This window comes from Amblyraja radiata, chromosome 37 (assembly GCF_010909765.2).
Source record: "Amblyraja radiata isolate CabotCenter1 chromosome 37, sAmbRad1.1.pri, whole genome shotgun sequence".
Taxonomy (NCBI): Eukaryota; Metazoa; Chordata; class Chondrichthyes; order Rajiformes; family Rajidae; genus Amblyraja; species Amblyraja radiata.
This window is the reverse complement of record NC_045992.1, coordinates 5,200,401-5,488,758: the sequence shown is the minus strand read 5'-3', so window position 1 is coordinate 5,488,758 and position 288,358 is coordinate 5,200,401. Positions and strand designations below refer to the sequence as shown.

Genomic DNA, 288,358 nt, shown 5'->3' with positions numbered 1-288,358 from the left:
AAAGGAACGAATGTTCCAGTTTTCCAAGGTTTGTTGTAAATAAACACACTGCCTTTCTGTGCAAGTGTTCTGGCCAGGATCAGGGTGGTGAATCATCACTTCTATTTGGGTTCACTTGCTGAGCAAAATATTATTTGTCTTCTCAGTGTGCCTGGGTGTGCGTCACCAGCAGGCAGCTGTTTTACTTGTTGATGGAGGCAGTTGAAGTGTTTTTTATCCCTTCGTTCCTGTGAAAGCTCTGATGCTCCATTCTTTTTCCTTGATCAGCCTTGGTAGACACAATAGTGATTAGAAGCTTCTGCATTACGATATAGTGGCTTAGTCTTAACTAGACACAGCGTCAACGAAATGCCCGCTGAATGCAGCAGAACCAGAGCTAAAACAAGAAGGCTGGTATTTACAAGACGCCTTATTCCAATTCTCAGCAATGTCTTAAGAGTCTTGATTAGTGGGGGTGTCAGGGATTATGGGGAGAAGGCAGGAGAATGGGGTTGAGAGAGAAAGATAGATCAGCCATGATTGAATGGCAGAGTAGACTTGATGGGCTGAATGGCCTGAAGAATCCTTAACAGCCTTCCTTTTAAGCATAGTAATGATTGTTGTAGACAAAGGTGGAAGTAAAAATGTTGCATTGCAAGATCCCACAGCGGGAGATGTGAAAATGCAAACTGTTTTGGATTATAATTGTTGGTAATAATTACCAGGGTGAGCTACCAACTGTGGCAGCCTTCAGTATTTTTTAAAAGCACTTTTCTTTTCCACATCCCTTTGTGGTTATTAGTCATAATAGAGATGCAATACTCTCTACATCACTGGATGAATGTGGCTCCAACACTCATGAAGCTTAACGCCATCCAGCACAAAGCAGTGCCACCTATCACCAGATCAAAATTTAATTCTTCCTACTACTGCCACACAATTCTAGATTATGCACTATCAACAAAAGGTACTGCAGTTACTGGCCTGGGTTACTCCAACAGAACTAATCCATGACCTCTATCATCACGAAGGACAGGAAAACACAGAGATATCGCCTGTGGATTCCCTTCCGTTTGTTGGAAATATCTTGTCGCCCCTTCACCATTGTCTGGTCCAAAGCCCAGAACCCTCTCCGCAATACTTTCACCAGAGACGCTCAAATAGTTGGCTCACCGTCACTTTAAAGGCATTTAAGGATGGGCAATAAATGTTGGCCAATGACGCTCAAATTCAACAAAACTAATTTTATAAAATTACATGTTTACAGCTAACAGATTATTTTGGAAGACATCAAAGTGCTTGCCTGGCTCAGCTCAGAGTATTTGGTTGCCTTACAGAATAACCTCAAGCTCTGTGCATGAGGATTATATAAACAGGGATGGATTCAGCCCTTGGGCTCTTTACATGTGCAACACCTTCAATCTCTTTCCCAGGGACTTAATGCAAAAGGCAAGTGAGCTCCAGACTCTAAGCACAACCTGCAGTACGAGCTGCAAATTTGTAGACGCCCAGCTTAGATCAAAGAGCTTTCTCTCTCTGCATTTCCCACTGGATTCATCAAGAGCTATGAAGAGCTGGTCATAGACTGCCGTAAGCAGGGCTGGAAGGCAAGGTGTATACCCATCGAGGTTGGCTGCAGAGGTTCTACAAAGCCTTGAGTCCACGAGGTTGGCTGCAGAGGTTCTACAAAGCCTTGAGTGAACTGGGCATCAACGGAGTGGAGAGGAGGAGAGCCATCAAGAACACCACAGAGGCAGCGGAGAAGGCCTCGAGATGGCTCTGGATCAGGAGAGGAGGTCCATGGGGGAGGAGCGAATGCCACCTAAACACAAGTCGTGGTCTGATCAACTACGGCTGGGTCGCCTGGGTGAAGGGTGTCTGATGTTGAAAGACCCGAAACACCCAATGACCGCAGGTTACATCATTGATGATATGTTCAGATCTTCACTAAGGTCAGCAAAATCACAGAGGGGAGAGGAGGGGAGCTGTGCGTGGCAGAGGAAGTGAAGAAGAGAGATGAAAATGCAGGAGGGAAGTGGAGACGAGGTTGAAGAGGAGGGGATGGGAGGTGGGCTAAGAGGAAGAATCCAGAACTGCACATGGAGGTGGCATGAAAAAACAAATGCTGGAAGAACTCAGAGGTTCAAGCAACATCCCTTGAATCAATTAACCTGCAATACATCTTCAGAATGTAGGAAGGAAACCGGAGCACCCAGAAAAAACCCACAACAGTCGCAGAGAGAACATACAAACACCATGCAGACAGCACCCGAGGTCAGGATCAAACATGGGTCCCTGGCGTTGTAAGGCAGCAACTCTACACTGTGTCACCCTGAGCCAAATTGGCACTCGTCATGAGCAAAAATCCTCCTCCTGATTATTATTAATTCCTGCCTCTTTCATCTGATGAACCAGTGCTCATCTGAGTTCACTAACTCCTGCAAGGGCACAACATGCTGGATCAACCCAATGTCTCTGGAAAACATAGATAGCCAACATTTTGAGTCAAGATCCTTCATCAGACTCAACATGGACAAGCAACATTATGGGTTGGGACCCTTCTTCAGAGTGGCGTTTTGGGCTGGGACCCTTCTTTAGGTCACAGAAGATGTTCTGGATGGAGGATGTTAAAGGTAGAGAAGATAGACGCAAAAAGGTGGAGTAACTCAGCGGGACAGGCAGTATCTCTGGAGAGAAGGAATGGGTGATATTTCGGGTCGAGGCCCTTGTTCAGATTGTAGAGAAGGAACGGTCGGAGGTAAAATGATGAAACTCGCTGAAAATTGGAGTCGGCAAGATTGGATATTTTTCTTCTAAATATACCACTTGATGTGTTCCCATTCACATTCTTCTTTCAAGCTAATCTCCACTGCAGGGCCAGGCAGATAATTGGTTTCTCATGCCTCTTGTTTATGTGCACTTCTCCCCAAATAGAATTCAAATCATTATCTCGACTTCAGTCCCATCAGAGAATTTGGTTTTGTGTGTTTGCTCTCGATGCATCTCCAACATCTTGGAAATGTTTAAAATGTAGTGATATATAATCCCTGCTGCTCGAAATGGGTTGTCATAACAACAAAATAATAACAGCATCAGTGGAATCTCAGCTTCTTTACACTGATGAAGGAGAAAATTAAACATCACAATAACGTGATGATCACGAAAGGAACCAAGGCTAGGGTGGTGTTTTGGTCTATTCAAAGCCCCGACAGACATAGGAAATTATGTCCCACATCACAAGCCACTTAATTAACCCTGTACTGCTTCTCATTTCTGATTGCTTCACACAAACAAAACACTGTAGAATTAGAGGTAGAATTATCCTATGTTGATAAGTGTGGGGGTCAGGGTAATGGGCAGAAGGCAGGAGAATGGGGTTGAGAGGGAAAGATAGATTCGCCATGATTGAATGGCAGAGTCAACAATGGGCCGAATGGCCTAATTCTCCTCTCATAACTTATGAACATATTTTTGATATTTCTTTATGACATAGAAGGGATGCATCAAGTTCACACAGACTCACTGACCAACCCCATCCTGCCAATAATTTTCACTCTAACCACTCTCTCATCAATTCCAGCATTTACCCACCCAATATGTGCAGTTTACAATGGACTATTAACCCACCAACCTACGTTCAAGTTCATAAGAGATAGGAGCAGAATTGGACCATTCGGCCCATCAAGTCTACTCCGCCATTCAATCATGGCTGATTTATCTTTCCCTCTCAACCCCATTATCCTGCCTTCTCCCCATAACTCTCGACACCCTTAAGGGGCTGTCCCATGCGGGAGACCTAATCCACGAGTTCTGGCGAGTTTGCTCTCGACTCATACACGCATGGTCGACACGAGGTCGTAGGAGGCCTTTGTAACTCTCCTTCATGCTCGAGAGTAGTCCCCGTGTACTGAAGGCCTCAGCTAGGTCTTGGCGTATTTTTCAACATGTTGAAAAATGCCCACGAGTAAAAAATGGTCGGCATGGAAAAAACCGATAATATTTTACTCGTAGGTTTAGTCGTAGTAGGTCGTAGTATGTCGGCATGTTAGTCGTAGATAATCGAGGGTAGTCGAAGGTAGTGGTAGATAGTCTTCATCATAGTTGAAGGGAGGTAGAAGGAGGTCGTCTTCACTCTCCACTATTCGGTGTCCAATTTTCCCAAAGTTAGTTGTAGCTAGTCGTAGCTAGTTGAAGCTAGTCTTCAACATAGTCAAAGGAGGTCTACATAGTCGAAGGAAGTCTTTAACATTACATTTTTTCAAACTCTCCTAAACTCTTCTAAACTCTCCAATTAGATCACCCAAGTGAGACAGCCCCTTTACTAATCAAGAATCTCTGCCTTAAAAATATCCATTGACTTGGCCTCAAACCTGCAAGGTTTTACGATGTGAGGGGAAACCCGAGCACCAGGAGGAAACCCACGTGGTCACAGGGAGAATGTGTACACTCCACAGGGTACAGCACTTGAGGTCAGGATTGAGCCCAGGTAGCAGGAATTGTGAGACAGAGGCCCCATCAGCTGTGCCACTCTCCTGACCATAGAAGGAGGCCATTCAGCCCTTCCTGTACAAACCAACTGAGAAAGAATTGTTTGGACTAATCCCATTTTTATCTATCACCATTCCCTTGATATGGTCCTCGTTCAAATACACTGACCGTTTCTGTCTCCATAACCCTTTCAGGCCATGAGTTCCCAGGCCCTCGCTACCAGTCTTTGGGTGAAACTGTCGTAACTGTCCTAACTGTCACTGTATGCCATGTTGTTACTTGTGGGCGGAGCACCAAGGCAAATTCCTTGTATGTGAATACTTGGCCAATAAACTTACTTACTTTGTCCAAACTTACTTACATTGTATATTTGGGACAAGACTTTGATTATGTTTAGGAAGGAACTGAAGATGCCAATTTAAACTGAAGACAGACACAAAATGCTGGAGTAACTCAGTGGGACAGGCAGCATCTCTGGACTGAAAGAATGGGTGACGTTTCGGGATGAGACCCTTCTTCAGTCTACTTTGATTATGTTGCTGTTTATTCCGAGGTCTAGATGGTGATGATATATAATGGTGGGGAGTCTGGTCTGTGGAACTGAGTGTTGTTTTACTAAACCCATGCATATATTTAATAGTGTTGTTGCCATAACAACCCTCCCGATGCACTTGTTTGTTCAAGTGTACATCACCCACTTCCTTCACCCACCACTGCAGGCTGTGCCTTCAGCTGAGTCGGCTGTAGGCAATGGAATTTCCTCTCTAAACCTCTCTGTCTCTGTTCCTTTAAGACCAGTTAAAACCCTTATTCCAGCTACCTATGATATCTCATGACTGTCTCAGCCAACATTTCTATCTGATTATGCTGCAGTGAAGTGCCTGGGGAAGTGCTAAAGGTGGTGTGGGTTGGTATTAATGCCTAGCTGAGGTTAGCTCATAAGAAGTGTTGCCAGCCCTTTTAATATGGAACAGAGTCGTTTCACATCTACTACTCCCAAGGCAACAGTTTTAGTGAGTGGCCCCACCTCATCACAGCGACAACAGCCTGGTCCTTTACATTGCAGCACACAGAATGACACTCAAAGTTCTTCACTTGCAGAGATCTCACTTAATAACATGAGAGTTGTGGGGAATGTTTAAACAGCACAATAAAATCCAGACAAACGGTTTTAATAAACATGAGCTCCCACCAGTGAGGCGCCTTGCAATAATAATCATTTTTAAAAAATGAACTTGGAGTTTTAGAAAGTAAATATCCCCAGATTTACTTCAGCTTGTGAAGCACTTGCCAATTCAGGGAAAGGGTTTAAATCATACTGTCTCTTTCTGTATATTATACAGTCGCTGCCAAACAGCACAGTGGTGCAGCAGGTGGAACTGCTGCCTCACAACGCCAGAGACCCGGGTCTCATCCTGACCTCGGGTGCTGTCTGTGTGGAGTTTGCACATTCTTCCTGTGACTGTATGGGTTTAGTCCCACATCCCATAGACGCACACGGTTCTGTAGGTTAACCTTCGTCACTTCCCCTGTGTTCGGAAGAATGAACATGGAAGCTTTTTGCGGGTTTAACAAGATAGATGCACGGATGGTAACTCTCCGGAACCCAGTCTACCATCTTAAAATAATGGGTTAACTGGTCAGAATGAATGAGACAAGAAGAAATGTTGTCACCAGGAGTTTGGGGAATTCGTTGCCCAGGAGGGATGTCAATACTCTTTTAGATTACTTTACTTTCTCAGTTTATTACCACGTGTACTGAGGTACAGTGAAAAGCTTTTTGTTGCATGAGAAAAGACTCAACATGGTTTCTATGAATTGGGCAGTGGTGGTAGGGACAGATACAATGGTTGCATTGAAGAGACTTTAGAAAGGCAAGTCAAGTCAAGTCAAGTCAAGTTTATTTGTCACATACACATACGAGATGTGCAGTGAAATGAGCCACCGGACGGTAGTCATTCAGACAGGCTGGGGAGGCATTTTTTGGTACCGGTACAATGATGGCACATGGATATGCAGGGAATGGAGGGTCACAAATCACATATTGGCAGATGGAATTAGTTCAAATTGGTATCTAATTCGGCATGGGCATTGTGGGCCGAAGGGTCTGTTTCTGCAATGTACTGTTCCATCTTCTATGCTTTAAGGGAAATGGAATTAATGTACCATTCAAAATTGTACTCACAACTTTCTGGAGGTGGTGCATCATCCCTTCCAACTCAAGGAAACCTTGGGTCCATAACCACTCAAGATGGAGAAGGAGCATTCAGGATGGTGTTGAGAAGTTCGGCATGTCCCCAATGACTCTAACCAACTCCAACAGATGCCACGCGGAAAGCATTTTATCGGGATGCATCACAGCTTGGTTTGGGAACAGCTCCATCCGAGACCGCAAGAAATTGTATCGAATTGTGGACGCAGCCCAGACCGTCACACAAACCAACCTCCCTTCCATTGACTCCATCTACACCTCACGCTGCCTCAGCAAGGCCAGCAGCATAATCAAGGATGAGTCGCACCCTGGCCACTCCCTCTTCTCCCCTCTCCCATCGGGCAAAAGGTATAGAAGTGTGAAAATGCACACCTCCAGATTCAGATTAAATGACTTGATTGTAATATATTTATATGCAGTCTTTCCACTGACTGGTTCGCACAACACAAAGGCTTTTCACTGTACCTCGGTACATGTGACAATAAACTAAACTGAACTGAGAACCTCATGAATCAGGAACACAAAAAGGCCATGTAATAGCAGCAGAAGGAGTGGCCACTTCACAAACTACCCACTCACCTGCCCCATCAGCACCTTCCTGCCTCATTAGGACAAGAGTCTGCAGGCCCCAAGTTGGCCTCATCAGCAACTCAATAATAACAGAAATGGAGTGGGAACTAGTCTTGCTCAATCCCCTTGGACTGCCCGAGATGAAGAAGCACATTTCCTGTTGCTATAAACGGCAAGGTAAAATCCAGCAAGTCAGAGCACGGAGCAAACTGAATACATTTTGTAAAGGGGACCAAATTGCAAAGCTGCCATGGTCATTGACAGTGGCTAATTTGTAAAACCACCCTGACATAAGAGATCAGCAGATATTGCAAGGAATGAAAACTCATCATTAGACACACTCCTCGGCAATGATAAAAGTTGTGTGTACGGTGTTAGGAATGTCATATAGGATTGGATTCAATGCAGCAGGCGACTAATCACAGATGGTATCACACGAAGTCTCCTGGAGCAGCTCGGCTGGCAGAGAGAGAATGTTTACCAAACACTCCACCTTATCTCATCTCCAGCAGCCTCGCAATCTACCCACTCCAATCCCAGGGTGGGAGGGTGGGAGAGCTCCTGCAGCAATGGTGTCGACAATCCCAGGGTGGGAGGGTGGGAGAACTCCTGCAGCAATGGTGTCGACTGCGATGGTAATCTAATCTGGTTGCACCGTTGCAATCAGAATTTACAGATTCAATGCCGTTGAACGTGTTCAGAGCAATGGGGGGATTTTGGGTTGAGTTTGACTGAGGTCCTGATTGTGTACGTTCACTGTGGCAATGGACAGACGCAGTGCAGGTTAGTTGTGGATGTGATGGGGAGGAGCAGTGTGAACACTCTGTGGCTGGGAGAGTACATCGTTTACTGAGTTGCTAGGGCAGAACTAAGGCGTATTTAGCACGCATTGTGTTTCCTATTCAGCCCATGTTTGATAAGAGCTCAGTCTCACTCTGACAGGAGGACAATGGCCCCCCTGCCTGACCTCAGAGTGAACCTCTTCACTAATTCATGGCTTTGTTGCTTTGATGTTGATCCTGGGCGATCTAATCCCCCCTCCCCCCCATCCTTCCCCTGCCCACCCACCCTTCTCGATTCATTCCATCACTTGAATGTCAAGCTGGACATGCATGGGGGGTGATTGGATGGAATGTGGCAGGGTCGGGAATGGGAGTTGATGGGGTGAACCACAGACAAAGCCAGAGCACCAGACCCAAAGGGGAGGGAAACGAGTCGAAGAATCAGGTCAGAAATCCCTCCTGACATGTAGCACAATTTATTCTAGCCGAAAAGCTTGCTTCAGTCCATCTTCAAGGATCCAAAGACAGACACAAAAAAGCTGGAGTAACTCAGAGGGACAGGCAGCATGTCTGGAGAGAGGGAATGGGTGACGTTTCGGGTCGAGACCCTTCTTAAGACTGGTTCGGGACCAGGTCCAAGTTCCCTTCCTGTGGGTGACTTGGGGGACGGGTGGGGGCATCTCCCTCAACAATTAAAACCTTGGGAAGAACCCAATCTCACCTTTGGTCAAAACCCCGCACACAGCAACCAAATCAATCACATCCCCGGTCCGGCAAAGAGGCCACTGACCAACTAGGTAGAGATGGCCATTGCTGGTTTGACCCAAGTTGGCAGAGGCCATTGGCCAAAGGGCCTGTTTCCACACTATGTGCCTCTATGACTCCATTAACCCTGGTGTTGCCCACATTTCATGACTAGGTTTAACTGAAGATCTCGGAGAAACCCCACGCAGTCACGCAGAGAACGTGCAAACACCATACAGACAGCACCCGTAGTTGGGATCGAACCCGGGTCTCTGGCGCTGCAACTTTACTGCTGCACCACCATGCCGTTGTAAAGGGAGCGGGGGTGGAGGGGGAGATGGAGGAGGGTTGGAGGGTTATGTTGTCGGGGTTTGAGTTGAGGATAGGGTTGAAGGGGAGAGTAGTGTTGGAATCGGGGGGTGAGGAGGGGAAGGAGACTCAGGAGGGAAAAGAGGTTGAGGGGGAAGTGAAAGGAGCTGGGATTGGGTTGAGGGGAGAGGTATGGGTGGGTTGTAGAGAGTGGGTTTGAGTAGAGAGGAGGGATTGGGGAAGGGCAGGAGAGTTATGTCAAGTGCCCCGAAGCTAATATTTACCCTTTAGTCAATAACACTGAAACAGATCATCTTGTTATTATCACAGCCGTCCAAATCAAGTCAAGTTGTGTTCATTGTCATATGCACATGAGCAGTAAGGACAAGTTCAATGAAAATCTTGCTGGCAGCAGCTTTACAGGAACATAGACTCAGATAACCCACAAAAACATACTTAACTTGTACGATAAATTCTACGTAACAGTAAAATTTAAATACTGTTGTTTGGGAGCTAGCATTAACTATATGCACTCCAAAAATACCGCATTGAAAAGAATAGATAAAGTTCTATAAAAATGTAAATCATTTATTGAAGTGTATGTAAAACCTATCCTGGTAGACAACCACTAGGAGGAAGGCTGTACAGCACATTGCAAATCAGTAACTGTTCAATCGGAATGCTTATCATGAGCTGTAGTCTTGTTTTTTTTTAGTTTAGTTTAGAGATAAGTGTGGAAACGGGCCCTTCGGCCCTCCAAGTCTGCGCTGACCAGCGATCCTGCACAATAACACTATCCTACGGACACTAAGGGCAACTTGCATTTATACCAAGCCAATTAACCGACAAACCTGTTTAAGAAGGAACTGCAGATGCTGGAAAATCGAAGGTAGACAAAAATGCTGGAGAAACTCAGCGGGTGCAGCAGCATCTATGGAGCGAAGGAAATAGGCAACGTTTTGGGCCGAAACCTTTCTTCAGACAAACCTGTACGTCTTTGGAGTGCGGGAGGAAATCGAAGATCTCGGAGAAAACCCACGCGGTCACAGGGAGAACGCGCGAACTCCGTACAGACAGCACCCGCAGTCGGGATCGAACAAGGGTCTCCGGTTCTGTAAGCGCTGTGAGGCAACAACTCTACCTCTGTGCCACAGTGGAGCTGCAAGAACTTGCACAGGAACACAAGTTCAAACAAGAGGACATGACTTCAGAATTAAGGGACAGAAGTTTAGGGGTAACATGAGGGGGAACTTCTTTACTCAGAGAGTGGTAGCGGTGTGGAATGAGCTTCCAGTGGAAGTGGTGGCGGCAGGTTCGTTGGTATCATTTAAAAATAAATTGGATAGGCATATGGATGAGAAGGGAATGGAGGGTTATGGTATGAGTGCAGGCAGGTGGGACTAAGGGAAAAAAGTTGTTCGGCACGGACTTGTAGGGCCGAGATGGCCTGTTTCCGTGCTGTAATTGTTATATGGTTATATGGTTATATGGTTAACACTCTTCCTGTTGGGTTTGCAACGAAGGTGTCAAGACTAAATTCGCAATTAATCTATCAACATGAATAAAACAGAATTGTCCCGATCTGCAGAGAGGGAAAAACATCAGGAGATGTTTCGCTTATCAAACTGCAAATTGTTCCCATGAACAGGAAAGGGTTAAAGAGCAGACAAAGGGTTAAAGAGCAAGTGTGTGCTTTTGCAAAGTTGTTTTGCGTTTGTGTCCTGCCTGCCCTCGGCAGCTCACTGTGCTGGGTCTAGGTGTGCCCCTGACTGTGGAACAGGACACTCTCCCTGTACCACCCAGGACAATTAACGGCTGAGAACCAGGCTAATGACTCTCTTCCCACACACAGACCCAGGCTGGGCTGCACTGATACTTCACTTATTGGCTACTCGTCCTCCCCTGGGCTTTTTCCATCGAGGAAGTGTCTCGGAAACCCTGGCCTTCCTGTTCACACTGTACCACACCACAAGTTCCCAGTTGGGTGTGTTTCTGTGCAGAATGCTGGCAAGGTCCAACGGCAACACTGATTATTAACCCTTTGCACCCCTTCATTATTGCTTTCTTCTGCACTGGTTCATTTCATTCCCGCTCACTTTAGTGCCAGAGACTTGAAGAAATGCCCTGACCTGAAACGTCATCTCTCCATGTCCCTCCATAAATACTGGCTGACCCGCTGACCCCCTTCAGTAGTTTGCCTTTAACTCACTTTAGTGCTAAACCACTTCTTCTCCCAATTCGTCAATTCGTCAAGGAAGAGCAAGGAACTGCAGATTAAGAATCTCGAGCAAAACACAAAGTGCTGGAGGAACTCAGCGGGTAGGGCAGCATTTGTGGAGCGAATGGGCGGGGGACATTTCTAGTCATGACCTTTCTTCAGGTGGTGCCTGACCTGTTGAGTTCCACCTGGCACTCTGCTCAAGAACTTTGGAGAGATAGAAACATAGAAACATAGAAAATAGGTGCAGGAGTAGGCCATTCGGTAAACAGGCAAACAGATACAGGCAAACAGGCCTTAACAGATACAGGCCTTAAAGAACGGAAACAGGCCCTTCAGCCCATCCAAGCCCTTACTACCCATCTTGTACCCGACAACAATGTGTCCTGCAAAAGCAAAGAATACAGGTTTCCTCAGTCTTAAGTACTGCTCTATGCAATGCCCTGCAATTGATCACATCTATTCATTTACCTTATTGCTAAAGGTGGGATGATGCTGTACAACAATTGTCTGCTACACTGGGCTGCTTAGAATTCAAGGTGAATCACTTTGGGCACTCTGCGGTCACAAAAGACTTGGAGTCATAGAGTGATACAGTGTGGAAACAGGCCCTTCAGCCCAACTTACCCACACCGGCCAACATGTCCCAGCTATGAATGAATGAATGAATAAGTTTATTGGCCAAGTATGTATACATACAAGGAATATGCCTTGGTGCTCCACTCACAAGTAACAAGACGACATACAGTACAATTAAGAATAAAACGTCAAACATTAAAACATTAAGAATAAAACATTATAGTTTAAACATGTGAATGAAATAAAATACCAGAGCAAAAGGAGGCTACAGACTTTTGGTTATTGAGTAGAGCTACTACTCGTGGGAAACAGCTGCTTTATGTCTGGCTGTGGCGGCTTTGACAGTCGGGAGTCGCCTTACAAATGTAACTCTTCTTTTAAGTGTGCTAGCTGGTTCTGCATTTTATAAAACCCCCCCTGGGTATTTCCGTGCTTTCCTCAAGACGTGTAATCCATGGGGGCAACAAAATCCCCCACAGCCGTCCTGGACAAGTTTCCCAGCCTCACCACAAATCTTGAAAGCGGAAGACAATGAGATACGGAGAATCAGACAGGAGCAGGAAGAAATAGGAAGTTCTTCAGCCCAACAATGGGCTGCACAGAGCGACACAGTTCTAGTTCTGCCTTCATAAGTTGTGTGGGTTTTGCACATTCTCCCCGTGACTACGTGGGTTCCCTATTTGTGCTCTGATTTCCTTGCACATTGCAAAGATATGCTTTGTGGTAGCTAATAGCTCATTGTTAACAGTCCATAACGTGTAGGTCAGTGTTAGAACATGGGGAAAGTTGATGGGAATGTGTGGAGAATAAAGTGTCCCGACCCAAAACGTCACCCATTCCTTCACTCCATAGATGCTGCCTCACCCGCTGAGTTTCTCCAGCATTTTCGTCAACCTTGAATTAATGCAGGATTAGTGTGAAAGGCATAAAAGGTTAGTGGACACTTAATGAAGACTCTTTGTGCTGAAGAATCTGTTAAGGGCCTGTCCCACTTACGTGACATTTTCGGCGACTGCATCTGTCATAGATCGTTACAGGTCGCCGAAAATGTTCAACATGTTGAAAATCCAGCGGCGACCAGAACAAGGTACGACTCTTTAGGCGACGACTCACGACCATACAGGCTTCACCCCGCGACATGTCGCCAGGGTGTCACCTGTGTGGTCGTGAGTAGTCTCCTCAGTCGCCCAAAGAGTCGTAGCGCCTTTCTGGTCCCCACTGAATTTTCAACATGTTGAAAAATTTTGGTGACCTATGACAGGTGCCGGCAGTCGCCAAAAAAGTTGCTTAAGTGGGACAGGCCCTTTACTGTACTGTATTCTTCACTGCCACTACAACATAATACTTGATTCTTGACTTCAACTCCATGAAATGATCTTCATATCCTTACACCTGTTAACACTTTGTTAGATTTGTCACCTTACCCATGAATATATTCCATGCCGAACATCCATAGTTCTCTGGGGAAGAGGATTCCAATTTTTCACATGAGATAATTTGTGTCCATTTGAGAGGGGCTTAGTTTACCATCTGATTCACAATGTGGCATCTACAACAGCTCGACACTCCATCACTGCAACTAAAATGGAACACCATAAATATATGTCTCATTTTACTCCTAAATGGGTGACCTCCCCTTTATCCCAAGACAATACCCCAGCTCTGAAATCTTCAGCCTAATGAAACAGCCTGTCACCAACAGCAATCGTTCTTTATCTGTTTCAAAAAGATCATTCTTCGCTTTATTTACACGAAGAGTCTGGATCAATAAGGGAGAAGCAACTAGAAAGAAAGTTGTAAAAGCAGGTTACTAATCGCCAATTTGAGCTCTCCTCAACCAAGTTAATTAAAACAGAAAGATATTCATTCTCTTGGACTCTGCCTCTCAGCTCATCTGCAGTAGAAAACCTTGTCTGTGCCTTTGTTACTCCATATATTACTCTTCCAGCCATATATTACTCTCATAAATTACTATATACTCTCATGTATTTCTCTCCCAGCCAACCTCCCTTAAAGCCAAGACTATCCTGTTATCAATGTGTCCTAACCCATTACCCCTGTGCTCTCTGAACGGCACAAAGTCCAGGTTAAACAACTCAGTTTTTATATTATTGATTTCAAATCCACTATGATCTTGCCTTTCCTATGCTTTTGACCTCCTTTAACTCTGTAACCAAGAAAGTTCAACTGTAGCCTTTCACTCTTCATTAAATGGAACTAATCCCTCATTAGTGACCTGGTTTCCAGCTTCTGAAAATCCTTCCTTAATCCCATGCTTCTTTAAATCCCAGTTTCTCTTTGTCCTGCCTAACACCTGGCTCGGTGACAATTTTTGTTTGCTAATGCTGCTTGTGACGCCTGAAGAAGGGTTTCGGCCCGAAACGTCGCCTATTTCCTTCGCTCCATAGATGCTGCTGCACCCGCTGAGTTCCCCCAGCAATTTTGTGTACCTGTGACATTTTATTGGTGTGTTAAAGATGTTGAATGTGGAAGACAATGTGTATTGGCACTCGTTGCAATGCCATGCCTCCCTGAGAAGACAGGGAGGCGTCAGCCTTCATGTACTGATTTGGTAAATCACTTTGGTATCAACCAGGGTACACACAATTGCTGGGGAAACTCAGCGGGTGCAGCAGCATCTATGGAGCGAAGGAAATAGGCGACGTTTCGGGCCGAAACCCTTCTTCAGGTATCAACCATGTTGGCATGTTAGGAAAATGTTAGGTGGCCGATTAGGAAAAGGGGAGATGCAGTGAGACCTGGGTGTCATGGTACACCAGTCATTGAAAGTAGGCATGCAGGTGCAGCAGGCAGTGAAGAAAGCAAATGGTATGTTAGCTTTCATAGCAAAAGGATTTGAGTATAGGAGCAGGGAGGTTCTACTGCAGTTGTACAGGGTCTTGGTGAGACCACACCTGGAGTATTGTGTTGTAGCGTGTGTCTTGGAATAAAGCACGGAGTCGTGTTTAGAGAGAGACACCTTTTATTCTGATCCTCCCGGTTGTAGGGAAGACCAAACGAGAGGAAGATGGCACCCAAAACCCCACCCTTTAAAGCCTCCGGCTAAGGGCCGCCTCCGGACTGAACCACTCCTGTGCCGAGGGGTTCGACACTAAGGTGGCACGACCCTTGGGAGCCGCCACAGGACCCCCCCCCAGAACCAGAGGCACGAAACGCACCGGCGGGCGAACGACCCGGCCGGCCCGTGTGCGGAAGTTAGCCGCTCGTGGGGCTTGCGGAGGCATAGGTGGAGGGACAGGACGAGGGACCGGCGGGAGGACAGGTGGAGTGACAGGCGGAGGGAGCCGTGAAGGGGGGCGCCCTCGGGGCCGAGGTTGGGCAACCAGCACCGGCTGGTCAATGTCCAGGTGTGCCGGCTTCAACCGGTCGATCGACACTGCCTCCGGCCGGCCCCCCATGTCCAGGACAAAAGTCGACTGCCCGTGTTCCAGCACTCGGAACGGACCCTCGTACGGCCTCTGGAGTGGAGTCCGGTGGGCATCACGGCGCAGGAAGACGTACGGGCAGTCCCTGAGGGCTGATGGCACGTGTGGGCGAAATGTCCCATGGCGGGACGTCGGGACGGGTGCGAGCCTGCCAACTTGCTCGCGAAGGCGCTGTAGGGTGGATGAGGGCGTTCCCTGCTGCCCCGGCGCCGACGGCACGAACTCCCCGGGCACCGTGAGTGGCGACCCGTAAACGAGCTCCGCCGATGATGAGCCCAAGTCCTCTTTGGGAGCAGTCCGGATGCCCAGCATGACCCACGGCAACTCGTCCATCCAGTCCGGGCCGGAGAGTCGTGCCTTCAGTGCTGCCTTCAGCTGCCGGTGGAATCTCTCCACCAGACCGTTAGCTTGCGGGTGGTAAGCCGTGGTGTGGTGTAGCCGCACCCCCAGCAAGTGAGCCATGGCTGACCACAGCTCGGAGGTGAACTGTGGCCCCCGGTCTGAGGAGATGTGCGCCGGCACCCCGAAGCGAGCAATCCAGTGCGCGGACAACGCACGAGCACACGTAGCCGTTGAGGTATCGGTCAACGGAATGGCCTCCGGCCACCGCGTGAAGCGGTCCACCATTGTAAGCAGGTGGGTGATGCCCCGGGACGGCGGGAGAGGCCCTACAATGTCTATGTGGATATGGTCGAACCGCCGGTGAGGTAGACCAAACTCCTGGAGTGGCGCACGGACATGGCGCTGGATTTTTGCCGTCTGGCACGGAATGCAGGTGCGAGCCCAATGGCCAACCTGCTTGCGCAGACCGTGCCACATGAAACGAGCAGCCACTAGTGCCGTTGTCGCCCGGATTGATGGGTGAGCCAGTCCGTGGATCACCTCGAACACCCTCCGGCGCCAGGTGGCAGGGACGATGGGGCGCGGCTGACCGGACGACACATCGCACAGGATTGTTTCTCCCCCAGGACCGAGAGGGACATCCTCAAGGCGGAGGCCGGAGATGGTAGTCCGGTAGGCGGGCACCTCATCGTCCGCGAGCTGTGCCGCCGCCAGAGCAGAATAGTCCATTCCGGGCGCCACCTCGAACACGGCGTTGATAGCGGGCCGGGACAATGCGTCGGCCACCCGGTTGTCTTTCCCCTGGATGTAGCAGATAGATGTAGTGTACTCCGATATATAGGCCAATTGCCGCTGCTGACGTGCGGACCAGGGATCGGAAACTTTCTGCAGGGCGAAAGTGAGCGGCTTATGGTCGGTGTAGGCGGTGAACGGGCGGCCCTCCAGGAAGTAACGAAAATGGCGCACAGCCAGGTACAGAGCCAGGAGCTCACGATCGAACGCGCTGTACTTGGTCTGCGCACGGTTGAGGTGCCGACTGAAGAAGGCCAGGGGCCGCCAACCTCCGCCCGTCAGCTGCTCCAGCACAGCACCAACCGCCGACTCCGAGGCGTCCACCGTGAGAGCAGTCTGGGCATCTCCCCGCGGGTGTACCAGCAGTACGGCCCGAGCAAGGGCCTCCTTCGCGCCGTCGAAAGCTGCCTCCGCCTCGTGGGTCCACTCAACGCTTTTGTGCTGCCCACCCGCCAGAAGTTGATACAGGGGCCGCATGATGTGGGCCGCGGATGGCACGAACCGATGATAAAACGCCACCATGCCGACAAATTCCTGCAGGCCACGCACCGTGCGTGGGCGGGGAAACCGGCGGATGGCGTCGACCCTGTCAGGCAGGGGAACCGCGCCTTGCGCAGTCACGCGGTGGCCGAGGAAGTCAATTTCATTCACCCCAAAACGGCACTTGTCCAGGTTGATGGCCAAACCATGCTCGCTGAGCCGCTGACAGAGCTGTCGAAGGTGAGCACAGTGTTCCTGTTGCGAGCGGCTGGCCACCAGGATGTCGTCCAGGTACACGAACACGAAATCGAGGCCGCGACAAACCCCGTCCATGAGGCGCTGAAAGGCCTGTGCTGCGTTTTTGAGGCCGAACGGCATCCGAGTAAACTCGAAAAGCCCGAATGGCGTGATGATCGCCGTCTTCGGCACGTCATCCGGGTGAACTGGGATCTGATTGTAACCCCGTACCAAATCCACTTTGGAAAAAATCGTGGCCCCAGCCAAATGGGCCGTGAAGTCCTGGATGTGGGGTACGGGGTATCGATCCGCTGTTGTTGTCGCGTTCAACCGTCGGTAATCCCCACATGGCCGCCAGCCCCCGCTTGACTTGGGGACCATGTGGAGTGGGGACGCCCAAGGGCTGCTTGAAGGGCGGACGATCCCCAAGGCCTCCATCGTGCGGAATTCCCGCCGTGCCAGACGCAGTTTATCTGGTGGCAGTCGCCGTGCTCGTGCATGGAGTGGTGGGCCGGTAGTCGGGATATAATGCAACACTCCGTGGCTGGGGGTTGCTGATTGAAACTGCGGAGTGAGAATGTCCGGGAACGCAGCCAAGATACGTGCAAATCGGGAGTCCACGGACGCCAGTGGCCGTCCCACCGGTTGATCCACACGCAACGTGATCGGCTCCATCGTGGTGGCGTTGATCAAACGCTGACGTCCGACGTCCACCATGAGGGAATGCGCCCGGAGGAAATCGGCCCCGAGCAATGGTTGGGAGACGTCGGCAATGGTGAAGCTCCATGAAAAATGGCAGGAGCCGAGCACGATGGGAACCATCCGCAGTCCATATGTGCGGATGGGGCTGCCGTTTGCCGCGGTGAGGACGGGCCCCCGCTTACCGGAACGAATGTCGGCCAGCGAAGGGGGCAGGACGCTGAGCTCCGCTCCTGTATCCACGAGGAAGCGGGTCCCGGAGCGCCGATCCCAGGCAAAAAGGCGATGAATTTGGCCGGCCGCCGCGGGGACTATTGGCAGCCGGCCCAGGCGTTTCCCGGGAATGTGCATGGCTGGCGGCATTGTTGTGCTGCAGCACCCCAGCGTTGATGGTAGTAGCACCAACATCTCCTGTTGGAGTCACTTGGAGCTTGCCTGCTCCTGCTGGTGGTGCCTGCAGCTTGCTGGCGCTGGGCTGCAGGTGCAGTACCCCTCACTGCCGCTGGGGGCGATCGTACGGGCCGTCGGGCTGGAGCTGTCACTCCTTCCACATCTCCCCCGCCCCACCGAGGGAATTCAGGAGCTGCTGGGGTGACATCATCGGCGTACCTGCTGACGGCGAGCGCGTTGACGTCATCAGGGCGCGTCGACCTCAGCGCGACCCCGTCTCTGCTGACGCCCAGCGCGCTGACGTCATCAGGGCGCGCCATCCACAGGGCGTCGGCGCGCCTTCCGAGGGCCCGAAGGTCGGCAAACGAGGCGTCGGTGAGCTGCAGACGAATGTAGGCCGGCAGCAGATGCAGGTAGGTGTACTCGAACATCAGGCACGGCGTGTGCCCGTCTAGTAGAGCCACCATCTCCTTCAGGAGGCTAGATGGCCGTCTGTCGCCTAGGCACTGCATATGCACGAGTCTTCCTGCCCGCTCCATCCTACTCAGTCCGTAAATCTGGAGCAGGAGCTCCTTAAGGCCGAGGTATTTATCATTGTCCGGGGGGTCTGCAAGGAAGTCCGTGACCTCTTCAGCCGCATCCTGGTCGAGGGCCCCCACCAGGTAGTAGAAACGGGTGGCATCGACCGTGATGCCCCGCAGGTTGAACTGGGCCTCCGCCTGCTGGAACCAGATGAGCGGCCGGGTGGTCCAGAACTTGGGCAGTTTAACGGAGACCGCGTCCAGAGACAGGGCCAGGCCGGCCTGTGAGGAGGTAGGGCTTTCTCTTCTCTCCATCATGACGCCAATGGAGCGTCGGGGTCACCAATGTAGCGTGTGTCTTGGAATAAAGCACGGAGTCGTGTTTAGAGAGAGACACCTTTTATTCTGATCCTCCCGGTTGTAGGGAAGACCAAACGAGAGGAAGATGGCACCCAAAACCCCACCCTTTAAAGCCTCCGGCTAAGGGCCGCCTCCGGACTGAACCACTCCTGTGCCGAGGGGTTCGACACTAAGGTGGCACGACCCTTGGGAGCCGCCACAGTGTACAGTTTTGGTCTCCAAATCTGAGGAAGGACATTATTCCCATAGAGGGAGTGCAGAGAAGGTTCACCAGACTGATTCCTGGGATGTCAGGACTGTCTTATGAAGAAAGACTGGATAGACTTTCCGGTAGGCGGCGCGGCTCTTGCCAGCAGCGGCCTCTGCAGTCCGTCTGCGTTTTTATTATTTTATGTCTATGTTTTAATGTAGTTTTTGTTATTTTTGTTGGGGTATGTGTGTGGGGGGGTGGGGGTGGTGTGGGGGGGAGGGGGAAACTTTTAAATCTCTCCCTGCACGGGAGACCCGACCTTTTCTTTGTCGGGTCTCCGTTGTCGTTGGGGCTGCAACGAGGAGCGGCCTCCAACAGGAAGACCGGGGGCTGTGGTGCCGACTACTCACCTCACTGTCGCGGAGCTGGCCGAGTCCAGAGCGGGTGGAGCTGTGGTGGACGCTGCTGCGGCCCGACCCCCGGAGATTCGGTGGCTGCAGCTGCGGGTTTGGCGGACGGCACCGGGAGCCCGCGGGTCCCTGGAGGGAGACCGCTTTTCGGGGCTTCCGCAACGGCGACTTCTCCCGCCCGAGTTGCGGGGTTGAAGAGCACCTGGAGCGGGGCCTACATCACCGCCCCGCGCGGCTTGGAATGGCGGCGGGACTGCGAGCGCGCACCGGGGGCTCTAACACCAAGACCCGGTGCGCGAATTTGCATCACCCGGCGTGGTTTAATGGCCATGGGACAATTCGCCATCGCCCGCCGGGGGCTTTGACTTTGACTCTGACATGGGGGGGGAGAGTGCAGTGGAGAGAGAAGTTTTTTTGGCCTTCCATCACAGCAATGTGATGGATGTTTATGTAAAATATGTTGTGTCTTGGGTCTATTTGTTGTAATGTATGGCTGCAGAAACGGCATTTCGTTTGGACCTCACGGGGTCCAAATGACAATAAATTGAATTGTATTGTATTGTATTGTATTGTATTATACTCTCTAGAATTTAGGAGATTGAGAGGGGATCTTATAGAAACTTACAAAATTCTTAAGGGGTTGGACAGGCTAGATGCAGGAAGATTGTTCCCGATGTTGGGGAAGTCCAGGACAAGGGGTCACAGCTTAAGGATAAGCGGGAAATCCTTTAAAACAGAGATGAGAAAAGCTTTTTTCACACAGAGAGTGGTGAATCTCTGGAACTCTCTGCCACAGAGGGTAGTTGAGGCCAGTTCATTGGCTATATTTAAGAGGGAGTTAGATGTGGCCCTTGTGGCTAAGGGGATCAGAGGGTATAGAGAGAAGGCAGGTACAGGATACTGAGTTGGATGATCAGCCATGATCATATTGAATGGCGGTGCAGGCTCGAAGGGCCGAATGGCCTACTCCTGCACCTAATTTCTATGTTTCTATGTTTCTATGTTTGCCACATGTGGGCCAGATGACAGATGTCCTTCCCTGGGGAAGCTTTGTGAACCCAATGGATCTTTGTGAGGACCTGGTCACTGCAATGTCAATTTAACTGATTTATTTTCAGATGTTTTATAGAATTTCCAAGATGTGATTTGAACTTAAGTTCCCCTTGGTTAAACCTCCAGCCTCTAGGTTTATGAGCCAAGTAACAAACCCACCTGTATCCATCGATCCTGGCACAATCTGCAGAATCCAGGTATCATGAAGACAGTAGCTTGGAAGTATTGGAGCAGTGGGAGCTCTTCCAATGAATGAAGTTCTCAGAATCCCTGTGCATTACAGTGCTTGTGATAACATCCATTCCACAACTTAAACTTGCCCCTTGCCCCTCTGCAAACCTTCCAACAATTCCTGGCACTGTAATGTTTTAATTCTTCCCCAACGACCAACTATGATCAACTGTGATCTTCTTGGAGGTTTCTTCACATGACCTCTTTCCTTTCACTCACAACTGGCCAACTGTGAACAGTTGTAACCTTGGAGGATTCATCAAGTGAGTTATTTGCTTTAACAGCCCATTGGCCAACTATGATCACTTGTATCCTAGTTGGAGTTTTTATTGTATAACCTCCTTTCTTTAACTGCCCTACCTGGTCAAATGGACTCCTTCTTAGTTCAAATATTTTTGTTATACCTGATGCCAGACTATTCAAGAAAATTCAAGATAATTAAAAGACATACAATTTCTTTTTTGCTATTTGCTCCCAGAAGGGATATTGAACCTCTAATTTCATGAGTCCTAGCAACCTCAGTTTTTATTAACAGTGACTGTGTTTGTTTTAATGCACTGTTCTGACCCCACAAAGGGGTATTCCAAAAAAAAAAAACTTGGGAATAATTTAAAAAATAGGAAATAAGAACATAAAATGTTAAACTCTTACAGTGGGTCTGGAAGCATCTATGGGAAGAACTTGAGTTTGGCCAGAAATCTATTCCATAAATTATAAACAATGAATAATAGTGTATTGTTGCCAGTTCCCAACTGGCCCACTCAAGCAGCTCACAGCCATCTTCTCAAGGGCAATTAAGGATGAGCAATAAATGTTGGCTGGCCTCCAGTCTTGTAGTTTCTGAGGTGGAGAATGAGTTTAGTGAGGGAACATCACAGTCTTCCACAGATGGGACATGTGGTAGGTGACGGGATGTGAGGTGTTGTGTCGCTTCCACTGCTAATGCAATGTGTATGCTCCTCATGCATGGACTCAAGGTTCTCACCACTAGTCTGAATATGCCTCTATTTTGAGCGATCATGGGCCAGAGATGTCCTGGGATTCAGTGGGAATATTGCATTTCTTTAATTCATTTATTGTCACATACACAGTTTTTTTATAGACATAAAAGTGCCGGGACGTATAGAACTGTTCACAGAAAGCTCTAGTCTGCTTTACATCAATGGCGTTTTTGACTTTTTAGAGGTACTAGAACTCTCACCAAAAAATCCCACTGACTTATGCACAACTGTGATGTGAAAGAAGTACAATGAAAATCATGTTTGTAACAACATCACATGCCCTAGATTCAGACAACACATAAAAACATGAATAATCAGAAGATCATAAGTGATCGGAGTACAATTAGGCAATCCGGGCCATCAAGTCTACTCCACCATTCAATCAGGGTTGATCTATCTCTCCCTCTTAGCCCCATTCTCCTGCCTTCACCCCATAACCTCTAATCCTGTACTTAATTATAATTATACATACATTCTTCAAGACAGTAAAGAGAAAAAGACTGTACAGAAAAAAAACTAGACTACACAATTAGAAAACTAGTCTTTGATGGAGCAAGATTTTAAATTGCTTTCACAAAGTAAGCCTGGGCTTCAGCAGAAACTCTGACCGTCATCATAAGAGAAACAATGTTTTTGGTGGATTCAACAGCAAAAACTCTTTTTATGTACATGCTATGTTAGTCCATGTTTCTGTGACTTTAAATCTAATTTAATCTACTGTTGATATCGCAGTGAAACAGCTGCAGTGATGTATGGGTAGTCACCAGATGGCTAATTAGTGCTATTATTATCCAGAAATAATCACAGGATTAGGTGAGTGTCACATCCCTTCACCAACTAGACTTTATATAGCACCTTTAAAGTTGAATAAAGCATGCTAAAGCATGTTTCACATCTTGAGGAGAGGGGGAGAGGGGGAGAGGGGGGGAGAGGAGAGGAGAGGAGAGGGGGGGGAGAGGAGAGGGGGAGGAGGGGGGAGAAGGGGGGAGAAGGGGGGAGAAGGGGGGAGAAGGGGGGAGAAGGGGGGAGAAGGGGGGAGAGGGGGAGAAAGCTGATTGGGAGAGAATACTACAATTGAATGTGATGATTTCAGAATGAGGGAGAGAGACTAAGTGAGAGAATAAAAATAACTGCAGAAAGTAAAAGGAATGTGGGCGAATATTTGCTTGCTTCTGGAGAGGTTTAAAACAACTCTTGTTTACTGCTGACCTAGATCAGTCACTGAATTCACCAACCAGATAAAATATCCCGATGATCCCTTGGGCAAGATGTTTAAAGTCTGTGGAGTGCTGCTTCAGGTGAGATGATAACACACTAAATGTAGGTTGGTTAACACCTGAGCCAAATAATTGACAGGCGTAGGGCTTTCTGGTGCATTAGGTAAACATATCATGATATGTCAAGCACAACATGTTGCAACACAGCTTTGGGCTATTCAGCCCATCATGCCTGTGTCGTTTTTAATAGAACTATCTAAAGAAGTCCCCCACCTCTGCTTATGCTCCACAATCCTGCAATACCGTTCTATTTTCAGGAGATGCTTAATTGCCTTTTAGTGAGTTTCAGTGGAATCTGCTCCAACCTATTTTTCTGGCAGCAGGTACCAGATGTAACAACTCTCTGAGTAAGAACCTTTTTGCTTGTTTCCTCTTTGGTTCCTTACACAATTATTTTAAGTCTGCGACATCTGGCGATCCACCCACTTTGAAACGCTGAACAGTTCCATCCAAGATCTTTGTAATGTTGAACAGTTCCATCCAAGATCTTTGTAATGTTGAACACCTTAAATGAGTCTCTCCCGACTTCCTCTGCTCAAAGGAGAGCGATCTTAGCATGTCTACTGTTCCGCACTTGCAATGTGTTTCTGCATCTTTGACAAATAGTGCTGCTCTCTAGGCCCAGATCCGTTCTAAAGTATACTGCTCACATTCAGTCACAGTTCTCCAGAGCAGAGATTAGTATGGCATGATGCTTGCTTATGCATTCCATGCTTCTTTTTAAAATAAATTTAAATATCCCACACTCTTTCCTCTTTGTCTTCTCAGGTTGCTTTGCTACCAAAGATTTGCAACAATCAACCTTGGTGGATAATCAGCATTGTGTACACGAGGAGGATCTGAGGGGATATGGATGGGTAAGGGGAGTGGGCAAAAATCCAGCATCAGGGAGGATACAAGGAGATAGGGAGAGGTAAAGAGCATGGGCAAAAATGAACCAACATTAAAATGTGGAAAAATATGATACCATCCATTTTGACAGGGAAAATGAAAGAAAGAAGCATTTTGCCTAAATGGTGAAAGATCACAAAAAAAACTTGGTGTCATAGAGAAATATAGCATAGGGAAAGGTCAACAACTCTACACCACCCATGGTGACACTAATCCTTTACTTTTTTTCTTCCCATATTTCCATTAACTGTCCCCTTTCCCACCCCCCCAATTCTATCACTTGGCATGTTGGTACGTAATCGATGGGCTGAAGGGCCTACTTTCACCCTGTATCTCTAAACTCAATTTTTTCTCTCAGGGCTGTGAATCTTTTGAACTCTTGTCCTCAAAAGGGGAGGTACAGTGGATGCAGAATCTTTGAATCGTTTTAAGACAGAGGGAGATAGATTCCTGCTCAGCAAATGGCTGAAATGTTACTGGGGTAGACAAGCTTGTGGAGTTGAGGTTTCACACAATTTGGCCATGACGTAGGTTTGCTTACTGATGCAGAAGACTTGAAGGGTCGAGGGTTTATTCCGCCTTTCCTCATTCTCGTTGGTATGTTCGTACCTTTGTAAATATCTCATTTCAGAAATATTTCACGTTCTGCCAGATTGTACCCATGAGAGGCATTATCCTAGAGGCAAGAGATGCTCGCTCATAAGCATTAGACACTATTCATCATCAATGGTTAATTCTGGGCTGAATACTCAAGATTATATAACTCTCAGTAAATCCAATGTGTAGATTTGTGCTGCCAATCAACACAAAGTCATGGTTGTAAGAGGTGATCTACAGCTTTTTTTCCCCCTCTATAAATGCTCCCATCTGTGTTTAACATCCTGTACAGTATGTACACAGTTTGCGATTGCATTAACCGCTATTTAGTGCTTTATAAATAAACCCTTTGAAGAAATCTGTCCAAACACAGTGATATTTTCTGAAAAAACTTGATCATCACTTATTGTACAAGACAAAAATAATATTTTATTTTGCTAACTAATAGTAGTACACATATTTAGCGCCTTCATTCCAAATGAATGATTAATGGCTCTGGAAGATGGCCAATTGAAATGTAAATGTTGGTGAATATGGTCCAGACTGATAGAGTGGCAGTGTTTACATTGCAGTAACGCCTGTGTGTGTGAAATGAGGAGATCCACAAGAAGATTGATGCTTTGTGCTGGTACCGTCAAGACCTCTGCTCACCTGCGAAAACGACTAATTTCTCTGCAGCAGGGGAACATCCATTGGGAGAGGACATTTGGCCACAATTGTATAAAGGGCCTGTCCCACTGTACGAGGTAATTCAAGAGTTCTCCCGAGTTTTCCCCTTGATTCGAACTCGGAGAAGGTCCGTAGCGGGTCCGTAGGAGTTCGTGGATGTCTCGAAGCGGCTCGTACGAGTAAAAAGTAAAACATTTTTTCATCATGAGTATTTTTTTACTCGTGGACATTTTTCACAGTTTTGAAAAAACGTCACGAGTTTACCGGATTTCCCGAGTACCTACCGTTACTCGTACGAGCCGCTACGAGACACCCACGAACTCCTACGGACCCGCTACGGACATTCTCTGAGTTCGAATCAGGGGAAAACTCGTGAGAACTCTTGAATTACCTCGTACAGTGGGAGAGGCCCTTTAGGAGTTGGATCTGCTGACAGTCTTGGAAAGTACTGATCGGCTCCCAGGATGCTGAGAGCAATCGCAGAGAACAGTGATGAAGAGTGATCATTACGGACATGTGCTTAAATTGTGACTGATGATTCTGTCACTCGTTCAAATGCTGTTAAGCTCACTAGGGAGTTCAATACATCTCACAAAATAAGTTGCTTGTGACTGGATTACCCCGAAAACTCCTCTCAAACAAGCCACGAGCAAAGGACACAGTCTTGTCAAAAACTAAAATGGATTCACCAATACGAGGCACAATTGTTGGGAAGTGGACTTTGTACGTTCTCTCTGTGACCGTGTGGGTTTTCACCGAGATCTTCGGTTTCCTCCCACACTCCAAAGACGTACATGTTTGCAGGTTAATTGGCTTGGTGTACATGTAAAATTGTCCCTAGTGTGTGTTAGTGTGCGGGGATCGCTGGTCGGTGCGGACTCGGAGGGACGAAGGACCAGTTTCCACGCTGTAATTCTAAATTAAACTGAACTCAACGAATGGTGGCATTATTCACTCTGAATAAAATCAACGCTAGAACACACTGCAGTGTAAAAACGAAGGCTGCGGTCTAATTACGCACTGTTGAGCCACCTCCCTGTGTAACGGCACAGCACCTTCGATGGGTTGCTTCATTACCTGGGTGAACCTGTGGTGAAGAGACAGTGAAGTAAGAATGCTTTAATCAGGTGAGTGTGTCTCTGCCATACAAAGTTTTCAGTGGGGTGGTTATCAATCAGTACTTCAATGTTCTTGATGCATTATTCCTGGGGAGTTGGAATATCAAACCAAATTACTCCAACAATTATGCAACTGAGTGGTGGTGATGGATGATATGATGGGTCCACCACGGATATCTGTTTTACCGGACCAATAGTGGTCACATAATATTAATAATGATAATAAAAATATTATTATTAATAATAATAATAATAATGAATAATTATTAATATATAATAGTAATAGTAATAGTAATAGTAATAATAATAGTAATAGTAATAATAATAGTAATGGTAATAGTAATAGTAATAGTAATAGTAATAATAATAATAGTATTAATAGTATTAATAATGCTGATTGTTGTGTCTGATCGATATGTTGATTTATCCAGAGAACAAGGGAGATGATGGGAGATGCAAGAGCAAATCACAATCAGAGTTAGATAGGGCTCTTAAAGATAGCAGAGTCAGGGGATATGGGGAGAAGGCAGGAACGGGGTACTGATTGTGGATAATCAGTCATGATCACAATGAATGGCGGTGATGTCTACGAAGGGCCGAATGGCCTACTCCTGCTAGTGTCACTGGCACATAATTTAAAGTCAAAGGGCACAACACACCGAGCTCAGCTGCTGTTCGGTGACTGTGTTGCTGCACTCCCCATCTGTACCTGAGCCAGGCCTACTCATCTGATCTCGAATCAGGTAACTCACAACCCTGAGCCTCATACACGCTCCCAATCTGATTTTTTTTAAAACATGAAAGACAAGGATTCCACAGATATTCCAAAGACATGTGGAGGACGAGGAGGGAGGGGGGGGCACACTCACATGTACTGCATCCGTGACGAATCATTTTCCTATCGGTAATTTCTCCGGATTAAAGGAGGTGCCGGGCCATCAGTTGCCGGAAGATCGGTGGTGTACCAGTACTTAGTAATTTGTAAGATTCAGCTTTCATTGATGGTCAGAAATTAAAGGCAAGGATTTTTCCTTCATTGAGGATTCAAGTCCACTTCCAGCAATTCAACTCCAACACAGGCTGGTATTCTGGCCACAGCACCAAGTGTCCACTGTATTGTCAGAAGTGCCATTATTTGGATTGAGATACTACATTGAAGTTGAATCTCTCAAAACGGCAATAGGAATAGGTCATCTAAACTAACACATCACCCCTTCTTTGTGGGATTCAGAGGGTTAGCAAAAGATGGTTTCAAGGCTGATACAGGACAAGATGGTCAATGATAATCAACACAAAGGGGATGTGGAAAAATACCTGTGCGATACACTGGTGGCAATAGACACAGTGCTCACCATCATCTGCAAGTCTCCACACATGCTCCAGCAGTTCCTGAGGCTCCTTATTATTTGTAGATAGCTTTAGGAGACCCCAGAAGGATCTTGGTATCTTTGAGATCCTGGTCAGGTTATTTAGGATTCCAAAGAGTTTGTTGGGATTTACAGGGAGTTCCAGAGGAGTCAGCTAGTGATTACAAATGTTTCCTGTGGGTGTGCCAGCATGTCCATAGGTGCGAGTCGGTGTTCAAAGCTTGTCCTTGGAGTGCGTCCATATTGGCAGAGGACCTCTGGTATGGTGGCAGTATTGATAGGTGGTCCAGAGGAGTATGTCAGGTTTTTAGCCGGTCCTACAGTGTATAGCAACGTTTAGGATGTATCCACTATGATGTCAGTATTAACCGTGATCTGTCCAGTTTATTGGTGGTTTCCAGGAGTATGGCAGCATCAGGAAAGGTCCCTCAAGGGCAAGTCAAGTTTTATAAGAGTGCCCCAGGATTTTACTTCGGAGTCACGTGAGTGACTACGTGAAGAACCCGCTCAGTGCGCAGGCGCGGCATTACGCCAGCAGTGCAACAGCGGCTTGCAACGGGAGCTAGGCACTCTCGTTACAGGATGAACCGGACCGTCAGGTGAGTATCCTGAGGTCGGGTTTTCTTTTACAGATGAGCCTTTTTCTGCTTGTGTTTTTACAGGCAGAGAAAAAGGCTCTGGAACAAAACTGTCCCCCGTTTTCCCGTTGGGGAGGGGGGCAGCAACGGGCGGTAGGAGCGACCCGGTGTTCCGTAATTCCCCGACACCGTGCCGAGGCCAGCCCGCTAGTACCTGAAGCAGCGGGCTGGACGCATAGCCACTCGAGAGGCATCCGGCAGGTGTTCCCGATGTCGGACGGGACGTCTCTCCACCCGCACGGGGGGAGAGAGAGCCGCCTGAGCCGCTGGAGCGGCTCACGGAGCAAGTGCCTGCGAGACGCGCTGCTTGAGGGGCGCTCTCGCTACTACAAGGCAAAAGCTCCAGAAGAACCTGTCCCCCGCTCGACTCCAGCGGAGGAGCGTTCCATTGCAGGGGGGGCAGCAACAGGCGGTAGGAACAATAACCGGGCGCCCCGCTATCCCCATCACCGCGCCGAGCCCAGTCCCGCTAGTGCCTGAACTGCGGGCTGGATGTCTAGCCATCCGAACAGGCATCCGGCCGGTGGCGTCCGATTCGTCGGACGGGGACATGTCTCCACCTAAATGGAGGAGAGACAGCCGCCTGAGCTGCATCCAACAGCAATTGGAGCAGCTCCAGCGAGATGCGCAGAAAGAGCGCTCTCGCGGAGGGAGGTCAGGCACCACCTCCACAGTGCCTCATGCACTGCCCTTTGCTCCCTCATTACTGGAGGCTAGCATTGGTGACCAGGGCTGGGCTGGTCTGGAACAGGGGCAGGCGGACAAATTCGGGAACATAAGACCTGCCCTCAATCCCAAATTTGGAACAGCTGCGGAGACGGACGCGCTGCCATTTGGGAAAGATTTCAATAACAACTGAAGGAGATGCAGGAAGCATCAAAAACCTTCGGCCTAATGAGGGCAGGCCCCGGGACGAGCAAACCAAGACCTCCGATACCCAAGTGGCAGCACCCCACGGCATCCACCAGTCGACGTCCGCAATATGGGATTGGTGAACGCTTGGGGTCCGCACATTATCCCCAAAGATCTTTCAGATCAGGGCCCGCAGCGGACCCTCTGGAAAATGCGCCTCCCCCCAACATCGCCAGCACGTCAGAACAAAATCTTCAGGAAAATGAAGAAACAGAATCGCCAATAACCATGGAGGTAGGTGGGTCTGGTCCCTACCAGCATATAGAGAATAAGGGTGCTTTATTAACAGGGGGGAGATTACACTTGTTTAAAGAAGCATGGGGTATGGTCACGAGTGACAAGTATATACTCAACAACATTACAGGATATAAAATACAATTCATGTCAGAAAAAACGCCGCCAGTTCAACAATGGCCCCAAAGGGTATTTCTCCCTCCGTCAAAGAGAAACGTGAGGGACTAGCTGAACTGGTGAGACTTATCACAAAGGGGGTCATCAAAAAGACCAAACATGAACCTTTGGAAATTGTATCAAATATATTCACTAAAACCAAAAAAGATGGTGTCTGTCGCATCATCATTGACTTAACATCACTAAACAAATTTGTTAAGTATATACATTTCAAAATGGAGACATATGTTACTGCCAAACAACTGAATTCCAAAGGACACTTCATGGCAAGCATTTATCTTAAAGATGCTTACTATCTAGTACCCATATACAAGGATCATCGCAGATACCTAAAATTTATCTGGATGGTACAAAGCATTGCTCTATGGGCGAACTTCAGCCCAAGATTATTCACCAAAATATTGAACCCAGCCATGGCAATACTAAGAAAACAAAAACATATTGTCATGGCATATCTGGAGGATATTCTCATAGTAGGGAAAACGATGGAACTGGCTGTGGCAGCATTTCCGGCTACACAATTCGGACCTTTGCACTATCAAAAATTTTACAGAGAGCAAAGGTACGGGCAATAAAACGACATACAGGTCACTATGATCGTGTCATGAACTTACCCACTGAAGCAATATCAGAGCTACAGTGGTGGGCAGAAAACGTTTGGCATAGTTTCAGCCCTATCTTTATCACTAACCCTACTTTAGTTATTCAAACAGATGCCAGTGCTCAAGGCTGGGGAGCGATTAACTCCATATCCAGCACAAATGGTAGATGGACTAAACTAGAGTCATCATTACTACTTACACTGGGCATTAACTATCTAGAGATGTTGGGCACCTTTTATGGTTTAAAAGCATATGTATCTAATATGCAACACTTGCATGTTCGGTTACAAATTGATAAATACTACGGTGATGGCTTATATTAACCATATGGGTGGCATAAAATCATTATCTTGCGACAAATTGGTCAACATGATTTGGCAATGGTATGTCGAAAGACATATTTGGCTATCAGCTACTTACCTACCAGGTAAGCTAAACACCCATGCCATGAGAAAATTAAACGTCAGGGTTGCAAGTTTGAACAGACCTTACCTGGAACTGGGATTGTCCAAACAAACCATCACCACCATGTCGGCATCCCTTCGAACATCCACCAAGAGGCAGTACTTAAGCAGCATCAAAAAAGGGAGAAGTACTGCCAGGAAACATGGACAACATACGCAACAGCTACAGCCACCAACATACTGGAGTTCCTGGCCATCTACACCACGATGTAGGGATCAGCTACAGTGCCATCAACACAGCGCAGAGTGCTCTTTCTGCTTATCTCAAACCAGCGGCAGGACAACAGGCGATGGGATCCCATCCTCTGGTGGTAAAACTGATGAAGGGCATTTACAATATCAAGCCCTAAGCCCAGGTATACCCATATTTGGGATATCAGTGTGGTCCTGACATATCTCAGGGAATGGCCACCAGCCAGATCCCCCGGCCTCGAGCAAGCTACACTAAAGACGCTTAGGTTGATGGCACTTGTATCCGCTCAGAGGGTCCAGTCACTACACCTATTGCGACTGGACAACATGATCACAGCTCCAGACCAGATCTGTCGTTATCCAGCGACTGGTCAAACAGAGCAGACCAGGAACACCTAATCCAGTCGTGGCTTACCCACCAGAACCACGGTTATGTGCCATGACCTACCTACTATCCTACATAGACACAACCAGAATATTCGAGGGGGATGAAAAGCCTTGTGGGTCAGTCACAAAAACCTTATGGTGGGGTACGAGCCAAACCATTGCGAGATGGCTCAAGCAGGTGCTAGAAACTGCTGGGATAAACACTAACATGTACAAATTTTATTCCACCAGGGCAGCATCCATGTCGACGGCTAAAGAATGGACATGCCTATAGACCACATCCTGGCTACAGCAGGATGGTGGGAAGGGAAAAGACCGTTCAGAAATTTTATAATAAGCCGTTGGCAAAACCTGGTTTATTTGCAGTAAAGATTTACGAACTGCAAATATTTAATTTAAGCCCAGGGGAGCAACTTAATTCTTTGTTGTTATTGTTTAAAAAATACCATTGTGTTTTTCTACTACGATAACACTTCCTCCCTCAAGAACTTCGGCAGTGAGTGAAATGAAACTGTTACACTGTTTGAAATCACAGAGCTTTGAAATCTTCACGTAGTCACTCACGTGACTCCGAAGTAAAATAGTAAGATTAAACGAGAACTTACCAGTTTGAAGTTTGATCTGTATTTTATGAGGAGTTACGATGAGGGATTACGTGCCCTCCGCTCCCACCCTCATTATATGGATCAAACTAATAAATTGATGTCTCCTTGTCTTTACTATGTTTACTTCAAAATAACTGTGTCTATCTGTGATTCCACACCGCTGCTTGGAAGTATGCCGCGCCTGCGCACTGAGCGGGTTCTTCACGTAATCCCTCATCGTAACTCCTCATAAAATACAGATCAAACTTCAAACTGGTAAGTTCTCGTTTAATCTTACTATTATAGCTTACATGGGTTCTCCTGGAGCATGTCACTATTTGCTTGAGTCCCCAAAGTATGTTAGCTTTGCAGGAGCCTCTCAGGACTGTAGGCTATTTATAGGGCTCCTGGTAAATGTGTTGATATATATAGGAACAGAAAAAAATGCCAGCTCTGGTTGGTAAAGTCAAATAATTTACAAAACTCCCAATGATTCATCCTCTGACAGGATCTTTTAATGTTGCATACTTCCTGTGGAAAATTTATCTGCAAAACAATCATTGCTGGGCTTAATTTAGTCAATTCTACTCCTTAATCATTTGTTTAATTGCGGATATTCTGCATGAGCTATAATGCTTAATGTTTTGTGATAATACTCTGCACTAAAAACTATTGCCAAATGATAATTCAATTCAGGGACAATGTTCATTGAACCTACCATCGTGTATCTGTTGCATGTGGCTGCCAATGGGACTGTTTCACCACTTCATCCAATATCTCCCATCTTTGAAAACGAATGAAGCTGCAGACATCGTAAATCTGAAATAAAAAATGGAAAGTGTCAAAAACAATCAGCAGGTGAGAGAAACAATTAACCTGTCAAATCAGAGGCCCTATGTTGGAACTCATCAATCTTTCACCTTCAGTGTCAGCTCTGGTCCTTTCTCCACAGATGCTGACTGACCCGCTGGGCAACTTCAGCATTTTCTGTTTACCTTTCAATCATTTTTTTAGTGGGGTTTAATCGTGACTCAATGCACCTTTACGATGCCACTCAGTGCATTTCAGTACAGGTTTCTTTACATGTTTCAACAGTTGCCCTTCCTTAAGGTACAGCAACACCACCTGCATATTGTAAGGTGACAACTTGACTCGTATTGCTGCCTTTCCACCAGCCCTCTCCTCTTCAGCAACCTGGATAACTCAAATACACTGAACCAAGCTACTGGTTGGCATCATATCTTCCTCAGGACATCCCATACTGATTTGTAGGCAACCAATTGCTCTATATTCCTGGGCGTGCATATTTCTGAAGATCTCTCCTGGTCCGAGAACACTGATGCGATTATTAAGAAAGCACATCAGCGACTCTACTTCCTGAGAGGATTACGGAGAGTCAGTTTGTCAAGGAGGACTCTCTCTAACTTCTACAGGTGCACAGTAGAGAGCATGCTGATCGGTTGCATCGTGGCTTGGTTCGGCAACTTGAGAGCCCAAGCGGAAAAGACTACAAAAAGTAGTAAACACTGCCCAGTCCATCATCGGCTCTGACCTCCCTTCCATCGAGGGGATCTATCGCAGTCACTGCCTCAAAAAGGCTGGCAGCATCATCAAGGACCCACACCATCCTGGCCACACACTCATCTCCCCACTACCTTCAGGTGGAAGGTACAGGAGCCTGAAGACTGCAACGTCCAGGTTCAGAAATACCTACTTCCCCACAGCCATCATGCTATTAAACTCAACTGAAACAAATCTCTGAACATTAATAAACCATTATCTGTTTATTTGCACTTTATCTGCTTATTTATTGATGTGTGTATATATTTATATAATTATATATATATATTTTTTTTTTATTTAACCTTTATTTAACCAGTCTCATTGAGATTAAAAATCTATTTTACAAGAGAGGCCTGGCCAAGACAGGCAGCAGCACAGTTCCACAGTTACAGACAATAATTCAAAAACAACAGAGAACATATAAATAGAGTCACAGTCAGAACATCATCAAACAAAGCATGTTCAGACAGAAGAGCCTGCTTCAACATCATTAAGAAGGGATTTAAATCTGTTTATAGAAACCAGCTCCTTAAGTTTCAGTTCATTCTGCAGCTGGTTCCATGCGAAGGGAGCAGCTTAACTAAATGCCCTTTTCCCCAATTCAGTACAGACTTTAGGTGCAGTTAGTAAGAACAAGTCCTCAGAGCGGAGCTGATAAGTTCCTGTGCTTTTTCGAATTATATACTTCTGCAGGTATGAAGGAAGAACACCGAGGATAGTCTTATAAATAAGGATATGCCAATGATGGAGTCTGCGGGTGGACAGGGCAAACCATCCAACTTGAGCATACAAAGAGCAGTGGTGCGTGAGGGTTTTAAAATTAGTAACAAATCTCAGTGCTCCGTGGTAGACCGTGTCCAAAGACTGTAGGCATTTTGAAGATGCATTCATATATAAAACATCACCATAGTCCAACACAGACATAAACGTTGCAGCAACAAGTCTTTTTTTGGCTTCAAAAGAAAAACCAGATTTGTTTCTAAAGTAAAAACCTAATTTTATCTTTAGTTTTTTCACAAGTTGCTGGATATGAGGTTTAAAAGAGAGAGAATCGTCAATTATAATTCCCAGATATTTATATTGAGACACAGATTCAATCACAGAGCCCTGCAAAGTGGTGATAGGAGGGAGGTCCGAGGGCTTTGATTTAGCTTTAGTGAACAGCATGAGCTTTGTCTTGTCAGCATTTAAAACAAGTTTTAAATCACACAGGTTACACATATGGACTCACTGATATGTTATGTTCTGTACACAGAGAGTGGTGAATTCACACAGAGAGTGGTGAATCTCTGGAATTCTCTGCCACAGAAGGTAGTTGAGGCCAGTTCATTGACTATATTTAAGAGGGAGTTAGATGTGGCTCTTGTGGCTAAAGGGATCAGGGGGTATGGAGAGAAGGCAGGTACAGGATACTGAGTTGGATGATCAGCCCTGATCATATTGAATGGCGGTGCAGGCTCGAAGGGCCGAATGGCCTACTCCTGCACCTATTTTCTATGTTTCTATGTTTCTATGTAATCGTGCCTACTATATTCCGCTTGTGCTGATGCAAAGCAAGAATTTCATTGTCCTATCTGGGACACATGACAATAAACTATCTTGACTTGACTATATTCAGGTATTGAAGAGATAGAGAAATCTAACAATGGAACAAAACTAGGCTACTTGCCTAGTAATTCATAATAATATTAATTTTTTTCACAGACACCATTAAAAAATTGGCATGACCTATCTATTAGTTTAGTTTAGGGGTAGAAAATAGAAACAGGCCCTTTGGCCCATCGAGTCCACCCCCACAATGAACCACCCATTCACACTAGTTCTACTACACCATTTTCTCATCCGCTACTTACACACTAGAGTCAATTTTATAGAATCCAATTAATCTACAAACCCGCACACATTTGGGATGTTGGAGGAAACTGAAGCTCCTGCAGGAAACACACATAGTCACCGGAAGAAAGTGCAAACTCCACTCACAGATAGCACCTGAGGTCAGGATTGAACCCGGGTCCCTGGTGCAATGAAGCAGCAACTCTACTGGTTGTGCCACGGTGCTGCCCACACTAGAGGAAAGCTTTAGGATAGTTAACTCCAAGAACAGATAAAATAATACAGCTGCATATGACGCAGCCTCTCTTGGATTCTCCATCAATCAGTAAGATCCTGGCTGAACATCTTCCTTTCTTTTCCAAACCAATCTCCATATCTCTTGGCATGGAAAAATCAGCTGATTGCTACCATCTGGGTATATTCAATGACTGAGCATCTACAGCCCTCCGAGATAGAGGATTCCAAAATACTACTCCTTTTAAGAATGAAAGATTCTCCTCAATGCTAAATTGAAGACAATTACTTTGAGATCATGACTATCTTTTGACAATTACTTTGAGGTCATAGGGCATACTATCGTATGGCATTTCTGTGTGGTATCTCAGCTGTACGGAGGCGGAGAGGAGAGCTCTTCAGCACGTCGTCCACAGAGCGCAGAGGATCAATGGGACACCGCTACCAGCCTTGGAGGGCATCTACCGCACACTGTGCCTCAGGAAGGCCGTCAACATTCACAAAGACTCCTCACACCCGTGTAATGGACTGTTCGAACTACTTCCTTCCGGCAGACGTTACAAGGCCTTCTACGCCCGCACCTCCAGACTCAGGAACAGCTTCTTTCCCAGAGCTGTAGCGGCTCTGAACCGGCCCTGCTGAGTGCCCCCCCCCCCCCCACCCCCCCCCCCCCCCCCCCCCCCCCCCCCACGGACTGTCTCCCTCGGATGGTCACGTCGCGCAGACACATCTGCACTTTAGTCTGTTTTGACTATTTTACTGTTGTTATGTTCTTTGTACAAACCATGTTCTCGGGGTATCTAAACATAAATTTTAGTAGTTACTTAAGTTATGATGTCGGATGGAAGCTGCATACCCAAATCTCGTTGCACTTGTGCAATGACAATAAAATATATTATTATAATTATTATTATGAATTGCTCTAGACTGGCCAAGGTTGTGGAAATGTTCTTCCAGCAACCTCCCGATCAGCCCCTTAAGAATTTTCTATGGTTCAATATGATCTTATCTAACTCGACTACATTCCAGAAAAGAAGTGTCTTATATATTTGTATTCAATAAATAGAACTTATCATTGGTAATCTTATGCAGAAAATGACTGCTGACTCTGCTTGTCACTACACCAGAAAGGTATTAAATGTGTGAGAAGCTCTCCATGATGCTACTGATAAGGCAGTGTCTGAATGCATTTAAGCAGTCTTATCAACAATTTTCTCAGCTTAAACAGTTTTGACAATTTTGTGCCTTATTCCCATCTTTAACACCTTTCTGAAGTTGGATGGTTTCACTGCTGTAACAGGTTTAAAGACACAGTTTGAGGAAACATTTTGAGGATTTGTTTCATGGGTACAATCTGGATAGAATATGGACATCTCCTCATCACGCCTACAATGAATGCCTAAGATTGTGGGCGAGCAAATATGAGTTATGCATCCCATTACAGGAAGAATGTGAAGCCTTTGGAGAATGCAGAAGTGGTTTATCAGGATGCCACCTGGATTAGAAGGTATTAGCCACAAGGAATGTGTAGGAAGGAACTGCAGATGCTGATTTAACCGGTAGACACAAAAAGCTGGAGTAACTCAGCGGGACAGGTAGCATCTCTGGAGAGAAGGAATGGGTGACTTTTCGGGTCGAGACCCTTCTTTAGACTCCAGTCAGAATGGTCAAGATTCTTCTTCAGGTCTGAAGAATGGTCTCGACCCAAAACATCACCCATTCCTTCTCTCCAGAGATGCTGCCTGTGTGTTATGTACTTCAGCCTTTTGTGTCTATCTTCATTAGCTGCAAGGAAATGGTGGACAAACTTGAATTGTTTCCTCAGGAATGCCGGAGGTTGAGAGAAGGTCCAATAGACGTATATACAATTATGAGAAACATAGATAGGCTAGACAGTCAGAAGCTTTTTCCCAGGCCCATGTCAAAGACTAGAGGGCATACTTTAATGGAACAAACTTTAGAGGGCAAGCTTTAAACGAGATGTGCAGGGCGTTATCTTTATTCACACACGCACACACACTACACACACACACTACACACACACTACACACACACTATACACACACTACACACACACTACACACACACTACACACACACTACACACACACTACACACACACTATACACACACTACACACACACTACACACACACTACACACACACTATACACACACTACACACACACTACACACACACTATACACACACTACACACACACTACACACACACTACACACACACACTACACACACACTACACACACACTACACACACACTACACACACACTACACACACACTACACACACACTACACACACACTACACACACACTATACACACACTACACACACACTATACACACACTACACACACTACACACACACTATACACACACTACACACACACTACACACACACTACACACACACTATACACACACTACACACACACTACACACACACTACACACACACTATACACACACTATACACACACTACACACACACTACACACACACTACACACACACCACACACACCTACACACAACACTACACACACCCTACACACACTACACACACACTACACACACACTACACACACACCACACACACTACACACACACACCACACACACTACACACACACTATACACACACTATACACACACACTACACACACACTACACACACACTACACACACACTACACACACACTACACACACTATACACACACTACACACACACTATACACACACTATACACACACTACACACACACTATACACACACTACACACACACACTATACACACACTACACACACACTACACACACACTACACACACACTACACACACACTATACGCACACACTATACACACACTACACACAGAGTTAGTGATGGAGGCAGATATGGATAGTGGCATTTAAGATGCTTTTAAAAACGCCCAAGGTTATGCAAAAATGGAGGGAAATGGATCATGAGCAGGCTGTGGAGATTAGGTTTTCCTGGCATCATGTTCAGCATGAACATTGTGGGATGATGTGCCTTTTCCTGCGTTGTACTTTTCTATTTTCTACATTCTATGTTCAATGCATCGTGTGGATGAAGGAACATATCCAAATAATAATTAAAACATAATAACAAAGGAGAAAGCACTATGCTGTGAGTGGTGAAAATCTGGTGCTGAAGCAAAAACTGAAACTGTTGCCATAGTCACATTTCATCTCCATTTGGTTATGCAAGGGAGGTTGGCTGCTATGGTAACTGGAACACTTTGGGCAGGATGAAGCGACACGCGCTCAATAAAGGACTTGGAACAAAGTGAAGTCCTTGCTGTTGTTACCAACTCAGATCATTCTACACTCTACTCAAGCCACTGGTGTTGTTCACCTTTCAGAAATCAGTTTTGTTTATTTTTTGCTTAAGAAATTGCAAAATAGAAGCGGTCTGCTGGAGATTGTTATGCTATCCAATACGGTCATGGCTGATTCTGTACTTCAACCAATCCCATTTCCCTTGATTTATTTTGTTTCCAATTATGTCTTTCAATGACTGAGCATCTTCAATGGTGAACAGATTAAAGAGCTTCATATCCTCTGCTGCCTCACAGCACCAGAGATCCAGGTTCCATCTTGACCTCGGGCGCCGTCTGTGTGGAGTTTGCATGTTCGGCCTGTGACCACATGGGTTTCGTCCAGAAGCGCTAGCTTCCTCCCTCCCACATCCAAAAGAAGTGCAAGTTTGTAAGTGAATTGGCCTCTGTATATTGCCTCTAGTATGTAGGGAGTGGATGTGAAAGTGGGATAGATTAGATTAGATTAGATTAGATTAGATCCTTTAATAATCCTTTACAGGGAATTACAGTGCCACAACAGCTTCAAGACAGACATAACACCACACATTTCCTCAGATAGCTTCCATACTTAATAAGTTAAAATACAATGAATGAATACTAAAAAAGTGCAAAGTTATTTTTGTGCAGTGTAAAACCTTATAGCAGCTGGTATACAAGACTTCCTATATCTCTCAGTTTTGCACATTGGTGCAATCAGTCTCTGACTGAAGATGCTGCTCTTGATCACCTTCAGGGCGTGGAGTGGGTGAGTGGGGTTGGTCATTATTGAACCCAGTTTGTTCAGAGTTCTGGCCTCTGCCACCTGCTGGACCGTTAGTTGCTCAGCCCCGACCACTGAGCCGGCCTTCCTGATCAGCTTGTCCAGTCTGTTTTTGTCCGCTATGCGAGCGCCATCTCCCCAACAGGCCACAGCAAAAAACAGAGCACTGGCCACCACTGAATGGTAGACACTGCACAGCAGGGGTTGGCAGATGTTGAATGACCTTAGCCTCCTTAAGAAATACAGTCGACTTTGTCCCTTCCTGTACACCGCCTCCATATGACTCTTCCAGTCCAGCTCACTGTCAAGCTGCACACCAAGGTACCTGTGGTTAGCGACCACCTCCACCTCAGTGCCCCTAATGGTGATTGGTGTTGGTTGAGTCCTCCTCCTCCCCCTCCTGAAATCCACAACTATCTCCTTCGTTTTTGTGGTGTTAAGATGGAGGTTATTGTGGGCACTCCACTCCACAAAGTTGTTTATTGTATCTCTATACTCCTCCTCATTGCCCCCTTTGATGAGGCTGACAACAGCTGTGTCATCTGAAAATTTCTGCAAAAAGCAGCTGTTGGTGTTGTATTGGAAATCCGCTGTGTAGATGGTAAACAGGAATGGAGCCAGCACAGTTCCTTGTGGAGCCCCTGTGCTGCTCAGGATGGTGCTTGAGACATTGTTCTGTAGGCGCACGTACTGTGGTCTGAGGAAAAGGTAATCCAAACACCACAGTACCAGTGATGGATCCACTTTCATCTTCTCCGTCTTCTCCCCTAGCAGTCGGGGCTGAATTGTGTTAAAGGCGCTTGAGAAGTCAAAGAATGTAATCCTTACAGATGCATCAGGGATGTCCAGATGTGTGTACGCCCTCTGCAGCATGTAAATGAGGGCATCATCGACACTGATGTTGGGCTGATATGCAAACTGTAAAGGATCCATTTGAGTTGACACACTAGTCCTGATGTAGGAGAGGACAAGTCTCTCAAATGTCTTCATAATATGTGAGGTGAGCGCTACTGGTCTGTAGTCATTGTGGTGAGTGGGATGGGTCTTCTTTGGGACAGGTACCAGGCAAGATGTTTTCCACAGCCTTGGGACCTTCTGTAGACGCAAGCTCAGGTTGAACAGGTGTGTTAGGATACCACACAGCTCTGAAGAGCAAGTCTTCAGTAGCCTTGGGCTGGTGTCATCAGGCCCCACTGCTTTCCCTGGCTTCAGTCTGTCCAGCATCATCTTGACCTGAGCAGTATGAAGAGTCATAGGTGGGGCTGCTGGTGGAGTAGGAGGTGGGAAGAGGGGACTCCGTGCAGGTGACATCTCAGGAGTGTTGGAGAGAGGGAGGGGAGGTGGAGGGGAAGCAGCAATGGTCAGCAGACCAGGTGGGGGAGGCTGGGGTGGTGTGGGGCAGTCAAATCTGTTGAAAAATCTGTTCAGATCATCAGCCAGACTCTGTTCACCATCAGGCAGTGTACCGCCCTTCTGCTTCATGCCCGTGATCTTTCGCATTCCAGCCCATGCCTGCTTCACTCCATCTTGCTGCAGCTGGCATTCTAGTTTGAGCCTATATGCTTCTTTCCCCTCCTTAATCCTCACCTTCAGTTCCTTTTGAAGTTCTTTGATTTTATTCCTGTCGCCCTCCCTGAAAGCCTTTTTCTTCTCATTTAGTAAGGCCTTCAGACTGCTGGTAATCCAAGGTTTGTTATTAGGGTAGCAACGAATTACCCTGGATGGCATGATGTCATCATAACAGAACTTGATGTAATGGGTAATGCATTCTGTTAGGCCGTCAATGTCTTCCCCATACTCCTCACAGAACACATCCCAATCTGTTGTCTCAACACAGCACCTCAGGGCTTCATCAGCCTCAGGATACCAGCCTCTTGATGTTCTGGTGGTGACAGGCAGCCTCTTGGCAGCTGGGGTGTAGGAGGGAGAGAGATATAGCATGTCGTGGTCTGATCGACCAAGAGGGGGCAGTGCAGTACATTTGTACGCATTTTTCACATTTGCATACAAGAGACCCAGCGTTTTATCACCTCTAGTTGTACAGTCAATAAACTGTTTAAAAGTGGGCAAAGTCTTAGAGAGACAGACATGGTTGTAATCTCCAGACACAACAATGAACGCCTCTGGGTACTTGGACTGAAGTCTCGCGATAGTGGTGTGCAGCACGTCACACGCGACTTCCGCCTTGGCAGATGGAGGAATGTAAACAACAATGGCTACCACCACAGTGAACTCCCTGGGTAGGTAATATGGTCTTAAACTAACCGCTAAAAGTTCAATGTCCTTGTTGCATATCTGTTCTTTGATAGTAGCGTGATTAGGGTTACACCACTGTATTGACGAGCAAAGCCCCCACCTTTCTGCTCACCGCTCGCCCCGGTGTCCCTGTCCGCTCGTATCGTCCTGAAGCCGGTGAAACTGATCAGAGAATCGGACGTGTTTTCCGTCAACCACGTCTCTGTCAGGCTAACGATGCTGCTCTCCCGGTACAATTTCTGGTACCTGACCAGGGTTTCTAATTCGTCTAATTTGTTCGTTAGGCAGCGAACATTTCCCATGGTGATAGATGGTAGGGCTGGTTTAAAAGTCTCTCTCCATGTTCTCGCCAACCTCCTCTTGTTTCTCTTCACCCCTGCACGCGTTCCCCGATGTCTCCTCTGTAAGAGTTCCTTCGGTATGTCTTGTCAAATCCCGAATATTGAGCCATGTACCAGGCTTAGCAGTTCCTGACGGGTGTATACCACAGCAGTTTGCTCCGTCCGTCATCAGGCACATATTTCCACTCCCGTACCCCAGATAGTATGGTTAAGTCTTGGTTAAGAACTCAACAACACGCAATAGTTATAACATAGAACTGGTGTGAGTGGGTGATTGGAGGCCAGCATGGATTCGATAGGCTTCCAAGCTGCATCTTTCAAATGCCATTCAAATATCCAAAGACCCTTTAATGATAAGTTTCTCCTCACAGTAACACGAGATACAGGAGGAAAAACTAATCTAATTGAGCCCTCAATAAGATCACAACCAATCTAATTTCAACAATGCCACTTTCCCACTCTCTCCATAAATCTTGACTCCTTGTAAGTCAAATGCTTGACAATACACCCTGAACACCATCAATGACTATGTCTTCACTGCTCTCTGGGGTCGAGAGATCCAAAGATTCATGACCATCACAGAAAATAAATACTTCCTCATCTTCATCTGAAATAAGAAATGTCTTATTTTGGCCATATGCCCACCAGTCCTGGATATCCCAACTAGGGGGAAAAAATCCTCTCAAAAAATGTTATCAACCATTATCTGAACCTTATATTTTCAGTAAGATCGCCTCTCATTCTTCTAAACTCAGATACCGTGAAAAGCTTTGTGTGTATGCCAGCCAATAAAATAATACTATACTTGGCTACAATCAAGTCATATATGAATAGGGCACAGAAAAATACCCACATGCAGAAAAAAGTGTTACAGACTAATTGAATTGAATTGAATTGAATACCTTTATTGTCATTCAGACCTTACGGTCTGAACGAAATTTCGTGCCTGCAGTCATACATACAATCATACAATAATAAACAACACTAAACACAAATTAACTCCACCACAGTGTATCCTCCAAGCACCTCCTCACTGTGGTGGAGGCAAAAATCTTAGGGCTGCAGTCTCTTCCCTCCTCTTCTCCCTCTGCGCTGAGGCAATTCCCCACCAGGCGATGGCACAACTGTCCCGCGGCTCACCGAACCCCGCAAACGGGCCGGCTCAAACACCGCGGCCCGGGGTGGTCGAAGCTGCCGCCCTCCAGTCCAGCAGACGCAGCCGCTGGCCCGCGGCTGAACCCAGGACTCAGGTCATAGCCGCCAGAACGCCGTCCCAGCCACCGGAGCACAGTTCCAGCCCCGAGCCGGATCGACCTCACGTTACAGGTATAGAGAAAGCGCAGTTTAAAAAAATGGCTGTTCTGCAATGAGGTAGGTTGGAAGATCAGGACTATATCCAGGTTATAGGAGGATCTTTAAGTATTCTGATAACAGCTGTTTCAGAATCTGCGGTGTATGTTTTCACGCTTTTGTATCTTCTGCTTGCGGGAGAGGGGAGAAGAGATAAAGACAGGGGTGAAAATGATCCTCAATTGTGCTGGCTGCTTTCATCCTGCTCCTTGAGATGCAAGGAAGGAGCAGAGAGAAAGGAATTGATTGCAGGGCTTTATCAAGCACTGGGTCAAATAGCCTCCGTATCTGTTGTAATGTTTGTTTCTGGACTGCCAGATATTACATTGCTCAATTTTACTATACATCAAAGGCAGAGATTGAAAGAACCTGGAAGGGAGTTGTGACAGTCCCTCATTTATGTAGTTTGTCACAATCCATTTGAATTTCATAGAATGCAAAGACTACCAATTTTCTTTAGATTGCCTTGGTTTCTCTGGTGTTACAGAGCAATTTCACATCACATCTGTGACATTATATGGCTTCATTTTAGCTTAATTGCCTGCCAGTTACAAATAGCACTGAATTATTTTTGACAAACTGGGGCACTGTGTTACTGAATCGATCGAAAGTTGCCCTTTAGCGAATATATAAATCTCACATCTGTAGAACAGATATCAAAAATACTCATAAGGTTCCATTTATGCATAGATGTAAAAGTTCCAAAGAATTTGTTACTGCAGATCTGGCACTGAAAGAGCTAGCTGTGGGAAACCTAGATCAAATGGTTTATTCTTGGTTCCAGAGATGTTAAATCACAAAGCAAGACAGATACCTGCACGTTGAAAAAAGCAAGAATACTTTGCATTGCTTCAACATTTTTAACATCACATAAGGTACTCCACAGACATACTCCCAGACAACGACTAACTATAAGATGTGACTACACTAGTTCAGGAGAACCAACGGATGTAGAGTATTTAGATTTTCAGAAGGCTTTTGATAAGGTCCATGCGAGAGTTTGGACAAAGGTAGATGGGTGGAAATGGGTGAAATTAACAATCATAGATGTAGAACTGATCAACACCTGGAAAGCAAGATAGTGAATAATTAAAAAAATGTCATGTTGGTAGGCTAGTTCACTAATCACAAATAGGGCATCATACTGAAGGCAGACTAAATGCTGGAGAAACTCAGCGGGACAGGCAGCATCTCTGGATAGAAGGAATGGGTGACACTTCAGCCCAAAACGTCACCCATTCCTCTCCAGAGATGCTGCCGGTCCTGCTGAGTTACTCCAGCATTTTGTGTCTATCTTCAGTGTAAACCAGCATCTGCAGTTCCTTCCTACACATAGGGTATCATACTGTTTGGTACTTGGGGCCCCAATATTTATAATTTACATCAGTGATTTGACTGGAAGAACCAAATGTCAGATATTCATAATTTGGAGATGATCCAATAGGGTTTCCTCCAGGTGTTCTGGCTTCCTGTCATATCCCAGAGATGATAGACAAAAGTGCTGGAGAAACTCAGCGGGTGCAGCAGCATCTATGGAGCAAAGGAAATAGGCAACGTTTCGGGCTGAAACCCTTCACTTCAGTCTGAAGATGGGTTTCGGCCCAAAACGTTGCCTATTTCCTTCGCTCCATAGATGCTGCTGCACCCACTGAGTTTCTCCAGCACTTTTGTTTACCTTCGATATTCCAGCATTTGTCATATCCCAGAGATTATTAGGTTGGTGAGTTAGGACTAATTGCTCTTTGTGTGTAGGTGAGTGCAATAATCTGCAGGTGGTTGATGGAAACGTGGTGAGAATAAAATGGTATTCGGATAAGATTAGTGTCAATTGGTGCTTGGTGCCAGCATGTACTTGGGCCCAAAGGGCCCGTTTTCATGCTGTATCACTCCCTTAACTCTTTGGTTGATATAATGTGAATGAAAGGGCCATTGAAGAATCTGCACAAAGATCATTAGTATTCTGGCTGAACCAGGTCTCAACCCAAAACGTCACCCTTTCCTTCTCTCCAGAGATGCTGCCTGTCCCGCTGAGTTACTCCAGCATTTTGTGTCTACCATAAGTATTTCATCTATTGGGATGCAAGTTATTAGTGTTATTGGAAATGACATTCAAAGTATTTAATCCACAGCAATTCAATATAATAGAAATAATTGTTAAGATTTTGATTGAGAGTACAGACAATGGCAACATTTGGCAACAGTTTTGATTCACTTAAGATTATTGCTTAAGTTAGACACTGGCATGCAATAAATACCGTAATTAATGTTGCTGTATCATAATTGAAGCTACCTGGTGGAGATGTATTATTTGACAATCAAAAAGAATACAAAAGAAGATTTATAAATCAGAGATGTTTCAGCCGATTGCTCAGAGAATTAGAGACTTGTGATAAAAAAAAAACCCAGAGAAAATCTAACTGCCATCCTACTTGGGGAAAAAACCTTGGCTGAGGATCTGGATTTATTACTGATGATCTGTTGGGTGAGAACATCAGATAGATTTATTGACTTAACTTTGATAGATGTGGAAAGCAAGGACCCTGAATGGCAATATAATCTGATACAACATCCTCTCATATGATTAACAGGAGGTAATTGAAGCAACTGACTAAACATAAGATTCCTCTGGGTCCCACAGCTAGAAGGCTTTTGCACTGAAGTTATTATCTACTTGAAATGGAATTCTTAACTTTATTATGCTAATGGCTGCTATCATGACAGATCCCCATTAAAATCATATTTCAAAGCATTGCTATTATAGTTAATATAATTGTAATGCGGTGCTGATTGGCCATGTACACCCTATGCTGAAACAGTTTGGATAATGACTATCTTAACTCAACTCTTTTCATAACTCTAACAGTGCCCCAATTAGTGGAATTGCCACAAATGTTTAAAGAAGGAATCAGAGGATATCACAACACAGACATTGTGATTATTCATGTAGGAAGTAACTGCAGGTGCTGGTTTAAATAGGCAGAAAATGCTGGAGTAACTCAGCGGGACAGGCAGCATCTCTGGATAGAAGGAATGGCTGATGTTTCGGGACAAATGTCTCCCATTCAGGCTGAAGAAGGGTCTCGACCCGAAACGTTACCCATTCCTTCAATCCAGAAATGCTGCCTGTCCCGCTGAGTTACTCCAGCGTTTTCTATCTATCATTGTGATTATTCCATCCATTTGGAATTACCTTCCTACCTCCCAAATACTTCCCTGTTACCCTGCAGGGAAGGATTGTGCCTGTGATGTGCCAGAATTAACAGTTTTTTCATTTAGCTATCAAAAGTTGTTAAAATTTTGAATCTTTCAACCAAATCTTCACTCTAGTTTATCTCAAACCAGCTTCTTTATTCTCTCAACATAGATTAAAAATACAGCAATATATTTATTAAGTTACTGGGCAACAGCCAAAGGTCTGGACCATTCATCCATAGACATGAGTTTGAATCCCATCATGGCACCTAGGAACTTTACAATGAAGTAATGTATAAAGTCAGGAATGGTATCCATGCAAATACTGGATTGCCATAAAATCTATCTGTTACATCAAGATACAAGGAAGGAAAATGTAGACACAAGGAACTGCAGATACTGATTAACAAAAAAAAAGATATAAAGTGCTAGAGTAACTCTGCTGGTCGGACAACATCTCTGGAAAACATGGATAAATGATGTTTTGGGTTGGTGCCTATCTGTCAGTCAGCATCTCTGGAGAACATGGATAGGTGACATTTCAGTTCAGGACCCTTCAAGGTCCTGACTCAATACATTATCTAATCATGTTCTCCATAGATGCTGCCTGACCAGCTGAGTTACTCCAACACTTTGTGTCTTGTTTTGCTGCGAGGAAGGAAATATAGTTCCCCCGTCTGATAATAAAGGAAAAAAATGTCGAGAATACAGAACAGGTCGGCCAGCATCTGTGGGAAGAGGAACGTAGTTAATGTTTCAGATCCATGAGCTGTTATCTCCATGGATGCTGTCTGACCTGCTGAGTGTATCCAACATTTTATTTTAGAATTCCAGCATCCTATGGTTTCCTTACCAGGTTTGGCATTTGGTTCTGACTCTGGACCCACCAACATAATTAACTCTTAATTGCCTCCAGTTTAGGGATAAATAGTTTAGTTTAGTTTATTAACGTCATGTGTGCAGAGGATGATTTGTCACCTATCCTCACCGATTGTGGTCTGCTGGTCAGGAAGTTGAGGATCCATTTGCAGAGTCCTGACTCAAGGTTTCATGAGCTTGGAGATGAGCTTAGTTGGGATAATGGTATCGAAAGCAGAGGCAGCATCTATGTATGGTCTGACGCGGATGTCCTTCCTATCCAGGTGTTCCAGGGATGAGTGAAGAGCCAGGGTGATGGCATCAGCCATGCACCTGTTGTGCTGGAAGGCGAACTGCAGTGGATCAAGGCTATCTAGGTAGGCAGCATGATCTGAAGATGTTCAAATCCCACCCTGGGATGGACAATGGATGCTGGCATTGGAATTGATAATAAGGTCATCCCCATGACGAACAAGTCCCTTATTCCAATGACCTATCTTCATAACTAGGCCACTGCAAAGTTTTTGATGCCCATTCCAATAGTGTAACATCCCATATTATGGGCTAAGCTCTAACTGGTTTCTAATCAGTGGTTTATAAAGGTTTTATGCAACATTGTCGTTTTATTGCTCAATGTTAACAGCTCTGCTAGGATCATCATAGGGACTAATACTTAGATGTCCTCCATCTGAGTTACCACCGGATATTGCAGCAGGTTTAATGCCATTGAAAAAATGCTTTTGCATTCAAAGTGTTCACCTTCTCCTTGGAAGATTTGCCTGCAGCAACATTTTAAAAATAGAAGTGGCACAAATGAGATTCGACAAGTCCCCATTCAACAGAATGATTGTAAGTTTGTGCAAGGCAATTACTGTCCTGTGTATTACATGGATCAGAATTGTGCATGTAGTGTGAATCAATACTGTGCAATGTTCTCCTCACCCAACTATGAAAGTAATGCCGGAAAAAAAACCCAATCTATTAGATGCTGGAATGTGAAATAAAAAGAGAAATTTAACCGTTGGTGTATCAAAAATAGATCATGATATGGCTGCAACATTCAACAAAAAAAATTACAGATAATGCAAACCAAGAATATGTGGTGGTGGCATATCAAGTTCATGAGTGATAGAAGTAGATTTAGGCCATTCGGCCCATCAAGTCTATTCAATCATGGCTGATCTATCTCTCCCTCGTAACCCCAGTAGGGAAATATGTAAATTCAATGAATAAATTCACTATTTAGTAACCCTGAACCCTGACATCATGATCTGACGATGTTCAAATCCCACCCTGGATTAAATTTAGTGGGCAGACTATTCTGAAATAAAGACTGCAATCAGGAGAGGTGAATTTAAAACTACTTAAAAATAAATTTAGTTCCATAAATGCCCTCAAGGGAAGGACTTCTGTTGTCCTCTGTATGATGCCAACCACAACAATAACGCTGAAATGGCTGTCATCTCATTCAGTTGCACCCAAACATGATGCAAACATACTGGAAGAATACAACTAGCTGGACCCGACGTTGATTCAGACATGATAAAGTATTGTCCAGCCTCGTTCACTCTGCTAACTGATGTCAATCAGTCTGAAAAAGAGTCCCAACCCGAAACGTCACCTATTCCTTGTCTACAGAGATGCTGCCTCTCCCGCTGAGTTACTCCAGAATTTTGTGTCTACCGCCAAGTTAGGAGAGCTGACTCAGCCAGTGATCATACTGAACTGCCTGATATCAAATCATAGCTTTTGGGCAATGTACCATTCCATTCTTCCATCTAGATCTCTAATCAGAGGTGATGAAATAGTGGCCCCAGAGACATGGTTCCTCAATATTGAATCTGGACCCTATGAGGTCTGATGGCAAAGATAGACACAAAAAGCTGGAGTAACTCAGTGGGACAGGCAGCATCTCTGGAGAAGGAAAGGGTGACGTTTTGGGTCGAGACCCTTCTTCAGACTGGTTAGGGATAAGAGAAATGAGAGATATAGACATTGGTGTGGAGAGATAAAGAACAATGAATGAAAGATATGCAAAAAAGTAACAATGATAAAGTTGTTTGTAGGGTGAAAATGAGAAACTGGTGCGACTTGGGTGGGCGAGGGATAGAGAGAGAGGGAGGGAATGCCGGGGCTACCTGAAGTGAGAGAAATCAATATTCATACCCAGTGGCGGACTGGCCAGGGTGTCAGCTTGCCAGAAGGCAAGCGGGCCCCTGATGAAGTGATAGCAAGTGATGACAAATGGGCCCCTGTTAAATGATAGCATTGTAGTTGTGGGTGGGCCCCCTTTGTCTCCTGGCAACCAATATTTTTAGACCCAGTCCGCCACTGTTCATACCACTGGGTTGTAAGCTGCACAAATATGAGATGCTATTCCTCTAATTTGCATTTAGCCTCACTCTGACAACGGAGGAGAACTAGGACAGAAAGGTCTGTGTAGGAATGGGAAGGAGAATTAGTGTCCAGCAACCGGGAGATCAGGTAGGTTCAGGTGGGCTGAGCTAAGGTGTTCCGCGAAGGGTCAAACATGATTAAATCTCCTTCTCCAGGGTTTCGGCCCGAAACGTCGCCTATTTCCTTCGCTCCATAAATGCTGCTGCACCCGCTGAGTTTCCCCAGCAATTTTGTGTACCTATGATTAAATCTCCTGCTGATTGCCATCTACTCGATGAACCATCTTCGTCTCTCCAATTATTTTGATAAACATTAAAAAATACTGAGGCAATTCACCGGGTGAGGCAGCATCTTTGGGGAACATAAGTGATGTTTCTCCCCGGGACTCTTCTTCAGATCCACTAAAATACTAACCTGGAATGTCACTTATCCATGTTCTCGAGACATGCTGACTGACCCGCTGAGTTACTCCAGAGGGTCAGGTAGACATCTGATCCAAAGGGTCGGGTAGACATCTCATCCAAACACTAATGGATGAGAGTATCCAAAAGAAATCAAAGCAAATTTTAATTCAACATCTTTTTCCCTTTGGATTAATCCTGAGGTATCAATCTTCAAATCCTGGAAGAGCCAAGAAATTCTCACAGGATGGTACCAAGGCTGGAGAGAGGAAGTGCCAGCAACATCCCAATATAGCAACACAGCCATCGCTTTAGGTTAGACATCGCCACCTGCAGGCACACAGAAGTGCTGCAGGATATTTGGAAATACTGTGAAAATAAATGTCAAATGCATCATCAGAAGCAGGTCCTGTGAGTGTCTTTTTTACACAGTTAAAAAAAAAAGAAAACCACTCTGTTTATTTCAGAGGTGAAGCTACGATTTACTGAACTGAATCACTTTGAGAGTATTTTAAAGACAGAGGATGTCTGGGTTGGGATTGCAGCCGACAATATATTGGTCCTCTGGAGAAAGAGGTTACCTTTAAGGTGCAGCCTTTATTTCATGGCTGGAAGGTTCTTTACTTTCTCCAACACAGGGCAAAAATCCAGATGAGCATCACATTAGCAACAGAGTGATAATTCGCCCTCCTTCCGCGTTTCGACCCTTCAAGTGAATTGTTTGTGAAGTTGCAGCTGGAGGTGGAATCCTGGTGGATAATGAGGAGTGACACACTTGCACAAATCAAAGCCCATCTGTATCTGGGCCACGGCAATTAGTCACAGTCACCTGAACTGGCTGATTGACAGGTACAAAGATGCATTCCCTATTAGATGTGAGGCTGAGGTTTGTTTTGTTTAGTTTATTGTCACGTGTACCGAGGTACAGTGAAAAGCTTTTGTTGCGTGCTTTCCAGTCAGCAGAAAGACAATACGTGATTACAATCGAGCCATTTACAGTGTGTGGATACATGATAAGCGAATTACGTTTAGCGCAAGGCAAAGCCAGTAAAGTCCGATCAAGGATAGTCCGAGGGTCACCAATGAGGTAGATAGTAGTTCAGGACTGCTATCTGGTTGTGGTAGGATGGTTCAGTTGCCTGATTCCAACTGGGTAAATGTATAATTGTGTACATCTCTGAGCGTCTGTGTATTGGTATCTGAGATATTATGTTTGTGTCTGAGTTTGGTCGTGTCTACAACTGTTTGTGTGTTTGTGTCAAGGAGTGTGTCTGACCGAGACTGTGTGGAAGAATGTGTGTCTGTGTCTGAGAGAATATATGTCTGAGATTTTGTGTGTGTGCTTGTGTGCGTGTGCACGTGCCTCAAAGAAGGCAGAGATGAATCAATGTTCTCACCCCCATCATCCAGCAACGATATTGTTCACGAGATCTTGATATGCACAGATTTGTTGCAACACTTCCTGCACCATGACAATAGGTATTGCAGACCCTGAACTTATGAAAGGTGTGATCGAAACAAAAACATTATTTTTCTTCTAGTTGACATTCCCAGGCCAAAGATTCATCCCTGAGAGACTGGAGGCTGCAACCATTTGGGAAAGTCTGTGTTGTCGAGGAAGCTGGGTGGGGTGCGAGATTGCAACCTTCACGTGGTCCGCCCTGTTTCGACAAATGCAATCAATGAAATAAGATCAAATAGAACAAGTTGCCTGACAACTTTAGGCTGTGCACGCCATACGCAGGAAGAAGAAGGATGCTGGGTGTAGGAAGTGATGAGACTCATCGCCAGACCCCACTAAATGGAATTGTAACCTGTGGATCTCAATATGGCAAGCAGTCTTCAGTTCACCTTTAAACCACTAGCACCATCTGGTGGCCAAAGATTTTGACTGGGGACATGAAGTGCTGAAGAAACTCAAAGGGCTAGGCAGCATCTCTAGAGAACATGGATAGGTGATGTTTCAGGTCAGGACATGAAACGTGTCCTATCCATGTTCTCTAGAGATGCTGCCTGACCCTTTGAGTTACTCCAGCATTTTGTGTCCTATTGTGTAAACCAGCATCTGTTTGTATATTCAAACAAAATTGTTCACTGTTTCTACCTTTGAAAGGCAGGGGAGTGGCAGAAAGAGCAGAGTTTGCTCTTTGTCCTTTACTCTCTGTAAGTGTCTCTCAGTCTTTGTATCTTTGAGTGCAGGGCTTACAGTACAGTTGCATTATGCCCCTGTCCCACTTAGGAAACCTGAACGGAAACCTCTGGAGACTTTGCGCCCCACTCAAGGTTTCCGTGCAGTTCCCGGAGGTTTTTGTCAGTCTCCCTACCCGCTTCCACTACCTGCAACCTCCGGCAACCACCTGCAACCTCCGGGAACCACACGGAAACCTTGGGTGGGGCGCAAAGTCTCCAGAGGTTTCCGTTCAGGTTTCCTAAGTGGGACATAGGCATTAAGTCGATTACGTGAGGGGCCAACCTTTTCACTCAGTGGGTGGTGGGTATATGGTATACGAGCTGCCAGAGGAGGTAGTTAAGGCAAGTATTATAACAGCATGTGAAAGACTCTAGGACAGGTGTATGGGCAGGAAAAGGTTAGCCTAAAGCAGGCAAAGAGGACTAGCTTAGATTGATATTTCAGTCGGCATGTACAGATTGGGCTCTATGAAGTGACATGGTGCTTATTTTTTCTTAATACTGATTGAGGGAGGTGGGAGTGGCGTGCACGCCCAGTAGCATGCCACTCCCTTTGCCCACACACCTAGCCACATCCTCATTTAGAAAATTCAGAAAATAACTAAAGCAGACATGGGCTGAGCAAATCTGATTGCAACCACTTTCTTGTTTGGGCTGGTAGAGATTGAATGGCCTATCCCTGTTATTGTTGTACCGAGGACATGCTGTACACGAAACCTCACTGCATTATTTCACACAGGCTGAAACATACTCCGTTTATGAAATACACTGTAGACCCATGGTGCCTGCTGTATAATTAACAGCCCGAGATTGTGCCACCTCAGTGCTGAAAATCAACACGGGAAGTAAATGGGAAAAAATTCACTCAGAGATCCAATTATCTAATGCAAATTGAACACGTCATCTAACCAGCAGAATACATTTCCTCACAATGATTTAACTGAGCGTAATTTAAGTAACCAAACACTTGTGGCAGCCCTCAAATAATATTTCATTAGCCACTACCCCAAACACCTTCCTGTAGTTCTGTACTCCCCCTGCCTCGATCTTTTCCTAACCTCTGCAAGGAGATAGGAGAGTGGTTGAATTAGCAATTCGATTTTCTTTAAAAGGCAAATTTATTTTCAGAACATCTCACAGGAACTAAACATACCATGAAGTACATTTGGTGTATTCTACAGAGCATGGTAGCCAGGTTGATCACTGAAAGTTCCAAACATCTTTTGATGTGTTGTGTAGAGGATAAATATTGTCCAGGACCAGGCCTTTTTTTGTTACAGTATGCACCAACAGCGCTAGTTGGTCAGCAGCGTGGACTCAATGGCCACTACATGTGTGCATGTGTTTGTTCCAAAGACGGTACCTGCTGTTCTCTCTGTGTGCAGATGTTGAGCTTGTGCTGTTTATTTCAGAGATACAGTGTGGAACTAGGTCCATGCCGACCATCGATCACCCCTGCACTACTTATCACATTTTTGCATCCCACACGAGTGACAATTTCACAGATGCCAATGAACCTACAAACCTGCACGTCTTTGGAATGTGGGAGGAAACCAGAGCACCTGGAGAAAGCCCACACGGTCACTGGGGTGAACGTACAAACTCTGTACAGTAGTCAGGATCGAACCCGGGTCTCTGGCGCTGTGAGGCACCGGCTGTACCTTAGTTCTACGTTGCATGTGAGTCCCAACATGAACAGATGTTGACGATATTGGACACAAGTCTTGACCCCAATCTCCACAGGTGAAGGTCTCCAAGTGTGCAGTTTATAGGACTCTCCTCCAATTTCTACTACCCTGTGCATACAGCATGCAAGTTGGACATCTGGAATTTACATTCTGCATGGTGAATGCTTGAGCATGGAAGATAGACACAAAATGCTGGAGCAACTCAGCGGGTCAGGGAGCATCTCTGGAGAAAAGGAATAGGTGGCTTTTTGGGTCGAGACCCATCTTCGGGTGCCTGAAGTTGAGCATGTAAGCTCAAATTGACCTTTCCTCTCAATTGAGCAAGGCTTTTTTTGCAAAGGTTTCTCGCCCACAATTGGAATTGCTTTTTGACTCTGGTTTGCAGATTATGGGATTGTGTAATCTCAGACTGAATGCACTCTTCTGGCAAAGTGCCCAATATCTGTATCTAGGAATTCAAAAGGAGAAGTGGGAATTGCCAAGACTCTCAACTGAAACAATTCAATTTTCTCGGTACTAGTAACGTTGTGGCTGCTAAATTGATCTCAAATTATGTGAGCACATGCACAATTTGCCAAGGGGACAGGTTTCCCAGTCTTTGGTGTGAAGGAGAAAAAATGGAGACCGTTTGACCTTCACTCAATCATGTGGCCTCTTGTGCTTCGGGGAGGTGTAGCTGTCAGACAGATGAAACCCATGTTGCAACAGATTGTTCACTCTTCCAGAGTTATGATTTGCATTCACAAAGCAGTACCTCAAGTTCAAGTGAGTTTATTGTCATGTGTCCCTGTATAGGACAATGAAATTCTTGCTTTGCTTAAGCACACAGAAAATAGTAGGCATTGACTACAAAACAGATAAATGTGTCCAGCAGAGGCAGACAAAAGGAAGTGATGATACAGAAATCTTATCCAAACACAAAGGCAGCATCAGAGGAAGGAATGGACAATCGACATTTTGGATTGAAATACTTCTTCATACTAAGACCTTTACTGACAGAGGGATTTGTAAGTGGAGATAGAGTAACAGAATCATATAGCATGGAAACAGGCCCTTCTGCCCAACTCATCCATGCTAACCATATTGCTGAACGGAGCTAGTCCCATTTACCCATATCCCTCCAATCCTTCCTAACCAAATTATATTTTAGATTCAGTCTGAAGAAGGGTTTCGGCCCGAAACGTTGCCTATTTCCTTCGCTCCATAGATGCTGCTGCACCCGCTGAGTTTCTCGAGCTTTTTTTGTGCACCTTATATTTTAGATTATACCTGCCATGACCTCCTCCTCTGGTAGCTCATTCTGTATATGCACCACCCTCTGAGATAAAAGGTTGCTCATCATGTCCCTTGTAAATCTTTCCCCTCTCACCTTAACTCTTTAAATTCTCCCACCCTAGGGAAAAGACTATGGCCATTCATCTTACCTACATCACTCATAAGTCCGAAGGAAAAAAGCCAGTCCATCCAACCTCTCCTGATAACCCAAATTCTCCAATCCCAGTATCATCCTCGTTAATCTTCTTCATACCCTTTCCTTCCTGTAGCAGGCGACCGGAACTGTACACAGTAATTCAAATGTGGTCTTACCAAGATGTCTCAACTCATGTACTCACTGCTCTGGCTGATATAGGGCAAGCGTGCCAAATGCCTTCTTCACCACCCCGTCTACCTGCATCTTCACTTTCATGGAACTACGTACCTGCAACACGAGGGCTGTTGTTCTTCTGAAAAGAGAAACATCTCTGCTTTTCTTTCAGCCCAAAAACAAAAGGAATAATTTTATAAGCAATGGCTCTTTGATGTCATCATTAACCATTTGACAAGAAAACTTTCCATGTTTGTGAATGTGAATAAAATCTCAGGCAAACCTTTCAGATAGATAAAACCTTCAGGCATAACCTTCCACTAATGTCTTGTTCCTGTCGCTCAATAGTTGCTTTGGTTGGTAACTCCTCGACTAGAAATGTACAAGTGGGTTGAGTAGAAACTATGACCATGTCCACCATTGGGGATGGAATCCAATTTTAGGAGGCTTCTACTTTTACCACTGGTTGGATGCACGTCATGCTGGGAAACTGTGGAACACAATTGAAATTACAAACCCTATTGGAATAGAGCCCTGTACCTGTCATAAGGGCAGCACGATGGCACAGCTGTTATGTTGCTGCCTTACAGCACCACAGATCTGGGTTCAAACCTGACTACAGGTGCTTGTCTGCCTGACGTTTGTCCCCCATGATGTTGTAAGTGGAGATAGAGTCACAGAATCATACGCGATACTCCAAAGATGTACAAGTTTGTAGTTTAAGTGGTTTGTAAGTTGTCCCTAGCATATGTAGGATGTTCATGTGCGGGGATCGCTGGTCTGCGGGGACCCAGTGGGCCAAAGGGCCTGTTTCCGTGCCGTATCTCTAAACTAGACTGTTGCATTACCAAACCAGCCCAAGTTATCACACTCAAATATAGACAGGAATAATTACAAAATGATTATTTATGTTCAATTATGCTAATCAATGTATCAGTTGTGATTGTTCAACCCTGCATCCTTATGCCCCTGTCCCACTTAGGAAACCTGAACGGAAACCTCTGGAGACTCTGCACCCCACCCAAGGTTTCCGTGCAGTTCCCGGAGGTTTTTGTCAGTCTCCTTACCTGCTTCCACTACCTGCAACCTCCGGCAACCACCTGCAACCTTCGGCAACCACCTGCAACCTCCGGCAACCGCATTACGATCATAGAATCAGCACACTGGCTAACATCTCCCCAACCGGCCACATTAAACGCTGCCCCACTTTAGAGGATCACTCACAAAGAATGAAGCAGGATCTTTATTTTAAATGTAGCATTTGTTTATTGAACAGTATTCCTTTAGTTTTACATTGGTTGTCATCATTAAATAGCTATCAACATTTACAAAGAGGTTCCTTGCTTCGTCGGAGACGTGAAACGGTGACAGCTCCTCTTGCGGCAAAACATGTCGCCAGGTTCACTGACATTTTTATGAATCAGTCTTTTCGTTACTTCAATTGATTTTTGAGGATCTGGGTCACTTTTTTCTTCTTCATAATAAAAGGGGGTTTTGGTGCTCCAAGATGCAACAGATTTCAATCCCCAAAGCTCAAGTCTCATTCCTATCTTACACTAAGTCCTCCCTCCTTCTCCCGTTTGATCTCCTCAACAAGCTACTTGCTCTCACCCCTCCACCCATCTCTTCACCACATACACATGCTCTGTCCCTGCTGCAACCTCACTGCATCCCTCTCATTAAGGCCACCAGTTTACTCTCAAATGGAGATGACTGAAGATAATGAAACTGGGATGAGAATATCTCCGAATCACTTCACTGAAGTCAGCATCAGCAATGACGCAGGACTGATTGAACTCTTAAGAATCTTTGTGTAGGAAAGAACTGCTGGTTTAAACTGAAGATAGACACAAAAAGCTGGAGTAACTCAGCGGGACTGGCAGCATCTCTGGAGAGTCACGGTGGCACAGCGCCTGACACCTGGGTTTGATCCCAACTACGGGTGCTGTCAGTACAGAGTTTGTACGTTCTCCCCGTGACCTGCGTGGGCTTTCTCCGAGATTTTCGGTTTCCTCCAAAGACGTGCAGGTTTGTAGGTTAATTGGCTTGGTAGATGTAAAAATTGTCCCTAGTGGGTGTAGGATAGTGTTAATGTGCGGTGATCGCTGGTCGGCGCGGACCCGGTGGGCCGAAGGGTCTGTTTCCGTGCTCTATCTCTAAACTAAACTAAAGAAGGAATGGGTGACATTTCGGGTCCAGGCGCTTCTTCAGAGTATTGACCCGAAACGTCACCCATTCCTTCTCTCCAGAGATGCTGCCTGTCCCGCTGAGTTACTCCAGCATTTTGTGTCTATCTTACGACTCTTCCCTGGGGCAGGCCAGGAGAATGGTCAGTGACCAGAAATGTTATGCATTTTCAACCCTGCAATAGAAAATTAAAAAAAAACTGAAGATGCTGAAAGACTGACATAAAAAACGCATAATGCTAGAATCATCCAGCAGGTCAGGCAGCATCTGTGGGGAAATAATTGTTAATGCTCAGACGAAACATTAACTGTTTCTCTTTCCACCCGCCCAGCATTTTTTATTGTTATTAAAGATTCCTCTGGAATAGATTCATGGTCGGGTCCTGGAGATGAAACAACATCGGAACATTGGTGGAAACTCAGCAGGTCAAGCAGCATCTGTGGAGGCAAACAGCCGAGAGCCAACATTTCAGGTCAAGACCTGCATCAGGACTGAGAGATTGCCAGCATTTAACAGTATCTGAGGGTGGGATAAGTGGAACTACCCAGCGAGGGGGCGATGAAAATATTAAATCAATGATGGGATGGATCAGCAGAGAGAGAGAAGAAATCCAGATGGACAGATGAGTGGGGTGTGGATGAGGTGGAGAGCAAAGGAGAAGTGCTGACTGCAGCAAATGTGGATCAGCAGCGAGCAAGGCTATGAGGGAGAGAGAAGGGAAGCAACAGCACCGACATACGATGGGTGTTAAGGGTGGACCTTAACCTTTAGGAAGGAGAACCTTTGGGCCACTTGATGATTGAATTGAGATAGCGGCTGGGACAAATATGGGAGACATGGAACCCGTGCTGGAAACAACGTGGGGAGACACGGCGACAGGCACATTGAACACAAACGCCCGACTATAATGTTAACTCACTTATCTTTTGTTAGCCTTGAGCTTAATGGACAAGCTGCTACCATCAGCACTCACCATTTCCCTCTGCTCTTAGTCTTCCCAGTGGCTGAAGTACACCCTCTCTCCTCCAAACAGAAAGCTGTGACTGATGAGTAAATATAGACTCTGCTTTTAGGAATAGGTCGGCAGACATGAACTAGACTTTGGTTTCAAGGCTGCAGAGACCCACATTGGGTATTTTTAAAGTGGAGATTGATAAGTCCTTGATTATTAGGGGCAACAAAAGTTACGGGGAGAAGGCTGGAGAATTGGGTTGAGAGGGAAAAATAGATCAGCCATGATTGATTGGTGGAGAAGACTTGACTGGTCACATCCTGCTCCTATGTCTTAAGGTCTTATCATCTTCCTATCCCATGTCTCCAGCTCAGCTGACCCAGAGTGAGATCTTGGTGCTCACTCACACCATTTCTTGGCCTCTATACTTAGCTGTGGGATGTTGAGCAGGTCAAACACCAAAACCCTTCAAATTCCACAGTGGGTGACAGATCCTCTTTGCTTTGAAGGATTTACCAACCCATTTTTCACATTTTATGTGGGTTACCTTCAATCAAAATAGAAAATTTAAAACATGCACATTAGGCATTTGAAGACAGGGGTGTCTTGCTGTATGGGGGCCAAACATTGCCCAAATGCTGGAGAAAAAATATTAAAATTCAACATGCTTCATTGAGCGCCCTGCACCCGGCTATAGACACTGAGGTTCAGTCCTTATCCCTCTGTATTTTTGCGTGCGTAAGACATGCACCAAATCACTTGCTCCTCACTGATGCAGGGTCCAAGTGTCTGTCATGGTGTGAGTGACGTGACCAGCAGGTCTGTGGTCATCTTGCACCAATCCAATGAGGAAGGCTTAGCACCAAGCCAGTCTACTGGTCCCTGAGGATCAGCAAGGGAAACCATTCCACCACACTTCACAGAGCACTGCTGATGGGCAAGTATGAAGAACCCACACCTGCCCAACACAAGGTCACAGTGCCCACATCTACTCTGTCGCAGAGCGCACATCTGCTGACAGTTACACAGAGCACACATCTGGAGACACTGTCGCACAGAGCACACATCTGCACATCATCCAATCTCAACACAGATTGTCATACAGACCACACATCTGCCCGTGCTGAGAGTGCACATCTGCCCACATTGTTGCACAGCACACATCTGCCCTTACTGCTGCTTTGTTACAGTGTACCACTGCCTCACAGAGTGCACATCTGCCCGTCGTCACACTGTCACAATGACTGCACATCTGTCACCACTGTTGTGGTGTGACACAGAGCACACATCTGTGCCGCTGCCACACAGGGCGCGCACCTGCCCCCACTCACTCTCTTACACCATTTGAAACTTTTGGATAGTTTTTGAGTTTCTGCCTTTAGAATTAACCAGCACCGACAAGGTCTGGGAACATCTACAAAGTATATCTGAGAAGAGCAGGATTGAATGGCTTGGACAGACGGGAGTCTGGTGCAAGCAGTGTGACGTGATCATGTGCACTAACAGAGTTGATAAATCCAGTCCCCGATTCATACTGAGGTCCTGTTTTATGAAACACACATTCAACTGACATAAACTGTGGAAATAATTTAACATTCACAAGGGGGGGGGGGGGGGGGGGGGGGAGCAGGTACAAACAGCTGAGACGTGAGGAGTGGAGAAGAGAAACACAGCATAAATAAAAGTTTTGAAGACAGCTGTGTTGACAAGACTATCGGCTGATCGTCAGGTCAGGAGAACATGTCCATTAGTTCACATTGGGGGAAGCCTTCTCCAGTTGGTCCCGCCAAATATGGGAAGCACAACCCAAAGTGTGCCACCCCTCACCTCTGCCCCTCCCGGCTTCCATGCCGCCCTATCCAACTCAAACGTGTTTGTTCAGCCACACCATTGGGGACACAATGACACCAGAACTTCAGACGCTGCAAAGGGCGGTCCTTCCTTCCCCATCGCTCAAGGGGGAAGTACGGAGGCCTTTGCAGGAAGAAGTGGCTCCTAGTTCAGATTCAGAGTACAAGTTGGGCTTGGACTCGCTGTTTGGCAGATGGTGCGAGGCCTGGCCTGCTGGCTACTGCCCTTCCCAATGGTGTTGCTCTGAGGCACAGTCCTTACCATCCTCAGTCACAGTGTCTGCACTTGGCAAAGGGAATCGTATCTACATCATTCTGTGCTTGAGCCAGACATTCACCAACCAGCACGAGGAGCTACCAATGGCTCTACACTACTGTCCTTAAGCTGCCGCCGAACGTACAACGCACGCGGCAGTCTCAGCGCAAGGTTGGGCCAACCGTGCGTTACAGTTTGTGCTTGGCGCTCGCAGGGTGCCGATTATTCCTGCGCTCCGAAGTATTGCGTTTGATCCTGATGGCCACCACCGGCGGCTCCAGGTTGAGGGAGGGGCTGGAGTGTGACTTCTTCAGGCCGTTCCCTTCGTTCTCGGCAGTGTCGAACAAGGCGGCGTCAAATTTGTCCAGGTCATCGGTGCCGGCCTTCAGCTTGGCCCGAAGCAGGGAGACGTAGGTACAGAACCGCATCTCCTGTGGAGAAAAAGAGCAAGCACAAGAGGCTTGTTTCATCAGAGCTGGACACAACCGCAGGGGCATGGGAGGAGGATGAAGGAGCAGGGCAAGAGGAACCGACTGGGGGTTGGTGGTACCACAAGAGGGTGACATCTACACTCCCTACATTTGGGGAATGCAGATGTAAGATGGTCAATAACAAAACCAAGGAATTTGTGTGAGACTTTTCCTGTAAAGATAGACACAAAATGCTGGAGTAATTCCACGGGTCAGGCAGCATCTCTGGAGAAAAGGAATAAGTGATGTCTGGGCCTGTGTTTAGTTTAGTTTAGAGATACAACTTGGAAACAGGCCCTTCAGCCCACTGAGACCATGTTGACTAGAGATCACACAGATAGGGACAATTTTATAGAAGTCAATTAACCCACAAATCTGCACGTCTGCGGAGATGTGGAAGTCCACGTGGAATGATTGACATGAAGTTTAAAGATTCAATTAAGGGGTGAAGCTGAGTGAGTACGTGGCAAACATCACTCCATACTTAAAGGATTGGACAGACTTGCAGACGCAGGAAAAATGTTGGGATAGTCCAGAACCAGGGGTCACAGTTTAAGAATTAGGGCTAGGTCATTTAGGACTGAGATGAGGAAAAACGTTTTCACCCAGAGAGTTGTGAATCTGTGGAATTCTCTGCCACAGAAGGCAGTGGAGGCCAATTCACTGGATGTTTTCAAGAGAGAGTTAGATTTAGCTTTCAGGGCTAAAGGAATCAAGGGATATGGGGAAAAAGCAGGAATAGGATACTGATTTTAGATGATCATATTGAATGGCGGTGCTGAATGGCCTACTCCTGCATCTATGCCCACCTCGAACTCCAAGTATTCCTCCTTCTGCTTGTACTCCTCCAGCTCTTTCCCCTTCGCCTTCTTGTCCAGAGGGAATGAGTGATGCTCGGCTAGGTCGGTGGTCATTGCCTTCAGCCGGGCATCGTGAGCCTTTATCTGCTCCTCCTGCCAGACAGTGAACAAAGAACAAGCTCTCAATCCAGTCTCCCCCCCCCGCCCCCACATGTATATGATGCACTCAAAGCTGACCTGTAGCTCACTGAGAACAGGAGCTGGTAAATCCTTGCCATTCCCTGCATCGGCCAGCAGAGGCTGCCACTGCCCACCACAGTGCCACAACATGACGGGCACCCCTATGGGTTCACGTGGTTTGGGCATCTGATCTCTTTGCTGAGGCTCGGTGTGGGACATTGTCCAATTGTGCCCTGAGGCCATGTTTGACACGTGCTAATGGGGAAACAAGGAACTGCAGACGCTGGAATCTTGAACAAAACACAAAGTGCTGGAGTTAAGCCTCTGTCTTAACTGGGGGGGGGGGGGGGGGTGGTGGGTGCGTGTGTGTGCGTGTGCGTGTGTGCGCGCGCGTGGTCGGTCAATCCAGCTTGCGGTTTCAACACGGACTGTCGATCCAGCTTGAGGCTTTTCAGGCGAGTGCCCTCGAGTTTGAAGGTCGAAGGCACTCTTCTTAACGTGTGGATTAGGTCGCCGCTGTGGGACACAGCCCCTTTGGCTCCACTGGCTCCCTGTGCGCTTCCGAATAAATTTCAAGATCCTCCTTCATGTCTACAAAGCCCTCAATGGGCTTGCCCCCACCAACATTATAAGGTCTGCTCACCCACCACACCACCTCCAGGTCCCTCAGTTCGGCCGACTTGGGGTTGCCGAATATCCCGCGGTCTAGGCATAAGCTCAGGGGCGACCGTGCCTTTGCGGTTGCAGCTCCTAGACTGTGGAACAGCATCCCCCTTCCCATCAGAACTGCCCCCTCCATCGACTCCTTTAAGTCGAGACTAAAAACCCATCTGTACTCCCAAGCCTTTCTTGACATCCTCTGAGCGAGGGTTTGTTGTACTATTCTTATACAAATGTAAAGCACTTTGGCCAACGAGAGTTGTTTTTTAAATGTGCTGTATAAATAAAAGTGACTTGACTTTATACCAGGTACCAGACCATAATAGTGCGTCAAAGTTGTAGTGCAACCTTATGCAAAGTCCATAGTATGTTGGTACTGAGGTTGTGCTGTAGTTAAGGTTGAAGCTATAACAATGAAAGCGGTGGTTGTTGGAGTTCTGCCTGGGGGTTTTCTCTGGTTACACGAGTCACTCACCAGAGACAGCCTGGTCACCGCGGTGGGCAGCAGGGGCCGGCTAAACTTCTTCTGGGACCCGATGGCCGCGGGAAACGGCGGAGCGGAAAACATGGCCGACACCAGGTTGATGCGGGTGATCCAGGACTGCATCAGGTCCGCGCTCCTGGAAGCAAAAGACAATCGTGTCTACAAGAGGCGCTCAGATCCAAGCTCAAAATCTAAGCTTTGGGGTGGACAAGGACCTCTTGTGGTGAGTACGGACACAGCAGGCTGAAGGGCCTGTTTCTGAGTGTATGATTCTAGAACTCTGACAACTAGATCATCAACTGAAGGAGAAATAACATTAGTCTAAGGAGGATTTCTGTGTGTCCCAGAGTGTAGTGATAATGTGAATCCTTTCTCCACTGACTCTGTCTGAAGAAGGGTTTCGACCCAAAACGTTATCTATTCCTTTTCTCCAGAGATGCTGTCTGACCCACTGAGTTACTCCAGCATTTTGTATCTATCTTCTATTGTGAAGGATTTCCCTGCAGCTGAGTCAGCCACAGTTAATAAAGGCTCCTTCGTTGGAAGCAGCTACACTGAACTTACTGATGAATTTTTCTCGTATCTCCTTAGCAGATAAAACCAATTCAGGGTCCTTCGAACAAAAAAACGACATCCCTAGATCTTGGGGCACAAGAGCAACTTACCGATTCCACAACAGTTTACCCCACACCAGCTCCTGGTGTGACTCCACACTCCCTCCCTCTCCCCAATCCATTTAATCCTGCTTCTTAAGGGATTGGACAGGCTAGATGCAGGAAGATTGTTCCCGATGTTGGGGAAGTCCAGAACAAGGGGTCACAGCTTAAGGATAAGGGGGAAATCTTTTAGGACCGAGATGAGAAAAACATTTTTCACACAGAGAGTGGTGAATCTCTGGAATTCTCTGCCACAGAAAGTAGTTGAGGCCAGTTCATTGGCTATATTTAAGAGGGAGTTAGATGTGGCCCTTGTGGCTAAAGGGATCAGGGGGTATGGAGAGAAGGCAGGTACAGGATACTGAGTTGGATGATCAGCCATGATCATATTGAATGGCGGTGCAGGCTCGAAGGGCCGAATGGCCTACTCCTGCACCTATTTTCTATGTTTCTTTGCTCCCTCCTCATCAGCTCCTACTCTCTCAAACCGCCTACATTACAATAAGCACGCACCAAAATTATTTAATTGGCGGTGAATTGCTTTGGGATGTTTCCAATGATAAATGGAAAGCTTTCTGTCTCTATATGAATTGGCCCCATTCCTTTCCATCTCTCACTTTACAGATGCCTCACCCTTCTCTCACAGCACAGTTTAATTTAGAACATTGGTTTACTTGTTATTTTTCATGACCTAGTTTGGAAATAGTCAATTGTTTGCTCAAGTTCGGAGAGAGAGGGAGAGAGTGAAAGCAGGGAGCAAGGTTACATTTTGCCCAGATAAGGAGCTACTTGTGTGTTCCCCGCCTGTGTCAGCGTTGCCAGTGTTATCAGCACCAGCCATCTCCATAACGCTGCCAGTTTGGTCACTCACGGGGCTTGGAGAAGGAACACTCTCCAGTCCGCTGTCTTTAAGTAGAAGACATTGGGCTTCTTGCCGTAGTCCGACGCTCGCACTGCCAGCGAGTGGTGAATGCTGATGGCGTTCTTTAAATCCTCTTCCGATAACTGCTTATCCGACTTGTATGCATCCTGTCAAAAAAAAAAGACCGTCTTCCTATTTTGTGAAGGAGGGAGCATTGATGTTGCTTTTGTTTTTCATTGTTCCTGTACCTCACCCTAATCATGCATTTAATAACAAACATGTGTTCAAGAAGGAACTGCAGATGCTGGAAAATCGAAGGTGCACAAAAATGCTGGAGAAACTCAGCGGGTGCAGCAGCATCTATGGAGCGAAGGAAATAGGCAACGTTTCGGGCCGAAACCCTTCATTTCCTTCGCTCCATAGATGCTGCTACACCCGCTGAGTTTCTCCAGCATTTCGGGCCGAAACCCTTCTTCAGTCTGAAGAAGGGTTTCGGCCCGAAATGTTGCCTATTTCCTTCGCTCCATAGATGCTGCTGCACCCGCTGAGGTTCTCCAGCATTTTTGTGTACCTGAAAATAAACATGACCTTGTTTAGCTTTCTCCCCATACATCATTGACTGATCACCCATTTGATTGTTGCTGGCGGCTAGTTCTTGAATCCCTGTAAATTTTAGGTTAATAATGAAAAAAAATTCTAATTCAACATTATTTATGCCATGATAATGTATCATTATGTTTTACAATTGTATTGTATTACATTTAGTGAAATAAAGGTAAGTATGAAAATATTTATTTCAGCAATAAATATTTTAAAACATCACATTTTTAATTCCACTTAGCCAAATTTCATTAGACAAACATACTACTTCATAAGTGATACGTGTATCAGTTTCCCCTCCTTTTTGTTCCTTTTCTTAGATACAAAGGAAGTCTGAAGAATGGTCTCAACCCGAAACATCGCCAATTCCTTCTCTCCATTGATGCTCCCTCGCCCGTTGAGTTTCTCCGGCATTTTTCGATTTTTCCAGTATCTGCAGTTCTTTCTTAAACAGTGTAGCTGCGGGTCAGTTATTAAAACTGCCTCTTATGTTAAAATATTAGCAAGCAAACCAACCTTCTGCAGGTAGAGAATCATCCCCTTCAGCACTCCATAGAATGTCTTCCAGCCTCGTCTGCCCCGGGGAGCTGTGGAAAATAGTTATACCGATGATTTGCATCCTGCACTAATCAGCCCAATATCCTCAGTGTCAGCTCCTACCATTGTCCAAGAATTGGACCAAGTTCAGCCCACAACCGAGGAACGCTTGAATTGAATTGAATTTAATATATTGTATTAGCCAATAGGTGCAGGAGTAGGCCATTTGGCCCTTCAAGCCAGCACCGCCATTCAATGTGATCATGGCTGATCATCCCCAATCAGTACCCTGTTCCTGCCTTTTCCCCATATCCCCTGAATCCGCTATTTTTAAGAGCCCTATCTAGTTCTCTCTTGAAATATGTATACATACAAGGAATTTGCTCGCAAGTAGCAACACGATATACAGTAGAAAATTAAAAATAAAACATTATAATTTAAACATGTGAAGAATGAAATGCCTTATAAAACTCAACTAAATACCTCATGAGAGGCATCATCTACATTCTGAACAACCATGGTGGATGGAGCAAATACATTGTTGTGAGATAATGATTGGCCAAGTCTGTGTCTTTCATCACAGTGCGAGCTCATTGTTGCGTTGATCAAGACTAAACCCCTAAACTAACACACTTTCCGTGCGAAGGGCCTTATTCGGGTATGATTTTGCTATGGGAGGCCCACATTACTTAAGAACGAAGCCTAATGTGTAGGAAAATCTTTCATAGTCCATTCACATTCTCCTTCGTCAGAACATCGGTAACAACCTGCATGTAACACAAATAAATGGACTCGGTGGTTGTGGGGGGAAAGGTAAACATCGATTCACGGAAGATATCAGGATACCCAAATACCTGGCCCAGAAGATTATTTTTAGGATGAAGATGATTATATTTGGGGTCAGGACCTGAAACGTCACCTATCCACGTTGACCAGAGATGCAGCCTGACCCACTGAGTTACTCCAGCACTCTGTGCCCTTTTTGCTTTAAACTTGATTCTTAGCTGCCTTCTCAGTTCAGGGGGAATCAGGGATGGTCAGTAAACACTGGTGTTACCAACAACATTCACATCTCATAAAAGGATGAAGAAAGACTCAACGGTGGGTCATCAGCTGGCTGGGTGACAGATTCTTGGACTGAAACACGGCACTTTTGTTAAATGCCTGTCCTACCCTCACTGAGTTTAGGAAAGTGGCTACTAGTCCCTGGAGCTTATGGCAAGGCTGCACAGCATGTTAACCTCTCCGCCCCCTTGCCCAGGTTCAAACAATGTACGTTCTGTGATTTTTTTTTGAGTAGGTGACACTCACTTTTCTTCCCGTCAGAGTCAGCATGTACTTTGCGTACCAGGAAGCCATGCTTGTAGGTGGCCGCTGTGGGGTCCTGCATGATATCGAGGAAGGGGTTACTGCCACGGCTGATGCGTTTCATGGTCTTCAAGCTCGGATTCGTCCTTTCATCAGCCAGCTCTGACAAGGACTTGCGGAGTTCCTCTTCATTACTGTCAGGAGAAGAAGCACACATTGTCAAAGCCCTTTCCCAATCAGACTAAGAGCCAATTTGGCACAGTAGCTCTCCCACACATTATCTGATTACTGCGGTGCTCGCCAAGTCGTCAGCATCTTCACATGTCTTTGCACAAACTGCTGCAGTAGACGGACAGCAGAAATAAGACCCAGATTACACCGAGGAGAGTTAACGAATAGAAGGATCTTCGAGTGTGTGGGTCCACACATTCCTAATGATTACAGGGCTGGGCAGCATATCGGCAGTCTCTCAGCGCCAGAGACCTGTATTTAATCCTGACCTCGGGTGCTGCCTGTGTGGAGTTTGCACTTTCTCCCTGTGACCATGTAGGTTTCCTCCAGGTGCCAAAGGCGTGGCTTTCCTCCCACATCCCAAAGACATGCGGGATTGAAGGTTAATCGGCCAGTGTAACTTGCCCCTTGTGTGTAGGGAATGGATGCAAATGTGGGATAACAAAGAACTAATGAGTTATCAATGGTTGCCGTGGACACGGAGGGCCAAAGATCTAGTTTCCATGAACGTAAAAAGTTGGTAAAAAGAAGTCATATAAAACACTTGCCCTCGCAGTCATAAACATGGATTACAAGATCAGGAAATGTGCACACAACAGTCCAGCTAGTGGAAGGAACGGCACAAGAGGATGCAAAGGAGCTTTATATAGTTGTGCCCAGGATTGATAAATCTTAGAGGAGGAGGAATCCAGCTGATACTGCTTCCTTTGGAACATGGAGATGATACCTGGATAGAGTGAATCAAAAGAACCTATGTTCTCCAACAGAGAAGTCAATAACTAGATAACAGAGACTGGAGTTAATTGATAGGAATAGAAGAGAATTCAGGACAATTAAAATCATGCAGGTAATGACGGGGTCTGAAACTCACTGGCAAAAAGGGTTTTGGAAGCAGAAATTCTCCCCATCTTCATAAACTATTAAAGGGTTAAAATGTACAGGACAGTACATTGAGAACTCGTGTTAACTTAAAGGGCTTTTGTTAATAAGGACATGGTGTTGATCAGCACCATGTTTTGGATGGGATGTCTGGAAGCAGCGTCTCAAAATAAGGAGTTAGCCGTTGTGGAAGAAATGTCTTCACTCAAAAGGGTGTGAATCTTTGGATTTCTCTTCCCGAGAGTTTTGTGTTGAGTCTGTTGCCGAGTATAGTTGAGACGTACGTCAATGTAATTTAACATATTAAAGTAAATGGGGGCCAGGAGGTTAATGCAGGGGCTTGTGAGGTATTAAGTGGCAGAGCAAATATGTGGGTGTGAGTGGCCCTTAATTCTAATTTCATTATTGGTTGAATTGAATTGAATTGGAAGATACAGGATGGAATCAGGCCCTTCAAGTACACGCCAGGTTTATGCTAACCATTGATCACTTGTTCACGCTAGTTCGATGTTATCCCACTTTCTCATCAACTCACTACAAATATACAGAGGCCAATTAACCTACAAACTTGCACGTCTTTGAGACGGGGGAGGAAACCAGAGCACCCGAAGGAAACCCACCTGGCCATGGGGAGAAAGTGCAAACTTCACACAGACAGCACCCGAGGTCGGGATCGAATCTGGGTCACGGGCACTGAGAGGCAGCAATTCCGCCAGTTGTACCACTGTGGTGCCCAATGGGAGAGATTTGTCCATATTAATAGAAGCAAGGAATATGTAACTTAAGCAAGAAGGTGGTGCTGGGGTAAAAGATTGGCCATGATCCTGTTGAATGATGGTGCAGGCACAAGAAACCAGGTGGGCTTTTTTTTTTTGTAAGTGTTACTCTAACATCTGGGTGTATGGATGAAAAAGGGAATGAGACATCCTGCAAGCAGCAGAATCATCGTTACCCTCGACCACATCACTTCCAATGCTCACGTTCACAAGATTGGCAGCAGACACACCACTACAAGTTACCTACACGCATTGCAATTTGGCCACAAAATGTCGTGTCCTCTATCATTTTGCCCATTTGCCAATATCTCAGCCTTTTCTCACCTTGCTTAGCATCGGACAAACAATGGCCTTGAATGCAGATGGCCGTATGAGTTTTGAAACCAAGAACGGAGGTCTAGTTTGGCTTTCCTGGACAAACCATGTGTACCCACCACAGTGTGCAGTCCCACTGGTCCACACAAGAATTTGTTCTTCCTTACTTCTGGCTGAGCACCTTTGCAGAGAGCTCACAGCTGCAATGAGCCTTGCAGTAGTTAATGAGGGATGTGGAAAGAACAGGTACTGACAAAAACATCAATGCAATTAACCGTAAGCAGCTAAAATATGAAAATATAATTGAAAAGATTAGCTTTCTGAACATTTGCAATGCATGCATTTGTCCCTCGATTTCCAACAAAAGCTTTCATCAATCTAGCCCATGGTTGATTCACTTCCTAATTAACTTGTATATAAATGGGGACATGGCCTGATATTTTGATTTCAATAATTGTATTGCCTCTCCTTCTGTAATTAAAAACTTAACGGTAGGATGGAAAAGAGTTGCCACCTTGATCATCTTCTTCTCCGGCTGCCCCTTGGCCAAGGATGACGTGCTCTCATTCAGGGTCTGTGGGTTATGGCGTGGCTGATGGGGACCAAGTGGGACTGGCAGACTCTTCTCCAGGTGAGGCAGGTCATGCTTGATGGTGTGGATTTGGTTCAGGAGCTGGCCCATCTCACCATTATCAACAACGGACTTCTGCTTGCTCCTGTCAAAGACTCCAGGTTCTTAGTGTCACCCTGAGCACCAATTTGAGAATGGCAGAGATTCACATAAATCTCTGGGGATGTTATACTTTCTCACGGAGGCTTTGGGGAATGTCCTTTGATCCATTTTCGGTGTCCTCCAGATTGTATCCCCCATGAGAGAATAATGTTTTGAGAGGCTGGTTGGGGGAAGGAGTGAATGATGTGACTACTCCATCAGAGGTGGCTGAGATCTATACTGGCACGCTGGCCGAGCAGAGGACACTGATTTGGTACCTGTCCTACCAGTAGATTTGGAGGAGCATATGGGGACTGGATTGCTGTTAAGTCTCCAGTGGTTTGAGATACCTATATGTTACCAAACCCTAGAAGGCGCGCAAACTCCACACAGACAGCACCGGAGGATATATATTCATCCGGATCGAACCAGGATATCTAGCACTGTGATATCTAGCAACAGCACTAACAGCTGCCCCACGATGCCAAAAACAACATTTTGTCTGTAGGGGAACTCTGTAGGGGAATGTCTACCTATGTTATTTGTGCAAGTCTTGGAGGTGAGTTTGAACCCTCAGCGTTTTAATGCGGAGGTGGAAGTGTTAGCATTGAGCCAAGACTGGTAACCAACAATCAGTCACTTAAACCAATCTGTAAACATTTGCCAATGTGGTTTACAAAACCCAACCAAGTCCATCTCCAGGGTGTTAGCTAGGTCTCTATGAAACGTCATACACCTGTGTTCATTTTCAGTACGGGACAGCATAAATAACAACAACTCCCATCAAGGGCCATGATAGTTCCCAAGACATAAGGATAGGAATCAGGGGAAAATCTGATACAATTCCAAAACAACCCAAGCAAAAACCATGGAACAAATAAGTTCCATCCAGTACATAGACAGGCACCCACACCACTATGTCACCCATCAACACAAGACTCCAGGGTATTCCTCATTAGATGAACTACTAATTATAACCTCAATTTCAACCACACCAAGTGTGTCCCTTGGCTCTGCTAGAGGTTATCAGGTTACCTAATACTGAATACAGTCATTAGAGCCCGTCGCTTGGGATCTGCAATCTATAAACAGTAGCGCAGAGTACAAAAGCAAAGTGGTTACATCGAGCACTGGAACATCACAAGCTGCAACTAAGGTATAGCATCTGGTTCCGTCACTGCTCTTTAGGGAGGATGTGAAGGCCCAAAAAATGGTTGTGTAAATAACAGAAGGGTCCCAGGATGAAGGAGTTAAAGTGACCCATATGACATGGCAAAAGTGCAATCGTTCTCCTTACAAAGAGGTTAAGAATAATTCCATAGAGTGGTCAGACATGACAAAGTAGATAAACTATTTTCACTATCTGAGATGAGCTATGAACCAAGGGCACAAAATCACAGATAAAGGCCAACGCAGTAGGATTATACCAAAATGCTGGTGTCTCAGCGGGATTGGCAGCATCTCTGGAGAGAAGGAATGAGTGACGTTTCGGGTCGAGACCTTTCTCAACCCGAAACGTCACCCATTCCTTCTCTCCAGAGATGCTGCCTGTCCCGCTGAGTTACTCCAGCGTTTTGGGAGAAGGGTTGGAGCAGTGACAACAATTAATAAAAGCGCACGAGGAGTTTAATATCATCAATGAGAAAACTATTTCCATCAGCACATTGGGGATGAATGAGAGGGGAGGGGTGATAACTAGCAAACGACCCAGAGGAATGATGAGGAATGATCATTTCACCAAGTACATTGCCGTGGCCCCTCAGTGCTGGAGACCCAGGTTTCATCCTGACTTTCAATGCTGTCTGTGTAGAGTTTGCAACTTCTCCCTGTGACCACATGAGTTTCTTCTGGGGGCTCCGTTTTCTTCCAATACCCCCAAGGCTACTGTAAATGTTCCCTAATGCAGGCGAATGTTCGAATCTGGGGGTGAGTTCTGTTGTTATTTCATTCATTGCCGTCCAAATGTAAATACCTGAAGGGTGCAAAGCTTAAATGGAAATATAGAGAGGGGGGGGCGTACGATTTTCTATACAGAAGGCGGTGAGTGCATGGAGCACCCTGCCGTCTGTGGTGGGGAGGTAGATACAATAGTGACATTTAAAGGGCCTGTCCCATTTGGCCGTCATTTGCGAGTCACACAGATGGCGCGCGAAGATTTTGTACGTCACAAAATTCTGCGACGCCGCACGTCACTGCCTATTTCTTTGCGCACCAAGCGCACGTAATGACGTGCAACTGATGTCGCGTAAATTACGCGCAAATGACGGCCAAGTGGGATGGGCCGTTAAGAGTCATTTGGATAGGAACATAGATATGCAGGGGATGGAGGGATATGAATTACTGGCAGGCAGATAGAGTTGGTCTTGGCATTATGTTGGGCACAGACAATGTGGGCTGAAGTGCCTGTTCCTGCGCTGCGCTGTTCAATGCTCTATGAAGGTAATGCAGCGTGAAGGTCAATGGAGAGAGCAAATTGCTGGCAGGGGAACCAGGGTCCAGGTGGCACCTCACAGCATTGGAGTAATTTCTGTCTTATTCTTATGTAAATGAAGAGCACCGATGGAAATGATATCAATTCTTTATCCATAATTCAAGGACAACAGAATTTGGTTGAGTAACTTATTGATGAATAAACAGACAGACTGATGGCTGGTGCTCCAGCGGCATTTGTTGTTCAGTAAAAAATTATTTGTCGGCATTAGTATTCACCCCTCAACACCCATCACAGCTTGCAGGTCCCGGTAACCTTGACAACATGGGCTCCAGAATATCCTGGCAGGCCACGTTCCTGATAACTGGAGGTTTATTAAAATTTCAGAGGTTAAAACTGAAGTGCAGAGGTGTGAAAGTGAATTGGATAATTACACTTGGGATTGTCGCATTGATGTTGATTGAGTGAAGTGGGAAGGTTTGATTATGCAGAGAACATTAAGGTGACTGAAGGGCCGGTCCCACTTGGGCGTCATTTACGTGTCGCGCAGGTGGCGCGCAAAGATTTTGTGAGTCCCAAAGTCCTGGGGCGTCTTGTACTTGGAGCCAACATAATATTTGCCTTCTTAATTACCAGTGTACCTGCACATTAACATTTAGCAATTCATGTACAAGGACACACTGGTCTATTTAGCTGCTAAAGGAAAGTCTCTATACCTTGCAAGATGGATGTAAAACCTGTAGATACAATGGTGTCCTCAGTCGCTCATTCCGAATACGTGCTGGAACAGACATCTCCATTTTGGTGTTAAGAAGGAACTGCAGATGCTGGAAAATCGAAGGTACACAAAAATGTTGGAGAAACTCAGCGGGTGCAGCAGCATCTATGGAGTGAAGGAAATAGGCAACGTTTCGGGACGAAATCCTTCTTCAGTCTGGATGGAGTTCCTTCACTCCATAGATGCTGCTGCACCCACTGAGTTTCTCCAGCATTTTTGTGTATCTCCATTTTGGTCACCATTCTTTTACAATTTGATCTATTATTATGGAACTAATTGTGTCTGAGGTTCAGTATAAGTACCTTGGTCCAATACCTTCTTGTGTTTTAGCCATGGTTTCCTGACTTTGGGGATAATCATCCAGAGAAAACAAAAACTAGCAAATGTGGACTTTAAAAAAAAATGTGTCCTTTCAATCTTTAGTACTGTGATATCTGATTTGCATTAGACACAAGAGAGATTTGCTCTTATTTGGTCTAGAGATAAACCGAGTAATGTAACAATTGTCCCGAGTGTGCAGGGTAGTTCGGGGATCGCTGGTCGGTATAGACCCAGTGGGCCGAAGGGCCTGTTTCCATGCTATATCTCTAAACTAAACTAAAAACCCTGTGATTCTTGCACCCCTTACCCCAAAGCCCAGCACCACTCCACTCTCCTTGCCCGACTCCCAGATTTTTGAGCAAGAGAAGAAGAATAGAGCTTGTGTTTAACTGTTGCAAATTTGCATCTCCACACAGCAGCTCATAGACCCTGCAGTGATTGATATAGCTCTCATTGAACCTGTAACTGGAGCAGGGATCCGAGCTGAACTGCCCACCTCGCTGGGAACAGAATGAGCCTTAATTGTTCACATTGAAGTCATTGCCTTCAATCAATAGCCACACCTGACCTCAGCAGCAGCTGAAGCCAACAACAATATTTATGTTAGTGTCGAGGAAATGCCAGGTTCTTCTGCAGCACATTGGCTTTTTAAAAGACTTGATTGTCCTCTGAGGGCACAGTGGCTGATTCCCAGCAGTCTGAAGCATCGAATATTATGTGACACCTTCAGATGCTTGTGTGGAAACAGCTAGCCAACCACCAAACTTACACTAATGAGCTGCGACAAGTCTGTTGAATAACAAAAAGTGTTCACATTTTGTATTTATACAATTTGATTGTTTTATTTTTGGCTTCGCCAGCAGTCCTGCGGTGGTTCTAATAAGACAGCTCACCTCCTTATTCAAGGGTGCTCTAGGATGGGCAATAACTAGGGCATCATAGCTGGTAAACCTGCTATCTCATAGTGCCACAGACACAGGTCAGATCTTGACCTCGGCTGCTGTATGTGTGGAGTTTACACACTTTTCCTGTGGATTTCTTTGCCAGTGGGCTTCCTCTAGTTGCTCCGGTTTCTTCCGACATGGGTTTGTAGGTTAATTGGCCTATGTAAAATAAAATGTCCCCATTGGATGAGAAAATGGGATAACAGATCGACAGTGAATGGGTGTCCCATGGAATGGAAGTCCAACGTCGGGACTGGAGGATATCCTCAGCGGCTTGGACATCCGAGTTGGGCACCTCCTACTGGAGTCCACGGCTCCCGAAGTCCGCAGGCCGTGCTGGGCGGAGATGCAACGCCGGCGGCCCTCGGCAAAGGGCCCCAGGACTCCACGATGTTGTTCAGTGCCGGCCGCGCTGGAAGTTCTCCAAACCACAGCTCCGCGATGTTGGAGCAGCGGCCCAACGCTCCGGAGCTACAAACGGCAATCCAGGTAAGGCATCGATCGCCCGCTCCACGGTGAATCCAGCGCTGCGCCGCCGCTGAAGCTCTGGTACGGTCCCCGGAAGGAAAGGCCGCTCCAATCTAGGTGGTAGGCCGTGAGGAGGGGGGCGAGGACGCGACTCGGAAAATAGTCGCATCCTCGCCAGGAAGCGACTGGGAAACAGTTTCCCCCTTAAAGCCCTGTCCCACCGTACGAGTTCATCCAAGAGTTTTCCCCGAGTTTGCCCCGATTCGAACTTGGAGATTAACGGTAAAGGCAACTCGTTGGTACGCGGGGCTCTCGTGGACATTTTTCAACATGTTGAAAATTCTTCACGAGTCTTCCCGAGCTTACCTGCCGTTAGCGAGTCTTCCCGAGTATGGAATTACGCACTACGCACCGCTAAGAGGCGTCCCCGGGCTCCGACGTACCCACTACGTTCATTCTACGTGCTTACCACAAGTTTGATTTTTTTTAACTCGGGAGAGCTCTTGAATGAACTCATACAGTGGGACAGGGCCATTACCCCACCCCCCCCTCTCCCACATAAAAAAGCTAAAGAATCCCCAAAGACAAACTTTAAAACTGACTAAAAATTTTAAAAAAGATTGAAAAACAAACAGACTGTAGGCAGAGGCTGCCTTCAATGCAGTGTCCAGATCCCAATAAAAGAAAAAAGAAAACATAACAAGATGTTTCACTGGAATCTTTACTCAGAAAATGCTTCATTCCAAGGATTTCTTAACCATGAGCGAGTCAGCTCAAATTCTATCCTCCAGCACAATGTCTCTCCATGCTTCATAGCTAAAGGTTCAACATCACTTTCCACCAACTATCCCGTGAGAGATGCTCTGGTGAATACATACCTTTCCACACACATCTAGATGTTCAGGGCAAGTAACATTATGTACGACATGGTTTGACTGCCTGAATCAATTTGCAAAGGCAGTAATGCATCTAATTAGTGTGGAAATGCTAATTCAAAACTGTGATTTGAAACCAATAGCAAGAGTATAAGGGAGAGATACAATGCAATTAACAAGAACTATTTTCTCCAGAAAGCAAGCAGTGCATATCACAAATTGACTGAGTCTTTCTGACAAACTCCAGCAAATAGCAATGAAGAGTGGACGAAACGAATGCAACTGTTAGGAATATCAGGATGTAATTCAACTTGTATTGAATTTTTTTAAAGTTACAAAGTGCTGGCGTAACTCAGCAGGTTAGGCAGTATCCCTGGAGAACATGGAAAGGTGAAGTTCCCTTCTTTTGACTGATTTTTGTTATGGATAAAACTGGCTTGTGTTAAATAATTCATTTTAATGTTATTTCAGCAGTTGGGAGATTATCTCTTCGGTAGATTTACACAGGGGACCCAGACAGGCAGGGCACACAGTGGGTGAATAAGAAGTCCCGTAGAGAATGGGAGTATTAGCTGAGGATGTGTCAGTGTTATCGGAGGTCCCTAGGACTTTGCAGGTATCTGAGGAAGTCCCAGGGTATGTGTCAGTATTTGCCGGAAGTCATAGTAATGTGCCAATATTTACAAAATATCCATGCATTGTACATGTTGATAGGGATGTGTGGAGATGTGTAAAAATCACAGGGTGTGTGATTTTACAGTGGATCCTTGAGATTGTGACGGGGTTTACAGGGGGACCTGGAGTAGTGTCTATATCCACACGTGCTCTCTGGCAATGGATTATTCACTGCAGTTCTACAAGGAACTTGTCAGCGTTCACAATGTATACAGACTGCATCGGATGCAACTTCACTGCACCAAAACAGACAATACATGCCAAATACACCAGAACAAGCTGCAGTTATATCTACAAATCACTTAATTGCTCGTAACAGTGAATTACTGACTTTAAAGGAAAATCTTACATGTGGATGATGTTGGAAAGCCCAGAATTAATTGCCTATTGTTAAATGTTCCCAAGAAAGTGGTGGCGAGTTACCTTCCTGAATCACTGCCATCCACATGGTGTAGCTCCCAGTGACACTGTATGGATACCTCCAGTACATTGGCCCAATGTCAATGAATTGCTCATGTATCCCCTGCTCAGGAACGATATGGTATGTGTAGGATGTGGTTCTTTTAGGTGTCTCCAATGCTTGTCTTCCAGTTGGTGAAAGTCACTGGTTATCGAGATGGAGCTCTAGCTTAACGAATCAATTTGCATAACATCAAGCAAGCAAGACAAATGTTTTATACTTACATTGTCCACTGTAATTTCTCATTTTTTATAGAACTGTACAAGACCTGCAGAGACACAAAGATGGATAAAGATCAGAATAAGAGTCATAATCAGCAACGAGGTTCTTACAAGAATAAAATTGTGCAATTTTTTTATCTGTTTGGCTAATTGTTCTTGCAGTGGCTTCAGAGGTGTGAGTTCACTGCAAGAGATGCAAGCACAATGCCGAGGAGGATCATGCCTTTGGACACATTGCCTTCTAAGTAAGGTGTTAAACTAGAGATATATCTAATGAACCAGTGTATACTGGGGAGCTGGCGTGCTGATTACTCCAATAAAATAAAGTTAAAAAACCTATTGGACATTTATCATCCTATTTATCTTACAAACGGTAGAGTTACAGTGTGAAAACATGCCCTTCAGCCCAACCAGTCCATGCCCAACATTGATCATCCATCTACACGAGTTCCATGTTGGCCCACTTTCCCCATCCACTCCCAGCACACTTCACAGGCAATATACAAAGTCCAATCCACCTACAAATCTGCACGTCTTTGGGATGTGGGCGGAAATAGGATTGGCCACAGGAAATCAATGTGGAATTTGCGGGAGAACGTGCAAATTCCACACAGACAGTGCCCGAGGTCAGGATCGAACCTGGGACTCTGGTGCTGTGAGGCAGCAGCACTACCAACCAAATGTACCATTGGCCACCCAAGTTGGTGTTTATTTTGATTATCTATCTTTCATTGGTATATTTTGAAAAAGGAATATAATACCCAACATTCTTTCTGAAGGCATGTTGCCATGAAGAAGATCATTGCAGAGTTTGTATCATTTTATTCAATGGTTCAATGGTACTTTATTGTCTCATGTAACGAGGTTCCATGAAATTCATTTCTGCATACAGTTCAGTACAAGTATCACTGTACATAAACACATCTTAGATAAGCATCTCAGATACAGTACAAGAGTATAGTAATAGTATACTGAGACAGTATACGGAGTTGCCAGATTTGGCTCCATTCTCAAGTCCTAATTGTTGTAAGTGCAGGGTTCTTGACCTGACCATGAAGACCTGTTGTCCTGTCGGCATTACAGGGTCGGCCTGGCTAAGCATAGCCGTGGTGTCTTCCGCCATTTATTTTATTTGTTCATACCTTGTGGACCTTCTGCCAATGCCAGTGACATTTATTGAGCAAAACACAAAGTGTTGGAGGTACTTAGTGGGTCTGGCAGTACTGGGAAGCAAATAGACAGGCGATGCTTCGGGTTTAGACCCTTCTTCAGACTGATTCTGTGGGGTCGCTTCCCAACATGTCACCCATCCATTCCCACTGCCTGATCCGCTGAGTTATTCCCGCACTTTGTGTTTTTGCTCAAGATTCCATCATCTCAGGCTCCAAGTGTCTCCAGTGACATTTATTGCTGATTCAGAATTGACATTGTGGGCCGAAGGGCCTGTTCTTGTGCTGTACTGCGTTGTGTTTTATGAACAACAAAGGTGAAATACAGTGCCCTCTATAATGTTTGGGACAAAGATCCATCATTTATTTATTTGCCTCTGTACTCCACAATTTGAGATTTGTAATAGAAAAAAAAAATCACGTGCATATTGTCAGATTTTAATAAAGGCCATTTTTATACATTTGGGTTTCACCATGTAGAAATTACAGCAGTGTTTATACATAGTCCCCCCCCCCCCCCCCCCCATCCCCCCCATTTCAGGGCACCATAATGTTTGGGACACAGCAATGTCATGTAAACGAAAGTAGTCATGTTTAGTATTTTGTTGCATATCCTTTGCAGGCAATGACTGCTTGAAGTCTGCGATTCATGGACATCGCCAGTTGCTGGGTGTCTTCTCTGGTGATGCTCTGCCAGGTCTGTATTGCAGCCATCTTTAGCTTATGCTTGTTTTGGGGGCTAGTCCCCGTCAGTTTTCTTCAGCATATATAAGGCATGCTCAGTTGGGTTCAGATTGGGTGATTGACTTGGACACTCAAGAATTGACCATTTTTTTAGCTTTGAAAAACTCCTTTGTTTGGGGTCACTGTCTTGCTGTAGAATGAACCACCGGCCAATGAGTTTTGAGGCATTTGTTTAAACGAGAAGATAGGATGTGTCCATACACTTCAGAATTCATTACGCTACTACCATCAGCAGTTGTATCATCAATGAAGATAAGTGAGCTAGTACCTTCAGCAGCCATACATGCCCAGGCCATAACACCCTCACCACCATGTTTCACAGATGAGGTGGTATACTTTGGATCTTGGGCAGTTCCTTCTCTCCTCCATACTTTGATCTTCACTCTGATATAAGTTAATCTTTGTCTCATCTGTCCACGAGACCTTTTTCTAGAACTGTGGTTGCTCTTTTAAGTAATTCTTGGCAAACTGTAACCTGGTCATCCTATTTTTTCGGCTAACCAGTGGTTTGCATCTTGCAGTGTAGCCTCTGTATTTCTGTTCATGAAGTCTTCTGCAGATAGTGGTCATTGACAAATCCACACCTGACTCCAGAAGAGTGTTTCTGATCTGTCGGACAGGTGTGTGGGGATATTTCTTTATTATAGAGAGAATTCTTCTGTCATCAGCTGTGGAGGTCTTCCTTGGCCTGCCAGTCCCTTTGCGATTAGTAAGCTCACCAGTGCTTTCTTTCTTGTTAATGATGTTCCAAACAGTTGATTTTGGTACGCCTAAGGTTTGGCTGATGTCTCTAACAGTTTTATTCGTGTTTCTCAGTCTCATAATGGCTTCTTTGACTTTCATTGGCACAACTGTGGTCTCACGTTGATAAACAGCAATAAATGTTTCCAAATGTGATGGAAAGACTGGAGGAAAGACTAGGTGACGAGAGCTCTCTTATACCTGCATTAAGGAGGCAATTAAACACATCTGAGCAATTACAAATGCCTGTGAAGCCATGTGTCCCAAACATTATGATGCCCTGAAATGGGGGGACAATGTATAAACACAGCTGTAATTTCTACATGGTGAAACCAAAATGTATAAAAATGGCCTTTAATAAAATCTGACAATGTGCACTTTAACCACATGTGATTTTTTTTCTATTTCAAATCTCAAATTGTGGAGTACGGAGGCAAATAAATAAATGATGGGTCTTTGTCCCAAACATTATGGAGGGCACTGTAGCTCTGGGTCTGTGATCGCACTGGCCATGTTGGGTTAGGAGAGCAGATTTTCTTTAGTAATTCATCATTATTACAGATAGAAATTCTTGAATATGGATTTACAAACTTAAATCCAAATATGCTGGGATCCACACTTAAAGTCTCAGATTCAATGGTCTATCCCTTTGAAAACACATGCTATCATATGAGATAGACACAAAATGCTGGAGTAACTCAGCGGGACAGGCAGCATCTCTGGAGAGAAGGAATGGGTGACATTTCGGGTCGAGACCCTTCTTCAGACCCGAAACGTCACCCATTCCTTCTCTCCAGGGATGCTGCCTGTACCGTTGAGTTACTCCAGTATTTTGTGCCTATCTTCGGTTTATACCAGCATCTGCAGTTCCTTCCTACACATGCTATCATATTAGTTTTGACAAAAGATTTGCTGACCTGAAACATTAACTCACTTTCACTTTCCATGTACACTGCCTGACCTGCAGAGCATTTCCAGATTTTATTCCATGCATCACACCCCATCTGCACGGCTTTATGAAATCAATAGACAATGCTTCATTCAATGAGCATGCTAAATAACAGGCACGTACTAACTAATGAGCGCAGAATGTTACCGCGGATATTGTCAATGGGATGAGGCTACATTTCATTGTCAAGTCTGCATTGACAACACTGCAGGAGTCATTCCATGATAGTCATGAGTTTGAACGGTCTCAACCATCTAACAGAGGCATCGATCACAGCACCTCAAGTATTTTTAGCATCAAAGAGCTGCAAACAACACTATGCTGATACATGAAAGTGGAATGAACTTCTAGGTGATGGAACGCACCAAACACAAGAATATGCTGTGCACAAATAATTCGTGGCAAATCTCCATATCACCATGACTTAACCAACACTGGACCCCAGCGCCCAATAACCTGCCACTCCTGGACCTGAGTAGCGCCCAAATGTCACCATGTTATTCATCTAGATGCTGCCTGAGCCGCTGCGTTACTCAAGCAATTTGTGTTGTGCGATGAACAAGCGCTGCTTGGAGATTAGATAAAGGCAACGCGTGGACTGGGGTTTCGTAACATGAATAGCAGAATGACACAACCCAGCAGTGTCCGCGCCTCCATCGCCATATGTGCCACACACGTCGCCATCGTTCCCTTGTGTTGGGCGAGAGAAGGACATTAGTTCTCGCACGCCACAACATGAACCGAGTCCATTCACCACTGCCACGACCACCAATATGTTTAATAGCTGCTGTGTGTAAGACGGGTGCAGTGAGTTAGAAGCCTGGAGTTCACAGTCACCAAGATGCCAGTGCTGTGGTTCCTTGAGACTACACTACCTTATCAACCCCAGGATTGGCAATGGCACTGTTATCTATCAATCGCTGGATCTCGCACTGCTGTTGCTGTTGCTGTTGCATGCACTGGTGCTCACGGGGACTCAGAGGGGCAAATGAAATAAAATATTCAGTTGCAGCTTTGGGGGGAGGTTGCAACGGGGAGGAGGGGGTGGGGGGGTGCTGTATCCCAACTAGTGTCTGCTCCCGGCTCCTGACTCTAGCCCCTGCCCTTCCCAATAAATGCTGCATTGCAGCAAAGCAAAGTGATTCACCTTCTCCCCCACATCAACACCCCCAGCCCACGCTGCCCCCCTCCCCTCCTCCCCTCCCTCCAGGGGCGAGAGCCTGGGGAATGTTATCTCTGGCGCAAGGAAGCAGGCGCAAAAATGCGTCGGTCGGTTGACAACTGAAATCTGATTTTGTTTTATATTTGCAGCCGAGAGACTTACAATTATTTACGCGGGGCAGCAATAAACGGCTGGTACGTTTGCCCCCAATCCCATCCCCTCAAATCTCCGTCAATACCAGACTTTGCAATCCACCAGGAGAAAGCAAATACACACACACACACACAGAGAACGGATTTGTCTTAAGCCTCCAGCGCTCCCTGCTTTAAGGCAGCATCTGCAGACACTGTTTACCTTCTGCTTGCCATGAATCTTGGCCATTCCCTGTGGTCCCAGCGACTTGGAGCGTTGCGGAGGTCGGTAGCGAAAGGTGTCAGCCCCATAGTAGTCGCGGTTGTAGCGAGCTCCTCCCGAGCGGAGCTGCAGACTGCCGCTTGTGTGTACACTGTTGAGCCCGATCATCTCTGCCCGTCTCTGCACCGAGCCGAGGTCTCTCTCTCTGTGTCTCTCTCTGGATATGCCTTCTAATCGCAGGCGGTGCGGTGTGATTCACACCCCTTTATCTCCCGTGGCAGTTGCCTCTGTGTGGGATTTGCATGTAGTGGCGGCGTTGGCCCCTTGCCCAACAACTGACTCCCTACCTCTGCAGAGAGAGGCAAGGGGAGTCAGTCACATCCCAAGGGAGGATGCTAACTCCCACACGGCAGGGATTGTTTAGTCGGCACAGGGTGTTTGCATTGCCACAGGCAAGAAGTGTCAGCACTTAATTAGCACCCTGCCCAATGCTGTGAGCTTAATACAGAAACATCTGCCTTCGTACGTAGGTTGGACATTTTAAGGGGGAAAAAAACCCATTTACAGGCAGATTTACAAGTGATGTGTTTTCTTTGGAACGAACACCCACACTAAGTGCCGAGTGTTCTACATTTAAAAGCCACCTCCAGCAACCTGTGCTCCTCCCCCCCTCCCTCTCACAAACCCACCTCCAGAGTTACAACATCAAAAGGCATTTTTATTTAAACCCTATTAAGTAAATCCATATAATGCTCGAAACTCATCAGGCCGGCCAGCATCTATGGGAGGAGAAACAATTAGGGTTCATGGTGTGGGTCCCTTCGGCAGAACAGTTCATCTTTCCACAGACGCTGCCTGACCTGCAGAGTAGTTCCAGCAATTTCAGTTTTATTTTAGATTTCTGGCATCCGCAATTAAATATATATATTTCCAGCTATTTCCAGCTATTTCTGCTTTTATCACAGTTTATTGTATCCATTCCTTCTCTCCCGAGATGCTGCCTGTCCCACTGAGTTACTCCAGCTTTTTGTACCTATCTTTTTTTAAAATCTTTTATTTAAAACCATTTTTAAGGTTTTTAGAAATGTCTCAAGGAGGGTTATCAAGTAAAGGTTTACCCAGCCAAAAGGCTTTGTTGCAAAGACCGATGTTTGCAGGAGCATATTAAAGGGACAGAGTCTGATGAAGGGTTTCGGCCCGAAACGTTGCCTATTTCCTTCACTCCATAGATGCTGCTGCACCCGCTGAGTTTCTCCAGCACCTTTGTCTACCTTCGATTTTCCAGCATCTGCAGTTCCTTCTTAAACAGAGGGAATGAATTCTGCAGGTGGCTGAAGGCAGGACGTTTACTTGGGATTATTATATTCCTGGATGAGCAAGAGACTGGGGTCGGAGACGTGGAATCATACAGTCATTGAGGATAAGAAGAGAAGCATGACCTCCAACCCACCTAATCCAAGCAAATACTAAGCACCCATATACTTGAATCATTCACCATCTTGGACGTTATTGAGGTGGAAAAGAATAAGGCACCAAGGATCGATGCAAGTGCGAAGTGTATTGAAAAACAAGGATGAGAATGTTGTATCAAGCCTGATTTAATGTGAAACAGTGTGGGTCAGAAACACAGCTGAGATACAAGTAACACTGGCTAATGCTTGCAATTAATTCTCTATTTTCTTCATGGTCCATAACACGATCTTTCGGTAAGCTATGATCAAAGTATCCTTGAGAGAATACACTGTATACTGGACCAAGCCACTTCATGCTTTACCATTTGCAGTACGTATATTAAACCAGCTGAACCATGCACAATGCATATTAAACAAAGCGCCAAATACCAGACTATGCACAGTGCATATCAATCGGCCTCCTGTACACTGCACCATACGATGCATTTCAAACCCACATGCTCTATACTGGACTAAACATAATGCACCTTAATCCAAACTCACTGTGCACTAAACTCTGCACAATATATATTAACCAGCCCCATTGTATACAGGATTATGCACAAGATAGACACAAAATTCTGAAGAAGGGTCACAGCCCGAAAGGTCACCCATGCTGCCTGTCCTGCTGAGTTACTCCAGCATTTTGCGTCTAACTTCGGATTAAACGAGCATCTGCAGTTTCTTACGATACAGGAATACGTACAATGTGTATTGAACCGGCAAATTGCGTACAGAGTATACAGTAATCCTAGTACACACTATGCTGGGCTATGCAAATAGATTTTAACAAGTACTCTGCACATTGAACTGAGCAACTCCATATGCTGGTTCATATAGCACATTTTAATCCAGCCCACTGTACATATTAATCCAAGAACACTAGACCATTCAATGAAATTTTTTTTATGTGTGGGGGAGGGGGGGGGGGGGGGGGGGGGGGGGGGCACGGGGAAACTAATTTTCAGGGTCCCTACCTGGTCGGAGATGCAGCTTTTCTCCGGGCTGCAGCTTCGACCCGTCCCCGCCGCCTACCAGCGGGCCTGGAGCGGCGTCTCCTGAGGGGACCGCCTGGAGCTTCGGCATCGGCGGCGGCACCGGCTCAGCAGCGGCGGCGGCACCGACTCAGAGGCGGCACCGGCTCGGAGGCGGCACCGGCTCGGAGGCGGCACCGGCTCGGTGGCGGTACCGGCTCAGCGGCAGCGGCGTCGGTGGAGCTGCGGGTCGGAGGATGGTGGTGCAGCGCTGGAGCGCCATTGCGGGGCTGGCGGTGACTTCGCTGAAACTCCGGTAACTGGAGCTGGGTCCGTTGCGGAGCTGCGGGTCTGTGGAGCGGCTGCGGGTGGCGGCGCTGAACTTTCCATCGGGAACCTGGGATCTCCTGATGAGATCGCCAGTTGAGCTCCATTCGGCGCGGCCCTGTCGGCTCCGGAAGCCACGGTCTCGAGTAAGGAGGCCCGACTATGGGTGGACATGGGGATGGGACTGGACTTTGTGCCTTTCCCCACAATGGGAACCATTGTGGGGGGATGTTTTGATGTTGAAACTATTTATTACTGTCATGTTGTATTCTTTTTTTTATGCGCTGCTTGGCAAAAAGAATTTCACTACACCTAAAGGTGTATGTGACCAAATAAATTTGAATTTGAATTTGAATTTGAATTTGAATATTAATCCAGTATCATTCGATTCTGGGCCATATCGTACCTTCACAAAGTATATACAAGACAATGCAGTACATTTGAACCAATACTTTATATACTGGTCTTTACAGTTCATATTAAACTAAGCACACACTTTACATGATTATGCAGTGCAAAATAATAGTATGTTGCACATTGGTCCACACAGTGCCTTCTGTATATCTAACTCCAAAGTGCATATTAAAACAAGTACTTGTCCCTGCATAGGGACTTATTCAACCAGAACATTGTATTCTGCACTATACAGTAAGTACTGAACCATGTACACTGTACATTGCACAATGCAGTGGATACACAGTATACAGTATACAGTATAACAAACAATGCAGGATATACTGTAGTAAACCAGGACAATATATAATAGATCACACAGTGCATATTAAACAAAGCACATTGTATAGTAGTCTATGCTATACATATTAAACATGTTGGACCATTAACAGCATTAAATTCCATACTGTACACTGCATCTTACAGTGGATTTTAGACTAAGGGTGTAAACTGAACTACCTACACATTAAATTAGACCATGTTGTACATATTAAACCAACCTCAATGTAGCTTGTACCATTTGCTATCTGGTAAATGAAGGGCACAATACACTAGACAATGCACAGTGTCCATTGCCCCCAACACAATGCATACCAGACTATGTATGCACAATGCATTTGGAAATAGCATATAATAGATCGGAACATACAGCAAGCACAATCTAGCACCATGTATATTGCACATAAACCAACACAGTATATGCTGGATCATAAACAGTGCAAAGCTGGTGTACAAAACTAGACAAGGTACAGGCATAGGCTGATAAACAACAGAAATGATTTGTACCACAAAATGACCACAATGATCACTTGAACAAGGGATAATCTAATCACCTATCCTTGATATTCAACGCTGTTACCATTGTCGAATCATCATCAACAACATCCTGGGAGTCACCCCATCCACAAAACTGATCTGAATGAGCCAAATAAATACTGTGGCATCCAGATCAAGTCATTAGCTGGGTATCCTGTAGCAAATGACTCCACACCCTCTTGACTTGTTGCCTACTCACCATGCCCAACACATGTTAATAACAGATAAAATATTCTCCTCTTGTCTATTTGGGTGCAACATTTATGAAGAGTATCAACATCCATAACTGATTGATTGCCACCCCATCCAGCACCCTGAACAGTCATTCCCTCCAACACTGGCACACTGTGGCTGCTCTGTGTATTACATGCAACATGTTAAAACCGATACTTTTCCAGATGACTCCAACAGCACTTTCCTCAACCACTACCGACAAAAACAGATCAAGGGGAGTTGGGCCATGGCAGCACCACCCCTTACAGGTTCCCCTCAGAATTGCATAATATCTTCACTCGGAAATATAGTTTCATTCCTTCATCACTGATAAAGACAAGCACTGGAACTCACTGCCCAAAAGCACAGTGGGAGGATCTGTATGCAAAGGTTCCAGGTGGATCATCACTGCCTTCTCAAAGTAATCAAGATGGCCAATAAATGCTAACCTTATCAATAATGCCTGAAAACAAATTCAAGAAAAACACGTGCCGTGCATTGATAATACAACTAACCACTTGGTGTAAAGTGAATCAAGTACAGTCTGCAATAAAAATGAACTGCAGATGCTGGTCTATACCAAAGATAGATGCAAAATGCTGGAGTAATTCGAGAATTTTTGGGCTATCTCAAGTGTAGTCTATATTGCTCTGCATTAGCACATTTTAAATCATATTTTCTGTACTTAGCCAGATTGTGTATGAAACCATGAACACTATAACAACATTTTTGTCTAGCATAAAATGGAAACCATCCCTTAAAATACTCTCACCATGGTCAACCATGCACTGTAGATTCCATTACATAATATAGCGAACAATGAATACTGTACACCCACCGGAGCAAGAACACCTTGTTCCAGTGCGGACACCATGTATTTTAGATCTTTCCCCTGCACACAATATTCAGCACTTTGCAAATCTCTACAGTACATTGGTATTCACACATTACAACCTCTAGTACAGCTCTAAGAATGTAATAAAATATCTTAGGATACAAAAGTCTTGAATATGCCGCTGAAGTAATGCATGGACCCAGCTGATGTTTCTGGGAAACACCATTATCTGTAAAATAATGAATTTAGCCACTTGTCCGATCTTCATACAATTCCTTGGCATTATTGACATTTTCAGGATCACGAGCAAAATACAAAGAGCTGAAGGAACGCAGCAGGTTAGGCAGCATCTGTGGATGGACCCTTCTCCCAATCTGAAACATTCACTCCACAGATGTTGCCTGACCTACTGAGTTTATCCAGCACTTTGTGTTTTGCTCAGGATTCCAGCATCTGCAGTTTCTTGTGTCTCCATTTGGGAGATTGTGGTTGATTGGCTCCATCAAAGGACAGTATCTCTGACAATGCAGAACGTTTTTACAGATATGTCAACTTGAGCCCACAACCTATTCTCAAAGTAAGTAATGTAACTGTTGGAACAGGGAGCAGAAACAACAAGCCACTCTAGTTCTCTCCTTGAGGCTCCCAACTGGATAATATAATTGACTATTTAGTAAGGAAGAGCCAGAAGCCAGAATCATAGAGTCGTACAGCACGGAAACAGGCCCTTTGGCCCATCGCCAACCAAGATGCCCCATCCCCTCTGGTTCCACTTGCCCATATTTACCCCATATCCTCTTAATCTTTTCCTATCCAATTTTCTCTTCTCCAAAGTTTAATCAAGTGCAATTTGGGCAGCCCGTGATCAAGGATCCATGTTTGGCATTGAAGAGAGTGGGTTTGTTGGAATAATTGACCTTGTATCTTTTTAATGCCAGGGTCAAGCCCTACGTTTTATCTGACCTACAGTCGGTCAAAATGCTCATCTACCTGACACCTCTTGGCCACCCAGCTCTCTAAGCTTGCAAAGAAATCTTAACCAGCCCAATGGTGCCAGCCCACTTCAGGACCATTGGAAGTGCAGTCATGGAAACACCATTTCACCATGATGAACTGGGACAGCGAACCATCGCAGGATATTGGAAAGAAAGGCTGAATTATAAATTTAATTCCTGCTGTTGTCCCAAGCGTGCACTTTGCTAGGATTCTGAGAATAAGCGACAGAGCAACAAATTAAAAGTAAGGGCTTTAAAATGTAAGCTTAATTATTTTGGTGATTTAAAATCTCCTGTTCATTGGCATCTGGGGAAATATTTGCTCCATTTTTTTTGTGCAGAATTGGATTTTCTTAAAGGAATGTACCTGTTGGAGGATGAGCAGGCTATTTTGTTTTGTTGAGATACGGATAGAGGCTTATCCTCAAACCTCAAGAATGCATTGTTATAAGCCGTGCATAATAGCATGCGCCACAGATGCGCAGCTCCACTGGCTAGCCGAGTTGAATCAGGGTTTAGTGTATCAGAAAGTAATCAAGTATCCTGTTGCCATCTGCTGAGCACTGCATCGGAACTGGCTCCGTGAATTCAGGTGTGAAATGCAAGCTCATTACATCCGACGAAAGCTGCCAGATGGCTATCACGGTATATAATCTGCAAGTTTCCTGAGAGGCCTTGGTAAATTCAGGAGTCTGAGCTGCAGCATGGAATTATGCTAAGGTACAGCCAGCTGTCTAGAGAACACCATTCTGCATCTATGTTTTATTCTGGGTCCTCCTCTAACAATTTTGTCCAGCTGTTTCACTTGCTGTAGATTACCGAAGAAGCATATTTGCAATGAGGAGAACACAAAATGCTGGATTTACTCAATGGGTCAGGCAGCATCTGTGGAGGAAATGGATAGGCGACATTTCATGTCAAAACCTTTTGTCTGACTGAATCTGGATATTGGTCCTCTATACTCTTGTCACCCATCAGGTCGATGTAATTACTGAAATTAACTTTAATTCCCCACTCATTCAATTATTGAATTTAAATTCTACAGTCTCCACTGTGTAATTTGAATGCATCTTTTCATCAAATGTTCAGAATTCTGACTCCTGATCTATAAAACACACAACAGCCACATTACATCATCTGCAAGTTGAACAGCAGCTAAGCAAAAACGACAGCTTTTCTTTGAGCTCAGTTAAACGACCTCTAGAGGCATGAATACAAGTTGGAGAAACTATTTAAATGCTAATTAGATGGTAGCCTTTATCTCAAACAACAGAGTTCGATATAAACACGGAAAACACGAGCAATGCTCAGCGGAACAGGCAGCTTCTGTGAAGTGCATTTACTGTTTTGTTAGAGACAAAATGCTGGAGTAACTCAGCGGGACAGGCAGCATCTCTGGAGAGAAGAAATGAGTGATGTTTCGGGTCGAGACCCTTCTACAGACTTCAGGATCTCGACCCATTCCCTCTCTCCAGAGATGCTGCCTGTCCCGTTGAGTTACTCCAGCACTTTATGTCTATCTTCAATTTAAACCAGCATCTGCTTTTATATCCTACACATTTATTGTTATGGTTTTGAGTTTGAAGACTCTTTGACAGAGACTTAGAAAGGGGACAGAGTCTGACAAATGGACTTCAACATGAAATGTTAATTCGGATTTGCCTTTCATAGGGTCTTCAACACCTGCTAAGAATTTTCTGCTTTCACTTCAGACTTCCAGTATCTGCCAGTTTTATTTTAAAAATTTCAAAGGGAATAAAAGGTACTTTATGGTCATGTAAAACTCTGCTTCAACATCAGTCTGAAGAAGGGTCCTGACCCAAAACATTGGGTCCCAACCTATTTTGTTGCTCAGCACTGCGTTTTGCTCAAGATTCCAGCATCCACAATTCCTTGTACCTCTGTTTCAACTCAATCCGTTTTAGAAACATAGAAAATAGGTGCAGGAGGAGGCCATTCGTCCCTTCGAGCCAGCACCGCCATTCATTGTGATCACGGCTGATCGTCCCCAATCAATAACCCGTGCCTGCCTTCTCCCCATATACCTTGATTCCACAAGCCCCTACAGCTCTATCTAACTCTCTCTTAAATCCATCCAGTAACTTGGCCTCCACTGACCTCTGTGGCAGAGAATTCCACAAATTCACAACTTTCTGGGTGAAATTTTTTTTTCTCACCTCAGTCTTAAATGGCTTCCCATTTATTCTAAGTGTGGCCCCTGGTTCTAAGACTGCGGCACCTGGTTAAGATTTCTGTATTTAGGCACCACAACTCATGGACGTAACATCTTCCTTGGAGGAGCTCCAGCATAAATCCACAGGGAGGAAGGATAAAATTACTGAGGACAGGTGGCAAGTGGTGTCAGCCAGGCTCAGTGGGTGATGAGCAAGCCAGAGCTGGAAGATTGGGGAGAATCAGTCCTTCTCCAAAGACTTGAGCATCAGAGCTCTGATGCTGCTGCTCCGTTGAGCTGGTGAGCCTACATTGCCAGAGATCTGTCTGGAGCGAGAGCAAAGCTCCATCTATTGGTATTGGTGCTGTTTTACTATGGTCATGTGTACCAAAGATAGCTAAAAGCTTTGATTTAATGTGATATCCAGACACAATGATACCAGACACAAGTACGACAACTACAGCAAAAGAGAAAATAAGCAGAGAGCTGAATGTAGTGTACACCAAAGGAACTGCTGATACTGGTTTACAAAACAAAACACACAAAGTGTGGCAGTAACTCAGTGGGTCAGGAAGAATCTCTGGAGCAAATGGACAGGTGGCATTTCAGATCGGGACCCTTCTTCACAATATAATGTAATAATGCAGAAAAAAATGATCATTTTTCAAAGACATGGACACCATTCATTGATTTATTACAAGGATAGTATGGTACAACACAATTTTGGAGTTAAGTCTAATTACGGGTTGGGTGATGGGTGGGGAGGGAAGCGAGGCAGGTATATCACCATCTTTTTTCTTTCTTTCTCTTTTTGTCTTTTTATTTTTCGATTCCTTACTTCTTTCTTTTATTTACTCACTCTCTGGCGACACTAGTCTATGGGTTCTATCTTTGCACATTTCACTTTTTCTCTCTCTTGCTTTTTCGCCTTTCTTTTCCTCTAACTATAGCTAAAAGTCAAAATTGAAGCTGTACAAGGGTTTCGGCCCGAAACGTTGCCTATTTCCTTCGCTCCATAGATGCTGCTGCACCCGCTGAGTTTCTCCAGCTTTTTTGTGTACCTTCGATTTTCCAGCATCTGCAGTTCCTTCTTAAAAACATTATGTCATATGCCGTTGGTTATATTTTTGTACACTTGCTTCTAATAAATAAAAATATTTTTTATAAAATGTAATAATGTGTTAAAGTGCAAATAATTTATCCAGAATCCTTCAAAGCTTATTTCATAGGCTTTAGAACACTTTGGGAGAATGAGAATATGGAACCCTCCACAACTCTCAGCCACCGAATCAGATCCTGCCACCCACGTGAGCGAGGATGATTTAAAACTCATCAAAAGTTGTAAATCTCTGAGACGTGTGAGAATCCCGAGCACACACAGTAAATCCACAAATTAAATCCATGGAGTCACAGGGAGAACCTGAAAATTCCACACAGACAGCAACCAAGGTCAGGATCAGACCCTAGTCCCTGGAGCTGGGAAGCAGCAGCTCTACCTGCTACACCACTGCGCTGTCTTTATCAGTCTATGGATCTAGACAGGAGGCAAGGAAATCTTACCTACAGTCACATGCTCATCTCTCTCCTCTGTATATTTTATGTCTTACAGTTTGAACATATTCTGACCTCCAAGAGCAATTATTCATTTATTGCTAGTTTATTTTAGGAAATGTGATTAAATAGACTGTAAAGCCAATTTGTGTTCGCCTGACATAATTCCAACTGTCCACAGTGCATGTTATGTTGCAAGACAGTTGTCTTTGTTTCTCCTGTTCCTCCACATGCATCGATTAGTTCCACTCCTTTAACTAATTCTCTCTTTCATTCCTTGCTGGAATTAGTAGTGGCTTTCATATTTAAGGATAATAATCTTGCCTGAAGAGAACTTTGCTACATCAGCATCTCGTAAGCCCTTCATTTAATATATTCTCTGTGGGAGAACAATATAAAAGGTGTTTCACTTATTTGAGAAAAGCACGTTCTTGACAACCAGAAGCTTCACAATAACGTGTATAGTTGAGTTGCTGCCTCACGATTTGACAGACCCAGGTTCAATCCTGACCTATGTTGCTGTAAGTGGTGTTTGCACAATTTTCTTTAGACCATAAACATCTCCTCCTGGTGCTTTGGTTTCCTCCTACATGCTAAAAAAAATGTGCAGCTTTTGTGGTTCAATTAGTCATTGTAAATCAGTAGGCAGATTAGACGGGGTGCCAGGGGTTATGGAGAGAAGGCAAGAGAATGGGGTTAGGAGGGAGAGATAGCTCACCCATGATTGAATGGCGTTGTAGACTTGATGGGCCGAATGGCCTATCACTTATGAAATTGTCCCAAGTTTATGAATGTAGTTGGCAGTTGATGGGAATGTGGGGAAAATAAAACAGGTTGAGGATAGGACTTGTGTGATAAATGAGTGCAGACTCAGTGGGTCTTAGGAACTGTTTATGTGTTGTATCTCCATGATTCTATGACGTTATTTGGACCCAAATTCAGATATGCAATGGATTCACAAATAGGCCAGGATGTCGAGGAGCAGGAAGCTTATTAACGTATCAGAAGCCCATCTTTAGAACGTGGGTGGAAACTAGACCACCCAATGCCGCAGCAACGTTGAAGCAACAGGCAGCATCTAGTGCCAGTGATGCAATCATAGTTGGTCCGTTTGAGCATGAAGTTAATGTGTGTCCATGCTTGGTTCATTAATGAAATACCAGTCATCTCAGTTATCACACAAGAACTATCCAACAGCATGTTCAGAAGGAAAAAAACATGACCACAGCTGCAGCAAATCTGCTCAATAAACTCGAGTTACTTCACTGTCCTGATCTTTGTTACTGTTGACAACTAATCAGAATTGTTATATTTAGAAGCAAACACGATATGATTAAAATAAAACCTGCTGCACTCAATCCACACAGAAGTCACAATAAAAATCGGAGACTAGCAAAACACATGTCTATTTGCCACTAATACAAAGAAAAGTGGCATTGTAAACAATGTGGATGACAGCATAAAATTACAAAGAGATAGTGAATATAATGAACCAGACAAAGCTCCGGCAATTGGATTTCAATGAAGGAAAAATGTGATCGTCTATCTTGGCAAAGGCAGTAGAACTCTCTTTCACAAACACCAGGCTAAGCCAGGTCATTTATTCATTTAAAATCTAAGATTGATAGATTTTTGTTGAAAGGTATGGTGTCAAGATTAATATAAAATTATAATTAGCCAACAGTGTTAAGGGCATGTCCCACTTAGGCGACTCTTTTTATGCCCCTGTCCCACAGGAAACCTGAATGGAAAACTCTGGAGACTTTGCGCCCCACCCAAGGTTTCCGTGCGGTTCCCGGAGGTTTTTGTCAGTCTCCCTACCTGCTTCCACTACCTGCAACCTCCGGCAACCACCTGCAACCTCCGGGAACCGCACGGAAACCTTGGGTGGGGCGCAAAGCCTCCAGAGGTTTCCGTTCAGGTTTCCTAAGTGTGACAGGGGCATTATTTAGGCGACTGACAGGGACTAGATTTAATGGAATTCACCTACGACACCTGGCGACAACCTACGACAGCACCGACGTACAACCTACGACAGCAAAAATTGTCGCCACTGTTGGTGAAAAATGGTTAACATGTTGAAAATTTTGTGGCATTCGCCTGTAGTTGCCCAAAAAATCTTCTAAGTGGGACAGGCCCATTAATGGCTTTACATAGTTGCAAAAATACAAACTGCTGAAGGAACTCAGCAAGTCAGGCAGCATCTGGGGTAGTTGGTGGTTTCTGGACTGACCTGATGCAGTATCCAAGATATTGACCATCCCTTTGCCTCCACAGATACTGCCTGACCTGATGATTTCCTGCAGCAGCTTGCTTTTTGTTCCAGATCTTAACATCAACAGACTCTTGTGTATCCACGCTGCATAGTTGCTTCATTTTCTTGTACTCTGTCTCTGAAATTCATTCCACCGATCAAGCATAAATGAAGTAGGACAGGTCGGCCCCACTCTGACTGAATGGGAGAAGAGACCTCAGGAGGAGGTAAATGGTCTCCTCCTGATGCTGTGATCATTTCAATGAATCATTTTACCTTGAGCAAATCTTTAGGGAAGTCTTTACCATCATTCAGTCCTTCTAGGTTTGTAATGAAGTCGGAGCAAGACATCCTTTTGCCAATATTCTGCAATCAGTAAAGAAAAAAAGGTTCATTTACAAGGCACCACACCATATCTACTGAGCTTTGTAGAAGACTATCTTCTTTTGAAAATGGTGCCAAATGGAGATTTTGAAAATGGTACCAAAACCTGGCGACTCTTGTGTAGGGTCTCAGTGGGCTATTTCTATACATGTTGTACTTAATTTGGCTTTGTGCTGATATACAGTAATAATTTGAACTGTAGGGAAAACAAAGAATTTCATTGTACATTGATCCATGTGATAATAAAGAATGATTGAACCATCTAGTGTGGGGAGACGATGCACAGATGGGGTAGAAACATAAAAACATAGAAAATAGGTGCAGGAGTAGGCTTATGGAGTGGTGAAAAAGGAATTAGGCAGTCTGTCAGGATGGAGAATGACTTACTTCCCCTTTGCTTTAATAGAGTCTGAGGTGAGAGATGAGGGCACCTCAGACCATTTCCATCAATGGGGCAGATGCCTGATGGAGTAGGTGGGCAGGGTGTGATCTGGCGTGTTCTTTCTGCTATTTACGCTGGATTGTGTCCAGTCTCAATTTATCAACTAGAAGTTCCCAATACTGTCTCCATTGCTGCTTTTCCATTTTGAATGATCAGGAGCCCGGGATTCCCCAAATCAATTGTGTTCAAGGATGCTTGTAAACAACCTCAAATCGTTTCCTCTGTCCTATTGGCAATTCCTTCCTATAACATATCTCGGCAAAGTTGGCATTTGTCACTGGGAGCATGTAAATAATGTCAATGTTGCCAATCATGTTTAATTGTTGCTTCAATAGCTTGGGACTTTGGAATGGGTAAGGACATTAGATAAGGTATCTTGGATGGCCTGGGTTAGTTGAAACAGGAGGCTTTTTCCATGGTGAATTGCTCTATGACTCCAGTATGCTCTCCAACGCATTGGGAGAATTTTGTGGAGTATGGATGTATCTTTCCAGTTTCATGAGGTTCATGCTGTCTGGAGTCCATGGCTCTGAATAATGCAAGGAGGCAGTGGTCACTGCTGAGTCTTGGTCTAGAGTGAAGATCCTTGAGCATCATTTTCCATGATCACTTAAAAGCTTTGCAGGATAATTGAAGTCGGTGGCAAATTTCATCCTCAACACATGATTTAAGCAAAAGGTAACTTTCAAAACATGAGCATTAGTTTCGTTGAGAGACACAGCATGGAAACAGGCCTTTCATCAGTCCATAAGAATTAGGCCATTCGGCCAATCAAGTCACATACACATACAAGATGTGCAGTGAAATGAAAGTGGCAATGCCTGTGGATTGTGCAAAAAAAAAAACAGAACAGAATAGAACAGAATCAGTATTTACATGTTAGGAAAAAAAATGTAAAAAAAGACACAACACAACAGTAAATGAGTACAGTAGATTCCTGCCTTCTCCCCATAACCTCTGACACATGTACTAATGAAGAATCGATCTATCTCTGCCTTAAAAATATCCACTGACGGCCTCCGCAGCCTTCTATGGCAAATAATTCTAGATTCATCAGCCTCTGACTAAATTGTAGTTGGAGAGAAAGAATGTGCTTTAACGACATCAGAAGAACAAATCTCGCTCTGATACCCACTCAGAAATCTGACAGCAAAAACAACCCTTCAAAAACCCACTAAAAACCCTGCGACCATCTCCCTTTCCTCGGAATAATCACCCTTTCATTTTATGTAGATTAAAATATTTGCTCTATCGGCTTGGAGCAGTTCCCTCACTTCCGAATCGGGACCTTCAGCTATGTCGCTCTTCCAGGGAGATGCTAAATGCATTTCGTTGTCTCTGTACTGTACACTGACAATGACAATTAAAATTGAATCTGAATCTGAATCTGAATGAACATGCAGCCTGATACCACCTGCTGCATTGCAGGAGAATTGCACCAACAGGAGTGTTTATTGTCATGCGTCCCAGATAGGACAATGAAATTCTTACTTGCAATAATACCAATAATAGTCGGCGCAGTGTCACCATTGGGAAGAGAGGTTACTCTGTGATACCTTTGCTAGGTCAACAGTTTGCTCCCTGTTTTGCTCCATATCTATCCTTCAATGATTTTAAAACTAGCAGCGTTCTGTCACAATTGCATTTCTGTGGAAGCTTGTTGTGCATAAATTGCCAGCCACATTACGATGATGATGAGAGTTCATTGTCTCCAAAGCTCTTCCAGACATGTTGGCAGGAGATGTATAATTACCAGGCTTGCTTCGGTACTTACATGCCCGTGAAGGTCGGTGTTTAGCAGCATTATTGCACAAGTAAGTGTGTGTATCCCATCTGCAAAACAAAAAAGAGTCGATAATGCAGGAACAAGGAACTGCAGGTGCTGGTTTACAAAAATAGACAAAGCGCTGGAGCAACTCAGCAGGTCAGGCAGCATGCCTGGAGAAAATGGATAGGTGACGTTTCAGGGCAGGACTCTTCTTCAGACTCAACTCTGAAACAGAAACATAGAAAATAGGTGCAGGAATAGGCCATTCGGCCCTTCGAGCCTGCACCGCCATTCAATATGATCATGGCTGATCATTCGATTCAGTATCCTGTACCTGCCTTCTCTCCATACCCCCTGATCCCTTTCGCCACAAGGGCCACATCTAACTTCCTCTTAAATATAGCCAATGAACTGGCCTCAACTACCTTCTGTGGCAGACAATCTCTGTGTGAAAAATGTTTTCCTCATCTCGGTCCTAAAGGAATTCCCCCTTATCCTTAAACTGTGACCCCTTGTTCTGGACTTCCCCAACATCGGGAACAATCTTCCTGCATCTAGCCTGTCCAACCCCTTAAGAATTTTGTAAGTTTCTATAAGATCCCCCCTCAATCCTCCAAATTCTAGCGAGTACAAGCCGAGTCTATCCAGTCTTTCTTCATATGAAGAAGGGCCCCACCTATCACCGCCAGAGTTCATAAGAGATAGGAGTAGAATTCGGCCATTCGGCCCATCAAGTCTACTCCACCATTCAATCATGGCTGATCTATCTCTCCCTGCTAACCCCATTCTCCTGTCTTCTCCCCATAACATCTGACACCCGTACTAATCAAGAATCTATCTATCTCTGCCTTAAATATATCCACTGACTTTGCGGGTAGTCCACTTGCCACCTGGCCAAGGAACATAGAAAATAGGTGCAGGAATAGATCGAGGCCTCCCAACCCTAGCGCATTGACCATGTATTCTTCACCTTGGGTCAAGGCGTGCCAACCAGCTCGGTACCAGTGCAGGGCAAGCAGCTCAACATCACCCCTTGCTTTAAACAGGGCACGGGAAAGAATTCTAGAGTACACAGGGTTGGGTTGAATTTGAGTCCAATTTTCACTTATATCCAAGCAGACCTCCTATTGTAAGTGTAGGAAGGAGCTGCAGATGTTGGTTTAAACCAAAGATAGACACAAAAAACTGGAGTAACTCAGCGCATCAAGCAGCATCTCTGGAGAAAAGAAGTATGTGACGTTTCAGGAAGGGTCTCAACCCGAAACGTCACTTATTCCTTTTCTCCAGAGATGCTGCCTGACCCGCTGAGTTACTCCAAATTCCTATGGCAAGCCTTTGTTTACAAAATAAATAAATAAAACAAGCACCTATATCAAGATTTCAAATGTTCAAATTCAGTTTTTACAATGAAGAGGTAAATCTGGTAGCCTCTATAATAAGGACCCGACCTTTAAAAGGTCTCAGGTCTAGCAAGTAGATCAATTCTTCCTCATATATGAAAGCTCGGTCAGCATTCAATTCGCCCATGACAGATTGTATATTAACACCACATGTACCTAGTTTATTCTGAAATTGAAATACTTCTGCATAAAACAAAATGACCTAAACTCACATGGCAATATTTAATAAGTTTGATGAAGAAAATGTGTCGGGGCACAGGGGTGGGGGTGGGTTAGGTTTAGGTCAATTATTGTCAAGTTGATTGTGGTAGAATGCAAAGCTTTGTTTAGCAGGCTATTCAATCAGATCAGATAATACTATACATAAATCCAGTGAGGTCAAACTCAAGTAAAATAGACAGAATAAAGGAGAAGATAGCGTGTAGAATATAGTTCTCTACATTGTAGCGCATCAGTTTCATAGGCAATGTCCAATATCCGCAGAGGCGAATCAGACAACTTATGGAAGGATCGTTCAGAAGCCCGATAACAGAGGGGAAGATGCTGTTCCTGAGTTTAGTGGAGGGGTGGGGAGAATAAGATCTATTGAGGACAGAGAAAAGTCACAGAATTAGGAGCACTGTTTCACTATGGCGTAATCACAGGATATGCTGAACAGAAGGATGTGTTTCTGTAATTCACAGCTCGACGTGTGAAGTTACTAAACCTCGTGAGTTTTGGTACGAGCCTATTTTGTTATAGAGTTGAAATTCTGTTAAACAATCTGCAGGGCAAGGGCATGGGAGGGCAACATTTAGCCGTGTAACTGGAGGGCATATAGCCTCAAGCAGAATGGGAAAAGATTTAACGGGGATCTAAGGTGCAAGTTTTTCCATTCAGGGTGGTGGATACTTAGGATGAGCTGCCAGGGGAAGGAGTAGAGGTAGGTGCAATTACAACGTTTAAAATATATTTGCTTGAATAAGCACACATAAACTCGAGTCTGAATAGATACCCTGAAATAAACAGAACCTGACACAATATGTTGTGTTAGAGTTGGGATTTCTGATGAAACATTTGGGCTTGCTTAAGACATTGAAGAGTGTTGTTATACGTACAGTGCACTGTCTGGTAACCTAGTACATTATTATTCCAGGTGCGACAAAGGTTCACCTGTATCTCCTCCAACCTCATCTACTGCATCCGCTGCTCTAGATGTCAGCTGATTTACATCGGGGAGACTAAGCGGAGGTTGGGCGATCGTTTCGCCGAACACCTCCGCTCAGTCCGCAATAACCTACCTGAACTCCCGGTGGCTCAGCACTTCAACTCCCCCTCCCATTCCCAATCCGACCTCTCTGTCCTGGGTCTCCTCCATTGCAAGAGTGAGCAACAGCGGAAATTGGAGGAACAGCACCTCATATTCCGTCTGGGGACCTTGCGTCCGGATGGAATTAACATTGAATTCTCCCAATTTTGCTAGCCCTTGCTGTCTCCTCCCCTTCCTTAACCCTCTAGCTGTCTCCTCCCACCCTCCATCCCCGCCCTCGGGCTCCTCCCTCCTCCTCCCCTTTTCCTTCTTCTCCCCCCCCCCCCCCACCCCCCATCAGTCTGAAGAAGGGTTTCGGCCCGAAACGTCGCCTATTTCCTTCGCTCCATAGATGCTGCTGCACCCGCTGAGTTTCTCCAGCAATTTTGTGTACCTAGTACATTATTATTGTCTGGTTACCCAGTATTACTGAGAATTTGTTGTATTATTAACTATTTTCTGTTTATTTATTGTGTTAATACGCCTGTAAACCAGCTGCAAGTGAGAATTTCATTGTTCCGTTCCCAATAGATAAGACAATTAAACACTCTTGAGTGTTGTGTTCAGTAAATTGTGCTGCTCACCGCAGCCCAAGGGCAAATAAATCAGCCTCAAAGCCAGAGTCGATGTTAAGTAAAATCTTTCTGATCAACTCTGCTTCAAATGTTACTGCTGCTTTGGAGAAAGCTTTCATCTATTGGGAAGGCACTGTGCCTTTGAGCTTTTCCACAGGGCTTTGAAGAGGGGTCGGAATGCAGGCCCTCACTGCTATCTCAGCCGGCTCCACCTACCCTCTGCGGTGATGGTGTCCGGATTGCACTGGTGGTATCTGTGCGAAAAGTGGATCAGCACGCGCTCCCTCTCCTGAGTCTCTCCCATGAGTGCAAACTCCTTCAGGAATGCCCTGTAACCACAGTCAAAACCATTGCTCAATCAATTACACGTCAAGATCCCTTCATCCAAGCACCAGGGCCCAGTATAACTCATTGCGAGGGGTTTGTGTGTGTACCATTCACTGCAGCATCTGAGTTTGTGGGGTGGACATTGTGTTTGATATGTGTTCTGCCCCACCTTCCCGAGTAGTATCTAAGCATGGAATTGTGCCGATATCCTTAAACCTCACCTTAATTCTGGCCCCATAGCAGAAGCGTCCACGTCGCGGGGCTGGAAACTGGAAGTATCCTGAGCTAATTCTGCTACCAACATCATCTATTGCGACAAGTGATGGCTTCCACTGATTGTCGCCGGGAGCTTGCGTCCTTTTCAGGACCGACGATTTCAGCGAGGCCAACATTTGTAACAAGATGGACACGAAAAGAAGACCTTAATTCTGTCTTAATTGAACAGCTTGTTAGTGCTGAATGACAATTGGTATTTTTGGCCAGAGTCTGAATGAGCATCTTGGCTGGTGAATAAATGGGCATCTTGGTTGGAGTGCCAATGGGCGTCTTGGCTGGCTTGCCAATCATGGCCCAGAGGGTTGCATTCTCACCTTGCAACAAGGCGGCTGTGGGTTCAAGACCCACTCTAGAGGCTCGGTGGTACAATCCTCAGCTGCTGCTTCATGGACAGAGAGTGCCTTATGGATGAGACATTAAGCCAGAGTCCCGGGTGACTAAAAGAGACACTGGAATCTCAAACAAAACACAGAACTTTGGAGGAACTCAGCAGGACAAGCAGCATCTGTGGAGGCAGAAGTGGCTGTTGACATTTTATGTCAAGTCCCTGCATCGGGACTGAGAGGGGAGAGAAAGGAGTGCCAGGGTGTAACAGCATGTAGGGGCTGGGATAGAGGCTGGGAGTGGATATATGGAACCGGTAGAAAGAAGGTACTGCAGATGCTGGTTTAAAAAAAGGGACACAAAGTGGTGGGTCAGACAGAGCGCAGCAGGTCAGACAGCATTCCTGGGGACCGTGGATAGGTGATGTTTCGGGTCAGGATCCTTCTGCAGATTGATTATGGGAGGGGGGGAGGAGGCTTAAAACGGTCAGCATGGGAATGGGAAAGGGGTTAAAGTGGTTAGAAACCAAGAGATCCCTGGCGGACCTCGCGAAGGCCAGCGAGTCTACGCTTGGTCTTGCTGATGTAGAGGAGGCCACATTGGGAACAGTAGATGAGGCTAGAGTAGGTGCATGTGAACCTGTGTCTGTCTCACCTGGAAGGACTGCTGGGGTCCCTGGATGGAGGCGAGGGTGGAACTGTGACATGTCCTGCAGTTGCAGGGGAAAGACCCTGGGAACATGCTTTGGGTGGTGGAACCATGTTGGAGGTGAGGGAAATGTCAGAGAATTATCTGCTGGATGTGGAAGCTGATGGTGAAGACCAGGGGAACTCTGTCCTTGTTCCGACAGGGGGGAGGGGGAGCGAGAGAAGATGCGGGTGAGGGATCCATCTATGACAGCAGAAGGGACTCCACGTTGACTAAAGAAAGAGGTCCTCGAATGTCCTAGAATGGAAAACCTCATCTTGGGAGCAGATGTGGCAGAGATGGAGAAATTGAGATTAGGGGGTAGCGTGCTTGCAAGAGGCAGGGTGGGAGTAAGTGTAGTCCTGATATCTGTGAGAGTGGCTTGGTTTGTAGTAGACATCAGTCAATAGTCTGTCCCTTGTGATGGAGACAGAGATGTGTCAGATAGTCCAGTAAAAGCATTTAAAATGCCACGGCAGAGAAATGAATTCTGACAGATCCTGGGCTCAATGTTTTTCTCTCCATACCTTAGTGCATGGTCCAAGCTCAGTCCCGTGAAATCGAAAAATCTCAGGTATTCCTCAGCAACCATCTTACTGAAGTCATTACTGAAATAAAGAGGAGAGAATAAAGAATGTCAAAGTGAACACGAGGAGATAAAATAATCTCAAGAGATGGGCAGAACAATTTAGAGAGATGGACAGAGAGAGAGAGAGAGAGAGAGAAAGAGAGAGAAAGAGAGAGAGAGAGAAAGAGAGAGAGAGAGAGAGAGAGAGAGAGAGAGAGAGAGAGAAAGAGAAAGAGAGAAAGAGAGAGAAAGAGAGAGAGAGGACAGAGAGAGGCCAGCGAGAGAAAGAGAAAGAGAGAGAAGAGAGATCGAGCGAGAGAGGAGAGGAGAGAGAGAGCGAGACAGAGCGAGGACATAGAGCGACAGAGAGAGGAAGAGGAGCACAGGGGAGAGAGACAGAGAGAGAGAGAGGAGAGGAGACAGAGAGAGACAGAGAGAGACAGAGAGAGACAGAGAGAGACAGAGAGAGACAGAGAGAGAGAGAGACAGAGAGAGACAGAGAGAGACAGAGAGAGACAGAGAGAGACAGAGAGAGAGACAGAGAGAGACAGAGAGAGACAGAGAGAGACAGAGAGAGATATGCAGTAAACGGAGAGGCAGAAGAGTGAGTGAAATTGAAAATGATAAAAAGAGAGAAGAGTCAGAAATTTGGATCACAAATTTGGTTTGATGGGTTTGGCTGGCCCTATCAACTATAAAACCCCTCCCCTTTCTGCTATTTCCAACCACACACCCTCTATCTTTGGGTTTCCAGCGCTACTCACTTTTTCCCCATGTGCCGAGCCACGTCCGATCTCTTGAACCCGTCCAGGTAATACAGGCGCTTGGCCAGCCGTTTGGCCGCCTCTTGGTCAGTCTTGTTGCCGTTGGCCAAAGTGTCCGTGCTTCCCAACGCCAGCTGTTCAGTGCTGTCCATCTCGGACTCGGAGTCCATCACCAAGTGGTTCAAGTTGCTGTCTCTGGGAAGGAAACACATCAGGGAAGTGAATGAAAGCAGCTTTGTGCTTGGTGGCTGCCTCTCCTCAGGTGGAGCCAGTCATCGTTCAGTCACACAAGCTGCAGTTGCTGGAAATCTGATGGAAAAACAGAACAACGCTTAAATGCTTGACCGGTCGGGCAGCATCTGCGGAGAAAAACAGTCAACGTTTCGGGTCAATGGGCTAGAAAAAGTTAGATAACATTTTAAGATGCAGAGTAAAGGGGGGAAAGGAAGGAGACACCATGTTCCACTCTAATAATGTTCTAAATGTTCAGCAGATGGTCTGAAAAATGCAGAAGGTGGTAGGCATGGAATAGCTGATGGTGCAAAGCAAAAGAGGGATAAATCAAGAAACACAAAAAACTATTTATGAGGAAGTTCACGTGGGACCCTAATCCTGCCACTATGTAACCATCCTATTCTGATCTCTCCCTTTCCTTGGTCACTTCCATCATTCTGACAAAACTTAATATAAGAATAAAGAACAGCAGCAAATCTATTGACCAAGTAGGTTATGAGCAACTACAATACAAATGATGGCCCCCAGCACCGAGAGCCTCTTGACAACCTTTACTACAAAGACAATGCAAGGGGCACATGGAAAGACCACCAATTTCAAGTGGTTCAAATATCACCCTTACGGCATCTGGGTCGAGTTCCTGTAACTCCCTCCCCTCGGGCTGGAGGAGTTACCAGAGGGATGGCAGCTGTTCGAGGAGGTAGATCACCACCTGGTTCTTGAAGGCAATTAAAGATGTGTATTAAAACGCCAGTAAAACCCACTTTCTGGAAATAAATGCAAAATGGATTCAACCCACAAGCTTTGGCATAACCTTCTGAAGAATGTCTGAGAGAAAAAGATATTATTGAGCACATTTTGCACAGCATATGTTCAAGTCGACCAAGTAGCCTTTTGTTTTAATATCAACCTATTTGATTGGTTAGTATGAGAATGTTGGCAAGGATACCACAAACACTCCTGCTGTTCCTCAAATATTAAACCAAGAGGATTTTAGCGCAAGTTACTCTGTGGGGTTAAAATGATCTCCAATGACAGAACACAGTCTTCGTTAACTCTTTGAAGCAAATGACAGCATACCATTATCTTCTCTTGTACATGAATATGCTTTCTCCAGAAACGTTTAGCAAGTTAGTCAACATCTGGAGAAGGAGAAACAGAATTCACATTGCAGGCTGAAGACTCTTCAACAAAACTACAGACTCACCAAACGAGTGTTTCCAGCATTTTCTGCCTTTTTTTTCCATGTTATTCCTGATTAATCAAATCTTCAAAACAAGTTGGAAAGGTAAAATGGACTTGAGCAAAACACAAAATGCCAGAGAAACTCAGCAGTCAGGCAGTACCTGTGGAGGAGATGGTCAGAAGACTTTTCAGGTTGGGACCTTTCTTCAGCCAGATCAGTCTGAAGAAGGGTCATTGTTCAACTTCTGTCAAGGAGAAGCTATACTTCACCCTCGTTAGACGGCATTTGGACTACGCAGTTGCAGCATGGAACCCATACACAAAAAAAAAACATTATTCCATAGAACGTGTCCAAAGACAGGCAGCTCGATTTGTTACAAACACCAATGAGAGAGAAGCGAGTGTCACCAAACTTCTGAATTCACTGGTCGGGGTGGAACCCTCTCCAAGACAGACGTGAAGCTCACCGTTTGACCTGTTTTTACAAAATGTTAAATGGTCAGCTCGACATAGATTACAAAACCTACACCAAACCCAAACCAATTAGGAGCAGACGAGAGCGTTCTATCCAATTTGAGATACTAGCTACCAAGACAGATGTGTACAGCAATTCGTTCTTCCCCTGCACAATTAAAGCATGGAATAGTCTTCACCCTACTATAGTTACACAACCAGATGCAACTAAATTTAAGGTAGCTCTTTCTTCCCAAAAACACTTTCTGGCTTAAGTCCTCCCTCCACCACCTCCAGTTTAAATTCCATTTGGAATATTTTGGAGGACCAAGGAACCACGAATCTGAAACATCGTCTCTCCTCCACAGGTGTTGCCTGACTCAGAGTTCCTCCAGTACTTTGTGTTTTGCTTAAGATTCCAGCATCTGCAGTTCCTGTGTCTCCAGAAAAATGGACTTTATTTGCCAAAGTAGGCCCAGATGGATGTGCAGCCTGAGCAACTTGGTACTGAAGAATATTATAAAGCAAGTAAATAAAGTACAAAACACAACTTTGATTCATCTCTCAGAAAGACTACAAAGCACTCCCCACACAAAGCATTTCTCTGATTAGATATGTGGCAAGCAGTTTCACACAAAGCTTCCTCTAACAGATGCATTGAGAGGGGATCTTATAGAAAACTATAATATTCTTAAATGATTGGATAGGCTAGATGCAGGAAAATGTTCCCCATGTTGGGGGAGTCCAGAACCAGGGGTCACAGTTTAAGAATAAGGGGTAGGCCATTTAGGACTGAGATGAGGAAAAACTTTATCACCCAGAGAGTTGTGAATCTGTGGAATTCTCTGCCACAGAAGGGAGTGGAGGCCAATTCACTGGATGATTTCAAGAGAGAGTTAGATTTAGCTCTTAGGGCTAAAGGAATCAAGGGATATGAGGAAAAAGCAGGAATGGGACACTGATTTTAGATGATCAGTCATGATCATATTGAATGGTGATGCTAGCTCGAAGGGCTGAATGGCCTATTCCTGAACCTCTTTCCTGTTTCTATGTTTCTATATGTTTCTATATCCCCCCAAAACAACTGACACCTCTCCCCCATCTTCTATCTTTAAATAAGACATCTGATTATACATGCTGTCCTTCAGCACTGTTGATCGAGACCAAATAAAGCATTTATTCCTGTAGAACCTCTCATGTGCACAAGAAAGTGATCTGAAACACAAAGCAGTATATCCAATGATTCTCATAGCACAACATAAAAATAGACCATTCGGCCCATTGAATCTGTAGCGGGTCTCAAACCAATCCCATTTCCCTACATACTTCCCTGCAACCTATTCTCACGCATATGCTCATCAATTCTTCCCCTGATCATCTTACCACTTGCTTTCACAAAAGGTAATTTACTGCAGCCAACGCCTCCGCATTTAGAAGCATAGAAAATAGGTGCAGGAGTAGGCCATTCGGCCCTTCGAGCCTGCACCGCCATTCAATATGAACATGGCTGATCATCCAACTCAGTATCCCATACCTGCCTTCTCTCCATACCCCCTGATCCCTTTAGCCACAAGGGCCACATCTAACTCCCTCTTAAATATAGCCAATGAACTGACCTCAACTACCTTCTGTGGCAGAGAGTTCCACAGATTCACCACTCTCTGTGTAAAAAAAAATGAGGGATTTGGGAGGAAACTGAAGCCCTCAAAGGCAACTCAATCTTCTTCTTCTTGCGTATGGCGTGCACAGCCTAAAGTTGTAGGACAACTTGTTCTATTTGATCTTATTTGATTGTGCACGCCGGGTTGATTGCATTCGTCGAAACAGGGCGGACTCAGTCAAACTCCACACAGACAGCACTGGAGGTCGGGATTGAGCAGAGAGCACTGGATCTGCAAGACAGCCGCTCTCCTCGATGTGCCTCTGTGATCACAATGCTCTTATAACTTGCCTTGGTAACGTTAGAAAATGAGCCAGCCCAAAAACATTTTATAGCCAATAAAACAGCTTTGCAGTGAAGCCACTGTTGTAATGCAGCAAACAATAAGCTGCAGCAAACACCAAAGACCAGGTAACTAATTGTCTCTGCAATGCAAGACGGAGCCTGGTGAGCATACAGGAGACCACCTCTGCTCTCGATCAAACTAGTGTGTAGGATCTTTACATTTATGAGAGAGCGCATTTGGCCCTAGTTTAACATCTTATCCCACACCAGCAGAGCACTCCCTTAGTAATTAGCTTTCATAGCAAAAGGATTTGAGTATAGGAGCAGGGAGGTTCTACTGCAGTTGTACAGGGTCTTGGTGAGACCACACCTGGAGTATTGCGTACAGTTTTGGTCTCCAAATCTGAGGAAGGACATTATTGCCATAGAGGGAGTGCAGAGAAGGTTCACCAGACTGATTCCTGGGATGTCAGGACTGTCTTATGAAGAAAGACTGGATAGACTTGGTTTATACTCTCTAGAATTTAGGAGATTGAGAGGGGATCTTATAGAAACTTACAAAATTCTTAAGGGGTTGGACAGGCTAGATGCAGGAAGATTGCTCCCGATGTTGGGGAAGTCCAGGACAAGGGGTCACAGCTTAAGGATAAGGGGGAAATCCTTTAAAACCGAGATGAGAAGAACTTTTTTCACACAGAGAGTGGTGAATCTCTGGAACTCCCTGCCACAGAGGGTAGTCGAGGCCAGTTCATTGGCTATATTTAAGAGGGAGTTAGATGTGGCCCTTGTGGCTAAGGGGATCAGAGGGTATGGAGAGAAGGCAGGTACGGGATACTGAGTTGGATGATCAGCCATGATCATATTGAATGGCGGTGCAGGCTCGAAGGGCCGAATGGCCTACTCCTGCACCTAATTTCTATGTTTCTATGTTTAATGTGTTGTACAGTCTAGTCTTGTACTAGTGACACTCGCATCACTAGTGTGTGACTTCACTATCAATTTTACAGAAGGAAGTCACATCTTGACACTGTAGCTCAGTTACACCAACAACACGTTCACAGTATATTCAAAATGCCCTCAGCCCAGGAGTTCCCTTATTCATATTATACTGTATATGGATTCCCAAATGAGATAATGAAAGTCAGTCAGGTCCCATTCACTTACAGTAGGCCACACCTTATTCCCATTCTCATGTCCTCCTGCTCTGCAAATCATTCCCATCTGCTTGACCACCCATCTGCCCTGGGGTCAAGGAGAGAGCGTTCACGTCGCGGCCCTGTTTCCACCACCACGCACAAGAAACACAAGAAGCACAAGACAGACACCATTGTATGCAGATGTCGGGAGGTGTGTTCAGCTCTGGCTGAACAACTTCTAATCTTGCGTGTGAACTCGATGAGAAGAAGACCCATCTCCCCACACACTATCAGCAGCAACCCAATCTCACTTCAGTTCCCTTCTCTTCCTTGCGGTGATCTTGTTCATCGCTTTCGCACGCACTAGTTGCCTCTCCCTCAGAGTCAGCGACTCTGTCTTTGTCACTATCTCTGCATCACTCCTTCTGTTTCCCTCTCTCTCCCTCCCCTGCATCCCCCACTCTCCTCTGCATCTCTCCCCCACTCCCCACTCCCTTTGTCTCCCACTGCATATGTCTCCCACTGAAAACCTCCCCCTCACTCTCCCTTTGCCCCCTTCTGCCTCCCCAGGCTGTTTCCTTCCATCCTCCGCCCTCTCCCTCTGCCTCCCTCCCCATCTCCCGGTCTCCCTCCATTTCTCTCTGGCCCTTTAACTCCATATCTCTCTGATTCACTCTCCATTTTTCTCTCTCTCCCCTCTCCATCTCTGTTTCCCTCTCCCTTTTACCTCCCACCCTTCCCTCTCTATCTGCTCCCCCCACTGCCTCTCTGTTTCTTCTCTCTTCCATGTTCTACTGCCTCCAGTTCCCCTTTCCAGAACCCCATTTGCTATACAAGCCGCATGTAACACTTACTCCGAAGTCCGATCTCCGAGATGTTGCCCACTTTGTCACAACGAATGCCATAATCAACCAGAGAATCACAGAGGCCGGTCAAAGAAGCATCCACACATTTGCTCACTTCACTGATAAGGCCGGAGATACACGAGCCAGCTCCACAAATACATTCGGCTCCAGTGACAAACATCCATGCCCCATACATAACACAGTCATGAATGCGTTCACCAAGCTGACTTTCTCCATTAAATATTAACAGAGTTACTCCCAAGAATAAAAGGCTTCACACGGTCCAATCATGGAAATAGCCGTGTTGCAGAGAGCATCTATTGCCAATATTTGCATGCATTGAATTCCTGCCCCTCCCACCCCAAGCAACAGCTTGTTCCATTCAGACTGCTAACAATCTGTACAACCATATCCATGGAGGCAATTAATGATTAAACAGTTCGAGGAAACTTTGTCTTTGTCAAGAATCAAGAGTGTTTAATCCTCAATGCAGCATAACGGGTCTGTAACACGATATACACAGATAATATAAAATGAACAACAAATAAAAAAATCAATAATCCCAATACTAAGTCAGAATATGCAGTAGATACAGATATTATTTAACTCAATAAAGAATTTGTTCTAGGGTTCCACTCATTAGTGCAATGCCTGATAGGACAATGTGAGATGATTCAATAGCAATTTTCAAATCAAATTGTGTAACAACTTAGAGAAAATATTGCAAGGCATTGGGAGTGGAAATTAAATGGACAACTCTTTCAAATGCACTATTATCTCTTGTGTTTTTACATCATATCAACGATTATATGGAAATAGCAAAATATTATCATTTCAATGTAAAATACTTTGCAATCTCCCAATACTGAGTAATTAAGTCATAATGGCAGAGCAAGTCTTTGTAGAATTTCTAGTCCATCCCTGGAGCCCAGTAAGATTATTTCCCTCAGTGCTGATCTGGTTTCGCTTCGAAATCCCCAATCCCACCACCACCACCAATCAGTGTTTCAGCTCATCACCAATCGCTCCAGAAAAAAGGTTCTTCCTCATATTCCCTTCCTGAAACTTTTTTCAGAAGGTTAACCATGTGTTTCCTTAGTCCTACACCATCAGTTAAAGAGAACAGCTTATTTTTTATCTACGTCATATTATAGCAAATCTCATATCAATTTTCGTGGCTTCAGGGAGAACAACTCCAACTTATCCAAACTTAAAATAGCTAAAATCTCTCATCCAGAACCATGCTGGTAAATCTCCTCTGTACTCACTTGAACATCTTTACATCCTTCCTGGTGCATTGTGACCAGCACTGGATACTTTACAGCGATGCCACATTGTTGGTGATTGAGGGAGAAACAGCAGCCAACGCACCAGAGTAACAGAATAACAGACAAGTTACAGAACATAGAAAATAGGTGCAGGAGTAGGCCATTCGGCCCTTCGAGCCTGCACCGCCATTCAATATGATCATGGCTGATCATCCAACACAGTATCCTGTACCTGCCTTCTCTCCATACCCCCTGATCCCTTTAGCCACAAGGGCCACATCTAACTCCCTCTTAAATATAGCCAATGACCTGGCCTCAACTACCTTCTGTGGCAGAGAATTCCACAGGTTCACCACTCTCTGTGTGAAAAATAACCAGAAAGAGGCCATTCACGAAAATAATAGAAAATAGAACCGGATTGTGTCATTGGTTAAAACATCTCAATATTTACTATGTCATGCTCCCCCTAAAATTTACATGTTTCAATAGGTTCACCTCTCATTCTTCCAAACACAGACGTGTACAGAGCCAAATGTCATCCAAAGTTGTTTTATATCTGCAGCAGCTCTGAAGCAAAAACATTCCAGCAGGTTGCAATCCCCCATCATATCCTACAAGTACTTTTCTTTCAAGTACTATCCCACTCCATTATGACGTTATAATTGAATCTAAATTCACGCACCCCCCTGACAGGCCAAACTCATGCCATGTAATCAAGTTACAGCATATAGATGCAATCACATAGACAGCTCACCAACGCCTCTACTCCTTCAGAGGTTTTAGGAGATCGGGCAAGTTGCTGAATATTTCAACAAACATGTACACATGTACAGTAGGGAATCTGCTGAATATTTCATCAAACATGTACACATGTACAGTAGGGAATCACAGCCTGGTTTGGAAATTCAAATGCTCAAGAATGAAGGCTGTAGAAAGTGGTGGACATTGCCCGTTCCATCACAGGTACTGACCTCTTCCTCATCATGGAAGGAGCCACTGAGAGCACTGCCTCAAGAAGGCAGCTAATATCATCAAAAACCCCACACCGTGCTCTCTGGCCATTCTCTCGTCTCGCTGACTCAACCGGGTGGAAGTTATCAGAGCCTGTGAAAAGCATCGCCTGCAATTTCCAGACCAGCTTCTTCCTCTAAACCTTCAACTCTAACTACAACCCTAACTCAGCTCCGAACCGCTGCAGACGTTGCATTCATATGATTGCTCTATATACCTTGCTGTTTGCGCTACTGTGCTGGTTTATTTAGAATAACTGTGAGTTGTTAAATGAGCCTGAAAAACTGCAGCAAGTAACATTTTCATTGTTCCATCTCATATCTGGCTCATTGGCAAATAAACACTTCCTTGAATACATTTTAATTTAGGGTCTTTTGCCAATCATCTTCATCTTGATCTCCTTCTAGACCCAGCTCCTCATCATTTCGTATCCGTCTATCAGATCCTCTCTCAACTCCTTCTATTCCAAGGAGAACAACCCAGCTTCTCCAGTCTATCCACAAGACTACAGCTCTCATTGATTCATCACTCCAGTGAATCTATACTGCAACCTGTTAGAGCCCTTCACGTTGTGGACCCCAGGATAGGCCATCTTCTCCTTGTGGCCAAACCAGTGGCTTCTTACTTGCCTGCTCTTCTTTGAAGTCTTGCCTCGGGGTCATTTATGTCCACAGAGAAGGCCACAGTTCAATGTCTCTTCTGACAAAAGGTACCTTCATTGGTGCGGCACTCCCTCCATCAGCAGGGAGCTGGCCTAGACTTTGCGCTCTGGAGTGGGGTTTGAATCCACAACCTTATGGCTCAGAGATAGTACTGAGTCAAGGTTGAGTGGCCTTGGTTTTGGTGGAGTGAAGGAAAGGAGGTGGGGCGAGGTTGGAGAAAGCCTCAGCAGGTTAACTGGAGGGTAAACATGCTGGGTCATTTGTGACCTGGTTTCCTCGGGCAATGGACTCCATTTCTGTCCATCATCCTCAGAACAAGGTCAAAGCCAGCAGCTCCAGCCGCCCCATCCACATTGTAGGCCATTACCCCACTCCCTTCAACCAGCTGGGTAGCAAGCAGCATGATGTTGGGTCTCTCTCGCCTTCAGGTCTGATGCATCACCCTACGTCCCTGCGTCAGTCAGCAGCCTATGCATTTCTCACCTGGGATGATGCCCGTTTCCTCCTCTTCCCTCTCTCCCAATGGACCAGCAGCATCTAGAAAGAAGAAATAAGGCTGTGGGTGAATATAATCACGGACTGCACTGGGCTGATCCCCCAGCAGAAAGTGTCAGCTGTAAAACTAGGTCACTTCAGCCTAAGGCTGTCAATGCATCAATAATGATGTGCTATTTACAATGGAATAATTTCACTGGAAAATATTGCATGCAATGGTGTTTACAAACAATGAAGCATGCATTGGTCAGATGACCAAATAACTCAGTCCCTTACCAAACCCTCGCTCCTCCTCCTCCTGATTGGCAGCGGATTGTCATTGTTGGTTCCACCTCAGCTCTATCTTCTACTCCCTCCGAGCTGACCAATGCCAAGGTCTTCTCCTTCTCTCGGCTGTTTGACCACTTCTCTTGTGTGTCCTTCCTTGTCCCCTAGTATCTGCCAGGTTTGGCCTTCCACAGCCACTGGACATAGTACTGCTGAACTGGTGGAAACATTCCTTGCTCCTGTTATGGGGTGAAGGAGACGGGAGTCTTGGGAGCGAATGATGCCGTCTGGACTCATGGAGGCTTCAGCGTTCACTTCACGCAGCCCCCACCAACGGCTCAGACAGAGTAAACCCGCCAAACTTCTGAGAAATCGCCTGCAAATACTGATGCACACTAATGATCCACTGCAAATGCAACAGTACCTACACTTCAAAAGTACTTAATCGGCAGAAGACTAAATTAGGACATCTTAAAGTCAGAAGAAATGGTGCGTACATGCAAGTCCTAATTATTATTAGAACAGCCTATGAATGTCCCCATTTATTGACTTTCTCCCACAATCCTCCATAAATAGACATATTTGTAAATAAATATTGACATTATCCTATGATCCTCTGCAAATATTCACATGCTCCCTTGACCCTCACCAAATATTCTCTTGCTCTCATGATCGTCCAGTTATTGACATGCTCCTAACAAACACCTATCCAAATACAGAATGCTCTCAGGGATTAAGAGTCAATATCGGCACATTCTAGATTCTCCTCCTCCTACCTTCTGGTGGCAAATATCAAGCACATGAATCAAACCATCCATCATTGTAAACCAGTAGCAAAAATAATTGTTAAATACACAAATAAATAACAGAACCACTGACCGTGGACATTGCACTCGCAGCGTATGAGTGGTCCGATCCAAAGAAATGAGGAGAAAAGAATGAAGAGGGACAATGCACCAGTCGTGGTGAATAAGGATTTCCAACAGACGTTTGACAATGTGCCACATCATTGTTATTGGAATTGGGGTGGGAGATTGCAACCTTCACGTGGTCCGCCCTGTTTCGACTAATGCAATCAACCCGGCGTGCACAATCAAATAAGAGCAAATAGAACAAGTTGTCCTACAACTTTAGGCTGTGCACGCCATACGCAAGAAGAAGAAGAAGAAGTGGAAGAAGTCATTGGAATTGACGACCATGGATTTAAAAGGATGGTAGATGGCAGCGTGGATAGAGAATTGACAGAATGGCAGGGAGCAAAGCATAACAGTGGAAGAGGCAAGTGTTAGAAATGATCAGCAGATCAGACAGCATCCGTGAGTTAATGTATCAGGTCATTAACCCTTCAGCAGAACTGGAGCTGTGAGAGTGGAAGTGGGTTTCAGGTTGGGGGTAGGGTGATGGATAGAGAGAGAACGAGAAGTATCGGTGATAGAATGAAGACCAGGGCTGAGCAGATGACCCAGTGCATTTGGTGCTACCTGGACAATAGACGGACAGCAAGTTAGACAAACAGAACATGATGAAACTGTAATTGCCGAGTACAGCAGATGCTGGAAATCTGAAACAAGAGGTAATGCTAGAAATTCCCCACCGATGAGGCAGCATCTGAATTCAGGACAACTGAAGCATTGTTACAAGTAGATGATCCTATATCACCAGTGGCCAATTGTAACACAAACAGGAAAGGCTGGTTATCTGAATTTGTGTCCAATATTGATTTCAAAGGGCTGCCGAGAGAAGATGAAGTACTGGTCCACCAGCTTATTTTGAACATTATTGGAATACCATAGGAGAGTGGGAAAGGGATGAAGAATTAATGTGAAAAGTAACCAGGAGATAAGAGTCACCCGAGTGGATTGAATGGAGGTGTTCTGCAAAGTGGTGACACAATCTGCATTTGGTTTCTCCAACATCTGGGAGACCACATCCTGAGCACCAGCTGTTTGATTGGAAGACGTGCAAGTGAATTACTGTTAGTGGCAATAGAAGGGAAGGGTCTCTTTGGAAAGCTGAAAGTGACAAAACTCCACGTAAATAAAAGGCTTTAATCTGACAGACATGTCTAAGACACCATCACTGATATTGTTACTGTTCCACAAACTACTGTGGCACTACCCCAATGAAGTCACCTCTTCAGCCTCCTATCCCAACACATCAAAGATAGATCCCAAAACTTCAATAGATAGAAAACAGAGGCAGGAATAGACATTTCCATATTCTGCAAGGTCAACATCACCTTCCTACTCCAATGCAAATCTTTTGAGTTCTTAAATATTATTTTATGTTAAATGGCTGTTAATATAGAATTCGATAGCAAAGTCCATTTAGCCCACTGGGTCCATGCTTGCTAGTTCTTTGAATGAGGAGCTCTCCAATTAGTCTCATGCCCCAACTTATTTCGATAAACACTCCATTAGTAACACAGAACCTGGGGTGGGACTTGCATCCATTACCCACTGAGTCACAGCTGACAGTTCATTATAGACTAATGGTCTTTAAGTCTGTCGGTGGTAATGCAAATGACGCCCAAGTGAGACAGGCCCTTAAGGTTCAATGTTACCACCGACAGACTTAAAGACCATTAGTCTACATTGAACTGTCAGCTGTGACTCAGTGGGTAATGGATGCAAGTCCCACCCCAGGCACTTGAGCCCAAGATTCGTACTGACACACCAATGCAACACTGAGAGATGATGTATACTGCTGGAGTACTTCAGATGAATGTAAAACTAGGAACAACTGCTCTCTCTAAAATGATCAGAAATTTCTCTCTCATGTCCCAGTTAATTTTTACTGCCCAAACAGTGTCACACAAAATAGTCATCACCTGCTATTTCTGGGAGCTTGCTAAGATAACCAGTTGTCACGTTCTTACATTGCAACGGTGACTACGCCTCAAAAGTATTCAGCAGCTCTATTGCTGGTTGGAAAGTCTTAAGTTCACAGAAGGGCCTGTAAAATATGAGCCTTTTTCTGCTCTTTTTGAAAGCACTGCAGATGCTGGAAATCTGAAAGAAAATCAGAAGCACTCAGCTAGTCAGGCAGTATCTGTAGAAAGAGAAACGTAATTAATGTTTCAGGCCAGAGACCTTTCAGGTCACCATTGGAAATGTTCTTAATCTATTTAAAGCTGGTTTATTCCAGCCTGTGTCTGTGCTGTGTAGTTTTCTGATGGTTTCCATCAGTCTGAATAAAGGGACCAGGTCTGAAGCTTTGTCTGCCCATTCTCCCCATAGATGCTGTCACGACAAAATCCGGAGAATTATTTGCCGAAAACTTGAAAGCTGATAAGGTGCAAATGTGAAGTAAGGGCATGGATTTATGAAAGTGTTATGCTGATGATCATTCAGCATTGAATGCATAATGGGCCCACCCACTTAGGCGATTTTTGGGGCGACCACAGGTGACTGCCACAAATTTTCCAACATGTTGAAAAATTTTCGGCGACAGTGGCGACAATTTTTGCTGTCGTAGGTTGTTGTAGGTTGTCGTAGGTTGTCGCCAGGTGTCGTAGGTGAATTTCATTAAAACTAGTCCCTGCCAGTCGCCTAAAGAGTCGCCTAAGTGGGAGAGGCCCTTTTGGAATTTTTGTGAATAAAGTACATTCTGAAATAATCAAAGCCATTTTATGATGGAATTTCATTGATTGTCTGGCAGAGCCGTCACCAAAACTCCAGTTGCAAATGGACGCTAATCATGGAAATGAGATAAGTATGGACTATAGCTCCAAACCTGTGGTCGTAGATGGAGAACATGACAGAGACACAAAAACTACAAAATCCGGAATCTCGAGCAACATACAAGGTGTTAGAGACACTTGGCAGGTCAGGCAGCATCTGTGAAGTTATTTATTTTATGAAATTATTTATTTTATACAACAGCCCCATACCTTTGTGACCAACATAGCCACCAGGCAAGTTTTGCTTTGAGTTCTGAGTTATTAGCTACAAGTAAGTTTCCTGTCCGTCACGGTGGGTCTTGAACTCGTGTCAGGTCACAGTTCTGACGAAGGGCCATTGACAAAAATTAAGAGTTGAAAATTAAGACCTGCTGAGTGTTCCTGCTTTTAACCTCTGAACGGCTAGTGTGAAACTGCACTGTGGCACCACTATGCCCCCAGAGGAAGCACTGGGTTCATTCCCCTCTGGCCAACAGCAAACAAGAATTAGGTTGCAAAAGGACACAAATAGCAGGATTAACTCAGCAGGTCAGGCAGCATCTCTGGAGGACACGGATAGGTGATGTTTCAGGTCAATACCCTTCTTCATTCAGAATTATGCGGCATCTACACATTGCCTGCATCTTCTCAGAACCATCTCAAGCCAATTGTTTAGTTTAGATAAAGGTTGAACACAGGCCCTTCAGCCCATCAGGTCCAGGTCAACCATCGGTCATCAGTTCACACTAGTTCTATGTTATCCCACTTTCCCATCCACTCGCTACACACCAGAGTCCATTTACAGAGGTCAATTAACTTATAAACCCGCACGTCCTTGGGATTTGGTAGAAAATCAGAGCACCTGGAGGAAACCCATGCAAACTCCACACGGACAGCACCCGAGATCGGATTTGAACCCAGGTTTCTGGCGCTGTGAGGCAGCTGCTCCCCCTGCTGCGCCACCCAGTGTTGGCAATGAATTTCTCTGAGAAATACAACTGGGTTCACAGGCCAGTGGTGCTGAAACATGTATGCACAGCAGGACCCTACAAAAAAGGCTGAATGGCATGTTGATCCTAGTACTGAGTGAGACAGGAGTCCTGGGATACTCTCCACCCACCTTGCAGGGGGGGGTGGGGGGGGGACTCAGGATTGAATCCCCACACTCCTACCCTCTCACCTACAGGACCACCAGCCATGGCTGGGAGGCCCAAAGAGAGTCAGAGAGTGATACAGCGTGGAAACAGCCCCTTTGGCCCAACTTGCCCACGCCTGCCAACATGTACCAGCTACACAAGTCCCACTTGCGTGGGCCCATTTCCCTCTAAACCTATCCTATCCATGTACCTGTCTAAATGTTTCTAAAACATTGCAATAGTTCCTGCCTCAACTACCTTCCCTGGCAGCTCTTTGCATACACCTACCAACCTTTGTGTGGAAAAAGTTACCCCTCAGATTCCTTTGAAATCTTTACCCCCCCTCACCTTAAACCCATGCCCTCTAGTTCTCAATTCCCTCACTCTGGGCAAGAGACTCGATGCGTTTAAACAATCTATTTCTCTCATGCTTTTATACACCATGTATATTTTTACATTAAAAAGGGCTTCTAAAGATGCCGTTATACAAAGTTTACTATTGCGAGTAGCTCAATTTGGCCCCATTATATCGCGCAGTATTTTTCTCGGCATTTGAGGCACAAATCTACCGCAATGTGAACGTTCTAAACCAGCGCGTTCCACAGGGACCCACTGGAAAGCTGATTTAAATGGGCATTTATTTACAGCAATTAAACACTAAATTCCTTCCATTTGGCCTATAAATTAATGTAAATGAGATTTAAAAATCATGTTTTATTGTGAATTATTTGTGAATATTATTTGGACATTTAGGCTATTTAAAAATGTTAATCATTTATTAAGAAATGGATAGATGTTTAGATCTAGTAATTGAAGTCTGAAATTAGCTACAATTAGGTAACTAACTAATTATATGCTTTAATTTCAGGTCATCCAAGTAAGATTATTTTATATTTGTTTCAGAATGCTTCAATCTATGATAACTGAAAATTTCATTCAGTTCATAGATCACCCCTCATCCTCCTGCGCTCCAAGGAATAGAGTCTTAGCCTATTCGGCCTCTCCCTGTAGCTCAGGCCCTCGAGTCCTGGCAACATCCTCGAAAATCTTCTCTGTGTCTCGACCCCAAACGTCACTCATTCCTTCTCTCCGGAGATGCTGCCTGTCCCGCTGAATTACTCCAGTTTTTTTGTGTCTATTCTCTGTACCCTTCCCAGCTTGCGAGGCCTTCAGGAGAACGTTCCCCGTTAGGTGTTTAAGTTCATAAGCGATAGGAGCAGAATTAGGCCATTCGGCCCATCAAGTCTACTCCACCATTCAATCATGGCCGATCTATCTAACCTCATTCTCCTGCCTTCTCCCCATAACCCCTGACACCCCGTACTAATCAAGAATAAGGACATAAGTAAGTACGTTTATTGGCCAAGTATTCACATACAAGGAATTTGCCTTGGTGCTCCGCCCACAAGTAACAACATGACATGACGACAGATGGCATAATGGGCTAAGTGTTCGGCTGGCAACCGGAAGGTAGCCGGTTCGAATCCCGCTTGGAGTGCATACTGTCGTTGTGTCCTTGGGCAAGACACTTCACCCACCTTTGCCTGTGTGTGAATGTGTGTGAGTGATTGGTGGTGGTCGGAGGGGCCGTAGGCGCAGATTGGCAGCCACGCTTCCGTCAGTCTGCCCCAGGGCAGCTGTGGCTACAGAAGTAGCTTACCACCACCAAGTGTGACTGAGGAGTGAATGAATAATGCGATGTAAAGCGCCTTGAGTATTAGAAAGGCGCTATATAAATCCCATCCATTATTACTCCACCATTCAATCATGGCCGATCTATCTAACCCCATTCACCTGCCTTCTCCCCATAACCCCTGACACCCCGTACTAATCAAGAATAAGGACATAAGTACGTTTATTGGCCAAGTATTCACATACAAGGAATTTGCCTTGGTGCTCCGCGCACAAGTAACAACATGACATACAGTGACAGTTACGAATGACTCAGAAAACACTAAACATTAATAAAAATAAAACATTAATTATATGAGCGTGTGAACCAACAAAATACCAGATCAGATAGAATCTATCTATCTCTGCTTTAATAATATCCTTCATAAAAGAAACACAGTTAAGTGGCAGTTGTGCAAGGGTGGGAGATGGAAGGGGTTAACAGGGTGAGGAGGGGAAATAGAAGTCTGATACTCACAGCTCGCCAGTGGCAAGGACGGGCCCGGAATGTCCGGACCGCTGCCAACAGCACAGGGACCCCACGGCGGCATCACCCATTGCAGCAGCCGCTCAGTCAGCGCTTATGCCTGGAGAAGGGGTGGGGTGGGATGTTCTCTGAGGTGACCCCCACTCGGACCCAAGTCCCTCCGGCAGCCATGGGCAGGTGGGCTGCTGGACTGTAGCCTGGCTCAGCGTCTCCCGCAGTCGGTCTCTCTCTGTCTCTGTCTCTCTGTGTGTGTGTCTCAGCTGCGACTGGATCGCAGCCACAGCAGCCCAGCTGTGCGGAGCGCTAGAGGCATTCTCCGCACACACACTCTCTGTGTCTCATGCCTGCTCAGCACCCTGACCTTGACATCCCCGGCCGGGACCGACACTGCAAACCAGCTCCTCGCTCACACCGTCCCTCGGAGTTTGCAGAGAGGACAGACGCACCGAGACCCCTTCAGCCCCATTCCTCCCTGCACTCGTCTTTGGTCTGGTCTGGTCTCTCTCTCTCTCTCTTCCACTCTCCCTCCTTCCCCCTCTCTCTCACGCCAGCCTCTCTTTCACGCTGTTCCCGTCTCAGCTGCCTCACCCAATCTCTCGTCAGGTTTACTTGCAAACCGTGCAAATCTCTGCACTCGCCCCCACCCACCCACCAACCACCAACCACACCCCCCCTTCACCAGGCCTTCATTCTTCTATTGTCCACCTCACACAACTGTGTGTGTGTGTGTCAGGTCAGGTCAACCCCTCCCTCCAAACTTTCCTCGGAGGTGGAGTTAGGAAAGGAGGTGGGTGCAAGTGAGAGACTGGTCTCCATATCTGTCCACTTGTAAACTGATCACCACAAGCCTCATTCCTGTCAATGATTTCGTTTTAGTTGCTGGTTCTCTGTCCTGTGACTCTCACATGCAGATCCTCTCTCTCCATTTCCATCTCCATTTCTCTCTCCCCTTTCCGCACACTCTTTCTACCTCTCTCTTCACACTCACTTCCTCTCAGGGGCCACAGTTTAAGAATAAGGGGCAAGCCATTTAGAACGGAGACGAGGAAACATTTTTTCTCACAGAGAGTTGTGAGTCTGTGGAATTCTCTCAGGGAGCGGTGGAGGCCGGTTCTCTGGATACTTTCAAGAGAGAGCTAGATAGGGCTCTTAAAGATAGTGGAGTCAGGGGATATGGGGAGAAGGCAAGAACGGGGTACTGATTGGGGATGATCAGCTATGATCACATTGAATGGCTCAAAGGGCCGAATGTCCTACTCCTGCACCTATTGTCTATTCTTCCTCCCTCCATCTTCCATTCCCTCCCTCTGACTCACTTTCCTCTCTTTTTTCTCTTCAATTCTCTCTTCCTCTCATAGAAACATAGAAAATAGGTTCAGGAGTAGGTCATTCTGCCTTTCAAGTCCTTCAATGTGATCATGGCTGATCATCCAAAATCTGTACCCCGTTTCTGCTTTTTCCCCATATCCCTTGATCCCTTTAGCTCAAAGAGCTAAATCTAACTATTGAAGACATCCAGTGAATTGGCCTCCACTGCCTCCTGTGGCAGAGAATTCCACAGATTCACAACTCACTGGGTGAAAAAGTTTTTCCTCATCTCAATCCTAAATGGCCTACCCCTTATTCTTAAACAGTGAGCCCTGGTTCTGGACTACCCCCCCCCCCCCCCCCCAATATCGGGAATCTTTTTCCTGCATCTAGCTTGTCCAATCCCTTAAGATTTTAATCTATTTCTCTACGATCTCCTCTCATCCTTCTAAACTCCAAAATACAAGCCTAGTCGACCCATTCTTTCATCATTTGTCTAGTTTTTCCCTCTTTCCCTTTTGTTCACTCTTGCTCTTTCCCTTTTTCTTGTGTATATTTCTTCACTCTCCCTCTTTCCTCTCTCTTCCATCCCTTCTTTCTCCTCTCCTTCCCCTCTCCCTCTCTAAATGGTCTTCTCCCAACAAGAATCCCCCCCATGCAACCCCTTGGTAGGAATGCACAGATTGCCCACAGTGTTAGAGTCACTCAGAGGGATTTGGAATCCATGATGTGGTCTGCACATGTCAAAGACATTCTGGAGGAAAGATAGTGCACTCTTCAAGTTATGAGACTAACAGCAAGACCCTGAATCATTGATCCATTACCACAAACATTAGATAGACTACTCTGAGTTATGTCACAAGAAAAGGTTATTAGGCAATAGGTGCAGGAGTAGGCCATTCGGCCCTTTGAGCCAGCACCGCCATTCACTGCGATCAAGGCTGATCATCCACAGGGTGATCACTAGGAGGTCAGGGAAGATTCGAGGCTGGTCCTCAAAGCGTCCTTGAAGAAATGCAACATCTCTGACTCATGACTGGTCAAAATGGAGAAAGAACATTTGGGATGTTATTGCGAACCTGGAGTCCATACACAGGCCGTGCATAAATGTCAGAAATAGTGCACCACCTCAGAAATTACTAGCCCTTCTGCTGAAAGTCTATAGCCCTATCTTTCACCTCAGAACCAGAGTGGAAGCAAGTCAACCTCGATGCGGGTGGGCTGACCAAAAATAAGAATGGGGCTAGTACAAGAGTAGGCCATTAACACCAAAGGAAATGCAGAAGTAGACCATTCAGCCCCTTAAGCCCATTCTGACATCAACTAGATCAACTTCACACCATTTCCCTGCTCTATCCATATTTCCCTTGGTTCCGCGAATATCCAGAAATCTGTTCTAAAATCAGTCAGCGACACAGATCTCCAGGGTAGGAAATTCCACAGACTCACTGCCCATTCAGTGAAGACATTTCTCCACTCCATCTGAGTCCTCAATAGCCTACCCCTTATTTTGAGCCTGACTCTCAACCAGAGAAAACATTCTCCCTGCATCAACAGTGCCAAACCATCTGAGAACTTTGAACGTTTCACGCCTCATTCTTTCCAACTCCAGAGGACTAGCCGATACATTTTCTCCCCACGAGATAGACCTGCCATCCCAAGAACCAGTCTGGTAAAGGGCCTGTCCCACTTTCACAATTGTACAATTTATTTATTGTCATTTGAACCTCAAGTATGAAGTTCAAACGAAATTTGGTTTCTGCAGTCATACAGCAAGAAAAGAACCAAGACACACAACCAACACAATTTACACAAACATCCATCACAGTGAATCTCCTCCTCAATGTGATGGAAGGCAAAGTCTTGTCTCTCCCCAGTGTTCCATTCTTCTCCCGATGTTAAAGCCCCCGGCGGGCGATGGCAAGTCCTAATTCACTACCTCTGCCAAGTTTGCCCTTGACTCATACTCGCAGCATGGTCATCACAAGGTTGTAGGTAGGTCGTGATGCTAGTCGTAGGTACTCGTGGCATCAAGTAGGTTGTGGCGTTTTTTCAACATGATGAAAAATGTCCACGAGGAAAAAAGGTCATGAATTAGGTCGTGAAAATGGGACAGGTCCTTAAATCTTTGCTGCACTCCCTTTCTCACAAGTGTATCCATATTTAGGCAAGGAAACACAATCTACATTCAATGTACTGGATGTGGGCAGACCAAGTATTCTTCCCTCTGTGCCCATATAGGGTTTTTGAAAGGTCATTCAAGAAGGCATCCTTCCCTGATACCTCTTTAAGCATTTATTCCAAATTCCTTTTAACATTTACTATTGCATATATTTCCTCTGTTCCTCACGAGTTTGAGATCACAACATCTCACGTGGTTTTTGGTACAACACTTGCACTTGGAAAATAACCAGTTTATTTCAGTGCCGAGAATTATAAATGACCTTTTCTAAATGTCCAGAAATTCACTAAAGTTTGTTGTGCCCAGTGTTACTTAATTTACCAGTACTTCATTTATGTGCTTTCTTACAAGAGATAAAATTAGAGTTTTTGAAAGAGCAGTAATATCTAATTGAGTATCTGGTACTTTGATGGGCGGGCGTGAAAAGCGGTAATGCTCAGTGTGATTCAGCTTCTCTCTGCAGAGTTGACATCAGCCGTTTCATCTTCAGTCCCTTTGCTGTTCATCCTATGATTGTACAATCTAGTTACTACCCCCCCACCCTCCCCCCTCCCCCCCTCCCCCCTCTCTCATTTATCATTCATAATAGGCTGCAAGACTGCTGACTCATAGGATCTCAGACAAATGACAGCATTGAAGGAAGTAATTTGCACATCATGGCCATGATGGTTGAAAGTTGCCCACCTATTGCACCTTTCAGACCTGGTTCCAGAGCCTGGCTGGTCACTGCTCTTCAAGTGCTCATCCAAGGACCATTTAGACGGGATGATGTTTACTGCTCCGACCTCACATTCAGGCAGTGAATTCCAGCTAACTACCCCGCCTGGGTGAAAAACGTTTTCCTCATCACCCCTCTGATCCTTCTGCCACTTGCATTAAAAGTCACCTCCTGGCATAAGTCTCCTCTCAGTTCCAATGAAACCAACATCAGATCCCGAACTCGGATGCTCTCTGAGTGGAGTTTGCATGTTCTTCCTGTGACTGTGCAGGTTTCCTCCAATATCCCAAAGACGTGCGGGTTTGTACGTTAATTGGTCTCTCATTAAATTTCCCAGAGTGCCCAGGCAATGGATGAGAAAGCGGGCTAACATAGAACTGGTGTGACTGGGATGATCGCTGGCCAGCATGGACGCGATGGGCCAAAGGGTCAGCTTCCATGCTATATATTTCAATCGATAAAAACACCAGCTTATCCAATCTTTCCTTTTGACCTAGGTCTTCCAGTCCTGGCGAATCTCTGAAAACCTTCCAGTGGTGTTTCATGTCTTAATTCTCTCATGTATTGGGTCTTCCTTTCACCTCATCCTAGAGTTTCTCCTTCGCACCCAGTGATGTAGGTACGTGGCCTACCAGCTTTACACTGTACATTCTGAAGTGGTGGATGGCATCATGGAAAGCTATAAGATATAGGACTGAGCTACCAGCACATGACACCTTGGACATCGACACTGAAGAATTTTACAGCACTAGAGACATCACATGGCCTGCTTAACATAATTCTCCACACAGCTGAAGAGTTTCTGTACCATGGTGTGCAGAATGTACTGTAGTACTGTACTTCAAGCTTGACCTAAACTCTGTCCTAATTTTCGTCCCATTTGCTCCAACCAACTTACTGACGACAATCCATTTAAGTCGCACTCCCTTGATACTTGCTTCTGCATTGCAGTTGAAACTTGCAGGAAACTAAGGACAACAACAATCAAACGAGACAATTTTGTGCAGAGTTCAAATGCAAGGACTGAGATGGCTCCAAGCAACGTGTCATCATTAACCACATACCTGCAGAGAGCTGATTTAGCTCTGTGCATCCCACTCGAAGACCAGACAGCAGATCTCCTGTTTCGGGACCACACAACACCTAACCTCATTTTAAATTAGACCACACATTCACTTGTAGATTATTTTTAAAGGACACCACCAGGAAGTGAAGGCAGGCAGCCTGCCCTTCTTTGGCCTTGTGCCAGTGCCATCTCCCCATACACTGGAGACTTTCTTTACTCAGACACAGTACATTCAATAGAGTATTGTCCCTTTCTGTAGGAGTACAGAGTTACAAAACAATTAGTTAACCCTTTGGTGCTGAATTGTACTTGGCTGTTTTCAAAATAATAACACAGTCATAAAGCAAGAAAGACTTGTATTGACACAACAGTCTGTAAAGACTCCCTGAAGCATTCCAAAGTGTTTAACACACAATGACTGTTTTAAGAGGCAAAGTCAGATACTACCTTGCACACAACTCAATCCTACACTGTGTGTTTCTCTACTCCTGCTGGCGAATGTGGAGGGTGGGATGTTTGCCAGGGCATCAGGAGGTTCCCAGTTCTATTTCATGATGGCGGAATTCCCAAGGTTAAATAAGCACCTGAACTAACAGGAGTTTAGAGTGATGCCTCATGTAAAGGCACCAGTGACAAGTCAGCATTCTCTCAGCTCGATACCTGCTGTAGGGTTTGAATGTACCACCGTACCACTGCAGTCTGCGCAATACACCCTCACAGCTCATGCTTTGCTATTCTGGTAAACCTCTGCCGACCTACTAGGGTTGTTAGAGGACACATTTTTGTTTCATCGAGCAAGTTGTTCTGCACTCAAACACGCTATGTGAAAGGGCAGCAGAAGCAGACTCAACAGGAATTTCCAAAAGGGAACTGGATCTGTACTTCGGGAAAGTGGTCAGATACAACATGGGAGAGGGTCAGAATTCTCCCTGTCATTTAAGAGAATATGTGACCTATATTTTCACATAGAACAGTACAGCACCAGAACCAGCCCGGCCTGCAATGTCCACATTCAACAGGATTGCAGGTTAAACCTATCTCCTTTGGTCCGCATGTGATCTTCATCCCCCGCATATCCACATGCCCATCCAAAAATCTCTTAGATGCCACTATTGTATCTGAACATTCCTGTGCTTCAGGAGGAACATTTGTGTGTGCGCAAAGAAAGTATCTTCTCAAAGTCACCATCACCGCAGTGTGATATGAAAGAATCAAGAACACTTCACCAAGATTTGATGCATTGGTTAAGGGCCTGTCCCACTATACGAGTTTACCCAAGAGCTCTCCCGAGTTTAAAAAAAAATCAAACTCGTGGTAAGTACGTAGAATGTACGTAGCGAGTACGTCGGAGCTCGGGACGTCTCTTAGCGGCTCGTAACGCTAACGGCAGGTACTCGGGAAACGCGGTAAGCTCCTGAAGTTTTTTCAACATGTTGAAAAATGTCCACGAGAGCCCCGAGTACCTACGAGCAACCATTACCGTAATTCTTCGAGTTCGAATCAGGGGAAACTCGGGAGAACTCTTGAATTAGTTCGTACTATGGGAGAGGCCCTTAACTCTGCTGAGCTGGATAGATTTGAGACTGCAGATGTTGGAATCTTGAGACATAAGCAAAGTATTGGGGGGGGGATTCCACGATCAGTCAGCACCTGCGGAGGGAAAATGACAGATGCAATTTTGGCTCGCGACCGAGTTTCGACCAGGATGTTTTAACTCTGAAGAAGGGTCTCAGCCCGAAATGTTGTCCTGCTCCTTCCACAGGTGCTGCCTGGCCTGTTGCTCCTAGTTTGTTGTTCCGAGTTTGCTTTAGGTCATCTCTTTGAATCTCTCGGAGGCCATTTGGCCTAACATGTCTATATCCACACCCCGAGTTACTCCCAATCTCACATTACTCAACGTCTCCTGCTCTGTGGATTCTTCGTTCCACGTCACCCCTTCAATGTTTATTTTTTAATTGTTTTAAATGATCTCACACCTTTTGTCTTTTCATCTCTGGCCTCATCCTGTCAAATATCCCCTCACCTGTATCCACCTATCACTTGCCCGGCTATGGCCTGCCCCTCTCTTCGAGTTTTCTTCCCCCACCCGCCCACCCCCCACCATATTCGGAAGATAGGTCCCGACCGGAAACAACACCTATACATGTTCTCCAGAGATGTTGCCTAGCCCGCTAAGTAACTCCAGCACTTTAGGTCCGTCTCTATAATATTTTTCCACATGTAATCTCTTGACATCTTGAGTGGATTCAGAAAAATGGTGCATCGCCTACCAAGGCTGTAAATTAATCTTGCATTGGGCCTGTTCTGTTGTTGTTTTTCACCATGTTATTATTCTGCTTCTACCTTTCAACCACTGGCCCCTACCCCGCCAAACCTACTGCTCCATTATTATCCCTGAAGGTTGGCAGACAAGCTCAATGCCAGGTCAGTGACCCTCCTGGCTCGGGGTCCGCTGCCCTGAAAGGCTGGGATTATGACGTGTGACATTGGTGCATGTTACTGCACTCTGCGCCTCCATGCACTGGTGGAATGCAACCTTCAGCCTGCCAAAGCAAATCATTAACCGAAGGTGACTGTGGAAACATTGTTGTGAAAATGCCAACTCTTGCCAATTTCCATGTGACATGTTTGTTTGATCACTATGAGGGAACCAAACCAGGCCTTCCCACAGCACACCCAATAGAACAGATGGGTGTAGAAGGGTCTCGACGCGAAACGTCACCTATTCCTTCTCTCCAATGATGCTGAGTTACTCCAGCTTTTTGTGTCTATCTTTGGTCTAAAGCAGCATCTGCGGATCCTTTCTCCACCTGTGTCTCAATAGGCAGGCATTATTAAAGACAGGCTCAAGTCAAGAGAGTTTATTGCCATTTGTCCCAGATAGGTCAATGAAATTCGTGTCCGAGCGCTGAAAAATCACCACTAATCCCACCCCGTTAGCAGTGAGCCTTGCCCAACCCTGCTGGATCTTTAATGACAATTTAGAAATTCTCTCCTACAATTGTCTGCTAGACTCCAATTCCTTGGATCTAGATTACTCTCTGCTTGCTAAGATGTCCCTCATAGTTGACAATGACTTATTTTAATCCAGTTCTTTGGGTTCTTAGGTGGCTGATGAGGACGAGGTGGGATTTCATATTCAAAGGGAGAAAGGTACAGAAATAGGCCCTTCAGCCCTCTGAGCCCATACTGACTCTCAACCACCCGTTTACACCAATTCAACATTAATTCACCATCCACCTACACACAAGGGGGAATGTACAGAGGCCAATTAACCACCAATGAGCACATCTTTGGGATTTGGGAGAAAACCGGAGCACAAGGAAGAACTGTGCTCCGGTGAGCACTGCGACAGAAAGAACATGCAAACTCCACACAGACCGCACCTGAGGGCAGGAATGAAAGCAGGTCTCTGGTGCTGTGAGGCAGCAGTTCTACTCGCTGTTCCACTGTGTCCCTCACTGTCTGATCTGTCAGCTCACCCACCTAGGGAGGAGAGGCTTGGTGAGGTTGGGGTGGTGGGGGGGGTGGGGTGGTGTGGGGTGGGAGCAGGGGTTTCCATTTTTAATTTCATTAAAGTTCAGTTTCTCAATTTGCCTTTGGTGGCATTTGAACCCATAATCTCCAGATTGCTAATCCAAGCCTGAAACGGCTCCGTGACTGAATACATAGCAAAGTTAAGTATGAAAAATGTGCATTCGGCAAAACACAAACATCAGCCCAGAAAAGGGAGGCGAGTAAAAGGATGAAGTATTAGCTGAACCAAAGCATAAAGATTGAGAGCAGACAGGGTCACTTAAGCTATTGTTACACTGAACACACGCACATATCTTACACTCTGAAATCAATTCTAGTTTATCTCACAACCACAAATAAACATTGTTGGCACCAAGATGTTAGACCATGTTTCATTAACATCATCCAACAGTCAGTTATTAATTGATTTGACCTCAGAAAATCGAAGAGTAAAGAGGTAACCCACACAAGCAACATAGCGATACATTCATTATGTAATGTAAATGGAATCCAACATTTTAATAAATATCATAACAATCCTTCGATGGTTATGCTACTCATCAAAAAGGAAAGGTTTTTCTTCATTAATGTAATTGCCAGTTACAACAGTTTTACTTTACATCATTCTTGGGGTACCTCAAGGTGTGATGGTATTGTCAGAGGATCTGAACAGGTTAAGCCTCTGTGCTAGATGCAGCATTCAGGGCAAGGTGCTCTGGACCAACAGCCCAAAATGCTTCACATGAGTTTTGAAAAAAATGCAGCATGATCACACATTGGGAGAAATGACCAACCCTTGATTCAAGAGATAGGTTTTTCTACATTGGGGTTGAGGGAGGGAATTCCAGAAGTTTGGGCCCAAGCAGCTGAAGGTCTAGTCATCGATGGAATATTTAAAATTATGGATCCACAACAGTCCAGGAATGAGCATCACAAAGTTACTGGGGTAGCAAGTGGGCAAAGTCTTGAGATCACCAGGGAAACAGGCCCTTTGGCCCATTGAGTTCAAGCCAGCATCAAGCAGTCATTACACTAATCCTATATTTATATTCACCCTACATATCCAGTATTTCCCTTCACATTCCACCACTCACCTATACACTTGGGGACAATTAACTTCCATTCACCATGACTTTGTGGTATGGGAGGAAACAGGAGCACCCAACACAGGGAGAATGTGCAAACTCCACATAGACAGCACCAGAGGTCAGGATTGAACCTAGATCACTGGAACGGAGAGGCAACATTTCCACCAGCCACTCTTGCAATGTCACAAATAAGGATTGGACTATGTTGTTGCTTTGCCAGTAGTACAGTTCAAACTCAGAAACCATCACGGGGCCAAGTTCAGAACAGTTTGCAACTTACCTAGATGAATAATCTGACTGTGGGTCATCAGTGTCCATTTCACGGACCCCCTTGAGTAAGCTGTTGCTTGTGTAGAGTTGGCACTTGGTGAGAAGGTTCTCCGACTTGCTGTAGCCCACCATTGGGTTGGCATTTGGCTTCCTCTCCACTCTTGACACCTGGGACCTGGGGCTTCCTGACCAGCTCGAGTCCACTCTGGAGTCCGTGGACGAATTAGCACTGGGCCAGGGTAAAAACTTCTCTTCGATCAGACGGGCATTCTCCTTGATCTGCTCCTGGATTTCCGAGGTCAGCGCTGGAAAGTCAAAGGTGAAGTAATTCCCCTGGCTCCTTTTTGGAGAGGCCAGAATTTCCACTGAGTCTAGGCTGGTGTAGGAGGTGCCTTTGGCACATTGAGACTCCAGGATGCACTCAAACTGTTTGCTGAAGGTGTCAGTGCCTTCTTCAGACAGGCTCCGGGAAATGCAGATCAAGGCCATAGATGGAAGCAGATTTTTGACCTCTGTGTCTGGTGACCTGAAGAAGGCAAAGACATTGAAACATGCTGCACAGAACGAGGCCAATCAGCCCACCTAAGTTGGGCTGTTTTATGATAGAGCAATCCAATTAGTCTCACTCCTCATCTCTTTCCCCATTGCTGTGGATATATTTTTTCCTTTTGTATTTAGCCAAAGTCGCTGTATACCCAAGCCAACCCCAATGGGACTCAACTAATGTAACAAAAAAAGCACAGAGTATTGGAAATGATCAGCAGGTCAGATGGTATTTGTCAGAGTTCAATGTTTTAGATTGTTGGCCTTTGAATTGAACTGAGGAAATTTAAGAATGGAACAAGTTTTACATTGCAGAGAAAGTTGGAGGGGTGAAGACCAAGGTGAAGGTAAGGTCAGTATTTAAACCAGCATCTGCTGTTCTTTTCCTACACAAGTTAAAGTCAGTGGTTGGCCAGACACTTGGAAAGGCTGAATAACTCAAGTGGTGACAGAAAAAAATAAAACAGAACCACAAATGACAAAAACCTGAAATAAAACCAGAAAATACTGGAAACACTCAGCCAGTCAGGCAGCATCTGTGGAAAGAGAAACAGAATTAATGTTTCACGTTAGAGACCCATAATCAGAGCTGGCTGGCACAGTGGCACAGCTGGTAGAGCCACTCTCACAGCGTCAGTGATCCAGGTTCAAGCCTGATAGGTGCTTTCTGGGTGGAGGTTGTTCCTTCTCCCTGATGTGATTATGTCCTCCCATAGTCCTCAGCAGTGGCGGACTGGCCAGGGTGTCAGCTTGCCCGATGGCAAGTGGGCCCCTGATGAAGTGATAGCAAGTGATGGCAAGTGGGCCCCTGTTAAATGATAACATTGTAGTTGTGGGTGGGCCCCCTTTGTCTCCTGGCAACCAATATTTTTAGACCCAGTCCGCCACTGGTCCTCAGATGTGCTGGATGGGAGGATAGTCAGCTAATGTAAATTTCCCCCAGAACGTCAGTGAGTGGTTGGATCTGCGAGGAGTTGAGTTGAGTTTAGTTTAGTTTAGTTTAGAGATACAGCATGGATACAGGCCCTGCAATCCACTGAGTCCACGCCAACCAACGATCACCCATTCACACTAAGGCAAACTTACAGAAACCACTTAACATACAAATGGGATGTGGGGGGAAAAACAGAGCCCCCAGGGGAAACTCCTTTGCGGCCACAGGAAGAACGTGCAAACACCTCTTGTCAGCACCCAAGGTCAGAATTGAACCCGGGTCTCTGGCGCGTGAGATTGCCATTCTACCATTGTGCCACCTCTGATGAGAATGTGGGATTAATTTAGCATGAGTGTAACTGGGTGTCTGATGGTGGATGTGAAGAACTGATGCCGTGCTTTATCCTTGTATGACTGTGTAAGCATCTACAGGACCGGCAAAGGGAGGGCTGCAGTGTACATCTCTAGAAGGGTGAGGCAGATGGATACAAATTAAAAGTCTGATTGACCTGAAATAGAAATGGAAAATAAAACTGAACCGTTGGAAGTGTGAGGCCCAATGCTGGAATGGCTGATTAATTAAAAAACTGTCAAATCCGAAGACAATAATATCAAGAGCCAAGAGTAGTCACAAACTGCTGGAGTGACTCAGCGGGTCAGGCAGCATCTCTGGAGAAAAATGATAGCTGACATTTTGTGTCAGGATGTTTAATTGTTATATGTACCGAAAACAAAACTATAACATTCTTACTTGTAGCCGTATAACAGGCCTGTAAACACATTATCAATTATTTGTGGCACATTTGGGTCAGGTTGGGTGTTTTTTTTCTGATAAAAGGTTCAGGTTTGGATCAGTCTGTGCCATGCCTTACATCAGTGCTGTATCCAGGACTGGTTTATCTGCTCAGTACATCAGGAGTCCTCAGCTGTGGCTCAACAGCAATGAATGTGCAGCACGGTACAACATTTCTCTCTGGATTGTGGTGGGGATTGGAAAATAGAGAATGCTCTCGGGTTCGACTGGGTTCTAATCAGGAGCATTCGATTGTATACTCCAGCGAGTTTCTAACTCCAACGCTTTTTCATGCAATATGTCCAAGATCACAACTCACTTTGTCAGACGAATACCCCTCTCTACGGACAGATGAGGTTTGGGTCATCTGATGAAGGATCACAACCGGAGGTGTCATCTGTCCAATTCCCTCTGCAGATGTTGCCTGACCCACTGGGGTCCTCTAGAAGTAGATACAAAATGTTGGAATAACTCAGCGGGACAGGCAGCATCTCTGAACAGCAGGAACAGGTGATGTTTCGGGTCAAGACCTTTCTTCAGACTGAACTTTGCTTTTGGCTCAAGATTCCAGCATCTGCAGTTTCTTGTATCTCACCAAACTCCTCTCCATTTTCTGGTGGTTCTATTAATTATCCCGAACCTGAGAGATTTGGGCACTCACTCTCCTGCCAGTAGAGGGAGCTGTTCTACAAACTGGGGTGAAGACCTTGGCACAATGCAGGAGCTGAATGGGCCTGTCCCACCTAAGGCGATTTTTTTTAGACAACTAGGCTGCCGCCACATGGTCGCTGGTGGTCGCTGGGGGATCGCCTGCATGTTTGTGAGTAGTCGCCTCAGTCGCCCAAAGAGTCGTAGCATCTTTCGGTACGGTGAAAATTGTTACTTTGCCTTCTCTCCCAGCAGATCAGGCATCTCATATCAATCAAATCAAACTCAGGTACAACAGATAGAGCAAAAGGGAAGATACAGAGCGCAGAGTATAGTTGAAACCATTTTAGCACGTAATTTCCACAGACCAAGCCCAATGTTCTCGAAGGTCCCTCGAGGGCAGGAGAGTGAGTGTCCAAAAAATCTCAGGCTTGGGATAATTTAAAGAACCACGAGAAAATAGAGAGGAGTCTTGTGAGATACAGGAAACTGCAGATGCTGGAATCTTGAGCCAAAAACAAAGTTCAGTCTGAAGAAAGGTCTCCACCGGAAACGTCATCTATTCCTGCTGTCCAGAGATGCTGCTAGATGTCCAAGGTCTTCACCCCAGGTTCTGAAGAAGGGTCTCGACCCGAAACATCATCCATTCCTTCTCTGCAGAGATGCTGTCTGTGCCGCTGAGTTACTCCAGCATTCTGTGTCTATAAGCGGGGAATGGGATTGATGGGAATGCCCCGTGAGCTGGCATAGACTTAATGGGCTGAATGGCCCCTATTTAACAGTGAGGAATTCCTGGAAACACCTTGCAGATCTTTCCTTGTCGTAGGATCTAACCACAGTCGTACAGCACGGATTCAGGCCATTCGGCCCAATTTGCTCATGCTGACCAAGATGCCCCATCCATCCTAGTCCTAGGCATTTGGCGTACATACATTAAACCTTTTCTATCCATGTACCTGTCCAAATGTCTTTGAAAATCCCTCTGGGATTTGGTTCTGTGGGACTACCTTCACTGGCAGGACTGCAGTGATTCAAGCAAACACATTCTCAAGGAGAGTTAGAGACAGGCAATAGATACTGGTTTTGCCAGCAATGCCTGCATCACATGATGTAGAAAGAAATATCCGTTTGCATCCCAATCCAACTTGCAAACCGAGTTGAAAATAAAATAAAGTCAGATGCTGGAAATGGGAAATAAAATGGGCAATACTGGAAACTCCCAGCAACTCAGGATGGGTTTAATGGAGGAACTTTTGCCTGAAATATTAACTTTGTTTCTCACTCCTCTGGTGCTGCTTGACCAGCATTTGCTGCCATCAATGCATTGACCAATATTATGCACATTGCAATGCAAATACCGACCAGCAGAGGGACCACTGAGTCAGAGTGCTGCAGTTGTAGTAAAACTCCGATAATCCAGCACCCTCTGATGGTGCAGAACAAACACATTTTCCGGACTATTGGATATTACCAATTTTAATACTCCAACCCACCTTTAATTCATTTTTTAGTGCAACACAGTAGCATAACCAGTTTCCTAGTGAACCCAATGAATTTAAAGAGCGAGCTGGCGAAAGGCCATGTTTAAGAAGGAACTGCAGATGCTGGAAAATCGAAGGTAGACAAAAGTGCTGGAGAAACTCAGCCGGAGAGACGGGGCTCCTGTACGTTTAAAGGGAACGTTGGAAAGAAGAATTTAAAGAGACTGCGAGAATGTTAACCTGGTGACTTTAATGAGGGTGGTGGACATAAAGGAGAACAAGCTTTAACGGAACATGAAGGAGTACTCAAAATGTGTAGGAGAGAACTGCAGATGCGGGTTTAAATCGAAGATAGACACAAAATGCTGGAGTAACTCAGGGGGACAGGCAGCGTCCCTGGAGAGAAGGAATGGGTGACGTTTCGGGTGGAGACCCTTCTTCAGACTGACGGAGTACTCGATGAGTTTAATGGGAGTGGGGGATCGAAGCCAGTGTGTTTAAAGTGAGTGTGGGAAATAGATTCCCATTCTGTTTAATGTAAACTCAGCAAAATCTCATCTGAACCCAAATGACCAGGAACATAGAAACAGAAAACATAGAAAATAGGTGCAGGAGTAGGCCATTCGGTGAACTGGTGAACCTTCTCTGTACTCCCTCCATGGCAAGAATGTCTTTCCTCAGATTTGGAGACCAAAACTGTACACAATACTCCAGGTGTGGGCTCACCAAGGCCCTGTACAACTGCAGTAGAACCTCCCTGCTCCTATACTCAAATCCTTTTGCTATGAATGCTAACATACCATTCACTTTCTTCACTGCCTGCTGCACCTGCATGCCTACTTTCAATGACTGGTGTACCATGACACCCAGGTCTCGTTGCATCTCCCCTTTTCCTAATCGGCCACCAAACCTGCCTGCCCTCTGTGGTTTTATTATAGCTGGAGGAGACAGAAGCAAATTTGCTTTAAATTGCAGATAAAGGAGCTGGAGGGATGCTTAGGTCAAAGGAAAATCTCCAATAGTGTGAGCCCAGAGGCAGATTATGTTCCTTTGTCTGTCTTGTATGTCGCTGACAGCATGTCCAACCATACCAACGGGTGGGGAACTGAGCTAAAATAACCAGTAGATGACTGGAGATATGGTCATTCTGATACTGACGGAAAGCAAGAGCAGGTAACCTGAATATGTAGAGGTCTATTCATACCCAGCAGCACTGTTTGATCACCCCCACTAGTTCAGTGTCAAGATGTCACTGTTCTAGATCGTCATTGATGCTGCCTGACCCCTTTAGTTACTCCAGCACTTTGTGTCCTTTTGTGAAAACCAGCATCTGCAACTACTTCCATTGAACTATTCCACTGGATATTGATGGAGCCCAGAAGAACACTGGGGTGAGATTACTATTGTTACACAGCGCAGTGTTTAGCTTCTGTAACATTGTGGATTAGTTTGCCTTCCAGGATAATTGCAAACCAATTGCTGGACTGTAATGCTTATTAATCTCTCTGTAACACAATCTCTCTATTACTGATATTCAACACATTATCGTGGACAGCCACCCTGCCACCCTATGCCACAACGGCATAATAATAGGGCTTGTGTGTAATAGAGTGGGCTGGTTGCAATGGGCTAAAGGGCAGCCTATTGACAGCAGGAAGCCATTACATTATCTATCTTGGTAATAGCTGGGAATACATTGCAGGCATGAGCTTTGACCTTTTTGTCTCCTTAACTGCTCAGACACAAGACAGAATGGGTGTGAAATACTCAGCAGATCAGACTGCATTAGTTGGAAGAGAAACAGTCAATGTTTCTCTGTTGCTCCCTGTTTTAAATAATAAAAGGAACTGATGGAATACATCTACAGCCATCACTGGCTCTCTCTGACATCAGAACCAAAGATCTTATAGCGGAGCTATAGGATCTTTGATCAGGACAATCCTGAATGAGGCAAGTTCCAGATGTCCCAAGCATAGTCAGCCCATAATTCACTCAAAGATTTCAGCTTGGACCCATTAATGATCAACTATATTTAATTCTTTCAACAATAGGCTTGTCAACTGAGCTGGATTTACATCCAGATGCATGAGGAGGTAACTCCGCATATGAATTGATTGCCTCTCAAGTATCTCAGTGAGTAGAATTTGAAGACAGACACAAAAAGCTGGAGTAACTCAGCGGGTCAGACAGCATCTCTGGAGAAAAGGAATAGATGACGCTTCGGGTCTAGATCCTGCTTCAGACTGAGAGTCAAGGGGTATCACTTCAGAGATGCTGCCTGACCCACTGAGTTACTCCAACATTTTGCGCCTATCCAGTTTAAACCAGCATCTGCAGTACCTTCCTCCACAGTTGGATTTGAAGGTTGGTTGTTGGTCTTTGCTGTAGTTGGACCTTTATAATAATAATAATAATAAATTGAATTTATATAGCGCTTTTCAAGGACTCAAAGTCGCTTTACAAGGCAAGGCAAACAAAAAACAAAACAAAAACAAAACAAAACAAAAACAGAACGCAAACAAGAACACAAGAGGCAATAGCAATTTATGGTGTGGCACCATCTCTGACACTTGCCCCGCTGAATACACATTACCTGTCAGCAGCAGAAGAAGTGGTCTCGTAGAATACCTCATCGTCTGGGGCTTTGGACTCTTCCTCTCCACTCTCTCCTCCACTCCCAGGGTTCCCATCTGGCATGGACAACACGGTAGAAATGGAATGAGTGTCCACCTGGACATCACATCCAACTGTTGAACCAGGGTGTTGCAGAATCTGGCACTTCTTTGTACTGTCCATGTTGTGTTCAGCCATGACTTCATCTAGATTGGTTTCCTGGTAGCGTCTGACCGGCACAGCGTCCAGGTCTGTCTCCGAGAACTTGGTCCTTCTGGATGCATCTCCTGGTTTGCAATTCGTGGGATTCCCATTTGGCAAAGGAGAGACTTTTGGACCATTGGCCTCCTCCCTCAAGCCGCGATTGACAGACTTCCAAGTCCCAGATGTTCCATCGGTGGACACCTCTTTCCACACTGTTTCATTATTGTCAACGGCGTGTGGATTTGCTAATGTCTGCTGGATCTCCGATTCAGCTGTAAGGAGAAAACAGTGTGTTAGGCACCAACTCCTCAGCCCACATTCAAGAACACAACTAAATCCACCTCTTTGCATTGGAACTGAAAGCACTTTGAACAGCTACTGTATGTTTGAACACAATGTGGCAACAAGCACTAGCCTTTAAGCCCTGTCCCACAGTACAAGTTCATTCCAAGAGCTCTCCCGAGTTTAAAAAAAATCTAACTCGTGGTAAGCACGGAGAATGAATGTAGCGGGTACGTCGGAGCTCGGGGACGTCTCTTAGCGCTAACGGCAGGTACTCGGGAAGACTCGCTAACGGCAGGTAAGCACGGGAAGACTCGTGAAGGTTTTTCAACATGATGAAAAATGTCCACGTGAGCCCCGAGTACCGACGAGTGGCCATTACCGAGTTCGAATCAGGGCAAACTCAGGAGAACTCTTGGAATGAACTCCAACCGTGGGACAGGGCTTTTTGTTATTAAGGGAAAGGAATGGACCCATTTGAGTTCATCATAACAAGAAATATTGATTGCATTTACACCAAATGCTGAAGGAACTCAGCAGCATCTGGGGAGAGAATGGGCAGTCAACATTTCAGGTTAGGTCCCTTCTTTAGACCCGAAACACTGCCTGTCCACTCCTGCCACTGATGCTACCTGAACCACGGAGTTCCCCCAGCACTTTGTGTTTTGCTCAAGGCTCCAGCATGTGGTTTCTCATGTCTCCGTTTTACTTTCATTTATTTACTTCATAGCTCTGTCAGCACCAAATACCACTGAGAATAAGAACAGAACTGTAATATATCAAAGGATTATGGGGATCAATTGTGCAAAGAACCAAAGATAGATGCACTATTGACACTGGATATTTGGGCCGCTGAGCTTACACATCATCAATCACCCATCTCATGTTTTATTACCCCAAATATCTCATCATCTCTCTGCAATTCTATCACTATCACACACTATCATCCTGCATGTCATTGGAATATAGCAGAGCCTCTAAGGAACATACCTGTTTAAGAAACCCATTGCGAATCTTTATCTCATTGCTCAGACTTTACTTCACCTTGTTGAGTAATTTTAGAAAACGGCAAAGACACCATAATTTGCAATTGAAGTTCACAGTTTATCAGTTATCAAAGGCCATTTTCATAGACACATTCTTAGCATTGGGTGATTGCAGTGCCTCACAGCTCCAGTGACCTGGGTTAAATCCGGAACTCCGATGCTCTCAGTGTGTAGTTTGCACGTTCTCTCTGAGATGACGTGGATTCTCCATTCTCCTCCTACATCCTACACTCACGTGGATTTATAATTTAATAGGTCACTCTAAATTGCTCCTTGTGTTTAGATGGGTTGTAGAATATGAAGTTGTTAGGAATGTACAGAGAATAGGTGGCAGTGGAAAATTAGCAATGCAAAGGCAATACTCTGTGAGCTGGTGCAGACTCGATGGACTGAATGGCCTCGTTTTATGAAAGAAATATGAAAGCAGTTTACACAAACCTAGCCATCAATGTGACTGCCAATGGCTAGTGGCATCTTTTCAGCATGTCCAAGATGGATTCGACATTTACCTTTATCTTCTGGGGTCTGCGGTTCTGAGGTTCCATAGAAGAATTCTCGTCTGGCCTTTGCGATCTTCTGAGCACGCTCGGAGTGTTCCCTGGCCCATGTACAAGAGTAGGCCTTAAAAAACAAAATGCGTTCATTGTTCAGTGAGACTCAACGTCCAATATGTGGAGCGGTGGGTGTCCATCTGTACGGGCAAGAGGTACAGAAGTGCGAAATCACGCACCTCCAGATTCAGGGACAATTTCTATCCAGCTGTTATCAGGCAACTAAATCATCCGACCAACAACTAAAGAGTGGTCCTGAACTACCACACTACCACCTACTACATTGGCGACCCTCGGACTATCTTTAAATCGGATCTTACTGGACTTTACATTAAACATTATTCCACTTATCCTGTATCTTTAAATTGTGGACGGCTCGATTGTAATCGTGAATAGTCTTTTCGCTGATTGAATAGCATGCAACAAAAAGCTTTTCACCGTACCCCAGTACACGTGACAATAAACTAAACTAAAGGTGGGTATTAAAGGAAGATAGGGAGGTGGAGGAGCATTGGAAATTTCAGAACTTAGAGCATTGACAGCTGGAATCATTGAGGAAATGGTAAAAGGTGCAGAATTAGAGGAGTTGATTGAAATGGGGATTGATGAGATACTGATTGAGGCAGGGGACATGCCATTACAGAGAAGATGAATAGCGCAAATTCCACATCTTCTCCACAATCATCATCTCATAGCTGGAACCCCACATCATAAATCACTCATATCCCAAGTGTTGGCTGTGACTCCATGGGCAGCACTCCTTTCCTTGGTGATAGGGTTGAAGATACAAGTCACGCACCAGAACCTTCAAACCAAACATTCATGCTGATAAACAGGATGTGTAGGGTGGAACTGCAGATGCTGGTTCACACCAAGGGTAGACACAAAATGCTGGAGTAACTCAGCGGGACAGGCAGCATCTCTGGAGAGAAGGAATGGATGACATTTCGAGTCAAGACTATTCTGCAGAGGATAATGGACAGATGTCATTTTAGGTCAGGGCCCTTTTTCAGAAATGTCATCTGTCAATTTCCCTCCACAGATGCCCCTGACTCACTGAGTTCCTTCAGCAGTTTGTGTTCCAGCATCTGTAGTCTTTTATGTCTTGAAAGATTGTTTGTATTGGGCTTGAGATTCAATTGAAGGTTTGATTGAGATGAATAAACGCTGCAAGACTGTCCAACACCATCCATCTGCCAACATATGAATGAATACTTTATTATCACATGTGACAAGTCACAGTAACTCCTTTAACCTCCTAAAACCTCCTTCACGTATCAACCTGTCACTTGCCAGGTTTTGTCCTGCCCCCACTTCTTTTTCCCAGCTTTCTTCCCCCTACTACTATATAAAGAAGGGTCCCGGCCTGAAACATCATCTGTCCATTCTGTCTACAGTTGCTGCATGACCCGTTTAGTTACTCCAGCAACTCTGTTTTTTTCTGCTCAAGATTCAGGCTTCTGCAGTTCCTTGGCCCTCCAAGCTCACAACTTTGGTGGCACTGGACTGAAAGATTTATTGAACTCTTGGATATTAATTTTGGTGGCGCAGCGGTAGAGTTGCTGCCTTACAGCGAATGCAGCGCCGGAGACCCGGGTTCGATCCTGACTGCGGGTGCTGTCTGTACGGAGTTTGTACGTTCTCCCCGTGACCTGCGTGGGTTTTCTCCGAGATCTTCGGTTTCCTCCCACACTCCAAAGTATGTAGGTTAATTGGCTTGGTAAATGTAAAAATTGTCCCTTGTTGGTATAGGATAGTGTTAATGTGCGGGGATCGCTGGTCGGCGCGGACCCGGTGGGCCGAAAAGCCTGTTTCCGCGCTGTATCACTAAACTAAACTATTAAAAAATTAACTAAACTAAAATTAATACTCCAACCCACTCTTAATTTATTTTTTCAAGCAGTTCAACAGAAGAATAATATTTTTTCCGGTAAACCTGGTAAGTTTCAAGGGATTTGGTGTAACAGGGCCTCAGAGTTTCAACCTATGGAATGTGGCAGATTTTTAAAAATTGGATAGTGGATTATCGGAGTTTTACCGCGTGGTGTTAACGTTATGCCCTGTGTCTAGGTCAGCGAACGAAGACAGTGCTAGTCTGCTCAAGAGGTCAGTTCAGGAGAATCTATAAATAGACCATTGGCATTGGTTGGTTATAACCCAGAGTCTGAGGTAAGCACTAATAATAGCAACTACTATCCAACTCGATAGTTTGTGAAGCTGTGTCTTATTTTCAGTGACACACGTAACAATTAGGCAATTATTCTGGGTATAATTTTTTTAAATCAAAAAAGACAAGCAGCTGATGTCAAATTGATCGGTACCACTTTAAGAATTGCTTCATGTAACCACCTAGTGGCCACATCGTGTGGCATGGGACTAGTCAGAGATCTGTCCACCTCTCTGCAGAATGCCATAGTGAGAGGAATGTCCTGACCACAACCAGGGGCCACAGTTTAAGAATTAGGGGTGGGCCATTAAGAAAGGAGATGAGGAAAAAATAATGTCGCCCAGAGAGTTGTGAATCTCTGCTTCAGCAGGCAGTGGAGGCCAATTCTCTGGATGCTTTCAAGAGAGAGTTAGATAGAGCTCTTAAAGATAGCAGAGTCATGGGAAGGCAGGAACGGGGTACTGGTTGAGGATGATCAGCCATGGTTACATTGAATGGCGGTGCTGGCTCGAAGGGCCGAATGGCCTACTCCTGCACCTATTGTCTATTGTCTAATATGAAGATGGAACCAGCGAATTGTACAAATACAACTGCAATGTTGGCAGAACACTGAGCATTCGCCAGGGTTACTCCACCAAACAGATAGCAACTTAAAGTCTCCCCCTGTGTGGGAATGAAGATGCTGTGGCAATCCAGAAAGTGCTGTCGGTAATTCCCAGATGGCTAACAGGCTGCACACATGGCATTTAGTCTTGAATTACATCGAAGGAAAGTCAGTGACACCGCAGATGAAATCTGAGATAAAAAGAGATAAAGCTGGAAATACTTGGCAGGTCAAACAGTATTTGTAGAAAGTTGATGTTTCAGATCTGGGGATCCTCATTAGATCAGGGATAGAGGGATTTAGGTAGGGGAGGAGGGAGGGGAGAAGGTGGGGGAGGAGGTAGGGAGAAGGTAGGTGAGGAGGTAGGGAGAAGGTAGGGGAGGAGAGGAAATTGCAAGGAATAAAGAGAGCGTCTCCAATTAGCTGAGGCTGGATGACCTACTATGGGAGTTAGGATATTACGGCGTTCAGTGTTCGGGTATCGTGTTGCTAATGGCGAGGCTGTGAGACCGTGATGAGCAAACCAGACTGTACTTAAAACAAACAAAGACTAAAAGAAAAACTGAGCCAAAATAATGGCGGCATGAGTGGCTCTCTGAAGTGGTTGGAATTGTAAAACAGGCCTCCCCCATAATGGAATAGAATGTAATGGTTGTTAGATGTGGCAGTGTGAGAGAGGGGTCGCGTGGAGCATAAACACTGCACTCTCTATCCCCCACCATCTGGAACATCGCGGGCGACTTCTGCCCGTCCTGTTTACATGCTCCTGTCATTCCGCACGCACGTACGTACAACAAAGGGCAATTCACTGCTGGAGACTCAGCTGTCTTTAATAGTCTCAGTAACAGCCTACTGAATGAGCTGGACAAGTGCCAGTCAATAGACACACACTTAACACTTAGGACCCCGATCACCACAAGCAACCTGGATCGATTCCAAGACACTCGCCTAATCTGCTCCACACCCAGGTGAATGGTGTGTAGAAACGAACTGCAGATGCTGGTTTATACCGAAGACAGACAGAAAGTGCTGGAGTAACTCAGCGGGTCAGGCAGCATCTCTGAAAGAAAAGGAATGGGTGACACTTTGTGTAGGGACCTTTCTTCAGACTTTGGGAGACTGTAGAAGGGTCCCGACCCGATAAGTCGGCCATCCTTTTTCTCCAGAGGTGCTGCCTGACCTGCTGAGATACTCAGACATATTGTGTCTCACTCCAGGTATATGAATGCTGGGTCTGCAGACTGTGACATCAGGCTTTATGTCAAACTCACCTGGGTAGGTTTAACATCTGCGGGAAGTTGATGGATATATGGAGAGAATAAACGGGATTGATATAAATGGGTGTTTGATGGTCGGCACAGACCGGATGGGTCAAAGCGTCTGCTTGTGTGCACTATGACTTTGAATCGATCATTTCTTACCCGCCCTTCAATGGTTAATTAGTCCTCTCGCTGAAATTCAAATAAAATGGAGAGAGAGTCTAGTGGTGGGGAATCTGCACTGGGTGCCAATCTGAAGATGATCGGCAAGGGCAAGGGTCAAGACCCGAAATGTCACCCAATCCTTCTCTCCATTGATGCTGCCTGTCCCGCTGAGTTACTCCAGCATTTTGTATCTATCTAGAAGGAACCATATCTGCTCATCCATTCTTCCCACAACCAAATAATCCAAGCACTCAACACAGGAGAATGTAACAGTCCAACCACACATTTGTAATGTAATTGTCTAGACTCAATCAAGTGCATATTATTCTGGAAAGTACCTGTTTGAAGCCAGGGCTGTTTGGTCTCTCCATTCCAATTGATGGGTCTGAGCTGTGATTAGATATGTCAATATTATTGTTGGATGTTTCACTGAAAGTGGATGCAGTCGTTGGGTTTGTTCCCAGGTCCTGACTACTGGTCTGTGACGGTTCTGATATGAACAAGTGGTCTATCCTGTTCCCATTTTGAAGGCCAATGTGGGAATGTTGAGCATCAGGGCACTTTGTACTAACACTGTCGACCAAGCATTGGCTGGCAACCAACCCATCTGATGGCCTGTTCGAGGCTCCCACAGTCACCATGTCTAGACTTCCCATCTGAGGCAGTTTTGATACAAAACTCGACAATGCTTTGTGCCCAGTTTGTGGGCTTCCATATCCAGCTGACGGAAATTGCGCTGTGGAAAGACGTTTTGCTTCGTGTGAAACCACCGGTGTGCTGAACGGATTAACGATGGTCTTCACCTTGGCCTTTTCGATGTAGCTGAAAGTAACGACTGAGCTTTTACCTCCAGTATTGAAGTTCGCCTTTCTTACTGTATTCTCCAAGGTAGCGGGGCAGAAGGAGCGAGTCCTGACTCCCACCGGGGAGGTGGGAGCAGTGGACCTCCCTGGGTTGCTGGGGATCGTTTCCCGAAAGGGGTTGGTCTCCGATCGTGTGCGGACCAGCGAGGACCCGATCCTTTCTCGGCCAGGCAAGCCCAAGAAGTCGACTCTGGCTTCTGGCGGCAGGCTGCGTCTCTGCACATGGGGCCGGGGGGTCAGTGAATTGGCGGAAGAGGATTGGCATGGTGACCGGCTGGGGGCTTCGTACTGAGCTGGGTTCAGATAGCCCCGTCCCGGAGATTCTGAAGGCATTTGGACACAATTCCTGGAGTGACCGGTTCTCAGCTCCATGTAGAAAGTCATGACTTTTGTATTCTGTGCCATTCCATGTAAATCCGATCCTATCACAAGCGAAGGGCAGGCAACAGGAGCGGCCAGACCACGATCACCTTCCCACCTTGAGAAACATCAGCTCTCCAACCTGGAAGTTCCAAGAAACATATTACTGATGGACATTGTCAATGTGTTAAATGGAGTTGCAATCTATGTTACAGTCTAAACTTCTGCGGTTCGTATTTAATGCTGATGGACAAATGAAGTAAACAGATGTAAATACAATTACTTGTTTAACAGATGCTGGAAAATCGAAGGTAGACAAAAATGCTGGAGAAACTCAGCAGGTGAGGCAGCATCTCTGGAGCGAAGGAATAGGCAACATTTCGGGCCGAAACCCTGAAACCCCGAAACCAGTCTGAAGAAGGGTTTCCTGCATCCAGAGAACCTGCCTCCACCACCCTCTGAGGCAGAGAATTCCACAGAGAAACATGTTCCCGACATTGGGGGAGTCCAGAACGAAGGCCCACAGTTTAAGAATAAGGGGTAACCATTTAGAGCGGAGATGAGGAAACACCTTTTCACAGAGAGTTGTGAGTGTGGAATTCTCTGCCTCAGAGGGCTGTGAAGGCTGGTTCTCTGAAAACTTTCAAGAGAGAGCTAGATAGGGCTCTTGAAGATAGCAGAGTCAGGGGATATGGGGAGATGGCTGATTGTGGATGATCAGCCATGATCACATTGAATGGCGGTGCTGGCTCGAAGGGCCGAATGGCCTACTCCTGCACCTATTGTCTATTGTCTTCGGTTGGAAATCCGGTGCAAGATTGAGATATCTCAAACTGGTTCCTACTGTGCCTTCCATTGAATTATTCAAAATTTCATCACCTCTGCACCAATTCACACTGGGAACCTATAAAGTGTTTCCTGTCAGTAGTCACATATTTTTAAATTCATTCACGGGATGTAAAACTGCGGATTGAGTTAAGAGCCAGTCACAAATGATGTGGGTCAAGGGATCTTTCCCAAAGGGGAAACAATGGAACAAGATGATTTATAAAACCTTCATCTTCCAGACGTATTTAATTAACTGCATTCAAGTTCCCCTGCTTACAGTGCGGGGACTTGATCCCAAGTCTCCTGATCACCGGTCTAGTTTGTTGGATTACTCTTCCGGTACCAAAACTAGTACATGAACACAATTCACACCGAGGGAAAAACTCCAGACCCAGGAGCCTAGACAGAACACTGATTTAACAACACATAACTTGCCGGGGCAGAATGGTGAGCGGGAGAGAGGATTGGAAGTGTAAGGAGGAACCAACACTCGAGTGATCAATCTGCTGCTTCTGGTTTAAAGCACATGTACTTCTAATGCAGTGCTACACAGTGGCCCAAGCTGACACATTCATAAGGTACACAAAAATGCTGGAGAAACTCAGCGGGTGCAGCAGCATCTATGGAGCGAAGGAAATAGGCGATGTTTTGGGCCGAAACCCTTCTTCAGACACATTCATAGTTGACCTACCTTTGCCTTTAAGATTATTCTTTTCTCTGTCTCCCCAATCACTAGGACAGCTGGCCACAGGCAAGGAGCAGCTGGTACCCGTAGTGAGTCGAATATAACGCCATCCAACACCAATACAGATTCCAAACTCAAAGCTGGTTAGCACTTGGCAGCCAACTACTGGCACTTGACCCGGACTAAATTAGGTTATAGTACAATGTTGGAGCAAGTCTCCAGACCCCATGTCAACAGGCTCTCCGGAGATCCATTTAATTCTGTCAGTAGCCGGAATGACTTTAGGTACCGTCATATAACCCGTGACCGGGTCCTGGGCCACTGCCACTGCTGGAAGAGGCCACGTATGTCATGGAGAGCAACAACCCTGACTATGTCGTCCCCCCCCAGACTGCTTACACCGTGTCCAGTAGGATGAGCTGTGATTGAATCTGACTTAATCCTGCTTAACATCCACAGGTCACGTGAGGGTGGATGTAGACCAGGGGGAAATAAATAATAGGAGACAGAGACAGACAGACAGAGAGAGACAGACAGAGAGAGACAGACAGAGAGAGACAGACAGAGAGAGACAGACAGAGAGAGACAGAGAGAGAGAGACAGACAGAGAGAGACAGAGAGAGAGAGACAGAGACAGAGAGAGACAGAGACAGACAGACACAGACAGACAGACAGAGAGAGAGAGACAGACAGAGAGAGACAGACAGAGAGAGACAGACAGAGAGAGACAGACAGAGAGAGGCAGACACAGAGAGACAGAGACAGAGAGAGAGAGACAGACGGACAGACAGACAGACAGACAGAGAGAGAGAGAGACAGAGAGGGGAGGGGGGACAGGGCGACAGGCAATCAGAAATGGGCAGGCAGAGAATGGTGTCCTCTCAAAATGAATGGGGCAACTTATTTTACACAGAACTGGAACGTGCTGTCAGGGGCAGTGGTGGTGGAGGCAGGAATGATAGTGGCATTTAAAAGCCATTTGGATAGGCATGTGGATATGCAGGGAATGGAGGGATATTGGCTATCTGCAGCTGTATCTGAGATAACCTTGGCATCATGCTCGGCACAGACATTGTGGGCCGAAGGGCCTGTCATTGTGCTGTACTATGTTCTATGTAACCAGCCTGCCCACGTTTTTGACCAACATTTTGAAACCTCTCTGTTTAGTGCATTTGTCTTGGCTAAAAGAAAAATGTGCTTATTGATTGCAGACACTCATATTCCCATCATTTTCATCTCCATCCGCCCCTCAATTCATGACGACTGTCTATTGATCAGATACATCACCAGAGCAGGACAGCCCCAGATCTATCTAAGCTCTAAGATTTATCTGCTTGTAGCAGAGGGCTATTATGGTGGGTGTGTGCATAGTTGTAACTCGTCAGAATTGAGCTGAAAGCAGGGTGTATGTAATTCCTCATTACAAAAGAAAGATGATATTTATCTTCAAAAGCAAGGGGCCCAACATTGTATTTTAGCCATTTGAGGCACTGAGGCATGCTGGAATATTTGGCATTTATTGGCCAATGTTAATTGCCTGTGAATTGAGATTCTGGCTGGGCAGGTAATCACATCATTCCTGCTCTGGAATCACATACGATTCACAATGGGTACGTTTAATTGATTTCCTTCTGGATTTTTAAAACAATCAGTACTTTTAGAGTCATCATTACTTATACTATCTTTTAATCCCAGATTTAGATATAAATTGAATTTAAATTCTCCGGATGCCATGACTGGATTTGAACTCACATCTCCAGATTACTGATTCAGACTTCCAGTTTATAAATCTGTTCACAGAGACAGAGAGTACGAGAGCACAGAAACAGGCCCTTCATCCCACCAAGTCTGTACTGACCATCATGGGACGACAGATGGCACAATGGGCTAAGTGTTCGGCTGGCAACCGGAAGGTAGCCGGTTCGAATCCCGCTTGGAGTGCATACTGTCGTTGTGTCCTTGGGCAAGACACTTCACCCACCTTTGCCTGTGTGTGAATGTGTGTGAATGTGTGTGAGTGATTGGTGGTGGTCGGAGGGGCTGTAGGCGCAGATTGGCAGCCACGCTTCCGTCAGTCTGCCCCAGGGCAGCTGTGGCTACAGAAGTAGCTTACCACCACCGAGTGTGACTGAGGAGTGAATGAATAATGCGATGTAAAGCGCCTTGAGTATTAGAAAGGCGCTATATAAATCCCATCCATTATTATTATTATTATCAAGCATTCCCTGACACTAATCTCAGTTTATTCTCGTTATATTTCCAGTAACTTCCCCCAGTTTCTCTCAGTTGCCTACACAAAGGAGTAATTATCAATGGCCCATTAACCCTCCAACTTGCATTTCTTTGGAGTATGGGTGGAAATCGGAGCAGCCGGACAAATCCCACACAGTCACAGGGAGAGCGTGCAAACCCCACATGGACAGCACACAGAATAGTGAAGGGCTTGGATAGAGTGGATGTGGAGAGGATGTTTCCACTAGTGGGAGAGTCTAGGACGAGAGGTCGTAGCCTCAGTATTAAAGGATGTTCTTTTAGGAAGGAGATGAGGGAAAATGCCTCTAGTCAGAGGGTGGTGAATCTGTGGAATTCTTTGCCACAGAAGGCAGTGGAGACCAAGTTAGTGGATATTTTCAAGGCAGCGATAGATAAATTCTTGATTAGTATGGGTGTCACAGGTTATGGGGAAAAGGCAGGATGGAGAGATAGATCAGCCATGATTGAATGGCGGAGTAGACTTGATGGGCCGAATGGCCTAATTCTACTGCTATTCCTAATGACCTAATGAAGTCATGATTGAATTTGGGTCACTGGCTGTAGTTTCAGTAGATGTGCCACTGTGCTGCCAAAACTCTAAAACTACTGTACAAAATATTTGACCTCAATCTTGCTATTCCATTAGCAAAAGGCTGAGAATGGGTGGGAAATAGTGGCCCCTGTTACTATGAGTGAAGGAGGCTCTGGTAAAGGTAGGTCAGAGGCTGAAGATAGATACAAAAAGGTGGAGTAACTCAGCGGGACAGACAGCATCTCTGGAGAGAAGTAATAGGTGACATTTTGGGTCGAGACCCTTCTTTAGATTCAGGTTAGAGGCTGATCATTTATTGGTTGTGAAAACGAATCACCTCAATTTAGGTAAGCGATTGGCTGAAGTGATAGGGCCAGGTTGTTATTCATGAACCCAGACCTATGAGAAAGGGCAGCCTTCCATTTATGTAGCGCCCTTCACATCCCAAAGTGTTTGTACTGCATCAAATCGCCAAATTTAACGCCCAAGCTAAATTACCCATTTCTGATATTTTCCTCAAATCCACATGACTTTGAATTCCACTGTGGGGAAACTTCAATGCCTGTTTTGTTTGTAGTCCCAGGAAATAAACAATTTTGGAAGCTTCGATATGTTCAATCCTGACCTTAGGTCCTGTCTGTCCTTGTTGAGTTTGTACATTCTTCCTGTGACCTATGAGCATCCCATTTCCTCCCACATCACAAGATGTAAATTAATTGGCCAATGTAAAATGCTTCTAGTGTGTAAATTAATGATGGAAACTTGAAAGAGTTAATGTGAATGAGAAAATAATTCAAAAAAACGATTAACTTAGGAATAATGTGAATGGGTGCTGATGGTCAGTGTGAACTTGATGGGCTGAAGGGCCTGTTACTGCTGTATAACTATGACTCGAAAACATATTGGGAGAAAACACAAGAACAGATGTGCACACACTTACAAAATACAGGGGAAGCTGTACACATGCAGCATGCACTTCACACAAACACAGAGATACACACACAAATACACATGTGTGTACCTGCACATGGTACATGAATTAATTAATATTATTTCAACCCATGTTTAAGAAGGAACTGCAGATGCTGGAAAATTGAAGGTAAACAAAAATGCTGGAGCAACTCAGCGGGTGAGGCAGCATCTATGGAGCGTTTAGTTTAGTTTAGAGATACAGCACAGAAACAGGCCCTTCAGCCGACCGAGTCCGCACCGACCGGCGATTCCCACACACTAACACTACGCTATACACACACTAGGGCCAATTTACATTTATAGACTACAAACCTGTACATCTTTGGAGTGTGGGAGGAAACCAGAGATCCCGGAGAAAACCCACACAGATCACAGGGAGAATGTACATGCTCCATTCAGACAAGCACCCATGGTCAGGATCGAACCCAGGTCTCTGGCGCTGTAAGGCAGCAACTCTACCACTGCGCCACCATACTGCCCCGTGCTTGAGGGGAGATGAATCATCATTAAAGGGGAGAAAATATAAAGAACTATTTTCCTGATTTAGCCATTCTCCCAGGAAGATATGGGTGCCTTTCAGAAATTACACCATAAGGGAGCCAGTTTTCTGAGCATGGATAAAGGATTGAGTGTTCGTATGCAGAGAGTTTTACAGTTTCTGATGTGCGTTCGCAGCTCTCACACCGAGTGATGGATTTCCCAATGCAATGAAATAGGCCTGTCTCCGATTCAGGTTATTAAAAGTGCTGCTTTCCAGGGACTGACTGATGCCCACTTTGTCCCGCAGGCCCTGCATTTAAATTCCAAGCAATAAAAGATGCACTTTTATCCCAAAGAGGGCTCAATTATAACTCCGTTAGATATTAAACCTCAACTCACAATCAGTCGCAAATATTGATGAGAAGTGGCATTGTCAGGATTTAGGTGAGGCAAATGCTCGTACTCACCTTACACCAGGGAGTTGGAACCACACAAACCAGAATGTAGCAGGAGCTGTAGAAACATTCAGAACTAATTGTAAGTTACAGGGACTTTGCAGAAACTTAATTTTGCTGGCCTTTGGGGTGACACGAGTGCTCAGTATCATTGCCAGAATGGATCAACACATGTGCTGGGCATCAGAATATCTGGCAGATGTGCAGGACAAGGAGAGATTTTGTTTATTTGGTTTAGTTTGGAGATACAGTGCAGAAACAGGCCCTTCGGCCCAATGCTATCCCTCACACACTAGGGACAATTTACCAGTTATACCTTGCCTTAGTGATTAACAAATTAATACACCCCGACCAAACAGGTTTTATTCCAAAACGTTATTCATTTTATAATCTGAGAAGACTATTCAATATTATATACTCCAATAGAATTCCTAATGCAGATCTAGCAATTATTTTGTTAGATGCTGAAAAAGCATTTGACCAGGTAGAATGGCCATATTTATTTTCGGTGATGGAAAAATTTCAATTGGGAGAGAAGTACTGTACATGGGTTAAATTGTTATACTCTAATCCAACAGCTAGAATATTAACAAACCAAATGTTATCAACTAAATTTAACCTTTCTAGAGGTTGTAGACAAGGATGTTCACTATCCCCACTATTATTTGCTCTTGTAATCGAACCCTTAGCAGAAAGCGTTAGAACCCATACAGAAATATACGAATATAACACTAGAGAAACAAGGAATAAAATTTCCTTATATGCAGATGATGTACTAATATATATTACAAAGTTAGAAACTAGTATTCCAATTCTATTAAATTTAATAACTCAATTTGGTCAGTTTTCAGGATATAGAATTAATTGGAATAAAAGTGAAATCATGCCAATAACAAAACTCAATCTACATACATTACAACAATCCCCTTTTAAAATAGTTAAAGATAAATTTAAATACTTAGGAATCTATGTAACTAATGTAACTATGTACCTCTTTATTTAAACTAAATTTTCCACCCTTACTGAATAAACTACACAAGAATATTCAATACTGGAAAACACTTCCCATTTCAATGCTTGGTAGAATTAATGCTATAAAAATGATCTTCTTACCGCAACTACTGTACCTATTTCAATTAATCCCGATATATATCCCAAAAACTTTTTTCAAAAAAGTCGACTCCATTGTTACAAGTTTTATCTGGGATTATAAGAATCATAGAATAAGTAAAAAACATTTATGTAAGTCAAAGATAAATGGAGGTTTGGCTTTGCCAAATTTCTTGTTTTATTTTTGGGCAGTCCATATTAAAAACATGAATTTCTGGCTGGAAGAAATGGATCAACAACCAGATTGGTTAAGGATGGAAAAGGAAGACTGTTTACCTTTTGAAATTGGACCGATCATATTTGCTACCACAAAACTGCACAAAAAAACCTATAAGGAAAACCCCATAATACATAGTGGAATACGAATTTGGAAACAATTAAAAAAAGTTTTAAAATTGAATAATATACCACTATGCCTTCCCATTGTAAATAATCCCTTATTCAAACCATCCTTTTTGGATAGGGGTTTCACACAATGGAAAAATTATGAAATTAAAAAGATTGGACATCTTTATGGGAAAGGCACTTTTCTTTCATTTCAGGAGTTACAACAGAATCATGGACTGCACTCAAATAATTTCTTCAGATATCTACAAATTAGAGATTATGTTAAATCTAACACACAAGTCTACAGGACTAGGGAACCAGAAATCCTTGATGAATGTTTGAACAAGCATCCTAACACTGAAAAATTAATAGCTTATATTTATAACACCCTCCTAAACAACGAGGTACCACCGACAGAACCATATAGACACACATGGGAAAATGAATTAGGTCATCCTATAACGAAAGATTTGTGGGACGAAAGTTTACAACATATACATCAATGTTCGTTAAATGCCAGACATGCTTTAATACAATTTAAAGTCTTACATAGATTACACTACTCTAAAATAAAACTAAATAGAATCTTCCCACAAATCTCTCCTATTTGTGATAAATGTCTACATCTAGATGCTAATTTAACACATACGTTTGCAAATTGTATAAAAATTAAACATTTCTGGGCTAATATTTTTGAAATAATTTCAGAAGTTATTAATACAAAACTGGATCCAAACTCAAAATTAATAATACTTGAAATATCAGAGCAAGTATAATAACCGGGACAAAATTAATATTAAAATTTTGGAAAGGCCCTACGACCTCCACAATTAAAATGTGGATTGTGGAAATGTCGGAGACCCTATATATAGAAAGAATTAGACTTGTCTTAATGGACAAACAAGAACTTTTTGATAAAATATGGGCTCCATTCATTAATTATCTGACGGGATAGATTGGCCCAGCACGAAAACCCAACTGAAACTTGAACTCAGGATTAGATGAAAAGTCATACTTTATAATCTACGAACCTATCTCCAATGACGTATTATAAGTAATCCATTCCACCTTTTTTGTTTTTTTTGATATTTGTAACTCTTTTTTCTCTCTTTCTCTCTTTTTCTATATAAAAAAAACATTAGAAGCAGAAGTAATCGACAATTGAAAATTTTAATAATGTATGACTGATGTATATGAAAAGTTTTTTTACTATAATATGTAACTATACTTTATAATATGTCTGCTTCTAATAAAAATATTATTAAAAAAAATAAAAATTAAAAAAAAGAATATCTGGCAGATGTGCAGGACAAGGAGAGATTTTATTTATTTGGTTTAGTTTGGAGATACAGTGCAGAAACAGGCCCTTCGGCCCAATGCTATCCATCACACACTAGGGACAATTTACCATTTATACCTTGCCAATTAGCCTACAAACCTATACAAAGGTGTGTGGGAGAAAACCAGAGCCCCAGAAAAAACCCTAGTAGATCACAGGTAGAATGCATAAACGCCATACAGACAAGCACCCCTAGTCAGGTTTGAACCCAGATCCCACTGAAGTGTGGATTGGTAGGTGAATTGCTCCAAGTGTGTTGGTGAGTGGCAGAACCTGCGAATGAGGGGAGACTAACGTGGGAATAGTGACGAATTGTGTAAATAGGTGAAGATGTTGCAAGAAGGAACTGTAGATGCTGGTTTACCAAGGAAAGACACAAAATGCTGGAGTAACTCAACGGGTTAGGCAGCATCCCTGGAGAACATGGATAGGTGACGTTTCGGGTCGAGACCCTTCTTCAGACTGATTGCGGGGATGTGAAGAGAGAAGAGTGGAGGGGCAGGTAGGACATGGCATGGCAGCTCATAGGTGAACACAGGCGAGGGGGGGATTTGATGTGCAGATGATTGGACAGATGCCAGAGATGAACATACACAAGGTGTGAGACTGAAAGATGAGAGAGCTGAGAACTACGTAGCCAAAGGATTGACAAGGTCCGAGTGGGAGGGGAAGGATAGGTGCAATATCAGCCAGGGTTCAAGGTTGGGGAGGAGGGGGTGAAAATAGGGAGATTATGGGGATGAAAGGGGAGAGGGTGGGATTGCAGAGAGTGAATGGGTGGTTGATGGTCAGTTCAGACACAATGGGCTGAAGAGCCTGTTCCTGGGTTGTGTGCCCTTGACATTATAAACTTCAGATAGCAGAGGGCACGGCATCTCCTACTCTGGACATACTCCACAGGATATTATCATGGAGTTAATATCAACTGAACCACTAATAGGAACTTGTTGGTAGACAAAATTGCTGGAGAAACTAAGCGGGTGAGTTTCACACCCGCTGAGTTTCTCCAGCAATTTAGTCTACCTTCGATTCTCCAGCATCTGCAGTTCCTTCTTGAACAATAGGAACTTGTTGTTTACCGCACCTTGATATAGCACCTACCTTGTAATAGTTTCATTTCCATCGTGACCCCTTGTCTTCCAGTAGGTATCGCACAAGCCTTCACAATTTCTCCCTCTGGAAACAAGAAAAAAAAAATTGTGTGATCATTCCACCAAAGGAGGCTGGTGATTCCACGTTAAAGGTCTGGCCGCACCCTGAGAGATTGGCGCTGGTTTTGCTGAGTTTGAGTGCTGAAGGGCAGCAACTTGTGGAGCTGCTGCTGTTCGGGCCGCTGCCTTGGAGCTCCAGAGATCATTGTTCAACCCTGACCTCGGGTACTGTCTGTGTGGAGTCTGCCTGTTCTCCCTATAACTACGTAGGTTTCCCCCCAGCTGCTCCAACTTCTTCCCATATTCCAAAGCTTACAAAGTTTTTCACCCGGAACGTTGTGAATCTGTGGAATTCTCTGCCGCAAAGGCAGTGGAGGCCAATTCACTGGATGTTTTCAAGAGAGAGTTAGATATAGTTCCTGGGGCTAACGGAATCAAGGGATATGGGGAGAAAGCAGGAACGGGGTACTGATTTAGGATGATCAGCCATGATCATATTGAATGGCGGTGCTGGATTGAAGTGCCGAATGGCCTACTCCTGCACCCATTTTCTTTGTAGGTTAATTTGCCACTGTTACCTGTCCCTGGTGTACAGGTGTGTGGTATGATCTGAGGGAACTGAAAAGAATATGGAGAGAATAAAATACAGGATTAATGTAAGATTAGTGCAAATAGGGTGGTTGATGATTAGTGCTAGATGGGCCGATCGGCCAGTTTCCATGCAGACCCTCTATGACTCTATGAATTTTGACTCAGTCTGGGCTGCAGTGGCCAGTCAGAAAGTCTAGCAAAAGCCTTGGAATTGGTGGCAGTGGGGGAAAGAACTCCACCATTATACACGGAGGAGCTGACCCTTGAGGAAGATTTTTTCTGATGGACCAACAGTGCTCCAATGGGTATCTTTCCACCCCTGTCAGAGCCAAATACAAGGCCAGGAATAACAGAGGCACAGCCAATAAGCAAGATCACACAGCGGTATCATAGGTTCTGAACCGATACTCAAACATGAAGCAGGCGAGATTGGTAAAGACATATCTTCTTACCTTGCACTCTGTGTTTGAGGATCCCAGGCTGCAGATGTAAAGACAATGAAAGGAAGACCATTTGCATTTCCCCTCCAGCTCTTTAACGTCCTGCTGCATAAACTACCCTGGTAAAGATATCATATGTGCTGTTTGTCCTACATGCAAAGAAGCACTCTGACTACTGTCATTATAAGCTGAAAATACAACTCAAAAATTGGACTGCAACCTATAGAAGTGCCTCTGTACGCAAAATGCAGTCACAGGCAGAGATGAAATGGCTGCTCCCACCGATATGTTCAATTGCTGCAGTTACATAACTTACCGTAACCCTTTCCTGCCTGAAAAATCCATCAGAAACCAAAGACAATCAACAAAGGCAAAGTTTGCTGTTTGGACTGACAACCAACCAACCTATGAAGTGAGGCTAGGTAATCAAACAGCTTCATCATCGCATCACTGGGATTTTGTGAGGATGTAACAAGTAGAATGGATAAGGCAGAGCCAGTGGAAGTGGTGTATCTGGACTTTCAAAAGCCTTTGACAAGGTCCCGCACAAGAGATTAGTGTGCAAAATTAGGGCACATGGTATTGGCGGTAGGGTATTGACATAGATAGAGTACTGGTTGGCAGACAGGAAGCAAAGAGTAGGAATTAACTGGTCCTTTTCAGAATTGCACGCAGTGACGAGTGGGGTGCCGCAAGGCTCGGTGCTGGCACCCCAGTTATTTACAAAATATATTAACAATTTAGACGAGGGAATTAAATGTGACATCTCCAAGTTTGCAGATGACACAAGGCTGGGTGGCAGTGTGGGTTGCGATGAGGATGCTATGAGGCTGCAGGGTGACTTGGACAGCTAGGGTGACTGAGCAAATGCATGGCAGATTCAGTATAATGTGGATAAATGTGAGGTTATCCACTTTGTTGACAAGAACAGGAAGACAGATTATTATCTGAATGGTGCCAGATTAGGAAAAGAGCAGGTGCAACGGGACCTGGGTGTGCTTGTACATCAGTCACTGAAAGTAAGCATGCAGGTACAACAGGCAGTGAAGAAAGCTAATGGCATGTTGGCCTTCTTTGCGAGAGGATTTGAGTTTAGAGGCAAGGAGGTCCTAACGCAGTTGTACAAGATCCTGGTGAGACCTTGCTCATCTTCAGAAAGTACTTGTGAGTGAGTGTACTTGAGGACCTGTGACCTGCAGGGCTACAGCTCTAATGTTGGGTTAGGTGCTCAACGATGGGCTGAATAGTCTCCTTCTACCTCATGGATTTTCTTTGAAGCAAGGAGGGAGAAAATTCAGCAAAATGTTGTGCAGAAGGGAAAAGGTAATCTGGAATTCCTTGCATCTGCAGAACCACGGATGCAATGTATTGTAAAGTAGTTCAGGGTATATGTCAATATGGAATGTCCTCAAGCAATGTGTGCTAACACTGAAATCATAATCGCACATCTCCTGATGGTTGAAAATCTTAACAAGTTTCTAATGTAAATGATGCCAAGTCCAGGGCTCTGGAAACCATGTTCACATTGACATGAGGGAAAGAGTTCCTCCAAGGCTGGTGCAGGAGGCGGCTTGTTGGGTTTGAGTCAAGGTGGTGCAATCACTAATACATTCAAAAGGGTACCAAGAACCAGTTTCACTTAGGCTGAGAACATTTTCATTTCTGCTCAGGCCACCCCTCACGTTAGTGAGCTGCCAACCACGATGCTCATCTCTGAGACAGAAGGTTGTGTGTTCAAATCCCACAATGGTTGAGCATCTTCGATGCAAGAGAACATCATGGGAGAAGTATCAAACACTTGAGAATGAACCACGCAAGGAGATATTAGGGCAGACACAAGTGACTGTGCATGCTCAGCCATGATCATATTGAATAATAATAATAATAATAATACATTTTATTTATGGGCACCTTTCAAGAGTCTCAAGGACACCTTACAAAAATTGAGCATGTAGAGGAAAAACATGTAAGGGGAATGAAATAAATAGTAGAGACATGACTAGTACACAAAGTAAAGACAGAATTCAATACAAAACACAGTATGAGGCAGTTAATGCATAGATGAAAAGGGACGGGGACGTGGGGCTAAGGATAGGCAGAGGTGAAGAGATGGGTCTTGAGGTGGGGCTGGAAGATGGTGAGGGACACGGAATTGCGGATCAGTTGGGGGAGGGAGTTCCAGAGCCTGGGAGCTGCCCTGGAGAAGGCTCTGTCCCCAAAACTGCGGAGGTTGGACTTGTGGATGGAGAGGAGACCGGCTGATGTGGATCTGAGGGACCGTGAGGGTTGGTAGGGGGAGAGGAGGTCAATGAGATATGGGGGGGCGAGTTGGTGGAGGGCTTTGTAAGTGAGGACCAGGATTTTGTAGGTGATCCGGTGGGAGATGGGAAGCCAGTGAATAGCGGTGCAGGCTCGAAGGGCCGGATGGCCGACTCCTGCACCTATTTTCTATGTTTCTATGCTGGAATTGTCAGCAAATACCAAGCTACTGCAGGAACTCAGCGGGACAATAGACAATAGACAATGGACAATAGGTGCAGGAGTAGGCCATTCAACCCTTCGAGCCAGCACTGCCATTCAATGCGATCATGGCTGACGATCCACAATCAGTATCCCGTTCCTGCCTGCTCCCCAAATGGACAAACTATTTTCACTTCCACTACGAGGGTCAGAACGTCCTCAAAGGGGGCATATTTTAAGGAGATTTCACAGTCGAGCAGAAATATGGAGACCTAAGGGACTGCGGATATTAGGAGAGCTTGGTCAAGGAAGGAAACAATAAGAAACCTCTTAAAAGAGAAATGAAAGGAAGTGATCATGGAGCATGGAAAACGACCTTGCAGCCCATTAAATTTGGGTCAGTCATCAGCCACACATTTACGCTAATCTTTCACTCATCCCATTCCATTCTCCCCACATTTCCTTCAATGTTTCAATGTTTTAAGGATAAGAGGGAAGTCTTTTAGGACCGAGAAGAGAAAATCATTTTTTACACAGAGAGTGGTGAATCTGTGGAATTCTCTACCACAGAAGGTAGTTGAGGCCAGTTCATTGACTATATTTAAGAAGGAGTTAGATGTGGCCCTTGTGGCTAAAGGGATCAGGGGGTATGGAGAGAAGGCATGTATGGGATACTGAGTTGGATGATCAGCCATGATCATTTTGAATGGCGGTGTAGACTCGAAGGGCCGAATGGCCTACTCCTGCACCTATTTTCTATGTTTCTATGTTTCCCCTTATCCCCACAACCCCCATAGAATCCACCATTCATCTACCTACCAAGGGCAATTTGCAGCAGTTTATCAACTTATCGTCCCATCCGCCTTTGGAATGTGGGAAGAACCCGAAGCGCCTGGAGGAGCCGTTTGTGGTCACATCACAGGGAGAGCGTGCAAGATCGAACCCTGGTTGCTGGAGCTACGAGGTAACCCCGCCATTGTTTGGGAATTTCCCAAGGATCACGACCTTGAAAGCTAATGTCACGGCTGCCAAGGGCAGAGCAAGTGCATTCATGAATAAGAGAGCAGCATTAAGGAGCAGAGTCAATGAACAGTGCCTGTCTCACCTTGGGTGCCATTGAGTATATCCAGTGCAATATGGTTCCTTCCACAGGACTTAGCCAATGCAACACAAAAATCGCTCTTAACTCCAGCCGTGCATCTCACCCACATTTGTTCCATATTCAGATATGCAGCGATTACACAAAGTGACAAATCGCTCTTATCCCACGGCACAGATACTACACCAGATAAAGATGCAAATCTGTGCAACTGAAGATTAGAGCTATGCTCAAACAAACAGGGCGAGTAAATATTTGATCATGATAAATAAACCCTATTATCAAGTCATCATTATATGGCTGGGCGATGCTAGATTCTCAGGATAAACTTAGGGCAGTGTGCCAAGATATGCACAGACACGACAGCAAAGAGCAGCCCAACACTGGAACAATGTGATAAATCAGAGGATCACATGCAGTGCCCTCTGAGAGACGGCACAATGCAATTGATTTCCAATTACAAAGGCATTGAAAGGACACAGGGAATCAGTACTTCACAATGAAGCCAATACAATGGTTCAATCAGTCTGAAGAAGGGTTTCGGCCCGAAACGTTGCCTATTTCCTTCGCTCCATAGATGCTGCTGCACCCGCTGAGTTTCTCCAGCTTTTTTGTGTACCAATGGTTCAATCAATGGCCCTTTATTTGTCTCCTATGCAACTGTCTCTCGCATATATTACGCATGCGGGTGCCGCCATGTTTTCCAAAGTCCGGTCGGCCCACGCACACGATGTACTGGAGCAGATCCCACAAACCGACATCCCTCTCCTCTCCTGTTCCGGCCACATTTGTGTCTCGGGGTCACCTCCTGCAGCCGAACTTGAAGGCGCTGGAGGCATTACCCTGGTTCGCCCTCCTAGCAGCACTTGCCCTTTGCTTCCGACGTCTCCAGCTACCCCCCCGGTTATTCCGTCCGATGAGCCAAGCTACTCAAAGAAGTGATACAAAATGCTGGAGTAACTCAGCGGGACAGGCAGCATCTCTGGAGAGAAGGAATGGGTGACGTTTCGGGTCGAGACCCTTCTCCAGCATCTGTAGTTCCTTCCAACTCAAAGAGGTGTCAGGACAATGCAGTTGAAGAAGGTTTGAAGTAATTTCTTAAAAGAAGAATAAAATATAGTGACATGGAAATGTATATGCAGGAGAAGTTAGACTCTTGGTATATGCAGAAAGAATATTCTGAATAACCCAAAGAGATCAAATCTCATCACAGCCGCTGTGGGTTTCAGATGCAGCTAATTAAATAACCCTGGAATAAATTCAGGACAGCACTGTAGCATAGCGGTGAAGTTGCTGCCTTACAGCTCCAGAGACCTGGGTTCGATCCTGACTACAGGTGCTGTCTGTACGGAGTTTGTACGTTCTCCCCGTAATCGCATGGATTTTCTCTGAGATCTTCGGTTTCCTCAGTCACCCCAAAGACGTACAGGTTTGTATGTTAATTGCCTTGGTACAATTGTAAATTGTCCCTAGTGTGTGTAGGATATTGTTAATATGCGGGGATCACAGGCTGGTGCAGACCCGGTGGGCCGAAGGGCCTGTTTCCACGTTGGACCTCTAAACTAAAAAGTCGTGATGGTGACATTGTCAGATTATCATAAATACTCACAACCATCTGATTCACAAGAGAGTATACTTCCCACTGTGAGCCATGGATACTAAACCAAAACCTGTTCAGCAATATGCAGCCTGTACCCTGCGAGGTGTGCATGCATGACAAAACATTGTTCAAGGCAAAATGCAAATGTCCTTAAACAAACTGGGAACACAGAAACATGTTTTTTTGTAAACTTCTTGAATGATTGGGAGGTAAAACAACAAAAACAGACTTGGTTGGTAGTCTTTCTGCGGAGTTTAATGTTATAATAGAGCGATTGTCCTTACTTTCTTTTTCTTTCTTTTCTAGGGTCTACTTTCTTACTTTACTTCCTTCTCTAACTTCTTTTCTAAGGGGCTTTCTTTTCCCAACACTCTCTTGCACTTCACAACTCTTGCGCACCTTCTTTACTTTCCTCACTTCTATCTTTTTCTTAAAGCTTTAAAAAAAAAAAATGAAGCGGTACAAAAAATGTATTAAGATATATGTGTTGTGTGTTATTGTAATTTACCGTACTTCTAATAAAAATAATTTTAAAAAAATTAAAAAAAACTTCTTGAATGATGCAAATGGAAAACTATTCAGCCCATGTCCCAGCAAATACAATCACCCCAGCAGAAAAGTGACAGATTAAGTATTCACACTCTTTGGTGGAGTTTTCAGGTTTTTCCTTTCTGCAAAGCTGCTGTTCAAGTTTGGCTGGATAACACGGGGTACTTTTCAATGCAATTCGATGTGCACAAAATACTTTGAGATTTGTAGGCCCCCCTCGGTCATGACTGACCATGAGTTATTGACTGCTTGCTCCAAACCTCGGTTAGAGCAGCGTCGCTTACGATGATGTGTGTTCGGATGCAAGCCTGGGTGATGTCATATGGAGGACAGGCTGTTGCCCATGCAGCACGCCCCCCCTCTCCACATCGCTGATCGACCCAAAGGAACAGCAGGACCATTACAGTTTGGCACCAGCACCGTCGCAGGAGCTGCCAGAGCGAGGTTGTAGACAACGACGAACTGCCTTAGGGGCTCCGACTCCAGGTTTTCTTGAGGTTTACTCCAGGAGCTTATTCCATGACTGGATATGGCCACGAGGCAGTGGAGGTTTTAAATCAGAGTTTTCCCTCTCCTAGATGGACTGCCTTCCCAGGCTGACGAGCCCCATCTGCCCGAGACTCGTGGGGGCGGGAGCGCCTACCTGCCCGTGCAGGTCTATAGCACCTGACTGAGATAGAGTTGAGATAACCAATATAACATAAGATCATAAGTTCCAGAGGCAGAATTCGGCCATTCGGCCCATCAAGTCTATTCTGCCATTCAATCATGGCTGACCTATCTTTTCCACTCAACCCTATTCTTCTGCCTTTGCCCCATATCCCCTGACACTCTTACAAATCATAAATCTGCCAATCTCCACCATAGAAATATCCATTGACACTGAAATACAAACAACTCTTTGATGAATCTTCAAGCAGCAATATGCTTTTTATGCAGCCAAGAAGTCTGTACATAACATACAAACTGCACCTATACGCACGCTTTGTCACTTGCATTTTAACCGTTACAGTATCCTCCCCTCAGAATCACTCTGTTTTCTATTGGTAATCTTTATTTCACTCAATATTTGAAAATGAGCAGAGTTGCCATGAAAGGCTGACAATTAATAGGATCACACTTCAATGTGCTGGCTAACGGCAAACTAGAATGTTTGTAAAATAGTTGAATACAAACAGAAAATGCTGAAGATACACAGCAGGTCAGACAGCATGTGTGAAGAGAGAGGCAGAGTTAAGGACTCATCAACATTGGGCCTAACTAGAGTAAAATTAGTGTGTATGCAAAAAAGCTATTTCACTACACGATATGATACGATATAAACTTTCTTTATCCCAGGAGAGAAATTGATCTGTCAACAGTCATAAAAACACAAAATACATGAAACATAAAATTAAAGTGATGAGGAAAGGATTAGGGATGTGCAAAGATTGGGGGGGGGGGGGGGGGGGGGGGGGGGGATTAGGGGAGTCAGTCTCAGTCTACCCCACGACAGAAGGGGGAGGAGTTGTACAGTTTGATAGCCACAGGGAAGAAGGATCTCCTGTGGCATTCTGTGCTGCATCTTGGTGGAACCAGCCTGTTGCTGAAGGTGCTCCTCAGGTTGGCCAGTGTGTTATGGAGGGGGTGAGCTGTATTGCCCAGGATGCTCCACAACTTGAGGAGCATCCTCCCCTCCAAGACCAACCTCCCATGAAAATCCAACTCCGCCCCCAGGACAGAGCCAGCCCTCCTGATGAGTTTGTTAATCCTATTGGCGTATGTACATATGTGACCTAGGTACACTTGACAGTAAAATATCATTGAAACAATAGACAATAAACAATGGACAAGAGGTGGCCATTCGGCCCTTCAAGCCAGCATTCAATGTGATCATGGCTGATCATCCACAATCAGTACCCTGTTCCTGCATTCTCCCCATATCCCCTGACTCCGCTATCTACAAGAGCCCTATCCAGCTCTCTCTTGAAAGTATGAAACATTAATTGGAAAAGTGTTTCTGGGAGGGGGAAGGGTAGAGTTAACAAAGGGAATGATTGCAACTGGAGATCAAGGTTGTCCAAGTGACCCAAAACACAAAGTCTGAAGAAGGGTTCGGCCCGAAACGTTGCCTATTTCCTTTGCTCCATAGATGCTGCCTCACCCGCTGAGTTTATCCAGCATTTTTGTCTACCTTCGATTTTCCAGCATCTGCAGTTCCTTCTTAAACAAAACACAAAGTGCTGGGGGAACACAGCGAGTGATGCAACGTCTGTGGAGGCAAGGGGATAGTTGATGTTTTGGGTCAAGGCCTTGCATCAGAGTGAGAGTGCAGAGCAGCGGATAGTATAGTGGACCATTCCTAATACATCACTGATACCATCACTGTGCCTCCACAGCTGCTGCCTGACCCACTGGGTTCTCTCAGACGTTTGTTTTTTGCTCCAGACTCCAGCGTCTGCAGTCTCTCATGTGTCTGTCCAGGTGACCCAATTGATTTTCTTTCATCTAATTTAAGTTATGGTTCATTTGGTGCGTCAATAATTCCCAGGAATAAATTTGCAATATCTTCATAGGCTGTTTGCCTTTGATATCACACCTCGTGCACTCCGCCTTCAAGAAGCAGGAGACTAGGGACTGTCCAATTGTGTTGCAATACTGACAAGTATATTATGAGCAAAAGAGTACTGAGAGAAAATAGGCCACCTTAAGATCAGTGTGATGATCAATGTGTGGAACCACAGAAACTGGGCAAGGTTTTAAATAAATTAGTCTCATCTGTATTTACTGAAGGTAAAGACATGGAAGCTAGTGATGCGGAACAATAATATCCTGCAACATATCAACATTACAAAGGAGGAGGTGATAGAGATCTTGAAACACAGAGCGTGGCACAGTGGCACATCTGGTAGTGCTGTTGCCTCACAGCTCAAGAGCCAGCTTCGATCCTGACCTCGGGTGCTGCCTGTGTGGAGTTTGCACGTTCTCTCTGTGACCACGTGGGCTTCCCCCAGGTGCTCCAGTTTCCTCCCACAAGGCATGCAGAGTTGTAGGCTAATTGATCTGTGTAAATTATCCCCAGCATGTCAAGAGTGGATGAGAAAGTGGGATAACAGACCACTAGTGTGAACAGGTAGACACAACATGCTGGAGTAACTCAGAGGGTGAGGCAGCATCTCTGGAGAGAAGGAATGAGCGATGTTCCGAGTCAAGACCCTTCTCCCCCGACATTTCGCCCATTCCTTCTCTCCAGAGATGCTGCCTCACCCGCTGAGTTCTCCCATCCACTCCCTGCACACTAGGAGCTATTTACAGGGCCAATTAACCAATAAACACGCAGGTCTTTGGGATGTGGGAGGAAACCGGAACACCCAGAGGATACCCAAGTGGTCACAGGAAGAACATGCAAACTCCACACAGACAGTATCCGAGGTCAGGATTGAACCCAGGTCTCTGGTGCTATAAGGCAGGAGCTTTATCAGTTGTGCCACTGTGCCGCCCCACCCATGCTTTACCCAACTCAGTTTCAGAGTCCATACCAAGGCAAACACCAAAAAGGAATCCAACAGCAATATTGCAAGATGCTTCCGAGTTGAGTCCAGTCCAGTCATAAACACATTTTCACAAACACCCATTTTCAAACCAATGACAATCTATTCACTACATCAAGAGCAAAGGAGTAGGACGAGTTGGACGGTCTTTCAAAGAGACAACACAGGCATAATGGATCGATTGGTCTCCCTCTGTGTTGTACCATTCTATGATTAGCAGAGCTATCGTATATGACTGCATGTTCATTCTAGCTCCTTGCCTCGCTAGTGCACCTGTAACAGGCTCCAGTTCTTTTCATAGACACTAACAGAAGTTAAACTCTATGAGAAAAAAAAAACTTATATAACTTTCCTCATTAGTTTTTGATGAATGCTGAGCATACAAGGAGTAATGAACTGAATTCTTAATTCAAAGAAGAACTTAAACTGGGCCATGCCAGATTGATTCACGAGTGCCTGGGACGGGGCCAAACCCCATCAATTTGAGGTCAGAGGCAATTGTCTCTGAAAAGAAATCTGGATGTACAAGCAGTGGGAAATGAAAAAGAATTCTGCTGCCTCAGTGAGTGCTTGGTAACAGTTTCTAAATCCCATCATTATCAGGGCTGTAAAGTAACCACAGTGTCTCTTTTTATACGGGCTGTAGAATGCGATGCTGGACTGGACACTTCCAGCAAGAGCAGGTAGTTGGACCTAACGACAGTTTGTAAAGAAAAATATGCATGAATGTCACAAGCACACTTCCTCTTCGGCTTTGTTCAAGAGTTGGTTATGGTGGACGAGGAAGCTGAAGGGAGCCTTTAAGTCAAATGTACAGCTTAGTTCAAGTAGCGCACAGAGAGAACGTTCCTCTTGGTGTAGTGCAGTCACTTGACTCGCAACAAAGAGATACAGTGCAGACTAACAATCCAGGGAACCAAGTTCAAATCTTGCCCCAGTAGCTGTGGTAATTCAATTTGGTTAATAATTTTATAAAAACAATTAGTTTAAGAAATACTAGAACATGGAACAGTACAGTACAGCACAGGAACAAGCCCTTCAGCCCACAAAATCCATGCTGAACATGATGCCAAACTAATCTTCTCTGCCTGCATATGATCCATATACTGTATCTCCATTCTCTGCATATCTATGTGCCCATCTGAGCTAGGTGAAAACAAGTTTAAGATTTATGAGATTAAGTTTAATGTGCATGATGTATCGCAAGGACAAAACCAGAAATATTATCTACACCCCAGAAAACAAGATAGAAATGGGCGCAAGACCTAATGATTTCAGGTAAATAAACAGCTGAAGGGAGTATTATAAATCTTCAACATAATTCCAGCTGTGCAGTGGAATTTATTTGTGGGGATGCTAAATTGAAAAGTAGTGTCAAAAGTTAAGAAAACATGTTTAGAACATTGGCCCGGTTTGCCCAAGATTCTCAACTCTTTTTTTTTTTTTTTTTTTTTTTTTTAAATTATGAAACTACTTTTATTCAAAAAATAAAAATAAACATAGAGTATTAACACAAACAAAGACTGCCTATGCTGACAGTTTACAAACAAATGATCGTCAAATTAATAACGTCAACTTCAACTGGACCCACGAATGGCCGTTGAAGGTCGAGTGTTCCGTTTATCAACAAAACACTCGACCTTCATCGGCGACCAGTATTCATGGAAAGCCTCCAAAGTCCCCATGGACACCACGTGTTCCCTCTTAACACTTAAACAAAATTATCAAATTAAAATATTAACATTCTTATCGATAATATATTCAACCTCCTGTGGTGACCAGCGTTCACAGAAGACCTCCACAGTCCCCATGGACACCGCGTGTTCCTTTTCTAGGGACACGCGAGCTCGGACGTAACCCCGGAAAAGGGGCAGGCAGGCGACCGCTGTGCGGCCATCGACTGCCCGCTGCCTGGACCCGCGAATGGCCATCCTGGCCAGGCCCAGGAGCAGACCGACAGGGAGACCCACTCCTCCCTCCCATCCTTCCCCCCTCTGCACCGGGTGCCCATAAATTAATAGTGTTGGACTAAAATGTAGCCAAAACTTGAGGAGAGGTTTGGTCTCCATTCTACAATGTTATATTAAAAAAATAGTGGAGTAAACTCACATGTAGTTTGAATAATATCAGAGCAGACAGATTGCAGGCTTTGTTAAAAACTGCACAAGTTGGGTCTGTTTTTTTACGAGAACAAATAACCTTGAGGGGATCCAATAAGCTTTTTAAAATTCTGAATGTGTCCCATGAAGTAAATGCAGAAATGTTTGAGACTCCACAATCAAAAGTCATGCATTCAAGATAATCAATGATAAATCCAATGGGAAAAATTATTTATTTTAGGTAATGGTTCAAATTTAGAACATACTAACACAGGAAGTGGTTGATGCAAATTCTTTCAACAGAAAGAATTGTCATCAATATTTGGAATGAGAGAAGATATTTGTGGCGTATGGACAGTGTGGAGCAGTGTGGTAGTCTTTAGTCCAAACAACCTGATTTTCTGAAGACACACACAAAAAGCTGTAGTAACTCAACGGGTCAGGCAGCATCTCTAGCGAAAAGGAATAGGTAACGTTTCGGGTCGAGACCCTTCTTCAGACGGATCAATGGGTGACCTTTCGGGTTGAGACACTTCTGTCTGGAGAAAAGGAACAGGTGATATTTCAGATCGAGACCCTTCTTCAGACAGAAGGGTCTCGACCCAAAACATCATTATTCCTATTCGCCAGAGATGCTGCCTGACCCGCTGAGTTACTACAGCTTTTTGTATCTGTCTTCGGTTTAAACCAGCATCTGCAGTTCCTCCCGACTGATTTTCTGAAAACCTGGCCTGTAATTCAGCAAATTAATGTGGGAATAATGCGCAGTTATCTTTTGCATAAATTGTTAAAAGAAAACCTCTGATGTTGTATTGATATTACAGATCTCCCAGCACAATGCAAGGAGCAGGGTCTTTTGAAATCCTCTCTTAATCAATTTCATTAGGGAAAAGAAAAGTCAGCATTAGTGATTAAAAATGACAAATAAATTGAATTGTATTGTATTGTATTGTATTAAAGAATCATGTGATATGGAAAAATAACCTGCATGCATACCTTTTTGTTAAGAGTCACTATATTAAATTAAATGGTTTCAAACCTAATATAAATACAGCTATTGTGATCTTTCTTTTCAGAACAAAAGACTAATCAAGTCATATTTGCACTAGAGCACGGGGTACTAAGCTAAACAGGATAATATCCTGTCAAGAAATGGAGACACAAGGGGCGGCAGATGCTGGAATCTTGCACAAAAAATAAATGCTGAAGGAATTCAGCGGGTCAGGCAGCAATTGTGGAAGGAAAAAAAGACCCAAAGTGCTGGACTATCTCGGCAGATCAGCTACCTGACACACTGGGTTACTCCAGCACTTTATTCTTTTTTGTAAGCCACCACCTTCAGTCCCTTGTGTTAGCACCTGAGGAGAGAAGGGCAGGCGATGTTGTCGGCACCGAATCAAAACACTGTCTCCCCATTCCCCCGACAGATGTTACCTGATCTGGCAAGTTCCTCCAGCAGATAGACACAAAAAGCTGGAGTAACTCGGCGGGACAGTAACTCTGCTTGTCCTGCTGAGTTACTCCAGATTTTTGCGTTTTTCTTCAGTTTAAACCATCAGCTGCAGCTGCAGTTCCTTCTTACACAAGTTCCTCCAGCACTTTGATTTATTTTAACCTGCAAATAAGCAATACCTTAGCTTTGAATCTGGGAACCTCCCCAGACGTTTGTTCGAGACATCCACTAGAACATTTAAACAGTTAATTGTTAAAATCTTCAGCTCACCAGTATATTGTTTCATCGCTATTCATTAGTCTGTCTGACTGTAAAGTGGATTCATATTTCCAACATTACAATGCTGACTGCACTTCTAAAGTTCTATATTGACTCTAGAGTGCTTGGGATACTTGGTAGTTGTGAAAAGTCTATTCTAAATGCAGGTCTTTCTTTACAGCTATCTTTTCTTTCTTCTTTCCTCATAACCTAGCAACCATTCAGCAATTCTTGGCAACTGACAATGGGCAGCAAAAACAATTCCAACATGGACATGTTTATATAGAAGCCTATGTAATTAAGCAGCTCCTCCACTCTTGCACACACCCACACAGCACACAAAGTATTGCCCCTGATGGATGTGAAAGATGAAAAATGCAATCACTAAGCAGATGTCATTTTAAAGGCTCATCAAACATCTAGTGAGCACTCCTCCTGACAGCATTTGGACAAGATACTATTTCAGTTTTATAAAAGGAAAAGAAGTAATTGAACTATAAGAGTGGATGTAATCTTTATCTGAGGCATTAGCATTAAAATATTAAGTGGAGTAAAATCTTAGCTTCCTATTAATATGTCACAGATTGTGTGAAGCCTGTTTGAAGTGGTGTCATTTTTAACACAACTCAAACCACCTCATTGAATTCAGACAGAGTTGCCATTAAGCAGACCAGGGAGTGTTCTTGAGGGGGTTAGTGGGGTGGGGCTGGGAAAGCTCTCTCTCTTATATTCGTATTCTCTCTCTTCCAACTAGTTCATTTGCAAATGAGTAAATAGGTCATTTCTCTTTTGGCTCATCAATATTTCAACGCATTTACATTGTTAACTATTACCATTAATCACCAAGAGTGCTCAGCATGGCTCCAAAGATTTAACACACCACACACACACAAACTCTGTAGCAAAACATCTCCACCTCCACATCAAGCGAGCAGACACAAGAAACTGATTTACCAACAAAGACACAAAGTGCTGGAGTAACTCAGCAGGTCAGGCAGCATCTCCGAGAACATGAAGAACATGGTCTGAAGAAGGGTCCTGACCCAAATGAGGAGGAGCTGCGTTGTAATGCAACGCAAAGGGATCTAGGGGTAGTAGTACATGAATCACTAAAAGTTAGTATGCAGGTGCAGCAAGCAATCAGGAAGGCCAATGGAGTTTTGGCCTTTATTGCTAGGGGGATTGAGTATAAAAACACGGAGGTCTTGCTGCAGCTGTACACAGTATTAGTGAGACCACATTTGGAATACTGTGTACAGTTCTGGGGTCCATACTTAAGAAAGGATGTACTAGCCCTGGAGGCAGTGCAGCGAAGGTTTACAAGATTAATTCCTGCAATGAGGGGATTGACATATGAGGAAAGGTTAAGTAGGCTGGAACTCTACTCTTTGGAGTTTAGAAGAATGAGAGGCGATCTCATTGAAACATATAAGATCGTGAGGGGCCTTGATCGGGTGGATGCACCGAGGATGTTCCCAATGATCGGGGAAACTAGAACTAGGGGACATAGTTGCAGAATAAGGGGGGGCTCTTTTAAAACTGAGATGAGGAAGAACTTCTTCACCCAGAGGGTGGTTAATTTATGGAATTCACTGCCCCAGGGAGCAGTGGAAGCAGAAACTTTAAATATATTTAAGACTAAAATAGATGGTTTTTTAGCTGCCAAGGGGATAAGGGGCTACGGGGAGAGGGCAGGGATATGGACCTAGGTATGGTTAGTATAGTAAGACCTGAGTGATCTCCTGGACAAGTGTCGATCGCCTGGATTGGGGTCGGAGAGGAATTTCCCGGATTTTTTTCCCGAATTGGACCTGGGTTTTTATCCGGTTTTTTGCCTCCCCCAGGAGATCACGAGGTTCTTGGGGTGGAGAGGGGTGATAGCGGTATAAAGGGGAGGGTAGTGTCTTGTGTTCTGTGTCTTGTGTCTACTGTTTGTGGGTAAGTGTGTCTGTTTAGTGTTCAGCCATGAGCGAATGGCGGTGCGGGCTCGACGGACCTGGTGGTCTACTCTCGCACCTACTTTCTATGTTTCTATGTTTCTAAATAGTCTCCTATCCATATTCTTGAAAGACACTCCCTGACCCATTGAGTTACTCCAGCACTTTGTGTCTTTTTTCCCTATGAAGATACTTTGGCTCACCAGAACTCAGGACGTGCTTAGACTGAGAACAGTTGGGTGAGCAAAAGTTGCAATTAAGATAGCTTCTCATCTCCTTCAATAGTAGCACAGACAGAGGATTGCTATGGGTGCTGTCTGTACCGATTTTGTACGTTCTCCCTGTGACTGCATGAGTTTTCTCCAGTGCTCCAGTTTCCTCCCACAGACCTCACCAAAGACGTACAGGTTTGTAGTTTAATTGGCATCTGTAAAATTGTAAATTATCCTTAGTGTGTGGGATATAGTTAGTGAACACGTTAGCGCGGACTTGGTGGGCCGAAGGGCCTGTTTCCACACTGTCTAAAGTCTAAAAACTGAATGTATCCTAGGAGGTTTTCTCATAAGATCTCCACTTACATCCATTCCTCTGGGTGTACATTTCACTCCTCCTCTCATTATCTGACACTCTTTTATCTCCTTTCCATCTCTGGGCTTGTGTTACTTACTCTCGCATCTGCGAATCAAACCTCCCTCACCTGTATCACTTTCTAGGTTTGGTCCTGACCTCCCACTTCTTTTCCAGATTTCTCCCCCTCCCCTCCCTATTACCATCAGCCTGAAGAAGGGTCCAGACCCAAAATGTCATCTGTCCATTCCCTCCACAGATGCTGCCTGACCCGTTGAGTTACCCCTGTACTTTTTGCTTTGATCACTTGACCTGTTGTCCACAATAGTTCATTGACCACCTTGTGGAGCCTGACTTCCAATTCAGAAACGAGGAGACTCACTGCGTGGTTGATTAGATGATTCAACAATCAATTATCGGCCTTGTGTGTGATATTTTTTACCCATTAAAAACAAGTGGTTTGTTTGCTGTACTATCTAGAACATTCATTAGTAAATCCTAGAGATCGCTGGTCAACCCTGCATATTTCAAATACAGGAATACAAACCTGTATTTATACTCACATGGTTTAATTTTGTCTGCTGGGTAGAAATGTTCAATTTTAACATTTGCATTTTTACTCCACCACCAACATTCATTGTCAAATGATGTAAAAGGAGCCCATTCAGCCCATTGAGTCATTAGCAGTTCCAACGGTTCTATCCCATCAGTCTCATGCTCCTTTCTCCTTATTTCCCAGCATCTATGCAACTCATTCTTTCCCACACATACCTTGCACCTTTGCCACTAACCGACTACAAAAGACCATTTAATCTACCAGTGAATCATTGAGAAATGGGAATTCAGAGCATCCGGAGGAAACAGAATAAAACGTGTAAACTGTACAGTCAGCACCCTAGGTCAGGATTGAAACCAAGTCTCCACAGCTATAAGGCAGCAGCATCTCACCTTCTGAATTGCTATCCTGATGCGTTTCCTGACACTCTAAGGGTACCTACTGGGTTAGGAAGTAATGCAGGATGAAACCGTCGCAAAACGAAGTTTGTATCCAATCCATTATCAAGATAGATGTAGATTCAAAGTTCTGCAGATGCTGGGTTATAAACAGATACAGAGTGCTGGAGTAACCCGTGGGTCAGCCAGCATCCCTGGAAAACATGGATAGGTGACGTTTCGAGTCGGATCCCTTCTTCAGGCTAATTGTTGTAGGGGTAGGGTAGAAGACTGGGTGAGTGGTGGGGCGGGACAAAGTCTTGTGAGGGATGGGTGGTGAAGGTTTTTTTTTGATAGGTGGATGGTTGGACAAAGGCCAGAGATGAAAAAATGAAAGGTGTGAGTTAAGGATAGGATAGTAGCAAATTGTGAAGTGAGAGGAAGGAGTATAGATGGAAGGGGAGGGGGAAGTGGAGAAATGGGTGCAAGTCCAAGTGGGGACAGGGGAGAGGAAGGGAGAGATGGAAGGAAGGGTTATTTTGTGGTTGTTACCTAACATTGGAGTCATCAATGTTCATACTATCAGGTGGCAAGCTACTCAATTATACCTCAATACCATTCAAAGAGTTGTCATTTCCATTTCACCAGCAATATCTAAACTGACATTTATCACAATGATTTCTGTTGGGGCTTGTTGTGTCCAATTTTTGCCTCACACTCACACAAAAATAATCACCACCCTTCAAAGCAATTTACGGAAAGAATGCTTTTGTTGGCTGGTGTTACAAATATAACATTCTGAGCTATGAGCCTTGAATTTCTATTAATAAGCACATCAAAAATGTGGTAATCGGCCACCATGCAAATCAGCCCTTACAGCACTTATGTTACATTTATGGGAACTGCTCAGATTTTAACCATCCAAGCTTATTCACGGTATCAATTATCAGACAGCTTGCTGAGCACAGTAATCAACATTTGGTCTAATTGGAGTGGTGTGGCTCTTCACGCTCACACTGTTGGTGTTACATTGTCTAATCAGTCTCAAGAGAAGAGAAAAGGGTAAAATGCCACAGTAGACATCACTCCAAGTTAATACTGGAAGTCACTGATCTATCTATTATCCCCTCTCTCTGTCTAATCCACTCATCATCCTTGTATCTACCAGAGTCAAGCACCAATCGAGTTTTCATTGGCATTCCAGGTGGTTTGGAAGAGTTTTTACCAGGATGGTTTCTTGGACCAGAGAGTATAGACAATGTGGCGAGGTTGGGCAGTTCATTGAATCAGCGGTAATCTCAAACAGACTGCTGCGGTGATTTCTTTGACATGGTTTTTGGTATCAGAGCAGTGCAGAGGGCCTAGGTGGGCTGGGTTCTGCAGAGGTAAGGAGCATGTGGATTTGTTGCCCAGATGTGGCCTACAGGCCATTTATTGTACATCACTCTCATGATCCATGCCCTCTCAATGTACAGTCTTCCAAAACTATCTACCATCCACATGTCAGTCTTTCTGGGCAACAAGTAATCCCACTTGTAATTAGAGTGGGGGGTTCACAGGGAATTGACTGCATTTGAAGCAGGATTAAAATATAACAAAGTATTTGTCAGTAACACTAATTTAGTTGAAAGTGGGAAAAACAATGTATTGTGTTCCCCACAAACTCAGAGATCAGTCTGTTTACAGACTAGAACTACAGCAATACACTCTCAATAAAGGCAAGAGAATTTCCCCAGGGGAGCCCAGTGGACGGAGCATAATTACGTGTTGAAAATCAATCACAAACCCTTTCATTAGTGTGGTCAGCTGGCTTGATTGATCTGAGAGTCATGTCTCTGTTCTGCCTGCGGTAATATTGACACCAAATACAGATTTAATATGAAATAAACCAGCGTGCTTAACTGGAGCCTTGTCCATAGGCCATACATATTGGACAATCACAGGTGGGCCTACTTAGTCTTTAAGCATGTCAATAATCACCGAATATCACTGATCATATGGTAGGATCCCCATTGTTGGCACACATGAACAATAATCCTCAAACAATCCTAAATGTACACAATCCTAAATGTCTGAAGGCTCTCATCCCGAAACGTTGCCCATTCCTTCTCTCCAGAGATGCTGCCTGTCCCGCTGAGTTACTCCAGCATTTTGTGTTGATCTGCGATTTAAACCAGCATGTGCAGTTCCTTCCTACACTAAATGTACACATGTACACTCACAGGGGCCATGGACCATCAGTAAAGTCAGTATACCCTCAGTAAGTGGGTGCAGAACATGGGCAGAACCTATGCAGAAAGGATATGCAGATGCTGATTTACTCCGGAGATAAACACAAAAGGCTGGAGTAACTCTGTGCCTCAGGCAGCACTTCTGGAGAAAGGATGAGGTCATGTTTCAGGTCGAGACCCTTCTTCTGGCAGAACCTGTCCCAACACAGAACGTAGTCTGGAGTGATCCATGGATCAGAAAAGTCAGAATCTAACGTGAATAATAAATGTAAATATTCTGCCAACTAACACTCCAGGAAAATTCCAATAATCCAGCACCATTGGGAATTTGGTGATGCTGGACTAGCGGATTTTCTGGACGATTGGATATTCCTTCCATCACTACCCAAACACATTCACATTTCCATTTTTTTAACCTGTGTTATACAGCAGTATAATACATTTTGCAGTAAACCTGCTGAGTTTAAAGGAAATACATAAACAATTTATAGGCAATCCGACACTAGCTCTGGCCACAAGCACGTTTTCCCTGTGACTACGTGGGTTTCCTCCTGATGCTACATTTTCCCCATACATCTCAATAGCATACAGGCTAGTAGGTTAATTGACTGCAGTAAATTTCCCCCAATGTTTAGGTGAGTGGTAGAATCTGGGGGGGGGGGGGGGGGGGGGGGGAAGAGGGGGATGATAACAATATGGAGATAATTTTTTTAGGTAGGATTAGATTAATGTAGAAACATAGAAATTAGGTGCAGGAGTAGGCCATTCGGCCCTTCGAGCCTGCACCGCCATTCAATATGATCATGGCTGATCATCCAACTCAGTATCCTGTACCTGCCTTCTCGCCATACCCCCTGATCCCTTTAGCCACAAGGGCCACATCTAACTCCCTCTTAAATATAGCCAATGAACTGTGGCCTCAACTAACTTCTGTGGCAGAGAGTTCCAGAGACTCACCACTCTCTGTGTGAAAAATGTTTTTCTCATCTCGGTCCTAAAGGATTTCCCCTTTATCCTTAAATTGTGACCCCTTGTCCTGGACTTCCCCAACATCGGGAACAATCTTCCTGCATCTAGCCTGTCCAACCCCCTAAGAATTAGTAGGATTAGTATAAATGGGTGGTACATGGTCAGCCTGCACCGTGGGCTGAAGAGCTTATTTACATGCTGTATCTCCCCAAAAAATCTCTCAAAAGAGATTGGCTTTGTTGTTCTTTTTAATTTAATCCAAAGATCAAATCCAACACAGTTAGCTGCTATATAAAAGCATTTCAAACTGAAATGTGCTGAGTCAGCAAAACAACTCTGGGAACGGTGCTGTCATGCCTCAAGTGAATGTTACAAATCAACATGTTGTAAAACACTCAACAAAAGGTGAAGTCAGCTGCAGTGGCTATAAAACACAGGTGCGTGCGCGCGCGCGTGACAATAACACCAGAACTGAACTGAGCCAAACATAATTAGATTCAGGAAACCGACCAGATGTTCTGGAAAATGAACAAACTTCAAAGGGTTATTTCAAATAAAAAATGATGCCCGAGTTCAAGGTTCAGACCCCGGGTGATGGGAAGGCTGCGAAAGACCACAAATGCATTTGTTCATTCCACATGGCTCTTCCATACTAATCTAGATATCCCGTTCTGGAAAGAGAATGGAGAGTATGTTCCCACTAGTGGGAGAGTCTAGGACCAGAGGCCATATCCTCAGAATAAAAGGACGTACCTTTAGAAAGGCGATAGACAGTGGGTGGTGAATCTGTGGAATTCATTGCCACTGAAGGCTGTGGAGGCCAAATCAATGGATATTTTTAAGGTGGAGATTGATAGGTTCTTGATTAGTATGGGTGTCATGGGTTATGGGGGGGGGGAAGACAGGAGAATGGGGCTGAGAGGGAAAAATTGATCAGCCATGATTGAATGGTGGTGTAGACTTGATGGGCCGAATGGCCTAATTCTGCTCCTACTACCTATGAACATATGACACTTCCACATGATTCCCCAAGGCAAGAGACGTTGACTCAGAACATTCCCAGGAGATAACAGGACAAACATTTGATTAAGAAGGCCACATAAAGTCTTAGGCTGCTGAGAAACAGATCCCTTGGTCCATCAATTCTTGCCCACCATCAAGTACCTATTCGCACCAATCCCATTTTATTCCCTCCATATTCCCATCACGCCACGCAGGATTGGTAGAGTGAAGGTAGACAAAAGTGCTGGAGAAACTCAGCGGGTGCGGCAGCATCTATGGAGCGAAAGAAATAGGCAACGTTTCGGGCTGAAACCCTTCTTCAGCGAAGGATTGGTGCAATGGCAAATAGTCAGAGGTAATTAGACTCAAACCTGTGCTGAACATACGTAGCTCAAACATGCACGAACGGACAGATTCAGTCCTCCAGGTGCATCGCTGATGGAAGGGTGGTGTCAGTGGGTAAGTTATTTGACTGGTAGCCAGAATTCTGGGTCACAGTTACAGGGATGCACGTTTGAATCCCTGCATGGCACCAGGATCACTTTAAATTCAAACAATGAAATAAGAACAAAGAACAGTACATCAGAGGAACAGGACCTTCGGTTCACGATGTCCGTGCCAAACTAGATGATAAATTAAACTAATCACCCCTGCAGGCATGTGATCCATAACCCCCCCGATTCCCTGCATATTAATGTGCCTATCTAAAAGTCTCTTAAATGCCACTATCGAATTTGCTTCCACTACCACCCCTGGCCGTGCACTCCAGGCACCTGCCATTCTCTGGAAAGGAAATTTACCCTGCACAACTCCTCTAAACCCATATATTTTGCTGCAGTCTGTTTTGGATTAAGCAATCACAACATCTTGGATAAGCTACAAAAGCCAATATTCTATCCTGTAATATTTCTGATTTTAATTTGACCCTGGCCACCATTTCTCAGAGAACCCGTGGCACCATGCCCGGAGAGAACAGGAGTATTCTCCAGAATCAATATTTATGCCTCAATTAACATTAGATTATCTGGAAATTGGACAGGATAGTTTCTGCTACACAACGTTAATGAATTCACATATTTAAAGCAATCAAAGGAAATGCACAATAAGCTTGTGCTTGGGTACATCTTTAGGATATTACAAAGTATCAACTGCTTTTAAAGAAGTACATCACACCAAAGTAAATAATATAAAATAAATAGAACAAGATTACTGCCTAGTTCTCTGCCTAGTTCCACTTTGGAATTGGAGGCATAGTCAGGTTGTTAATTCTGGAATTATAAATTCCTGAATGTCTCCCATGCCTGCCCCATCTACAGATTTTAACATCCAAAAATAAAGTATGTAATGCATTTGTTTTAGTTCCAAAAGAACATTTTTTTAAAGAATGTCCCAATGGATTTTCTCCAAGGGTTTGCTCACTGTGTATTGAAAACATCAAACTGTCCTTAAAGAGTTGAGATTTCAATCCAGTCTCACAGATGGATATGAGAACGGTCAGGAGAAAGCAGCTTGTCCCATTTAGATGTAGTCGTCTTCATCAATCATGGATCAATCCACCCACGCCAAAAGAAAGAAATCTCAAAACTAATTTACACAAAGCATTGTAAGACATTCTTCTGCGCTCCCTGTCACAACCCACAACACCTATACAAATCTTTGTATCATCTGCAACCTTAAGATCTGTCTTCCGCCTAGACACTGATTGAGTGACGATCAAAGCTCCAGAGACACCCACAAATCATGCAACAAATGTGAGCAAAGCAGATAAAATCTCTCACTGCCACAGAGATATGGGCACAAAGGAGTAATGGAGATTTTGGTACACCTCTTCCAATACCCACCTCCACATCGGAGCAGTGGAAGTGGAGGTGCGGAACTTACAAAGGGCCGCTGTTGCTCCTTAATGAGGCTGTCCCACTGTACGAGCTAATTCAAGAGCTCTCCCGAGTTTAAAAAAAAATCAAACTCGTGGTAAGCACGTAGAATGTACGTTGCGGGTACGTCGGAGCTCGGGACGTCTCTTAGCGGCTCGTAACGCTAACGGCAGGTACTCAGGAAACGCGGTAAGCTCGGGAAGACTCGTGAAGATTTTTCAACGTTGAAAAATGTCCACGAGAGCCCCGAGTACCTATGAGCGGCCATTACCGTAATTCTCTGAGTTCGAATCGGGGGAAACTCGGGAGAACTCATGAATTAGCTCGTATAGTGGGACAGCCCCAAAAGTCTTCTCAGTATTCAAATCTTGCTCCCAAAACTGTTAGCATGATCAAATAAATTGCCACGGGAATGTACAAGATTTATATGCGTGCATTCACACCTCTGCTTCGTACCCCTCTCCACCAGAATCAGACTACACCTTGCAGTGCCGGATTTACGTATAAGCTAAACAAGCTATAGCTTAGGGCCCCCACTTTCTAGGGGGCCCCCCGAAAAAATTGATGGGCCTCGAGGTCTAGGGGGGCCTCCGGCCAAGGCAGAACACCTACCGTTCAACTCTGGGTGGCCCCCCTCCCTATCTCTCTCTCTCCATCTCCCCCCGCTATCCGTGTCCGGGCCGCCGGGCTCCGCTCGCTCCTCATCCGCCAGCACGGCAGGCCGCCTTGCACATGCGCACAACCACGGCCAGCACATCATCGGCCGCCCTGCGCATGCGCACTGCAACGGCAACTGGTCGGCGCTGGGCACTTTCTCCCTCGCTTTGAATTGTGGGAGATTTGGCCGCCATGGCTGTCCGGTCGTTGGGGGCCTCACAAGTGGAACAGCTTAGGGCCTCTCTTCATCTAAATCCGGCACTGACACCTTGCAAACAACCAGCAGCTAATATCGTTTGCACACTAGTGTTGATTATGTTGTTCAGTTTTTCTTACAAGAGGGAATCTCGTGCCTTTTGATTAACACACTCACATTTAGTTTTGTTTAGTTTAGAGATCATCAAAGTCAAAGTATCCTTTATTGTCATTTAGACTTTTCAGTTTGAACGAAATTTCGTGCCTTGCAGTCATAACATAGAATAAAACAACAACAAAACACACAATAAACACATATTTAACATCCACCACAGTGAGTTCACCAGGCACCTCCTCACTGTGATGGAAGGCAAAAGTCTTAAAGTCCTTGTCTCTTCCCTCCTTGTTCTCCCTCTGCATTCATCATCGGTGAAAACATCAATTGTGCCTTACAATACTAAGTTTGATAGTTAACGCAGCTTCTCGCTAGGAGCTCATCCGCCCTTTGACAGGTCTTAGTTTTGGTCCTGCTGGGGGTCTACAGCCCCCCCCCCCCCCCCCTCACCTGGCAAACCAGGTGGGGGAGATGGTTTAGTTGCAGACTATCCGACCATGGAGCAGGTAGCACATGCTCCCCCAGGCCTTTAGAGATACAGCCCAGAAACAGGCCCTTCAGCCCACCGACTCTACACTGACCAGTGATCCCCGCACAATAACACTATCCTACACACACTAGGGATAATTTACACTTATACCAAGCCAATTAACCTTCAAACCTATACGTCTTTGGAGTGTGGGAGGAAACCAAAATCCACGCAAGTCACGGGGTGAACGTACAAACTCCGTACAGACAGCACCCATAGTCAGGACCGAACCCTGGTCTACTGGCACGGTAAGGCAGCAACTCTACCTCTGCACCACCATGCTGCCCTGTCTTAAAAAATATGGTCGGAAAAAGATTAATGATCGAATCATCATCCCCAGATGCCTGGAAAAGATCCAGCGCTTGGCCAGACAGTCTCCATGGGCCGTTGAGATTGAGAAATTGCCAAGTAGACAATTAGAATCACAGCCTCATGACTCATCAGTTGTTACCTACGCAAAATAGTTCTCTGGAATGCAAAGTGCTGCAATAAGTAGCAGGTCAGGCAGCATCACTGGATGACATGGATTTGGGTTGGGACCCTTCTCAGACTCGCATCTCAACTTGGTTTGAAGGTTTTCATCTCAAAAAGGGTTTGAAGAAGGGTCCCGACCTGGAACTTTGCCTATCTAGTCTATTTTGTCTATCTAACTTTGCCCCCAGAGATGCTGCCTGACTTTAGTTTAGTTTAGAGATACAGCGTGGAAACATGCCCTTCGGCCCACCGGGTCTGCGCCAACCAGCGATCCCCGCACATTAACACCATCCTACACCCACTAGGGCCAAGTTTTACATTTACCAAGCCAATTAACCTACAAACCTGCACATCTTTGGAGTGTGGGAGGATACCGAAGATTTCGGAGAAAACCCACGCAGGTCATGGGGGAGAACGTACAAACTCTGCACAGAGAGAACCCATGGTCGGGATCGAACCCGGGTCTCCGGCACTGCAGTCACTGTAAGGCAGCAACTCTACTGCTGCCCCACTGTGACCTCCCAACCAACTTGTTGAGTTACTTCAGCACTTTTATTCCAAGTAAGATTCCAGCAACTGCAGTTCCTTGTGTCTCTCTAAGAGTGTCCAAATTGATTTCATTATAACTAAGAAAAATTTGCCAACCAAATGATGATAATATGGAGCTTAGTCCCAAGGGAGCAGATGAAGCAAATACCAAATATGTTTTTAGGAAGAGAAGATGGAATAGATGTAGATGAGAGAAGACAGAAAGAGGCCCAAGTGAAGCATAATTGCCAGCATGGACTGGTTGGACTGAATGGCCTGTTTCAGTGCTGGAGACCCAATGTATTAGTTTCTGTTGTAAAACGCTAATACATTATGTGCCGTAGACATAAATGCTGGAGAAACTCAGCGGGTGAGGCAGCATGTATGGAGCGAAAGAAATAGGCAACCTTTCGGGTCAAAACCCTTCTTCAAACGGGTTTCGACCCAAAACATTGCCTATTTCCTTCGCTCCATAGATGCTGCCTCACCCGCTGAGTTTCTCCAGCATTTTTGTCTACCTTCGATTTTCCAGCATCTGCAGTTCCTTCTTAAACAATACATTATGTGCCTCTTATTTTTTATTTCTGTTTGTCGGTTTCCATCGTACACAATATCAACAGCAACAACAATTGTGGCCATTTGTTTTGTGCCTTCGAATAAATACTGAAATGGCCCAAAGGCACTTTCACAAGCATGTCCAACACAGCCGGGGAAAAAACACAGAAAATGGTAGAGGAAGCAACTGGAATCTTGGTTAAGGAAGGTACACAAAAATGCTGGAGAAACTCAGCGGGTGCAGCAGCATCTATGGAGCGAAGGAGATAGGTGACGTTTCGGGCCATAACCCTTCTTCAGTTAAGGGTATGTTTTATGAGGAAGAGAAAGAGGGAGATTTAGAGATGAAATGCCATAGCTAGGGACCCAGATAGCTGAAAGGGCAGGAACAACATTTGAGGATGGGAAATAATTAAATAATATTTATTTCTAATGTAAACATCTCTTCCCCTTGTTGGGAGGGGAGGTGAAAGGAGAGACAGCAGCCTCTCACAAGGGGACACTGTTTGTGTGTTTACGAGGAAACCTTAGGTGGCATTCTACTTTAAGTAGAATAACAGCGGTTATAAAAGCAGACCATTTACAAGCTACACAGCAAGCCTTTCATTAGAAGAAAGGCACGCTAACAATAAAGGGTGTAAACCCTTAATTGCAAACTTACATGAAAGGCTTTAAACCAAAACATTATCTTGCCTTTTCTTCTCAGATGCCAACTGGCCTATTGAACAATTTATTATTTAATTTGGCAGTTTCTGGCCAATAATTGTTCTTTTCCATCAATACATATTTAAATTTACAGGTGTTGATGTTGGTTGTAGCAACGACCTTCAGCTGAAGTGGGATGCAAGGAGCACATGGGCATGAGAGGTAAATCACACGCTACATTCCCCTTGGTAGTCTGCTCACGTCGGCACTGGTTTTTACAGACTTTTCAGCAGAAAGACATTAATCCGCTTCAGCAGTCAAGGAAGCTTGTGTCAACCACAGCTGGTTCTACAGTTAACTGCCTCCGTACAGAGCAAGAAATTTGTTTATTTATTTCGAAATGCTGTGTATGTGGAAACTATTTCTAAGTAAGCAACATTTCCTACAACCAGTGTCAGCTGCATGGACTGTCTATCCACCATGGACCCAATTAGATATGATGAAGCTGAGGGGTCGGGTATTGGACTTTCCATATCCTTGGACATATCCGTGGTTTTTAGTTTTGTACCTGAGCTGACCTCCAACCAGCTGTGCCCTAGCAGACAGCACTCTCGCTCCAGAGACAGAAGGTTGTGGTTTCAAGTCCCACTACAGAAACTTGACTCCTTATCGCAACACCAATGGATGGCTGCACTGTCAGAGGTGCAAGTGATGATCAAAAGTGCTCTCTGTAAAAGGCCCAGAAGTATTAACCTACTATGTGTGTGAATAATTCCATTTTATTCATGGAGAAAAAAGAGTATATATTGCAGAGTAGGTTAGTGCTGGCTCGAAGGGCCGAATGACCTACTCCTGCACCTATTGTCTATTATCTGTTGTCTATTGAACTTGGTGATAAATACCTGCCTGGTCAGTTCCCTGCCCTTCTGCAGTGCACTCAGATCAGCATCCTTACTCTATGATCTTGCTGTCTACAAAATAGGTGCCTTTCTTCCCCACATTCACAAGTACTAGCTGTTAAGCTGCTTTGGAAAGTTTTGAAAGGGATTTGGAAAATACCTTGGGATGCCACACAGTGGTGTAGATGGTGGAACTGACGCCACACAGCACGTGGCCCCAGATTTGATCCTGACATCAGCGAATGTCTGTGTGGAGTTTGCACATTTTCCTTGTGACCAGTTGGGCTTTCTCTGGGTCACCTCCCAAAAACATGCGGGTTAATTGGCTTCTGTAAATTGCCCCTCGTGTGTCGGGAGTGGATGTGAAAGTGGGATAACATAGAACTAGTGTGAAAGGGTGATCGATGGTCAGCGTGGACTCGGTGGGCTGAAGGGCCTGTTCCCATGCTGTATCTGTCAACTAAACTCAATGCAAACTACATTTTCCGAGTTGCATTTGTGTCATTTTGGTTTTATGCAGCTCTTTTTGTCTGTTACTTTGGCTGATTGATGTCTAACACTCAACCTTGAACCAAAGCACAAGCTCCTGGGCTTGGACAGGTTGTTATATTATTGGATACATATGCTTTAAAGGTCTGGCAATTGTAGAAAGTTGCTGCACACTCAACAGTACGAACTCTAACTGATCACTCACCCTGATTTTGGTAGGATCATACTGTGTCACTAATGGGCCTGTCCCACTTGCCGATTTTTTAGGCAACTTCCGGCGACAACCTGCGTCATCCTGGCGACAACCTACGACAGCACATCCTGGCCACACATTCATTTCACCATTGCCATCAGGAAGAAGGTACAGGAGCCTGAAAACTAACGTCCAGGTTCAGGAACAGCTTCTTCCCTATACCCTACTTCACTTCCTGCTGTCAAGTGCGAGGCAGAACACGTGTCCTGTTTACCAGCTTAGTCCTCTGAGTCATTTTCTCCTGGGTTCTTCTATTGTGCTCTACTTGCTTACAGCCCTTTTATTTATTTTTTTACATATTAATAGCTCCATTAAAGTGGAGCACAGTGGATTTTGTATCAAAACGTTTGGCTATAGGAACATCATCAAGCACTTAGTGTTCAGCAAGTGCCATTGATGGAGACAGCGATTTGGTACAAAACAAGAGGGATTGACAGGGTCAATGTGAGAGACCATATCCTCTTAAGTAAAGGATCTACAACTGGGAGCAAAAATGGGATAAGAGACTATGCATTTAGTATGGGGATGAGAATGTTTCTTTATTGCGATGGTCAGGTCCATTTTTCCAGTGCGGAAATATTGAAGATGAAAGGGCTATGAATGCACAGTCATAAAGACTTAAGGTCCCGGGTAAGCGAGACTCTGATCTTAATGAAAAGAACAGCTGAATCAAGAGTCCATATGGTTCACTCGTGCTCCTACTTCATAGAGACAGGATCTCAGAGTTCTGCACACTTAAGGGCCTGTCCCACTTTGCTGTCATTTGCGCACCATTTATGCGACCTGGTAGCGTGTGGGTAACGTGTTGGTAGCGCGGGACGGGCGCATGGAGTGGCGTGGAGGAGTGTGGAGTTGTGAGCGGTATCGCGCAGCGCGCCAGGATTTCGTGCTGCACAAAATCTTCACGTGCCACCGGCCTGTGGCGTAAATGACGGCCAAGTGGGACAGGCCCTTGAGGAATCAAGGAATATGGAGATGGCAGGAATGTAGGCTTGACGAAACATGCCCTTGACTTTAGAGCAAGCTTCGGGGAGAGATTATACAACTGTCTTCCAGTCCTGTTTCTGATGTCCTTGCAATCGCATAAACACTGAAGGCACAAATAGCTTTGACTCGTAGGTCGCTGGATGAATGTTCACAAGACGATTTCTCCACTCCTGGGGGAGTTTAATCTCGCACTGGAATGAGGACACGAGGCCAAGAGCGGGCGATGTAGAAAAGGAAGTTCTGCAAAGACACAGCACTTGCAACACCACAACCTTAATATCTCCTGTCATTTCCCACCTGAGCACTGTTCCAATAGCTCTACATCTTTGAGGATGAGCTGCAGGAGAATTAAATATCTGCTCAGGTGGAAAATAAACACCAACCTGAATCTGGCCCAACTATGGCCAATCAGAACCTCAACCAACCCTGATGGCAGAATAGAGTGATGGAGTGATGACCCTTCGGCCCATCAGGTCCATACTAACCATCAAACATCCACTTACATTAATCCTATCTTTAATTCCCCCCCACAACCTAACCCAGGTTCTACCACTGTCCTATACACCCAGGGCAACATACAGCAGCCAATGAACCTACTGGGAATGTGAGACGAAACTGGAGCATCTTGAGGTAATTCGCACAGTCACAGGGAGAACATGCAAATTCCACACAGCTACTCAAAGTTCGGATTGAATAATTGATAGTGAGGATGTGGCTCTACTAGCTACACCACTGTGCTGCCCTGTGCTTCACATAGTTTTGCTACATGAACTGAGATTTATTGGACTCAACTATAGAGTATAGTCCTCGGGTTTGGTTCCGTTCCTGTGAACCGTTTGATTCTAACACAGCTGTGTTCTGTGGACAACTTGATTATATTCTCCATTAGAGTGGGAACTGGAAATGTTCCGCCCTGACAGATAATATGTGAAAATAATAACATTTAAACACACGGAAATAACAGGGAAACCGACAACAGGCTGGCGGTATCTGTCAACTGTTAATGGAGCTCAATAGAATAAAAATCCTCCCTTGGTTTTTAAGTAAATAGATGGCCTTTTCAATTCTTCTGCCCATGTCAATGAATTGCTACACAACAGGGCCCAGATGTTCTTCCTTGCAGCCTGTAATTCGTTCTATTACCATGATAATGAGTGTGAAAGCAGTTGGAGTGAAAGGAGAGAGTTGCATTTCAGTAGCGTACTTCACTCCCTGTCAAGAGTGCTTTGAACTGCAATACCAGGAATACAACACACAATCTGTGCACAGAAGGATCCCACCCACAGCAGTGAGATAATCATCCGATAATCTGTTTTTTAGCGACTTCAGCGGATGGATAAATATTGCCTGGGGATCATCAGCAAAGCCGTACTATCAGATCATTTTCAATCTTCTGGGAATGAGGTCAGTTCAGTGTCTCAGCTGATTGATGACAGTGCCGCACTCCTGCATAGAAGCACGAACCTTGGCTTTTAGTCCCTGAAGTGGGACTTGAACCCAAGGTCAATGGACTCCAGAGGGAAGAACATGTCCCTCTGAGCTACACCAGTCAAGCCACCCCCATCCCCACCACCCACCATCACTGAAGCATACATGCAATGGTAAATACTAAAAAGAAACAACATGTCTTTGGGAAAATAATTTGTATTTACAGAGGGTTTTCCTGATCTCAACATCTCCCAAAGTGTTTTGCCACTGATATATTATAAGCTACATAGAATAGTACAGCACAGGAACAGTCACTTTGACTTACAATGTCCGTGTCAAACTGCTAAAAAGAAACAACATGTGTTTTGGGAAAATAATTTGAACTTACAGAGGGTTTTCCTGACCTCCCAAAGTGCTTTACCGCTGAAATATTATACAGGACATAAAACAGTACAGAAGAGAGACACAAAATGCTGGAGTAACTCAGCGGGACAGGCAGCATCTCTGGAGAGAAGAAATGGGTGACGTTTCGGTCAAGACCAGTCTGAAGAAGGGTCTCGACACGAAACGTCACCCATTCCTTCTCTCCAGAGATGCTGCCTATCCTGCTGAATTACTCCAGCATTTTGCATCTATCTTCGGTTTAAACCCGCATCTGCAGTTTTTTCCCACACCTTAAATAAAGTAATCTTGAAATAAAGTAATCCTCAGCAAATCAAAGGTCTCTAGCATTTGGTGCACTGAGAGGTTTAGTGCTCGTCTCCAATAATGGAACAAGGTTATAAAGTTGCAGGAGTATTCCATTCGGGCAGAGAGACTTTTCCTCCTCCATAACTTTGGACAGGCACACTGGAGTCTGCAGTAGAAAATCAATGCTGGCTTCTTCTCTTGTTAATGAATGTGTGTATTGGGACATACAGTGAAGAGAATCACTACTGTTCAGTTAATTGCTGGTGTGGCGGACAGGGATTTGCTGTAAGCGTTATTACTGCTCTATGCCTTTCATGCACATTATACTGTAAATCGATAGTCAATACAAGTCTGGAAGAGAGTACATCACAACACCTTCATCTTCTCCAGACAGATGGTTATCTGACTAAGGATTCACCGGCAGATTATGATGGTACTGGTTTTGAAATGTTATGTAATTTTGACAAACCTGCAGTGTTTCGAAATCAATCAGCAAATAAATTGTGAACAAGATGACAAATACTTACTCAGCTGCCTATCTTGCATTCTGATCAGGATTTAGTTGCCTGAGCTCTGGAACTCCCAGTCTCAACCTCCCTGCTCCCCTGGGATTCTCAATGAAGCCGACCTCTTTCTCCATACATTTGTTCATCTGTTCTGTTCTCTCTTCTTCGAGTTGATGTTAATCTTTCTCACATTTCACTCCTGTGAGCTTTGTGCTGGTACATCGTGAATTAAAGTCATTGTGTCCTTCCACACAATAGTTGAGTTTAGTTTAGTTTAGAGGCAGCGCAGAAACGGGCCCTTCAGCCACTAAGTTTGCACCATTCATCGATCACCCGTTCACCCAAGTTCTATGTTATTCCACTTTCTCATCCACATGAGGGGCAATTTACAGAGACCAACAAACCTACAAACCCACACATCTCTGGGATGTGGGAGGAAACCAGAGCACCCGGGAGAAACCCACGTAGTCACAGGGAGAACGTGTAAACTCCACACAGATAGTACCCGAGGTCAAGATCAAACCTGGGTCTCGGCCGCTGTGAGGCAGCAGCACTACCAGCTGTGGCACCCATTAATCTGGCAGGCTCCCGTTGAGAAGGCACTGCCCGATTGCACATTGCAGTGTTTGCAGCTCAGAGGGAGGCCATTCAGCCCATCTGGTCCCTGCCTGTGTTTATGCTCCATATTAGCCTCCACCTACTGCGCCGATATTTCCCCTTATTCCTTTCTCCCTCAATTACTTATTCAGTCTCCCTTTAAAGACTTCTGCGATGCTTGGTCCAGCCACGCCCTGTGGCAAGGGGTGGTTCTACATTCCCATTTCTCTATGCTCTCCCACCCCACTCCAAATGCACGCAATAGTTCTCTTCCATCCTGCTTTGCTATCATGAGAGAATAACAGTATTATGCTGCAGCACCAAAGACCATTTGGCCCTTCATGCCTATTCTAGCTTCTGTAAAGAGGTAGCCAATCTATTCAACTCCTCCCACCAAGAAATGCAAAACTACATTTTCCTCAAAAGGGGCATTTATTTGGTTTAGGTTTCTTATTGCCATGTGTATCAAAGTACAGTATTTTGTTTGCATGTTATCTAATCAGATCAGATAATACCATGCATAAACACAATCAAGTCAAACTCAAGTAAAATAGATAGAGCAAAGGGGAAGGTGCAGAGTGTAGAATATATTGGATATATTGAATCATCAAAAGGCATTTTAAGTTTATTAAATTAAAGTTTTGTGGCCACTGTTGACTGAAGAAGCCATGCTGAAGCAGACAAGATGTGTAAGAAGGAACTGCAGATGCTGGTTTACACCCAAGATAGACACAAATTGCTGGAGTAACTCAGCGGGTCAGGCAGCGTGTCTGGAGAAAAGGAATAGGTGACGTTTCGGGGCGAGACCCTTCTTCATCTCATGGTGGAGCAGTGCTGGGCCTTGGGATACAACCGGCCAGGATATGACTATCTCACCAAAAAGCTAGATCTCAGCCCATCACCATCAAGGAACTCTGGAATCCAGAGTTCCTTCACTTAATTACATAAAAATAGTGGCTAGGGTAGGCCATTCAGTTCCTGATGCCTGTTCCACCATTCATGGCGTAACTTTTACCTTGATACTTTGACCTATTCATCATGTATTTGACATTTGCCTATATGAAATGTGGACTTCTTCAACATTACTTTCTAAACCCATGACCTGTATCGCCTGGAAGGACAGGAGGAGCAGGTGAATGGGAATTGCACCCCATTCCAGTTTCTTTCCAAGTCCCCAGCTTATTCTTACAGAAATATGGCACTGGTCCTTCAGCACTGCCCAGTGGGTGTACCTCCACCACACTAGAAGTACTCACCACACCTTCACAATTAGGCATGGGCAATGAATGCCAGTCCTACCAGCAAAGTGGTAAATCAATACAAGGAAGAAGAAACCAACGGTGTAAGGCAATTAAGTGCCAACAATTATTTCAGGGAAATGGGATTCTGTTGGAATGTTAGTCATAGAGCTATACAGCATGAAAACAGGCCCTTCAGCCCACCTTGTCCATACTGGGCTAGTTCAATTTGTCTGCATTTGGCCCATATTCCTCCAAATCCCTCCTATTCATATATCTACGATTTTGAGATTAAACATAGGTGAGGCGCTGATTATGTGGAGATATTTTGACATTGTCTATACATTACACCAAAACCAAATCCTGCTTTTCTCCCCCTCCCCCCCACACCATGTCCTTCCATTCCTTATACAACCACACGACTCTGCTGTAACTACATAACATAAACTTGGTTCAGTTCCATGGTTCGACGCCAGATATAATTCAACTCGAACAGTAAGGGCAGTGGAGAGCTACAGCGACAACAGAAGATGCACATTAAATCAGAATCAATCTTTCCAGGCTGAACAAGAGGTCATAGGTGTCCAAATTACATGTTCATTAACTAAGGCAATGCAGCGAGTTGCCCAAATACACTGAATTACCGGCACAGCCAAACAAACCTCTCACTTTAATACTTGGGACGACAAATATGCAATTAACCCAGAAGATGGGTGATTATCTCAGTGACTTCTTCTCAGGATGTCACCCTGGTGAAGCTTAGAGTCACTTGTATGCATTATGCTCACATAACTATGCAAAAATGTGAGCTGCAAAAATGAGGAAGTTACTCCACACATAGACTTCAATAATCGACGTACAGAATCGAGGTCCCAATATTCCCCTTCCTTTCTCTCACTCTCCCACTCATCTACACTCTTGGTTCTCCTCTTTTATTTATGCCCAACTTCCTCCCTTCTCTGAGGTGGGAAAGCTATTGGATTAAGTTCTCAATGGCACAAAGAATGAAGCACTCCTTCAGTGATGCATTTTAAATGTTCACTCCCTCAACCAAAGTGACTGCAGGGCACATCACTTACATTATCCACTGGACCAACTCAATAAAGCATCTTTGAAGGTGCCGCCCAAACCCACAACCATCAGACACGACCAGGTTGGGAACACAACCTCCTAACATTCCACTTTGAGCATTGGCTCAAAATACTTGCCAGCATAACCGTGGTATATCTTCACCACACTGTCTGAAGTGATACAAGAAAATAGCTCAATCTATGCTAGTACCACTTGCCTGCGTTTGGCCAATGTCCCTCCAAACCTATCCTAACCATGTACCTGTCTAAATGTTTTTTAAATGTTCGATTGTACCCACCTCAATTACTTCATCTGGCAGCTCATTCCATACACCCACCACCCTTTGCATTAAAAAATTACCCCTCAGGTTCCTGTTAAATCTCCCCGCACCTTAACCCTCTGGTTCTCAATTCACTACTCTGGGCAATATACTCATGGTGACAAAAACTGAACACAATGTTCTAAATGTGGCCTCACCAAAATATTATTTAACTGTGACATGACCTCCCAACTTCTATACTCAATACCCTGACTGATGAAGGCCAATATACCCAAAGCCTTATTTAACTGTGTCGCTACTTTCAGGGAACTATGTACCTGCATTCCTCGATACCTCTGCTCTACAACACTTGCCAGAGACCCACCATTCACTGTGTAGGTCCTGCCCATGTTAGTGCTCCCAAAATCACATTTCTCTGTATTAAATTCCATAAACCATTCCTCAGCCTACCTGCCCAACCAATCAAGATCCTGCTGTAATTTTTGACAATCATCTTTGCTAACTACAATACAACCCACCTTAGAGTCATATGCAAACTTGCCCATCATGCCAAGTATGTTCTCATCCAAATCATTGATATAGATGACAAACAGCAATGGGCCCAGCACCGAACCCTGAAGCACACCACTAGTCACAGGCCTCCATTCCGAAAAACAACCTTCCACGGTCACCTTCTGCTTCCTTCTATGAAGCCCATTTTCTATCCATTCTGCTACCTCTCCTTGTAAATCTTGTATTTCTTGGATCTTCTATTTTATGCAAGATTCCAGCATCTGCAGTTCATTGTGTTCTCCAAAATGTCCACTTTCAATTAATTTTCAATAAATTTCTCATATTTATCGGAAATAAATGAAAACAGAATTAATCTACCTCTCAAAATATTTCCCGTTTAATTAATTATTTAATTCGATATACCTGGGTACTTGGCCAAAATAGTGGCCAGTGAGGCCACAATAAGGTTGGACAAAGAGAACTTGGATGAGTTGCAACAGTAAAGATTATTTTGTGGTGATGGCTGAGAGAAGCAAAATGTAAACAGTGCAACTGTGCAAGGTGCCCTGTAAAATCGGTCAGTTAACTGAAACAATAGACTAGCAGATTACCATGCCATTGGCACTCGGCAAACCCAACAGTCCCACACTGACTCAGTACTGCTCTTGGAGTATTAGTAGATGCAACATTCTTCACTCTCAGTGTGAACACCACCTTGCCTGCTGAGGCAAGTGGCAAGCCAAATGTATTCAGATAGTCTCTGAAGATGCACAAACACCAATAGCCAACGTCACCTTTTGAGTCAATCCACACTTCCTAAGAAATTAAATTTATTTTCATTTCCCAACAAAACTATCACCTGTGAAAAAACCCACATCCTCGTTTATAATGCTGCTGTTATTTACTGCTATTGATGTCACGAAGCACCCGGTTGAACGATTCCAAAACATTAGTTCTAGAATACAGGATGTATAAAAGCTGCCTATTTCCCGATCTCCATATCCATCGGTTACTTTAGTGAACAAAAATTGCATGATGTTGTATGTGATTAAATATCTAATGAACTCTCAGGGGTGGAGAAGTCCAAAGATCTCCAACACTCCAAGTGAAGAGATTTCACTAAATCTCAGTTTAAAATAAGTGATCATACCTCCTGTAACTGGACTGAGGAAACATCCACATTGTCAATCCCTCTTCTGTTGCGATGAGCCTTTCTCATTCATCTAAACTCCAGTCCCACCCAAACCCCAGTAATCAATCAACAATACAATCAATTAATCAATCCAGGAAGTAAATTCCAATCGGTCTGATGCAGCGAGAGGGTTAACAATATGCAGCAGTAAAATTATGCTTATTTTTTTATTCACAATAGAATAAAGGTCTCACACAATACCTGTTCGACAGGAACAATAGCAGCTTTCTTGCTTAAGGAGAAAAGAGGCAGGAGACTCTTGCCTAACGTACACAGACTGTCTCTCTATGGATGCTCAGGCATCTTTGGAGCAGTTCCCTGCAGCTGCACTGAAGCTGGATGATCCCACACCCTCTCCTCATCCCAACTCCAGGTGTGTGCGACGTTGAGAAGGGGCTCTGCCTCTTCTGTGTTACATCTGTCCAGAGCTCTCTTGCTGCTGACTACCGGAGCCAGTCTCTCGACTGGCAGTGTGGATTACAGGCAGTCCGGAGGGGAGCTCTGAACACGGCTTCACCACACGTGATTTCCCTCTCCCACCAACCCGCCCTCCCCTCCCCTCCCCAACCCTCTCCTGATTTCAATTATATTCAAGCCTGGTAATGAAATGCACAGTTAGTTTTGCAGCCTGGGAAAGCACACAGACAAAAGGCAGACACTCCAGGACACAACCAGAGCTGAGGCTAACCTGCTTAGAAGAGCAAATTAATGGCATCAAATTGTAGGCTGCGGGGACCACAAGGCTCCAGAGAGTACTGTATGATCTCCGATGAGTTTGGAAAAATATATATATATATAACTGCTGGAGCTGCCATTTACTGCAAACTCCCACACATTCAACTCCCCACTGCCCCGGCTCAGGATCAAAGCAGACGGATGGTCTGAGCATTTCATCAAAGAGATTGCCGAGCAGTCTCAGAACCACAGGGTCCCCAAGGAGGGGTGCGGAGTGAGGGCTTGGGGGGGGGGGGGGGGGGGGGGGGGGGGGGAGACCATTGCAGTGAGGGCATTGTTCCGACCAGCCCCGTCAGTTACATGGACTTAGCCAAGTCGGCCACTACGAAAGCTAAATGCATGTGCCTCATGGACCCTTCTCAGTGTTAATAAAATGGAAAGTGCTGGAAACACCCGTGTGTTGGAAGGAACTGCAGATAGACACAAAATGCTGGAGTAACTCAGCGGGACGGGTGGGCAGGAATGGGTGAGGTTTTGGGTCGAGACCCTTCTACAATTATGAAGAAGGGTCTCGACCCAATACGTCACCCATTTCTTCTAATCCGAGATGCTGCCTGTCCCGCTGAGTCACTCCAGCGTTTTGAGTCTTTCAGTGTAAACCAGCATCTACAGTTCCTTCCTACACAAGGAACATGCTGGTTTACACCGAAGATAGATACAAAAATGCTGGAGTAACTCAGCGGGATAGTTAGCGTCTCCGGAGAGTACTCCCAGTCTAAAGAAATGTCTCGACCCGAAATGCCACCCATTCCTTCTCTCCAGAGATGCTGCCTGACCTGCTGAGTTACTCCAGCGTTTTGTGTCTATCTATGGTGCTGGAAACACCGGCAGGTCTGGCAGAGTCAACGTTTCAGGTCTGAGAACTCCAACTCATTGACCATTCTGGAAGAGACCCACTCCTAAAACATTAACTGCTTCTCTTTCCACAGTAGCTGCCTAACCAGCTGAGTTCTTCCAGCATTTTCTGGTTTGATACCCTGGAGGGATTCATGGGACACATATGGGTTGCTTTTATTTTCCAATGTTGAGACATTTTTTATTTCATTCTCTGCATGTTTAAAATTTGTTGATACAATTGCATTGGCCCACACATTTTCAGCTGAGTCATCAGTTATTTTCCATGCATCAGCTTGATCACATAACGTTTTCCTTAGTTTACTTTAGTTTGGTGTAGTTCAGAGATGCAGTGCGGAAACAGGCCCTTTGGCCCACCAAGTCCGTGCCAAATACAATCATCCGCACACTAGTTCTATTCTATACACTAGGGACAATTTACAAGAAGTCAATAAACCTACAAACCGGCACCTCTTTGGAATGTGGGTCACCTGAAGAAACCCCACAAGGTCACAGGGAGAACGTATACAAACTCCACACAGACAGCACCCGTAGTCAAGATCAAACCCGGTCTCCAGCACTGTAAGGCAGCAACTCCACTGCTGCACCCCTGTGCCGCCCCTATTCACAACTCCTCAGAAAATGCTGTGAGATAAACATTGCTTAAAAGTTGTCCTTAGTTCAGTCTTAAGTGGCCTACCCTCATTCTGAGACTGTCATCCCTATTTCTAAACTTCTCAGCCAGGAAAATCATTTCCCCATATTCCATCTAAAAACCCTTAAAAAATGTTGTATGTTTCAATGATGTCACCTCTCCTTCTAAATACTGAAGATTAGAATGTTAGCTCACTCCACCTCCCCTCTTATGATAAACCCGCCATGCCAGGATCCAGTCTGGGGAATCTTCATTGCACTCTCCCAATAACGTCCATTAACTTTCTAGATGAAAAGATCAACATTTAGGCCTAGGTTTATTATCATTATTGTTGAGTAAGTACCGAGGAACAGCAAGAAACTTTTGCTTGCTTGCTGTCCAATCTAATCAGATAATACAATACATGAATACAATCAAACCAAACAGTAGTACAAAAGGTTGAATGACAAGAAAGAAAGTGCAGAATATAGTTTCTCCACATTGTAGCCGGAAGAGTTCTACGGAAAAAAGTCCAATGTCTTTTGATGAACTGGATTTAAGTTTTTGGACTGAACCCTAGCTTATGCTAGGACCATTGAGAAGTCTGATAACAAAGGGGAAGAAGCTGTTTCTGAGTCTGGTGGTACAAGCCTTCAAATTTCTGTATCTTCTGCCCATCGGGGACAGAGTGAAGAAGAAATAACTAGGGTGGGATCTCACCACAGCCTTAGATAGTTGGAGTAAAATAACTTTACTCTCATAATACAACTCGAGCAATAAAGGCCAACATTTAACTAGGCTTCCTAGCTGCCTGCCTCACCTGCATGTTAGTTCTCAGTGAGCAGTCACCAAGGTCAGCCAAATCATTGATAGAGCAGACTCAATGGGCCGAATGGCCTAATGGTCCCTTTGTCCTATGGTCCCTTTGAACACCAGTGTCTGTTTCCTTTAGAAAAATACTCAGCACTTGTATTTTTTTTCCTACTGATGTTTTTGTTTCACACACCAGCCCATCTGCTCTGCTACTACCCACTCACTCAACTGGTCTGCGTCCTTTTGAAGCCTCTGTGCCTCCTCTTCCGCTTAGTTTCATGTTGTCAGCACACTTGGGTACATTACCTTTGGTCTGTCAGCCACACCACTGATGACGATTGTGAACAGTCAGGTCTTGTGGTATTCCATTAGTCGCAGCCTGCCAACCCAATAATATATTCCAACTCTTTGTTTTGTAGCCGCTAATTAATTCTTAACCACACTAGTATATAACCTCCAACTCCATGTGTTCCAACCCTATGCATGACCTTGCTGTGTGGGACCTTATCGACAGCCTCTGTACATCCAAATACAGGTTATCTATCATATTATCTGCTGGAGCATGGTAGTTGCATTCCTAAGAAACTTCATGTTATATAGAAGTTTCAATGAAGTGACCGCACTTCAGTAGAAGTTGCGATCACTGTCGTACATTGTATTGTGAGGAATGCCCGTCGGAAACCAGCACCACTGCACCGCTAGTGTTTTCAACGATTTAATAATAATAATAAATATACAGATTGTATTATGCAGACAAGTGTGTCAATGGATGGGGAAAGGGGGCTAAGGGCCAGAGTTTCAATCTCACAATAACAGAGATATTTTTCCCACAAGATTTTCAAAAATAGTCTAGAGTGTTTAATATTAATGTGAAGAGGCAACATAGCAATTAAATTCTTGCTTGCGACAGCATTACTGGCCCAAGAAAGGATTTTGAAAAATAAATAAAAGTATTTTCAATGACAATAAGTTTATTTTTGCTACTGCAAGCTAAAACTAATAAAGGCTTATATATATATATTATTTAATAGAGCAGCATTGTGCAAGTGTTTACTGCAGGAAGGAACTGCAGATGCTGGTTTAAACCGAAGATAGACCCAAAATGCAGGAGTAACACAGAGGAACAGGCAGCATCTCTGGAGAGAAGGAATGGGTGACGTTTCAGGTCGAGACCCTTCTTCTGACTAATTGCTTATCAATTTCAGTGGTCACCCATGGTTAAAATGGCAGCTGTGTTCTTCGAGACAATAATGTTCAATTACTGCAGGGAATTACATGGAAATAGGATTTTTGGTGTCTATGCTGCTTTTATTCAAGACTTGTCAATTCTAAAATAAATTTGAACTGGGTCTCTCCTCCACAAACAAAATCTAGTTATAACTAATTATTTTATATAATGCAAATAATGTTCCCTAATTTGATATGTGCCAACTATGATGTTAAATTAAACTAATCCCATCTGCCTACATGTGTTCTATATCCCTCCATTCCCTGTCTGTTCATGTGCCTGCCTAAATGCCTCTTATTATTAGTGACTAAAACATGTCCCTGCTATGAATACAAGGCTGGCAGATCAATAGGTCCCTCTTTTGTTTAATCTATTTTCCTTCTTAAATAGTGTCATAGTGATGCAGTGTAGAAACTTGCCCACGCTGGCCAACATGCCCTAGCTACACTAGCCCCACCTGCCCGTGCTTGATCCATATCCCTCCAAACCTGTCCTATCCATTTACCTGTCTAACTGTTTCTTAAATGATGGGATAGTCCCTGCCTCAACTACCTCCTCTGGCAGCTTGTTCCATACACCCACCACCCTTTGTGTGACCCTTGGTGTCCACCCTTAGTGGAGTCGCATGTCAGGACATTGGTGAACCTGATGGGTTTTTAACAACAATCCAGTGATGTCACAATCATCATTGCTGCGTCTGGCTTTAATTACGTGAATTTAAATTTCCTGCTGCCATGACTCTGGATCAATGGTGCAGAACACTGCTGATGGCCCAATAATTTAACCCGTGTTATTATATACCTTGAAACCGTTTGTGTGCATACTTATTTATTCAAAGTGGATATAACGCAAATTACAATTACAATACATGTGCGATAACACCAGGATAAGCGCTCAACCAAGAAAAACCAAGCCCACAGCCAAAGTACTATCTATTATACCAACTTATGCTAAAGACTGTAACTAACTCCGTATGCAATAAACAGCAACCTACAAGTTAACAAACACATTTAAAAAACGTATCGTGTAGATGACATCAATTTGTTCACATTAGTAATGAATGGACTTACGTGTCTAAGTTCCTTTAATTGAATATTTAAACCTTTTTAAATACTCCAGTGACTTCAATTTTGCAGAGAAAAACCTTCCTGCTTTTCTGATAGAAGTGGATCGCCACTTATCGTCCCAATCATATACCTCTCCTAACACAAAGTATTTAACACTGTAACACTGAAAAGTACAAGCTGCGTGATTTCACCGGTCGGTTGAAATTAATTGTCACTCACTTTCACCTTGCTTGTCTGCAGTCTTTTCCTCTGCAGTGTTCCTTGTGCTTTTTGTCCACTAGAATTTCAAGAGTTGACTCTTCAAATCTTTTACACGTCATCTTTCTATGACGATCCTTAAACATCCAAATTCTAATGAAATAAATAAATTGCAGCGATCATCACAAACTGGAAATACTGCAATTTCACACAAGCCCTCGCATGCCCTTGTGAACTCAGCAGCACCCTCTGCAGTTAGCTTGCAGTACTGTTGCTGCTGTGTTCCTAATTACTGCATCTGGCTACGAGTTCACAAGTGATAGGAGCAGAATTAGGCCATTCGGCCCACAAAGTCTACACCGTGATTCAATCATGGCTGATCTATCTTTCCCCCTTAACCCCATTCTCCTGCCTATTCCCCATAACTCCTAACACATATACAGATGTTACATGGATTTACATACATGAAGTACACCATGATGAAAATAGAAATGGGGCTTGTAATTCTGTTTCACCCTATCAGAAGTGTTAAATTCCTCTGCATCTCCCGGTTTAAGTTAGGAAACACCTACCTTGTGCACAGGAAGCTCATAGCAATATGATAATAGCTATCAGATTCGGTGGTGCGGATTAAAAAAATAAATATTGGCCCCAGTAATGGGGGATAATGTCTGCTGAAATTCATGCCATGGGATCCGTTATGCCTCCTCAGAAGGTCAGACAGGACCTTGTGTTAATATCCAAACTCTCTGGCCCCTAACCCCCTTTCACCCCATTGAAGCAGTTGTCTACATACTATAATTTTATATAACTTGTTTATTAGGAAACAGCTCCTCTGGTAGTGCGGTACTACCTCAAGTCTCTGGAGTGGGATGTGAATCTGTAGTCTTTTAACCCACAAACAAGGGTTTGTCCCCCTGCTGACCCACACCTGACAGACACAGCAAACAAGTCACTAGTCCTTTTCACAACCTTCCTGCTTCAGAAAGTGGAGCGAGACAACTTACCTATTGGATCACCCATTTTGTCAGATAATATAAAAGTGCAATGTATACTCCAATATGTGTACTGCAGACTAGCTCGTACTACCCGTACGTTAGTTCTATCGTACACACTAGGGGAAATTTACAGAAGCCAATGAACCTACAAATCTGCACTTGTTTGGGATGTGGGAGGAAACTGGAGCACCCGGAGAAAACTCATGTGATCACAGTGAGAACGTACAAACTCCGTACAGACAGCACCCAGAGCCTGGATCAAACCCGAGTCTCTGGCACTGTAAAGCAGCAACCCTACCAATTGGGCCATTGTGCTGTCCATTTATTTTTAAATGTTTTAAAGCTGCTTATTCATGGCTGTATTCATCATACACATTTGGAAACAGTGTAAAAGGCCATGGTGGGCATAAGGTGTCATCGAAGGGTCTTGGTTTCCACCCCCTGTGGCATAACTGGTGCTCGAGTCAGGGTGTCAGGGGTTATGGGAAGAAGGCAGGAGAATGGGGTTAAATGGGAAAGATAGATCAGCCATAATTGAATGACGGAGTAGACTTGGAACGGAATACTTTATTGTCATGTCACAAGACAGTGAAATTCTTCGCTTGTATACTCAATTTATACAAATAGTGACCACCTCTTGTGTCTTGACGCTGGCAAAGTTACAAAGTACGCCGGCTCTTTTTGTTCCTCTCCCCTCGTGGCGGTCCTCCCACACCAGGTCCCCATTGTCCCTTGTTCTCCCTTCCTCCCCAATGTCCATTGTTCTTCTCCACCCCCCCCCCCCCTCTCACGGCGGTCCCCCCACGCCAGGTCCTCCATTGCCCTTCCCTTCCCTCATGGCGGCCCTCCACGCTCTCACCAACTATCGACCGTCGACCCGCGAGGCATGATGGGCCGAATGGCCAAATTCTGCTCTTATGCACACACACCCCAGGGGAAGGGGTTGCAGCAGCAACAGTCAAACTTTCAGGAAGACGTGGGACAAGTTAAATAAGATGGCAGCTCCGAAGAAGGGTCTCGATCCAAAACTTCACCCATTCCTTCTCTCGAGATCCTGCACGTCCGCTGAGTTACTCCAGCATTTTGTTTATCTTCTTTAAATAAGAATGCAGGCAGCATCTGGTGGAGACACCCCTCAAACAAGGGAAGGGAGCCACGTGAGTGGCAAAGGTGCTTGGAATAAGGATAATTTGTGATAGAATACTAATAAATGTATAAACACTGAGAATATCAGAAGAATTTTTGCACTGTTCTTTTTTAGTATATATTTTTTATTATTCTGAATAATGCTTATTTTGGGGGAAAGTATGATAGTAGACACTGCAGAAGCAGTCTAGGGTCCTTCCGCTAGATCTTTGAAGGGCAGAGTCTAGTGGAAACGCTCCTCAAACAAGGACGTGGATATCACCTCAGAGGCCACAAGGGCATTTTGTTTAAAGATAGGTGTGAACGCTACAAAAGTATGAATCAAGGGAATCAAAGTACGGAATCAAGGGTTATGGGGGAAAGCAGGAATGGGGAACTGATTTAGGATGATCAGCCATGATCGTATTGAATGGCGGGGCTGGCTCGAAGGGCTGAATGGCCTATTTTCTATGTTTCTATGACACTGAGAATGAGTTTTAGCAATCTTTGGTTTTGTATATAATTTTTCTTCTGCATAGTTTATTTTTGGGGGAAACAATGGCAGGCGTTCCATGAAAGTTGAACCCAAGACAGACATGGTCTTGCACAAAACTTGAGAAGTTTAATGCTACTTCTGTTTATATTCTTATATTTAGACTTACCTCTCCTCCCACATCCATTCTCATTCCATTTACTCAATCAAGAAAATCAATGCGATTATAATCGTGCTAACTGAACAAGGTGAAGTGTTCACATCAGAAATACCCGAGTTGCCATGGAAGCAGTACAATTGCATTTCCATCCTCTCCCATTAGAAGTAACTAATCCCTTGATCATAATACACAGGGCAGCATAGAAGGAGCGGGAACAATGGGGGTACTATTCATTATCGGCAGCTTCTCACAAAGGCAGAAACTTCAATGGCAATTGAAGACTTGGATCGCTGATGTGGGTCTTCCATACCGTAGCAGATAGGAGGGTGATTAAGAGTGTGTTCGACTAATCCAATGAAATGATAGGAGGTTTACGTGGAGTTGAGGCTGGGTAGAGTTGGGTCAGGTTACTGGGTTGCCAAGATCATTGGGAGGCACAGTGGCTCAGCTGGTATACCTGCTGCTATCTCACCAGTGCACAAGATCCAGGTTCGATCCTGACCTTGTGTGTTGTCTGTGTGGAGTTTGCACGTTCACCTTGTGACCGTGTAGGCTTCCTCCAGTTTCCTTACACATCCCAAAGACATGCGGGCCGAATGGCCTCATTCTATTCCGATTCCTTATGACCTTGTGACAGTCACAACCACAGACTAATAGTGTGCAGTTTCAAATATGTCGATAGCATTTCTAAATATTCCATTCATCACAAAACAATGGCCCAATCTCCTCAAATATTTTGGGAGGTGGAGATGGTGCCTGATGAACTAGAAAGTGAATCGCAAATTGAATTGAATTCCAAGTTATGGAATGAAACAGTACAAATGTTGGCTGCTTTCCCAAGGGATTTCAAGGCAGCCATAGACTTGCTAGAGAGATCAAAATGGACTAATTAAGCAAGCAATAAATTAAGGCGAGTTGTAATGGAATGGCCTTTTGGGACTGGGAGTTTGCAGATGACACTAATGTGTGTGGTATCATAGATAGTGAAGTTTGTTATCAAAAATTACAGCAGGATCTAAATCAGTTGGGCAAATGGTCTGAGCAATAGTCAATGGAGTTTAATCCAGAAAAGTGCATGGGATTAAATTGTTTGAAGATATTTGAGGATATGGTTAGTTAAATGGACAATGGTAGTGGTACATTTAGAACTTCAGAATGTATGTGATTAGTGTAGTATACCGCTGGCTATTGAGAATTGGCTGACAGGCAGCAACCAAGGATTGGGATTAAATAGGTGAGGTAACACAGGAACCCTGATCATTCAGTCTTCCTCAGCTGGTTGGATGAGGCAGCCAAATAGCACATTTCCAGTTTTACTGATGATATAAAACTTGGGAACTGTTTGAGCAGTGAGAAGGATGTAAATAGTTTTTTTGGGGAGTCCAGAACCAGGGGCCACAGTTTAAGAATAAGGAGTAAGCCATTTAGAACGGAGACGAGGAAACACTTTTTCTCACAGTCTGTGGAATTCTCTGCCTCGGAGGGTGGTGGATGCAGGTTCTCTGGATGCTTTCAAGAGAGAGCTAGATAGGGCTCTTAAAGATATGAGGGGATATGAGGAGAAGGCAGGAACGGGGTACTGATTGGGGATGATCAGCCATGATCACATTGAATGGCGGTGCTGGTTCGAAGGGCCGAATGGCCTACTCCTGCACCTATTGTCTATTAAAGGGACAGAAACAAGCCGAGTGTGTGGGCCAGAACATAACAGAAGGAATATAATATGGCAATGTGAAGTCATTTACTGTGGCACACAAAACAAGTTTAAATTGCTTTATTGTTGTGTACACTGAGATACAGTGAATAGCTTTTGTTTGCATGCTACGCAATTAAATCAGATAATACCGTACATAAATATAATCAAGCCGTACACAAGCACAATAGGTAGAGAGGGCAGAAACATGCATAGTGCAGCATACAGTTTCTCAACATTGTAGTATAACCATTTCTGAGGGAAAAGTCCAATGATGTTGGTTGAAAATTAGGAAATGTATCCTAGCTTCTGGAAGGACCGTTCAGAAGTCAAATAACAGGGGAAGAAGCTGTTCACGAGTCTGAAAGTACGCGATTTCAAGCTTTTGTACCCTCTTTGTGGTGGGAAGCAGGGAAAAGTGGAAATGACAAGGGTGGAAAAGGTCCTTGATTATGTTGGCTGCTTTCCCAAGGGAGTGAAGTGTAGATGTAGTCAATGGTGAGAAGTCTGGTCTGGGTGCTGGAGTGATCCACAACTTTACAATTTCTCATGGTCTTGGGCAAAGCAGTTCCCAAACCAAGCTGTGATACAACCCGGCAGTATGTTTTCAAAACCGTTCAACTGTAGAGGTTGGTAAGAGTCTTTAGATTAATGTCAAATATCCTTTGTCTTCTGAGGAAGTAGAAACGGTGGTATGTTTTTTTGGTGATGATGGAATTCAGTGGCTCAAATATGTCCTTCATCTAAATCCATCCTGTGCCTTTATCCCAATAAGGCAGTTTCAATTATGTCAATGCACAAATTGGATGCCTGGACCATTGTCCTGGTGATTCGAGCTACCATCATCATAATGATCTGCCCGACGATACTGCCGACTGCTGTAGTGGTGATCTGGAGGATGAAGCGTACCACCGCCATCTTGCTGGAGGGAGCAATATGAAGCAGGATCCATCCATTCCTTTCTGAATACTTGAGGTTATTTTCAACACGGCATCCACCTCGAATGGGTAGGGCAGTGCCTCGTACTCTGGATCGAACCCAGCTGTAAAAGATAGAAGAGTTTATGGGCCATTCTTTGGAAGGTGAAACCAGAATTTCACACACGTGACCAGATGGCATCACATAAAGTGATACATTAAATAATTCTTGGAAGAGATTAATCGTATTCATTGCTGCTTTCCTACCTACAGAACGTCTGCTAAAGATATGAACATTCAAGCTTTTTAAAATTCAGTTTGTAAGATAAAACTGAGATGAAAAAAATGCTTCCGTGTGAGATCACACACGTGACCAATCATGTTTGACCTCTGACTCTAAACAACATTTTCAGCATAACATAAACATTTCTCTTGATAAACATTTAAAATAAAAAAAAGAATCATATATACACACAGTATTAAACAATATACCTGTATTGATTTCAGAATTAGAAGAGATGCATTCCCACAATTCATCATATTTTTTTGGTCACACACGTGACTAAGAGTGGTCCTTGTGTGAATACAGGTGCACAACCTTTTATCCGGAGTTCCGGAAACCGAAAAGCTCCGAAAACCAGACATTTTTTCCAGGATGTCGTCTGCACACCAAAGCTCGCGTTTGGCGCCAAACTTGACCCGAAACGACCCACGGTCAACCCAGGTCTGTATTACTGTAGCGGCTGCCTCCTCCCCGGATATCGGGGAGACACTTAAACATCTGTAAATCATGGCTTAAATGTTAGTCAGTTAGTTTGGAGGGCTTTTATGTGAAGGGGGGGGGGGAGTGAAGGGGGAAACTTTAATTCTTAGTCCCCTACCTGGTCGGAGAGGCGGGGAGCAGGCAATGCCTTACCGGGTCGCCATGCAGTAAGCTCCGGAGCACTGTGGCCGCCGACTCCCAACATCGTGGCGCTGGGGCTGCGGGCGTCCGGCCGCAGGCGGCGCTGGATTTGGAGCGTCGCCTGCAGCCAGGGGTAGAGTTCGCCGGGGTCGGAGCTCCAACCGGCGCCGCCCGCAGCCCCAGCTCCGCGATGTTGGGAGTCGGCGGCCACAGCGCTCCGGAGCTTACTGCACGGCGACCCGGTAAGGCATTGCCCGCTCCCCGCCTCTCCGACCAGGTAGGGGACTAAGAATTAAAGTTTCCCCCTTCACCCCCCCACCACATAAAATCCCTCCAAACTAACTGACTAACATTTAAGCAATGATTCCCCGGTCTCCGGGGAGGAGGCAGCCACTCCAGACTTTTCAAGCCGCCCGCGCGCGCTACCTACTTAATCTACACTAAAAACCTTCCATTCTGAAATCTGAAAATTTCCGAAATCCGAGAAGGCTTTCGGATAAAAGGTTGTGTACCTGTACTAGATCTCATTTGCAGTAAACTATTTTGTTTCTAATTTCAAAGAATCGCAATGTTGGTTCAATAATTAATGTATGGAGTCTTTTTACCAGGGTAAGATCATCAAGAAATACACTTCATAGAGTCAGTTACAGCATGGAAACATGGCCTTCAGTCCAACTAGTCTGTGCTGACCAAGATGCCCCATCTCAACTAGTCCAGTTTGCTTGCATTTGGCCCATATCCCGCTAAACCTTTCCAATGCATGTACCTGTCCACATATCTTTTAAACTATAGGTTGCAGGTGAGAGGGGAAAAAGCTATAGGGAACTGAGGGACAAGTTTGTCCACTTAGAGAGTGGATGGTATAAATACGAGCAGCCAGGGAAAGTAGTTGAGGGACAATAACAACATTTCAAAGATACTTGGACAGGTACATGGATAGAAAACGTTTAGAGGGATATGAACCAAACGCAAGTAATGAGACTATTTTAGATGGATCATCTTGGTTGACAGGGTTAAGTTGGGCCAAAGGGCCTATTTCTATGCTGCATGACTCTTTACAAATTATTGTTAACTGGTGTACAATTATAAACATAATAGATCATTGCTATGGAAAGACAGACTCTGGCACCATCTAGTGACAAAAAGATGGCCTGGTCTTGCTCACGTACAATATCAGATGCAGCCAGTTAAAAAACTCAGTTTGGTTCTTAAAGTCATGCGTTCACCATGCACAAATCTACTGAAGCAACAGATTTCATGAAAGACATCTCAAAATACATGGGATTGTTCTTTAATTAACTTTCATTATAATGTTTCTCTCTTCATTAATGTTTCCTGATGGGGTGAAATTTCCAGCAGTTTGTTTTTTTATTTCCAGCATTTGCCATTTTTTGTTCAAATTTACCTCTAATATCCCCTGCTAGTGCCAGACTAACAGACTGAAGAAGGGTCACAACTCACAATGTTGGCTGGCCATTTCTTCCATAGAGGTTTGCATCACCCATTGAGCAACACATTTTATTTGATCAAGATTCCAGCATCTGCAGATTCCTGTGGCTATAAATTACCGTGCACAGTTTCTTCACATTTAATGACTGGGGCCAGCTGAAAAATAAAGACCTTTGATGCCTGCAATTTGCATTTATATAATTGAGATCTTCAAGAAAATGTCAGCTTGTGTACAATTGTTTCACATGAACCATTTTGTGTTAAGTTGTGTGGAACCTTTTACCCAGCCTGAAGCTCAATTCCCAGCCCAAACATTGCATCTTTTGTTACGAAGCACTATAAATAAAGAAATACGACATTCAAACAAAATACATGTAAATGGCAGACTTGGGGAGTACGTTTTTTTCTGGTGATTTCTAAAAGACTGTCAGTGAGGAATAAATTACTCTTTTTGGTAGCTCTTACCAGAGGCTTTGTTGGAATGAGTGAGGGTACATTGCAGATGCTCTGGATCTCTTCGGGCAAGTTGGCAACTGTCAGTGCGCAGATTGGCCAGGTTATGCTCATTGGTCGACAGAAGGTCCATGATAGCCAAGATCTGAGAGCAGGGATCCATCAATCTTTAATAAAGAAAAAAGTTTAAAAACAAATTCAACAGTAAAGGCATCTAAATTAAACATAATTGTAAATTGAAAATCTCTTTTTGAATGTAAATGTTAACACTTACATCGACGACTGGTGATCTCTGCTTGCTCAAGACAGCATAGAAGGAGGGTTGAGGTAGAAGGTTACTGGGAGTCCTCCGTATCCGTTGGTGAACTCGGAGCCAGAGACAGGGGCAAGGGCACAAGAGAGTCAGTGAATTAGTTTAGTTTAGAGACACAGCGCAAAAACAGGCCGTTCGGCTCACCGAGTCTATAACCGTACAGCGATCCCCGCACATTAACACTATCACACAGTAGGAGCAATTTATAATTTTTACTGTACCCAATTAACCTACAAACCTGTACACCCTTGAGTGTGGGAGTTAACGGAAGATCTCAGAGAAAACCGACGCAAGTCACGGGGAGAACGAACAAATTCCATAGAGAGCACCCGTAGTCAGGATCGAACCCGGGTCTCTGGTGCTGTAAGGCAGCAGTTGGGTGAGATATGGAGATAGCAGATGTCGACGGCAGGATTGTTGCTACCAAATGTCAGATTTCCTCGCGATGTTTGAGAAATATGATGACAATGTCATTTGGGTGACTTCTATTTTTTTTTTTTTCTCTTTGCAACACTGCAGAGCCGAAAAGCACACCTTTGAGCGACGTTCAATATTTGGATCATCTTCGTCAACAAGAACCAAAGCACTCACAATGAAACAGAAACATTGCTGTTTGATTTCAAATGACCCGAGCCTCTTCTTTCCTTCCTTATCTTCCTGCTCTTTTTCATGGTCAAGCAAATCTTGAGGCAAAAGTTTTGTTTTAATGTTTGCCATAATTCCTGCATGTCTTAAAAACTCCACATCTTCAGAACCTACTTAGTCAAACTAATTTTTTTCCCTCCGGTTTTAGATAAATCACTGTTAAATCTAAAGCTTCTAAGGTAATGCACTAGACGTGAGCAGTTTTCTTAAACGCCATTCACACATGCACAACTAACCACGTCCCAAGCCTCACCAACAAACATAACGGGTCAGAATTCAGTAGCATGGAGTCCAAGACGACTGGGGATCCTTTTCTGCTGCAGCCTTCATCCATCTTCCAAGTCGTTGTGACGCTCCACTAAAGTCAGCCATCATCCTCCGCCTGTTCCACTGTTGAGGTCTTGGTTGGATTGCTCTGTCAGGGACCTCCTCCTCGACCTTACCGCCATGGGTGGCCCCACCAGGAGTATAGCTCCAGACGGCATCGCTCTCAGGATCACACAAACTTCTCCACCACGACAAGGTGACAATCCACGGACATCCTATTATGTTTAAGTTGACATACACGGATCAGTTATACTGCATATGCCACAGCTAGGAGACATTATTGGCTTCAAACCATGGGTAGTTTTGTAGAACATTCTTCAAGGGATCCATCAGGTTCTCCATCACTCCATTTCTTCAGTTAAACCATTACAAACATCTCATACTCCTGATAGATTTAACACCCGAGTCATTTATAGCCATTTATAGCCACTGAAGAGGCATTGCATCCATCCCAAAACAGTGTATGGATCCAGTGCTACAACAGCATCACACAAGAACAAGCCTTTACATGTAGGAACTACAGATGCTGGTTTAAATAGACGATAGGCACAACAAGCTGGAGCATCTCTGGAGAAAAGGAATATATGGCATTTAGGGTCGAGACTGTTCTTCAGACTGGAGTCAGCGGAATGTGAAATGAGATAGACAGTGATACAGAACAAATTAATGAAAGGCATGCAAAAAAGTTATGGTTATAAAGGAAGCTGTTTGTTAGGAGAGAATGAGTTAATGAAATTTTCCACATCACCATCTATATCTCTCGTTTCCCTTTCCTGACTCTCCAGTCTGAAGAAGGGTTGGACCCTTTTCTTTCGAGATGCTGTCTGACCCGCTGAGTTACTCCACCTTTTTATGTCTAACTTCACGAGTTATGGTCATCACCAACTTCTACCACCTTTAGATGCTTGATCAAGCAGTCTCAAAGGCATATTGCTGCTGCACCTTACATTGTCACAAAAGAGCATCTTTCCAGCAGCCAGTCAAAAGAATCCCATCATGTTATATTCATACATTCAGTTCATACGAATGAGTGGCCCACACACATTGTTTATCAATAAACGATTGCTGTTCTTCATCGTGCTTCTTTTCTTTCTGTGAACCTCAGCATTTGTCTGTCTTGCTTGCAGAGTCCATCAGGACACCCGACATCTTGCCTCTCTCTCTGGCCATTCCTTGTGGTATATCCAATGGTATTGCACAGTGGAGATCGGGCTGGTTCTCCAATGATATTATCTCCAGCAACCTTATGGCCTGTTCTGATGCCTTGGCTTTCCCGACGACAAGCGGTGTCAGGGTGACGCTGCTTTTGCTCCCCTCTACGTTCGTGGCTGGGCCCTGCCGTCCTCCTTGTCATCCCTTTTCCTTTCCCTTGACCAGTGTTGCCTTGGTGGGGGCTCCATCCTCTGGCAAGCAGTAGCTTCATCACCAAAGATTTTCTGTCTTGCTAGCACAGTCCTCCCAGCACAGCATGTTCGTCTATTTGACATCTTGCTTCCAGGCATTTCCATGTGATAAATTGAAATTAACATAAGGGTGTGTTAGCTTGCAAGTGCTGTAACTGGGAAACGTTAGAGGCTTCAAGTCAGTGACAATTTAGAGGACTTTCTAAAGGGGTCCCAATCACTCTAGTTTTTCAAACTATTGCAAACTTATTGTTCTGTCAGATTTACTAGCCTAGCCATTGCAAAGAAGCAGATTACAGCAATTGGAAAGACACTGCCAACCAGTATCCATCCACTACCTGTATCATGATCAGTCACAACATCAGCAAGTTATGTTCGTATCAAACAAGAACCAAACTCCAAGATTATTGTGGTCGTCCTGGTCATCATCCTTTTATCATCACCATTTTTTCATTTTTTGCCACCTATTGATGAAGGTTCTAATGCCTATTCCAGCACCATACATTGTCACAATACCATTACTGATAAATTATGGCACGATCCACAAGATCAAATACTGACCTGAACGACATGCATGATTCTAAACTAAGCACTACAAATAGAGAAACAGGACATCCTACATGGCAGACTATGGGAGTGAAATATTACATCTCTTTTCAGAGGCTCTTAAAATACCCTGTTTGTCAGGAATAAAATATTACGCTATTTTTGGTAGCTTTTTACATACCTTATGTTGGACTGGGCGAGAGAGGGTAACAGATGTACTGGATCTCCTCAGACAGGACAGCGACTCTCAGCATGCTCGCCTTGTAGAATCTCATCCTCCAGGGACACTGATCCTCAATAGCTCTACAATCGCCAATCTGTCACATCTTTCAGTACAGATCGATCTCAAATTAATATCCAGGACACTGCAGGTTTATCAGTAAATTATAGTTGTTCTTCATTCTGCTTTTGTAATCCTGGGATTTTCATGTCTTGCTAGTAGTGTCCTCCCAGAGCACGTCAGGATCCTGGACATCTTTCTTTTGGCCAAGTCCTTGTGGTGAATCTAATAGTATTGCACAATGGAGACCAGCCTACTTCACCAATGACTAACTCCACTCCCCTCTGGCCTGTGGTGATGTTTTGGTTTCCCCAGAGAAGGGAAGTGTCAGGGTTCTATTGCTCCTGCCCTCCTGTATGTTAACGGCTGGGGCTTTTTCCTCCTACTTTTGATTCGTGTTGACTTGGTGTCCTCTGGAAAGTAGAGGCTTCATTCCCAGACTCCTTGGCTTTCAGGTGTGGCTTTCTGCACATCCCTTCTGGCAACCCGAGGTGGCTTGAGTTGGTGCTGCAAGGGGTGTGAGGTGGGGGCTTCACTTCCATCACCTGGTAATTTGGACATCCTGTAATGTTGTTGTTAACACTCAAGTGTCTGTTTTCTTGCAAGTGCTGCATCTAGGAGAGGTTATTGGGTTGAAAGCCGGGGCAGTTTAGAAAAACTTTCTTCAGGGGATCCGTTAGGTTCCACATCACTGGTTCCTCAGACAAACTATTATAAACATCTAAAAACCTTCTGCCAGATTTATCATTAGAGCTATGGTAAAGAAGCAGATTACACCTATAGGAGAGATATTGCATCCATCCACAATCATAATATAGATTAATTAATACAACATGTTATGTTCACATCACACAAGAACAAGCCTGCAAGTTATCATGGTCACCATCTTCATTTATCTATTGGTGATGGATCAAACAGGCTCAGCCTATTCCTCACTTTGCATTGTGGCTAAATAACAAAAACGTTCTACCCAGCCTGAAGGTAAAATGCTGGTCTGAACTTCACTTGAAGGCTACATATGTAAGCAAATAAAGTAATAAGACATCCAGACTAAATAAAATTCAAATTGCAGCTCTTTTTGGTGCCTCAAAAGACTCTCAGCAGCCCAAGAACTGGTCTTTCAAGGTTCAAACCTCTTCCCATCAAGTTCTTGAACCACATTGCACCAGCAAAACACTCTTTCTAAACCACAACAGACTGCATTACAATAGCTGCTCCACAATGATTGTTTCTTTGTATTCTCGTGGTCTACTTTCCTATAACTAGTAATAACATAATATGTTTGAGACAAGATATCCATCAGATTGCTGTAATGGATATCAACTCCAATATATGCCAACATACCAATTTCCTTTACTTTATTTGTTATTGCTTAGCATGTGTTTTCTTTTGACCAGTGAGGGCTCCGCTCATTGGTAAAAAAACGCGTCATTCCCAGAGATACTACCTTGCCAGCAGAATCCTCCCAGAACTGGTCAGTTGATTTGACATATTTCTTCTGGCTTTGCCCTGATGATGAATCCAATGACACTGCAAAGAGGAGACCGGTTCTCAATTGTCGTTAGCTCCAGCTATTTCTGGTCAGTTGTGATGCCTTGGTTTTCCCAGAGACAATCCATAGTAGGGTTCTGATGCTCCTGTTCCTCTCCTGTATATTCCTTTCTCATTTTGTCCAGTGTTGATTTGGATGTGGGTTCTGTCCTGTGACAAGGATAGGCTTCATTACCAGAGATCCCTTGGCTTTCAGGTGTCGCGTTCTGCATTTGACGTAACTACCATTGGCACTTGCTCCTCTTCGTCTTCTCTCTGACCTCCGGCACCCACCGAGGGCCCATCTTCGTCAATCCTCCAGCACCCACCCTGGGCCCGTCTTCATTCAACCTCTGGCACCCACCGCGAGCCCTTCTTCAGCTGCCGATTCCTCTCTTGGATGGCACACCTTGCTCTCTTTAACATCCTCGCTTGTGTTTCCCACCAACAAGCAGCGTCAGTTATGATGCTCATGATCTCCTGTTTGGTCCTGGCTGGGTCTTTTCCTTCTCGTCATCACTGGTGCTTTCATTTCTTCAGTTTTGAATTGGTGATGGCTCCATCTTCAAGGAAATAGATGTACCATTTCTGGAGAATCTGCCTTGCTAGCAGAATCCTCCCAGAGCTTGTCAGTCGATTTGACATCTTTCTTCTGGCTTTGCCCTGATGATGAATCCAACGACACAGCAAAGAGGGGACTGGCTCTCAATTGTCGTTAGCTCCAGCTACTTCTGGTGAATTGTGATGCCTTGGTTTTCCTAGTAACAATCCGTAGTTGGGTTCTGAAGCTCCTGTTCCTCCCCTATATGTTCCTTCCTCATTTTATCCAGTGTTGACTTGGGTGTGGATTCTGTGACAAGGATAGGCTTCATTACCAGAGACCCCTTGGCTTTCAGGTGTTGTTTTCAGCATTTGACGCAAGTACCATTGGCACTTGCTCCTCTTCATCTTCTCCCCGACCTCCAGCACCCACAGAGGGCTCGTCTTCGTCCAACCTCCAGCACCCACCGAGGGCCTGTCTTCATCCAACCTCTGGAACCCACCGAGGGCCCATCTTCAGCTGCCAAGTCCTCACTTGGACGGCACCATCCGTCTTCCTCGCTCCTTAACCGTCTTGCTTGGTTGACGAAAGTAGGTCATTTGTCGTAACTCTTTGCCGCTTGCTCCTCTTCTTCGTCTAACCTCCGGCACCCACCGCGGGCCCATCTTGGTCCAACCTCCGGCACCCACCGCGGGCCCATCTTGGTCCAACCTCCGGCACCCACCGAGGGCCCGTCTTGGTCCAACCTCTGGCACCCACCGAGGGCCCGTCTTCTCATCATCACTGGTTTTTTCACTTCTTCAGTGTTGAATTGGTGATGGCTCCATCTTCAGGCAAAGATGCATCATTCTTGGAGATTCTGTCTTGCTAGCAGAGTCCTTCCATAGCTGGTCAGGCTATTTGACATCTTTCTGGCTTTGTCCTGATGGTGAATCCAATGACACTGCAAAGAGACCAGCTTGGTTCGCAATCGTCGTTAGCTCCAGCTACTTCTGGTCAGTTGTGATGCCTTGGTTTTCCCAGAGCCAATCCATAGTAGCGTTCTGATGCTCCTGTATGTTCCTTCCTCATTGTGTCCACTGTTGAGTTGGGTGTGTGTTCTGTCCTGTGACAAGGATAGGCTTCATTACCAGAGATCCCTTGGCTTTCCGCTGTCGCGTTCTGCATGTCGTAACTACCATTGGCACTTGCTCCTCTTCGTCTTCCGGAACCCACCGCGGGCCCGTCTTCGTCCAACCTCCGGCACCCACCGCGGCCCCTTCTTCAGCTGCCGATTCCTCTCTTGGATGGCACACCTTGCTCGCTTTAACATCCTCGCTTGTGTTTCCCACCAACAAGCAGTGTCAGTTATGATGCCCATGATCTCCTGTTTGGTCCTGGCTGGGTCTTTTCCTCCTAGTCATCACTGGTGCTTTCACTTCTTCAGTGTTGAATTGGTGATGGCTCCATCTTCAAGGAAATAGATGTACCATATCTGGAATCTGCCCTGCTAGCAGAGTCCTCCCAGAGCTGGTCAGTCGAGTTGACATCTTTCTTCTGGCTTTGCCCTGATGATGAATCCAATGACGCTGCAGAGTTCTCAATTGTCATTAGCTCCAGCTACTTCTGGTGAATTGTGATGCCTTGGTTTTCCCAGTGACAATCCATAGTCGGGTTCTGAAGCTCCTGTTCCTTCCTCATTTTATCCAGTGTTGACTTGGGTGTGGGTTCTGTGACAAGGATAGGCTTCATTACCAGAGACCCCTTGGCTTTCAGGAGTTGCTTTCTGCATTTGACATAAGTACCATTGGCACTTGCTCCTCCTCGTCTTCTCCCCGACCTCCAGCACCCACCGAGGGCCTGTCTTCATCCAACCTCCAGCACCCACCGAGGGCCCGTCTTCAGCTGCCAAGTCCTCACTTGAACGGCACCATCTATCTTCCTCGCTCCTTAACAGTCTTGTTTGGGTGACGAAAGTAGGTCATTTGTCGTAACTCTTTGCCGTTTGTTCCTCTTCTTGGTCCAACCTCCGGCACCCACCGAGGGCCTGTCTTCATCCAACCTCCGGCACCCACCGAGGGCCCATCTTGGTCCAACCTCCGGTACCCACCGTGGGCCCCGTCTTCAGCTGCTGAATCCTCTCTTGGACCTTGCTGTCTTTAACATCCTTGCTTGTGTTTCCCACCAACAAGCAGTGTCAGTTATGATGCTGAAGAACTCCTGTTTGGTCCTGGCTGGGTCTTTTCCTTCTCGTTATCACTGGTGCTTTCACTTCTTCAGTGTTGAATTGGTGATGGCTCCATCTTCAGGCCAAGATATATCATTTCTGGAGATTCTGTCTTGCTAGCAGAGTCCTTCCATAGCTGGTCAGGCTATTTGACATCTTTCTGGCTTTGTCCTGATGGTGAATCCAATGACACTGCAGAGACCAGCTTGGTTCTCAATCGTCATTAGCTCCAGCCACTTCTGGTCAGTTGTGATGCCTTGGTTTTCCCACAGACAATCCATAGTAGGGTTCTGATGCTCCTGTTCCTCTCCTGTATGTTCCTTCCTCATTTTATCCAGTGTTGATTTGGGTGTGGGTTCTGTCCTGTGACAAGGATAGGCTTCATTACCAGAGATCCCTTGGCTTACAGGTGTTGCTTTCTGCATTTGACGCAAGTACCATTGGCACTTGCTCCTCGTCGTCTTCTCCCCGACCTCCAGCACCCACCGAGGGCCTGTCTTCATCCAACCTCCAGCACCCACCGAGGGCCCTTCTTCAGCTGCCGATTTATCTCTTGGATGGCACACCTTGCTCTCGTTAACATCCTTGTGTTTCCAACCAACAAGCAGTGTCAGTTATGATGCTGATGATCTCCTGTTTGGTCCTGGCTGGGTCTTTTCCTCCTCGTCATCACTGGTGCTTTCACTTCTTCAGTGTTGAATTGGTGATGGCTCCATCTTCAGGCAAAGATACATCATTCCTGGAGATTCTGCCTTGCTAGCAGAGTCCTTCCATAGCTGGTCAGGCTATTTGACATCTTTCTGGCTTTGCCCTGATGGTGAATCCAATGACACTGCAAAGAGACAAGCTTGGTTCTCAATCGTCGTTAGCTCCAGCTACTTCCGGTCAGTTGTGATGCCTTGATTTTCCCAGAGACAATCCATAGTAGTGTTCTGATGCTCCTGTTCCTCTCCTGAATGTTCCTGCCTCATTTTGTCCAGTGTTGATTTGGGTGTGGGTTCTGTCCTGTGACAAGGATAGGCTTCATTACCAGAGATCCCTTGGCTTTCCGCTGACGCATTTCTGCATGTCGTAACTACCACTTGCTCCTCTTCGTCTTCCGGCACCCGAGGGTCCGTCTTCGTCCAACCTCCAGAACCCACCGCGGACCCGTCTTCAGCTGCCGAATCCTCTTGGACGGCACACCTTGCGCTCTTTAACCTCTTCACTTGTGTTTCCCACCAACAAGCAGCTTCAGTTATGATGCTCATGCTCTCCTGTTTGGTCCTCACTGGCACCCACTGAGGGCCCGTCTTCTCATCATCACTGGTGCGGTCTTTTATTCTGTGTTGAATTGGTGATGGCTCCATCTTCAGTCAAAGGTGCATCATTCCTGGAAAATCTGCCTTGCTAGCAGAGTCCTTCCAGAGCTGGTCATGCTATTTAACATCTTTCTTCTGGCTTTGCCCCAATGGTGAATCCAAAGACACTGCAAAGAGACCAGCTTGGTTCTGGTCAATTGTAATGCCTTTCTTTTCCAAGAGACAACCCATGGTGGGATTATGATGTTCCTTCTTTCTTTTGTTGAGTGTTGACGGGTGTGGGTTCCGTCCTGTGTCAAGGATAGGCTTCATTACCATAGATCCCTTGGCTTTCAGGTGTTGCTTTCTGCTTTTGTCGTAACTACCATTGGCAGATGCTCCTCTTCGTCTTCTCTCCGACCTCCGGTACCCACCGAGGGCCCGTCTTCAGCTGCCGAGTCCTCTCTTGGATGGCTCCACCAGACTTCGTGATTTGACGGCACATCCGTGCTTGTGTCTCCCACCAACAAGCAGCGTCAGTTATGATGCTCATGCTCTCCTGTTTGGTCCTGGCTGGGTCTTTTCCTTCTCGTCATCACTGGTGCTTTCTTTGGTTCAGTGTTGAGTTGGTGATCGCTCCATCTTCAGGCAAAGATGCATCATTCCTGGAGAATCTGCCTTGCTAGCAGAGTCTTCCCAGACCTGGTCAGGCTATTTGACATCTTTCTTCTGGCTTTGCCCGGATGATGAATCCAATGACACTGCAAAGGAGACCGGTTCTCAATCGTCATTAGCTCCAGCTACTCCGGTCAGTTGTGATGTCTTTTATTTTTCCCAGAGACAATCTGTAGTAGGGTTCTGATGCAGCTGTTCCTCCCTTGTATGTTTCCTGCTTGGTCGTTTCCTCCTCTTGTCTATTGTTGACTTGGATGGGGTGTTTGTCCTCTGACAAGATTGGCTTCATTACCAGAGATCCCTTGGTTTTCAGGTGTCACTTTCAGCATTTGTTGTACTTACCATTGCCTCATGCTCCTCTTCTTCATCTACTCTCCGGCACCCACCCGCCTGTCCTCAGCCGCCAAGTCCTCTATTGGATGGCATTGCCAGCCTTTCTCACCCCTAGATGGCCAACCTCGCTCCCTTTAACAATTCAATCAAAGAAAAGCCAATTTAAATCGTCTTCACCAAAATAGCCGAAGCACTCTCAATTAAACAGAATGCATCTGTCAACCACTTGGCTGTTAGATTTCAAAGAACCTTAACCTTCTCTACTTCATGTTCCCGCACTTTTAAGGTCAAGCAAATCTTAGGGCGACAGTTCTCTTTAATGAGTCTAATAACTGCTGCATGTCTTCCAACTCGCCTCTTCACAACCTAATTTTGAAGCCAAAATTTTCTTCTGGTTTTACATAGACCATTACCAACCCTAAAACCTCTCAGGTCAGGCACTAGATGCAGGCACAGTTTTTTATCAAACACCATTCACACAGCAACTGTGTCCCATGCATCACGAGCAAGCATTATGAAGTCTCTAATGTTAAAAGATTTCCAGAAATCTTTAACAGTCAGTTTACCATCACCACTAGTCTTCATTACAGCATGAAATATTTTGTTGAGATAATAAAAATTAAACATGCTAATCACACCTGGATCCATAAGTTGGGGGGGGGGAGGGGTTCAGTAGGTTAAACTTGAATATTTCTGTTACTGCACTTTAAGTTGTCACAATGCCATTACTAATAAATTACGACACAAGCTACCAAGTCTGAACATCAAATCTTCATCTGAACTACACTTGCATGTTTCTTAATTAAGCATTACAAATAGAGAAATAGAACATCCAGACACAATAAATTCAAACAGCAGATTTAGGGAGTAAAATATTCAGCTGCTCTTACCAGGCCTTTAGTAGTACTGGACGAAGGAAGGTTGTAGATGTTCTTCATCTTCTCGGACAGGGGACAAAAAGAGAGGGATAGACAGAGTTGACGTGGATAAGCTTTTCCCATTGAGAGTAGGGAAGATTCAAACAAGAGGACATGACTTCAGAATTAAGGGACAGAAGTTTAGGGGTAACATGAGGGGGAACTTCTTTACTCAGAGAGTGGTAGCTGTGTGGAATGAACTTCCAGTGGAAGTGGTGGAGGCAGGTTCGATTTTATCATTTAAAAATAAATTGGATAGGTATATGGATGGGAAAGGAATGGAGGGTTATGGTCTGAGTGCAGGTAGATGGGACTGGGGGAAAATAAGTGTTCGGCACGGACTAGAAGGGCCGAGATGGCCTGTTTCCGTGCTGTCATTGTTATATGGTTATCAGTTTCTTGAACCACATTGCACCAGCAACACATTTCAGAACCGAAAGAACATTTCTACTCACTTTTGCATTATGTTCATTATTTGGATCGTCTTCACCAAAATAGCCGAAGGACTCTCAATTAAACAGAATGCGTCTGTTAACCACTTGGCTGTTAGATTTCAAAGAACCTCAACCTCCTCCATTTCATGTTCCCGCGCTTTTAAGGTCAAGCAAATCTTGGGGCGACAGTTCTCTTTAATGAGTCTAATAACTCCTGCATGTTTTCCAACTCACCTCATCACAACCTACTTTCTAAGCCAAACTCAACCTTTTCCTCGACCATTACCAATCCTAAAACCTCTCAGGTCAGGCACTAGATGCAGGCACAGTTTTTATCAAACACCATTCACACAGCAACTGTGTCCCATGCATCACGAGCAAGCATTATGAAGTCTCTAATGTTAAATGATTTCCAGAAATCTTTAAGTCCTTTTACCATCACCACTAGTCTTCATTACAGCATCAAATATTTTGTTGAGATAATACAAATTAAACATGCTAATCACACCTGGCTCCATAAGTTGGAGGAGGGATGTGGTGTTCAGTAGAAGATAAACTTGAATATTTCTGTTACTGCACTTTAAGTTGTCACAATGCCATTACTAATAAATTACGACACAAGCTACCAAGTCTGAACATCAAATCTTCATCTGAACTACACTTGCATGTTTCTTAATTAAGCATTACAAATAGAGAAATAGAACATCCAGACACAATAAATTCAAACAGCAGATTTAGGGAGTAAAATATTCAGCTGCTCTTACCAGGCCTTCAGTAGTACTGGACGAAGGAAGGTTGTAGATGTACTTCATCTTCTCGGACAGGGGACAAAAAGAGAGGGATAGACAGAGTTGACGTGGATAAGCTTTTCCCATTGAGAGTAGGGAAGATTCAAACAAGAGGACATGACTTGAGAATTAAGGGACAGAAGTTTAGGGGTAACATGAGGGGGAACTTCTTTACTCAGAGAGTGGTAGCTGTGTGGAATGAACTTCCAGTGGAAGTGGTGGAGGCAGGTTCGATTTTATCATTTAAAAATAAATTGGATAGGTATATGGATGGGAAAGGAATGGAGGGTTATGGTCTGAGTGCAGGTAGATGGGACTGGGGGAAAATAAGTGTTCGGCACGGACTAGAAGGGCCGAGATGGCCTGTTTCCGTGCTGTCATTGTTATATGGTTATCAGTTTCTTGAACCACATTGCACCAGCAACACATTTCAGAACCGAAAGAACATTTCTACTCACTTTTGCATTATGTTCATTATTTGGATCATCTTCACCAAAATAGCCGAAGGACTCTCAATTAAACAGAATGCGTCTGTTAACCACTTGGCTGTTAGATTTCAAAGAACCTCAACCTCCTCTATTTCATGTTCCCACACTTTTAAGGTCAAGCAAATCTTGGGGCGACAGTTCTCTTTAATGAGTCTAATAACTCCTGCATGTTTTCCAACTCACCTCATCACAACCTACTTTCTAAGCCAAACTCAACCTTTTCCTCGACCATTACCAATCCTAAAACCTCTCAGGTCAGGCACTAGATGCAGGCACAGTTTTTATCAAACACCATTCACACAGCAACTGTGTCCCATGCATCACGAGCAAGCATTATGAAGTCTCTAATGTTAAATGATTTCCAGAAATCTTTAAGTCCTTTTACCATCACCACTAGTCTTCATTACAGCATCAAATATTTTGTTGAGATAATACAAATTAAACATGCTAATCACACCGGGCTCCATAAGTTGGAGGAGGGATGTGGTGTTCAGTAGAAGATAAACTTGAATATTTCTGTTACTGCACTTTAAGTTGTCACAATGCCATTACTAATAAATTATGACACAGGCTACCAAGTCTGAACATCAAATCTTCATCTGAACTACACTTGCACGTTTCTTAATTAAGCATTACAAATAGAGAAATAAATGCAAACAGCAGACTTGGGGAGTAAAATATTCAGCAGCTCTTACCAGACCTTTACTAGTACTGGTCGAAGGAAGGTTGTAGATGTACTTCATCTTCTCGGACAGGGGACAAATTCTCTCCGTGGACGGATTACGCGCAGGATCACGTCCACAACCTGGCCAAGTTAAGCCCACTGACCTTCAGTGAGTCGATGACATCTGAGCTCCGGTTGCACTGATTTCATCCTTCCGATAGATCTCGGATGATCTCCCTAAGGAGCACCTCGTGGGGTTCCAGGCAGTGCGGGCTTTACATTCAGATCCACGGTATGACCTACAATACAATTGATAATAGACAATAGACAAAAGGTGCAGGAGTAGGCCATTCAGCCCTTCGAGCCAGCACCGCCATTCAATGAGATCATGGCTGATCATCCCCGATCAGTACCCCGTTCCTACCTTCTCCCCATATCTCCTGACACTGCTATTTTTAAGAGCCCTATCTAGCTCTCTTGAAAGCATCCAGAGAACATGCCTCCACCGCCCTCTGAGGCAGAGAATTCCACAGACACACCACTCTCTGCGAGAAAAAGTGTTTCCTCATCTCCGTTCTAAATAGCTTAATCCTTATTCTTAAACTGTAGCCCCTGGATCTGGACTCCCACAACATCGGGAACTAGTCCTACAGTAAGATTGATACACCTAAGGTACTGGAAGAGAGAAAGTGGGTGACGGTGAGAAAGGGAGGGAAACTTGAAATGCAAAGGTCCCCGGGTGTTGTACCTCTTGTGAAAAGGCTCACCCACTTAGAAGCTGTCGGGACAGAAGACGTTATCACACTGAGCGGCGGACTGGCTTGCGAAGCAAAAAGGGCTGTTGAGCCAAAACCAAAGAGGCCCACGTCAGGCAATTCCATTGTAGTTGGAGACTCCATTGTGAGAGGTACGGACAGGGGTTTCTGTGGCAACAGATGTGATTCGAGGATGGTGTGCTGCCATCCTGGTGCCAGGATCCAGAGTGAACAGTGGTGGTGCATGTCGGAAAGAAAGGGATGAATACTCTGCAGCACGACTTTAGAGAGCTCGAACAAATTCTGAAAAGGACCTCCAGGGTTATCTCCGGTTTGCTTCCAGTTCCTCATGCTGGCGAGATCAGGAACAGGGAGATGAATGACCTGAATGTGTGGCTTTGGAACTGGTGCAGGAGGCAGTGATTTAGATTTTTAGATTACTGGGATCTGTTTTGGAGTAAGGGGGAACTGTACAAAAGAGACGGATTGGATCTTAACAGGTGGGGGACCAGCATCCTGGCAGGCAGGTTTGCCACTGCTACACGGGTGGCTTTAAACTGAATAAGGGGGGGTGGGGTGTCAAATGGGAAAGTTGAGGATGGAATTAAAGGGAAAGAGTAAAGGGATAGTTAATGACCCCAGAATTAACTAGAAAGGAAGTTCACAAAGGGATAGGAGAGTATGGCCAAGTGTACTAGGGATTGATGTGAAAGGTGAGATGTGTAAGGAATTAAAAGTATTGTATATGAATGCGCGAAGTATAAGTAAAGTAGACGTGCTTGAGGCTCAGTTAGAGGTTGGTAGATATGACATTGTGGGGATTACTGGGATGTGGCTGCAGGAGGATCGGGCATGGGAACTTAATATTCAGGGTTATATTTCCTATAAAAAGGACAGGCAGGTGGGCAGAGGGGGGGGGTAAGCTCTGCTGGTGAGGGAGGGAATTCAGTCCCTTGCGAGGGAAGATATAGGGACTGACGAGGTAGAGTCAGTGGATTGAGTTGAGGAATTGTAAAGGCAAGAAGACACTAATTGGTGTTATTTACAGGCCCCCAAATAGTAGCCCGGATGTAGGGTGTAAGTTGCAGCAGGAGTTAAAACTGGCATGTAACTATGGTATTGCCACTGTGGTGATGGTGAATTTCAATATGCAGGTAGACTGGGAAAATCAGGTTGGTTCAGGACCCCAAGAAAGAGTTTGTAGAATGCCTCCAAGATGGATTCTTAGAGCAGCTTGTAATGGAGTCGACCAGAGAAAAGGCGATTCTGGATTTAGTGTTGTCCAATGAACCAGATATGATAAGAGAACTCGAGGTAAAAGGAACCGCTTGGAGGTAGTGATCATAATATGATTAGTTTTAATCTGCAATTTGTGAAGGAGAACGTTAAATCGGAAGTGGCAGTGATGCAGTTGAACAAAGGGGACTATGAAGGCATGAGAGGGGAGCTGGCCAAAGTAGACTGGAAAGGGATCCTTGCAGGAATGATGGTGGAACAGCAATGGCAGGAATTTCTGGGCATAATCAGGAAGACGCTGGATCATTTCATTCTAAAAAGGAAGAAACATTCTAAGGGGAGTAGGAGGCAACCGTGGCTGACAAGAGAAGTTAGGGATAGAATAAAACTAAAAAGAAAAGATGTACAACACAGCAAAGAGTAGTCGGAAGCCAGAGGATTGGGAAACTTTCATAGAACAGAAGGAAACAAAATGGGCAATACGGGCTGAAAAGATGAAGTGCGAGGGGAAGCTGGCCAAGAATATAAAGAAGGACAGTAAAAACATCTTTAGATATGTTAAGGGAAAAAGAATAGCAAAGTCAAATGTGGGTCCCTTGAAGGCAAACACGGGTAAAATTATTATGGGCAACAAGAAAATGGCAGAAGAGTTCAATAGATACTTTGGATCGGTCTTCACTAAGGAAGTCACAAACAATCTCCCAGATGTACTGGGCGACAGAGGATCTAAGGGGGTAGAGGAACTGAAATAAATTTTCATTAGGCGAGAAATAGTATTGGGTAGCCTAATGGGACTGAAGGATGATAAATCCCCTGGGCCTGATGGTCTGCATCCCAGGGTCCTCAGGGAGGTGGCTCTAGAAATAGTGGACGCATTGCTGATCATTTTCCAATGTTCAATAGATTCAGGATCAGTTCCTGTGGATTGGAGGATAGCTAATGTTATCCCACTTTTCAAGAAAGGAGCGAGAGAGAAAACGGAGAATTACAGACCAGTTAGCCTGACTTAGGTGGTGGGAAAGATGCCGGAGTCAATTATTAAAGTGGTAATAATGGGGCATTTGGATAGCAGTAAAAGGATTAGTCCAAGTCAACGTGGATTTATGAAAGGGAAATCATGCTCGACTAATCTGGAATTTTTTGAGGATGTGACAAGTAAAATGGATGAAGGGGTGCCTGTGGATGTAGTGTATCTAGATTTTCAGAAAGCCGTTGATAAGGTCCCACACGGGAGACTGGTGACTAAAATTAGAGCACATGGTATTGGGGGTAGGGTGTTGACATGGATAGAAAATTGGTTGGCAGAATGGAAGCAAAGAGTAGGAGTGAACGGGTCCTTTTCAGAATGGCAGGCAGTGGCGAGTGGAGTGCCGCAAGGCTCGGTGTTGGGGCCGCAACTGTTTACCATATATATATTAATGATTTGGAAGAGGGAATTAGGAGCAACACTAGCAAGTTTGCGGATGACACAAAGCTGGGTGGCAGTGTGAACTGTGAAGAGAATGTTAGGAGGTTGCAGGTGACCTGGACAGGTTGAGTGAGTGGGCAGATGCAGTATAATATAGATAAATGTGAGGTTATCCACTTTGATGGCAAAAACAAGGGGGCAGATTATTATTCAATGGGGTTAGGTTAGGTAAGGGGGAGGTACAGTGAGAACTGGGTGTCCTTGTACACCGGTCACTGAAAGTTGGTGTGCAGGTGCAGCAGGCAGTGAAGAAAGTTAATGGAATGTTGGCCTTCATAACAAGAGGATTTCAGTATAGGAGTAGAGAGGTTCTTCTGCAGTTGTATAGGGCTCTGGTAGGACCACATCTGGAGTATTGCATAGTTTTGGTCTCCTAATTTGAAGGACATCCTTGTGATTAAGGCAGTGCAGCATTGGTTCACAAGATTGATCCCTGGGATGGTGGGACTGTCATATGCGGAAAGATTGAAAAGACTAGGCTTGTATTCACTGGAGTTTAGGAGGATGAGTAGAATCTTATAGAAACATATAGAAGCTAAATGCAGGAAAAAAATTCTCAATGTTGGGTGGGTCCAGAACCAGGGGCCACAGTCTTAGAATAAAGGGGAGGCCATTTAAGACTGAGGTGAGAAAAAACGTTTTCACCCAGAGAGTTGTGAATTTATGGAATTCCCTGCCACAGAGGGCAGAGGAGGCCAAATCACTGGATGGATTTAAGTGAGTTAGATAGAGCTCTGGGGGCTAGTGGATTCAAGGGATATGGGGAGAAGGCAGGCGCGGGTTATTGATAGGGGACGATCAGCCATGATCACAATGAATGGCGGTGCTGGCTCGAAGGGCCGAATGGCCTCCTCCTGCAACTATTTTCTATGTTTCTATGTAACATGTTTCCTGCCTCGAGTGTGCCCAAGCCCTTAACAATCTTATGTTTCAATGAGATCCCCTGTCATTCATCTAAACTCCAGAGTGTACAAGCCCAGCTGCTCCATTCTCTCAACATATGACAGTCCCGCCATCCCGGGAATTAACCTTGTAAACCTACGCTGCACTCCCTCAATAGCAAGAATGTCCTTCCTCAAATGAGGGGATCAAAACTGCACACTGCTCCAGGTGTGGCCTCACTAGGGCTCTGTACAACTGCAGAAGGACCTCTTTGCTCCTATATTTGATTCCTCGTTATAAAGGCCAACATGCCATTTACTTTCTTCACTGCCTGCTGTACCTGCATGCTTACTTTCATAGACTGATGTACAAGGACCCCCAGATCCCGTTGTACTTTCCCTTTTCCCAACTTGACGCCTCTTAGATAGTAATCTGCCTTCCTGTTTTTGCTACCAAAGTGGATAACCTCACATTTATCCACATTAAACTTCATCTGCCATGCATCTGCCCACTCCCCCAACCTGTCCAAGTCACCCTGCATTCTCATAGCATCCTCCTCACAGTTCACACTGCCACCCAGCTTTGCGTCATCTGCAAATTTGCTAATGTTACTTGGAATCCCTTCATCCCAATCATTGATGTATATTGTAAATAGCTGCGGTCCCAGCACCGAGCCTTGCGGTACCCCACTAGTCACTGCCTGCCATTCTGAAAGGGACCCGTTAATCCTTACTTTGTTTCCTGAGTGGTGTCAGAACAATTATCCCACTCTCTGCCTTCGTAAAACAAAGGAGCTAATTGTTGCCTTCACTAACGCATTGACAGATCCATCACAAATACTGCCCAACCCACCATTTAATTGACCTACAGGAAGTGCTAGTACAACCGAGCTCTGGCCCACACTTCTATCCAGAGTGATCACCCATTTTTGGAAGTGGAAGGAGCAATTCGTTGGATTGCTGGAAGCACTGGATGTCACTGGAAGCATTGGAAGTCACAGCACCAGGTGGGGAGCGATGAGTACAGCACAAGTGGGCAACCCCTCATGTAAACAACAAGCCCCCCACTCCCCACCAATTAAACAGTTACAAAAATAGAGTAAAACAAACCATTAGTAAAAAGCTCGCTTCAATTGAAAAAACCATCCCAAGTAAAAAACATACAAGTTAAAAAAACATCTCAAGTAAAAACAAATGTAACCAATGAGTAGAAACACATAAACAAAAGAAAGGCCTATTCCTCACTTTGTATTGCAGCTAGATAGATAAATTATGACTCTTTCTACACAGCCTGAAGATCAAATGCAGGTCTGAATTACACTTGCGGGGTTCGTAAGTAAGCAAATAGAGAAATAAGGCATCCAGACAAAATAAAATGCAAATTGCAGCTCTCGCTGGTGCCTCTTTAGAGACACTCCGCAACCAGACAATCATTCTTTCCAGGTTCAAGAACAACATCTTCCCATCAACCATCTAAGGGTTCTAAGAGTAAACCTAGCAATTATAGACCTGTTAGTTTGACGTCAGTGGTGGGCAAATTAATGGAAAGGATACTTAGAGATAATATATATAAGCATCTGGATAAACAGGGTCTGATTATGAAGTCAACATGGATTTGTGCCTGGAAGGTCATGTTTGACTAATCTTCTTGAATTTTTTGAAGAGTTTGAGGGAAATTGATGAGGGTAAAGCAGTGGATGTTGTCTATATGGACTTTAGTAAGGCCTTTGACAAGGTTCCTCATGGAAGGTTGGTTAAGCAGGTTCAATTGTTCGGTATTAATGCTGGAGTAGCAAGATGGATTCAACAGTGGCTGAATGGGAGATGCCAGAGAGTAATGGTGGATGGCTGTTTGTCAGGTTGGAGGTCAGTGACTAGTGGGGTGCCCCAGGGATCTATGTTGGGTCCACTGTTGTTTGTCATGTATATCAATGATCTGGATGATGGTGTGGTAAATTGGATCAGTAAGTATGCAGATGATACTAAGATAGGTGGTGTTGTGGATAATGAAGTAGATTTCCAAAGTCTACAGAGAGATTTAGGCCATTTGGAAGAATGGGCTGAAAGATGGCAGACGGAGTTTAATGCTGATAAGTGTGAGGTGCTACATCTTAGCAGGACAAATCAAAATAGGACGTACATGGTAAATGGTAGCAAATTGAGGAATGCAGTTGAACAGAGGGATCTAGGAATAACTGTGCATAATTCCCTGAAGGTGGAATCTCATGTAGATAGGGTGGTAAAGAAAGCTTTTGGTGTGCTAGCCTTTATAAATCAGAGCATTGAGTATAGGTTGGGATGTAATGTTAAAATTGTACACGGCATTGGTGAGACCAATTCTGGAGTATGGTGTACAATTTTGGTCGCCCAATTAAAGGAAGGATGTCAACAAAATAGAGCGAGTACAGGGGAGATTTACTAGAATGTTGCCTGGGTTTCAGCAACTAAGTTACAGAGAAAGGTTGAACAAGTTAGGTCTTTATTCTTTGGAGCGCAGAAGGTTAAAGGGGGGGGTACTTGATAGAGGTCTTTAAAATGATGAGAGGGATAGACAGAGTTGACGTGGATAAGCTTTTCCCATTGAGAGTAGGGAAGATTCAAACAAGAGGACATGACTTCAGAATTAAGGGACAGACGTTTAGGGATAACATGAGGGGGAACTTCTTTACTCAGAGAGTGGTGGCTGTGTGGAATGAACTTCCAGTGGAAGTGGTGGAGGCAGGTTCGATTTTATCATTTAAAAATAAATTGGATAGGTATATGGATGGGAAAGGAATGGAGGGTTATGGTCTGAGTGCAGGTAGATGGGACTGGGGGAAAATAAGTGTTCGGCACGGACTAGAAGGGCCGAGATGGCCTGTTTCCGTGCTGTCATTGTTATATGGTTATATGGTTATCAGTTTCTTGAACCACATTGCACCAGCAACACATTTCAGAACCGAAAGAACATTTCTACTCACTTTTGCATTATGTTCATTATTTGGATCGTCTTCACCAAAATAGCCGAAGCACTCTCAATTAAACAGAATGCGTCCGTTAACCACTTGGCTGTTAGATTTCAAAGAACCTCAACCTCCTCTATCTTCTCTATTTCATGTTCCCGCGCTTTTAAGGTCAAGCAAATATTGGGGCGACAGTTCTCTTTAATGAGTCTAATAACGCCTGCATGTTTTCCAACTCACCTCATCACAACCTACTTTCTAAGCCAAACTCAACCTTTTCATCGACCATTACCAACCCTAAAGCCTCTCAGGTCAGGCACTAGATGCAGGCACAGTTTTTATCAAACACCATTCACACAGCAACTGTGTCCCATGCATCACGAGCAAGCATTATGAAGTCTCTAATGTTAAAAGATTTCCAGAAATCTTTAACAGTCAGTTTACCATCACCACTAGTCTTCATTACAGCATGAAATATTTTGTTGAGATAATAAAAATTAAACATGCTAATCACACCTGGATCCATAAGTTTGGGGGGGGGGGGGGGGTTCAGTAGGTTAAACTTGAATATTTCTGTTACTGCACTTTAAGTTGTCACAATGCCATTATTAATAAATTACGACACAAGCTACCAAGTCTGAACATCAAATCTTCATCTGAACTACACTTGCATGTCTCTTAATTAAGCATTACAAATAGAGAAATAGAACATCCAGACACAATAAATTCAAACAGCAGATTTAGGGAGTAAAATATTCAGCTGCTCTTACCAGGCCTTTAGTAGTACTGGACGAAGGAAGGTTGTAGATGTACTTCATCTTCTCGGACAAGGGACAAATTCTCTCCATGGACGGATCACATGCAGGAACGCCTGCAGGATCACGTCCACAACCTGGCCGAGTTAAGTTCACTGGCGTTCGGTGAGTCGATGACATCTGAGCTCCGGTAGCACTGATCTCATCCTTCAGATAGATCTCGGATGACTTCCCGAAGGAGCACCTTGTGGGGTTCCAGGCAGTTCAGGTTTTCCTTTCAGATCCACAGTCTGACCTACAAGACAAATGAGTTGTGTCAGAACAATTATCTCTCTCTCTGCCTTTGTAAGACAAAGAAGCTAATTGTTGCCTTCACTAATGCACGAGAGTTGTGAGTAGTGAGTTGAGGACTTTTAGCCAGCGAAAATGTAAATGGCTATGATTACTCTCTGGGATACAATTTTTTACTTCTTTCTTTCTCGTAATGTTTTGCTTGTCCGGGGTTATCTTTAGCCTATATCTTAAAAGTAGAATAAACGACTGTACAACTTTCAAAGAAGGGAGCCACCTTCAATTGGATCTAAAATTTTAGTTTGGGAACACTTTGGAAGTTTTTTGTTTTGTATTGCCTGCGATCATCCTCAGTCAGGGAAGAAGATCTAGGTTTCTGGGGGTTAAATGTTTTTTTTTTGTTATTGTAAGGGGATGACGGAAGGGTTTTTGGGTAATGGCAGCTTATTCTTTGATTGCTACAAATGCACTCGACTTTCTTTTTTTTGTTTTTCTTCTCTTTTTTTTCCCCCATTGTGGGCTCTCACATGGTTTTGGATGGGAGACCCTGTATGTATTTTTGAAACATATTTTGAAATATGGCTAATGGAGATATTGATGGAGGCTATCCAGTGAGGTTTATATCTTGGAATGTAAAGGGGCTTAATGGTCCTGATAAAAGAGCTAATGTTTTTTTCTCACCTAAAACAACTACAAACAGATACTACTTGTAAAAGAAACTCACTTAAGACTGCAAGATCATAATACTGTGTAAAACGTGGGTTAGTCAGATCTTTCACTCCAGATTTAATAGCAGGTCCAGGGGTGTGGCAATATTAATCAACAAAAGAATAGTTGACACCGTCTGACCTAGTCAGTGACCCTAATGGCCAGTTTATTATAGTTTCCGGGTGTCTTTTTCAAAAACCTGTCGTTTTAGTGAATGTTTATGCCCCTAATTGGGATGATGTTCACTTTGCAAATAAGGTTTTGTCATTAATACCTGATCTGAACACGCACCAGCTAAAGTTTTCAGGAGACCAGAACTGTGCTATTGATCCACTGCTTGATAGGTCTAGTTCTAAGGGGACACCTTCTGGTTTGGCAAAGACCTTCTCACTGTTTATGCAACAACATGGTTATGTGGACCCCTGGAGATTCCTGAACCCAACCGCTAGACAATTCTCTTTTTTTTCCCCATGTTCACCGTTTTTTCCAGAACAGACTATTTTTTTTTTTATAGACAGCCCCTTCGTTCCTAGGGTTAAGAAAATTGAATATACTGCTATAGTAATATCAGATCACTCGCCTGCGATACTGGACCTAGGCTTTCCTTTAAACATTCGAGAACGACCTCTCTAGAAACTAAACCCCCTTTTGCTTTCCAATGAAAAATTTTGCGGTTTTGTATCGGCTAACATACACATTCCTAGAAATTAATAAAACTGAGTCCGTATCCTGCTCTTTACTTTGGGAAACTTTAAAAGCCTACTTAAGAGGTCAAATCATATCTTATACTTCATATCTTTCATATACTTCACGTCTTTAAAATGAAGAGACGGATAGACAGAGTTGACGTGGATAAGCTTTTCCCATTGAGAGTAGGGAAGATTCAAACAAGAGGACATGACTTGAGAATTAAGGGACAGAAGTTTAGGGGTATCATGAGGGGGAACTTCTTTACTCAGAGAGTGGTAGCGGTGTGGAATGAGCTTCCAGTGGAAGTGGTGGAGGCAGGTTCGATTTTATCATTTAAAAATAAATTGGATAGGTATATGGACGGGAAAGGAATGGAGGGTTATGGTCTGAGTGCAGGTAGGTGGGACGAGGGGAGAATAAGTAATCGGCACGGACTAGAAGGGCCGAGATAGCCTGTTTCCGTGCTGTAATTGTTATATGGTTAAATGCCAATAAAGAACGTAAAAAGGAAATGCAAACCCTGTTACAATCCATCTTGGCTCTGGATAGGCAATATTCTGAAGCACCCACCACCCAACTATATAAAAGCCGTGCTGATTTACAAACGAAATTTACTCTTCTATCTACTAATCAAACAGAACAACTAATTCTTAGAACTCGTGGTCTTTATTATGAATAGGGTGATAAGGCGAGCCGGCTTATGGCTCAGCAGCTGAAGCGTCAATCCGCATCACGACTTACTCCTCAGATATGAAACATACACCAAGACATAACAAGCAATCCAAAAGAAATAAACAATACTTTCACAGCCTTTTATTCTTCTCTTTACACCTCAGAATTCCCCTTGGATACAATGAATATGGAAAATTTCTTAGATGATTTGGAAATACCCACTCTGCAATTAGAAGAGGCAGAAGATCTAGACCAAGCCCTTGGGCAGGAAGAGATTAATAATGCCATTATGGCGATGCAGAGTGGTAAAACCCCGGGCCCTGACGGCTACCCATTAGACTTCTATAAGAAATTTAAGGATAAGCTCACACCTGTTCTTTTAGAAATGTTTCAAGAATCTTTGGAAAAAGGTTCATTGCCCCTCACCCTTTCACAGGCATCTATTTCACTTCTCCTTAAAAAAGACAAGGATCCGACTCAATGTGGATCATAATGTGAACCAGACTGATTCCTGGGATGTCAGGACTTTCATATGAAGAAAGACTGGATAGACTCGGTTTGTACTCACTAGAATTTAGAAGATTGAGGGGGGGGGGATCTTATAGAAACTTACAAAATTCTTAAGGGGTTGGACAGGCTAGATGCAGGAAGATTGTTCCCGATGTTGGGGAAGTCCAGAACAAGGGGTCACAGTTTAAGGATAAGGGGGAAATCTTTTAGGACTGAGATGAGGAAAACATTTTTCACACAGAGAGTGGTGAATCTCTGGAATTCTCTGCCACAGAAGGTAGTTGAGGCCAGTTCATTGGCTATATTTAAGAGGGAGTTAGATGTGGCCCTTGTGGCTAAAGGGATCAGGGGGTATGGAGAGAAGGCAGGTACAGGATACTGAGTTGGATGATCAGCCATGATCATATTGAATGGCGGTGCAGGCTCGAAGGGCCGAATGGCCTACTGCTGCACCTATTTTCTATGTTTCTATACTGCCCAATCTCACTTTTAAATGTAGATGTAAACATTTTGGCAAAGGCGCTGGCTTGCCGTTTAGAATGTCACTTCCCAAAATAATCTCAGAAGATCAAACAGGTTTCATTAAAAATCATCATTACTTTTCTAATATCCGCCGACTGGCCAGTGTGGTCTATTCGCCCGGTGCCTCTCCGCACCCAGAGGTTGTTATCTCTTTGGACGCGGAGAAGGCATTTTATAGAGTGGAGTGGCCATATTTGTTCAGAGTCTTGGAGAGATTTGGATTCGGCAAAAAATTTGTGGCCTGGGTTAAGCTTTTATATCATTCACCCTTAGCATGTATACAGACAAATTATTTGCGATCTGATTATTTTCCATTAACACGTGGCACTCGTCAAGGCTGCCCTTTGTCTCCGCTTCTTTTTGCGATTGCAACTGCAATTGAGCCTCTCTCTATTGCACTTAGGTCAACCACATTATTCCAGGGCATTAGGAGAGGAAACATGGAACATCGTGTGTCTCTATATGCCGACGACCTCCTTCTTTATGTGAACGACACTACAGCCAGTGGCCCTGCAATTGTGTCCTTGTTAGATCAGTTTGGAACTTTCTCTGGCTATAAACTAAACCTCCTAAAAAGCGAATGCTTTCCCATCAACCTAGCCCTACAATCCGACAGAAATCCCTGCCCTTCCCCATATCTCAAGAAGGTTTTGTATATCTAGGAATACACATCACCCGCTCTTTCACATCCCTGTTTGCAGCTAACTATACGCCTCAAGTTAGCCAAATGAAGGCTGACTTTGAGAGATGGCGTAGTCTGCCTCTCACTATGGCTGGGAGAGTGCAGTCAGTGAAGATGACTGTACTTCCCAGATTTCTTTACTTGTTCCAATGTTTGCCAGTTTTCCTATCCAAGTGATTTTTTAAACTCAGTTAACCAATCTATAACCTCCTTTATATGGGGTAACAAGGTTCCAAGGGTCAATAAGTACACTCTCCAAAGAGGTCGTGAAGTAGGTGGACTGGGCCTTCCTAGCTTTATTCATTATTACTGGGCATCCAATATCCAAAAGATATTATTCTGGCTCCACCGACCAGATACAGACTGGTGTCTGCTCGAGTCAGTCTTGTTACTCCTCGTCTCTCCCAGCTTTAGTATATTCCTCCCTGCCATTGAAACCCTCTCGATTTACATCCAACCCTGTTGTACTATCCACCATCAAAGTTTTTAACCAATTTCATTGCCACAAGTTTACATCAGCTTCAGTTCTGTGTCCCTTTCACAGTAACCATTTATTCCCCCCCCCCCCCCCCCCCTCTACACTCGACTCAACCTTTCGACAGTGGGGTTTGAATGGTCTTATGTGCATTAAGGATTTATACACTAACAACATATTTGATAGTTTTGCTAACCCACACAAAAAACATGGCCTCCCACATTATCATTTCTTTAAATATCTTCAGGTCCGTCACTTTGCCATGAAAAAATGTCCTTCTTTTCCTGATCTCCCTCCCGTCACAGTGTTGGATAAACTCACTCTTACCTTTGCAAATAAAGGACTGATCTCTGCAGTATATTCTCAACTGATGTCTTTAGGAGATCAAAACCTGAACAAAGTTAAAGCTAGGTGGGAGAACGACCTTGGTATAGATCTGCCTGAGGAATGCTGGACAGAAGCACTGAAAAGAGTCCATTCCTCGCCATCATGTGCTACATTGGGGCTCAGACAATTTAAAGTTTTACACAGGATTCATTTAAGCAAAGCCAGGCTCGCTGACATATGTCCAGGGACAGATGCTGGCTGTGACAGGAGCTCCTTCTCTCCAGCCAATCTAGCTCATGCATTCTGGTCTTGCCCCCAAACTTGGTAACTACTGGGCAGTGGTTTTTAAAACCATCAGTGAAGTCCTTGTGATGACAGTGAGACCTTGCCCGCTTGTAGCTTTATTTGGTGGAGCAGATAAAACCTTGGGTTTAAACACAACCCAGTCTGATATCATTGCATTTACATCATTTTAGGCCCGTAGGAGAATCTTGCTGGTCTGGAAATCTACCTCTCCTCCATCTGCTGCTGCTTGGCTGGAAGACGTGATGTATTTTTTAAGGCTAGAAAAGATTAAATTCACATTGAGGGGGTCTGTGAAAAAGTTTTATTTGAAATGGGAACCCTTTTTATCATACTTTAACGGTCAAAAAGAACTACCTATTGACTGAGGGCACTTGACAGTAAGTGGGGAGCCGCATTTATTCTGTTTTATTACTTTATTAATGTGCATTTGATTTTGTGATATACTTGTATTGTGAAAACATTAGCTGCCAAGTGGTGTTTAGGGAGGGCGGGTTAGGGTTATTTTATTAGTATTTATAAAAAACAAAACGGAGGGAAATGTAATGCCATACGTCAGATGTACCTCCAATAAAAATAATTAAATTACAGAGTGATCACCCGCTTGTGGGAGTGGAAGGAGCAATTCGTTGGATTGCTGGAAGCGCTGGACCAGATGGGGAACGATGAGGCCTGGCGCTGCGCTCCTGTCAGAGCGATCTTGGCCCTGCGGAACTCCCTGTGGACATGCGGCTCCATGACTGGAGGCTGGAGCCCGGTCCGTCTATCTTGCAGCACCTGCCCCCTACGCTGGTCAGACCTCGGACTGCGCCCAATCAGCACGAGCGGATTTTTGAGCAGGAAACCGAATCTGAGAAAGTTTCTGCTGTAGACGAAGCCCGTGCCCGCACAACACGAGTGGACAACCCTCATGTAAACAACCTCCTCATGTAAACAACCTGCTCCAGTAAACAACCAGCCCCTGACTAAACAGTTACAAAAACAGAGCAAAACAAACCATTAGTAAAAAGCGCGCTTCAATTAAAAAAACCCATCCCAAGTTAAAAATCTACAAGTTAAAAAAAAAACACACCTCAAGTAAAAACAAAAGTAGCCAATGAGTAGAAAAAATTAAACAAAATAACAAGAGCAACCAACCACATTTCTCCATTGAGGTTGTCTCCATCCAGCTACTTCTGTTCTGTGATCTCTTGGCTTTTCCCGGAGATAATCTGCATCAGTTTTGTTGCTCTTGATCTTCGTTTTTCCTGGATGGATCTTTTCTTTCCATTAGGTATCTCTTTCACTTTCGTTTAGGTAGTATTGAGTCGCTGGTGGGGGTTCCCCATCCCTGGCAAGGAGAGACTTCATTGTCAGATATTCGCTGGTTTTATATGATGCTCATCCTCATGTCAAAATTATCATCAGTCATTGCAAAAAAAAAAAGGCAGTTTTGAGCAACTGAAGACATTTGATCCATCGCCTATTAGCACAGGAATTCATCATTACATTCATCAACACAAACACGATTCTTTAAGTGTTATCATACTCACCCTGGTGGTCGGCCTCATGTGATCACTATCTCCTGCCAACGGGCTATAAGGCTATTCCTGCACCTTACCTTCGGTGGGTCTTTCAAGACCTAGTTAGACCAGATGGGATAAGCTTGTAGACGTGTCAATGTCTTTGGGTATGATGGTGACTTGCAGATTGAACGGTGCGCAGATTTGTGTCCTCACCAGTAAAAAGTCCACCTTAACTAAAAAACACCTCGAGAAAAAGAGAGTAAAAAAAGTTTTTAAAAAAGCACTAATAAAATGCCTGCCTCGAATAAGCAAACACCAATCTTCAATAAATAGCTGGCTTTGACTAAAATTCACACAAGTAAAAAAATTACCATCAGCCATTGAAAAGAAGCAGCTTTTAGATCCATCGCCTATTAGCACAGGAATTCAACATAACACCATTATACAAGAATTTTGCCTGAACAGTCACTGACCCATAGCGTAGTGTTTAAAGCCCAATGTGCTGTGGCTAGTGACGCTATATTTAGACCCCAAAGCAATGCAGCCGATAGCTCTTTGTTTAAATTTCTGAGCGTTAAGCCGACAGCATTGTTTAAACCTTTGCGCACCAAACTGGCAGTGCCGTGTATTACCTTTACGCACCAAGTCTGTATCGCTGTGTGAATTGATTTGAGCTGCCGTCTTTAGCTCTGTGTGTATGGATTTGTACACCAGGTTTGCAGCTCTGTGCATTGATTTGCGCACCAAGTTTGCAGCTCTGTGCATTGATTTGCGCACCAAGTTTGTAACTGCATTGATTTGCGCACCAAGTTTGTAGCTCTGTGCATTGATTTGTACACCAAGTTTGTAACTGCATTGATTTGCGCACCAAGTTTGTAGCTCTGTGCATTGATTTGTACACCAAGTCGGTAGCTCTGTGCATTGATTTGTACACCAAGTCAGTAGCTCTGTGCATTGATTTGTACACCAAGTCGGTAGCTCTGTGCATTGATTTGTACACCAAGTCTGTAGCTCTGTGCATTGATTTGTACACCAAGTCGGTAGCTTTGTGCATTGATTTGTACACCAAGTCTGTAGCTCTGTGCATTGATTTGTACACCAAGTCGGTAGCTCTGCATTGATTTACGCACCAAGTCTTTAGCACTACGTGTATTGCTTTACGTGCCAGTCTGCAGCTGATAGCACTTTGTTCCCAAAGGAGGGAGGGGCGGGGCTTGCTGGGATGCAGTCCCCTGCCATCAGTTATAGTTTAAATATGGGAGCAGCACTATCGACCAGGACTTGCCGGTGGTTAATTCAACAGCTGATTTCTTACCTGTATAAAGGCAGGTGCCAGGAAGCCATAAGTTAGTTCATGTACGAGTTAGCTCACCAACAGGCCGAGTCATGATCAGCGCCACAGACGGAGGCAGAGAGGTGTGCTGCTGTAAAACAGACCCGCGCATACCAAGACAAGTATTGTGTTTGTTCTCTCTTGCCAATAAATCTGATTTGTAAATAAACAGATGAGAGAGCCTTTTTCTGGTCTACTAGTCAGACCCTTGAACCTGTTCCCTTGTAACACACCCATCAACACAAACACAATTCTCCAAGTGTTATCATACTCACCATGTTTGTCAGCCTCATTTGAGGACTGTCCACTGCCAATGGGCCCAAGGGCTTATTCCTGCACCTTACCTTCGCTGGCTCTTTCAAGAGCTATGGTTGGACCAGGCGGGTTAAGTATACAGACACGCCAATGTCTTCGGGTAAAATGGTGGCTCATGGCACGGACTGTGCACAGATTCACATCCTCACCAGTTAAAAGTCCACCTCGACCAAAACACACCTTGAGGGGGGGAAAAAAAGCACACATCAAATTAAAAAACACAAGAGCACGAGTAAAACCCCCACCTCAACTAAGCAAACATCCATCTCCAATAAAAAGCTGGAAAAATTCACAAGTAAAAAGCCCGCCCTAACTTAAAAAGATAATCGGAGGGGGAAAAAAAATGTTAAAACTGCTTCACACTTCAAATAAAAATCCCACCGTGATTAAAAAAAACATACCTCAAGTAAATAAAACGAGTAAAAAGCCAGTTAAAGAGTTAAGAGTTAAAAAGTTTAAAAAAAATAAAAAAAATAAAAAACTGGAGCAAAAGCACATCGAGGTTAAAAAAAACCCATTAATGTAATTAAAAACCAGAGTAACCAATGTGTAACATGGGCGAGCACCCCCCCCCCCCCTCCCCTCTCACCTCGTTAAAAAAACTTCAAAAAATACATCGAGTTACAAAACACCTCGAGTAAAAATCAAAAAAACAAACTCGAGTTAGAGTAAAAAGCTCGCCTTGACCAAAAAACCCATCTCGAGTAAAAGGCCGGCCTCGACTAAAAACCAGTTTAAAAAACATATCTTGGATTTTTTTTTTTTTAAACGAGTAAAAAGCCGGCCTAAAGTAAAAAAAATATCGAGTAATCTCGAGTAAAATGAAAATCGAGTTAAAAACAATGTATACCTCGAGTAAAAACAAGAGCAATCAACGCTGATCGGTCCACGGCCTTCGTCTAATGAACCCGAGGGGATTTTTGAGCGGGAACCCGAAGCGGAGAAAGTTTCCGCTGTCGACGAAGTCCGCGCCCGCCACAGGTACAGCACTAGCGGACAACCCCTAATGTAAACAACCTGCCCCGCCACAGGTACAGCACTAGCGGACAACCCCTAATGTAAACAACCTGCCCCGCCATAAACACAGCACTAGCGGACACCCCCTAATGTAAACAACCTGCTCAAAACACAACCTGCCCCGCCTAAACACCTACCCGACTCAACTTACAAAAACTTCTCAAGTAAAACAGCCAACTCGAGAAGAAAGCACAGGTCGACTAAAAACACACGTGTTAAAAACGAATAAATAGAAATCACCAGTAAAGAAAGCTCGCCTCGACTAAAAAAACACATCACGACTAAAAAAAGCCCTTGATGTAAACACACCGTGTAAAATAAATTAGATAAAATAAACAAATATTTTAAAAAACACATCTTGAGTTAAAAAACACACGCCCCGAGTCACAAAGAACGAGTCAAATTCCCACCTTACTGAGAAATAAGCCTCGAGTAATAAGTACATTGAGTTACAAAACACATAGCAAAACTTTTTTTTTTAAACCGTGGGTTAAAAAAAGCACGAGTAAAAAGCCCGCCTCGACTCAGCAAACGCCCATCTCCAGTACAAAGCTGGCTTCGACCAAAAAAAAACCCATCTTGAGAGGGAAAAAAAATCAGGTAAAAAAGCCGCCTCGACTAAAAATCACACCTCGAATAAAATTCCTGCCGTGTTTAAAAAATAACATATCTTTATCTCGAGTAAAAAGCCTGCCTAAAATAAAACACTTAAATGGAATAAAAAGCGCAGTTAAAAATAAAACATACCACGAAAAAACAAGAATAATCAACGAGGTACATGGGCTAGCAATGGGAGCTGGCGACCACGATGTGTCTTCACCAGAGCGGCTCTGTGACTGGAGGTAGGAGCCGGACCCGTCCGCCTTTTAAACACTCGCTTAAACACCCGCCCCCAGCGCTGATCGGACTTCGGGCTTCGTCCAATTAGCAAGAACAGTTTTTTGAGCGGGAAACCGAGGCGGAGAAAGTTCTCGAAGCCGGCGCGCGTCGCAAGTACAGCTGGAGTGGACAACCCCTTATGTAAACAACCTGCTCCAGTAAACAAGCAGCCCGCCTAAACACCCACCTGATTAAACAACCACCGCCCAGCAACAAAAACACCTTTAGTAAAACAACTAACGAGTGAAAAAACGAGCAAAAAGCACAGCTCGAGTTAAAAGAAACCATCAATAAAATGCCAGCCTTGATTAATAAAATACATCTCGATTAAAAAAAGCCCGTCTCGAGTAAAAAACACACCTAAAAGCATACCGAGTTAAAATACCTCGAGCAAAAGGAAACCACGAGTAAAATGCCCACCTCGACTTAAAAAACTCTAGAAAAAACACGCCCAGTTAAATATCACACCTCGAGTAAAAATCCCACCGAGTTATATTCAGTACAAAAACGAGTAAATAGCCCGCCTCGACTCAAAAAAAGTTTAAACAAAAAACACATCTCGGGAAGGAAGAATAAAAGCCCGCCTCGACTAAAATTATTCTTCTATTAAAAAATAACAGGAGTAAGAAGCCCGCCTCGATTAAAAACACACCTCAACTAAAAATCACACTTTGAGTAAAAAAGCAGAGAAACCTCGATCAAAAGAAACGAGTTTAAGAGCCGGCCTCAAGTAAAAAAACTAATCTCGAGTAAAAAAAAAGCACCTAGAATAAAATATCCCACGACGAGTGAAAAAATAACCTCGACTCTGACGAGTTAAAATACACATCTCGAGTAAAAATCCCACCGAATTACAAAATATACCTGGGGAGTATATAAAAACGAGTAAAAAGCCCGCCCCAAGTAAAAATCACACCTCGAGTTAAAAAAAAAAATCACCGTTACAAAATATACCTCGATTAAAAGAAAACGAATAAAAAGCCCGCCTCGACTAAAAAACACACCTCGAGTAAAAACTCCCACAAGTAAAAAAACCTCACATCGACTATAAAGCTACCTCGAGTAAAGACACGTCGAGTAATCAAACACCTCGATTGAAAAATACTTGAATTTTTAAAAAACGTTGAGTAAAATATAATTTCTACATTAATCTTATCATTGTTATTCAGAAATAAAATGTTCGTTGTCAGGAGCCTTATGTGTTGTCAACATATCTCAGTATTAATGGGCTTTGTAAATTGAACATATTGATTTGATGACACAGTTATGTATTCATGTAACATATTTATTTCCTGTATTATATCTTTTTTTTTAATTTAAGAAATATATATTACAGATTTGCACATTAATTCTTTCCTCTTTTACCTCAACCAGTCCCCTCTAATTTTTAAACTTCCTTGCCCCATGAAAAAAGCCCGCCAGATCAGATCATCACCTTTAACGCACAGCTTCTGCCCCCTCGCCAATCGCAGCTTACACTTGAGTTGGCTGAGGTGCGAATGAGACAGTTGTCTTCCTTTCTTTAACAGCAACAACATTTAAAATACATTTGGCCAGGCGGATAGATAGAAAAGTTTTGAAGGGTCTGAAACAAATGAAACTCTCTGAGAAAAGGTATCTTGGTCGTTAAGGTCGAATTGGGCTAAAGAGACTTTCCTACCTATGTCTGACTCTGTAACTGTTTACCAAGAAGGTCCAGCGAGGGGTTTGTTTGCTGTTGTCACGGCACCGCACTCTGAGGGAAAGGACTGTAACCCAGAATCGTACTACCACAGGCTACTGAGGGACGGGTCCTATGTAACAGCATGTGAAAAATACTCGGAGTAGACACAAAATGCTGAAGTAACTCAGCCGAGACAGGCAGCATCTCTGGAGAGAAGGGATGGGTGACGTTTCGGGTCAGTCTGAAGAAGGGTATCGAGCCGAAACGTCACCCATTACTTTTCTCCAGAGTTGCTACCTGTCCCGCCGAGTTACTCCAGCATTCTGTGTCTACCTTCGATTTGAACCAGCATCTGCAGTTCTTTCCTACACATATGAGAGATACTCTATTGATACATAAAGATGAAACATTAGTGGAGTATTGCTACTATACAACATTGTTTCCACTCACCTAGATATTGAAAGGTAAGCAAGACATAACATTATAAATACAATTGGTCTGGAGGGCACGTTATCGATGTTACAATAGTCTCGCCATAATTATGTGTTCGAACATACATCAGACAGAGAGATTGACAGGGTGTGAAGGGTCCTAACTAAAAACTATATCGCCTGTCCATTCCCTCCACAAATGCTGCTGACGCATTGTTCCACCAGCACTTTGTGCAGAGTTGATTTGTGCTAGTTCAGCTGACAGAAGCCAACATTGTATGATGCAGAATCTTAGCCCAAAACATCGACTACCCTTTTACCTCCACAGATGCTGCCCGCTGACGTTCCCGGAACAACTTTTGCGTTGCTCCAGTTTCCAGCATCTGCAGTCTTTAAAGTATCCTCTCAGTATTTCAGTCTCGCAGGCATCATTTTTGCCTGACGCCCTTTTCTTATTTCCAAGCTTTGTTGTGTCGTCGATCGAAACAATATTAGGCAAATTATACATCGTCAAGCCTATTGCCACCTGTACAAATACGGATAGGTACATATGATGAAAATCTTATTTGAAAGTCTTGTTTTTTTAAATAATCCTGAAGGGCAATAATAGTAAGAAAAGCCGATTTGTATTTCTCATAATGGGCTGCTGAACAGTGTTTTGTGCATGTTCACCCTTCTGCTTCTGATTTTGCAATTGTTTTTTTTTTTTTTTTAAGTAAACCCCTGCAAGAATGAGTAAACCAGCATCTGCAGTTCCTTCCTTTGGTCAAAACACGAACGAAATGACGAAGAAACATCAATAGGAACTGTAGAGTTTAAGAAGGAACTGCAGATGCTGGAAAATCGAAGGTACACAAAAAAGCTTGAGAAACTCAGCGGATGCAGCATCATCTGTGGAGCGAAGGAAAAAGGCAACGTTTCTGTAAGGAACTTTAGATACTGTAGATACTGGTTTACACCGAAGATAGAACTGTAGATACTGGTTTACACCGAAGATTGACAGCAACGGGTCTCGACCCGAAACGTCACCCATTCCTTCTCTCCAGAGATGCTGCGTGTCCCGTTGAGTTACTCCAGCTTGTTGTGTGTATGTCTTCGGTTTAAACCAGCATCTGCAGTTCCTATTGTGTAGGAAGGAACTGCAGATGCTGGTTTAAACCGAAGACATACACACATTAAACTGTAACAACGTTTATGTAACCTCAATGGGCTTGCCCCCACCTACATAAAAAGTCTTCGCACCCACCACTCCACCTCCAGGCCCCTCAGATCGGCCGATTTGGGATTGCTGAATATCCCACTGTCTAGGCATAAGCTCAGGGGCGACCGCGCCTTTGCGGTTGCAGCACCTAGGCTGTGGAACAGCATCCCCTTTCCCATCAGAACTGCCCCCCACATCGACTCTTTTAAGTCAAGACTAAAGACTTATCTATACTCCCAAGCCTTTCCTGACGTCCACTGAGTGACGGCTGCATGATGTATATATGTATGTAGTCTGTTCTGCTTCTTCTATGTAGTTTTTTTTGGCGGTTGGCAAACAACTTTTTAGTGCATTACCGCCACCAACTGGTATGGAGTGTGGATCAAATAACATTATAACTTATATACTAATAACCTATATCTTTCCAAACAAATTGGTTACCCTGAGAAAAAGCATTAGGAATGTAGTCTGTTTTTGTTGTACTATTCTTATAACATATGTAAAGCACTTTGGCCAACGAGAGTTGTTTTTTAAATGTGCTATATAAATAAATGTGACTTGACTTGACGTAGTGCAGACGAAGTACAACAACAAAAGATACAAAGTGAAGACAATGCACATGTCGAAACGCATTGTTTCACTGAAGGGTGAACGCGCAGGCGCAGTGGACTGGACTCCAACTCCCAGCATGCCTGGGTCGGGCGATGACGCAGGCGCGGGAGCCGGTTGTGGACGGGACGGGATGCGGTGACGGCGGCAGTGGCGGTAGGCCCAGGCCCAGGCCCAGGCCCCCCCCTCACGGTAGGTAGGTTAGGCCCGGCGGCCCGGCGCTCCCCCGCCCCCTCCTCCGCCCCAAGGCCCCATCGTGACCCCGCCGGCGCTCACCTTCCTGCCCCGCACACCACCCGCGGCTCCAGGCCGATCCGCCAGGGTCCCGGGTTCAATCCCAGCCTGGGGGGTGCTGTCTTTGTGGAGTTTGCTTGTCCTCCTTCAGGGTCCCGGGTTCAATCCCAGCCTGGGGGGTGCTGTCTTTGTGGAGTTTGCTTGTCCTCCTTCAGGCCACAGGGTCCCGGCTTCAATCCCAGCCTGGGAGTGCCGTCTGTGTGGAGTTTGCTTGTCCTCCTTCAGGGTCCCGGGTTCAATCCCAGCCTGGGAGTGCCGTCTGTGTGGAGTTTGCTTGTCCTCCTTCAGGGTCCCGGGTTCAATCCCAGCCTGGTGGTGCTGTCTTTGTGGAGTTTGCTTGTCCTCCGTCAGGGTCCCGGGTTCAATCCCAGCCTGGGGAGTGCTGTCTTTGTGGAGTTTACATGTCCTCCTTCAGGCCGCAGTGTCCCGGGTTCAATTCCAGCCCGGGGGTGCTGTCTGTGTGGAGTTTGCATGCCCTCCTTCAGGGTCCCGGGTTCAATCCCAGCCTGGGGGTGCTGTCTGTGTGGAGTTTACATGTCTTCCTTCAGGCCGCAGGGTCCCAGGTTCAATCCCAGCCTGGGATGCTTTATGTGTAGAGTCTGCATGTCCTCCTTCAGGCCGATCCCTCAGTAACCCTGGCTTTCCCATTCTGTCCCTTCCCCATCCTAATTATCTAACTAGTTCAACTGCCCCCCTGGTTAATTTAACTGATTGTTTCAGAAGGAACTGCAGATGCTGGTTTAAACCGAAGATAGACACAAAAAGCTGGTGTAACTCAGCTGGACAGGCGGCATCTCTGGAGAGAAGGAATGGGTGACGTTTCGAGTCAAGATCTCGACCTTATTTTTTTAATTTTATTTAACCTTTATTTAACCAGGAGAAGTCTCATTGAGATTAAAAATCTCTTTTACAAGAGAGTCCTGGCCAAGACAGGTTGTCACCTTCCCCACAGCAAACAATGAACGATTCTACATTTCCTTGATCATCATCTGTTTTGATCTGTGTGTGTAGAGTTTGCATGTCCTCTTTCAGGCTTATCCGTCAGTGTTCTGGGTTCAATCCCAGCACTGTCCTGATTAATTCTACTCTTTGCATGCTTCGTTGATACCTTCCTTTCAGCCAATAATGAACCATTGTACATTTCCTTGATCACCATCCCTTCCATATCTCCAGTTTTCCTCTCCCCTGACTCTCAGTCGGAAGAAGGGTCTTGACCTGAAGTGTCACCCATTCCTTCTCTCCAGAGATGCTGCCTTTCCTGCTGAGTTTCTCCAGCATTTAGTGTCTGTCTTCCTGAACCAATCACCTCTTTCACGCTCTCTTCCTGGTGCTGCTTCCACCAGCTCTTAACTCTGTTATTGTACTTTGTATCAGTAAATAAATGGTGTGCAAAACAGCATACTTTTAAAAGGTAGAAGATAGACACAAAAAGCTGGAGTAACTCAACAGGTCAGAGAGCATCTCTGGAAAAATATGTTAATTATTCAGGGCAGAATACCTCATTTCCACCTGTGCCTGTTTCCTCCAATGCTTTTACTCAGTAGCCAAACATTTTTCCGTAAGTGAACTCAAGATCTTTCTCTTACTTTTCCTTGGAAATGAATATTCACTGCATAGGGGAAAACCACCAATACATGTGGGCTGTTTGAAGACCACAATTCTGTGGATCATGATTTTATTTTCCCCCTGACTTGAGTTAAAGTTCCACTGCTATTCTCACTTGCAGCCTTAATCTTTGCCATTAACTGTTAGAAATGCAGTTGAGAAAGAAAGGTTGAAGTAGAAACTGTATTGTGCAGTGTTTCAATTTATTTTGGTTGTTTTATTTGTGATTTAAATTTCTCATATGGCTTCAATGATAAGTTGGTATTTTTGTAATTTCAGTGTTGAAGATTCTGACCGAGAATGGAGAAGCCCCCCTTTAGGCAGGTTCCGACAAGTGGGCCTTGGGATCTAAAGGAACGCCTTGGAGCAGGGGGCTTTGGACATGTCTATATGTACGAACATAAGGTACATTCTATATACAGTTAGTCTAACCTTTCTGGCATATTTGAATAAAACAAGCAAGAGACAGATACAAAAACCTCCTTCTTTCAGTTTAACAGACCAACTGTTAATATGCAATTTCAGGGGACTAATTTCTCCTCGACCTTTATTGTTCTAGATTTTATCCCTTCTATAGATGTTCGTCATGAGAAAATTTAAAATCTCCTGTTTTTACATTCCAGTTTGTGTTGCTTTTCTTCCCCTTCTCCCCAGGATCTGTGTGACAGAAATCTTTGTAATTTAGATCAGTAATGTTGTAATCAAACTTGTGAAGCGATGATTCTTTCAATATATCTATGTCATGTACTTAAGCTGATTGGGCAGCTACCAGCAAGCTATTCTGAGCAATGCAAAGCTCGAATAATTTTAAATTGAAATTATTTCTGAGAGAGAAAAATAAAGTGCCCAATGTATGGAACTGACAGAAAGACAGTTGACACGTAAGCCCTGAGGGTTTTTTCTCGATGGGAAGTCATTGCTCTTCTGCAGCCATTCTCCACCAGTTTTTTGCTTGATTTCCATGACTTCAATTTTACCAGGGCTCCTTGATAATACAATTGATGGAGTGATGTCAAGGGAAGCTCCTCATGGTTGTGAAATTCAGTTTTTGGTTATTGATTACATTTCAAATTCCTTTCTTGGACCCATTTTGTTCAACATCTATATGCTCCCCCTAGCTCAGATCGTAGAGCATTTTAACATATCCTACCACACTTATGCCGATGACACACAACTATATATCGCAGTGTCACCACATGACCATAGTCCCCTACACTCACTGAGCCAGTGTGTCAAACATATCAATGAGTGGATGAACCAGAACTTCCTCCAGCTCAATACAAATAAGACAGAAATTATTGTCTTTGGTCCCAAAAAATCAAGGCTAGAGGTGAGTGCTCAACTCGACTCAATTGCACTGAAAACCACAGACAAAGCCAGAAATCTTGGTGTAGTTATGGACTCGGATTTGAATTTTAACATCCATATAAAGACCATTACCAGATCTGCCTATTACCATCTAAAAAATATAGCAAGAATCAAGGGATTTCTATCCAAAGATGACACTGAAAAACTTGTTCATGCATATATTTTTAGTAGGTTAGATTATTGTAATGGCATCTTTACAGGTCTCAATAAAAAATCAATTAAACAACTGCAGCTTATCCAAAATGCCGCTGCCAGAGTCTTGACCAACACCAAGAAAATGGACCACATTACACCTGTCCTTAAATCTTTGCACTGGCTCCCTGTGTGTAAGAGGATAGATTTTAAAATTCTGTTACTGACCTACAAGGCACTGAATGGTCTTGGTCCAAAATACATCTCTGACCTACTTGTTGTATATGAGGCGCCTAGACTCCTCAGGTCTTCAGGGACAGGTTTACTCTGTGTTCCCAGGGTCAGAACTAAAAAGGCTGAAGCAGCATTCGGTTTTTATGCTCCACACCTGTGGAACAAGCTCCCTGAACACCTGAGGTGTGCACAAACTGTAAGCGCATTTAAATCAGGCCTAAAAACACTGTTGTTTAGTATAGCTTTTCCATAACCCGACATGCAGGTAATCTTAACCGTCTAATTTTAACCCTTTTATGTGCTTTTTAAAATCGTTTTATTGTTTCATTGACGTTGTTTTATTATTCATACATTTGTCGTATTGCTTATTTTGCAATTTTTAATTATTGACTATTTTATTTTTTCTTTCCTGTAAAGCACCTTGAATTGCAGTTTGCACGAATGGTGCTATATAAATAAATTTGCCTTGCCTTGCCTTGCCTTCAAAGCAATTAATGTTATTGAGAGTTGAATGGAGTATTAATTAGGAGAGGGAGTTTTCCACATTTTCCGGGAGAAATTGTAACCTTTTTAGCTTAGGGGTGAGATATATTTTAGTCACCTATCCTTTAAAGCAAGGGTGTTGTTGTGTTATAGCTTTATGAAGGGTCACAACCTGAAACGTCACCTGTCCATGTCTTTCAGCAATGTCGCCTGTCCTGCTAAGTTGCTCCAGTGCCTTATATTTTTTGTAAACCAGCATCTGTAGTTCCTTGTGTCTATTGTACAGTGTGCGCCCAGCTACAGTGCCCTTCCATAATGTTTGGGACAAAGAACCATCATTTATTTATTTGCCTCTGTACTCCACAATTTGAGATTTGTAATAGTCTCCTTCAGTTTTCTCTTCAGCATATAAAAGGCACGCTCAATTGGATTCAGATCGGGTAATTGACTTGGCCACTCAAGAATTGACATTTTTTTAGCTTTGAAAAATGCCCTTGTTGCTTCAGCAGTATGTTTGGGATCATTCTTGCGAAAGATGGCTGCAATACAGGCCTGCCAGAGCATCACCAGAGGAGACATCCTGCAACTGGTTATGTCCATGAATTGCAGACTTCAAGCAGTCGTTGCATGTAAAGGATATGCAACAAAATACTAAACATGATTACTTTCATTTACATGACTTTGTTGTGTGCCAAACATTGTGGTGCCCTGAAATGGGGAGACCATGTATAAACACTGCTGTAAATTCTACATGGTGAAACCAAAATGCAAACAAGTGGCCTTTATTAAAACCTGACTATGTGCACTTTAACCACATGTGACATTTTTCGATTACAAATCTCAACTTGCGGAATACAGAGGCAAATAAATAAATGATGGGTCTTTGTCCCAAGCATTATGAAGGGCACTATATTTCTAAAAAGTGAGGGTTTCCACTGATAAACCTGATTCCATCTTCTCTGATGTGTTATTTTGTGATTGTTAGATGAAAAACCTGTTAATCCTTTTATCTTGCTGACATTCAGTAATGGTTCTCATTGCCTCGACTTGTCTGCTACCAAAACCAGTATGTGCATTGTCACCTTTAGACTAGACCGCATCAAAGGTTCCCAATCGCTTCATTAACATGACATAACGTTTCCTTAATTGATCTAGTTTAAATTTTAATTCTCCTATTAAAATCCTTGCATGTTGTTGGCCACTTATGTCTGTACATTCTTAAGCTTTCTTTGTGCTTAATCTTTCCTAGGTTACATTATTTTTTTTTCATAATTCAGCCTCATTTGCTTGCTTCGCTCTCTTTTATCATTCATTACCATTCGCATACCTCAGTTACAGGTACTCATACCATAGTCATCAAAGTTTTAATAGGTTTTAAATTCACTCTATCAGCCCAAGTTTAGGAGTTTTTAATTACCTTATTTATGGCCTTTTGCAGAAAGATGGTAGAGTAAAAAATTGTTCTTTGCAATATAGTTGCAAATGCACATTGAATTCTGTTTTTATTGGATTTGAATTTCAACAGTGAAGTGCATGATATGCCAAATGCATTGTAGAAATTGAAAGAGGTCTCTTTCTGTTGGTTCAAGATAAAATGATCAATGTTTATTCGTAAATTGACTGAATTTGGCAGCTACATTGCATCTTTAAGGTTTCATTACAAATAATCAATATTGGAGTGTATTTGACAGACTTTATAGTTTATAATTTAATCAGATGTTTATTTGACATCAGTTGAAATGATTTACAAGCCAGTTTCAAATGAACTAAGTGAAACAAGTGTAACTGTGTTTGTTGAGATTTGTGATCCGTCATTAATTTTGTCAACAACTTTAACTAATTACCTTTTGATTTACTATGTAAATAACGTCTAAATCGACATCTCTGTTCCAGAGCACTGGGGAAAGGATTGCAGTTAAAGCCTGTCGTGTGGAGTTGAGTGCAAGAAACAAGGAGAGGTGGTGCCATGAGATTCAAATCATGAAAAAGTGAGTATATTTTCAGAGACCTCTGGAGTTTCTTTAGTGATGCAGTGGACCTTGGCTTAAAAATTTCACAACATTTTTGCCATCACAGATAATCCATTTTGTATCCAGCTATTTGTGTACAGTACAGCACAAACCATTGACTAACGATCTTTAGGAAAATCTTTGCAGGTAGAGGTTGTGAGGGAACAATGTGCTCAATTTTTTGTTACCTGGGGATAAGGACAGTGTGCAAGCTGAAAATACCTGTTCCTTTGGGTTAGCTGGAACTTAGAGGAAATTCATAGTTTGATTTTCCCGTCTCCCAATCAAGTTAACTGAGGTTGTGACATCTTGTTTTACCTGGATAAGGTTGTTCCAAACAAGGTTCTCTGGAAGATTCTGTAAAATATTGTGACTACTTCAGAACCTTGGTGGCTACAGTCTGAATATTAATGTGTATGTTTCATCATGGAGTAGCACAAGGGTAAGGCAGAATATTCCATAAGGGGTGGCACAGGGGTGCCACAGTGGTAGAGTTGCTGCCTTACAGCGCCAGAGACCCAGGTTCAATCCTGACTACGGGTGCTATGTGTATGGAGTTTGTACGTTCTACCTGTGACCCTCTGGGTTTTCCCCGGATGCTTCACACTCCAAAGACGTACCGGTTTGTAGGTTAATTTGGCTTCGGTAACAATTGTAAATTGTCCCTCATGTGTAGGATAGTGCTCGTGTACGGGGATCGCTGGTCAGCGAGGACTCGGTGGGCCAATGTGCCTGTTTCCGTGCCATATCTCTAGCATATACTAAATTAAACTACATGTATTTTTGCTTATTTATACTGAACCTGCTAACAAATTGTTCCTCTCTCCTTTGTCAATAATAGGCAATTTTCTTTGTATTGTTAAATCTCAAGTATAAAATTCAGGCAATTTAATTTCAGTTTGCTTATAAGGACTATAGTAGAATTACATTTGACAAACTTGTTAATTGTGTTTTCTCAGTTTTTCTATCTCCTACAATTTAAATACATTTGACTTGTGTAAGGGTTGTCTGAAGATCATTTCTGTTGTCTTGTCCCAAAAAAGGTTAAACAATGCAAATGTTGTTAAAGCTCGTGAAGTTCCCGAAGAAATGCAGGGTATTGCCTTTAATGATGTCCCTCTACTTGCGATGGAATTCTGTACAGGAGGTAACTTGCGTAAGGTAATTTTCAAGGTCATTCTAATTCCTTTTACTGAGTGCAATTTTGAGGTTAATCCAAATTTAATTTAGTTACAAATGTTTAACAGAATTTCATTATGTACTAAACATCTGCATGTATTTAGAGACAAGTGGTGTACCCTTCTTTTTGTGATTAAGATCAAGAAATAGAAGCTAGAGTAGGCTGCAGTGTCTCAATCTTATCTCGGCATTAGATGGCATCAATGCTAATTTGATTTTGGACTGAACCTCACCATCCTGCCATTTTTCAATTGGTGCTGGATACATTTAAAACATAACTACTGTCAGTTAAATGGGCATTATAACTTCAGATCTTTGCCTGTTTTGTAACTTGAATATTCAATTTATTTTGAGAACCATGTAAAAGATTTAATGTTAATTGTGAATCTTAATTACTGCTGTGTTTTTGTGCATCCATTTTCCATGTTCTATTAAATAATTTGTTTGAACTCATAATATATTTATTTGAACTTAACATCTTTTACTAGAAGCATATAAATTTATAAAAGGACTGGACAAGCCAGATGCAGGAAAAATGTCCCGAATGTTGGGCGAGTCCGGAACCAGGGACCACAGTCTTGGAATAAAGGGGAAGCCATTTAAGACTGACGCGAGAAAAAACTTTTTCACCCAGAGAGTTGTGAATTTGTGGAATTCCCTGCCACAGAGGGCAGTGGAGGCCAAGTCACTGGATGGATTTAAGAGAGAGTTAGATAGAACCCTAGGGGCTGGTGGAATCAAGGGATATGGGGAGTAGGCAGGCACGGGTTATTGATAGGGAACAATCAGCCATGATCACAATGAATCGCGGTGCTGGCTCAAAGGACCGAATGGCCTCCTCCTGCACCTATTTTCTTTGTTTCTATATTTCTAAGTTTATAATATAATTGCCATTTTTCTGTTGGAGAATTTTTGAATATTCATTTGTGTATTTTTACGAATTGGTTCTTTGCTAACGTTGCATTTTGTGTTTCAAGGTACTGGGCAAGCCTGAAAACTGCTGTGGACTTAAAGAAAGCCAAGTTTTAAGCTTATTACATGATGTTGGTAGGTATTTTTGTAAATGCCTATTTATAATTTAATTACATTTCTTACAGAAGACGTTGATGGTCTAGTCAGGTGGGCAGGAAAATGGAAAATTAAATTTAACCCAGAGATATGCAACACATTGCCCTTGGGGAGGTGCAACAAGGCAAGGGAATGCACCACAAATAGGAGGATAATTGGAATTGTGGAGAAGAGATAACTTGGGGTGAATATCCATAGGTCCTTCAAGCAAGCAAGGATGGATGGATTAGAAGGCTGATCGACATATGGAATGCTTTTGTTTATTAGCAGATGCAAATAATTTGCAGGTAGCAAGATTACACTGGAATTGTACACAATGCTTGTTCAGCTACAGCTTGCCTATTGTGAATCATTCTGCGTCATAAGGAGGACATAATTTTACTGAGAGGGTTCATATCTCATATAAAATGAACTGTAAAATTAGAAGCTCTGAGGAAAGATGGCAGCCTGAGGTTGTTTTCTTTTGGAACCGATACGTCAAATGGCCTCATAATCTCATGAATATTCTGTGACCTGGTCAATATAAAGACAAAAACACACATTCTCTATTTAAAACAAATCTGCTTTCACCCACCATTTTGTATTTAATTTTCACCAGGTTCTGGCATCCAATATTTACATAACCACAGAATTATCCACAGAGATCTGAAACCTGAAAATATTGTGTTGCAAGAAGATAATGGCAAGGTAAGAGAAATGTAAAAGTAAAAAAAAGTTTGAGCTCTTTCCTCTGTAGTTTTCCTAACATAATTTAAGAACAATGGGCATATATGCTTTATCGCCAAATACCATCTAACTCTTTTCTTCCTTGAAAATCAGCATCCCATTCCCAAAAATGTATTTTTTGTCCCTCTATTGCAAATAGTCCCAACAATGCATTTGTATCCCTGTTTTCTTGCAACTACTGCATCTTCAGTCTTTACTCTTCTGCAAGATGCTTTAATGTACTATCAAACCTCATCAATACATTTCCATCATATTTAAACCTCAGCTTACACATTGTCGAATGAAAGACAGATTGGCACGTTTTCCATTTTAGACAAGGTACCAGACCATTCTTCTATAGCACCGCTTTTATACTATTCAGTTGAGCTGCTCCGTTCCATTCTTCCACGTCTATTCGTATCCAGGGAATCACTGGCTGTGATTTATTCTCGCATGCTTGATGTTAGTTATCAACGTTCCAGAAATACATGAAGCTTGGCTCCCTTCCTGGTTCACTTCATGACTGAGTACCTGTTGGTGTGGGCTGAGTTGCAGCCTCTGTTGCTTTCATTGAAGCCTGCCGTAGCACTTGTCAGTGATGAGCAGACAATACTCTTCCAGACTTTACTTACTGTACTAGTAACCTTGGATGTAAAAATAATCCTTAGCAACTATGTAACTCATTTATGTTCAAACATTTATCAAGAACTGCTGAGTTATTTTTCTTCCTGTGAATTAACAGTGTACTATATCACTAAAACTATGTGATTCACTTTAACTGATCTCGTACATATATTTCAATGATTTTTTTTCTTATCAATATTTTTATTTTTATGGGACTAATTTCACAAAAGGCTCTTCAGGTACACAAGATTGCAGTGGCAGTAGTACTGACTTCATTCACCAAATTGCAGTCCCATCAATGCTTCATCATCAATATGAGTTTTGTTTTCTTATATAATTGAATGACAGAGAAGACTTGATGGGCCGAATGGCTTAATTGTACTCTTATCATTTATGATCTTATGATCGTATAGTGAGATGATGGTGGAAGAATATCACAGTAGTTACATTTTATTGGTAAAAGGCACGACAGCATGGACGACCCACATAACAAAATTAAATATTTATTGAAATTGTTCTGAAATATTTAATTGCAAAAGTATTTGGCAAAAGGAGTGAATAACTCTATCTTTTTTACTGCAGTTGATATACAAAATAATTGACTTGGGCTATGCAAAGGATCTGGATCAAGGAAGTATTTGCACATCTTTTGTAGGAACATTACAGTACCTGGTAAGTTTTCTGTTGCATTGTTTATTGTGGATTGATTGAGCACATTGTAATTCATGGACATGTATTCACTCTCAGTACCATTGCAAATGTTATTCAGGCATGGTCATTGAAAGAATATTACGTCTGGAAATAGCTATAAGTGAGAATAAATATAATAGGTATGTTAAAATAATCCATTATTAAATTCTTTGCACTTTTATACCATAATTGCTTATATAATGTTTTCATTTTATAATAACACTTGAGTGCAATTCTCCAGTCCTATCAGCTTCAGCAGATGATCAATATATAAGGCCATTATCAATGTGAACATTTGAATTTAAACCCAAAAAAGTGAAAAACAGCATTTTGATATGTGTTTGGTTTTAAATTATTTTGTTTACTCAGTGGATCTAACTCGCCTGAAGACCACATTTGGCTTGCCTTCCCATTTAATGACACAAACCATTTAACCATAATTAGTATCTAATCTCATCAGTTTACTATTGAGATTTGTGAAGGTGGACTGAACTTTGCAAAATGCATTTGACTAAAGAAACAAATTTCTGTGCACTTTAATAAATGTGTACCTTTTGAATTAAACCTGGCGAACTCCAATGATGTTTATACATTATTGAAGTAATTATTGTGGAAAAGAACCATGTCCAGTATGTTTACTATTGCATTTTGTTTTATGTTGATTTTATCTAAAAATTGCTATTGCCATTTATAACACAGTCTGCTCGAAAATTTAATAATTGTCAACCAGTCAAGGTTTGTCTACAATGTTATGTAGTTCCTAGCTGTTCTCATACGTGCCATAGAAAGATGAGTATCAAACATTTTTGAGTTAATGTGCATGTCAGTGCGCAATATTGGTTCAATTTCTCATTCTTTATTATATTGAGAACCAAATAGACTTGTTCATTAGACAATATTGTTACCTTCTTTCTAGGCACCGGAGTTATTTGAATCACAATCTTACACAGTCACTGTAGACTACTGGAGCTTTGGAACACTAGTATTTGAGTGCATCTCAGGATTTCGACCATTTTTACATAATATGCAGCCTTTCCAATCGTAAGTAGACTGTTTTTGCATCCCTATTCAATGCATAAATCACATTTACAGTTTACAAAGAGAGGATGTTAGAGTGAGTGCATTGGGGACTCTAATGGATTTCTTCTCTTATCATCTTTAATCAGGTGGAATGAAAAATAATCCATTGTTGGATTATAATCAAGATCACAGAATTAAAATCAGATTTTGCGAAACATAATCTTTTTTTTTAAATCAGAAGATAATCCTAGATGAAGATTAAATTCCCATTTTAGTTAAACTACACAAAATATCCACATTTCCCATTGCAACAACAAGATGTTCCTCAAACGGTTCCAGACATTTCACACTCACTGGTCAGTTCAATATTAGCTACCCGATGGTGGAAGGTTTTCTGTAGTATTCTTATTCTCACATTCTCTTTTCTTTACTTCAATTGTATGGGAAGGGTAATGATATTCTTTACCTTTATCTTGGATTTTCTTTATATTGTTTGTAGCATCCCTTATAATATCACCGTTCTAGTTTAAAAATACGTATTTTGCCTCTCAGTATTTATAGGATGTAAATTTACAATAAAGGACTGTTAAAATTATATACACAACAGTAAGCACTGGCCAGATTGTGGAATTGATTGGAGCTTGTAATTGTAAAGGGTCTTGGTTAAAATTATAAAGATTTGTGGACAAGTGGACTCAACTGAATGATGAGCCTTATACTGAAAAAAAACCTAGTTTTTTTGTTTAAAAGAAAAACATGTGCTCTGTTTATCATTTTAATTAAATTAATGCTGAATTATATCTAAATGTGTTCAGTTCCTTGTTGCTTGCTAAAGATCTGTGGAATATAGCTTCGAGGATTACCATTTATTTATAGAAAATGGATTATAATATATTTTGACATTTATTGCTGTGGAGAAATTAATCGTGAAAATACACTTCCTTTTAGGCAAGACAAAGTTAGAGTTAAGGGCCAGTATGACATTATGGCTGTTGAAGAGATGAATGGTGAAGTACGGTTCTCCCCAAATTTGCCACAGCCCAATGGCCTTAGCACGTGAGTATTTTTACTTGTAGGAATTTTGTATCTTTAACTACTTAAATTTCGCTGAAATTTGGTTGTCTCATGACATTTTAAAAATCTCAATGACTTCAGTCTTGTAAAATGCAGGATTATGTAACCCAGGGTGGACAACGAGCAAAGAGGAATTCAGGCGACTTCATGCAATCACGGGGGAGGGAGAACAAGGACCTGGAATACCCAAACATTTTATCCTAGCCAAATATAATGCAGTGATGCAGAAATGGACGCTGGAATGCTTATATGACCAAGTGCACTGCAAATACTGGAATCTTGAGCAAAACACAATGTTCTGGAGAAACTCATTGGGTCAGGCAGCTTCTGGTGAGGGAATGGAGAGACGATATTTCTGGCCTTTCCTCTCCCCAGATACTGTCTGAAGAATGGTCTCCACCCATGACATCACCTTCCATTCCCTCCACTGATGCTGCCTGAACATCTGAGTTCCTCCAGCACCTTGTATTTTGTGATCAATTTTTAGTTCTGTGAAGTGACCAACAGCTGGAATCTTCCCCAGTAAATGTATGTTAGTCACCAGGCAACATGGAATCTTATGTTTTCCAGGGTCTGGTCAAATAATAACTCTTAAATAATTACAATGTTAAATCTAAGTAAATTGCCACAATTTTTTTTTAAAAGGCTGATACACTGAGCAGTCAGGCAGCATCTGTGAAAGGTAAACAGTTAACGTTTCACCTCTGTGACTTTTCTTCAGACATAAATTGTGATAATTACATAATGATACAGTGTTGAAACAAGCCCTTTGGCCCAACTTGCCCACACCAGCCAACATGTCCCAGCTACACTAGTCCCACCTGCCAGCGTTTGGTCCATATCCCTCCAAACTTGTCCTATCCATGTACCCGCCCAACTGTTTCTTAAACGTTGGGATTGTCCCAGCCTCAACTAACTCCTCTGGCAGCTTGTTCCATACACTCACCCCCCCTTCCCATGATGGGGAGTTCACTGCGACTATTTCATTTTTGAATGGTTTTGTTTTGTTTTGCAGCTTAATGGTAAAACCATTGGAGACATGGCTGCAAATGATGTTGGTTTGGGATCCAAAACAACGGGGTGGTAATGTAGATCCAAACACAAATCGACTAGCCTGTTTCACGCTCCTGGAGCAGATTTTAAGTCAGAAGGTTGGTTATACCATAAATATTGGTTAGTGTAGTGTCATATGACATGTTTAATTTATTGAAATCTCTGATAAACACATGTTTGAAAGACAATATAATAAATTCAGAATTACAATTAAAGGGAATGTCAAGATAGAGTTTCTGCAGAATTGCTATATTTTATTGTGAATGTCTTGCTGCACATTTCTTTAAAGTATGAAGACTGCACAAAACATTTTATTTTATCAAATATATGATCATAGCACATGTCATTTAATGCATATGAATTTGAACACGTTCAGAAAGATTTTGGGGTTAAATGTATTTGAATTGTCTGTCATTTTTCTTTATTCGTTTTTTTCATCTCTCAGTATATTTCTTAATCAATTAAAGTTAACCATAATTATTTCTGTTGGCCCAAAACATTTGTGTGGCATGAAGAATATTCAGTGAAACTGGCCAGGGTGTGTAGGGATCTGACGGCTGTTACCTAATCTCTTCCTTCAGCAATGAGGAGTTCACCCTGTTGGAACCTGATCCCAAAGTAAAACTTGATCGATCAATAATTATATTTTTTCAAGAAAATAGAATCATTCCTTTCACATTCTCAGAATAACAAAAATCACTTTGCATTTTGACTTCACAGTACTTTAATGGTTGCAAAGTAAACTTCAGATGCTGGAAATCTGAAATCACGGAGAATGCTGGATTAGGGTGTACCTGACAGAGAGAGACAATGACATTTTTGGTCGATAGCCTTTCATCAGAATTAGGAAAAGTTAAGTACAGAATAAGTTGTAGAGAGGTGTCAGAAGGAACTGCAGATGCTGGTTTAAACTGAAGATAGACATAAAAAGCTGGAGTAACTCAGCAGGACAGCCAGCATCTCTGGAGAGAAGGAATGGGTGACGTTTCGGGTCGAGACCCTTCTTCAGACTGGTCGCTTCAGAGAGGGATGTGGTGGTGGAAGAAACAAGGGAACGTCTGTGATAGGGTGAATACAATGAAAGATAATATGGAAGATAGACACAGAATGCTGGAGTAACTCAGCGGGACAGGCATCATCTCTGGAGAGAAGGAATGGGTGACGTTTCGGCTTGAGACCCTTCATCATACTATGGAGCAAATATTGTACGGTTGCCAGTTGAAAGAGTGAAGGCCAAGTCAAAGGATATTTTTAAGGCAGAGATAGATAGATTCTTGATTAGTATGGGTGTCGGGATTGTTGATTAGTATGGATGTCAGGCCAAATGGCCTAATTCTACTATCTCGTATCAATTTATTAACTTACTCACAGCTGAATTTGTTTTTGCATTGAACATATTTTCCCTTAATTCCACTCACTTCTACCAAGTCAAAGTCATAGTTATGAGCATGTAGATCTGAACTATACATGCACAGATCCTTCTTTCTGTCTGAACTGAGCCAGTTCCTTTCTTCCTTTTTTCAGTACATTGCAATAATTGTGTGTCCTGTTCCCACACAGAACTCAAATGTATCATCACTTCTACTGCTGATTTCTGACAGGCTTTTATTTGAAATCTTGGTGAAATAGTCTTGTGAGCAATTTTCATTACAAACCTACAGACCACTAATCTACTCGGTATACATCTTTCCATTTTGGCTCTTGTAAGGGTTCCTTCTAAGTATGGCCAGTTTTCTTGGTTCCATTGTATTCCTATCGTGACACTTCCACACTAGTACTTCTGAGGTGTTTTTCTTTTGCCTTAAAAGGGGCTTTTGCTGTACCATAGTGGACCGGCTCTTAATAATTACCTACATTTGTGCTTTCACTCTTCTCCTGTCCTTCCATGACGCCAGACTCCAAATTCACTAAATCATCCTTCATAATTACCACCACTGTGTGATGGCACCACTAGACATCTCCTCTCTACTTCACCTCTTCTTCCAGCATTCTGGAAGAACTATTCCCTTCACAAATATCAGTTCAATCGTTCAACTCTGTCAAATCCCCTTCATCTATCCACAAGAGATGAAATACCTACTGTTTACCTCCTACAATGCTCTAAGACCTTAAAAACCTTACAAGTGGAGCAGCAATTCATGTGTCCCTTTTTCATTTAGTGCCCCAGTTTCAGTGTCCTGAAATGGTCTCTATATTGCTTGGACTAAAGAAGTCTGAAGAAGGATCCCAATCCAATACCTTGCATGTCTATATTCTCTAGAGATGCTGCCTGACATGCTGATTTCCAGCACTTTCTGTATTTGCTATATGCAGATTGAGGAACTACTTGGCAGAAACTCCTGGTACTCAAGTGACCTGCTTCCAGTCTCCTGTGGTTTTAATTTTCCATCCCACCCCCACTCTGATGACTATTCTTGGCCTCTTACACTGTTCCAATGATACACACCAGTAGATCGACTAATAGCATGTATTCTTTTAGGTATGTTACAATCCTCAGAATTTAACATTGAACTCAATAATTCTGATGAAAGTTCATTAGTTTGTAATGTTAACTTGCTTTTTCTTCATGAGATGCTGGATGTTCTGAGTATTTCTAGCTTTTTTATTTCAGTACTTCAGAATCCAGTCACCGTTGTCACATTAAAAACATTGCAGTCAACGTGTACATAGCAAGCTCCCTAGGTGAAATGTTTCACTGATGTTGTATGTTCATTGAGCAAGTCATGAAGGTTAAGTGCCCCAAACTTCTCTGAAATAGTTTTGTGGCATGTTCGATGACCCTGGAAAACAGACTGGTTAATGCCTCATGAACGACATCAACTCTGACGGTAGCAAAGGGCTAGATTTTCTATCATGAACCTAATAATGTTTCTAGCTCTTACTAATCCACTGTTGAAATGATGGTTGTCACTGAGCTTTTGAATATTTGCCTGTCGTCTTTGTGTTTTAAATTCAGCTCAAAATATTATTGGAAGGTTTTTTGTAGAAAAATAATGTAGTGCCTCAAATTCAGTAACACCTTGGTTTTTGTCAGTCCTCTACCTGCTTCCACTATCTGCAACCTCAGGCAACCACCTACAACCTCCGGGAACCGCACGGAAACCTTGGGTGGGGCGCAAAGTCTCCAGAGGTTTCCTGAGTGGGACAGGGGCTTTAGAGTGTCTAAGAAGGAACTGCAGAGACAAAGTGGCCTTCATTTGCTTTAGAGTGCCCTCTTGTGGTTAATTCCATACAATTCCAGTATGGCATGAATTTCTGTATACGATTTTCTACTTTTCACTTGGCAGGTTTATATTTGCAGCTTAAATAGGAATATCACAAAGTGACGAGTGCAGAGGCCTGAAGCTCTTGACCCAACAAAGGGGCAAGAAGCCAACTGAAGAAGGGTTTCGGCCCGAAACGTCGCCTATTTCCTTCGCTCCATAGATGCTGCTGCACCCGCTGAGTTTCTCCAGCATTTTTGTGTACCTATGGTTTTACTGGCGATCCATTTCACCAATGGTAAAACAGTTTAAAGTAGACTGGATACATTTCTGTTAAGAGAAGTGTATGGGACTGTTAGAATTAATTTCAAAAAAATCTGAGAGTGTTGTTTCATCTTTCTCACAGTTTGTTCATATATTAAATATGACTTCTGCCCGGGTTCATTCCTTTTTGATTGAACCTGATGAGAGCCTGCATTCTCTTCAAATGCGAATCGAAGCTGAAACAGAAATTGCTGCTGCAAACCAGGAGTTGCTTGTGGAAACCGGGATTTCTTTGGATCCTCGAAAGCCTGCCAATCAATGTGTGCCAGATGTAGTAAGTATTAATCTTTATTATATTTATAAAAATATAGACTTTTTGCCCATGTGTTAATGAAGCTGTATATGACTTGATGATTATTGATGCTGTTAATCAAAAAGCTACAAATTAATTTATTGAATTTTTAATTATTATATATTATCTTTGTGTACTGTTTATAGACCCATTAGGCTGCTGCAAGAAAAAAAAATAATTGTTCTGTTGTCGGTACAAGTGACAAATTAAACGCTCTCGGCTCTTGAAATATACTTTGCTCGTGGAAGAGTTTCTAAGATGCCAATAAATACTGACACTCTATCAGCTGAAGTTTATCATCTTTGTAAAATGTTAAGGTTTACCGCCCATCACCAAAAGAACCAGGTTATTTATTGTAATGAACAAGGGAATGATTCAAGGGCCATAATGTGCAGTAAATGTTGCTCTTGTCAAAAATGCCTCCCATTGTGATTCTTTTTAAGATGTTGGCCAATTTCATTGAAGTGAACTAATGCCTCCAATCGAAGGGGAAAGCAGATAACTTTCATTCAAACGTTCTAAATTATAGTACCGGATACAATAATTTCAAGGATTCGCTACTTTTTATATTTTCAAATATATCAAACACTGTGCCTTTTAAATTGAGTGGTCAAAAGAAACAATGACAAAAAGTACCTTGACTACAAATTCCATTAATATGTGAAGTTGTATCAATCAAACTGTGTTTCAATATGTTTTTCTCATTTTGCAGAGAGGCTGGGATCGGTACATGGTGTACCTCTTTGATAAAAGTAGCACCATCTATGAAGGACCTTTTGTTGCCAGAAAATTACCGGAGCATGTTAATTATGTTGGTAAGAGCTAAGTTATAAACAAAATGCAGTTTGTAAGTTTAAAATGAAATACTATAATCAAAACAATCTATTAACAATCCATTAAATCCTCATGAACATAACAGATGACAGGAATCATGGCTTTCAATGTAAAAATACATCTCACTACAAATGTTCTGACTGGCCTTGATTCATTGTTGCATGTTTCAGAAATCGCTTCAGCCCTATTTTCTTCACACTTGTAATGTTTACATGGATGTTGTAACATTTACATGGCTTTTGCAATATTTGCATGTTGTAATTGCAACATGGATATTCTAATGCAGCCTTAAGCGGCCTTTTCACGGGGCGAGTTGACGCAAGATGTCACCAGAGTGAAGAGGTCGTGGTCCAGCACGAGTCTTGCACGATATAACGGCAGTAGATAAAGAGTTCCCACGGTACTCGGCATTTCTGCTATTTGTGCGAGTGAACTTGTCCGTTTCCCGAGCTTTTCCGTTAAATCTTGAATGAACATCGTGAACTACACGTGACACAAATGATGTAACATTTTTTTTCACACACTATATATATCCTCCCTTGGTTGAATTGGCTCATTTGGAGACATATTTTACTGTGTATGTGGGAGACACAGATGGACTGAGCACAGTACCTCGGTCTTACTGTGTGTGGGAGAGGGGGAGAAAGAGACGTACACTCACAGAGGCAGAGTCTCTCAGCCTGTGTAAGAGGGAGGGAGAGAGAGAGAGAGGCACACACAAGGTGGATGTGAAATCTCACCTGCCTGTTTCAGTGACAGACACCCGCCGTCAGTAAATGAAGACACCCCCATCTGTCTCCCTCGACTCCCCCACCTTTCTCTCCCAACTCCAGTCCCGTCCCGACCCCCTGGGAAACTGAATAGAGCAACAGTCAACTGCTGCCTGTGCGCTGATATGACAATAAAGGCTACTTTACTTTACTGAGTTAAAGAGTTCCCACGGTAGACTGTAAAACTGGGACCCTGGTTCTGGACTCCCCCAACACCGGAACCCTTCTTCAGACAGCCTAATCGGAATTGAGTCTGAAGATGTGTCTCGTCCCGAAACATCAGCTTTTTTTCTCCAGAGATGCTGCTTGACTCGCTGAGTTACTCCAGCTTTTTGTGTCTGTCTTCGGTTTAAACCAGCATGTGCAGTTCACTCCTTACACGGGTCTCTGTACAACATTGATTGGTAGCGTTCCGGACCCCTGGACCCGAGGACTCCGACCTGTATCTCTCAAAGAAGTACATGTGAAAAATTTCTCACGGACCATAAAAATGCGTAACCTTTCAGTAAAGTCCCTTTTAAAGTCCCTTTTAAAGATTATAGTTATTTTCTTGAATCTCATTAACATAACTCATGAATAAGTTGATGTCCATATGCGGATGCAAATCTTTATTTTTATTTATTTTTTAAATTCAATCCCACATAAGATAATTTTTACTCACCGTTCCCTCTGTCCAGCTTCCGGGTTCACCGTTCGCAGGAGTTCCCACGGTACCCGCAAGAGTTATTACGGATATCGCACTGGCCACTACGTTCATATAATGTTGCAATACTCAACCACAAGTGTACAAGTCACTCTTGGAGAAATTCAAACTTTCTTGAATTTTCTCCCGAGTGACCAAGTTACACGATGACCTGCCGTTAGCGCTACGGTGGTCCACGGTGGTCCACGAATGCCGTACTGTTATCGCACGAGGTTCCCACGATGTTAAACTCCGGTTAACTCTTGCGTCAAGTCGCCCCGTGAAAAGGCCGCTTTACGGGTGTGGTACAACAGCGCAGTGGCTCAGCATGTTATTGTTGCACATTTTGGGAGTTAAAACATATAAGGCATCCTAGATTAACTGGAAGATTCAGTCATTTAAAGAGTATAATAGAACCTTTTATGTACATAATTGACCCACAAATCTGTTTTCTTTGAGTCCTATGGAGGCGATCATAGATTTAAATACGGATGAGAGAATTTAATGTTTGCTAGCCGTTTTCTTGCGTGGTACGTGTGAGTGCTCAACTGAATTCAAAATACTGAGAATTTTCTGTTCATTTTTCCAATTTGTTTTATTGATAAAATAAAAGTTGGCAAGCCATTCAAAAAGATAGCTGTAGGGAGGGAAAGTGTGGAAATGGGTTCCAGAGGGAAGAAAAGGTTTCAAAGCAAAAGAGAGGAAAAGGCTGGGGTGAGAGTTATTGTTGAGTGCTGTGCTAAAATATGATACATTAATGAGGTAGTGATTAGTGTAAGACTTTGGCAGTATTAGGAAGTTCACTGCAGTTGGCCAGCTTTCTGGCAGTGACACAACATTTAGTTGTGCATGTGGAGTCAAGAGTGTTTTATTGTCATGTGTACCTAAACAGAACAATAAAATTCTTTTTTGAGCATTATGATAGCAATAACATTTATGTAATGCTCACAACATGTCCAAAGACGGTTAACGTGAGCATGATTAGACAGAATCATACAGTGGACTGTATATTGTGAAATTATGAGTAGATGAGCTCAAGAAAGAGCAACAAAGAAGCTGAGAGATTGAAAGTGACAATTCTATAACATCGATATTGCATGGAAGAGACACAGGAATGGAAGAGGTCACAGAAATATGTGAAGCAGATATCTGAAGAAGGGACAAGGGCATGGCCACAGAGCTAGTTGAATATTATGTTGATAATTTAAAAATCAATGCATTATTGGACTATGAGCTGACAGGACTGAAGAAAATCCCAACCCAAAACATGAGATATCCATGTTCTCCAGCGATGCCTCTGATGTGCTCAGCACTTGTCTTATTTTGTAAACCAGCATCTGCAGTTCATTGTTTTAGTATTTTTCCTTGGTTCTGTTGAACATCATTTGAACCATTTCCAGTTACTGTTGTACATCATTATTTAACCATATTATTTATTATGCATGCTGTTTTTCAACGTTCTAATTATATCCCCACTATGTACCATTTTTTGACTCCCTTTTCCAACTAGAAACACTTGTTCCAACTAAACCTTCTTTAAGGACATAAAAAGGAGAGACATTAAAGTGAACATGAGGCTGAGGATTAAGGAAAATGTAAAAAAAAATAGAAACAGGTTTTTACATCAGTCTTCACAGTAGGAAATATACTCGGACCTTGCCATTAATACTGAAAATACAGGGAAGGAATTAAGTAGTATCACTGAGATTAGAGATTTTGTATTAGGCAAACTCAAAGAAACTAATGCTGCATGAGAATCCTGGTCTGTAGCCTAGAATCCTAAAAACAAATGGCTACAGATATAGTAGATGCATTGTTTGTAATCTTCCAACAACCCTTTAATTCTGGAGAGGTATTGTGATTTTCTTTTTCTTTTTTTAATGTGAGGTTAAATGTTTGTGATTGTGTCAGCTGGTTTAATTAATATTCATTATTACAAGTAGTTATCAATTATTAAGGAGGCGTCAACAGAATAATTTGTAAAGTCATAATCTGATTAAGCAGAGTCAGCATGGCTTCATGAAAGGGAAATATTGACAAACCTATGAGAGTTTTTTGACGATGTATCAGCCGGTGGGGAGAGGGCAACTGGTCGATGTGATATAGTTGGATTTTCAAAAAGGCATCTAACAAGCTGCCACACAAATGGTTACTTTACAAGAACAAGTGGTGTTGGATCTAATATATGGCTGTCTAACAGGTAACAGCGAGTCAAGATAAGAGGATCATTTTCAGTTTGGCGACCTTTAAGCGGTTCATTACCACAAGGATCAGTACTGGGATACCGGCTGTTTAAAATAGATATTGGGAATTTCGAGATAGGAAGCAAATATACTGTAGCTGCACTAGCAGATGATATAAATGTAGAGGAAAGGCAAGTTATGATGTGAGATTTTACAGAGAGATGTTGATGGGTTGAGTAAATGAAAAGTTAGCAAGGAAGACTAACAAAACAGGTTATTAGATAAATAGGGCAAGACTAAAGAAAGCTGCAGCATTAAAGGATTTTGAGGTCCTTGTACATGAAACACATACCAATAGCATATAGCTGTAGCAGATAATCTGGAAGGCTAATGGGACCAATGATGATTTTATTTCAAAGGGACTGGAGTATAAAAGCAGCGGAAGTATTATTGAAATTGTACAAGACGCTATTGAGACATTTAAATTACTGGGCACTTTTCCACTTTAATGCTCTTTTAGAGACTCAGCAGTTCTTTCTTAATCCCCAAATGTGCTATCATATTAATATACCCACACTGATCACACAGTCCTTATCCCTCTACAGTGTGAATACTGATGCTAAGTACTTGTATAGTAATTGAAGGAAACCAATGTAGACACACGGAGAACGTGCAAACTCCTGACAGACTGCACTAAAGGTCAGGATTGAATTGAGAATGCAATGTTATTGCTATACTACCCTTCCAGTTGGCTCTGTACTCTTTGGGGTTTAGAACTAAAAGTGATCTTAATAAAACATACAAGGGAGATGGGGAGAAAGCAGGAACGGGGTACTGATTTCGGATGATCAGCCATGATCATATTGAATGGCAGTGCTGGCTTGAAGGGCTGAATGGCCTACTCCTGCACCTATTTTCTATGTTTCTAAAACCCACGCGGTCTTAGGGAGAACCTACAAACACCATGCGGACAGCACCCATAGTCAGGATCGAACCATGATCTCTAGCGCTGTAAGGCAGTAGCTCTACTGCTGCGCCACTGTGCCGCCCCTAATGTTCTGTGTATATAAGTAGATTTGCAAGTGTATAATTAAATGAAATTAATTCAGTCTAGAGTCTGAAGATTTAAAAGTGATTTATACGAGTTACTGTGGATGTAACCATTTGGACAAGGCAATCAAGAAACAAAATACAATGGAGGGGTGACACAAACAACTTGCATTTTATTGTTCAAATTAGAAACATCACCAAAGTATGAATAATATTTGTAAAGATATGCAACAAGGTTAATCTTGCGTAAATTGAGAATGTTTCGATTGGAGAACTCAAATTTAGTTAGACGTATATTTGAAACAAATATTCAGAAAAATATTTTATTCAGAATTGGAATTGTAAGATGATGTAAAAATGTTCAAATGCAGTTAAATAGTTTGAAAAAGGTGCGAGTGGTGAGCTTCATTTTTTGTAAATTTCATAATCTTCAAATTGATCAGATACATTGGGACTGAAATCACATTATGTAAATTAATTAAGCTGAATAAAAGCATCTTTTAATGATTTGTAGGTTTTGGTGTCAAAATTAAAATTCTGAAATGCTGCATTTAACTTCATTGTAATGTTTTCTTGTAGTACGGGATGCTAAGATAATGTTGCCTAATGCTCAGCTGAGGAAGGTGTGGGGAGAAGCTGTGAATTATGTCTGTGGATTAAAGGAGGACTACAGCAGATTGTTCCAGGGCCAGAGAGCTGCAATGTAAGTCATTTCTGCACTGTAGAGCTGATGTTATACACCACCGATAAATAATTATATGAAGAAAGACTTAAATTTATGTTTGCCTCTCTATGTACTCACTCACAAATTATAAAGTCATGGATTAAGATCTCAAATAAGATCCAAGAATCCAAGCGGTGAAAAACATTTCAGGAAGAAAAATTCAAAGACATGAAAATAATAGAAGAAAAGGAAAATTAAGAATTTTTTTAAAGTAGAATTTCCTAAAACAATTTACTATGTGGAAGAATGAGACTGTTGATTTATGTTCAATTATGAGCATCTTTATTTTTAAAGGTTCCTGTCTTTCCTGTCCCTGTAGGATACTCATTTAGCATTCTCTGGGGAGCTACAATCTTTCCAAGTGAAACAAAAATGTTAATCAAATTATGTTGAGAGCAAAACAAAATTTAAAAAATCTGTTCATTTTTTTTGAAATATTTCGTATAAAATTATCTTTTTTTTTTTAATGATAGAATATTCTACCCCAATGTTGTGCCTTGCCTAATGTTGACTGATTTATATCCTTACTGGCCAGTCGCCTCCCTGTCAATATTATTTTTTTTGTGTTAATTAATGCTTTTTCAATAGAAACTTCTGTTGTTCATTGTGAAAGGTTTTGTTTTTAGATGTTCCATGAAATTTTATTTTTTTGATTGTGATTTATTTCCAGGTTGAGTCTGCTGCGTTATAACAATAACCTTACAAAAATGAAAACAACCATGTTTTCTAATTCTCAGCAGTTGAAGGCTAGGTTGGATTTCTTTCAATCCAGCATTAAGCTTGATCTGGAAAAGTACAGTGAGCAAATGGCATATGGAATATGTAAGTGTCCACTTTATTAAATTCTTTCTGAATGTGTTGTGATCTTGTGTTTATTGATGGATCTATTGTTAATTACATTGGCAGCAAGTGATCTAATGTCCTTTCTTTTCATGTTATTCTGTGGCAATTTTATACGCTGCAATTAGTTGTGCGACTAGCCTAACTGGTCCTTGTTTGATTGATGGGACTGCTGGTAGAAACTGGAAATTCATGAATTTGTGCAGCTCGCAGTCAACTATGTTTCTTTTGAAACACCTGCTTGCTGTTTGTGAGTATAATGATTGGTCTGTGGGAATGACGCGACTGGAAAAAAACTAATTTGTCATCGATCCCTGGTGAGCATCGTTCTATCACAAGCAAAAGCATTGTGACAACAAGATGACAAAGTGGAGCATTTCTTTCCTGATGTACAATTAGAATCATTTAAGCAAATAGAATTTAAATTGCAGCAGCAGAGCTTAGTGTTTTTTTCCGTGAATCTCTCTCTTGAACCTACTTCGATTAAAATCACTGACGACTGCATTTCCCTTCTGAGGCCCAAGTTGACTTCCATTGTAATTGCTTTTCCTCCTCTTTGTCAATCATTAACATAAAATAAAACTTTTTACACCTCCACCTTTGCAAACAGTGAACCTGCCCCCATTCATGTCTGAAATCCTTGAAACTAAAGACACCTCAGAAATCAAAGCTTATTTTAATTAAGGCTTTGTTTGCATGTGTCCAATTGGGTAACAACTATCCTACAGGATCAAAGCCCTAATCAAAGTACACAATTTGTGTGAATCCAACCATAGTTTTGCCCTGCTCACTGTTCATGATACTTTTGAAGAGAAACAAAGGTTTGTTGATTGGAAGCCTTTGATTGTGATCTTCCATCTATTGACCAGGAGCTCAAGTTTGCTTCCAGTGTAACAGCCAATAAGCCAATTGTAACAAGAACTTCTGATCATTCACCTCTTGCATGTCGAGACATGGTGGGACTGATCCCCTCCAGCAGTGACACGTCAGTACAATGTAATATTAAAAGTAGTGTGAAACTGAGCTGTGTGCTTGTTCCAGGCCTGTCCAACCTGTTTTTCACGTGTGTCCTTAACGATCCTCAGCGACTTTGAAGGAGAGGTGTACTTGACTAGTAGACTGCAAAGAATCTAACCCTATATCACGCACAAAATGTTCCCCCGCAATGTCAATCACCCTGCGAGTCGGGTCGGATCCGGTTACTACAAAATCAACTCAAACACTGCTTGTGAACCATTTAAAAAGAAATGATTTAAAAAACATTAAAAAAGACAATTACCAGAATCAAATTTTATTCTTGACAAGAAGTATGAACTGACAGATTTATGAATCTAACCCACACAAACTGTTGCCCCACAACATTGATTACACTGCGAGTCGGGTCGGGTCAGGTAGGCTCAGGTTACTAAAATGGGCGTGGAAAAATGCCCATGATCCCCTCCATAGCGTACTACACGTCAGTCCATTGCATTTCGCAGGAGTAGCCTATCTTGCTCTGCTATAAGATCTTTGGTAGACTGTATGGCTCTCTGGAGACTGAAGGCAAGGACGACAACAGTGAGATACTGACCTCAGAGACACTGTTGCTGATGACTGTGCCCTTAGGGCATATTCAGAGTTTGACCTTCAATTCATTGACAAGTTTATTAAAGCTTTGTGATTCTTCATCCTACAATCAGTCTCAACAAGCAAGGTCCGTCCGGCACCAACCTGTTCCAGGGTCCACAGTGTATCTTTTCAGCACAAGCATCAATGGCAATGAGCTGAAGAGGGCAATTACTTTAAGTACCTGGAAAGATTCATCTGTTTTGATGTGTCGGAAGGAACTGCAGATGCTGGTTTAAATCAAAGGTAGACACAAAATGCTGGAGTAACTCAGTGGGACAGGCAACATCTCTGGAGAGAAGGAATAGGGTGACTTTTCGGGTCGAGATCCTTTTTCAGACTGATGTCAGGGGAGTGGGCGGGACAGAGATAGAATGTAGTCGGAGACAGTAAGACTGGTGTGGAAGCTAGCAAGGGCAATCAGTCGCTCTGCATTCTTGTGTGAAGAACCACAGAAACTAAAGGTGTACAAAACGGTTGTGCAGCTGTGAGACATGAACACTTTACAAGAAGAAGTATTTCAAACCGTTTCCACATGAGATCTATGCGATCACTACTGGGCATCAAATGGCACGGGAGGGTGATCAGGCAGCCTGATCAGCAATGAGGCCATGATCCTGAGGGCTCAAAGCACAGTCCCACTTACGTGTCCTTGGCATGCAAATTACGCGACCTCGGTGTCGCGTTGAGGTGCACGGGCATCGTGTGGCCGCGCGGGGCCGGTCTCACTGAGAACCACGGAGGGGTATGGAGTTGTGCACGGTACTGAAGAAGAGTCTCGACCCGAAACATCGCCCATTGCATCTCTCCAGAGATGCTGCCGGTCCTGCTGAGTTACTCCAGCATTTTGTGTCCATCTTCAAATGACGTCAGGAGGTACACAAACTTGCTGGAGGAACTCAGCGGGTGCAGCAGCATCTATGGAGCGAAGGAAATAGGCGACGTTTCGGGCCGAAACCCTTCTTCAGACGCGCTCCAGACGGCTGTGCGGGCGCATGAAGTCGCGCTAGACCTTCGTGGGACCATCGCGCCTCAATGCGACCACGAGGTCACGTAATTAGCGTGCCAAGGACACGTAAGTGGGACAGGGGCTTCAGTTCCACTGGACAGACCATGTAATCCATTCGGACAGTTTCCATATGCTCCTTCACAGCTCCTTTACATAGGCCTTTCACATGACCACCAGAAGGAGAGATGTTCAAGAAACTAATACAAGGATTATATCAAAGACAGACTTAAAAACAGTGACCTTCCTCAAACTCGTGTACCTGGATTGATGGTCCATAATTCTGACCTGTTTATAAAAACACAAAACTCGAACTAATATCTAATAAAATAAATCAAACAAGCTCTGTCTTTTATATATAACAGGAATTTTTTGGAATAGTTCATTGATAAATATATATTTTAGTTCATATACTTACAGCGCACAGGTCAATAATAACATTGTTTTTCCAATATTAGGTTCTACTGCCAGCTTTTGACTAATACCATCAGCATCATTATTTCTATCTGGCTGAGAGATGCACCCTTTGAATACCTGTCATTTATTCCCCTTTAGGAGGAATTCACTGTCAAATTAAAATGCTCTTTGAAACTCTGAGAGTTGCCAGAGCACAATTATTTTTTGAGCCAATCCCTCATATACTGCTACAAATTTATACTGCAATAAATTTATAGCTATTCATGCACAGCATTACTTAAACAAACTCCACATCGAAGATCAAGTGCAGTGGAAAGAACCAAACGACCCAATGGTTTGAGAATTTGCCAAATACCTTCATAACTAAAGTAAATCTGATGCTTTCAGCTAATCTAACTTTATTTTTTACATAGTAAACCTGGATTATCACCATCTCTTAAATGCCAAAAATGTTGAATAAAGATAAATGGCTTTAAAAGATGGAACCTTTATTTGTTACATTGTTATGTTTTAACTTTGCTGTGTTGAAAAAAAGATGGTGCTTGCAGATGTTCATACTAGATAAAAGATTGTTTATTTTCTAGTACCTTTCTTGGCTATTTCTCACAAACATTCACATCAATGTATTAATGAAGAAAATTGCAGTCATATTGGAAGAAACACAGAGAGACAGATCAATGCACAGCAAACTCCTGCAAAGGTTATATTGTAATAGTTGCCAACTAATGGGCCTGTCCCACTTAGGCTATTTTTAGGCGACTGCCGGAGACTGTCATAGTCATAGCAGGTCGCTGAAAAAACGGCTGGGCATCAAATGGCACGGGAGGGTGATCAGGCAGCCTGATCAGCAATGAGGCCATGATCCTGAGGGCTCTTCGACATAAAATTTGAAATAGAATCATTACTTTAACAACAACAAAAAAACCGAAGTCAGCACTGGCGACAACCTACGTTAACCTGGCGACCCACATCGGGAGAAGTCAAGCTACGCTCACTGGCGTTAAACCAACTGTCTCCGAAAATGTTTCAACATGTTGAAAGTCCAGCAGTGACCAGAAAGACGCTACGACTCTTTGGGCGACTGAGGAGACTACTCACGACCATACAGGCAACAACCCGGCGACCATGTGGCGACAGTGGGACAGGCCCTTAAGTTGTTTTTGTAGGGTTGATTGAAAATAAATATTGCTCAAAGCATTGGGCAGAATTGTGTGTTTTTTTTTTTTCAAATGCCAACCAGAAAGGTTAGATGGCTCCTTGTGAAAAATGCCACCTGAGAGAATCCACAACAGGGCATCTTCCTCTTGGTACTGAACTGGTGCTCAAGTCTAAACAGGAATTTGAACTTATCTGAGTCGGATCATTGCAAGTTCAAATTCCTGTTAAAGATTGACTTTGGTAAATACTAAAATAGAATAACAAAATTGACCACAAAAGTTGGTAGATTGGAAAAAAAATATGAATACAATTGTAAGTTTCAATATGAAAAGACGACAGAGAAACTGTGAAATAGTTTGCACAGCAAAATGGAGAGTGTGAATTGAAGAGCAATACTTTTTTGGAGAAAGAGAAATAGTGTCCAAACGCACATCTGTATTGGATCTTGGGCTAGAGAGTGGGAGTAGAAACACTGGATAATTTTCTATTCCTAAACCTGTTGTGACTTCTTTATTTTATCTGATCTTTAATTAAGATTTACTTTATTGTTCCCAAGCTATGACAACAGAACACGATTTAGTTCTTTCACTGGGCGATTGCCTGTGAGGGTCCTGATATCCCAGGTCCCAAACTTCATATTGTAGAATGAAAGTTACCAATGTGTGATTTATTTTAACATTGGGTAGATGTTGCCCATAAGTTATCACATATTCAGACTCAATCTACATGTATTGATTCCAGTTCTTACAATATGATTTCCTTTTGTTTATATTTTCAGGAGATGGTTGTGAATTTTAAGGAACAGTACGCTATTCATTGCTGAGTTACTTATAAATTTTGATTGAGATTGTATATTTCTATTTTTAGCTTCTGAGAAGATGTTAAAAGCATGGAAGGAAATGGAAGAGAAGGCAGAGGCTTGTAAGCAGGTAAATAAGTTAAAGGTTTTAATGGTGTTTGACAGTGAAATTGTATTTTAGTACTAAATAAATGTTAGTACCATACAGGTAATAGTTGACACTGCTAAGAAAGAGTCATTGACGATACAAGAAACTGCAGATGCTGGAATATTGAGCAACAACAAAAAGTGCTGAAGGAACTCAGCAGGTCAGGCTGCATCTGTGGAGGGAATGGAGTGAACTTTCTGTTTGGGATTCTTCTTCAGACTGATTCGTCAGGTTAGGAAGTGTCCTGACTTGAAACATCGCCTGTACGTTCCCACCAGGGATTCTGTCAGACTCATTGAGTTCCTTCAGCATTTGATTTTTTATTTTGCTCAATAGTCTTTGGTATGCTGAGAAACTTGGGTTTGTCACCAAGAAAGATCAGAAAGTTAATTTTATTCGACTACAGTTTATAATTACGGAATATGATCTTGTACAGCACAATAAATGCCCCATGTCTCGTCGAGTTCTCAAATAAAAGCCCAAACGACCCATTCTTTAATCGTATGTCAGTCCCGCCATCCCGGGAATTAACCTGGTGAACCTACGCTGCACTCCCTCAATAGCAATAATGTCCTTCCTCAAATTAGGAGCCCAAAATTGCACACAATACTCCAGGTGCAGTCTGACCAGGGTCCTGTACAACTGCAGTAGGACCTCCTTGCTCCTAATCTCAAATCCTCTCGCAATGAAGGTCAACATGCCATTTGCACTAATGTGCCGGTTGGTAGGTTACTTGGCCACTGTAAATTAACCCTATTGTGTAGGTGTAAGCTGTGAGGTGTTACCAACTCCCTCTCTGCAAAAATCGTCCAAATTCACAGGCAGGAAAAGCAAATCAGCATCCCCAGCATTGAAGCTTTAAGGGCCTGTCCCACTTGGCAATTTTGCCAGTCATATCAGTGTCGCCAAAGAAAAGCATATTCTCAAGTTGATGACCTTTCGTCAGACCTGAGAAGGAGAGAAAAGCTTGTTATGATGCAGAGTGGGGAAGGGTGATGTTGCGAGTGGAGTTAAAGTGGGAAGACAACGGCGATCTGCTGTAAAGAAGATTAATGAGTGAATGAGAGCAGTTAGAGAGTGAGAACATAGACAAAAGAATGTATGAGTTGTTAAAAGCAGAGCGGGAAGGCTAGGGTTGTGAAGGGTTTCGGCCCGAAACGTTACCTATTTCCTTCGCTCCATAGATGCTGCTGCACCCGCTGAGTTTCTCCAGCATTTTTGTGTACCTTCGATTTTCCAGCATCTGCAGTTCCTTCTTGAACACAGGAAGGCTAGCCCTGGTTTTGTTCTGGTGACATCTCTACCCCCATCTCCAGCCCATGCAGCATAGTGAGCTACATTGACTCTGCTTTGCTCTACAAAGATGCTCCTAATGTGTGGAACACTTCCACTATTATCTGCATTTTAGCTAAGTAGTAAAAAGGTGGAAGGAATTCACTAGTGAAGCACCTCCCCAATACAGATGGATTCTACTGTGGTTTCATCAGGCAACTTGGAACCAACAGAAATGGTTAGTGACAGTACAAGAATTCATCCTCAACCCTAATGGACTACTTAAGAAGTGTATTCATGTATCAGTGTACTCTTCTGCAGGAATCCTCTCACTACCCATCAGTTATTCTGTGTGTACATAGCTGTGCAGTGACTAATCCAATTATTATTGTTTCTTCGTACCTGACAGTTACTGTAATAACATAGACAGTTGGCTTCATTTAAGGAATCTTTGTTTTGACATTTTAAGGCTGCTGAAATTGGTCATTTGGAAGAACAAATTATGGGTCTGCACAGTGAGATAGTGGAACTTCAGAGGAGCCCGTATGCGAGACGACAGGGAGATGTCATGGAAAACCTGTAAGAGAAATAATTTACACTTGATGCGATACATTTCTTCATAATTGGCAGCTGTGTCTTCCCCCCCAAAAAAAAGTGTTAAGTAGTGGAAGACAAGGAATGCAGCATATTAACATGCGGCCAACAATCTTCAATCTGCAGAAAATTAAAAAAAAAACTGGTCTGGGTTAAATGGTAAACCGTGACTAATGTTCATTAAAGCATAAAATCGAGCATCTTTCTGTACAATTTTTTTTGCATTGTAAATATCACTATTTTCCATTCAGAGGTGTGACAGTGGTGATAAGGTACATAATTCAAAAGTGTAAATAGTAAAAATAAAAATTGTTTTTGTTGCCACCACAGTAGTAGAAGAATGCATATGTGATATAATGGGCACGGTATCAAATGAAGTTGGAGATATATTTTATAAAGTTACCCTAAAGTGTGAACCAAAATGGGTTGAAAAGGCCTGTAATTCTTAGATACCGATATATGAGTGTTTCTTCAATGATTCAGTTGTGGATAAATTCTGGGACTTTTCCCTGCCCTTTCCATCGACCTTTATATCCCTCATCATTCCATTCTGTGTCAATTTGAGGTGCAGGCCTTGCACTTCCACCCTGGACCAAGATCATAAGTGTCAGCAGATCTGTCAGCCACTGGAGAAAGTAACATTTGGGACATGTTGCAGATATAAAACTGTACAGGGCAAAGGATCTGTGCTCAGAGAAAACAATTATGAGCCTGGGAAGGATAATCCAATATAAAGTGATGAAAGGATGTGTGCATGCCATCCCCAACACTAATGTTCACCAGGTACACAAAAATGCTGGAGAAACTCAGCGGGTGCAGCAGCATCCATGGAGCGAAGGAGATGGGCAACGTTTCGGGCCAAAACCCTTCTTCAGACTTTGGCAAGGATGTATTCTGTCATGGTTACTCATTCTCTTAGTGTGTACTTCATGAAGCTACTTCCCCTTTTGTGTCACCACAAAGACTTCTAAACCATGTAGGAGACTGCTTGGGTGCACGAGTGACCATGGTTAATCCAATTTTCTGTTCGATTACCGTTGTTCGATCATGATCAGAGTGAGAATTTTGTTGTTTTTGACTTTTTTGGAGCTCTGGACCCAAGGCCAATAATATAATAATACAACAATAATCACAGACGTTTTCTCTAAGTAAAATATGGGGTGATATTAATGTGGAATATAATTGGAAAAGGTTTTTCATTGTTGTACACTTACATTTTTGCCTCTCATATAGGGAAAACATTGATTTCTCATATCTATTTTTTCATATTCTGCATCAGTGGAATTGTTCTGAAGATTTTAAGCTATTATTTATATTGGACTTCTATCACCAAATATTTTGTCACTTGAGCTTTCCACATAACCTTTTTGACGTTGTTACTCAATCACTGTAAAGAAGGTGTAATCACATTGAGTACCACAGAATCACGAGGCACTTGCTGTTTCTGAGTAGGAAAAATATCCAATTCCGTTTAGAACAAGTGAATCTGTCATTGTCCAGTTGTGTTAATAGATGCAGGACTGGCATTTGAGAATAGAGATATGGGAAGTACTTTACTGTTGAGCAAGCAAGACTGTAAGATATATTTCTAAACTTGAAGGAAAGTGTATTGTGCAGCTGAACACAAAGCAGTAATTTAGTTCTGAGCTTTCACAGGGACAAATGCTTTAACACTGCGCTAGGATTGAATAAGTCCCAGAAAAATCTATAACTATGCTTTCAGCAGAATAGACCAATCATCCACACGTTTAGATTAATTTATGAAAGGAATTATTTATGGCAAGTATTGGTCTTCAACAGACATAACAATTCATTAGATTGATTTTCAAGCATGTTAGTGTAATAAATCATTTTACTAATCATAATTTTCCTTTCTAGTGAGCAGAAAGCTATTGATTTATACAGAAAGCTCAAAGGAAAACCAAAAGGTATTGTGCTTATTTTTAACTCTGTAGTTGGCATTTTAGCTTCTATCTTTATGAACACAGTGTTAAAGTGTGTGAAATAAGTCTTAAACTTTTTTATTAGGTTTATCTTGTCTATCCGTAAACAACAAGAACTAGTTCATGATTTTAAAACTAATTTTGAGCTTATTGCAGAAAGCAGATTAATTTATTTTTAAAATTTGTATTGTCCTATCTTATGATTTTAGTGGACCTTTTGTAAAGGCCTGAATTAATGTGCAAGAGCTGTATTGCAAACAAAAACAGCATGTAAGGTTGAGGAGCTGTACTAATGCAGAATATGTCATGAGAATGAGAGGTATAGAATTATACAGCATTGAAGCAGGGCCTTCATCTCAACTCATCCATGCTGACCAAGATTCCCCATCCGAGCTAGTCCCATTTCCCTGCATTTGGCCCATATACCACTAAACCTATCCATGTCCCCAGTGTCTTTTAAGTGTATTATAGTACTTGCCTTAATTACCTCCTCTGGCAGCTCATTCCATGTTTAGGTTCACTTAGGTAGCTGAACTTAAAAATAAGAAATCGAAACATCTTCACATTTCCATATGATGCTACGCCAACTAACAGAATGGTTTTAGTTGTCATGGTTTCTTGGTATCTATTTTTAGATAAATTAATTTCAGTGTAATTGGTTGGAATTTTGTAGGTGGTGATTGCTGTTGACGTGTAGATCTAAGATAAAATTCAGAATTACACCTTGATATCACACAGATTCCAGCTTCTTTATACAATACTCAGATGTAATCTTTGGAAAGATTGATCAAAATCATGTGAAAAAATAATCAGTGAGGAGAAAGAAAATTGAGTGGGAGGAGCAGTGGGATTTCAAATACTCTGAAGTGCTGGCATATCCTTTCTGGAAGTGAATGCTGAGAAATCCCCCCCATTTCAGTTGATATAGATATGCAGGGTGAAGCGGGCAGAATAATGGGATATCATTTGGTTTGGCTGCCACATTAATATTATCCAGCTGATTCTTAATGTTTCCAGCTAGAGCGTAATGATGCTTAGAAAAGCCGGGAGGGAGTAGAAGATTGGAGTGTATCTGTTGTCCAGTCAAGCAGTTGATAAGATCACTTCAATAAATATTTTTTGAGTCTGCTTGCATTCTACATATCTCCCATCATCTGGTTGATGAATGCAAATGCAGACATCACTATAACAATGTCCAGGCTTGCACGCCTCTGGTGGCATCTTATTCTTCAGCACATTGATCACAAACTTTTCATTTAAAAGACTTGGTGCATCCAATCAATAACATCTATGGCAGTGGGACTAGCGTATCTTTGGCCTGTTAGCAAGCTTGTTAAGAGGCAATTTACTTTTTCTTTTAGTGTTTGCAAAGCAAATAATCTTCGGTATTTGTCGTGTGGAAGCCCCTGATTTGACTGTTAATAGATGGCAACAATCTAATTTCTATCAATACTATTGAGTAGATGTGCTCCAGTGCATCTGGCCTTTGGGGATATTTCAGTGCAAACTTCAATGGAATGTGGTGGAAATGGAATTATTTCACAAATAATTGATTTGCCGGTTGCTTCTGTTGTTGTTGCAAGTTCTTTAATATTCACCTAGAAAATAACCTTTCCAAGTGAAGGAGTGAAAAATTAGCAACAAAAAAACCACAAAAAAAACCGACAGATGTTGGAAGTGAGAAATAAAAACAGCAAAATGTTATAGACACTCAGCAGGTCAAGCAGCATTTGAGGAAAGAGATACAGACCTTCAAAGATGACTATCATTTATAGAATATATTTTGTTTTAAGACTCGCATCAATATGGAGACAGTACAGAGATGGTGAAGATCATTGTACAAACAGTGCAGAATCAAGATCGTGTGCTTAAGGAGCTCTACACCCATCTCAGGTATAAACACTCAATTTGATAGGGATTTATAAGTAGTTTTAAAAAGTTAAAATATCTTGATATCATGTACAATACTCTGATTATTAGCAACCACTTTCTGTTATTTGCACTACCAGTTTATTTATTCATGTGTGTATATATTTATATCATGGTATATGGACACATTTATCTGTTTTGTAGTAAATGCCTACTATTTTCTGTGTGCTTAAGCAAAGCAAGAATTTCATTGTCCTATACAGGGACACATGACAATAAACTCACTGGAACTCACTTGAACTATAATAAAGTTAATTTAAAATTTATTTTGGAAAGGGTAATAAGCAAGATTTGGTACTCACTGTTCATTGCTCTTCATCGAGTCATAAATCTCTATTCGTAGAGTCATGGCACTCCAGTCCATGTTATCCATGCTAATCAAGATACTATACTGGTTCAGTCCCATTTTCCTGTATGCAGCCCTCAGCTCTCTAAACCCCTCATATTCATCTCTGTTCAAATGAATTTTAAAAGTCCACTTCTATAGGTTCCTCTGGAAGCTCAATCCAGATACAGACTGCCCTCTGAGTGAAAACGTTGCCCTTGAGGTCCCTCTTAAATCCCTCCCTTCTCACCTTAAGCTCATGCCCTTTACTTTTAGAATCCTCTAACTTGGAAAAAAGATTGTGAGTGTTGACTTTATTCGCTGTGTCACCATGCTCATTCTTTTCATCTGGTTCAGTTGGGCCATCTTTCTAAAGGGTTCTTCGCAATTCATTACCTTAGGGTAAGGAAGTACGAAAATCAACCAGGCTTCATGGTCTGATTTCGAACATCGATACCTGAAGGTTGTATTCATGTTGCATTTGTGTAAGGAAAGGTGTGGCTCTGATAATTATGCCCCTCCTAATCAACATTACCATTCAATGTTGTCTTGCATGGGAATAATAAATGATTAATGGTAATAGGTATTTGAAAGCTAAACTATATTGGGTTGTACTGTATTGTTCGCTGCCTTACATTAATGCTGTAGGTTGATGGATCAATATTGGCCATTTTCGTTTGTAAATATTTCTTCAAACGTCACTGCTTGTGAGGTTGAGACTTGAAATGTCTGGGACTAAATGTCCCACATTTCCATAATTCTTTGGCTGAAGCTGATTCCTGCCCAGGTTATGGAAGCCATCACTTACAGAAATTTGACTTTATGCAAATTCTCCCATAGAACTCTAAATACAAACAATGCTTCTGTGAAAACAAACCTGTCTCTTGTACTTGATCATGGATGTTTGTCTTCAAAGTTTAATATAACATTGAATCATTTATGTTGAAAGCATCTATGCGGGCAAATATCAAAGTGTTTAAACTGTGGCTTCATTAAAAAGAAGTGTCTTGTTGGAATTTCATTGCCTCTGTTGGTGCTCTGGCTCTATCATGACTGTATTTGTGGTAACTGGATGAAACCAAGTGAGCCACTATTATTTCTGTCACTTGCTTATTTTCCCTTACTGAAAAAATACTTGTTTCCTACTTATGGGTAATTTAGCTTGGAGATATAGGATGGAAACATGCCCTTCGGCCACCAAGTCCACACTGACCATTGATCACTCATTTGCACTATTTCTGTTATACCACTTTCCCATCCACTCCGTACACAACTTGTCCAGTATACAGAAGCCAATTAATCTACAAACCCGCACATCCTTAGACCCGAGCACCCAGAGGAAACCCGCGCGGTCACAGGGAGAATGTACAAACTCCATACAGACAGCACCCAAAAGGAACTAATTAACCAACAGTTCTCAGGAACGGAACCCTTGTGTAACACGGGGACTGCCTGTATTTAATTCCAAAGACGAAAATGTCCTACCATGTACTGTGTATGGTTTTTCATGCTAGTGTGAAAAGGGCATTAATAAATCTTGAAATTAGTATCGTCATCTCAGATGTACAAATCCCTTGCAGTTTTTGTCATCCAAATCTGTTACTTGCTGCATGTTAATGTCATCGTTTTAGCAATATAATATATAATCAGCAAGCTGCCTTGATATCTTTGTCCCAATGTGCCTTCCTTTCTAAATCACAGTAAGCTGTTGGCCTGTAAGCAGAAGATCATTGATCTTTTCCCAAAGATTGAACAGGCGCTTGATAACATTAGAGAAAATGAAAAAATGTTGTTGAGATCGCAAGAGAAGAGACAGAAAGAAATATGGTATTTGTTAAAAATTGCATGTGTAAGTACTACTTTTTCCCGAAAATTAACAATGCTGTGAAGTTAAATAAAAACTCTTTTAACACGTCTTATGCCAATTCCAGTAATCAGTCTTGTTTTTACATGAGGAGACTTGATCGAAACATTATAAGATCTGGAAGAATCTTGACAGGGTTAATGTTTTGAGGATGTTTTCATTTCTGGGAGAAATTTAAAGCCAACATGAGGAGCGGCTTCTTTCTATTTATTTAGCTATTTATTTATTTATTTATTTATTTATTCTCCCCCCCCCCTTTAAATTTTTTAAAAATATTTTTTTTATTTATTCCCCCCCTTTTTTTCCTTCCTTCCCCCCCCCCCCCCCCCCTTTTTTTTTCTCTCTTTCAGAAGCTTTGAAACTTCCAGTGCCGGGTGGAGATTCTTTTAGTAATTTTGAAGACTAGTGAAAAGATCTTTGCTGACTAAGGGAGTGAAAGGTCACTGTAGAGAAGGCAGGAATGTAGAGTAGAGGTTATATCAGAAAATATATTATCTGTTAAGTGGTGAAATTGTACACTGCTCCTGCTAATCTACTTTAAGTAATAACTTTATCTCTTGTGTCATGTTAAAAATCCTCTTGAATTATAAGAGAACTAACAATTCATACGTGTGAGTATAATTGGAGTCTTTTTTAACTATTTAAAATATTTTTTAAATCTTGTTTATGATTTTTATGTAAATCTTGTCTTATCTACTGAAAAATTAACAGATTATGAAAATTGTTTCCATTGATAAGAATCATTTCCAAGTATGAGCTGAACAATTCACTGTGTGTTAAACAGCTAAAACATGATCTGTTTGTTAAGCATGTTTGTGGTCAGGAAGCTTTTCCTTTTGCAATGGGACGTTGAATGAGCATGAGATGTTGACAACTGAAATTCCAGCAAACTCCCTCGTCCTCACTCTGAATAGAGAATTCTTATTATTTTTTCAATCGTCCTGCTTTCTTGATTTAAAATTGGAAAAAACTAATCGATTAAACATTTAATGATCCTTTGGAATTTCATTTCTTTCAGAGCACGGCTCGAGGGCCTGAAAGTGCCAGTCTCGAGTCGTCAGGTTCACCCCATGGTTTAGGGTGGGCACAACAGGCCCAAACTTTAACACCACAGAATACTTTGCCGAACCCGTTGTCCTCTATTTCCTTGTTGAAGAACAGGTATGAACTATTTGGATGTTGCCCAGTCTTCTCTTGTTAAATATTTACAGTTACAATTTTTATTAAAAAATTATATTTGATTGTGCAAAATCAGCTAATATATACAAAGAAAATGATATAAATGTGGAAAGTGTACTTCTGGCAATACAGCTATGTTTTAATGTATACAGTGTTAGCTCTATGCATGGTCAGAACTCAGGTTTTGGTTCAGCTACTGATTTACCCTGTTAGACATATTTTAAATTGTGTTAACTCAAATGGATGAAATGAAAAATGTGATTATGCTTCTGACACACACATCATTTATTGGGAACAGATATATTAAGTATGAAAGCAGTGCTGAGTTCAAGGAAAGCTTTACATGCAGAAAATAATATTTTGCCTGGGTATGGATTTATATGCAAAAGCAGCAGGGCATTGGCAGCGTACTGTACATACAGGATTGGCCTAGGGTTGTGTCCAGAAGGTTGTGATAAACAGCTTTTTTTTAGACTGAAATTTACAGCAACATTTCTTTTGCTTTAACATCAGATCACAGCTATTTTAGTTGACTTATACAGCATGGAAACATGCCCTTTGGCTTGGCCCATCAAACCCAGCCATCAATCTCCCGTTCATGCTGGTTCCATGTTATCCCACTTTCTCATCCACTGCTTACAAACAAAGGGCAATTGGCAGAGGCCAATTAACCTACAAATCCACACGTCCTTGGGATGTAGGAGGAAACCAGAGAAACCACCTGGAGGAAATCCATGTGATCACATGGAGAATGTGCAAACTCCACACAAACAGCTCCTGGTGTCTGGCGCTGTGAGGCAGCAGCTCTATCAACTGCATTATTGTGCCATTTTGGATGTAGATTAGTGACGTGGATTTCTAGATAAAGGATTAGTTCAGTCAATATGGATCTTGGTGACAAAGATTTGTACATGCTCCAACCATTTTAACTTCCAGTCAATGATTAAATGCTACAGATGGTTGCCAAGGATATGTAAAGGTTCCCATGGGAACATTAATGTGTCATTATGTGGATCTGCCTGACTTTCAAAGACACTGCCTGCTTCACTCTTCATTTCTGGGTTTCATCACACTGTATTTGTTGCAGCAGAGAGACATGTGAAATGTGATTTTGTAGAATAACGAGCCCACGCCTTGCATGGTCTTGGGGGTTGGGATGTGTGGATGAGTCGGGTATGCGTGTTCCCGGGAGAGTCCAGAACCAGGGGCCACAGTTTAAGAATAAGGCGTTGGCCATTTAGAACGGAGATGAGGAAAAACGTTTTCGACCAGAGAGTTGTGAATCTGTGGAATTCTCTGCCTCAGAACACAGTGGAGTTCTCTGGATGCTTTCAAGAGAGAGTTAGAGCTCTTAAAGATAGCGGTGTCAAGGGATATTGGGAGAAGGCAGGATCGGGGTACTGATTGTGGATGATCAGCAATGGCTTACTATTGTCTAAAACCCGGTCTTTTGTTGCTGATACGAACGGACGCCTCGGTTATAACAGACTTTGTCCAACATAATAGACATCTGTTATAAGGAAGTCTGTAATAACTGGATTACTGTTCTGAGGACCTGACAGACTTGATGGGCTGTTATGTTCTATTCCCATTTTCTTCATTCATCTATCCTGCCTTTCAGTGAATCATCCATGACTGTAATTGAAGAAAACCAGAGTTTCTGCAGCCAGTTGCACAGTCTGATGCAGGAAACTCTATCAGACCAGAAATACAGCATGTCGGTAAGAATGACTCAGTATTTTAATTGTGATGTTTTCAGCTATTTAGCGGGACTTGTTGTTTTTAGAAGAAACTGACCTATTCTCCTGTTACGACTCATTACAATGTAGCCGTTATATTTTGTTTCCCTAAAACACATCCTGAGGAATCTGAGGGTTCGGTTTTTTACACAATGATTGGCTGATATCTGATATCCAGAGGAAGTGATGGAATCGGATGCAATTACATATTTTGAGACATTTAAAATAAACAAGCTCCTGAAGGATATGGTGTGCGTGCCTTCATTGGCCTGAGCATTGAGTATAAGAGTCAGTAAATCATGATGTAACTTTATAGGACTTCGGTTCAGTGCATTTGGAATATTGTGTACAATTCTGGTCAACCCATTACAGGAAGGATGTGGAAATGTGCAGGGCATGTTATTGACACAGATAGTGGAGAATACCTGGAGCATTTGGGTCTGATAGGAGCATTTGGGAAACTTCTAAATAAGCATTGGGTATCCAGGTAATGGAGAGATATGGATTATATGCAGACAGATAACGTTTGGCCTTGACCTCGTGTTCGGCACTGATTATGCGCCGAAAGGCCTGATCCTGTGCCATACTGTTCAATAGTTTATGTTCTAATGCAGACAAATGGGGTTAGTGTAGATGGGCAGAAAGATCAGCATGGGGCATGGTAGGCTCAGGTGGCCCATTCCTATGCTGCGATTTTCTGATTCTTTAATTTTGCATAGAAGGGCCCGTTGACATAATTAGCAAGATAGTCAAGTTTGCGGCTCATCACCTGACCTTACTGATTAACCTTTATGGCAAGATCTCCTGCTGTGTTATTCCAAAAGTAACTGCTACAGCAAGTCATGGTGGCAATTTCTCTGTAAACCTTGCAGTAGAAAAGACTTGCCATTGAGCAGCTTTTGAAGAATAGGTCTTGGCTATTACAGATCTTAACATTTTAATGTAAAATATTACATTTCGCCTATAATATTAAAATGTTACATTTCAGTATTGAATGATTCGAGTTACAGTGTTTTTATATTGTAAAAATTTTCAATCAATCGACGTAATGCATTTTGAAATTCATGACATTGCTGTGTGCAAACTGTTAAATGCAGAACATCTAGCCAGGCCTGTAATTTGTTTTGGTCCGCACACAGGAGCGATCCTATACCTTGTACTATCTTGAACTCTGCCTTATGTTACTTAGTTAACATGAAGGTTTATCAATATCATTGTAACCAAGCATGGGCATTCACACTGTAAGAGAAGAAAGCTTGCCTTGTTTGATGGATGAAGTGGATGAAAAATTGATTTTCTTCGCAATACACAGTAGTCAGCATTCATTAACTTTTGTTTTTCAGTCTCTGGATTGGAGTTGGCTTGAAGAAATGGTATCAGACAGACCCTGAAATTCATATTTTGGTGTGGCAGTTGATTCCTTGAGCCCTGAGCACTGGAGGATCATGAGACGGTGTGGATTTGCAGTGGTGAATGCTCTGAAGAAAAGTCATATTTCTGGAGCTTGGAAACTCAATCCCTCTGTCTCTCAGAAGTCTCTTGGCATTTTAGTTGCACTGTTGCAGTTCAGCTAACACATGAATGCGCTAAGCTGCCAATATGCTGCTTTATCACTTTGTCATCTACTGTTAGCTTTCACAACACAGTTGCTGCAGTAACAGTTTATAACATTCCTCTAGATATTTTGCTGAGGTTTGCATAAAGTAATAGAAACAATAAATGATGAAAAAGCACACGAATCCCTGTCAACAATCAGAAGGAAAAAATATATAGATTTGCAAACGTTTTTGTGCATTCTACTGAAGTCTATACTGATATGTTTTAATCAGCTGTTGATGGACCTGTTCTATGCATCCAGGATTTATAGCTTCTGCCTTTTAATTTCATGTTTCATTTCACATATTTACATGAGTATTTATTCAGTGTCCACTGGTATAATTTTTTTTTTCCAAGTTTCCTTCCACATTTTGTACAGAGTTAAATAACAGTCTGAGTTGTGTTATGTGACTTGTGGAATCAACCATAATAGGTCCACTTTTCCACGAGATGACTCGAGGAACGTCACGGAGGAGCGATGTCTTCATCTAGCCTAATATAGCACCTTGGGTTACAAATATGACGCTGATCTCGGAACCGCAAGAGCTATTTAGTTAACTAACCCCCGTAGGTGGCACTATGGTTTCTTACAGCTCTTAACGTGGTCTGAAATGATGACCATGCACAGTGACGTTAGTCGTAGGAGAAGTTTATAATGTGGCCGGGTGACCTGACTAAAGGCCTTTAATGCAGATTTCCAAATGATTTATTTTTAAAGAAAAATATAAATGAGTTTCCAATGCTACTATTCTATCAAATAAAATTAAGGGCTGCTGGTTTCTTACCATTTCAATTTCATCTTTTAAAAGGGGAATAAACATACTAAAAATTCCCTGCTTAGAAGCTACATACTTTTAAAGAGAGCAATTGGAAAATACCAACTGAATCTTAACAACTGAAACATCAATGTGATATGTAGCTACCTGAATAGTTTGTCGATTCTTTTTCAAAATTCCCATATATTTTGTGCTACATTCAAAGCTTGTTTTTTCCTTGCTACATTATTTTTTAACGTGCTTTTCTCTGTATTTTGAAGGATTTTGGTATCATGATTTTAACTTGAAGTCAATTTTGCAAATTATTTTGTTCAAAATTGTAACCATCAAACTTTTAAATGTTTTTAAATGCTCTGAACTACCTTGAAAGTTTTGCCATGTCCTTTTTCCTCACCTCTATGATTTTTGGTTAAAAGAGGAGCTAATCCAGCCAAAGAATTGGTCATCGTTATGGTAAAGCTAGCTGTTGACCTGACATCGCAAGCAAAATAAAATTGCAGAACCATTCTTTCCCCCTCTGCTCAAAGGAATCTTACATCAGCACTCGAAGCGAGATTAGCTTTTGCCTCAGTGTACATGCTTGTTAACATTTTGTGCAATCCCTATCGGATGTAATATTATTAAATTTATGAATGCGAAACAAATACCAGAATGGTCATTTTAAAAATACCAGAATGATGATTTTTTTCTGTAATCTGTTCAGTCAGCCATTAAGCTAAAACATATTACTTCGTAAGTGAAATTACTTCCGTATGTGATTTTAAATGTGGCTGTGTAACAAACATATACTTTTATTTTAATTGATTAATACGTTGAGACTTTTTGCAACTGACAAATAGCCTAGGATGAAATAATTATTATTCACGAGGTGGCTCAATATGAACCATCAAATGTCCACCTGAATATTGTTATTTATTATTTTTGTGAAACAGGAAACGATAAGTACAGAATGCACATTTGTTTATATAAAATTACCCAATGGATCATAAAAAATAATGCTGGCTGTGCGGTTGAACTATGATTGCTAATATGGGTGGTCAATTTTTCATTCCTTGAGGTTTATGTTGTTAATTTTGTGTAATTGTTTGTTAGCTGAATACCCTTTCTTATTTTTGCAGTCTTGTCAGTTGTGGCTGAACCTTGTGATGTGAAAAGTTTTATAATTCTTTCTCATTTGTTTTTGTCTTTGTTTTTTTCAGGGGCACATTTATACTTAAACTTGTTGTGAGCAAAAAGATTGTGAATTAATGCTTGTGGCACTTTGGGGTGCAGTATGATTTGTGCAACCACATACACAGAGGTTTAAAAGGGAAAACAAATATTTCCAGTGAATTTATAAACCAGACGATTGCCAAGAAGTTCAAATGTTTCATGCTTTTGCAGCTGTACGCAATTGAGAATTGACTTCCATCTGAGTGACGTGATAATGACAATTATTAAATTGTTTCTCTTACATTTGTATACTTAATCTGTTATATGCATTCCATTGAATGCTCCTATTGGAGGATTGCTGGGGAAATTAGACCAAATTGCCTCAGATCAATATTGTTGGGGATATTGACTGGGTTTAGATTGCGACCCCTCTACATTAAATATTGTATTCGCTTTTCTCACACTCTGACGCCTCTCCTCACTACACAACAATGACCACCGTCAATACTGCCCTTCCCGAGCCTACAAACTCAGTACCCTGACCCCAGGCTCAAACCTTTTCTCCTTCTATCCCTTCAGCTCTGATCTTTAGCTTGCTGACTGAATCGCCAATCTTGGGTAGCGCACTTTGCGATAGAGAAATGTACTTTCAGGGATCTTGGGCTTCGTTTGCAGCTGAAGTTTGCAGTAACCAGCAATCAAAATGGTCATAAGTGCGCCACTGTTGGAACCTAATTGGCACCCGAACATTCCTCGGCCAATGTGTATTAACTGGAATTGCAAAACGAAAATTAGAACAAGTTGCGTATATTTTAATGCCTTAATCCTTGTCTTTTCTATGATGTACCGAATCAGTGAATGGAAATGTCACTTCATCTTAACACCCTGTCCTTCATTGTACCACAGATTCTGCTGCCAATTATGCATCTCTTGTCTGTGTCTTTTTAAAAGGCAGTATGGCAGCTTTGATTGCACTTTGCACTTTTAAGATGTCATGTTGTTTTAATCTTGTTTTAATTTTGAAATTTGTTCAAATGATCTAAAACGCTGATATTCAATGCAATATGTTATGCAATGGAGTGTAAGGCCACTTGTGCTTTAAATACATAATATCTTTGTCTCTTGAATTTGTGAATAGAGGGTTGTGGACATTGTTCAGTCCCACATGCTTAGGTTTTACATTAAATTAAACGCAAAGCATTTCTTCATTGTCATAACAAATTGACAAATGCATACATTCCATTGATAAATGTTTTTTTCACAAAATGTTGCTTCATATACAGATTTTGTTAGGATGTATCAGCCGTAAGAAATCAATTGTATTATACTTGCTTTTCTGGATTTTTCGTTGTTATACAGCATGCCCCATGATGTTATATTTTGTTCCTCCTTCAAATTCATTTGTATTTTTGCACATTATTAGTACCCAAGGAATTTAAAGCTACACATGTCCTCACTCCTCCATTACAAATTATTATTTCATCATAACCTCTTCAACTCAACACCTCCCTCTGAAACTACCCCTACACAAATGCTGTCCAACCTGCTGAGGCCTTCCAGCTCTTTGTTGTTTGCGGTAGCTTTCCACAGCATTCTCCTCATGACACACTGATCAGGGCGAGACTCCTTGCCTGGGGTTGGAGGACGCCTGCGTGTGACTTTGTTTAACGTGGGGAGACTGGTGCACAGACAGCCACCACACGGTCCTTGACAGATCTGGGTCAGGATCCCGTGGCATGGAGTACAAGACGACCGGAGACCCTTTTCTGCTGCAGCCTTCATCCGCCTTCCCAGCCGTTGTGACGCTCCACTAAAGTCAGCCATCATCCTCCGCCTGTTCCACTGTTGAGGTCCTTACCTAACACCAGCCCTAACCTGATTCCATTCTCTCAAGAATGATATCCACAGAAGACACTTCCAAGGCCTTTTCCTCCTCGTAAATGATCCCTACTTTTTGTACCCCCCCCCCCCGATAGTCTATTCTTGACATTCCTCACCTCCATCCTCCATGACAGAAATATGGTACAAAAGTATGTTGATTCCTCTTGTAGGCTGAAGAATGTGTTGATTCCTCTTGTAGGCTGCACCTCACTGTCACCTCACTTGACCTTTTCAGGATATTAAAATGTTCCTGCTAGATCTTGATTACTATCCATCTCCATAAGACCCACCTGTGGACGAAAAAGATTTTGGGATCTTAGTTTCCCTTTGGCTTAAAATGTGTTCCAGGCCATGTATCATGTCATTGCACGGACTTCCTATTTCCACCTCCATATTATGTGTCTCCACATATTATGTGTCATCAGCAACTGAAGACCTCATCCATGCCTTTGTTACACTTTGAGTTAACTATTCCTACAGAGCCTTCATCTTTCTATTTCCATAAATACAAGGTTACCCACAACCTTTCTGTCCTTATTCCCAGTTCACACCAAATCCAATCACTACTGTACTTGCTCTCATGTAAACACGAAGTTTTAAAATTCTTGGTGTAATGTTCCACCGCTTAATGTCCTTG

General features: G+C 43.7%; 2 protein-coding genes across 9 annotated transcripts in view; one reads left to right on the top strand and one right to left on the bottom strand.

Moving 5' to 3' along the window:
- Positions 1–58,372: 58,372 nt before the first annotated feature.
- Positions 58,373–193,205, bottom strand: LOC116966538 (PH and SEC7 domain-containing protein 1-like). 6 transcript variants are annotated; one of them, XM_033012876.1, is made up of 19 exons: positions 192,859–193,205; positions 155,196–155,270; positions 151,331–151,376; positions 144,229–145,255; positions 139,654–139,765; positions 137,593–138,088; positions 130,612–131,127; positions 103,998–104,192; positions 103,193–103,273; positions 101,268–101,380; positions 97,795–97,853; positions 95,471–95,560; positions 78,037–78,080; positions 67,951–68,141; positions 66,619–66,689; positions 65,512–65,669; positions 63,976–64,120; positions 62,670–62,813; positions 58,373–61,821 (listed from the first exon to the last, which is right to left on the bottom strand). In XM_033012876.1, the coding sequence occupies exons 4-19, from the start codon at positions 145,156–145,158 to the stop codon at positions 61,579–61,581; spliced, it is 3,588 nt and encodes a 1,195-aa protein (XP_032868767.1). In that variant the 5' UTR covers positions 145,159–145,255; positions 151,331–151,376; positions 155,196–155,270; positions 192,859–193,205; the 3' UTR covers positions 58,373–61,578. The 6 variants fall into 6 exon arrangements, with proteins under 6 accessions (XP_032868767.1, XP_032868768.1, XP_032868769.1 ...); XM_033012877.1 differs by lacking the exon at positions 151,331–151,376; XM_033012878.1 differs by lacking the exons at positions 130,612–131,127; positions 137,593–138,088; positions 139,654–139,765; ... (2 more) ...; positions 155,196–155,270; positions 192,859–193,205 and adding exons at positions 113,220–113,273; positions 120,445–121,130.
- Positions 193,206–241,985: 48,780 nt separating this feature from the next.
- Positions 241,986–288,358, top strand: part of chuk (component of inhibitor of nuclear factor kappa B kinase complex) — a 46,822-nt gene continuing 449 nt past the window's right edge. Inside the window, exons 1-22 of one of the 3 annotated variants that reach the window (XM_033012869.1) lie at positions 241,986–242,090; positions 244,077–244,202; positions 247,908–248,002; positions 249,067–249,184; positions 250,180–250,249; positions 250,869–250,957; positions 252,182–252,271; positions 253,206–253,330; positions 254,258–254,365; positions 255,399–255,534; positions 259,046–259,237; positions 259,968–260,070; positions 265,354–265,477; positions 266,169–266,320; positions 271,392–271,453; positions 273,213–273,322; positions 275,216–275,265; positions 277,074–277,173; positions 279,236–279,383; positions 280,417–280,559; positions 282,199–282,298; positions 283,660–288,358. The exon at positions 283,660–288,358 is cut by the window's right edge and continues 449 nt beyond it. In XM_033012869.1, the coding sequence (XP_032868760.1) occupies positions 244,098–244,202; positions 247,908–248,002; positions 249,067–249,184; positions 250,180–250,249; positions 250,869–250,957; positions 252,182–252,271; positions 253,206–253,330; positions 254,258–254,365; positions 255,399–255,534; positions 259,046–259,237; positions 259,968–260,070; positions 265,354–265,477; positions 266,169–266,320; positions 271,392–271,453; positions 273,213–273,322; positions 275,216–275,265; positions 277,074–277,173; positions 279,236–279,383; positions 280,417–280,559; positions 282,199–282,298; positions 283,660–283,707 (2,268 nt within the window). In that variant the 5' untranslated portion in view covers positions 241,986–242,090; positions 244,077–244,097 and the 3' untranslated portion in view covers positions 283,708–288,358. Of the gene's footprint in view, positions 242,095–244,076; positions 244,203–247,907; positions 248,003–249,066; positions 249,185–250,179; positions 250,250–250,868; positions 250,958–252,181; positions 252,272–253,205; positions 253,331–254,257; positions 254,366–255,398; positions 255,535–259,045; positions 259,238–259,967; positions 260,071–265,353; positions 265,478–266,168; positions 266,321–271,391; positions 271,454–273,212; positions 273,323–275,215; positions 275,266–277,073; positions 277,174–279,235; positions 279,384–280,416; positions 280,560–282,198; positions 282,299–283,659 lie in introns of all 3 variants that reach the window. The other 2 variants (XM_033012872.1, XM_033012871.1) reach the window with 2 other exon arrangements.

Excerpts from the sequence above, each read along its gene's own strand:
- LOC116966538 (XM_033012876.1), bottom strand. The coding sequence starts at position 145,158 with ATGGCACAGAATACAAAAGTCATGACTTTCTACATGGAGCTGAGAACC. Across the intron at positions 131,128-137,592 it reads ACTTCTTCTGCTGCTGACAG|GTCACCAGACACAGAGGTCA; the intron begins GTAATGTGTATT and ends TGCCTTCTTCAG. Across the intron at positions 104,193-130,611 it reads CAGTCAGATTATTCATCTAG|AGACAGCAACTTGAACCACT; the intron begins GTAAGTTGCAAA and ends TTTCCTTCCCAG.